Source organism: Hesperophylax consimilis, chromosome 15 (genome assembly GCF_061612785.1).
Source record: "Hesperophylax consimilis isolate HC1 chromosome 15, BYU_Hcon_1.0, whole genome shotgun sequence".
NCBI classification, from domain to species: Eukaryota; Metazoa; Arthropoda; class Insecta; order Trichoptera; family Limnephilidae; genus Hesperophylax; species Hesperophylax consimilis.
Window position 1 is genome coordinate 12,293,400 of NC_142850.1, and position 288,358 is coordinate 12,581,757.

The window sequence follows — 288,358 nt, forward strand, 5'->3', positions numbered from 1 at the left end:
TCTATTTTGCGTTCGAAATGTCAAGATTAAGCATTGAAAACACGTAATTTCATAACGAATAACTCAGCCTTTTGCTTCAGATTCAGAAATGAGAGCCACAAAATGACATCTCGCTTATATTGGATAAACAATATACTAAAATCAATACTGCTGTCAAAGTTTTTTTCCAAAGACATCTAGAGTTGCTCATTGGTGGATACAGTTAGTCAACAATATGACGTCACAAGCCATGGAGATTACCGTGTCTTTTCTACGGTTTCAATTTTCGATCGGAGTTATAACCCCCTGGAAGGACGTTTCTAATTTTCTTTTATTTAACCAAACAAAATCACAATTTCTTCTGAATTCCACAGATTTGAAAGTAGGTACTTAAATACCTACATACTTATTTATAAACCAAATATTTTAGGTAACGTTTTTTTTTAAATTCAAATAAGGAATTCTCTGTCCCAATTGAAATTATTTTTGCAAACTTTCTTCAGGAAAGTAGGAACCTTAGTTTTGAAAAAAAAATGTGAATTAGAAAGTTTGAGAAACACGACGATTTCACATTAAAAAAGAATCTTCACTAAACCGTAGTCATAGTTAGCCACATAGTCAAAGTTTGTTTAATTTGAATGCAGTAGATTTTCTAAAGCGGAAACGGAACGCACCAACAAATTTACCAACACACAAAGTGGAAAACGGTCGAGTTAAACGATACTAGGTGGTTGCGCCAATACGCAATAGACATTAATTATACACACATCTCATGCACACATACACACATACCTGCGACCACTGTACTGAGATAGTATTGTTGTTCCTTTGTTCCTACCTTCCTTCCCATTCCTGCTAATTTATGTGCCCTTTGGTAGTCAGTATGTTGCAATAACCCGAACCGCTAACAATAAACCGCATCCGCTCGAGATCTCGTCTCCCTTATCTTACGACATTATTATTCGCGACGATATAGTGCAATCCGCTTGTGTTAAGTGACATTGTTGGGAAGAAAAGACGGGAAGAAACAAGTGCCCTTTCCTAATGGTGAGTCCTTCCTACAAATATTATCTTATGTGCAGTGGGCATTGCTCAAACATTCAAGGTCCTTCGACAATCATTTTTTACACTAACATAAAAAACAACTACATAACTTCTTACACACCACAGTTGGTCCAAACGAGCCTGATATTGAACCGTAATTTCCGTAATTTCGGTAATAAACCATAAGAGTGTTATTGCGTTTTACATACCCGCGTAATCAATTAATAACTACCCGCATTTTAATTCTGGATATTCCTATCCGATATTACTGGATGGTTTAAACGGAAATAACATATTTACCCGCAAATAGAATAGATTTAATATATGCCAATACCGCTATTTGATATCTATTTCTAATAATAATACCGATATTGTTATATCAACCGCATTTAAAATTAACCGCATTTCATTATAAATAATTTGTTTATTGTAATACATCCCAGTATTGGATGTATTATACATAAAAAGAATAATACTTTAATAAGACGTAAAGTGATAAATTTGTTCTACCCGCATTATCTATACTTAACCCTTCACGGCACCCGCACTGAGTTAACCCTACGGGCATAAAAGTTAATTTATTGAATAAAAATTAAATATCAATAAATTTATTTTCTATAAATATTATTATTATAATATTTTTTACCGCATTATATAATAAAATAACCAGAATCAGAAAATGGCTACAAGCGCGTCCGGGTCTCGGGAAGAAAGACTTTTGAAACGTTTGAATGCAAAATTGGCAGCTAGTTTTGGATGTTTACAATCAGTCTTCGACAAGATGAAGAAGGCTTCTGATAGTGTTAACAATCGGCAATCTTTTTTATCAGGCGCAAGTACATTAGAAAGAATTCGGTCCGAATTTATAACGCTTCTAGATGAAAAGGTTAATTGTGAACTGGAATTGAACCCAGAAGCAGTCGCTGAATATTCTCAATTAAATGCTTTTGAGGAAATTTTCGGCATTATTAAATATACCGAAGCGAACATGCTGGCCAATCCGGTTGAAAAACCTCGCCGTCAAATTAAATTACCGCCTTTAGAAATAGCGTGCTTTGATGGAAAATTAGAAAATTGGCCTCTTTTCTATGAGACTTATATCTCAGTTATCCATTTAAATAATTCATTGGATAATTCAGAAAAGATGCAGTATCTGATGTCCAAGTTGACGGGAAAGGCTTTAAATATTTGCAAAACTATCACACCTACCTTTACAAATTATCAAGTGATATGGGACGCATTGTGCACCAAATATAATGATCCACGCGTTCTCGCTGAGTCATACTTTGATCGATTGCTGAAAATACCTGCTGTTACTTCGGTTACGCCCGCTTCGCTAGAAAAATTTGCAGATACATACGCGACTAACATTGCCGCACTGAAACAGTTACGAATCAAAGATCTCGCAGAATTTATATTGCTACAACTGGGCCTTAAACGTCTTGACATAGAGACAGTGAAGGCTTTCGAATCATCTATTCGGAATGATGAAAGTTTCCCGTCCAGCTCTGATTTAATTGATTTTGTGAGAGGACAGCAACGAATCCTTAATCGCGCGCAAATCGCACAACCTACGTCGAGCCGTCTTGGCTCAAATAATAATAATTCCGCAAAGACATTTATTAATGTCGAAAAAGGCGACAATCACTCTGTCGAAATTTGTTTTTGTTGTCAAAGGGGATCGCACCCTTTGTATCAATGCTCTAAATTTAATGGTTTAGAACCACGCGAGCGATTTAATTTAATCAAGTCATCGAATATACGAGTTTGCGTGAACTGCCTCAGTACTAGGCACGGCACGAAAGCGTGCAAATCAAAGAGCACGTGCAAATCATGCACTCTCAACCACCATAGTTTGTTGCATTTCAAACAAACTGATCAGCGAAAACCACAACGAGACCAAATACCGTCTCCCGCGTCGCCAGCAGACGTCGATAATGACGATTCAAATTCTGCAAGCCCGGTATCACTGTGTGTGACAAATTCATTTACTAGAGCAAATACTACTGCACTCTTAGGAACTGCCGTTTGCACTACCCGAGATGCTAAGGGCCAGGTGCAGACAATACGCGCTCTGATAGATAGTGGCTCCCAAAGGGATATTATTACGCGTAAATGCTGTTTACGTTTGAATCTCACGGTGCGATCGTCGCAAGGCACGTACGTCACGGGAATAGGCGACTCAAGAAACTTGACAAAGGGCATGACTTGTCTAAAATTATACTCCCGCTACGACGACACTCACTCGTATATGATTGAACCTTATGTAGTAGAAACTATAACTAGTGAGTTGCCTACTGTTAACGTCAACCGCGCCTCGTTGTCGTATCTCGACAATTTGCCCTTAGCAGATAATACTTTCTGCACGCCCGGTGAAATTGATATTATCTTGGGATGTGACATGTTTGCTCGCATTTTTAAAGCAAACAAAATATCAGGTTATCCCGGCCAGCCAATTGCTATCGAAACTACTTTGGGCTATCTCATCCTAGGCACTGCTCCAACGATGACTGAAACCCCAAGTATAAACGCCACACCATCATTTTGTACGTTCGCGAAAAATGATGACTTTTGCCTTTCGCGCTTCTTTGAATTGGAAGACATTCCAGACGAGAAGTTTTCAACGCCTGATGAACAGGAATGTGAAGACATTTTTAAACTCACCACTTCCCGTGACACGACAGGTCGTTACATTGTTGCGTTGCCGTTTCGCAACAGTCCTTCTATCCTCGGTGAATCGTTGCCAGCCGCTGAGCGCCGGTTCCGATCTCTCGAACGCCGATTAATAGCTCAACCCGCTATAAAATTAGAGTACGACAAAATATTGCGCGAATACCTACAGAAAGGGTACATTTCGCCTGTCGATAATTCTGACTTACCCCATTACGTCATTCCGCATCATATTGTAGTTCGCGAGGACAAATTAACTACCAAAATCCGCATGGTTCTGGACGCGAGCATGAAATCCGATTCGGGCTACTCGCTCAACGACATTCTACATACCGGTAAGAATTCACAAGGTGATTTGTTTCGGATTATACTTAAGTTCCGATTGTTTGCAGTAGCTATAACCGCTGACATAAAACAAATGTATCTTCAAATTGTAGTGCAAGAAGAATGCCGTCGTTATCAGCGAATGCTGTATAGATTTAACAATAGCGACCCTTTACAATTGTTCGAATTTAATCGCGTCACATTCGGCATGTCTTGTAGCCCATTTTTGGCAATGCGTACACTGCGCCAACTCGCGTCGCATGAACGACCTCGTTTTCCACTTGCTGCAAACTTAGTGGAAAATGGCTCTTTCTATATGGACGATTTTGTCACCAGTTGTTCGTCGGTCGAGGAAGCTTCCGAGTTATCGACGGAATTAATTCAGCTGTTCGCTGCTGGAGGATTTGACCTTGTAAAGTTCTCTAGCAATTCTCCTAATCTTTTGTCCACGATTCCTTCAGCGCGTCGTGTTAAGGAACATGTGGAATTTAATCCTGATGAAAACCTAAAAATACTAGGGCTTCATTGGATACCCGCTTCGGATAATTTCGTATTTGTTGTAAACTCCAACGAAAGAATTTGTACTAAACGAAACATTCTCTCGACGATTGCTCGTCTTTGGGATTTGATGGGTTTCGTTGCACCAGTTGTATTATTAGCCAAGCTTATAATTAAGTCTCTTTGGGAATACAAGCTTGATTGGGACGATACTCCTCCTGGAACTGTTGTCACGCTTTGGCGACAGTTTGAAAAAGAATTGCCATTACTGCAATCTATTAAAATTCCTCGTTTTGTAGGAATCGAACACCAATGTATACTAACCCTTATCGGGTTTTCAGACGCAAGTGAACGCGCATTCGGAGGTGTTATTTACTTACATGTTTACTGTCCGAATACTGATAAAACCACAATTAGTTTATTATGTGCCAAATCCAAAGTCGCTCGTGCTAAGACGATTTCACTTGCGCGATTAGAACTATGTGGAGCACTAATACTTGCGCGATTAATGCATACGGTCAGTAATACCTACGCATCAAATTCAAGAGCTCATACGACATTAGCTTTTTGCGACAGCACGGTTGCTCTAGCGTGGATAAATTCACCGCCTGCGAAATGGCAGACCTTCGTTGCCAATCGTGTGTCACAAATACAAAAACACCTGGGGGCTGAATGCTTCTATCATATAAAAGGGAAAGACAATCCCGCCGACTGCCTGTCGCGTGGTCTCACCCCCGCTCAACTCATAGACCATCCGTTATGGTTTAATGGCCCCGCATTCGCTCAGTTACCTAAAAATGATTGGCCTTTACAGCGTTTTGATTCGAAATCTGTATCTGATCCACCCGAACTGAAAACTAAAGTTTTGATGTCCGTTCAAAACAATAACCGCCTCAAAACAATTGCTCCACCTTTACTGTGTGCACTAGCTTCTCGTGTTAGTTCATGGCCGAAATTAATTCGGATTGTAATCTATGTTTTTCGTTTCATTAAGAAATTACCGCGAACATTCGAATTAAGTCATATCTTAACTGCAGAAATAGCTGTTATAAAATCAATACAGCAAGAACATTTCTCCGAAGATATAAAGGCAGTCAATGATGGGAAGAAGGTTCGGCGAGCTATTGCAAAATTGAATCCGTTTCTTCATCACGGTATTCTAAGGGTAGGAGGCAGATTAAAAAACGCCGAAATAGAATTTGACAGTCGTCATCCCATTCTATTACCCGCGCGTGATCATGTAGTCGATTTAATAATAGATTACTATCATATAAAGAACCTACATACGGGTCCCACTTTACTCATGTCTCTACTAAGACAGAGATTCTGGATACTTTCATCGCGTAATCTGGTCCGGAAGCGCGTCCATCGGTGCAATACGTGCTTCAAAGTTAAGCCTAAACCACAATTCCCAATAATGGGAGATTTACCCGCTTGTCGCGTCCGCGAAGCTAAGGCTTTTCTACACACAGGTGTTGACTACGCTGGCCCGCTACAAATAATCCCTTATAGACGTCGGGGGGTCCGAAGTCAAAAGGCATACATTTGCATATTTATCTGCCTAGTGACCCGTGCGGTTCATATCGAACTCGCTTCAGATCTTTCCACCGAAGTCTTTCTCAACGCTTTCAAGCGTTTTTTATCTAGACGTGGTCCTGTGAGTGTAATGTACTCCGATAATGGAACGAACTTCGTGGGAGCTAAGTCTCATTTAAACTCTTTATTCGATCTAATAGAGTCTCGTAATTATAAGAAGGAACTCTCAAATAATCTACGGGAAAACCGCATCGAATGGAAAATGAATCCTCCTCAAGCTCCACACTTTGGTGGAATCTGGGAAAGTAACATTAAATGCCTGAAGAGTTATTTAAATAAAATCGTAGGCACCTCTCTACTGACTTACGAAGAGATGCAGACAGTGCTTTCTCAGATTGAAGCAATTTTAAACTCACGTCCGCTGTCGGTACTTAGTGTCACCGATGTTTCAGCTCCGTTACCTTTAACACCCGCGCATTTTTTAACACTTACGCCGTTAAAATCTCTACCCGCCGCTGACTTGTCCAACGAGTCCGTAAACTTACTGCAAAGGAAGCATCTCGTCGATCATCTCGTCCAGACTTTCTGGAACCGCTGGCGTATGGAATATTTAAATACTTTACAATCGCGGCAGAAATGGAACACGAGTTCAAACCCGGTAACGGCAGGCACAATTGTAATGATCAAGTGTGACAATATTGCGCCTCTTCAATGGCCTATTGGCATAATAGTCAACGTATATCCCGGTTTGGACGGAGTGACCCGTGTTGCTGATGTCAAAACGAACACCGGCATATACCGCAGAGCAGTAGTAAAACTCTGCCCTTTACCGTCGCAATAATAGTCCTTGGCAACTTGGTCATCAGATGGTACATCTATGGCCCTCTTTTTTATTTTCTACATTATTCTATTTAATTTAGTTTAAATTTACCGCTGATTAATTTTATTACTAAATTAATACAATAGCATCACATATTAACATTTTTCTGACCTTTTTACAAATTAATACTAATTTTACCGCGTGTTACTACAATTTTGTTTGTTTTAACGTTAAAGCGTACTGACCTTTTTATGGTTTATGGAAGTGGATTCTTTCATCCCCTTCCAGGCGGGGGGCATGGTTGCGCCAATACGCAATAGACATTAATTATACACACATCTCATGCACACATACACACATACCTGCGACCACTGTACTGAGATAGTATTGTTGTTCCTTTGTTCCTACCTTCCTTCCCATTCCTGCTAATTTATGTGCCCTTTGGTAGTCAGTATGTTGCAATAACCCGAACCGCTAACAATAAACCGCATCCGCTCGAGATCTCGTCTCCCTTATCTTACGACATTATTATTCGCGACGATATAGTGCAATCCGCTTGTGTTAAGTGACATTGTTGGGAAGAAAAGACGGGAAGAAACAAGTGCCCTTTCCTAATGGTGAGTCCTTCCTACAAATATTATCTTATGTGCAGTGGGCATTGCTCAAACATTCAAGGTCCTTCGACAATCATTTTTTACACTAACATAAAAAACAACTACATAACTTCTTACACACCACTAGGTATACTGGCAGGATTTTTTTTAGGATACATCTACATGAGAGAGTTTGGTTTTTACCCATGGCTGTTTTCAACAGCATTTATCTCGGGAATACTGGGTGTGTACGGGACGTGTTTGCCTGCACAAGAAAAGACTGTAAATAATATGCACCGGCACACATCAGTCCTCAACCTGGGTAATGATTTAAGTAAAACACCGTGAGGTGTTCTATCCAAACCATCATAAAAGAAAGACGATTCGAATCAAAATTCGCATTTTAGTTACAAGTATTGTATTGGTATACAGAATGTACAAAGAGGTGTAGCTTATATGTACTTCCTATTTTTTACAGCCAGCCCAATTCACAAGAAATAGTTATATGTATTTCAATACAACTGGGATTTAAAACACAGATAGAAAACTGATAGAACCGGAATCCTTTCAGCGATAATTTCAGATTGGAGCACATTGTGCATCATCGCGCCATACGATACAGTAAATGGCGTGGGCGATTGCTGCAGCAGTGGCCAGTTCAATTGGTAGCCAGCAGGAATCGGCCAGCTTCTAGGTTGTCAGCATCAATGGCTAATTTAGTCGGTAGCCAGGAAGAATTTGCCAGCCTCTAGGTGTTCAGCATCAATGGCTAATTCAGTTGGTAGCCAGGAAGAATTAGCCGGCTTCTAGGGTTTCAGCATCAAGGGCTAATTCGGTCAGTAGCCAGGAAGAATTGGCCGGCTTCTAGGTTTTCAGCATCAATGACTAATTCAGTTGGTAGCCAGGAAAAATTGGCCGGCTTCTAGGTTTTCAGCATCAATGGCTAATTCAGTTGGTAGCCAGGAAGAATTGGCCAGCCTCTAGGTTGTCAGCATCAATGACTTATTCAGTTGGTAGCCAGGAAAAATTGGCCGACTTCTAGGTTTTCAGCATCAATGGCTAATTTAGTTGTTAGCCAGGAAGAATTGGCCGGCTTCTAGGTAATCAGCATCAATGCAGCAGGGATTGGCCAGCCTTAAGGTGATCACCGGCAGTGGGCAGTTCAGTCGGTAGCCAGCAGGTATTCGTCAGCCTTTAGATTGTCAGCATCAATGCAGCGAGATTGGCCAGCCTCAAAGTGATCACCGGCAGTGGGCAGTTCAGTCGTTTGATTATAAGAGCCGGCACACGGAGACGCCCCATTCTTGTAATGATGACAGATGCGTCTGACTCAGCTGATAAAGTGCCGGCCGTAAACAGCTCGTTAGAAATAGTTGTAATCTTTAAAATAATTGTGCCGTGATGGAGGAACAGAAGCGACTACAGATTTCAGTTGACACTCAGGAATTTATAATTATAATTAACAGATCGCGTTTTAACTGGAGGTGTTCCGTCCACTCGTGTTAATTTTTGAAATTTGACTGCCGAATATTGTAGTGTTTTTTGATATTTATAATTTCTCTAGCAAGCCCTCTTGTGACGTCAATATCTTAACCACAACTTGTTTTCATTTCAGACGCAGGTGTTTTTAGGTGAGAATAATAATTTCGCACAGCGACTGGTTTGTCAATATTTTGATTTTTCTCCGGCTCGATTCGCCTAGTAACCAATTATTGTGGTGCATTTTTCAACTCTTAAATTTTATAATATTAAATGCAATAAATTCGTGTTTTCATGTTCGATACAGGGTGTATGCAGCCATAGTTCCAAAAGGGATGTTGAATTACTCCTGAAAGCGTATTAGCTTCTAAACGGTTTAGTCTCAATACCAGACATTCTGGCTAAAATAGGGTTTTATGTCCCGGATAATTTTGCGCGAGGTCGCCAACACAGGCTTTTGATTTTTCCTAGGTGCAGAACTAACTTACCAATGGTGATGGCCTTGGGAAGAATCACTAGGTTAATTAACTGTCTCGCAGGAAATGTGGATATTTTCTACATGTCCCACAATATATTTAAACGTGAAATATTAATATTCAAGACTTAACATTGTAAGCCTACATTAGAAACTTTTTTTTTGTCCCACTTGTAAATGTATTTATTATTCACTTTTTTCTAATTTTTAATTACCGATATTGCAATGTACTGGTTTATACTGTTTTTGCAAATAAATAAATATTATTTAATTTCAATAATAATGTTATATTTGAAATACATAACACATTTTATTTGCATTTGAACTCTGGATTCGCAGCACAATATAAAACAAAATAATATATCTATGTAAATATGAAAGAAAATTGATTACGTCATTTTACAAGATTATTGACTCCTAAATCCCAGATGGGTCTCCGTGGTCCAGGGAAAAAGCTCTCGACTAGCATCAGGAGGTCGCGAGCTCAAATCCTGGCGTGCGCAAGCAAATTCAATATGATTAAGTTCTCTTATATATCACAATTAATTCATTATAAATAATATGTTATACATTTTCGGTACGTTTCAGGGTGGAAGATACTCTTAGTATCGCCCTGGTGAAAAGATCATTATTCAGAATTGAAAAGTTGCTTGAAATGGTTTTCGCCGTGTTTAGTGACCAAATACGAATGCCCTAGCACTTCCTTACTTTCCTCTTCACCAAATCCTTTTCCTCCCCACTAACTTCAGCTGCACAACATATCCTGATTGGGGATGCCATAGTCTCACTGGCTCCAGATGGTTTTGAAGAAGTTGGGACCCTTGTGCGGTGTTGAAATTTTAAAAAAAACGTATCTTTAATTGAGTTGAGTATCTCTTCAAGAAACAATTCAAGGTTTTGGAAAAGTTTTGATCAATTGTTCCCGAACTAAGGGAAAGTTGGTTTACTTCGGGCATACAAACACGCCCACAATACAATTATATCAGCTTATCCTTTCACAGATGTTAGTAAGTTAACTCACTTCATTATTATCAAGTAAAGGTCCAAAGGATTATTGATTAACTATTGGATAAATCAAGAACCCACTCCTTAGATTTACGGTCTATTATTCATATATTTGTTCTTTTTGTAGTTCTTTTCATTATAATTTTTATTTCTTGCTAGAGCAATTCAGATGAGTTACAAAACTCGTCGTTAGACGAGAGGAACTTACATTACATAAGTGAAGTGGAAGATAATAGGTACAATTTTACATTAATATTTTAACACATACGTATTTTATCTTATTGATAGAGTTATTCGGCAGTGAGTTACATATCTTAGATTATCAACGTGTTCGGTGACCAAATCTAAATATTGAGGTACTTTTCCATCTTCCTATTCTTCGTCTTCCCACCCTACTACCTTCAGCCTCACAACATATACCAATTGGGGATGTCATAGACTCACTGGCTCCAGAAGGTTAAAAAAATAAACAGGGATATACACATAAGCATAAAGCCAAGGTAGGAATTTACAAAAAAGTACTTATCTACTAATACATTGGTAAAGATAGTTTTAATTTAATATAAATACATGGATAATACAGTTGATGGGTCGAAAGACTAATAAGAGCGGTCAAAGGGTCTCCTCAAACCAGCCTCTCCCAATCCAGCACGCCACGCTGATGGGCAGGCGTTTCCTGACCAAACCTCACCTGATAAACCCGGGCACCCCTGCTAAATCACCAAATGGCAGAGGTATTGGTAAATGTTTCCCGGGGCGATGATACCCAAAACTTCCTCCAAACAAAACCTCCCAAATTGCATTTATTTTCTTATGATACCACCCAAAAATCCAAAACATATTTTTAAATTATTTTAATTAATTACTATCAAATTTTTTTAAATTCAACTGAATCTCCTGAAATATTTATGCGTTCGTCAGGTTAATATTTCTAGTGATGAAATCTCATTTTTAACATGTGATAAAGGTAGTAATAATATTAATAATAATATGTAAAATTGTACTGTAACTGGAATAAATGTTCTTTTGTACAATAAAAAATAAATTATTAAAAAATAATGAAAATTTATAATTATTTATTTTTATTTCAATAAAAAAAATAATTCAAACTGCCGCAGGCATAATCAAAACAAAATCTATTTATAGTAAGCAAAGCTATTTCAAGCATGATAACATCATTACCATTTTCTTTTTCTTAAGCTAATTATGTACATTATTTCAAATATGAAATGTATTGCATTGCACTACCCCTGCATACATTCATACATTCTATTAGTAGATATTATTTTATCTTTTCCGATTTTATGTCCGGGTTAAATCTTCCCCACAGGAAAAACTAAACCCTTCCTCACACTTTTCCACAAATGATCATCTAGTCAATCAACATTATGTAAGTGCATTAAACAAGTAAAATAAATACAAAACAATACAAGAAAAACACGTCAACTCACCAGAGATCAAATGGGAAAATAATTCACGGACTCCAGATATTTTCATATCAGAGGGTTTGGCTAGGTAGAACTCCTAACAGGGCCTATAAATCCTACTGATTCCTCAACATAAATATTTAAAAAATCTTTCGTTATCCTATATGTATTTAAAATTACTGATTTTTCCATTTTTATATATAAATTTTTTGATGGATCTAATACGCCTAAATTTTTAATGAGAGAGCTATAGTCCAGTCAGTGGGGAGTTTTACCTTGCAAAAGGTTAGGTAGTAGCGATTTTCACATATGTTGTTAAGATTGGGACTCTAAGGAAAAAAAAAAGTTTTCGACCTTGGGAGGGTCGAGCTCGACCCGCCATCTTGGATTGAAGGTGCCAAAATTTGTTTTTTTCAAAATAATTGTGAAGTGGTCGTTTTTACAACCAAATTGTCGAAGGCAAACTTAAAGACAACTAAATTACCTACATTTTTTGTAAAAAGTTTTTTTTTGTAAGTCTAATAGATAACGAGTTACAGTGGCAGAAATGTGAATATTTTTCTAAAAAATGATGAAATTCCCAACATTGTAAATTTTTCGGGTTATTCATTACATAATTATAATAATTTTGCTAACTCATTTCCACACCACCATGAGGTAGAGAACATGTCGAATTTTTTTTATTGTGGTATCCCCAGTAGGTCTACTTCACAGATTATTATTACTATGAATTATGTTACTATAAATTATATTACTTAATAACAGTCTTCGTCATCAATGTCATCATCTAACTCATTGCCTGTGATACTGAGATTCTGGGCTTCCATTGACAAAATCTCTTCTTCTTCGTCCTCGACATCGATGTGAACCTCTGGCGAATTTCGGCATATTTGACCATTACAGCACCCACATACAATAGAACACTTCAATCCAGCTTTCCTGCAGCTACATGCAACGCCGCATCCTTTTTTACAATTGCATGAAATAAATTTTAATAAAGTCTCGGGTGCTGGTTTCTTTGTTATTCTTACTGGAACAAGCCCGTTGGTGTCACGTTTCCAGCCCCAGTTTTCTGGATTTTTTTGGATTCCATACCATTTTTGGACTTGATGGTACGTTCTAAATGCATGGTACCGTGCAGCGTCGTTCGTTGGTGGTAAAGAGGCAAGATTGAATTTGCTTTTTGTTGTCGACTTTGCGAAACGTTTGTAGCGGACTTCTTCCAAGGTTTCCTTATCCATGTCACCCCGTACAAAGCAACAAGAAAGCGTGTTCCTGCAACTGCTATGTCTTCTGGTGTTGCATCATGTTGTTTGAAGATTCCTATCATGGCATTGAGTCTTGTGTCGTTTTGCACCAGCGAACAAAATTTTGTTTTTCCTTGGTTGAAGAAGGACGATGTTGTATCGCAGCCGCTAAAGGCATGAAGAAACAGAATATTCTCAGCCGCCTCTTTGTATTTCACACTATTCGCGGAATACAGTCTTTCAAAAGTTTTGCCTCTCCCAGGTTTGCGAAGACATATACTAATTTTGGGTGGTACATATGCTGTCAGCAGAACTAGGAGATCAACGTCTTCGCCAATAATGAAAATAGCGTCATATAATGAACACAAGGAAATCGCAGTACTGACAATCAACTCATCATCATCTTCTTCAGCCTGCTTAACTGTAAAATCATCCTGTATAATATTGCTTTGTAAGCATCGAAATCAGACGGACTTTGTTATTTTCATTGGCTAAAAATCGTTCTTGTGAAACTTGAACTGGCATTGTTTCATCGAAAAGAACATCTGCAGACATGAGCATCCAGGCAACGTCCTGTAACCAGGACTCAATCGGTGTTGCCAAGTCAGCTGTAGACTAGGATCCCACTATAACAAATCAACGTCATCGAGCAACACGGATGATGCTATATAAGTATATTGTAACGTAGAAATACGTTAAAATGATATTGTGTAATATGTTAGTACAAAATTTATCAAGAAAACTGGAGTTTTACAATTTTTTGTCAAAATTTTCTTCTTTCAACCGCTGTAACTCGTTACCTATTAGACTTACAAAAAAAAACATTGTACAAAAAATGTAGGTAATTTAGTTGTTTTTAAGTTTGTCTTCAGCAATTTGTTTGTTAAATCAACCACTTCATAATTATTTTGAAAAAACCAAATTTTGGCACCTTCAATCCAAGATGGCGGATCGAGCTCGACCCCCCCAAGGTCGAAAACTTTTTTTTTTCTTTAGAGTCCCAATCTTAACAACATATGTGAAAATCGCTACTACCTAACCTTTTGCAAGGTGGAGCCCTTTTTTATCCCCCACTGACTGGACTACTAGGTATAATGCCAGTAGCCAAAATAACGAATGGTAATATTTTTACAGTCTGAGAATACCAAATTCTTTTTATCTCATTTCCTAAATCTGTGTATTTTCTTATTTTTTCATTAACAGATTTTTGAACATTACAGGAATTTGGAATAGCGACAATTATTATTATAAAAATTATTATTACAAAATAAACATACAAAACATATCTAAATACTCCACTGACCAACATAAATACTAAACCAGAGCAACAAGACAAAATATACTGATTACTCCCAGTTTGAATACATCTTTTAGACAGAGAATATTAAATTCTTTGCTACGAAATTATACAATGCTCTACCAAATCAAACAAAAAATATAAAGTTTGTGAAAATATTTAAAACAAAATTAAAAACATGGCTGAGAAATCAAAGTGATATTTAACTTATTTAAAGTATGAAGACGATGTAAAGAGAACTTGAAACTAAATACAAAAGTTTAAAAACTACAGGCCGCATCAGAACAGGAAACCCTAGTGAGGAGGACTGTGAAAAAAAAAAACTTTTATTTTACTTTATACCTACATCATGTACAACCTTTGCAATAGCAACTAATAAAATAAACAAAATATACAATTTATATTTTTCTACAAATTTAAAGAAAAAAATCCCCAAACCACGTTAACCAATACATAATATATGGTCGTTAAATTCTTATTTTAAAACATTTTGGAACAGAACATTTGATGATTATAATTTCCCATTCAATCACGGGATATAATAGTTCCAATTTTGAAAAAGACAATAAAATAATGTTCTGTTAAAATAATATAATTTTATAGGCAGATACCAACTTTATCGCTTGTCTTCAGTTCCAATTTTTAAAATGATAATTATATTCAAACTATTTAGTTCATTATCACATAACTGGAGGTCAAGGGTTCAAATCCCGGCGTGCAAGAGTGAGTTAATTTGTGTTATTTCACAATTTACTTATTTAAAATAATATATAGTATATTTGCGGCACGTTCCAGAGTGGAATATACTCTCATTATCGCATTATTGAACGTGAATAATTTTACGCCTGAATAACTAACGCACATCACAGATAACCGAAATTATATTGTTTGATGATACGTTTTTCACTCAAAACAGCAATACTATTTCATGGTTTCTATTCACCAAAAAGTATTTTCATTTTTTTTCTAAAGATAAAATTTTATAGGCCATTAATTCACGACGAGTCAGAAAAAATAAATAAATACGCCAATTACAACCCTAAGGTAAATTGCAACCCAATACGACAGATTAGAGTACTTCGAAGACCATTATTTCTCTGTAAATAATCAATTATTGTCTTCTAAACCTGTCTCGAACACCGAGAGGTAAACGAAATCCAAACAAACACAACACTAGTTGACATTTTTCTTATAAATTTCATGTAAAAGAGACACTGCAACTTGTTGCAGACTTCTATAAAATTATACTTAGACATGAAATTTACGCACTGCAATCAACACTGCGACTTGTTGTAAACTTCTATAAAATTATACTTTCACATAAATTTCATGTGAAAGAGACACTGCAACTTGTTGCAGACTTCTATAAAATTATACTTTCACATGAAATTTACGCGCTGCAATCAACACTGCGACTTGTTGCAAACTTCTATAAAATTATACTTTCACATAAATTTCATGTGAAAGAGACACTGCAACTTGTTGCGGACTTCTATAAAATTATACTTTCACATGAAATTTACGCACTGCAATCAACACTGCGACTTGTTGCAAACTTCTATAAAATTATACTTTCACATGAAATTTACGCACTGCAATCAACACTGGGAAGTTGCAGTGTATCTCTTTTGGTATGGCCACACTGCCTACCTATCTAACTAAACGTATACGGATAAAAATGAGTATTGTTATTTTTTTAAGATTCTCTTAAAATTTTTCGTAATTCGGTTAAAACGGGATTGCAGGCTCTTAACTAATCAATTGATATGTTTGCTGGTAAACTTATAATTAGTAAAATATAAATGCATCCACGATGTCGGAACACATGTTCATAAATATGCTAATATTTTCACATTATGTCATTATATTATATTATCAAGCCAAATTCAGGTGCATAGAACACGTGTTGCGAGGTGTTAGGAATTTACTGAAAGTTTATCAGGAAACCTGCAAATCAATGATTTTAAGAGATTTTTAATAAATTAGCAATACTGTTTTTTCTCCGTATAGCGAAGTTCTGTTTAACCCATCTGTTTTACATTTCGTCTGTCTGTAAATTCATTTATATCTTCCGTTTGCAGTTTAAGATGGAGGCCTAAATATTATTTTTTCTTATTTTAAATCGTCGTTTATTTGGACTTACACGCATTTTTATTTATTATGGTACCAACCTGCCTGAAGAAAGTTCAAAAAAAGAATTTGATAAGTGTAAAAAATTATATAATATGGACAAATCTTATAATTTTGGAAATTTTGGTTTTGATTTATCAAATGAGAGAAAATTAGAAATATACAATTGGATACGAGGTCTATCTCCACTGTTTACGGATCTGCTAGTTTTTCAATTCTATTATTTAGCCGGTACCTTTTCACATATATCAGGTCAACCTTTAAATGTGCATCGTTGTACATCTTCTCATTTAGTCTGGGTTGTTCGATTAAATATTCTCTTCCGGCAGATTGATCAATTAATAAAACTGAAATGTCAACGGCATCCACTTTATCGGGAAAGCTTGGCTTTATTAGTTGAAGCACTTGATACACTTCATGTGTTTTCAATAATAATAAACCTATTGATTCCGTGAAGCATCGATTTTTAGGAAATTAATTAAATACCAGCTCTCCATTGTCATCGTTAAAGGTTATATGCGTTTTGGAAATCATTTTTGTTATATCTCTGCTTACTAGCAGATTTCTGTGTGTTGGGAACTCTTGATAAAGTAAAAGGTTCTTTACAATAACTACGTTTATTTACGTTACAATAAATTAAGTCTGGATTTAACTACACTGTTCATTACCCGAGGGTTGGTAATTCTCTGTTTCTAGAAGCTTGCAGTCTGACAAGGATACCCCACAGGCAATTGCTACACTCTAGCGACATCTGTCGGACTCTGGAGTAAGCTTTCTGACTAGTGCCATCTATCGCTTGAATACCCAACATATTACCATGCATCACAATTTTAGAGAAATATGTTTTGATTTCCAGATGGATGACTTTGGAAAGATGAATAATTTATGTTTGTTTTCTGCATGGATAGCTGAATATATCCAAAATGGTGAAAACTTCAATGGTTGTTTATATTTCAAAAGTTCAGCATTGAAACTTAGATACTACAAAGCACAGGCGTGGAAAATAGAAAGATACCCCTAGTGGTTCGCTACGTTTGGCGATTTAACAGGGTTTATCAAGTGAGGTGTGTTCAGGATGCCCCTGCCTAACAGCTACGACGATATAAAGCAGACCAAGAATTTAGACATTTTTGGCTTGTAGCTTCCTCTTAAGGAAAGATGTGATTCAGAAAATATAGAAAAAGACTACAAATTGAACCCAGAACCCCTTCCTTGCCGGGGAAGTGCTCATTACTAAATATTTGCATATAAATAAATCATGGCATCATTAAAATTTACCGGCACCGAAAGCTGTAATGATTTTTTCTTTGTTTTTTCCAAAATATGAAAAAAATTGACGGCACGAAAAATATCAGCGATATTTATATTTATAACTGAAACTCACAAGTATATCTTGACCAATATTCAAAACCTTTTTCGAAGTAATAAAACCTTTTGCCAGATCGGGAGACGCTGATTTGGGGAGACCCTTGGACCTCTCCAACTGGTCTCATACACATATTATTCCTACAAAATTACTTGTACTTTATAAAGATTCAAGACATGTCACTGGTTTTTGGAAGGCTATTAAAAAGCATTAGTCCTTTGTAGCTATTTTGTGTGAAGCTGCGTATAGGTTTAAGCCCAAAATCTCGACTAATTATCTTTTCGTATACTTTCACGGTGCATAATATTAGTTTACAGATATTTGGGGATCATATTTTTAAGCTTTTAAATCACTAACGTACTAAACAAGGTATCCGGAAACTCGTCGTACAAGCGGTAAACTGGTGATTCTCATTTGGAGTTGATTTTGTGGTATAAACTTTTATGATTTTTTTTTCGTATGCCAGTAAATCATGTACAAAGTTTAAATTTGAAAAAAAAAACTGTCCCCGGGCGGCTAATATCAACCATTTTATGTATTTTATAATGCATCTAAGCGAGGACCTGGCTACAAAAGTTTTCAACCCTTTAGTTAGAATTTTAAAAAAATGTTTAATGCTCAGATCGAGTATTAAGAAACGTGATATATTTATCAAAAGAACCGAACACCTACTGTAATAAATGCCAATAAAATATAATACGATAATCCGCAATTAATTTCCTGCAGAATCTGCCAGATGTTGAATCAATAACAATTAATATTAATGATAGGCAACATTATTTATTGAGACAGAATCAACAAGATAGCAACGCAATATTGTTCTTTGATTGAGTGGAAGCCATCGAACCAGGTTGATGAAGTCACCAAGGCTTATTCCAATCATTGATAACGGAAACAACTTTCCCGCACTATCACTGTCGTTGTCCTCTTACTGTGCATAGTGTTGATTGTAGTAGAATTATAAAACTTGTCAAAATTGTGTAATTTTTCAGAATGTGTAAGCGATCCTTTCTTCTTGCATTGTTATCAGACATATTTTTGTATTGACATAAATACTTAGGAACTGTTGTCTAATATAGGTACAAAAAATATAATTATGTGATACGAAATATGAAAAAAAAATAGTTACAGAAAAGTAAATCACATACATAATGTATAAAATGAGCCCAGACAAAATAATATAATATACACGCATTATAGAGAATATTTAAGTCAAAATATGAACAATTTTTTGCTAGAGTTCTTTTTTCTGGGCATGTTAAATGATGAATTCTTCTATTTTCACATGAAGCAGAAACTTAATGATGTATTTCCAACCAAGTTCCAACCTAGCACCGTAGTTTCATTGGGGTAGTATAATATATAGTAGAGGATTGCTGACCAGGTTTCGCTAGCACCGTACCTTCATCAGAGTAGTATTGATATACCATAGTATTATTATAATATAGTAGATACCATATATTTAGAATAGAATATTGCTGACCAGGTTTCAGTTATACCGTAGCTTCATTAGGGTAGTATAAAAAATAGTAAAGTTTTGCCGACGAGGTTTCGTTAACACCGTAGCTTCATCGGGGTGGTACAATATATAGTAAAGTATTTTCGGCCAGGTTTCGTTAATACCGTAGCTTCATCGGGGTAGTACAATATGTAGTAGAGTAATTCTGATCAGGTTTTGCTAACACCGTAGCTTGTATGATAAGTAAAGTATTGTCGACCAGGTTTCGTTTACACCGTAGCCTCATCAGGACAGCATAATACTAGTGTATAGTAGAGTATTTCTAGCTGAAAGGGGTAGGGAGAAGGGAAGTCAAGAGACGAAAGTATTTAGGATGAAGAACTTCTGTTTAAGCAAACAATTACGCAATAATGGTACTTGCAGGTGAATTATTGAAGTGAAACTTCTTTACGCGCGTCATGCATTTTTGAGGACCGGAGAAAAACCGACTCATGACCGTCACGAAAAACCGTGATCATTTCGCTGTAGGAGCCTAGCTAATATTATATACCTAGTTTAGGTCACTCTCCAAACTCAGCTTTGCGGTCTAAAGGCAGAGCGCCCGACTGTCGTCGTGAAGAACCGAGATTCGATCCCCACTTTAACTATTTTTTTTTTCTTTTTGTGATTTTTTTAATTCGAGGAAAAGTGATAAAATGCTCTCGTGCTGCGACTTTGTCAGGCATACATTTAAGAAGATATCTACATGTTTTGTAATAATGTAGTAAAAATTTTTTTGTAAAAAATACAGCCGTAAGTGATTTTTTCAAAATTTAGAAAGGTTTTTCAAATTCAGACTCCATACGGGTATGAGACTGTTAAAACACGATAGGTCTTTTCCAAAACGGACAAATATACGGAAATATTTTGAAAAACGACAGATATGACTTCACACTGCCGATATATCTTCGATTCGACCCTATATAAAGCGTTAACGAGACGTTATGTGATATTATTCATTTGCCGTGTTTGACAACGAAAATTTTGGCGGGACAAGCCAATTGAGGAGTACACGTTGTATACGCGGTTCTCGTCGCGCGAGATACCTCTCCTCGCGGTCTAGAGGCAGAGCGTTCGACACTCGTTATGCAGGACCCGGGTTCGAATCCCATATTTTTATAACTTTTAATTTTTCTATCACATGCTACTTATAAATATGTCAATAGACAGAAAAAAAGAGAGAATGAAATGAAAAGAGAGAGAGAAGAATACTAAAAGTTTCACTTCCGTCGTGCGTAGGCTTGCCACACACTGTATTTTTTATTTACCAGGGATTACCCAGGGATATTAGACCCAACTGCTCCCAATTTTCTGGAGCCAGTGAGACTATGGCATCCCCAATTGAGGTATATTGCAAGGCTGAAGTTAGTAGGGAGGGGAATAATATAGGTAAATAAAATTTGGGAAAGTACTTGGCTATTTAGATGAAGTCACCAAATATGACTAAAACCGTTTCAAGTTTCGATTGTGAATGGTGATCTTTCATAAACGCGATAATATTAATAATAATAACAAAACATTTATTTGCCAATTGATAATTTTAATATATTTAAAAAAAAATTCTATTGACAAAAAGGTCAATGCTCAGCTACGCATTCCAGATCTCTCCGGGAATGCAGCTGGTTTTCAGCAGTGCCTCCAATATGATAATATATAAATCTTTAGGTATAATAATGAACGATGAAATAATATTAGCAATAAAACTCAAATCAACACAAACAAATCAAAATAGAAATAGTAGATATCAATGCAAATTAATAATATAGTCAACAAAAATTCAAAATAAACAATATACAAAATCGCAACCACATGTAGCTAAGTATCGCCTTCATTGTAATGATAGCAACCATTCGCAGCAGAGCTTTTTGTCGATATTCGAAATACTTCGTTCCAAAGCTTTGACGAAGAATAGCTATATCTACCCTCAAACACAATAGTTTTATTTGGGGAAAACGAGTAAGTAGTTTCTTTGACGTGTACTATGTGTATGAGAGTCACGGGACCACTGCAATCTGTCAAACAGATAGGCAGGAATCTTTGAATTCATCAAGTTGAACATTTGACACAATTTGTGTAATTTCCTTCGGTTCGACATATTTAGAATCTGATGCCGATAGAAGTAAGGCGAGATATGATCGCGTCTCGGGACATACTGAGAGTATATATTATTCTGAAAATTACCTGTTAAAATAGATAAGACATAATAAAACACGTATGTTAGAAATTTTCATTAAGGCCCCGTAGTAAGCGTTCAAAGATGGTTTGAAAAGGAGATATGTAAATACGAATGTTAGAGGGAGCGCGCTAATATTAAAAAAAACGATAATAATTAAGAGGAAATGGTGAAAATATTTAATAAAACACCACTCGTTTGAAATGGAGCAAATATTTCTCGACAGATGCTTTAGTTGCATTTGAAGAAACACTGTGAATTTCATGCCTATAACATATTAAATAACAGAACAAATGTGTTTTTAATAATTTTCGGTTTTTTCCATCGAGTGAATTTCATATAATTAACGTTTCGGCATAACAAATATGTAGATATTATCTTAAAAAATAACTTTTTTTTGTAACTTGATAACTTAAAGAGTTAACGAGAAACTTGTTATAAATCGGTAGAATTGATTATGTGGGGGCTTAATATCAGTGCAATACTTGGAAGAAGATATCAAATTGTATTTCCCCTCAGAAGTACCTATCATCACTATTTACGATTGCTCTGTTACCTTGGATTTATCGCTCCAATGCGCAATTCAATGAAATATAATATATATTTTTCTGTAAAGCAGAAGCTTTCACCAAGGTGTACAGAAGGTGTCTTATATTTATAGTCATTACATCGAATGAATATAAATACAGAAGATGTCTTGTATTTACATTCATTACATCCGATGATTATAAATACTGAAGATGTCTTGTATTTACATTCATTACATCGAATGAATATAAATACAGAAGATGTCTTGTATTTACATTCATTACATCGAATGAATATAAATACAGAAGATGTCTTGTATTTATATTCATTACATCGAATCGGAAATTAGATACTAAAAACAAAACGACCTTTCTTATTTTTCTTTCATTATGATGATTAGTTTTTAAAATGTTTTTTGATTTAATAAAATATAATTTAAGAGACTGCAGTTATAAAACTTCAACTAACCTAGAATATTAAGAAAAATCTAAATATTTAATTATTAAAAGCAATAATTATTCGCCTGAAATACCTAAATTGAAAAAACCTCCCTTGTCAAAATAAATGCCGCCGACGGGAATTAAACCCGCAGCATTCTGACTGAAGTCTTTCCTACAAAAATAAACATGTAATAATCAATAATTGTTGAATGAAGTACTAGTAAATATTGATTTTTTGGCGGGTTTGGAGCAGCTGGCCGACAATCAGAGGACTGCGTGTTCAATTCCCGTTGGCGACTTCTAGTTGTACGGGTATTTCATGAGAATAATTATTTCTTATAATAATTTTTTATCCTTTGTGCTATACATAAAAAAACCTTGTCTTATAAATATTAGTTTCTCATTTAAAATAAATAATATCTAATTTTAAATATCGATGCTTCTAATACAGCTTTCTTCATATAGAAGAATTATAAGCGTCTGACTAAATTCGTACAAATATCGCTGAACAATGGAAATAATTGATTTGCACAAAATAATTATTGTTGCTATCGACAAATCGACAATAGCAGATTTCTTGAACTATACCACTTTATTTGTCTGTAGCAACTGAACAATCTCAAAGCTACTTCGGTACTGGCTATATATGTTCTTGTTTCATAATTTAATTACAGACAAAACGGATTCTAAACATAATTGAGTTTTTAATTTCTAAAAACAATGAATAATTTAATTTCTTTCCCTACCCCTTCGAAAAATTCTGCCCAAACAGAAAAAAACTTTCACCAACACATAGGTATATCCAGAAACTAATATTTTGTTAAATTACATTCATACTAATTAAAGCCTACGTACCGAGCCGCTCCTAACAAATACTTGCACATTGATGGAAAGGCCCTAAGACGTAATTAAGGTTGCAATTTATTTCATACACTTTTCGTTGCCCTTTTGACTAATTATTATTTTTTTTTATTTTTTATTCATCAATATAAAGTTTTATTACATAAATTTTTCAACATCTGTCTCACTAGGGTATACCTGTGTCGAGACAGACGCATTCAGGTACTTAAAGATTACTAGTCCAGTCAGTGGGGGATAAAAAAGGGCTCCACCTTGCAAAAGGTTAGGTAGTAGCGATTTTCACATATGTTGTTAAGATTGGGACTCTAAAGAAAAAAAAAAGTTTTCGACCTTGGGGGGGTCGAGCTCGACCCGCCATCTTGGATTGAAGGTGCCAAAATTTTGTTTTTTCTCAATAATTATGAAGTGGTTGATTTTACAACCAAATTGTTTAAAGCAAACTTAGAGACAACTAAATTACCGACAATTTTTGTATAAAGTTTTTTTTTGTAAGTCTAATAGGTAACGAGTTACAGCGGTTGAAAGAAGGAAATTTTGACAAAAAATTGTAAAACTCCAGTTTTCTTGATAAATTTTGTACGAACGTATTACACAATATCATTTTAACGTATTTCTACGTTACAATATTCTTACATAGCATCATCCGTGTGCTCGACGACGTTGATTTGTTATAGTGGGATCCTAGTCTACAGCTGACTTGGCAACACTGATTGAGTCCTGGTTACAGGACGTTGCCTGGATGCTCATGTCTGCAGATGTTCTTTTCGTTGAAACAATGCCAGTTCAAGTTTCACACGAACGATTTTTAGCCAATGAAAATAACAAAGTCCGTCTGATTTCGATGCTTGCAAAGCAATTTATACAGGATGATTTTACAGTTAAGCAGGCTGAAGAAGATGCTGATGAGTTGATTGTCAATACTGCGATCTCCTTGTGTTCATCATGTGACGCTGTTTTCATTATTGGCGAAGACGTTGATCTCCTAGTTCTGCTGACAGTATTAGCACCACCCAAAAGTAGTATATATCTTCGCAAGCCCGGGAGAGGCAAAACTTTTGAAATACTGTATTCCGCGAATAGTGTGAAATACAAAGAGGCGGCTGAGAATATTCTGTTTCTTCATGCCTTTAGCGGCTGCGATACAACGTCGTCCTTCTTCAACCAAGGAAAAACAAAATTTTGTTCGCTTGTGCAAAACGACACAAGACTCAATGCCATCATAGGAATCTTCAGACAACATGATGCAACACCAGAAGACATAGTAGTTGCAGGAACACGCTTTCTTGTTGCTTTGTACGGGGGTGACATGGATAAGGAAACCTTGGAAGAAGTCCGCTCCAAGGTTTCGCAAAGTCGACAGCAAAAAGCAAATTCAATCTTGCCTCTTTGCCACCAACGAACGACGCTGCACGGTACCATGCATTTAAAACGTACCATCAAGTCCAAAAATGGTATGGAATCCAAAAAAATCCAGAAAACTGGGGTTGGAAACGTGACACCAACGGGCTTGTTCCAGTAAGAATGACAAAGAAACCAGCACCCGAGACTTTATTAAAATTTATTTCATGCAATTGTAAAAAAGGATGCGGCGTTGCATGTAGCTGCAGGAAAGCTGGATTGAAGTGTTCTATTGTATGTGGGTGCTGTAATGGTCAAACATGCCGAAATTCGCCAGAGGTTCACATCGATGTCGAGGACGAAGAAGAGGAGATTTTGTCAATGGAAGCCCAGAATCTCAGTATCACAGGCAATGAGTTAGATGATGACATTGATGACGAAGACTGTTATTAAGTAACATAATTTATAGTAACATAATTCATAGTAATGTAACATAATTTCGAAATCTACCATCGCTGGTATATCTGTGAAGTAGACCTACTGGGGATACCACAATAAAAAAATGCGTCATGTTCTCTACCTCATGGTGGTGTGGAAATGAGTTAACAAAATTATTATAATTATGTCATGAATAACCCGAAAAAATTACATAGTTTGGAATTTCATCATTTTTTAGAAAAATATTCACATTTCCGCCACTGTAACTCGTTACCTATTAGACTTACGAAAAAAAAACTTTCTACAACAAAATGTAGGTAATTTAGTTGTCTTTAAGTTTGCCTTCGACAATTTGGTTGTAAAAACGACCACTTCACAATTATTTTGAAAAAAAACAAATTTCGGCACCTTTAATCCAAGATGGCGGGTCGAGCTCGACCCTCCCAAGGTCGAAAACTTTTTTTTTTCCTTAGAGTCCCAATCTTAACAACATATATCAAAATCGCTACTACCTAACCTTTTGCAAGGTAAAACTCCCCACTGACTGGACTATACTTACAAAGGGGCTATTATAAAATTATTGAATATATTATTTCATTTTGTTTGTGAATTTTTGTCACTGTTTACGTGTAATTTGGTTTACATATGTTTGTGATAGTGAGACGCCCAATACTTGTTATTCATTTCTTTATTTCATGTTTGAATTTGGTCATTGACTCTGTTCGTCTAATAGTGGCTGGTAGTATATTGTATAGTTTGCAAGCTATGTATTTGAAATGTCTTTGCACAAAGGTGATTTTTTCGGATATTGTGTATCGTTTGAGTTGGTTTGTATGGTGTTTTGCTCTTTTGGTGTAAATTAATCAAGATGGATCTTGCAAAGAGCTGTTTTATGTCCATAACGTTGATAGTATTGAAGATAGTATCAGTGCTGGTAGAAAGAGGAAGTTTGAGAATTATTTTTATGATTAATTTTTGTGCTTTAATAATGGGGTCGAGGGCACTAGAAGAAGTATTACCCCAAACTAAAATTTCGTATTCTATGTGTGATTGGCATAGTGAGAAATACACTGATTTTAAAAGTTTGGGGTCAAGGAAATTACGTGTTTGTTTGAAAAAGTAAATAGATTTACGAATTTTGTTTGTAATTTTATTTATTTATATATTGGATGATTTGTATAGCGCCGCTTTTGTGAGATATCACCTCAGGGACGCTTTACAGTTAATGCAGGTATTACAAAAAAATATAAATATTATAAAAATAAATTGAAATTAAGTTAAATAAAATGTAGTACAGAAACAAGTGACACGAAGATGGATAATCTGCAGCAAGAATCCTAGAGGGTGAGGAAACTGGACCAGCTGCTTCAGCGAGAGAGTGCACCGCATCCACCAACAGTGCCAGCACGAGGTTCGTCATCCGTCTAGGTATGTGTCTGCTGCTAATAGAGCGCTAACACAATAACCTCTCATAGATACCAGACCTTGGCAGCACCGCTGTGACATTCGACGAAGATAGAGGATGGAGACTCTGCAGCAAGAATCCTAGGTGGTGAGGAAACTGGACCAGCTGCTGCAGCAAAAGAGTTCACCGCGCCCACCAACAGTGCCAGCAAGAGGTTCATCATCCATCCAGGTATGTGTCTGCTGCTAATTAAGCGCTGTCATAGTATCCTCACATAGATAACAAACCTTGGCAGCACCGCTGTGACGTTCGGCAAGTCCATCTCCATGTAATCTTGTTCCTGGTAATTATGTTTGTGTTGTTAGTGTTGCCATGTGCCCACAATAAAAGGCGACGGTCGGGATAATAAATTGCCCTGGGCACTTGTTAGTGCTTTTAGAGTTTCCAAGAATTCGATTGAAAACATTTGGCGTACCTACAGTTACCGATTCTCGTCCCAAGTTCAACTTCAACGAATTTCGAATATTTTTTAGCACAATTTTCGATTATTCATTTTTAACACACTACACTCTAATCACATTACTATAAAGTTCTGATTACTAATTGGTAAGTTAATTTAAAATGTTGATTCATTGATTTTTAAAATAATTTCAAAGGGATGTTGCCTCATTTCCCTTGAAAATACTAAAAAAAAACACAAAGCGGTTGGAAGACGGCATGACGCGTCCGGCTGTCATGAAGGGCGCTACCCTATGCTATGTTATAGATACCTATGCTATTTCCAGTTTAGGTGTGTGTCAAAGGTTAGTCCTAGATATTTGATATTGATGGCTTGTTCTATACATGGGCAGTCACAATTCTAATAGCTAGTTGGGAGCGGTTTGGTGCTTTGTGCGGTTAAGTCTGAACGTAGCCAAATAAATTCAAATTATCTTTCTAGTGTTTATATAGCAACCCTTTTTGTTTGCGCAAAAACTACTGAGAATTGTACGTTGAACTTAAATCTTTTTTAATAATCGAAGACAAAATGTCAAACAATCTTCCATGTGTCAAGAAAAAACTCGCTTTGTTCGTCAATCTTTTTTTTACAGAATCCTTTGTGTTGGATAGGTACCTACTTAATAAATGTACTCATCTATAAAAGATGGATCTTAATCATATATGTTATCGTACATATATATGTTCATTGAAGAAGAATATAATACTAACAAATCTTGACGAAACACGAAAAGGAACAAGACACCGAAAATTAAAATATAACGGTCTTAACTGGGGATCGAACCAAGATCTCTGTCTTACCGGAACAACGTCTTTATCCACTCGACCATTGGGATCTAATTATATACGTCATATTTGTCGATCTCATTTTGAAATTTACAATATTATCACTTAACTAATTTTTCCCATATTTTTGGCAGCTATCTTTTTGAATAGATGGGTTAAGTTAGGTTTGATTATGTTAGATTAGGTTAGGTTATTATAGGTTAGGTTAAGTTAGGTTAGGTTAAGGTTAGGTTAGTACCTAAATAAATAATTAATGCTTTTTAAGTAGGCTCTATTTTGCCAGAATATTAAATTACAATTATTTTTTTTAATTTACGTTATTCAATTGTTTCTAGCCGTCCGTTGTTCCGTTTACAATTTAATGGTCCAAAATAATTAACTTATCGGCGGGACGTGTGAAAAATATTATTATGTCGTGTGATTGTTCTTCTTATGTTTATTGGGGTTTTTGGAAGTTATTAGAGAGGAGTTTCTATTATGATGGTTGAGAAGTCATAATATAATCTGGCACGAAAATCAAAATGAAAAATGTGGAAATGTTTGTAGTTTTGCTAACCTTTTATAAAGATGTCGAATAATTGAAATAGTGAGTGCCTGTCACACACGTAAAATCAGGCGTAATTTTTCTGTTTCGGCTAGAAAAGGTACCTTTTTGCTTTCTTTAGAAAAAATATGCACATTTGTATTATTTTTGGCAATCTTGCGGCCACCGAAAACAACCTTAATCATGGATGATCATGGAAGAACTTGATATGAGTAGTGGACCGTCGTAAATTGCCTTTGCGCCATCGTTTTTCTTATTCGCATGAAGTCAGCCACTATGTAGAATCATTAATACCAATTGACTGAAATTATTTGAAATGGCTGTCATCCCGCTCAACGAAAGCAAATTTTCATTTTAAGTAATTAAAAATTAAAATGCTAAAATTAAAAATTTCGAAATTAAGTCAGTTTTCTTTTATTGTAATTAAGGTGAATCAAAAGGTTTTATTTAAAAATATTTGGTATTAGCCGTAGCTAGTGATCCCGAATATTTACCGAATTATTAAATGTATTCATTCGTGGAAGAATAGCAACCGCTTCACTTCCAGGAAACCCTTTTGTACCGATGATGAAACTCTGTTTTTATCCCTGTAGATTCGTGGCAAACTCAGCGGCAGATCTCGGACGTGAAAACTATCATCTTTCTAGAGACGAGACCGAGACAGAAGTGGTGGTGAATCATGCGTTCCAGGCGATGCTATGCGGTGGATAAAGAATTTACAGTCGGTTTCGAGGAAGTTATTTGCAAGATATGTTTTCCACCGCCCGACGACGTAGTGCTGGGCGTGAGACGAAGAAAGTCGGGTATCAGACATTGCAGAACTGCAGAAGCTGCCACCTAGGTCTTCGGCCTTCCTAAGGCCAACGCATAGAACTAACTCAGTGACAACAGGGTAGTTACAGTGAACAATAACGATATGAACAATGGAGAAGCAACCCCGAACGATATGACAACTATTTAAGTTATAGATTAAAGTAGATCTAAGTATAATTTAGATTTAGTATTAAAACTTGACAAACCTAATTAAAATCGATACACATAATTAATAGTTGTTTATAGTAAAATTCACCTCCCTCGTCCCCACCCAAGCGACAAGAATTGGTGAGAAGGCAGAGTGGAGAGAGAATATACTACTGAAGAGGTAAGTATTTTTTTTTGTGTTTCTTTATTCATAAAAATTTAAATGGTAACAGTTCTTTGTTTCTACAGCCACCATACTAGGCACAAGCCCGTATTATGGTAGCCATATTTCTTTAGATTACAATGTTAAGAAGTTAGTATGTACAGAAATAAGAGAGAGAAAAAAATATATAAAAATAATATGAAAACATATTAATAAAATGGAATAAAAGAGCAGTTAATTAATTTAAAGACACGAGACATTCTTTGCAATAGTTCCTTCCCTTTACCAATAGCCAATACTGAATATTTTTTATATAAAGATGTTTAGTTTCCGATTTTCTGGTATCTATATTGAGTGAATTGAATATCTTGGGAGCAATATAGGAAAATTGTCGCTGGGAAAATGCTGTTTTTTTTGGATGAATTACACATTTTAGGTCTGACGAGTAACGCGTATGAATATTTTTTTGTGTTTTTTTGATGATATTTTTTTTCCATATGTATATAAGAAGAGTCTAAATGTATAATTGACGAATATCTAGGATTACAATTTTTTTTGAAAAGTGGCTCTGATGGGTGTGACGGGTGACATTTGAAAATTATCCTTAGCAATAGTTTTTCAGTTAAAATCAAGGGTCGGAGAATTGAAGATGCACAACCTCCCAATCCCACAATCCCATGTGTAGCAATTGCTTGAAAGAGTGCAAAGTAGACACATTTTCATGTTTTTAGGTTAAGGATAGATCTGAGAGATCTGAAAATGTAGCATAATTTGTATAAAACAGCAATTTATTTAAATATTATTCTAAGCTAGTTGCTGTAGATGTAAACGGATTTATCACAATGGCGACCAATGTGTAGCAGTTTTAGATATTTTACTATATCTATTACTAATATTTTTGACATTCCTAAAACCCATCCCTGAAAACAAGGTAAATATTTGCATGTTCTTATTATATTGAATTTTGTTTACTTTCTCTCTCCCTTGTCATGTTTTGTCTCAATTTACCATTGTTTGGATGTTTCTTTTTTGTTTGGCTTGGGTTAGACTTTCGATCTTTGCTGAAATAAGAAAGTAAATGTGCACCTTATTATTTAGATTATTAGATATTTCAGAGCACCGTATAATGTAAGCAAATGTACTGTGATGAAGTCTGATGCGTAATATATTCTCATGTCAAGTGCTATTTTTTGTTGGAGGGCAATTCTAAAATTCATTCTAAAATTCCGCGTTTTGACACATTCGGGACTCTTGGGACAAAATTAACCATTTATCACCGATCGACGGAGTAATATTTTTATTTCAACACAAGTAAGGCGGGTGATGTCAAGTGGCTATTTGTTATTTGTTAAAGTGTATTAAAGATGTACACCTCAAATACCCTGTAAACTCAAATACCGTGTAATATCAATAATACGCACAACTCTAATAAAATCCTAGCAGGATCAGTAACACTTGCCGCTGGAGGCGCTGGTGTAACATGTTGACGTTGATATTCCTTTAAATGGTGGAAAATTGAATTTATTTAGTACTTGGTGTGCGCTTCTGTGTTCTGCGTTTTCTTATTTGTATTTTCAGAAATATTGTTAAAAAATGTCTTTATAACTAATTTAATGTTTAGCATTAAATTAGGTGAAAGGAAACTAAGCCACACAACTCGCGCCGCCAGTAGGCGCTAATGTAGCATACTGTCAGCAGAATATGTGGAAAATATGGGGAGATGGAGGCAGAGGAGGCTCCAGGGGTTCAGAAGTAATTGTAAAGTGGAAGGTCAATTGGAAAAAAATGAATATGTAATGTTTATACATGCGTAATGAATATTATAAAAACGCCAATATGTGAAATTAATTTGTCGGTACCCACCTATTTTGAAGCCGGTAGTACAATTTTGTCTAATTTAAGATTATTTATCTCCGAATATTACTAATTTTTCCTTTTAAAAGTTTTAATTTTAATTTCCATTAACTCCAAGCTCAATCAATTGTTTATCAAGTAAATAATAAAAGCTAAAGTACCTCCTATACTTTCATTTTATTTCACCCGCAAATGCACTGATAAAAATGATAACTTTTCTTTTTAACCTCTTTATTTTCTATCTTGTAAGATAAACTAATTGTCACTTTATATTAATACATTTGTCATGATTCAATGAATTGGTTGCAATTTTTTTGGATATGATATCCACAGAATTTAAAATTTTAAATTATTTCATGCAAATTACGTCAACAATGGATTAACATAATTTCAAGTTCAAGGTGGCTATGATTTATAACACAAAAAACTTACGACTGACATTATTTCACATCTCCCTCTTAAGGCGAAGCTTTATGCTAAATCATTATTTTGACTAACTTTTATAACGAATTGGTGTACATTATAGATACTAAAAAATATGCTTTAGATAAATTGAAGGTTTTCTTATCGTTTCGCTTGAGTAGAATACAAATAAAATAAAAAAATTACTCAATAAAAAATATAAATGTAATCTACTAAAAAAAATTTTTTTCAATATGAAATTTATATTTATAAATTTAAATTTTCAATAATTTCAGTATGAACGCGTAAAGGAAAAAACTTTTAAAAATATATTATTATAGCTGAGATTATCTGTGACAGTTTCACTTGATTAACTGTTTTGCTTTCTTATAAAATTATTTACAAAATAAATAAAAACCAGTTTTTTGCTTGAAATCTAACGTTTCTAGACTCCGTTTGTCAAGCGATTTTAACGCTTATTACCTACAATATAAGGTATACCAATAATATACATATTTTTGGCTTGTAGCTTCCTCTTAATCTTAGGTCTTAGATATCTCTATCTCACCGCAGTCATGTCTGAAAAGCCCTTGAAAATAAATTTTGTATGATACTAATACAGTTTCAGACATAGTCAGACATGATAGTGTTTACCTCCTTTGTCTGGCAAAGAGAAAGAAAGAAGATAGCTTTGGGATAAAACTTGAAGTGACCCACCCTGTACATACAGCAGCTTCTCATTTGGTCGCTAGATGGCACTGGAACTCGCTATTACCGTGCGAATATGAACAAATATTAAAAATAAATGACTTATCGGGTAGTTCGTTAAATCTTTTTATTATACTATTGCACTATATTTTAAGAGATCTTTAACCAAAAGACCTTCGTAGACGAACCACCCCTGATGTCAACAAAGCAGGGCGTTTCGAAGACTGGCGGCATGGCACTAGAAACAACCGATGCAATGATGTCAACTAAGCAAGGGGTTTTCAAGAAATATATTCATTGTTACGTGTAATAGAATTAATAAAACATATATTCAGAATCGTTTGTTGAGATATGTGAATATATATTTTTAAGCCATAATATTTTTCACTGGAGTTCCTTTTTATACAATTTTTCAAAGAAACTTCACTATTTTTTCAGGTAGGTAGGTACCATAATATTTAAAATATGAAAATAAAAAAGTTCAAATAAACACTACGATTTCACAGGTGAAAAGAGAATCTTTACAAAACCATTGTCAAAGTTAATCACCCAGTCAAAGTTAGGCTTGCTTCAGTAATACGGTGGATGCATCAGATTTTTGTAAATGGAAGCGGAACGCACAAACAAATTTACAGACGGATGAAATTCCAAACGGTCGAGTTCAAATATAAATGCTCTACAAAATCAACAGACAAACAAAATATAAAGTAAATGCCTAAATAAATAAAAAAATATTTACAACAATTAACTTTTTTAAGATATCTATCTACATAGGTCATTTTTATTTTACCCTTTCAATTTTTGCTAATCCAACTTCATCATTGGCAGTTTTCGCCTATCCCAAAGACAACAATTAATCGTTTATTGGTGTAGGAACTAATCGTAATTTCATTTTAGGAGCTGGCAATATTTATTTAATCGCCACACTGGGGCGCATGCTCGTACGACCGCCTTACCCGAACTCTTGATATGTGAAGCCATTTATATAGAAATTTAGGTAAATCTACCGATTTCAGATAAAATGTACAAATATACATATAAAATCTACCGAAATTCCGGAAATTTAATAAAAATTTTGAAAGTCTGCCGATTTCTACTAAAATCTGCCGATCATCAATAAAAATGTGCAGTAATTTTTGAAATATCGCCTCTAATAACTGTAAATTAAAGTCATCAGCTTCTAAGAGCTCATTTTTATACTGAACCCAATTGTGGTCACTGAATTTGGGGGTGTTGAGTAAATTTAATCTTTTTAATAATAAATCGCTTCATTTAAAACGCATCCTTAGCAATAAGCATTAAACATTTTAAACCCCCTCCCCGATACTGGCAATCAGGAGTTAAGACAAATCCACCTGAACCTAGGCCAGGACACTGAATCAATCGTTTATTTACTAGATCCTCCTATAAGTAATTTCATTAAATCTCCGCTTGATACACGATACGTTCACGATCCAGTGATTTTGATTGAAAAAAATATTATCAAACATATTGTGTTTGTCGATATACTTGCCCACCCGCTTTGTTGAAATATGTTTTAAATATCTTATAATACGGTTTCTTTTCAGACAGGAAAGTTGGTCGAAGTTTGAGAGTCTTTAGTTCAACGGAAAATTTAAATCGGAAAGTTTCCGTAGTAATCTTTGCAAATAAGTTTATTATTGAAAACTCGAGAGCTAAAGAAACTTCGAAAATTTCACAAAAACTTTTTCCACTTTTGTATCGTCACAAAGCGAGGATTTTCCCATTAATTAAAATGCAAGGATTTATATGTTTTTACCAAAGGGCTTTCGTGATTAATTTCTTATTATTTTCTTCTCATGTAAGTTCTTATTAACAGGTAACAAACACTATCACGTTAGAAGTACATATTTTGACGAGTTGAATATGATTTCTTCACTACTTATATTATTTTATTTATTGTTATGACTGACGAGCCATTGGAACTATCACAATTTTTGTAAAAGTTCAAGAAGGGTCTCCCAAAAGAACACATTAAATGCAGATACTTGAAACTATTTCCAATTCTAAAAACGATTTCACAATTTTTAACAATATTTAAACATTTGTAAAAATTTCTGAGATTCTCGAATCCATGCTGGACCTTCAATTTTCTGTCAACACCTTTCTCCAAACCGTAAATTTCATGCTTGTACCTAGCTTCAAACCATACATTTCCTGATTGTACATTGCTTCGAACCATTAATTGCCTGCTTCCACCTTGCTTCAAACCATAAATTTCCTGCTTGTACATTGCTTCGAATCATTAATTGCCTGCTTCCACCTTGCTTCAAACCATAAATTTCCTGCTTGTACATTGCTTCGAATCCTTAATTGCCTGCTTCCACCTTACTCCAAACCATAAATTTCCTGCTTGTACATTGCTTCGAACCATTAATTGTCTGCTTCCACCTTGCTCCAAACCATAAATTTACTACTTGTACCTAGCTTCAAACCATAAATTTCCTGATTGTACATTGCTTCGAACCATTAATTGCCTGCTTCCACCTTGCTTCAAACCATAAATTTCCTGCTTGTACATTGCTTCGAACCATTAATTGTCTGCTTCCACCTTGCTCCAAAACATAAATTTACTACTTGTACCTAGCTTCGAACCATTTATTTCCTGCTTCCACCTTGCTCCAAACCATAAATTTTGTGCTTGAACCTTGCTTCGAACCATTAATTTTCTGCTTCCATCTCGCGCTACAAATCGTAAATTAGTTGCTTTGAACCGTCATAAGGAATTAAAAAAAAAACTTATTTGCGTACCTCATTCCAGAGTGTAAGGCAATCTAAGTATCACCTGGAAAGAGATTGCCACCCCGAAATGAAACGCTGCGCTGTTTTAAATTTCGTTAGCTCTGTATAGTTTCAGATTTTAATACGCAAATACTTCCCAATCTCCACCAACTTTTTTTCTTTCGCTCCCCCATTTTCCTTCAGCCTCAAATTATGAAAATATAAAACCTTTTTTTTCTATTCTTAAAAAGAAAGACAAACATTTCCGGGTTCCAAATAACATGACAATACTTGAAAATCTTCTACTACCATCACAGAAAGCGAAAATATTATAGGATTAAATTTGTTATTATAGGATAATATTTGGAGGTAGAAACAAATGCATTTCTGTTGTTTTTTTGTTTTATTTTTTTTTTATTATTAAAGGTTCGTATAAACCTTCTGTAAAACTTAAGGTATTTACATAACAAATATACATAAAAAAAATCACTGATTTATTTAGTGGAGGAACAGTTGCTTACTATCTACTAGTAAACAATAAGTGGTTCATACAAAAAATGCTGTTAAATGAAAAGCAAATAAATTAAAAAAAATTGTTATAAATAAAAGCTTCTTTGTGGTGAGAGATATAAATAAAATGAAATTCTGCAGAAAGTGGGATGAAATGGGATGAGTTTGATGTTCTCTTCTAGAAGATGCTACTTCGACCAATTTATGTTATTCGTATCAAAATATGAAATGTAATTATGTTTTGCCGCGTTCTAATTAAATTAGCAAGATGAAGTGTGAAATTGCTGTTGGATAAAATAAGTAACTAAATCAACGTAAAATATATTTTAATAAATAACAAAAATAACTTTATTGTGAATAATAATGTGATGTCTAGATTTCTTATCAAAATACATCTTAAACGTTCTCTTTTTATGCTTTAACAACAACCATTATTGACTAGACGTTGTGCTGTGAGTGCTGAATGGAGTGCAAATATTAATATTAATATTTGTACATATTTCTGTGTAATGAATTGGTTTAATACTTTTTTCGAACATGTTTGAAGTTTTCAAATCATATTTGTTTTGTTATCATTGTTCACAATAATAATTTGAGGTGTTTCTTTTTTTGCGATAACAAAATGTTTATTCATAGTTTCTTCGAAATCTCATCAACTCTTGGGCATTCCTTGCGGAGTGGATGATTCTACCATCTTCTTATATTTGCCGACGAGTTCTGGAAGGTCGTATGCGATGGCTACGTCGAGTCTATTGATAGGGCATCCTCGGAAGTAGGTGCAGGTGGCTGCCAGTTGCTGGAATTCGTACAGAGGGTTGAGCCGGAAGAAGTCTCTATAGGTTTCCGGATCGGGAAGGTCGTAGCGGGAAATGTTGGTGAGGGTGCTGAGGCCCTCGTAGATGTGATAGTTCTGAGGGTGCTCGATGATAGCCTCTGCCACCACTTTCTTGTTCCCGAAGATCGTCTTGTGGTTGTAGTAGGTGGTCAGGTAGCAGTCGACCATCTTGGCGTGATTCCTTACTCGTACCTAAAAAGAGATTTTTTAAATTGTTTAGTATCATTACCGCCCAGCATAATATTTGATTTTCCTTTCCAAAACAAGCTCATTAAAGAACATAAATATATATATTATTAAAATAAATACCGGAAAGTCCAATTATGTCCTGTGCGTGCGTACATTTCTCTAATAAACAATAACACAGTGTTCATCTCAAGTGACCTACAAGGTACGAGTAAGTATGGTACTGTATATTATCTGCATACATAGTTGGTAATAACATAGATCATTGTAGAAATGTATGATATATTTGTACAGCGCCCTTGAGGTGATTTTGCACAAAAACGGCGCTATACAAATTATCCAAATATTATTCTTCAATTTTCTTCTGTAGCCAACCTAGGGCAGTAGATGTCGTCGTGTGGACATTTTTAATACCTCCTACGTATATTTAGTTATCAAATCAAATTTTTGGACTCCAATTTAATTTATTGCTTTATGTTTGTTTTATATAATATTTTTTTTAAATAACGTTTATTTTTTTCAAGCAAATTCAGCTGTATAGTTATTACTTCGTGTAATAGATGTTTTGCTTTTCGAAGACATTATCAAAGGGTAATGAAGCCACTTAGAGACGACCTATTTATACTACTTCTGTGTAAGTACTTATAATGAAAATCTTTTAACGATTTGTCTTTTTTTTATTACCAAAGCCCTTATTAATTTTAAAGTAAATTTTCGCAAATTATTAATGGTTACCATGTAAAGGTTCCTAACTTACTTGCTGTATTATTTTATATTTTGTATTAAAACCATCATACATCAAAAAAACAACAAAAATTAAGCATTTTAAGAAATAGAAAGTAACGGGTATGTTAGAATGTCAAAAAATATTAGGAAGCCAGATCGATTTCGATACTGCTCTTCTATAAAATTATGTAAAAGATCAGATCTCAAAGCTCTCAATCTGCAAGAAAGTCACAAAGCTAGTCTTCAAAGAAATTCTTTCCATTAGGGTTTTGAAGTTCTCTACACATGAAATCAAAATCAACTCGGTCCGAGTTACTCAGATACTCACTGCAAATCTACGAGCGCTGGCAATCTTGTTCTCCACCCTCCTGTCGATAGCCGTCCTGAGGTCACGCAGGAAGCTCCTCTCCTGCGAGTGCAGCAAGCGGGCAGGAGCCCCGACTTCGTAGGGCATGGACCACAGCGAGGTGGTGTACATCACTGGAGGCTGAGCGGAACTCATCAGCGGGGAGATGTTCCAGATCAACGCGCTCTGAACACGCATCAGCTCCTCAGGCTTAACCTGGTCGGCTTTATTGAGGATAATTCTTGTCTGCAATTAGAAATATCTAATTAATTAGTAAAACGACAATCAAAAAATTGTTGGTCTGAATGGAATCTCAATAATTTTCATTCCACATGTCACTTCAGTCTAGTAGTATTAAATTAGTTTTTGTAGCACAATAACGTCTCCACAATAACGTGTCACAGTGACATGTCCATTAATTGCCAAAAAATATTTTTGATGCCGTTAGTTAGACTTTAGAAAGTTATATATAGTGTGCACAAATATCACTAGTCCAAATTAATAAAATAACCGAGTTAACATAGTGAAATAAATTCAACAAGATCACCGCACAATAATGAAATTTCTGGACATGATATAATTTTTTTTTTGTATAATTACATTATTTAAAAATAAAGACGATTAACAATCTTAAATAAATAAATCAGATGCATTTATTTCATAAAAATACACAAGCAAAGTTAAAAATTTTAACAAACTTAATCTTAAATTTGCTCTCTTGTAAACCTTATGTTTTGGGACATGTCACTTATGTGCTGCAAACAATCGAAATAGTTGGTTCATTTCCAGTCCAACTGGGTTCAATCGTCTCCGACGTGATCAATCCAACACTTTCTCAGTCTGCCATCACTAACACTAATTCATCGTATTCCTCTACAAATTTTCCCTTTTCTATTCTCATTCATATTTACCTATCAAGAATACTTTACGGTCCAATAGCATCGTGAATAGGGTGAAGCAAATCTTTTCAACTTATATTCATTTGTTTTCGGAAATCTCTTCTTGAATAATTTCTTTCTTCTATTTATTTTCTTTAAATTGTAGAATGTAATGATAAGGTTTATTTTACCTGTGCCTCCCTGCCCTTAAGCTGATCGAGAATGGCTTCAGTTTCTGGTCCAACGTCCAGCTTAGAGGGGTCGTACACTAGGAAGATGACATCAGCCCTGTCAATAAACCACTGACAGGCGTCGTTGAAGGGGAACACTCGGGAAACTTGCTTGCGGACTTCCAGGATTCCAGGGATCTCCACAATGTTTACCTGGAATTGATTTATCGAGAATTTTAATACAGTAAAAGATTAGTTGTTACTAAAATAAGACTGCGGAAAGACAATGAGCTTAAATAAAAAAAAAACAAAGAGTCGTATGTATTATTATGAATAGTATTGTCCTCAACTCAAAATAGGTAGAAGAACTTTTGAAGCGAAATTAAACAAGAAGATAATTTGAAGAAATGAGGAATGGCTCGGCAAAATAAGTGCTACTAAACATGATCTTGTCTCTTTACTCCAAAATAGGTAAGAAAGTTCCACAAAAATAGTAGTCTCAGTTAAGTATAAAAAATTACAAATAAAATTTTCTACCTTTTCCAGTAATTTATTGGGTAACCTGAGTCCTCTCAAGCGTTCTTCCAAACCCTGGCCGAACTTCTGCAGTCCAGAGAAAGTCCAATCGGCTGCTAGCTGAGTTCCGTCAAGAACTTGAGGTTCCGGTCCATGCATCAGAATATTGAAATACGCTGGCGATGGTTCAGCACCTATTCAAATCAAAATAACTTCACTGAATTCAAACCAAAGACAGTTTCCAAATATGCTCGATTTCTCAAAAATGCAAATAAAAACGAAATTTCTTTACCAGTTCTGAGAGACCATTCCGTGAATTCATTATCGGTTAAATAGTTAACCAAGGAAGACTTTCCTCCACTCCACGGTCCCATAAACAGTATCAAGGGCTTGGAGAAGATTTCTGGATCCCCGAAATGCCTGTTACTCAAGTCGCGGTACTTGTAGAGGATTTCCAAGGGTTTGATGGCGCCATCGTAAAGCCTCTTCAATTCACGCAGAGTAATGTCGGCTGATTTCTCAATGGTCAACTCTCCTTCTGTGGATTCTTCATCCAAACGAAGCAATTGGGAAATGTGTTCACGAGACCTCAGATTCTCTGGAATGTCGATTTCCTTTAAATTGAAAAACACAACTTTAACAAAAAATAAAAACAGTACATATTTTTAATATCCACCGACCATACAAATTTCATCGCCATTGAAACATTTTTATTTTACTGTATTCAGTGCACCTTGTTTTTTAAAATTCAAGCGTAAAATCTAGGTACACTTACCATTAAAAGGTCATCTTCTGGCATTTCATTTGAGTCATCAGAATCAGTTTCCGTTTCAGATCCCTTATCACTCTTAGAATCTTCGGCTTCAACTTCTGCAGCCTCTTCTTTTTCTACTACCTCTTCAACAGCCTCATCTTGTTGTTCGACAGACTTTTCTTCCACATCTTCTTCACCTTCTTTCACTTTTTCTACTTTAGTATCAGAATCATCCTTTGCATCTTCCTCGGAATCATCTTCCTTAGTATCTTCCTTGGAAGAGTCTTCCTTGGAAGAATCTTCCTTGGAAGAATCTTCCTTTGTATCATTATCTTCTGCTGTATCTCCTTCTTCTTTGGAATCGGCGTCAGCTTCTTCCTTTGAAGAATCGGAATCTATATTTTCACCGGAATCTGCCTTCTCACCAGAATCATCCGATTCTTTAGAGTCTGCCTCGTTGGAGTCATCGGTTTTTTCTTCTGACGATTCTTCTTTGGTTTCTGAATCATCTTCCTTGGAGTCTGCTTGTTCTGTATCTCTCTTTCCTCTACCGGTGTCCTCTTGTTCTACATCCTCTGCTTCATCAGACTTCTCGCTGCTTTCGCCAGATTTATTATCTGCGTCACTATCATCTTCTTTCGTCTCTGCAGAAGCATCTTCAACTATTTTGGTTGAAAAAAATTACAAATATTTTTAATCAAGTAATTTTAATAAAATCGATATTAGTTGAAGGTATCTGAATGCATACATGAAAATTTACGATTGACCTACATAATATTTTCCTATGAGATAGTGGTCATTATTTTAATCGGTCGCAAAGTATGTTATGCCACAATATTCCATAAAATAAAACAAGTTATAACTCACCATCATCGATTTGGGTATCTTCAGCAGATGCGTTGTTGTCTCCCTGATCCGCTTCCTCGTCTCCTTCCTCTTCTTTGCTGCTCTCTGAGGAAGAGGATGAGGAAGAATCGTCTTCAGCGTCTCCTTGGACGTCTTCCGCGCTTTCCTTGGAATCTTCTGAGATCACTTCGGCTTCATCAACATAGGGTTCGTCGGCGACTTCAACTGACGGTTCATCTGCAACTTCTGCGGAGTCACCGGCGGCAGGTTCCTCTGTTAAGATTTCCACACTGCTGTCTTCGTCGGCTGCTTCTCCTTTGTTGTCTTCTTCTGAACCGCCATCTGCCTGTTCGACTTCTTTACTATCTGATTCGGCTGGAATAATAAATATACAATGTTACATTTGAAGAATTTCTAACTTTCTTATGGATTGAAACACTCCAGCCTTGTGTACACCAATTTTATTTTATAATGACATGCCTATGAGAGTAGAGTTTATGAATATATTGCGATGATGTAGACATGATTGTTCTTAAAGGAGATGGCGTTTTTACATAAAGGAAAGCTAAATCTCATACATTTTTAGTGTTTCAATTAACGAATTATAATATTTTTTCTGAAATTAATCGAAGTACTTTTCTAATCAAGGCTATTGGAAAAAAATTTTTACTTCAAAATTAATATCATACTTAAATTTATAAACAGAGACAAAATTTGTACATGAAGTAAAAATATGATTTGCTGCAATGGGAAAATCGAATTATTCAACAGAATTGCTAGTCTATGACATATTCACTCAGTCACAAAACTGAAGCTAAGTGAAAAGTTACAAAATAGATTATTTGTTAGGTTTACACACCAATTTAATTCAAATTGCAATAGACCAATCCGTTCTAGACCAATAATTAATAACAAAATTATAGGAAGAAAAATTGGCAACCATTATAAGACGGTTTGTTTTAGTGTCTACATCTTTCAATTATAGATTTTCAACTATGGTAAACATGTCGAATTTTGTTTATACCAAAATTTTTTATAAATTTTCACCATTAATTTTTGATTGATTACTGGCATCGTGGATTTCAACAAGACTTGAATCAATTTCTGGATTTCTGCAAATTGAATGACGAGAACTAATTTAAATCGTTCGATTTTCTAAAGATTGCGATCCAAAAATATCCTCCAAAAAAATCCTTTTTATGATTTTCAAGGAATCGATAAATGGTTCAAATTCTCCGAAACAACCTGTCCTCAATATTTTACGCTTATATTATCAAAGGTGAGCTAGGCCAAGATGACGTTATTTCATTGGAATGTTCTCATTCTAACAAATTCAATATAAATAGTAGTCAAATTATCAGTAATGTGAAATACATATATAAGGACGGTTAAATATAGAATACTTATCAAAAAATAATATGATAAATGTAATCATATTTCAATCGTTATTTTCATGTCAATATGAGTATAAAAAGATAAACAATTGATTGTGTCCTTTCCCGGATTAAAGTTGTATCCAAAAAAACGATTAATGTTGAGTTATTGATGGAGTAATGTTTGGTATGTTATAATGTTGTAAGTTAATATAACGACAATATCTCAAAAGTAAATCGTTCGATTTAATCATGTTATTATTTGCATACTTCAATGATATGACACACATTTTGGGCATTTGTGTTAGATGAGCTAATTGTTTTTTGTAAGGCACTATTGAGTGAAATAGAGCAAAAAACAAATATTTTGTGTGTGATGTTGTTTGTGAAATTTTCAGAAACAACATTTTTCCACTAATCAGCGTGTATTTTAGTAATAAATATTATAAATTAATTGCTTTTCATTTTAAACCATTAAAATTTGAATTTGTATTGTATTTTAAATTCAAAATGATACGAAACATAACTGGTGTCTTTTTTTCAATTTTTCTCAAAACAAGAATATTGTTGGATATATCGTTATTTTGGGCAAGGGCTCAATTGAAAATCAGTGATCATCATGCTTTGGAAGAACATACATCAACAATCACAACATATTAAAAAAAGACAACAACGAACAATTTTAGTAGGTCGTGCATGGATTACATTATGTAGGTACAGATTGGTGTACTTTACAAAAATCTAAAAATATAGAGTAACAATACACATGATATTAATTATTACCTGAATGTGAATCCCCCGATTCTAAGTCTTTGAGTGCTTTTTCGATGTACGGTCTACATTGTGATTCAGAAGGAATATCCTCGTCTGCGCTCACACCTGGAAATAAATGGCCAGTTTATTGTTTTGTTGGTGAGATACTGGAGTACATGAAAGAGAGAAGCAGAACTAACGTGTATAAGAGGAGAGACGTATTATCACAGTGTGGACCAAAAATACACATCAGAGAGAGGAAGAAAATAACTTGGACAACAGGGGATATCACTGAAGGATGAATCCAAACTGGACATGGGGTGAGAGGGTTGTCTTAATGTGAACTGTGAGGACATTGAAGAGTTACAGATTTAAACACAGATAAGAAGTGAGACGACTTATCTTCGTGAGATCCTGAAAACATATCAGAGAGAGGAACAATTCAACATCGGGAACTTGAAATACACTTCAGAGGAGGAAAACTTTTACTAGCATAATGAAATGAGAACAAACGAATTATCGCTTTGTAACTCTGAAATACATCAAAGCTAGAAATAACAAAATTAACACGTGAGTTGAAAGGAATTATTACAATATAAACTTAAAAGATATGTCAGAGAGACCGGGGCGGTCTGTGACTTTTAAGTGAGCTATATGCTGAGAAGTTTTTTTTTTTCAAAATTTAAAATTTTTATATGAAAAAAACAACATCCATAATGCCCTATTTTTCAATCTTAGCACGGACCGCCACTGCAGAGAGAGATTTCACGTCGAATATGATATGAGATAAATCATTACAGTTTGTACTTGAACATTTTCAGACAGGGGAGGGATAAACTTCACTAGGTAAGATACTTTTTTATTTTTTTAAATTGCCGGCATCCCGGGCGTTTATTGAAATAACATTATCATATACAAACAAGTAAGTCACCTGCCTAGAAGATTTTTGTTCTGTTATAACAATAATAAAATAAATGAAAGCGTATAAAAACGTTTTTTGGTACCTACACTTCCGCTCTTTTCGATCTCATGTTAGCAATGAAGTTGCGCAAAGTTTTTTGGTACCTAAACATCCGCTCTTTTCGATCTCGTGTTAGCAATGATGTTGCGCAAATTTTTGATATCACATTATCTTGCCGAAGAAATGTAGCGGTTTCAGTTTTGTTATTTAAAATCGCGTACATTCTATCAATCCATATTCAAATCGCAACATCAACATTCACTTACTTTTCATCTCCCTCATTGCAAGACCAACTTTAAACAAAACTCTTTTACTAATTTATTTTACTTAAATTATTATCACAGTGATACTTTTAACTCGACTATACAGGATGTAAAAGGAAAACTCATTAAATAATCGCTATACACGCAATATATATGGGATTGGTGGGTATGCGTTCGCAAAGACTTGGTGGATAGGAAATCTCAAATCTCGCAATTGTCCTACCTACCAAATGTACCTATCCCAAAATGTCACCATGATCAGTTGTTATTACAAGATATTAATAAAGGTGATAGTGTGCTCATGGTGTGCTCAGTGCATCTCAGTGCTCAGATGGTGTAAATTGTCACCTCGCAATTGAAGTACTGGAGACCGCGTAATATTAAATATGATGTAAATTGACACCTCGGACCAAAAGGATGGATGTTTGAATTACTGGAGACCGCGGATTATTAAATATAATATAAATAGCAGGTACCTCAGACAGGGAGGATTGACGTATAACATAACCACAACCGTAAAATAAATTATTGTGGAATTAATTTAATTTACAGAATTAAGCATAATCCATACCAACGCTTTTTCGAATCCTACAAATTAGAGTAGCGTTGGTAAATTAGTTTTAATGTTTCGTATTATATGTAGTTTTGTCGTAATTTCTTTTTTACTTTACGTTACTCTTACGTTTTACTAATATTGCTTCATATTTAGTTTTTTTCTGTTAATTATTTCTTAATATTTTATCATTATACTTGTAATCACAATTGTATAATTGTATATCAAGATCTATTTACTATTAAAATCTATTGATCTATTTATTGTCAGTATCTCCTGTATAATACAGATATTCTCCTATGTACACTGCATCCTATATCACTTTTATGTAAAAGCCTTTTTAGACGTATATATACATAAATAAATAAATAGAAACTTATATTGAATGCATCCAGAATCTAGCAGACTGGCCCCAACTGCGACGGGTGAGTTCCTTTTTATCCTATAATCCAATCTGGGCTTATCTTATGTTCCAGAAGCCAGGCTTAAACATTGAGGAATACTGTATATCAAGCTTAGCGGATGCATTAAAAGTTGATTGTCCCATATTACGTTGCGATTAACATAGTTCTGGGACTGGTCCTTCGGGTGTGTTGCGTAAGGTTTATTCCAGCAACACCAACTAATAGAGAGGAGTCGCAGTTTCGCGGCACCAATCGCACTCAAACTATATCACTCGATCGTACACTCCATTTGTCCTTTTGTCTATGTTCCCCTCAACCCTCCCAGCACACTCTCAACATATTTTGTAACCAAAATTTTTACTTATTGTCACACTTCACTTAACATCGTTTACTATCAAAAATGAAAAATTTATAATAATTGGCTTAATTTACTATTTTTTTAATAAACAGGCACTCATTTCAGGAAGAGATTCGGTAAGATGGTACAAGTTTTAAAAATATCGATATACCTACTTGTTTTTTTTCATACAAAAATATTTTTCCATGTAAATATTTCATCTTTATTACCTGAAAATCCTTATCCTTAAAAAGTTGGAATTTGGACAAAAGATTTTTTACTTGTAGGTACTAACATCTAAAATCACCTCGGGAAGAATGCGCACTTTACCCCCGGATCCGTTGTTTGTGTGTTAATTATAAGATTTCTGCTAATTAAAAAAAAGTGAACTAGACAAAATTAGAAAAGGGGAGAACTTAAATGAATTACAGATAGGTTTAAATTAAGTTTAAATGAATTACTAAATAACATTATAGAAAATGAGAGCTGAAATTAATTAAGGATAGGTTTAAAATGGGTTTTAATGAATTACTAGATAACACATAAAGGGAGAACTTAAATTAATTGCAGATAGGTTTAAAATGGATTTTAATGAATTACTGGGTAACACATAAAAGGAGAGCTTAAATTAATTTCAAATAGGTTTAAAATTGGTTTTTATGAATTACTAGATAACACAGAGAGGGAGAGCTTAAATTAATTGAAGATAGGTTTAAAATGGGTTTTAATGAATTACTAGATAACACAGAAAGGGAGAGCTTAAATTAATTGCAGATAGGTTTAAAATTGGTTTCAATAGTAATAATAATTACACAGCAGAACTTGTTTATAAATAAACTTTTTAACAATATTGAATATATAATATTGTATTATTGAATATATAAAAGAAAAACTTTAAATTAAAATGGTGTTCACAAATTAAACTTCATTATTTTTTTAAAAAACGTCATAAAACATTAATCCATTTTTCCCATAGACATTACAGGAAGTTACAATACAAGTTTTCCATCGTTCTTAAGCATGTATTACAAACAACTTGGAAAAAAGGCTATAGGTCAAATATTATATTAATAAAGTATTTAAAAAAATATATTTTCTTATTACAGGATTATTGTGGTAACATTTTGATCATTCGAAGATTGACTTTAACCCTATAGGCCAGAGGTTCCCATAGTGGTCTATATGGACCCCCAGGGGTCGATATCGGCTTGCTGGGGGTCCATGTCAGCGAGAAAAAAATTTAGGGGTCCACAAGATTCATATGGGAATACATACGAGCCGACCCCCATTTACCTCAAGTCAACATTTAGGAGTTCCGTTAATGACACAATACACCTAACACAAATAACATAGTTTACGTAATTCTAATATTAGATTGAGAAATTACTTATTTGATGTTTGTATTTTTATCTTTTGTAAAGTTGTTTATTGAGGTAGATATACGTTCCTTTTCTCGTCAGAATTAATATATTGAAGCAAAACATTGCACATTGGAAGCCGCGAATTTTCCTAGATCCCCAACTTGTTTTTGAAAAACGTCCTGGGTAACGTTTATCAACATTTACAATTAAAATGTACACCATCATGAAACGTGAAACCAAAGGTACCGACAGCAATTTGAAAAAAAAATATCAGATATCGTGAATTTTGTATTATTTATTTTTATATGGAACGACAAAGGGTGAAGTGGCAAACTTTTGTAATACATTTTTCTAGTAAAATAAGTGTGTTTTACATGTATTTTTCGCTATCGGTAATTTTAGTTGCATAAAAAAAGTAAAGTGAGCCATTTTAATTATTCTTTATGTTTGCATTCAAATTTTTAATATTTCAAAAAAATATTGTTTTTGGAAAAATGGTTATTTCTAATAATAAAATATTGGAGCGTATTTCATCACCTTTTTTACCAAATAGAGTTTTTATTTTTCTGATACGTTCAGTAATATTCCATTTATTTGGAAATACTGGATTTTATTGCAAAGCGGAAATACTCTTACCGTCTGACAGGCCTGAAGAGCTAAGAAAGACGTAAGACAGCAATTGTACAGTCAGTGGCTGAATTGGCATCGCGTTTGGGTTACACCCAGGCGTCGTACGTTCAATCCCTCGGTTGGCTAAGTCCTCCATCATAACACAAGCAACGTTTTCCGCTTACTATGGTGGTAGTAAAAAAATTTCAAATATTATCAGCTTATTTGTAACCCGGGAATGTTTGCTCCCTTTCTTTAAAAAAAAATCTGAAGTCTACCAGTAATGTAACAACACTACAAATTGCTAGGTATGATACTTCCATAAGTTTTCGTGAAAATTTATAGTTCAAAATTTCCCTTCCTATTAAAAAAGTATCTGGTACCTTATCAACTTGCATGTGCGTAAAGAAAAATGTACCGGAAGAAGAATTAGGAACATGTCAGCTGTGTTTTATTATCAGCATTTAAATTCGCTCATAACCTTAAAATAGTTTTACTTTTTCTTGCTCGTTTTAATATTATACAAATGCCACTTACAACAAGCTGACACCAGTTTGTCAAAATGAAAATGCCAGCTGATAAAAGCTGTAAAATTTAAAACATGCTAACTACTGCCAAGTGACTCAAGCCCTAGAACGTATATTATGTCATTGTCCGTCACACAACATAGCCGCATGACCACATAGCCAGACCGACATCACACGGTTAGGCATATTTATAGTTATACAATGTCTGACATCGATCTTACGAGACCAATGAATCTAGTCACAACTTGGACGTTTTCTCGTCGATTTGTACGTTGAAATACATATTATGTGTACTGATGAAGTTATTTGTTCAAACGCATTGTTTGCGGATGTAAAAATATGTTTTTTCTGAAATTGAACTGGAGCATAAACAAAAGCGTTAAGCTTGGACCTTTATAGCAGAAATCTGTTGATCTCTGGTGACAAGAAGCTTGCAAAGCTTCTTGTCTGAAATTTATTGCTCAAACAAACCTTTTTCAGTATGCAACGTCAGTGACATAATTTTAAAGTAACAAAAGGCAAGACCTACACAGGTAATAAATAGATAGTCGTTGGTCATTATACCAGTGAAATCTATAAATTAGCATTTTAATGGATACTGGCTTCTTGAGTTCGGTATAGCGCCTCGTGTCATAGGGTGCCCTGATTTTCGTTTATCGACCTCTTCAGATACAGAAGCAAAAATAAATTAGGATGAAATCGAAAGTACTATACGGATTATAATATGCGTGTTCGTAATAAAAAAAAACAACAACATATATATACAAAAAATAATACTTTTGAGATTTGTTTAATCTTTGGTTCTTCTTTCAGAAACCTGCACAGAAAAGTTTGTACGTCTCTACAGTATTTTATCAGCTGTCTTTTCTTGGCACTAAATAGAAAAGAAAACTTGGCCCCTGGCAGCAGGCACCGGGCACCGACCATTGGGCCTGAAGACCGTACGCATTGTCACCCGACATACAGACATAAATCTCACTTGCATTCTCTAATTCCTCACAGACAGCTGAAGCATGCCAAATACCTTCAGAGGATTAGTAAAGTTACTTCAGGTAGTAATGAAAATGTTTTTCATCTGAGTATTATTTTCTTAATGACTGTACGTTTGGGGATTGTTCTAAACGCAAGTGGCGCCCTCTGCTTTTTTTTTCAAAAAACCCGAGGTAGCAGGTTTTTACATGCTAGTTTACGATTGAGATTTTATAGGATACTTCAACTGTACAGTCATCGAAGGTTCTTAGATATGTGTACGAGAAAATGGAGGCCATCGATAGGTAAAAAAAAAATCAATTGTGGTTTTATAGGCAGAGAACATCTTACAAAGAAAACTAATTTGGTCAGTTAATTTTAAATCCAAAGTTGATGAAAGGTGTTGTGAAAATAATAAATAAACGTAGTTTTTAAAAAGCGATTATATTTATATAGCGGCTTGTCAACATTGGATTAAATTAATCAAATACACATGTAATCAAGTTGGCGTTGAAATTAACATAAGTGAAAAACTTGTCTTTTGGATTTTCCTGTCCTGTACTAGTGCCTTGAAGTTTTCTACTTTAAAACATTTTTTTTATTATAATTAATGTATATCTACTCTTTCATTTAACTGTAGTCATAAATAAAGTGGTGGTTCCTAAAAGTTTTGCTGTCGCAGTCAAAAAAATATTTATTTTAATTTAGCCATTTGTACATCGAAGTTTACAAATGTCTAATTTATTATTAATTACACTCATTCATGTTAACATTTTTAACTTTATTACATCTCATTTTTATTAATATGGCTTCTACAATCCAGCTTGAAAGCATCAATTGGTGCAGATTTTATTGTTTCCGGCAACGCATTATAACATTGTATTTCTTTGTAAATTAAACTATTGTGTGTATTGGCTTTATCCTTTTTTGGTAGCCTAATTTCGTTCTTGTACAAGGACTAATTAAACATTATTGTACATAATTTTATTTGAAAAGTATTTTGGTAAAAGATTTTTTCTTATTTTGAGTATAAATATCATCGTGTTCACGGTGAGCATATGTTTCACTGTTAGCCAATTTAGTTCCTTTTAACATTTCAGTTAGTTTTAAACTATAAATAAAATAAGGAATTAACTGATCTGAAACATAACACAACATCTTCTTTCTTCGTTTAAATCTATCGTCTAACAATAATTATAAAACATTGCCATCTGACGTATTTTGTACATCATAATAATCATTCCTTAAGCCACCTCTAGTCACATCTTATTTCTAATGACAACTATAATCAATTACTAAGCGAATATTAACAGGCAAATTAGTTTTAGTCAGAGACCGGCCAACGCGCCAAGGGAAGTCTCAACAAATTATTACATCGGAACGTCAAGATAAACGCGTTATGAAATGTTCTATTTCTGGTCGATGCGTTACCTCCGCCGGTCAAAGAATTATTCAGCACATCATTTTTCAAGTTATGTAAGAAATATAACAGGTGTGATGCATCATCCACCAGAAAATTAATAAGTTAGGTAAAATATCTCACAATCTTCAAAACGATAGAGTGCAATCGAAGAAAAACTACTTTTAAGTTAATTTAACACTTGATTTTATTTATTAGAATTGATGATACTCTACTACTAAATAAAAACAATAATACATTATTCCTACTGAGTTTAGTAAAACTCATTTCGGGAAAGATAACATTGTACAATTAAAGAAATTATTTTTACATAAGTATACGAATTTAAAAGGTTCAATGAAGAGTGTACATAGATTTTAAAACAGACAGACAGAATTGACACAGGTAATAGAAAAATATTTCACTGAAGTTAGAATTTTCCAAACAAAGATTGTGTCACTTGTTAATAAAGCTGTTAAGAAAATATGCTTTAAGTGCTTTCGAAATTTTTTTTGTTTCTTATTGGAAGTTTTAGGTTACTAGCTTTCTTAGCTTGTACATTTACGTACAACAGTTGACCCAGTTGATTTATTTATTGGATATTAGGCCAATTACCACGCTTTTTTATGCAAATAAAAAAAAAAGATAATAAAATAAATAAATAAAATCCAATTGTACTGAACGGGAGTCCGCACAAGACTGTAAATTTGGGCGCCGGTTCCAAACCGTGTCTTCAACCGATGAGAATGCTCCTTTACGGCCGATGATGATGATAGTGGTACAAATTTATGACCAAACTGCCTCCCGCACCCGGTGCTCAGTGAATGTTGGGCACTGGGTGTGCTGTCGTCTCTGCTCGCTTCTGGCGTTGGCGGTTTTCCTGAGCCGGGCCGGCTGGTCTTGATGAGGTAACACCAGAAGGTTTGGAGCAGAAGACTAGGCGAGGTGAGGCAGTTGGTGGGCAGGAGTCACTTTTTGATAATAAAATGCTTGTTTTGGTGATAAAGACGAACTTTTTTTTTTAGGCCAATTACCACGCTTTTGTATGCAAATATTTATTCTAACTCAGAGCATTATTATTATTATGTAATGAGCAGGCAGCATTCTGCTGATGCGCTCATATCTGATTTCACAACAAGTTTGACAGTAATTGAGTTGTTTTAAGTTTGAACTAAGTCCTTTCTTCTCTCCAAATGTGAATCCAATAGAGCTTTGAATTGATTTATATTTGTTGTATCGATGACATGTTGTGGGAGTTTGTTCCAAGCATCCACTACTCTATTTGCAAGGAAGTGTTTTCTAGGATTAGATGCAAAAGGCGTTTTGGTAATTTTTTTTGAGTTTCCACGGAGATTTATATTTTTATTAGTAGTAAAGATTTCTTGGATGCTAGGGCAACTGTAATGTCCAGATAAAATTTTGAAAGTCTCGATCAAGTCACCCCTTTCTCTTCTTTCTTGTAAGGTTGGTAATCTTATTTCCTTGAGTCTATCTTCGTATCGTAGATCTTTCAGAGTTCTTGGTATTTTAGTGAAATGTCTCTGTACTCTCTAACAGATTTATATCCTTTGCGAAGTAGCATTTATAGTTTATCTGTTATTTATTGGATACTAGGCCAATTACCATGCTTTGTTTTGCAAATGCTTATTCTAACTCAGAGCATTTAAAGTTTTATCTGTTATTTATTGGATATTAGGCCAATTACCACGCTTTGTTATGCAAATGCTTATTCTAACTCAGAGCATTTAAAGTTTTTTCTGTTATTTATTGGATATTAGGCCAATTACCACGCTTTGTTATGCAAATGCTTATTCTAACTCAGAGAATTTAAAGTTTTATCTGTTATTTATTGGATATTAGGCCAATTACCACGCTTTGTTATGCAAATGCTTATTCTAACTCAGAGCATTCAAAGTTTTATCTGTTATTTTGTTGAAATAAGAGCAAATATAGTGAATTTAATCGTTTTTAGCCAATTACACATCTGCCCTGATGATGGACACTGCAATGCTGTCCGAAACGTTGGCAAGAAGGAGGTAGCGCAAAACGGCATAATACCCCAAAAACAAATCACTATTATACTTTTGGCCGTGAAAATTTAAAATAATACCCAATCTCATATTTGAATATGATTTGAGATTTTGACGGCCAAAACTATTATCTTGATTTATTTTTGGGGCATTGTGCCGTGTTTTTTTATGCCTCCTTTCTATCTGCTCTGATAATGTCCAAAACGTAGGCTCATCTCAAAATTCATCAAATCTCAAATTCGGTAATTTTTTTTATGTCATGACAAATTGAAAAGAGTTGTTTTAATATTGTATAATGCAGTACAATGTTTATTTACGAAAGACAAGGAGTAACGTAAAGATTTATGAGGTAGTTGTTTCTTCTAGTTTCCCGAATCTTGGGATATTTTCCTTTAATTTTTTCCAAGTGTATTGTGATACCTATCGACTAAAAGCTAAATAAATTATTTTTGTCTTGTTGATCTTTAAAATGTTTTTGATATTATTATTACCGTTTCAAATACACCAATAGTAAAAAAATATTCCATGCGCCAAGAAATTACTTGCGCATCTATAAAAAAGGAAAAAGGAATATACTATCGGTCACAAACCATGTCATACATCCTTTTGACTTTTTGCTGCAAAGTACGCAATGCGGATTAGTCTGGATCTGAACCAACAGCAACAATTTAAAAAAATTGTAATTCAAGTTATGTCAACTTCCCCTACCACAACGTGCTTTCTACAATTTGTTTGAATTTTATTATTTTTTTCATTACTTCCCTAAGATTTTGAGACCTGGACTACAGCCCTTTTGTGTATGTGGTTAATATCATGCATATTATGATAATTCAGAAAAATCATGTGTTACAGCTATACCTACTTGATAAACTACTGGATGAAGAAATTGAACATGGACAAGCTTAGAATAAAGAAGAAAACTAGAAGGTCCTTCCATACAAATTCGAATGGAAACAAATTTTCCATTTAGCCAAATAGCTCAACGCTCTGTCTCCCTTACACTCGCCTGACGTAATAGATCTCCATCCCATTTGAATTTTGTAAACACAGTGTTGTATTTTAAATTTATGCCACGATTAGGCAAATATTTGGATGAGAAAATACAGTCACAATGCATCTCTTGTGTTATTCTTTATTCTATGTACGCAAGCATCTACCATGTTTTTTAGTTTTTCTTTTACATTTTCAAAAACATCATTAAAATTAATAAAAATTAGTTTGTTTATAAACAATTTTCCTGTATGGTATTTATTTTAATTTTTCTTTATTCAATTCATTGTTTATTACAGCCACCAGCTATTTTGACCACCATGCTAGGCACACGCCTGTGTTGTGGTGGTCCTTGTCCGCCTAATCCGGTCCAATTGATTCGCATACACGTGACAATTGATTCGCATTATGACAACAATTTTATAATGCATTCAGAAGACGAAACAGCTGTCACGAATAATAAATATTATTACACAGCAGATCTTGCTTATAGATTAACCTTTTGATTTCTAAAAATTAAACTTGACAACAAAAAATAAATATTTACTACGTTCTTCGCAAAATTGGGTAAAACACACCACTCAAGCTAGTCGAATTGTAAATCATAATAGGCTTTGGAGCTAATGAAACTATGGCATAACCAATTGGGGTATGTTGTGAGACTGGAGGTGGGAAAGAACCTGTCAAGATCTAGACACCAACCATGGATAAAGCCTTTTACCTTTCATGTTTATGGTATCTTCCACTCTTTACTAATGTTTTTTAGTTTTTCTTTTACATTTTCAAAAACATCATTAAAATTAATAAAAATTAGTTTGTTTATAAACAATTTTCCTGTATGGTATTTATTTTAATTTTTCTTTATTCAATTCATTGTTTATTACAGCCACCAGCTATTTTGACCACCATGCTAGGCACACGCCTGTGTTGTGGTGGTCCTTGTCCGCCTAATCCGGTCCAATTGATTCGCATACACGTGACAATTGATTCGCATTATGACAACAATTTTATAATGCATTCAGAAGACGAAACAGCTGTCACGAATAATAAATATTATTACACAGCAGATCTTGCTTATAGATTAACCTTTTGATTTCTAAAAATTAAACTTGACAACAAAAAATAAATATTTACTACGTTCTTCGCAAAATTGGGTAAAACACACCACTCAAGCTAGTCGAATTGTAAATCATAATAGGCTTTGGAGCTAATGAAACTATGGCATAACCAATTGGGGTATGTTGTGAGACTGGAGGTGGGAAAGAACCTGTCAAGATCTAGACACCAACCATGGATAAAGCCTTTTACCTTTCATGTTTATGGTATCTTCCACTCTTTACTAATAGTATACTAGTTCCAGGGAGAGATCGAATGCACGTCATAAAAGATCGTCCTAAAAACCATTAAAAAATATTTCTTATCTCTCGTCATGTATGAAAACGAAAAAGACAGAAGATAGACATTTCGCGAACGTATGTTTCCTTCGAATTGTACAACTGTTATAGTGTTTAAACATATGTTATGCTGTTTGTTGTTATGGTGTATTAAATGACTTATTTTTCGTAAGGCGCACAAAATTGTAATTAAATATTTTTTTCTAGATCCGTTAACACTTTCATTTCAAATGTCAATGTAATTTTTACATTGTAATTAGTTTTAGTTTTTAACATTGGAATTTTTAGAGCACTTCAAAAACTATGTGCATTAGTATTGTTTTCTTTTTGTGAAAATGATATTTAACGATTTTTTGTTCATTATTATTTTTAAATGTAGCTAATCAAATTTTAAATATTTTATGTTTCTATTTATTTCTTCAGGTATATATTTTCGACTGGACATATAAATAATGTACATGTAAATATGTGCATATAAATAATAAAATATAAACATTTTACTCTTTAATTTCGAATCCACATATAGATCAATGTATGCATGCCTATAAAATATTATGTATCTGAATCATCGATGTAGGCACTTATTGATAATATAATATTATTATTACGATGCATGTTCCTTTCGAATGCTCCACAATGACGTGGATACGATCTCTGCCTGGGAATACTTTAAATGCCCGAATCTTGATTATTACATTATTTGTAAACAGACGGCAGTGATTAGTTAATTATTCACGTCACATTTGAAGTTGCTTATTCTGTAAGCAGTTGAATAAAATAAACATCCTCTCTTAATTCAAGACCTCCGCAGTGCTTCCAGTGGGTATTATTTTTAGTCTGCATACCTTGGCAATAGAATTCTCACCCAGCTGAGCACTTAAAAACTTGCATATTTGTTCCAACACCATTTATTTATATCGTATACAAGTAGTTTTGCCATATTAAGTTCTTGCAAAAAAATATAATTAAACAAATACGAAAACTGAATAGGTACCCATCAGGTATGCTGATATAATGAAAATAAAAATCAGAAAAAAATGCAAAAAATCTCCTTTATATCGAATATTTTCCAATTTTACCATTTTACCATTTTACCCTTCTAACGGCTATTTAATTCCGAAATTAACTTTTCCCTCTCCTACCCCTTCCACTTCCTAAACAATTCTTTTTGTTTTTTTTTCTTTTTCTTTTTTGCTACTCCTTATAATTGAAAATGAAGATAATTTTAACAGTTCTTAGTCGAGGTATGATATAGTTAAATATGAACTAAGGGCATAGAGTCGAATTAGCTCAGTGGCAGAGCAAAGCCCCGGCAAGGCTGAGGTCTCGGGTTCAATTCCTAGATGCGACCAAAGCTTTTTTCTGATTTTTCTGTGTAACACCTTTCGTTTGAGAGTCGTTAATATTGTCTTCGATTATTAAATATTAAAATTTGAGATTTTACTGTTTAAATTATTCCAAAAATAAATGTTTGTCAAAGGCAAATATTTGTTTTCATTTTCATCGATGAAGCCCAAAACCAATAATAAGTTTCCATATTTTCTAGGATGGAGAATTCCTGTTTATATTTTATCCGTCCGTAAAGTAAGCGTATACATTGATATTAACGTAAGATTATCAATAACTTTTTTATGTTTAAAAGGATCTTAATTGCAATAAAATTACTGCATAAAGCATCAGATTAAATTGTTTCGCTTATACTATTTCCGACATAATGGCCAGCCAGTGAGCGAGAGAGCAACGAGAAGCCATCAGAGAAACTGTCGTTTATTTACGTTTATTATAAATCGTTATTATCCTTAAATTTTGCCCTGGTTATTATTATTTTTCGGCAAATATCCTAAATCCCTCCTTATCAGATCAATAACAATAATGCCGAATGTACACGTTGGCCCAATACAACGTTGGCACCAACTCGCAAACGTGTGAACGCCGCACAGTGGGCTGAAAAAGCCTACTCATATGTTAAGCATTTAAGCATTTAAATGAATCATCAACATAAAAAAGTTTTTTTTGAACTTTGACGATTTCAAAAAAAAAATCGCAAGTTGCGCCACAATACGAAGTATGTCAAAAAATACAAATAAATAGTCGTATATCTGTGTGTAAGGGTATAATGGCCAACCTTATGATTCCAGAGATAGCCTCATTTTTAATGTCAGTGCCACACATTTTTTTCTTAAAAAAATGATAACTCCTTCATTTGTACACGCAATTACTTCATACGAAATTTTATAGAATAGCTAATAATTTTATAGATCAGCAGAATCCATTTCTAGCAAAAAAAAAATACCCTTGAAAATTCAAGTCTCTATGTCTATGAAAGGCGATTTTCAGCCCACTGTGCGCCGTCGCCAACATTGGGGTCAATGTTGGCTTAAAAAATCCGGCTAAAAACAGTCATGTCGTTTAGGCTGCAAATCGAAAGTGGCACATTTTAAATCGTCTTAGAAAATTTATTCGTCAACATATAAATAAATTAACTATACCTTCATCAACGTAATTTTTTCATGAATTTAAAAAAATATATGAAATACCCTGTTCTGCGTTAGTCATTTGATCATCTTTTTAAATATGTCCTAACCCTCTGGAGCCAGTGAGACCACGGAGTATGTTGTGAGGCTGAGGTTAGTGGAGAGTGGAAGAAGGTGGGGAAGAAGAAGGTGGGGAAGAAGAAGGTGGGGGAGTACCTGGTTATTCAGATCTGGTCACCAAATACAGCTAAAGCTATTTCAAGCAACGTTTCTGTATTGTTGTTTTACACCAGGGTGGCACTGAGAGTATCTTCCACTCTGGAACGTGCCGCAAGTATACTACGTATTATTTTTAATTTAATAAATCGTGAAATAACGGAAATTCATCAAATAAAATTTGAACCTGTGACCTTCGGATCACAAATCGAGATCCTTGTACAGCACGTTTAATTATTAATCATCGAATTTAGTAAACGTAAATAATCGCTCACGCAATAATCAACACGACGTATTGCGAACTGAATAATGGGCCAACGTGTAAACTCTGTTAGCGAATTGGCGCCAAGATCCTTCGATGTGTTCTTGAAACCCGACAATAATCGGGTTGACCGGCCAACCTGTAAACTTTGAGCCAGCGCATTGGCCCGATGCATTGGGCCAACGTGGACTAGCCGCATAAGGAGCATTTATTTCCAGTCTCCGAAGAAGCTAAATAAAGCATTAAAATAACTATTTCTTCAAAACTAATGTACTGATAATTTGACGAATTTTGTTCAGGCCATTTTTTGACAAATGGCAATGGTTTTTAAGGCAAGTTTTTTTTTTAATAAACCCAGACTAAGAACCCATTTTAGGTTCATGGTTTGGTTTAAATGAAAGAAGAAAAACCTATGTTCATCAATAGTAATGAACATTACAGATGGTTGCCCGGTGAACACGATGATTTTGTCAAATTTAATTTTAACGAAATACACATTGAAATGCATTATTTTTCATCTCCTCGGACTGTCATATTTCAAGGATGCTCCTCATTGTAATTGAAATGGTATGGTGTGTTTTTTTAAATGGTGTATGCGTATTAAGGATGTTCAGCGCATCTGTTTACCTATTTTTTCTGCTCTACTTTATAGTATTAATTATTAATTTTTGTAATCAATACTCAATGCAAGATTAGATGACAAATCCATTGATGACCTTACTGTTATTTTGCTTCAATCAATATGTATTATTGATTACCACTCAGTTAAATTTTTCTAATTAATAATAAATAAATAATAACAAGAACCTTCTCTTATTCACCCTGAACGCACCGGATCGGCGATTTGAAAGTTACAGTGCGCCTTTGAAGTGATTTTCTCACGAAAACGGCGCTACAAAAATAATTCAATCATTATTATTACAAATCAGTTAATTTTAAATCTTCCATTAAGTGACAGCGTTTCGGTACGTTTTTTTTAAATTTCACTACACAATAAATTTGGTTGGTACAAAAAGCAAAGAGAAATTCCCTTTATTTTTTTCTGTTTTTCTACGTCAGTGAAATGATTTTTTTTATTTTAATCTATTTATTTTAATATTAATATGATGATTTTACCAACATCAGGTATCATTAGATTTCTTTATGCTAAATATATGAGGCCCTAAATAAATAGAAAATCCCTCATTGGAGGGTTCCACAAAGCCAACGTTCCGGGACACACTTTTTTTAAACAGCCTTATAACCCCTACAATGCCTGTAGGCATTTTATAAAAACATTTTATTTGGAAGCAAACAAAAAATAATTTCATTATTTTCGCTTGACAATTAAAATCCAAATTCTCTCTCTTGCCAAAATCCCAAAACGTTAAAGGGAATTAAATAGCAAAAGAAAATAAATTTGTTTTTCTTTTCTTTGTATTTTTGTTAGTTGCCGGTTGTATAACAATAGCTCTACCATTTTTGTGAATTCCAAAAAAAATTATTTCGTTTGATAATTTTACAATCGTGAATATTTTATCAAAACTCACTAAGAGGTTTACTGAAGTATGAAAAATTTTGTGAAACAATTTTTTTGAATCAGTTCATCACATCACCCCGTCCACACCATTTCATCACATCACTCGATCACATCAATCATTCACATCACTCCATCGCATCACTCCACATTACTCCATTATAATACTCCATCACTTCACTCTATCACATCACTCCATCACGTAACTCCATTAAACCGCTCTTTCATATCATTCCATCACGCCACTCCATCACATTTCATCACATCAATCATTCGCATCACTCCATAACATCACACTACTTCATCACGTTACTCCATCACATCACTTAAAGGTGTTTATAGGTTTTTTTATTTGTAAGTAATGTTTTCCTTATTTTGTGTTTTCAATAATATTTACAAAATCTTTGATAATATTCTAATCATTCACACATCAAATGGGCGTAAATAAACAATTTTATTACATCTAGTATTGAATGTTTCCTATTATTTTTGGATAAAAATTCCTGCAAATTTTGAGGAAACTAACATCAACAGCTGATTCCTCTGACCTTAAACGTTTACTGCATTATGAATATGTTTATTTTTAAACGAGGAAAGTTTTATAACAACTTCATCGACGTGGGAAAATCTGGTTTGCAAGACAGCAGTTGATTTTTCGAATTCTAAAAGTATTTCTGGCATCAAAAAAATTACATTTATGTTTACAGCGCGCAACGAAGGATTATGTCTGTTTTTTTAATGTATTTTAAGAGATTGTTTACTTCCAGGCGTTTTTGAACGAAACAAACGTAATGATTATTTTCAAAAGAATTATAAACGATTTTGCTAGATATGTTGCACCGCAGAGAATTAGAAATTACTCTATGGAATCGCTCGAGTTAATCTGTTAAACTTGAGCTAATTTCGTGACGCCAGAGCTCACCGTCCCGGAGAATTTAAAATTTCAGCTTAAGAGTTAGGTATAATTTAAAGAATTTATGGTGACATTTTTCAGCTTTGTGGTGACATTTCGTAGGTAGGTACCTACTTTCGTTGGTAGGTAAATAAGAATATGGCATTATTTAAAAATATTATTGGCACTACTTGATACGGATAACTTTGGAGGTGGCCTAAAAAGGAACTAACGAATGAATGAACCATTTTTAAATTCGTTGTTTTTTTGTATCCAAAAAACATCGCTAGCCACCTACTTCAAAGTTATACATTAAATTTATATTTTCCTGAAATTCAAAATACACAACAAGTCATGTATGATCGTCTAGAGATAAGTAAAATATTCTCCTTCGTAATTTAGATGATTTTCAACTTTTTTCATCCGTTTCTGATCTCACTTTTAAGCACAACATATGTAAAAAGATATGCACAGAAATGCCAGAATTTAGAAATCATTCCCATACATTAATAGTTAATTTAGCACCTACTCGAGTGTCAGTTCATTCGGTGCATGTCAAATTGAACGGATCCATTGACGTCATTGGCGATCTTCAAAAGTTGGTTAGTTTCGCCAAAACTCGGCCAAAAAATGGGTCATGGTCTCCGGCGCCCAGAAGCGAGCAGGAGGTCGTTTTTTTTATAAATGTTGCAAAAAACCGCTTTATGACTTCATAGCCAGCTACGGAAATACATTCAAAGCTTAATTGTTCAATGTGGACGTACGCACTGATGAAAATGGATCAATCGATTGCGTGGATCTATGCTTATCCTAATTAGCATGACGTCACTCGGTGACCGGTAATTTTCCTTTACGCGATCCAGGAATTTTTACTCTATAAGCAAATATCTGTTTCCTGAAACAGCATTAATTCTAGAACTGTGAGATCAGTCGTTTTGAACAGCGTTTTATGTCCGAGATGTACCTAACGTTGATGGTAATGGCTTGGTGATAGCACCAAGCAATTACATTCAATAATCAGTAATCAATTGACAATTCTTTGATAAACTACGTAACTTTGCGCAGTGGCCATATCCGTAACCAATGAGGTTTATCCGAGGTGCGATTATTGCTAGTTGAAAACTTCTATATATGGTTTTGAGATTTCCAAAAATTTATCCGTTTTTCGACATAAATCCAAAGCATAGAAAATATATGAAAATTGAGCAACGTTATTTTTTTAAATTACATGCATCTGTCGAAAGAAAATTTCTGCGTTATAATCATTCTGACTAGTTTTGCGGCCCAGCCAAAATATAATATGCTATGTCAATTTCCTTTTAAATGCATTCGTAACACCTATTTTTGCATTAATCTAGTCTTGTTCTAACTTTGAAACAGTCCGGACTCACTATTTACCCAAAAGATCAAACATTCATTCAATGCAATTGAGCTGAGCTCCATTGGAGGGGGTAGTAGGAGCAGGAAGTAGGTAGAGGATTGCTCTTTGTTAATAGGGAACAACCTAAGTATCAGAATTTTATTTCGGTTGATTTGGTTATTGATGATTTTGCTACTAATGTAATTGGCTTACCGTAACTCTAGTACCTCCAAGTCATTTAATCTGATACCTTTTCCGTTATTTAGACATCACTGATTATTACGCGACGTTTTGCCTTTATAAAATGCGAATATATGAAAATGAATGAATAAATAATAAATATTTTAGTGTAACGGAATTCCATGGCGTAGAGTCCTGGAACCCTTAGCGGTAGCGAAGGGGATTGCTACACCACTAATCGTACATTTTTCAACCAAACTAGAGAAATTGGGTAAACTTTCGAGACCATCAAAATGTCGCAGTGAAGGAAGAATATTTACGAAACAATTTGACCATGTGCCGAGGCATTATATTTCGTTTTTTTTTCAACACAAATTTAACTGAAGGTTGTTGTTTAAAATCGGGTATAACAGATAGGAAAATGAGGTGATATTTAAATAGCTTTCCTCATACTCGTAAATATACTCCGGCTAAATTTTATGTCTACACTGCCGTCATAAGTAAAAAAAAAAAACAGTATCGTCCTTGACACGCTCAAGGATAATGCTGCGTTTTTACTTATGACGACAGTACATAAGAGAGCACGTGCGTTTGATTCGAGATCCAAAATCATTTAATGATCAATAAAATTATTCTCGAAATCCGTTTTGTGGAAACGTTACATTCGGACAATATTGCTCAATATGGGGTATTTTAAAATGAATTTATAAAAATATGAACATATCATCTTAGTTGAAGAAAAACTCTTTTAATATCAAAAATATCTAGAATGGCGATTGATGAATTTAATCTCTAAGTTAACGATAATTGAGATAAAAATGGGAACTTTGTTACAGTTTCTCGATTTTTTTTTGAGCAATATCAATACAAAGTTCAGTCGCTTGCGGACACATATTCTTAATTAGATCACAAATGACACTTTGTGATGGAATTTTTTTTAAATAGATGATTTTATGGAATTTTTCAGGACAAATAGAATACGTATAAGGGTTCGTTTATTGGGGTTCATGTGTTTGACATATTACGTTATTTTTTTATATGAAACAAGAATCTCAGCGGCCAGAGCCAAAGGTCTAACGTCACTTTCTCCACTCTCCGGCGGGTGAAAAGTTAGTAAATTCTTAATTAGCTCATAAAACGCCTACTTATCATGTGTCTGTCCTCTAAACCGAATAACGCCGACGGTTGCCAGGCTATTACAGAATACACCGAATAATCTGGCAACACTCACATTCGTCTCCCAGGCGCAACCGAAGCGCTAGTACCAAAATAAAATGTCTTTACATAATTTCATTGCGGGATCGTTTAAAAATAGAACCACGATAATGTTTCCACATACGATATTTTCAACAAAAATTCTAAAGGGTTAAATATAAATATCAAATTTAGGACCTACTTAGAATTTTTTCGGTAATATTATATTGTAATAAAAGTAGTAAAAAGGGGATTAAACATTTAAAAAAAATATTTTGAAATCTTAGACAGTTTCAAGATTTTTTTCGTTCTTACCTTGACTGCATAACGCCAAGGTTCCAACAATCAGGAGCGAGCACAAAATATACCTCCACAGAGTGCACTTTTTAGTCCACATCGCCATTTTGTAGTTTTTTTTTTGGTCTCCCGACCAACACTACACACACTCACTCAGTCACACGCGGCCTCAAAAACACTGGATTAACATAAACCGAAACAAAATCTCCCCCAGAATAGTCACACTGCAAGAGCAAATATTTATAAAAAAAAACTATTCAATGAAATTAAATTGCAGTTTGATTATTCCGGAGCGATTTTGTTTTAAAGAGAGAAAGAAAATGTATAAACTTCAAGAACTGGTATTCTTATTTGAAACAGCTGGAGATTGCATTGCACGCAGATATGGAATTTTCATCCGCCATTTTGGATTTTGATTTCCCGCGCGTTACGCAACCATCGACAATAAAAATTATCCACCAGTATGGCGGTCGCTGCCAGTGATAGATCGCACGTTAGTAATAATAATAATGATGTACACGGTTATGAAAGTTACACACTTATATCCGGAGACAGCTCAGCATCGCTGGTCGGACATGTACTGGCGCGGCGCTGGTAACCCCGCCAGACTCCCTTCCCACGACCCGGTTCTGTTTCTGTGCTCCGGGCAGGGCGCCGGGCGTAGGCACAGATTTCTCAAACGTCGCTTTCGGCTCTACACCGCCTGATATTGTGGAAATTCATCAAAACTATGGGCGAACTATTCATATTATTCACAAAACTAAGCCATTTGCTAACAGTATCTCAATTGTAAGTACTTAATACAGATTCAAAACAATAACTCAATCACAGGTATTCGAATTCAAAACTAATGGCGTACGACAGTTTGTATGCTATTCCTATAAAAATCAAAACCACTGGCGAAGAAAAAAATTCTCAACCGTGTCCAACGTCAAATCTGTTGGAGACTGCAATATTTTAATCATGCTCAAATTTAAAACAGTATATTGATTTTATATATTAATTTTCCCGTGAAAAGGGACCGTGTTAATATTGTGAAAATTATAAAATTTATTGGCGAAGCATAATTATTAAGAATGATAGAAACACATTCCCGGGTTACGGAAAACCTGACACTATTTGAATTACTTCTATTTCCATTATTATAATAATAATATTAAAATGTGGATGATTTGTATACCATCGTATTTGTAAAAAATCACCTCAAGGGCTCTGTTCAAACAACAACACTCTTATACTAACTATAGACAATATAAACTATTTTTAAATCTAAAGAAATTTTAAGAAACGCCAGCGTTTTTATTTAGAATAGTTGCATCTCACCTGCACACTGGCGATACCTTCCAGTTGAAAATACCTATACCTACTATATGGTAAAGCTGTTTAGTGACTTCCATGCAGAGATGTGCAAAATGGGTACCCAAAACCATTTGAAATGCAAAATGGAAATGGGTCAAAACTTTTCCATTTGAAAATGCAAAATGGTTTTTAAAAAAGCATTTAAAATGCAAAATGCAAAATACCTATTTTCAAAATGCATTGAAAATTTGTCATTTAATAATGGACATCAATGTAGAACAAACATATTACATGATGGTAAATCAAAAAATGCCACGACTACAGATTATGAACCACAAAAAATTTGCGCGGGACAAATGTTGCCAACGTAAAAACATAGAAACTGCTATCTAACATTTAATATTACAGCGTCATGGCCCCATGTTCAGTATTTGAATCAGTATTTTTTGTAATGGTATCACTCGATTGCCAGGGCTTCTACGAAAAAAAGATTAGTGGAGATAGTAGGAAGAATGTTGCAAAAAAGCATTTAAAATGGAAAATGCATTGAGAAAAGCATTTAAAATGCCAAATGCAAAATGGTTTTTAGAAAAGCATTTAAAATGCAAAATGGAAAATACCCATTTTGCATTTTGCATTTCCATTTGAAGTGGATTTATTTGAAATAAAGCACATCTCTGCTTCTATGTAACTAAAATTGTAGCTTACCGTTAACCACTAAAATGTACTATGCGCACGAACATAGTACCTTCAAATTAACTAAAAGGTTTAGTTGCAACTAAATCACTATACTAAATACTGGCCTCGTGTAAATAGGTCGTATGGGTACATTCCAATGTATTTTTATTGTATTATATGAATATTAGAAGGTCTTTATAAACAAACGAACCCGGTTTTAGAATGAAAAAGCAAGTAATTAAAATAATTTAACTATTGAAGAAAATACTAGCCATCTTTCAGCGAAAATTTTAAGGAAAAAACCATCTAGGAATTGAACCCAAGACCTTTGCGTTGACGGGGCGCTGCTCTACCAACTGAGCTAATTGGACCCTATTTCGTCCATATTTAATGTATTATTCTTCAAATAAGAACTATCAACATTATCATCATTTTCTCACCGCATGTTTTTTTAAATAATTTCTAATTTAATTAAAAACCAATTAAATAATTCAAAAAAAAATTTACTCGTAATGAATCATGTTCCCTTTTAAAATTTATTTACCAAGAAATGATTTTTCTTCCTGAAATATTATTATTAAATTTGCTAATATACTGCAAACCCATATTCGTAAGGTTAATCAAACATGATAAAAAATCTAGAATAATATCACTAAAGTTCTATTAGTTGAAAACCTAATTTCAAAATGTTGTCCTAAAGCGAAAATCCAACCAGGAACCTGTTTACTCAAAATCAAATTCGAAGAACATTGTGCTACGAAATAATTAAATCTCGTCAGCCTCAGCATTTAGGTACAAGAAGCTGGCTAACCTAATCAATTAAAATCTAATCAGATATACAAGATTAAAGACACAATGCAAGATACAACATAAGAAAATCTCTGCCAAGTTGCAGTGGCAAGAATGATCGTCGACTTTACCAAAGAAAATGAAGGCCTGTATTACTTTCCCGGCTTGATCTTGATTCCCAGCTAGATGCCTGGCCTCATGACATTTACTTTACAGCATATCCTGGCGGGGAACTCGGCTGTGGGCTATAAGCCGCCACAACTGTTGGGAAACAGACAATTAGCATGTTTATGATTGTTCACAGAAGCACATTTTCAATTAAGACACTTCAAAAGAGATTTTGGGGACACTTGGTCAAAACATTTTTTTCTGGAGCTTGACGTAGACACATTTTCTTTAATGTTTTTTTAACTAGGCGGATTTATTCTCTTTGAAAACCTGTGATATCCATTTGAGTAACCACCGTACGACAGTAACTCTCCCCGGGAGAGTTTTTTTCATATGTTTGTCGCACTAAATATTTCCGTTGATTTTTATTGTCCTTTGAAACATTACATTTTCTACCCAAAAGAAAGAATTTAAAAAAAACTTTTCAGCTTGGTACACTAATTCCACAGAAAATAAAATTCATAGAAGTTTGATCTCAATTATTAATCGATCGTCAATTTACATATATCTTGCACGGTCGATCGTTAAAGGATTTATCGATATTTATTTCTAACTAAATAACTAACTAACAATCACGCCGTTTCTCCGCAGGGGTAGGCAGAGAGGACGGTCCGCCAAATAACTTGGTCTTGGCACACACTCCTTGCCTCATTCACATTCATACATCGTCTCATAAATACTCTTCTATTCTGACTCTTTCAATGGCCCGACTCAAGTATCTGATTCACTTGGTCGTACCATGTCTTCCTCGGGCGTCCCCGACTTCTGCTATATATATGTATTAGCCTTGCATTCTTTGCGGATCTCCACATTCCTCAAACGATCTCATTTCAACAGCATTCAATCTACTTTCATCCTTTCTTTGCCAGTTCCATGCCTCACTTCCATACATCAGGGTAGGTACCAGCACTCCATTTTGGACTGCTAACTTTGCTTCTTTGGTCAATTTTTTGCTAGCGCCAACTGCGTTCAGTCCTCCATTAATGGAGTAAGGATAACTTATAATCGTTCCGAGCACGACTGCAGTTCGCTAACATGCCAAACAAAAGTTCACGTAAATTAAGACATCTTAGTACAAAATAAAGTCGCTATCCGCGTCTGTCTGTTTGTGCGCTTATTTCTTCCAAACTACACAACGGATTTTGATGAGGTTTTCACTATCATTTAGAGATTTTTTTCTGAAAGGCTTACATATATGATACATGCATATTATATGTATGGAAAGTAGAGAAAACTCGATGTTTTATAATCAAGTCGTAAAAATATATTTCGGGCACTACATTGCTAACGCTGGCTAAACCTAATGAGATACATCAAAGTAATGTACTACGGAATTATATATATTAAAAGGCCTACAGAAAAGTCCGCGATGGTATATGTCTATATCATAAGGATAACCCCTAGCAACGCCGGGTAAGTGTCAGCTAGTTATCGATAAAACCTTAATCGATATACCGTGCTAAATACGCTGAGGGGCGAATCCGGTTCTACTTATGATAAGGAATTGTCCTTAACCTTAAAATTAACCACTTTATAACTCAAATAAAAAAAAATTAACCAACCCAAATTTCAGTTAGCAAAAAAGTCGTTTTTTCTCCTATAATCCAAGAGAATTGGGATCGCAGTTAAGGCGAAGCAATGCTAAATCACTATTTTGATTAATCTTTATAACGAATTGGTATACATTACGAATACCAAAAAATATGTTTTAGATAAATTGAAGGTTTTCCTATCGCTTCGTTTGAGTAGAATACAAATAAATAAAATAAATTACTCAATAAAAAATATAAATGTAAACTACTAAAAAAACAACTATTAACGTGTAAAGGAAACAACTTTTAAAAAATACAGTATTATAGCTAAGATTATCTGTGACAGTTTTACTTGATAAACTTTTTTGATTTCTTATAAACTTAGTTACAAAATAAATAAAAACCAGTTTTGTGATTGAAATCGATCGTTTCTAGACTCTGTTTGCCAAGCGATTTTATGCCTATTGCCTATAATATAAGGTATACCAAAAATATACACATTTTTAGCTTGTAGCTTCCTCTTAAGGCGATGCACTACGTCGTGGAATATTTTAAATTGAGCCGCTATCAATAACAACCCTTACGTAGATGGCGATAAGGTTTAAATTCCCGCTTAACACCATCCGCCTGTTTTGATTTATGCAAGAAAAAAACATGGCCAAAAAGTGATTTTTATTTTATTTTGTGGATGTTCACGCATAAATATTAATTTTCTTTCGATCATTTTATAAATAACTTAATTTTCCACATTATACAATAAAATTATAACCAAAAATGGGTTCATAAGTAGGAGATTTTGAACTTTAAAGTAGTTTTCATAGGCCTTAAACACAATTTTTTTCTGGGCTTATAAAAAGACTAATCTAAAAAATATTCGATTATTTCAAAGTTCAAGATGTATTCTACTCGCAGTATTTAATTAAAGCATCTGAAACATTTCTAGGCGACCAAATTTTCAAACCAAAAACACATGATTTTGCATTACCACGTATGGCATCGCCTTAATGTAAAAGTTAATTAGTGAGAATAATCATCTGCCGACAAAAACACTCATAAATCGGGAATTTTAATTTATATATACGGTATTCGAAAACTCCAAAAAAACCCATTAGAACCAACTGAAGCACTAGTAAATAAAATTAATTATATTTGTGTTCTATTTAATCGGTGGTCAGCAAAAAGCCAATATCGCAAGAATGATCACGGAGCTCACCTAACTATAAATACGCTTAGCCTCACTGAATTATGTCTTGAAGTACCTATGCCCACCTGATAAATTATTTTTATTTTCAGCGTTGTGTGGGAATTTCGGCGAGTTCACAAGTTTTTTTCTGCAGAGAACGGAAAATAAATTATTTCAGATTTGCGTCAAATGTTTCGGACACTAAAATTTTACTGATGAGACTGCAAATGATTAGTTTGTAGTTACATTAACTCTACCTAGGAGGCTCTGAGAGAAATTATTTACGTGTGCGGGATGCTGTGTGGGGGTGGTCTTTTATGGGGAGAGGAAAGAGTTAACATAGTTCTTGAAGAGACCCATATCGTAGGGAAGTAACGTTGAGGTAACAAATCGTTCAATAGCCGAACTTTTGAACTCAAGAACGAGTCGTAGAAACGACCCGTTCTCAGACAAAAATGAGCACTGGTAATGTATTAAGAATCTTTTCAAATTATTGATATTCCGTTTTAAAACGGGATGACAGGACCATAACGAATGAATTACTGGTTTCCTGAAAAACTTTTGTACGTGTTCATAAATATTTTCGCATTTCGTCATGATATATTATCAAGTCAAATGCAGGTACATGAATACGTTTTCAGAAATATTAGGAAATTACTAAAAAGTTTATCAAGAAACGGTCTGCAATCCCGTTTTTAACCTGACAACCAATAATTTGAAATGATTCTTAATAAATTAGCAATACTCATTTTTCTCCATGCAACATGTCAACCGGTGACAATGTTAGGAGCTCGTTTGGCGCGTTTCCCATCTTTGCACAGATGCAGAAGGGATCAAGCTAATTCCTCGGAGCATCCTCCATTGAAATACCAGGAGAACAAGGACAGCATTCCCGCCTGATGCCTATATTCTAAAGATTGCAATCCGTTTGGTAAGATAGGGAAATCTATAAAACGTACCGCCCGTTTCTGCACAGGAGGGTTTCAAGTATTTTTGGACTCTAGGCCAGAGGTGGCTGCCAAATTAAACATTGGAGCGCACTTGCGGCTTATATAGGGTCAGCAGTTAGGTACTATTAAAGTATTTGCAGGACCCGTACAGTGCGCCCAGCTTCTGAGAGGCGATTTGTGCGATATTTCAACTGGCTACACTATCGGTCTACGGTCTACCCACCAATAAACTAAATAAAATACAATTCACATAAACATAGAACCGATGGACAAAAAAAATTTTAATATCTGAGAGGAAGTGGTTGGAAAAAAAAATAGTGGAACGTTCAATCATTCAAATACTTTGAGTTGGTTGGTTCAGAAAAATATAATGAAAAACGATGTTTGAATGTGAATTATGCAAGGAGTGTATGCCAAGGCATTGTTGAGTAACATTTAATAATTTCAGTGTGGGTTAGTTAGTAAGATGACTGTATTTTATATTTCATCTGTCTGTAAATTTGTTTGTACATTCCGTTTCCAACATTGGTGGTCATTTTAATGGTTCAGAAAAGATTCATTTTTCAAATGTGAAATCTTAGTGCTTATTTGAACTTTTGTAATTGCATTTTTTTTTCAAAATTAAGGTACCTACCTACCTACCTGCATGAAGAAAGTTGGAAAAAAAGAATTATCATTAAAATAGTGGCATTTCTTTGGTCAAATTATAAAATTCGTTATTTGAAATTTAAAAATTTAAATAAAATAGAAAACAGCAGGTAAGTATTTAAGTATGTACTTACAAATCTCACTATTTCAGGGGATATTTTGTTTTTGTTTTTTTAATTAATTATGAACATCCCCCGATGAGCTTTTACGTGGTTTTATATTTTACATGATTTACTGCATGATACAGAGACAACGAGGGTTATTTGATGTTTAGCTAACAAAAATTTAAAAAAAAATTAACGTAGTACGTGGTAGATATATAGTTGCATTTAAATGTGTATAATATATAAGAAAAGAGATAACGAAATCAGAAACCCGTTTTTAAATTGCAGATGGAATGAAAATCTTCTCTAAATAGTATAAAACAAAGTGGCTCTCCGCGTTTGTATGTTTGTGTGCTTAGTTCTTCTAAACTATGGAACGGATTTTGATGAAGTTTTCATTAATATTTAGAAAATTTCTTCCGGAAGGTTTGTATATACATATAATACATTCATATTTTAATTATAGAAAGTAGAGAAAAGCCGACGTTTTGTAATCAAAATATTTTCGGACGCTCACATTGCTAATACTAATACTGGCTAAACCTACATCAAAATAATGTACTACGGAATTGTATATATTAAGAAGGCCTCCAACCTCAAAACATTTACGGCGTTGCTCGGGTACACGTTAGCTAGTAATACATAATTTACAAGTGAAAAATAAGAAGATGGTAAAAATACATGCAATTGCTCTTAAACAATAATATTCTGCTAAAACATCATTCAGCTATCTCGTCGATATATATGAGGTGTATTTGTTTTCTAAAATGTCGATATGTGAGGTGAATTTTTCGTCTAAAATGTCGATATGTGAGGTGTATTTGTCGTCTAAAATGACGATATGTGAAGTGAATTTGTCTTCTAAAATTTCGATATGTGAGGTGAATTTGTCGTCTAAAATGTCGATATATGAGGTGAATTTGTCGTCTAAAATGTCGATATGTGAGGTGAATTTGTCGTCTAAAATGTTGATATGTGAGGTGAATTTGTCGTCTAAAATGTCGATAGGTGAGGTGAATTTGTCGTCTAAAATGTTGATATGTGAGGTGAATTGGTCGTCTAAAATGTCGATATATGAGGTGAATTTGTCGTCTAAAATGTCGATATGTGAGGTGAATTTGTCGTCTAAAATGTTGATATGTGAGGTGAATTTGTCGTCTAAAATGTCGATATGTGAGGTGAATTTGTCGTCTAAAATGTTGATATGTGAGGTGAATTTGTCGTCTAAAATGTCGATATGTGTGGTGAATTTGCCGTCTAAAATGTCGATATGTGAGGTGAATTTGTCGTCTAAAATGTCGATACGTGAGGTGAATTTTCCGTCTAAAATGTCGATATGTGAGGTGAATTTGTCGTCTAAAATGTCGATATGTGATGTGAATTTGTCGTCTTAAATGTCGATATGTGAGGTGAATTTTTCGTCTAAAATGTCGATATGTGAGGTGAAGTCTATTTTTGTGGAAGCCCTGGGGAAAATATTTTCCCTCAGGGATATTGACGGCCGGCGTGGTCTAGTGGTATACGCTTTTGACTACAGATCCGAAGGTCGCGGGTTCGAACCCGGCGTGCGCAAATAAATTTTATTTGATTAATTTGTGTTTTTTCACAATTAATTAATTTAAAATAATATATAGTATATTTGCGGCACGTTCCAGAGTGGAAGATACTCTCAGTATCGCCCTGGTGTAAGACCACCATTCAGAATTGAAACGTTGCTTGAAATGGCTTTAGCCGTGTTTGGTGACCAAATCTGAATAGCCAGGTACTTCCCCACCTTCCTCTTCCCCATCTCCCTCCCCTCCCCAATACCCTCAGCCTCACAACATACCCCAATTGGGGATGCCATAGTCTCACTGGCTCCAGACGGGAGCAGTTGGGACTCTTGTGCGGTATTACTGTAAAAAAAAAAAAAAAAAAAAAAATGTCACCATCGGGAATGCGGTGAGGAGGGTCTTTTTAAAGAAAGGAAGAAATTTCTTGGAAGGAATAGGGTAAGAGGGATGGGTAATAATCTAAGGATCAGTGGGTCCAAGAGTGACGGACGTATGAATCATCCTACTTACTGCGGTACAAGGCGATGAGTCGAAAGAGTCCAGTTGGAGAGGTCAAAGGACTCCCTTATCTGGCCTCTCCTGAATCGGCCCGCCACGCAAGACCTGGACAAACCTGACCCCATGAACAGGAGCACCCTTGCTAAATCACCTACCGTAGCTTGTCACTTGGGTAGGGTTGCCAGATGGTATCCAAAAGGAGGACATGTCCTCTTCTTACATGTTTTTTCCTCCCTTACCTACTGTAAGTCCTCCTTTTTGCTAAACATCGGGCGGGAGTGGCGGGAGATTTTTTAAGTGTTTACAAAGCTTGTGAAAATTACTTGATGAAATGGGTAAAACCCTTGGAAGATTTCAAATGTTTTGAGTGGATGACATTGCTGAAAGAGAACGAAAACCTAGAAAATGATGATTTAGTTTCATGCATTGAGTTCTTGAACATCAGAGGTGTAGAGATTGACGATGTTAAGCTAAACGATCAATTTCGTAACTTGATTTCATTTCTTAAATCAAAATCAGATGAAGATGAAGCATATTATGATTTGATGTTGCACGAGTAGTGGACAATCTAATTCAAAAGTGTTGAAAACATTAAAATGTTTCTCATAACCTGTCAAGATCTGCGAGTTTTATTTTTGTATAAGCGCACATAACGCATAAATCAGTGGAGCAAAGAGAGGAATATACTAAGAAAGGGTTGTTTCGGAGAAGTTGAATAATTCATCATCATTCATCAGTGTGCAGTCAGTTAAATCTTTAATTCTTACTAAATACAACTTCAAAAACATGACAATGTGAAGATTTTTATAATTTTTTGTTAAAAAAACAAGAACTTCTTTCCAAAATTGGCAGCTCAGATAAATATGATTAAAATAAAGTAAAATAATATAAAAAAAATCGTTTAATTTCTGAATGTCCTCCTTTTTTACAGAAAATCCTCCTTTTTAGACCCATCTGCCCTCCTTTATCAAATTATCATCTGGCAACCCTACACTTGGGTGACCTGTGGCAAAGGTGTTGGTTATTCAATTAACGGTTCTCTGAACGGCGGTACACAAACCCACATCCAAATTAATTAGTTACAGTATAAATACAATTTTTAAACCACTTAATTTTAAAATATATCGTAGTTCCCTTCCATCACCATAATACTCATGTCCTAATGATAAAAGGGTAGTTACTTCCGAAACCGGTCGATCAATATGCTAAAATAAAATGGCTTAAAGAAAATTTATAGTATGGCAAACCACAAAGTAGATGCTTCTTACATCTGGTTAATAATTAATTACATGGTTAATTAATTCTCAAACATCATTTGCTCATTAAGAAAACATCATCAACAATGCTATTAAGAAAATTTGTAAAATTTCTTGGTAGTATTGTTGAAAATTAACCTTGATAAAACAGGATGTTTTAAAATTAATTAACAGATCATGAATAGGAAGACTTCTCTTCGAAAAACATTTTTCATCCGCAAATAGGATCGCATCAAATTATTTACGACTTTTCTTATTAGAATATATTCACATCAATCCTGTTTAGCAATCGGTTTTCAACTCTTAAGTGCTAGATTAATGTGGATTATACAATAATAAAATATGAATCATACCGCTTGTGTAAGCTGTGAAAAGCTTTATGAAATTGTTAAGAAATATTTTTTGAACAGTTTTTGCATTCCTTTGAGAAAAACTTCGGAATGCAATAATAATGGCGGTAAAAGAAGGACGTTGTGTTAATTTAAATTGTAAAAAAATCAGCAGCGTTCTATTCCTGTTGAAAAATAATATAAAAATGTGTTTATTTAGAGGTCGTTCTGAATGCGTTTGAGTTTTTCTGTGAAAATTTAGTCAAGGTTTCGTTCAGCGTCTGCTATTTGCTCAATGCTCGTGTCAAATTAATCAATCATGGCTATTAAATGCTATACGTTATCTTTGGCTGGCCAATATGTCTGGTTATTTTTGGGTTTCCAGTGTCGCGACACTGACAGAGATGTATAATAATAACGTGTTTGTTACGAAATGACAGCGTAGAGATGACGCCGCCATGACAGTTTTCCGTACATTAGTTTTCCGCATCGGCGATAGATGGAACATGTGTGCATATTTAATGTCTTAAACATGTAAACAGCGTCTTGGCTCGTTAAAGAAAGCGCATATTGCTGGTGTCTTAACAAAAACAATAACTACAAAAATATTACTAGTTATTTCAGACGATAATGCAAATTTTAAAATCTTGGCACCTTGTAGTTTAGTATTACAACCGTCAAACGGTGCATCTGTTGCGGGATGAATATAAATTTTATAACTTAGAAGCTTAAACCCGCTGAATGGACGCATTCATTGAGAAATGTTATATTCGTCGCCATTTTATCAACACAGACTATTTCATAAAGCGTTTTTTGGTAGGTACCTACTTATAAAAAACAATATTTCTGGGTATGACAAATAAATGTTGAAACCTAATCTACCAGAATTTTTCTTTAATATTTTTGAATATGAATGACGTAACTCTTCTACACAAGTTAAAAAAATATTTTGACTGCATTTTTAAAGGCAATGTTGATTGTATCCAGATGTAGGTATTTGATTTATCTACATAATATGATTTTTCACAAAAATAAAACCGCACATGCAATGTCATTTTCAGTGTGGCTACCTAATACTAGTGGACTTTATTAGACTTTTAAATAAAGCTCGCAATGAAAGCAATTTATTTCACAATTTTTAATTTATAAAATCGGTTATGAGGCTTTCAAATGTTATATTTTTAAGCTAATTGAAACAAAAACAAAAAAACTAATGTCTGTAAATTTCCATAGAGATACACAATTAGAGGCGCTACTGTGTACTAATATCTCGATGAAACGTGTTCCACTATTAGAGCTCTATAAGCGTTGCGCCTACGATTAGACCGGATTCGATAGTTTTAGTTAAAGCATTGGGAGAATTAGAGGTCAATAGGAGGTAAAAAAGTTGAATTTCTCATCTAAATATAATGTAAATATCCTAGTTTTTTGTTATTTGTTTTTGGGGTGTTATGCCGTGTTGCGCTAACTCCTTCTTTAGCCAACGTTTTGGACAGCATTGCAGTGTCCATCATCAGGGCAGATGTGTTATGTTTTTATGTAAATTGTTTTTATGTAAATATCCTAGTTTATTTATTGGGTAAATAGTCGGGATTGCTGGCCACCCTTAATTAAATTATTGTAAATGGTCGTCATCCCATACAACGATGGCTAATATTAATTTTACTTAATTGAAAATTAGAAAATTAAAATTTACCAAATGCAGATAATTGCCTTTTATAGTAATTAAGGTGAATCAAAGTTTTTTTCAAATCGTTTTAAGCGTACCCAGCGATCCCAAATAATTACTGTTTATCGTAGTAGGTACCTAATCATGTTAGTTTTAAATATATGGCAATTTGATTGATGTATTATCAATAGTAGTGGGCGACCAAAATATGAGCTAAGTAATTATCGAACTCATTAATTTTTTTCAATCCGTAAATGTCTTGTATCAACAATATCCTCAGTAGCGACACCTCCAATAGCCAAAAATGTCGATTTCTGATTTACCGTTGAAAAGAAATTATTTATGTTTGCGGACATGTGTGAGAAAGCCGAATTGTGAACAGTCACTCCGGTGGCAGTGTTGTCAGTAAAAGCGCACTGGGCATTGGAAAGCGCGCGCGCGGGAAAACGCCGGTACTGTCACGACGCCATTCTATTCCCGGCGCCGCCTTATATGGCCGCCAGCGCGGGCCGGTCGCGTTTCCCGACTAACCAATTCTAACTCTTTAAATTATTCAAACGTCTCATAGATTTTTGTTGAAACAACTCAAATTTCTTGCAGCCAAACAACCATTGTCATTGTGCAAATAATAATATTGCGTTACTTGGAAATTTAAAAAAAATTACAGAGCGCTACCTAATTTTTATCAAAAGTAGTGGTAAACTCCTGTGTCATATCTTTGTTTTGGGCCCTATTTTTAAAATAAATCTCAAATTTTTAATTCTATGTCTTACGCGTAAATCGTTTTAGTTTAAATTATTCTCCGCTCATTACTTCAATATCCTTTAATATAAGCATCCCCTAAACTGCCAAAGCAGTTTATCAGCAATAATACCAAATACCCTATATTATTAATAATACTCCCGACTTCTGATATTTCCCATACATTCTGATGGCAGCATGATACACTAGCGCCTCCTACCGGTGTTATAAGTTATGTGCCTTGGTTTTTTTTTTTCTTTTTATACATTTTATTGGTTTTTGTATGAAATGTATTTAAAATTTACGTTAATAAATTATAGAAGCGAAAAAATTAGGTAACCTACATACGAACTTACTGCTTTTGTGGCATCCTGAAAAACTAGTTGGAGTGTTTTTGTTGTTTGTAATTATTACATTCGTAAACTGCACACACAGAACCCTTTTTGAGATGTATGTACAAGTTATTTTATTTTATTATTATTATTATTTATTTAAATGTTTTATATACAAGTTTCCGGGGTAAAGTGCACAAACTTCGGGAGGAAATACTACATGATAGTGTAAGTGTAAAGATGGATAACTTTTTTTGAAAATCCAACTTTTTAAAGTAGTTTTCAGATAAAGAAGTTGAATTTTTTGTATGGAAAAATAATATTATTCAATTGACAAAAAAACAATGAAATTTCGAAAAAATTATTTAACTTTTTTACTTTTACAACCATGTAGAATCACTTCCCGAAGTTTGTGCACTTTACCCCCGGACACCCTGTATATTTTTGTATCATAGTATAATATCTGGCTCTTCAGATCTGATCACCACAAACGGGCAAAGCTGTTTCATGCAACGTTACAATTCTGAATGGTGGTCTTACACCAAGGCGATATGAGAGTATCGTCGACTCTGGAACGTGTCGCGGCCCATACTGTACATTATTTTAAATGAATAAAATGTGAAATAGCACAACCAACACGCGACCTTCGTATTGCTAGTCGAGAGCCTTACCCATCGACCACGGAGGCCGTCGAGATAAAATATTGACTGCTTCAAGAAAACTCATTCATTTATAATAAGTCACAAAAGTTTTTTTGTTGACAACAACATACTTGACTCCTCGCATGCTAAAGCTGGGAAGCGATCTAAAAATAAGTGTTTTAAGTAGGCGCTTTTTGTGTTTAAAAATTAAGTTATTATTTTCCTTGAATACGGCACTGGTTTTGTTCCAGCTTTGCCGTGTCTTAGTAATAAAATATTTATTTAAAAATTTGCACATCTTGAGAAACATTTTTCAAATGCATGTTTCTTAGAATTATTTTATTTTTCGGGAGCCATTGTAATTTTTTAACACAAACTGAATATGCATTATTCTCGCTCTTTTTACACTGTTTAAATCATGTTTCTCACCATAAAACAAAATGAGTTAGCATAAATTTTATGAAACCATGTCAGGCTCAACAAACACAACCGTATTTTTTTTGGCTCGCACAAAAAAATTATACAGTTGTGTTTGTTGTCGGTAAAGAATGTCTCCCAATATTGCCAAAGGGGTTAACATAAATTAATATTTTAGGAGTAAAGCTACAGTCTGGAGCTTATCATTTGCTGTCAAAATGATATGATTATTGTCCATTATTGTCTATGAAGTTTAACCTAAAATGTTTGACACTTCGTATTTTGAATGTTCATTTCGGAAAAGCTGAAATTTTGAATAATGTTATCAACCAATCTTTAAACCATAACTTAAAATAATTCAAACAAATGCTAACATTTATAAAATTTCAAACCAGTATGCAATAAGATCGCGATGGCTTTCCGAACATTCTTCAAAATTTCGTCACCGGTTGTGAACATTTTCAAACGGCATTTAAGACTGCCAAATAAATCATGTTATGCCATTCGCTGCATCAGTCTTCCTGCTATTGCCTTCACTATTGCCAAGTGTGAAACTACTCCATATAATTTTAACTGGGATGCAGAAAGCTTAGAACATGAATTCCTCATAAAGCAATCTTGTACTGTTAATATAAATTCTGCCAGTCAACTATTGACTATAACTTTGGTTGCAATACAGGACACTAGTCAAAGGTAAGTTTTCTAATTTATAGACGATTTTCATTAATGTTACATTAACAGCGCTATCACACTTGGTCCTGGTCGCCTCTAAGAAACGCACTTCTACTGTCTCCCTAGAGTTCCTTATGCCTGGATGTGGTTTATCACCTCCTTATCGTCCAGCCACATAAGCGTAATCGTCCCAACACTCAGATGTCATGCAGACTTATTATAGAGAAGCCTGTTTGGTGGTTGGCTGCCTCCCATTCTTCCTCACTTCCAGCTCCTTACATAGTCATCTTTCTAAAAGAGAGTTGATACTCCAAGTCCTTAAAATAAAACCCCTATAATGCCTTTTATTCTATTTTCTTGGGGATTATTTACAGAAACTTATATAAACCGCATTGCAATATTTATTTATCGAAGAAGTTAATTTATTTATTTATTTATTTATTATTTATTTATTTATTTATTATTTATTTATTTATTTATTATTTATTAACGCCGATTATAGCGGCTTTTACAAAAAAATAACATTTGTTTTACATATTAATACAGAATATACATAGATAAAAAAAATATAAATATAAAATACATAAAAGAGAACAATAGAAATAGTTATTATAAATACAATACAACAATATATATATACATATATATATATAAATATATAAACAATTCATATACAATAAATCACGGATAAATTAATATTTTAAAACTATATTTGATTATAATCAATCTGAGAAGCGCTGACATACAGTTTTAATTAAATAGTGTTTGTATGAGGTTAAGATAGTAATGTTTATAGATTCATCCAAAACATATTTATTACCAAGTACATGTAGGCGATTTATTATGGAATTGAGTTCAGCGTTAGATCCTGTATTGTTGCAATGATAGGGTAATTTGAAACGAACTGATCGACTAGGTACATGGAAACATATTAACGAAAGAAGTTCAGGGGAGTTCAACAGGTTGGTAACGATTTTAAATGAATAAAATAGGTCAAAACAAATTCTTCTTTCTTTTAATGTATCGAGTCCCAATAATTGTAACAGAGAGGGGTAATTAATGTTTTCGACGAATATTCCCAATTTAAAATTAATATAACGTAAAAATTTATGTTGGACTCGCTCAAGGGAATTCTCATGTACACTGTAGTAAGGACTCCAAATGGTGGTGTTAAATTCTAGTTGGCTTCTAACAAGTGAAGTGTAAAGTAATTTGACAGTTTTTAAATTTTTTAAATCCTTTGAAATCCGTAAGACAAATCCTAACATTTGCATTGCTTTACTGGTTATATTATTAATGTGTTTAATGAATGTTAATTTAGTGTCAAATGTTATACCAAGGTCTCTTATTTCATCCACAGATAATAAGGTGTGATTATTGAGAAAGTAGGTGAACAAAAATGGGTTTTTTTTTCTGTGGAATCTCATAAGTTGACATTTTTTTACATTAAGAGTTAATTTGTTTTTAAGACACCAATCGTAAAAGCTATTAATATTAGATTGAAGTGTTAGACAGTCCTCGATATTGTCAATAATTCTATATATCTTCATATCATCAGCGAACATTAGAATGAGAACACGGATGAATATGTTTGTTACGTCGTTAATGAATAAATTAAAAAGTAAAGGACCAAGATGCGAACCCTGGGGTACGCCACTGGTAGCTTCGAACATGTAGGATAAGTGATCATTAATACAGACAGTTAACTGACGCCTAAGTAGGTAACTCTTAAACCAAGATAAAAGGTTTCCATTAATGCCGAGTTTCAAAAGTTTATTAATGAGGATTTTATGACAGACCTTATCAAACGCCTTACTGAAGTCGGTATATATAGAATCAACTTGTTGTTTGTTGGCAAGTGCATTGGAAATAAAATTTTCATATAATGTTATGTTAGTCAAAGTTGATCTGCCGGAGATAAAGCCGTGTTGACAAGTCGCGATACAAGAGTTTACAAAGAAGCTGATTTTCTTAAGAATCCTCTCTTAATCCCATTGATGTATTATATTTAACCGCCGCACTTTTAGGCAAAGATTATTTTATTTTTTTATTTAACGCCCAGAGGGCTTTTACATGGTTGGTAGTATAATTTTAATTTGACAAATACTTTGAAACATAAAAAATAAGAATAAAATTACATTTGATAAAAGCTATGCAACAAGTCATAGAAATTACACTTTATTTCAAAAATAACTACAATAAACAAATATTTATATGTATTTAGATTGAAACAAAATTTAGGCAGGTGTCACTCCATACAAAAGAGTCCAAAATGGCAGCAAAGCGATTGTTTTATAAGGTAAATTTTGAACTTTGATTGAATAAAAATGGAGTTATAATGCATCTTTTACCATCTATCCCGGTGTAAATTGTTGTTTCTTGTAGTAATTAAGTCGAAATGAAGTGTAATTTCCATGATATGTGCCTATTAAAAGTGAGGCGGTTAGGGAAATATTTAGCAATATCAACAATTGTTGCTTTTATTATCTTCTATAATGAAATATTACAATTAGGTTTGCTTCTACAATTTATCCCTTATAAAATTGAATATTCAATCTAGACTTCTAAAAAAATTAACAGATGTCCCTTATAAATTAAATCAGATAGATATTCAAGACACTATCTAGATTGTAAATAATTCAGGTAGAACTTTGCAATTACACCAAAGAAGATGGCAGTCAAAAAATATGGGATATATGGCAAAAGAATAATGTTAGTATGTAATATAAAAATTAAAGTATGAGATTGATAAGAATGACAGAATGTAATGAGGTAGCAATAGCTCAATTGGAAGAGATGCCAGTCCTAGTAAGACTAAAGGTATTGGGTTCGAGTCCCAGTTAGGTCCGCTACCTTTTTATTTTCTGTGTCTTTTTCTGATATTTTCTTCATTTTCCTTTATTCTAGGTTACGTGAATCTCTAAGTCTGGAGATTGCCCTAATGAAGCAAGCCATGGAATGGGGAGATATGGGCACACCTACTGAGCACTGGGAGAGGCTGGTGGATGTCAGAGGACGCCTCACAGATCTCAAACATAACCTGCACCAACTTACAAGTAAGGGCCTTCGTATACAGAGAAACTTATAAGCTATGTGACTGCGATGCAACCACAAGTTGCCTACTGATATGTTACATACTCTTTAAAGCTGCATTTCGTACACGGTTCTACTCGAATTATACTGAAATTTTTTTCACGTAAAGCCGTGGAGATAATGCGATGTCACGTGACTCAAGCCATGAGGACAATATTTTTATCTTTATTATAAGCGTAAAAAACGATCTAAAAGAAGATGGATCACCCATAAAACAAAATAAATATTAATTGTAGGGCATTCCTCGCTGTCAAGAAACTACATGTAAACATGGATATCATCCCACCTCCAGAACAAATTTACATTGGAAAAAAATTTACTTGAAAATCACGGTCCTAGAAACCGGTGTCACCAACTATTTAAGTCAATGATCATCACTACTGCATCACCATTGGTGGGTTAATGCTGCTTTTGCCCTTTCCAGTAACATTCAGATATTAGTTACTACCTACCTTTTTAACCGGACATAGCCCATCTGAATATAAACTACCGAATAACAAAACATAACATGCGGGAGGGGGTCCAACAGAAATAATTCTCTGAGGGTCAACAGAACTGCTCATGAGATCATCTCTCCTGGGGATCAATTGTCTGGGATCAACTGTCAGGGGACCTAGCATCATGGAATCCTCTTTAAGATCCGCATTTTTTTTTATAGCTTTTCAAGCTACAATCCCGTTAAACTGCAATAAAGCAGTTTGTCAACAGGATGTTAATGATCAATTACATACATACACACATAATATTGTTACTATAACTATACAATTAACACACCTAAATTAATATAAACTATCTCTATTTAGTAACCATTGTTTCAGCATATATCTCAATCTATTTGTAGAATCACAATTTTTTATATTAATGGGTAACATGTTAAGCATTTTTGGCACGTTAAATTCTAGGGTTCGCCGTCCGTATTTATTATTATATTTTGGAACAAGCATTCCTTCATTCTTTGTAAACCTTGTATTATATTCATGTTCCACTTTCCTTTTATAATCAGACTCAGATATATGTTGAATCAATATTTTGTACCATAATAAGGCCTGCACCGGTAATATTATTAAATTCCGATACAACAATGATATGTTTCGCCTCTGTGAAAAAATATGTTTTTGAGCTAATAACTTAAGGCGTATTAACCAGCGACCGAGAATTCGAATTTCGTCAAAAGACAGTCTCGCGATCGGACGTTTTTTAGAACGAGACAGAAATACCATATTCATTCCACTGCCAGCCGTACACTCCGCACGGCGGTCGAAACCTACAGCATGGTTCCGATGAAATAACAATTATTGTGTTTGAATTTTCGGTTGTAGCTTTCTTCCTAATAAGTAGTTTCATACATATTTGTAAATTATACGTCGGAGTGCGTAAACATAAATAAATACAAATGCAGTGCGTTGACATAGTAGGTACAAAATAGGTAGGTATTTGAATAAACATTTTTTTTAAATTTTTCAAATATTTTTATTCACTTGTTTTTTTTTAAATTTTATTTTACATAGGTTTTACAAAAGTGATTAACATTAAGTTTGATTGTAAAAATCTCTCGTCTTACATATTCATCCGTTTGTAAGATAGGTATTACCAGTAAGTTTTATTTCTAATACTTAAAGTAAGTATATCAAAATAACCTCGTTTTTTTCTTCTAAAACAAGAAGCTCAATTCACAATATGACATTATGAAACTGACAAAAAGTAACACTAAAAATACTAAATATGTTGAATTATACCAATGTAATAGGGAATTGGACAATAGAATAGAAATTATTAACAAAAACATGATTTGAATCGCACATCACGAATCAAAACCGTTATTTTGACAGGAATCATATACGCATAGACTAAAATGCGGCATTTCCTGCTCTTTTGTAGCCAGTTAAATATATTTATATGAGGAAGATTTCGAAACAGAAATTGTACAGCTTAATGTGTAACTAAGAAAATTTTATTGCAAATAAGTTTACATGGAAATGGAATTAATCTCCTTCGAAGTACTGTGCTTGACTAGAGATATACTTATCCCAACGTTGAATCCATGACTGGAAACATTTTACCATGAGTTACCCGACACCGTGTGTACAAGGTACTGTTGCATACGTGTTGCTCGCGCAACGCCGGGTAGTAAATTATGGTTTATGATTATCGCGGTAATTACAGTTGAATCGGTCACCGTAATATACCATGCATTTCCCGACACCATAATAATAATAATAATAATAATTGGATGACTTGTATAGCGCCGTTTTTGTGCAAAATCACCTCAAGGGCGCTGGTATACAAGGGTATGGTTTTGTGCGTGTAACTCGCGTAATTTTTTTTTTATTTTTTATAGTGAATACCTCACAAGAGTCCCAACTGCTCCCGTCTGGAGCCAGTGAGACTATGGCATCCCCAATTGGGGGATGTTGTGAGGCTGAAGGTAAGTGGGGAAGGGAAAGAGGAAGGTGGGGAAGTATAAGTAATACCGGGAATTATTGATATTTTATAATTACCGCGATATTCACGGTTTCAGTCACCGTAATTTCACCACGAGTTTCCCGACACCGTGTACACGTGGTAATGTTGCATACGCGTAAATCGCGCAACACCGGGAAGTAAATGCTTGTTTATAATTACCGCGGTAATTAGAGTTAAATCGGTCACAGTAATATACTACGCGTTTCCCGACACCATGTATACAAGGGTATGGTTTTGTGCGTGTAACTCGCGTAACGCCGGGAATAATTGCTAGTTTATAAATACCCCGATATTGACGGTTTCGGTCACCATAATATCCATGATTCACAATATATTGTAGGTATTACCTATTTACATAATAAAATAATAATATTATTAATGTAAATTACACATACCGACGGAATTTTAGAGACAATATTTGCTTCAGAATCACAATCATTCGTCGGTAGGTGATTATTTTCCCTGAAAATTAAACAACACAAAATTATCGCTAAATGTTATAAAAAATATATGCGTATTCTGACTGATTCGTTTGAACGACCCTGTAGCATATAGAGTACGTACAATGTACAAGGATAATTAAATATGACTAGTTCCCTTTTTTTCTGCAAATATTTCTCCCATGTACGTTTTTGATGACGAAATTTTTGTTTTCTTATAAAACTTTTGTCCGATAGTATTTTTCTCCCCATTTTTAAACGAGGAATTTCGTTAAAATGTTATCAAGTAGACTGGCGTGAAATAGACGTCCGCTCGCCGCCCTGTCGCAGCGGGGAATGATAAAATTTCGGCTTGCGCCGTGGTAATCAGAAACAACGAACAAACAATAAACGCGAATCGAAATTAATTACTATTATATACTTTAAGAATATATTTCTTGGTCATAAATTATTTTTAATATTTCAATAATATCATGGTAAATTATTTTTGTAAAAAAATCTCAACTATACCAATTTGTAAGGTCATAAATAAATAGTCAAATTGAGGGATTTTCGTCACAAAACGCGTCCTCGTATTTATTTATTAGTAATTTTATTTGAAATAAAAACAAAATTCTTATACATACATATGATAGATAATTTATTGATTGTTTATACTGTATTATTATATGATTTGAAATATTTGTTGTATAATACAACTTCGCCTTTGAAAATGCAACAAATCTGCGCATCGTCCAACGGTAACACTTTATTATGGTATGAAAATAATATTATTTTTCAAAATTTAACATCTTACTTTAATAGATAAAATAACGATCTTTCGAAATCAATTTGTGTTTTTCTCTAGAAAAGTGTCCATACGTCTAAAACTGGCCTCAAAAATGACAAATTTCAGGTCAAGTCTACCTATTTCGCCTTAACCATAGAATTTTGTACTGATTGCAGGTGGTTTAAATTAGTTTTACAAGAGTCACCCCAAGTAGTTAAACCATACCGTAAAGTTGATTCTGCTAGTGATAGGTAAATAATTTTTAAAATATTCAACGAAACATTTCATTGACAGTTTTCTTGCTTCAGACCTTTCCTTAAACCCCCTCACGGAGCCGCCCAACGAACGGGTGGCAGTATAGCTCCCCTGGGTTTAATAAACTGTACAGAAAGGAGAATTTTTGTGAGGTTTTCACATGAAATAAAAAAACATTTGTGATACTTATAAATTAAATTAATTACTTGTAAATTAAAAGACATTGTTTATTTTTTCCATTTATTTCATTAAAGAAAACTACATAATATGTACATAATATTATTTGTGGTACATAGAATGAATAAAAAAATTGTAATAGACTTCCAATATCTAAAAATAGTTTATGAGGATAGAATGCTAATGTCCCCTTTCATAAGCTTTAAACGAAACCATTAATAATTATATTAATATTCCACATTTCCAACAAACAATACATTCACACAATGTCGTACCTCCCGTTACACATACTTCTACACAATGTTTATTATATACATAAGTGATATTAGTATATTTATACTAACTCATCTGAATGTTAAAAAAATTACGACAAAATAACAGGTAACCATCGCTGACATAATTTTAAAAAAAAATTGTGTTTCATGAAAGGCAGAGATTGCAAAAGTTAACTTGAAAAATGGAGACAAAGATTATTAAAAAATTGTAATTATCGAAAAAAATTATTTACAGCAGACCCCTCACGTTAATGTATATATTTTATGAACCCCACCATAGGCTGGGAATACACGGTATCGACAGCTACAAACAGAGACTGCATAGCAATCTGCAGTTCTCAAGCTCTTTCGACATGCTCTGACTGCCGTGTATTTAGGAGTAACTGCTTGAAGCTATCCAAATCGACTGCTTGTAGCAGTCTGTGTATTCCTAACCTATGAGTACTACCCGCAGCTATTGGGATTGGCACTCCAATAAGGAACTCCAGTGAAAAAGATTATTGCTTAAAAATAAGTATTAAATTCATATAAATCAACAAATGCCATTACTTTTTTTTTCTGCAACTAAAGGGTTTAAAATGCATTGATGCATTTTAAAATACATTAAACAGCTGATAGCTGATAAAAAAAAATTCGAACTCGGGACTCGATTTACTTGAAATTGTACCACGAGTTTCCGGACGCCATGTGTAGATCTGATCACCAAACAAGGTTAATACCATCAAACGTTTCAATTCTGATGCGTATTAACATTTATTTTTATTCATTTTAATGGTGAAGTTTGTACTGTTAAATGCAATTTCTCAATTTATTGTCCCAATTTATGACATTGTGATTTGAGATTCTGATGGCCAAAAGTATTATAGTGATTTGTTTTTGGGGTATTATGCCGTGTTGCGCTACCTCTTTCTTTAGGCAACGTTTTGGACAGCAAAGGAAGGAGGCAGCACAACACGGCATAATACCCCAAAAACAAATCAGTATATGACATTGATAGTGTGCGAAACACGGGTTGGATTTATGGTGGCTAGAATAACGACCAATTAGGATGTAAGAGCTGGGGTCAACTGTAATTCGGGCAAAGACAACCTTTATTCAAAATGTACATAATAAAATTTCAAATTCAGCGTTGTTACTTGGGTCGACCTTTACAAATATGTTAATAAAGTCAGTGATTTTGGTTCAGTAATGCCATATTATTATGTATAAAAAAAATATATGTTCATGCAACTATTTTCTTTGGTCTAGTCTGAAATCAAATTTTATTCCAATGCTAAATGGTAAGCGTGTCAATAATTAGTTTTATTAATTATCGAAAATACACAATAAGATTTTAATAAAAAATAAAAAAACTGGATTTGCTTCGTAATGTTTACTGAATTTAAAAGAAAACTCATACTTATCACATCATCAATGCGAATACATCTATACGAGTCATATTTTTCCACATTCCAGGAGACAAAAAACTCATTTGAGATTTGCTATGATACTATGTTAATTTTAGAACCACTTTTCCCCTGCTTTGGGAAAATCAGATTTTATTCCTTCAGTTATGTATTCACATTGATGACACATTCATTGAATAGTTTTTAAATATATATATATTTTTTTAACTGTTATGAAATACACTATAATATTACACAAGTCTTAGAAAACATTGCATGTTTTTATGTATTGTATTTCACAACAACTAAATACATTATAATACTAGAATGCAAAAATTAAACATAATTAATTAATATTTAAGAAAAACTTTAAGAAATATAATAAAATGAAAATAATCACACCCAAATATTATTAATTATTGTGTTTCATGTTAGATAGAATTAAATTATTGTAGGTAAAGTTTTGAATTTTTTTAAATCAGTGCCTATTGTACTGTCTTCAATATTGCAGAAAAATTAAAGGTCTCGCTATTAGAGTTGACCCAAACAACACAAACTTAAGATTGTGTGTATCGGTGCTTGTGTATACACTTCCTCACTGAGAAACAGCCTTTTGTCTTGCTTAAAGTAGTCATCAAGAGAGGTTGTAGATGACATCATCGTTCTGGTATCTTCTGTCTTTTTCGTTTTCATACAACATGTGTGAAAAGAAAGAGGACAATCGTCGATGACGTACACATGACCTCTCACTAGGACTACTATTCTTATAGTTATGAGCGAGAAAGTAGCAAAAAGCATATATGATCATCGCATTTGAATATTTGAAAAGTTTTTACAATTATTTAAAAAACAAAATTGTGTTAAATTATTTTATAAATGAACTTTTCCATTTTCACTGAAATTTTCGTTTCTGAAGTCGCATAGTGAGTTGGAAACATGTTGTACGCAAGCAATACATCTGGGCAAGTACTGTGTTCGCTGTAATAATTGTTTTATTAGAAATGGTTATTATAGAAAATTAGAAGCAACATAAAAAACTTAATAAGATATACACGGTGTCCGGAAACTCGTAGTACAAGCGTGAAACTGGAGAATCTACACCACATGGGGAACCCAAAAAAACAAAGTTTTTTGATTTGAGCATTTTCAAAAAAAAAAAAAAAAAAACCAAAAAAAAATATTTTTCGGCTATTTTAGGGTTAAAGTTTTTTCTGGTGTTTAGGGTTGAGTAACAGATGTTTTAACCCTGCAGAGCAGAAATATTTTATGATTACACCGGGTTAAATGAAGGGTGATTTCAAAATAATGCTTCAAATCCGAGTTTCTTCATTTGTTTTACTTTCAAATAGTTTTAATTAGTTGGGTACTTTGATCTTCAGTAATAATTTATAAGAATTTGATTAAAAAAAAAAAAAAAAAAAAAATCAACTTCAAACTCGATTTACTCGATAACGAAAGCTCAAATAAAAAAAAAATATACTACAAAATCGACTCCAAATGTGATGTAGATTCACCAGTTTCCCGCTTGTACTACGAGTTTCCGGACACCCTGTATATATATGCAACTCCATTTTATGCTTAAGCCAAGCTACAATAAAGTGGTGTATACAAAATCTATGATTTATTTTTTTTAAACAATGATAATAATAATTAATGTTCGATAAAATAAATAATAATTAATCATTAAAAAATAAATTAATAATAATAAATTGGTTAAAAAATGAAACTGTATTAATCATTAAATATGTATGTATTTAAAGTAACTATTGATTATTCAACAGGATGTTGCCTCAATAGCGTAATGGTTCAGATCGGAAAGTTTTTCTATAGATAATTTAATTTCTGTATTCGATAATGATCTGCATTATAATTCTTACCTTACGGACATTTTATAATGTTTATTTTTAAATATAATAAAATAATATAATGGTTAAAATAAATTCACACAAATTGCATTAAAAAACCTTTAACTTTACTGGTATGAGAATATGTTTATATTTCGCTTAAATAATTCATTTTTCCAACCTGACAACAGGAAAAAACGAGAGTAAAATTTCATCAGGGCTCAGAAATTCAATCGGAATATTTGTTGAATTATATAATATAGTTTTCTTTGCAATCCATGCCACATTTAATAATTTCATGAAAAAGGGCAATACAAATAAAAAATATAATGTAATAATGTTGGGAGTTTATATAAAATACAGGATATACTCAGACCACCGTAAACTTGCCAAAAAAATTTCTTGGTAAAATCAAAAACTACACTTGTTTAAATATTCAATATATTTTAGTACTAAAACAGCCTGTGGTGTACAGATCCACTGGCAAATTTACAGTGGTCAGAGTTTAATTAAAATTTATTTATTAACTATGTATACATTTAAAATAATTATTTGTGACTTTTTTTATCAATAAATCAAATAAAATCTGAAATATACCATTTTCTATTACATGGTCTACAATATTGAGTTGAAATTGAATTAATAACAATTAATGAGATAAATAATATAATAATCAAAGAAAATATTTTCTAATTTTAAATACACACAATAATAATGTAGGTCCCAAAATATAATATGTACTTCCTAAATTAAATCCAGATATTTTTTTTCAAGTAGTAGTTCAGTTTTTTTTTTTCAAATGACATCTATTTTCATTGTTTTCCAGTGTTACTAAAATATCCTCATTTATCACATAAAACTTTGTCGAAAAGTGTATAATTTTGCTAAACTTATATTATAATAATGATTAAGACCTACTTAAGTGCTAGTGAAATAATAATATAAATAATGAAAATAAAGAATCCTAAATTATCTCAATCTTAACAACGCACAAACAATAACGAAATACAGATGGGCCCAAAAAACTCCTGAACAGTAGCAGTTATTTTTCAATTCAATCGATAAGAGAAAATATCATAGCCGATTTGATAATATGAATACATGATGTAAGGCACAAGTACCAAAAAAAATGTGCAGAAATGTTCTTTGTGCCAACGCCAATAACCTAAATAAATTATTGCAATATCTACACACGCCGAAAGATGACTCTGTGCGCAAGAGCTAGCATGTTTTAAAATAGTCACCGAATACCATTAATTTCAACTGTTATTGAGGTGCAAAATTTGGTTTCTTCGTTAAATCCCCTATATCTCAGCTTCAGTTTTTTTTGGCAAGTAGTGCCTATCTTGTATTCAATATGTTTTAGCTGGGGTTTAAAATTCTATAAATTATTTCTTCTAATTGTAGGATAACTTTAAAGACTTAAAAATAAATGTTTTTTTTGTAAACACCCACAGAGTAATGAATATAGCAGAGCTGCCCTTATGGGTGAGGGGAATAAACCAAACAAACAGAACAACCAACATTGGGGGCAGGGGGTGGAAGTGATTTGCGAATAAATTAATCATTCAGTCTGCAGGCACCTCGCATTGCAGTACTAGTATTTTAGTCTTCGAAAATGAAATCTGCTTACGAACAAGACATTCTTTTTATAATGGTGCACAAATTCCTAGCTGTAATTTTAAATCTCAGATCGGGTGAAAAGAGTTTGTGGCTTGTTTACAAAAACTTAATATGTTGTTACGAAAAAGCTTAAAATGAAGTAAAATAAGACTAACCTGTGGAATGTAATGAAATATTTGTGATTATTCTCTTTACCACATTTTTACAACATTTGAACGCACAGGAAACCACAATTGCTGTGTTATTAAAATAGCTCTAGTCAACATACGACAATAAGATTTATTCAAGAAATGGTGCCAAATAGGTTGTCACGTGGTTTGCCTCCAGCCATCGAAATGGTACATAGATTTTGCTGCAGATTTATTCTGATTTCAGTGGTAAAAACCACTCGAAACTTGTGGAGATTGGTTGGCGTCAATTAACAATAAGCGGTGATATTAGTTAAAGCCCCGGAGTTTGTGGGGTTTTGCGTTTTCTTCCACTTTTTTTAATGTTATATCACAAAGATATAAATTATCATAACAGTATTTCATATTTTATTGATGGTATTTGTGTTTAATTTAAAGAACACCATTTTTTTATATTTCAAGTTTTTTAATAAAAAAATGGAGATTTTCGGCTGTTTCGATCTTCAAAGACATTTTCAAAATAGCAGATGTAAAATTATAAAATGAAAATTTTGCTTTTGTGTTAAGATATTTTTTGGACCCAATGTACATAAATGCCAAACATCATCTATTAAAATAATTGCTTGGGTTTTCCTCTTGAATATTATACATTTATATTTTTATGCCAATATTGTTAATATCAATAAAATGTTATAATTACAAAGCTCTAAGCTTACATTCTACAGTATATTAAAAAAAGTATAAAACATATTTTCTCACAGACTCATCGCTATTTTGGCGCGAGACCCGTCTTCTTCACTTCAAGATTTTATTTATTTATAGCGAGAGAATCTATAATCTACAATATAAATGTACTTCTACATTACACAAATATCCACTAACTCCAAGTCCAGCCAATTCATTAGAAAATACACATCATTTAATTTACGTTGAACACAACACATCCAGATCATTGTGGCCCGTTGATTTCCTTTATACCCCTATTTTTAAGGCAATATTTAAAAGAAAAAATTTGCATCTAGACGCCGGTATGGTTTCCCTACCTATTCATTTAAGAAATAGAGGTGTTATGTAGAAGATTTAAAAAATTATTGTACTGAATTCTATTCTTTACGAGAACTGGCAAGCTTTTTATGTCGAAATAATAATACTGTTCTTCTGGGGCCCTTTTCTGTCTGAACCTACCATGAAGTGAGTAGTAATTTAATAAGGAAATGATCATTTTTCACTGTGATACATTGCATTGGTAAAATCTACATATGCACACCAGTTCTCATAAATAATGGAATAATATTGATTTGATTATAAAATTATATTTTAATTATTCAAATTTAATAAATTTTTTCTTCGGTTTAGCCATTGATAATAGAAACAAAGGGGATAAGATGGCATGGAAGGTGCCGAGCTACTACCAAACTGCACAATTATCCAAGCGGCTTCGAAAACGGTTGGTTAAAACAAAGGCGGGGCCCCGCTGTGCATATATGCGATCCGAAATAGTATGGATGAACAATTTTGGCGACACGCTTGTACGCACGGTTTCATACTAATAATGGTTCATGGTCTATATCCCTTGTTTCTATTTCTATGGGTTTAACAGATAATTTGCTACAGTAGGTAACATTTAACAAAGCTATACAGTGACAATGTTAACTCTACATATTTCAGACGAAATATTGAAAAACAGTTTACAAATTGTATTTTTTTAGGTTACATGGAGTACGCAGAAAAGCTGGCAACGGTGGCCGCCGAGATATCCTACCTGACCGGCAACACGGTGGCGTCGGATGCCATGTGCGAGCGGATCGACCAAGCCAACCGCGCCTGCCGGAGGGAGGCTGTCGCCAACCATCGGCTGCAGGTGGAGAGCCTGGACTTGCAGCAAACGGCCATCGTGAACTCGGCTCAGATGGAAGAGATGATGCAGGGGAAGAAGGAAGAGCGCGGCAGTGAGATCTTGGGAATAAAAGATTTAAAAGTTGAAAACAGTATCAAATACGACATGCCGCATACTAATATCGAGGATGATATTGAAAATGCTATGCCAGGTACAAAGTTTAAGGATGATATCAAATTCACATTGCCAGGTACGAATCACGAAGAAGATATCAAATATGGTACGCCAGGTTCAAAATTTGAGGATGATAACAAATTTACAATGCCAGGTTCATATCATGAAGATGATTTCAAATATACTATGCCAGATAAAAATTATGAAGACGATATCAAATATACTATGCCAGATACAAATTTTGGCGAAGAAATCAAGTAATAATATTATCAAAACAAAATTGCTTGTTAAGAATGTTCCACGTTTTTGTTACTTAAATTTTGTTAATAAATATGTATTGTTATTTTATCTTGTATGCTTTAAATTATTACTGAATTCTCCAAATGATAGATATAAATCTATAAATGTATCACTAGACATTTTGTGGAGTTTGATTTTTCTTAGTTTCTGTTTTAACTATTATTATTGAAACTAAATTACGTTTATTTAGCCGTAGAATATTTGTGTAGTGTAATTCATGACCTTTTTGACATATGAAAATGTTTACCTAGTTCAGAAAGAATTTACCCTAAATGGTTTAGTGGTGAGATTCATAGGGGAACTTGAAAAGGAAATACAAGCATCACAGAAACTGCAAGCGCACAGGATCGGTAAGAGATCGGAATATGTTTTGTGTTCTTGAGATCTAAAATCAAACGTTGCATAAATATAGCTTATAGAGATTATTTAAAGAATATCGAAATGAATGTCAAGAGTGATCCAAAATCTTTCTGGAAATCTGGAAAGATGGTGGGTTTCTAAAGCAATCTCATGCAATGGACGTACTCATATAGGTGCCGATATCCCGGAAGCATTTAAGGAATACTTTAAGTCAGTCCATGGCGTCCTGGTGATTACACATCATTGGCCCAAAATGTTGACATTTTAAGTGTAAATAAAATTGATTTCCTAGCTGCAATTAAAAAACTTAAACCAAAAAAATCTGTTATACCAGACTTTATAAATACAATTATCCTGAAAGTATGTGCCGAGCCATTAATTTTGACTCTCTTATACACGGTGTCCGGAAACTCGTAGTACAAGCGGGAAACTGGAGAATCTACACCACATGGGGAACCCAAAAAAACATAAAGTTTTTTGATTTGAGCATTTTCAAAAAAAAAAAAAAAAAACCAAAAAAAAAAATTTTTCGGCTATTTTAGGGTTAAAGTTTTTTCTGGTGTTTAGGGTTGAATAACAGATGTTTTAACCCTGCAGAGCAGAAATATTTTATGATTACACCGGGTTAAATGAAGGGTGATTTCAAAATAATGCTTCAAATCCGAGTTTCTTCATTTGTTTTACTTTCAAATAGTTTTAATTAGTTGGGTACTTTGATCTTCAGTAATAATTTATAAGAATTTGATTAAAAAAAAAAAAAAAAAAATTAAAAAAAATCAACTTCAAACTCGATTTACTCGATAACGAAAGCTGAAATAAAAAAAAATATACTACAAAATCGACTCCAAATGTGATGTAGATTCACCAGTTTCCCGCTTGTACTACGAGTTTCCGGACACCCTGTATATCTTAAGTATTTCTCTTAACTCTGGAAAATTCCCTGTCCAATGGAAAATCTCAAATTGTGTGTATCCAACTACAGACCTGCGGCGATTCTTTCGGCAAAAGCCAAATTATTTGAACTTAAACAAAAACATATTTATTTTAAATTTGAACCTTTTCTCATAAAACAGCAGCATGTATTTAAAGAGGGCAGATCTACAACAACTAACTTAATGGTATTCACAAATTACGTCTCAAATATTTTGGACAACAATGAACAAGTTGACGTTTCGTATAATGATTTTGCGAAAGCTTTTAACGAAGTACATCATACTTGAAAAATTTGATTTATCATACCGACTGCTTTTGTTCTTCCATAATTATTTGTCTAATAGAAAACAAAACGTAGTTTACGGCAGGTCGCTTCTAAACCTTACATCATAAATTCTGGGGTCCCTCAAGGGTCTATTTTAGGACCACTATTATTTTCTATGTATATTAGGGACATAGCTCTGTTCATAAAATTCATAAATTTTTTGTTATTTGCTGACGATATTCAACTTTATACCAGAATAAAGACGAAAGAGGACTCTATTCGTTTACAATTCGATATCAACAGCATAATAGAGTGGAGTAAGCGAAATAAACTTTACTTTAACAGCTGAAAGTTGTGATGGACTCGCCCTGGGATAATTTTTTTTTTTATTGTTGATTTATTATGGTTAGAAAGAATTTTTCAGTTGATTTCACGAAGTAGGGGTTTACCAGATGTTGGCCTTAAAGCTGCTTTAGAAACAAGTGTTTAGATTTATTAGGGTAGAGAAAAAAATAGGAACATGCACTGTATCGTCACAGACCTCCGTGATGGTCGTTTGAATTCTTAGATTTTATTCAGTGGGGTAGCAATGGATTTGCCAGAGTAGGGGGGGGATAGGAAAAAAAAACCTAACGAGATCGATAAGAAACAATTCAACTAGGTTGAGCAATGCTACTAAGTGGCTTTCTAAGTATGAAATACGCCGTTAAATATAGTTACGTAATTTTCTAAGGATTCAGACGAATTATAATTATGAATAGCGAGGTAAATAACATTTTAACAGGACGAGTTTGGAATTTGCCTAATTAAATTAAAATCTCGCAAGAAGATTTAAAAAATAAAACTATCACATCATAATTATTTACTACATCCTAGAATTAGGTTGGTAATTTGAAAAGAGGCTAAAAACTGGTGGGCCAACACGCCACTGGACTGGAAGAGTCTTGTTACATTCTTTTGAACAAAGAATTGGACATTTTACTTGAGAAGTAACAATTTATTGGTTTTGAAACGATTTAAATTGATGTGTTCCTTTAGTGCATTTCTGTCTTTTGAATACAAAAAGCATTCAGAATTCAAAAGAACATAAATTAGAAATTGCATATGGCGATTTGGGGGGGTTGGTTTGGGGAGGGGGAGTCTGGATTTGAAAGCGCGGGGAGACGGTCGAGACAGTTAGCGTTGAAGAACGGAAGAAGGAAGTCGATAGTCGGTGGTTAGAAAAAGCGGTTCAAGATAGTCAGTTTGAAAGCGCTGGGAGACGATCAAATACAGTCAAGGGGGTCAGAGTTTCAAGGTCTGGGAGACGGTCAGGAATAATCAGGATCGGTCAGCGTTTTAAGATAGTCGAGTTAGTAAAAACTAGGAAGCGCGTCAACAAGAATTAATCGTCGGGACGCGAACACGGCTAAAATCATTTAGTGTAGAAGGAGTGATTTTTCTAACAGCATGAGTATTTTACTGCATGTGACTGTGTTTGTTTTTTTTTATAATTATTTGGATTGTTGACACTAAGATGTATCGGTGAGTCTATTATAATCTAATTATTAACTATTTATTGTTATTAAGTTTAATTTGTAGAACTCCATTTTATTTTATTTTTATTTTTTTATATATACAATAATATTATTATTGGGTTTATAAAAACAGTTTATTTTTAAACAAGTTCTGCTGTGTAATTATTATTACGCGTGACAGCTGTTTCGCCCTCTAAAGGCATTATCAAACTGTGGGTAGCCCACTTACAGACGATACATTTATATTATTTCTAGGTAGGTATTTTAATTTCAATTACTGATTTCTTAATTGATTTCTGTGTAAAAATGTTAGAAATTATTGATGGTTATTACCCTAGTAAAGTTTCCCCAATTAGTGTAATGTTTAAATTTGACTGAATGTCTTAATGTTAGTTATTCCCAAACGATGACTCATAGGGTTATTTTAATAGTATAATTAAGTACTTCAATGTGCACTCGTATTTGCACTAGGTTTGAAGATATCTAGTAGGGGTGAACGAATTATATTGGTTTGTTCATTAATTAGAATAGCTTTCGGATTATTAGAATTTTTGTTAATTTCTAACTGCTCTAAAAGATTCAGTTTACGGCCTTTATTTTGTACGTGCAACGGAGTTGGTTTATTATTATCATTAAGTGAGTGATTTTCATCTAGGAGATGTTTGGCAAATTGAGATTGTATTTTATTATTATTTTTAAAAGATCTTATATGTTCTTTGAACCTAGTGTTAAAGGACCGGCCCGTTTGTCCAACATAAACAGCGTTGCATTCGTCACACTGGAGTTTATAAATGCCACTATTTTGTAATTTGAGTACCTTACTTTTTGAGTTTTTAAGAGATGATCCTAAGTTGTTATTTGTGCGGAAGGCAATATCTAAGCCACATTTTTTGAGGACTTTGGCAATTTTATTAGATGTCTGTCCGATGAATTCTAAACACCCGAATTTATTATTCGTCTTATTATTAGTCGCTGGGTAAATTAATTTAAGGTTATTTTTGTGTTTATTATTATTAATTATTTTTTCGATGTCTCTACCCTTGAAGCCGTTATTTTTAGCAATAGTTAGGATTGTATTTTTTTCCTTCTCGTATGCTTTCTTGTCGAGTGGGATGTTAGTAAGCCTATGCACCATTGAGTGGTAGGCAGATAATTTATGTGACCATGGATGTAAAGATTTATAATTAATGGTCGTATCTGTAAACGTAGGCTTACGGAAAATTTCGAACGTATGTTTATTATTTTCTCTACCGATTGTTAGGTCTAAAAAATTAATTTTCTTATTACACTCTCTTTCAACCGTAAAGCAGATTTTACGGTTGATGGAGTTAGCAAATGTGACAAAAAGATCTAATTGTCTGTTGGTGCCTTTCCAACAGACCAAAATGTCGTCAACATAACGAACATAGTAAATGATGTGTTTGCTAAAGATTGAATTTAAAATTTGTTTTTCAATGTAATCCATGAATATTTCTGCAAGAAGTGGACTGAGGGGGGATCCCATTGGTAATCCGTCGTTTTGTTGATAGAATTTATTGTTAAACTCAAAGTAGTTGGTTTCCACACAAATTTTAAATAGATCGAATAAGTCTTTTTTAGTAACTGGGTTTATATTAGATTCGTCTAAAATATCTTCAATGATTTTAAGGCATTCTTGAATAGGTATATTGCTAAAGAGGCTTACTACGTCTAAAGATATGAACTGGCAATTGTGCGGTAGATTTATGTTTTTTATTTTATTTACAAGTTCGAGAGAATTTTTAACGCTATGTTTTGGGGAGAATTTAGTATGTTGTTTGAAAAGAAAGTTAAGTTTTTTGGCGAGTATTGTCGTTGGGGCGTTTATAAAAGAAACAACGGGACGTATGGGGATATTATCCTTGTGAATTTTAGGTTGTCCGTATAATGCAGGAGCCCTTGGATTCATCACCATTGCACTTCTTCTAGCGTATTTATTTGGGAATATTGATTGGCAATTATTTATTAGGTTGCGCACGTTTACTGAAATTTTGTCCGTTGGGTCCTTTTTTAAGATTTCAAAGTCTTCTGGTTTTAGGAATGCTTCTACTTTATTTAAGTAATCAATTTTGTTTTTGAAAATCACTCACTTAATGATAATAATAAACCAACTCCGTTGCACGTACAAAATAAAGGCCGTAAACTGAATCTTTTAGAGCAGTTAGAAATTAACAAAAATTCTAATAATCCGAAAGCTATTCTAATTAATGAACAAACCAATATAATTCGTTCACCCCTACTAGATATCTTCAAACCTAGTGCAAATACGAGTGCACATTGAAGTACTTAATTATACTATTAAAATAACCCTATGAGTCATCGTTTGGGAATAACTAACATTAAGACATTCAGTCAAATTTAAACATTACACTAATTGGGGAAACTTTACTAGGGTAATAACCATCAATAATTTCTAACATTTTTACACAGAAATCAATTAAGAAATCAGTAATTGAAATTAAAATACCTACCTAGAAATAATATAAATGTATCGTCTGTAAGTGGGCTACCCACAGTTTGATAATGCCTTTAGAGGGCGAAACAGCTGTCACGCGTAATAATAATTACACAGCAGAACTTGTTTAAAAATAAACTGTTTTTATAAACCCAATAATAATATTATTGTATATATAAAAAAATAAAAAAAATAAAATGGAGTTCTACAAATTAAACTTAATAACAATAAATAAATTGAAGGTTGCTGATATAGCTACCCAAGTGATTTTTTACAGACGATTAAAATTAAAACATCGGAAAATAGTGCAAAACCTTTGGTTTAACCAAGAGTGTTTGAAGTTAAACGTGATCCCCAAGTACGTGCATATTTCTACCAAAAGCAAATCCTCGGCAGCCATAAAAACTGTGCATCGAGCGCAGAGGATATGGTTGAAGGAGGAGACTAAGGAATGTTGTCGGAAAAGGGACACAATACTTCACTACATCAAGGTATTGCATTCGGAATTAACTTTTAAACTGCATCCATGGGAATTTGATACCCTGGATTACGATACTCGTGAACACATAGGCGGAATTATATTTGATAAATTCAAAACTCAGGAAAATAAACTTAAAAAACTTGTAGAATCTAAAAATAAAAATGTAAAAGTCAATGAATATCAAAGTAATACAAATACGGAGTTTTATATAAAAACTATTAACCTATCAGGTGAAACTTTTGAAGAAGATGAAATAAATTTACTAGATAAAGGCTTCAAATATAAAATAAATTCAGATATCACTAAAAAACAAATTGAATGTTTGGCAATCGACACAGAAATTTCTCTGTCTAAAATAAAAAATAACGGCTTACCTAAACAAATAACAGCGGATATATTGAGAAAAACTTTGAAATCAACCAGTAAAAATAAAAATAAATTCAATATAAAAGAAACGGAAATTTTAAATGATATTAAAGCCAAAATTAAAAATAGCGACCTCACAATTACTAAAGCCGATAAGGGGAATTCCGTCGTTATATTAAACAAAATTGATTACTTAAATAAAGTAGAAGCATTCCTAAAACCAGAAGACTTTGAAATCTTAAAAAAGGACCCAACGGACAAAATTTCAGTAAACGTGCGCAACCTAATAAATAATTGCCAATCAATATTCCCAAATAAATACGCTAGAAGAAGTGCAATGGTGATGAATCCAAGGGCTCCTGCATTATACGGACAACCTAAAATTCACAAGGATAATATCCCCATACGTCCCGTTGTTTCTTTTATAAACGCCCCAACGACAATACTCGCCAAAAAACTTAACTTTCTTTTCAAACAACATACTAAATTCTCCCCAAAACATAGCGTTAAAAATTCTCTCGAACTTGTAAATAAAATAAAAAACATAAATCTACCGCACAATTGCCAGTTCATATCTTTAGACGTAGTAAGCCTCTTTAGCAATATACCTATTCAAGAATGCCTTAAAATCATTGAAGATATTTTAGACGAATCTAATATAAACCCAGTTACTAAAAAAGACTTATTCGATCTATTTAAAATTTGTGTGGAAACCAACTACTTTGAGTTTAACAATAAATTCTATCAACAAAACGACGGATTACCAATGGGATCCCCCCTCAGTCCACTTCTTGCAGAAATATTCATGGATTACATTGAAAAACAAATTTTAAATTCAATCTTTAGCAAACACATCATTTACTATGTTCGTTATGTTGACGACATTTTGGTCTGTTGGAAAGGCACCAACAGACAATTAGATCTTTTTGTCACATTTGCTAACTCCATCAACCGTAAAATCTGCTTTACGGTTGAAAGAGAGTGTAATAAGAAAATTAATTTTTTAGACCTAACAATCGGTAGAGAAAATAATAAACATACGTTCGAAATTTTCCGTAAGCCTACGTTTACAGATACGACCATTAATTATAAATCTTTACATCCATGGTCACATAAATTATCTGCCTACCACTCAATGGTGCATAGGCTTACTAACATCCCACTCGACAAGAAAGCATACGAGAAGGAAAAAAATACAATCCTAACTATTGCTAAAAATAACGGCTTCAAGGGTAGAGACATCGAAAAAATAATTAATAATAATAAACACAAAAATAACCTTAAATTAATTTACCCAGCGACTAATAATAAGACGAATAATAAATTCGGGTGTTTAGAATTCATCGGACAGACATCTAATAAAATTGCCAAAGTCCTCAAAAAATGTGGCTTAGATATTGCCTTCCGCACAAATAACAACTTAGGATCATCTCTTAAAAACTCAAAAAGTAAGGTACTCAAATTACAAAATAGTGGCATTTATAAACTCCAGTGTGACGAATGCAACGCTGTTTATGTTGGACAAACGGGCCGGTCCTTTAACACTAGGTTCAAAGAACATATAAGATCTTTTAAAAATAATAATAAAATACAATCTCAATTTGCCAAACATCTCCTAGATGAAAATCACTCACTTAATGATAATAATAAACCAACTCCGTTGCACGTACAAAATAAAGGCCGTAAACTGAATCTTTTAGAGCAGTTAGAAATTAACAAAAATTCTAATAATCCGAAAGCTATTCTAATTAATGAACAAACCAATATAATTCGTTCACCCCTACTAGATATCTTCAAACCTAGTGCAAATACGAGTGCACATTGAAGTACTTAATTATACTATTAAAATAACCCTATGAGTCATCGTTTGGGAATAACTAACATTAAGACATTCAGTCAAATTTAAACATTACACTAATTGGGGAAACTTTACTAGGGTAATAACCATCAATAATTTCTAACATTTTTACACAGAAATCAATTAAGAAATCAGTAATTGAAATTAAAATACCTACCTAGAAATAATATAAATGTATCGTCTGTAAGTGGGCTACCCACAGTTTGATAATGCCTTTAGAGGGCGAAACAGCTGTCACGCGTAATAATAATTACACAGCAGAACTTGTTTAAAAATAAACTGTTTTTATAAACCCTAATTATTAACACTTATTTCCCTAATGTAAACCAGATAATTCAATTGTATTTTGAAGTAGGGGTATTTAACTTGAGTACTATAGGTAATTATGTTGAAGTCTTGAACGGAAGAACTTGGGACAATGGTCCGGACCTGTTAGCAAGGGAGGCCATAAATCACCTATTGCCTTGAAGCGACCGGGTCTTGGCGATTACAAAAGGACTAAGAGCGGTTACCCTGAAGCCGCTTTGGATCATTCAACAATAGACATTGTTTATGAGTTAGACTATTTTATGCAATTTAAAATGATTTAATAATTCTCCAGTAGTTATATTTAACGTCAAAATTTATAAAATATAAACCATTGTAATTATGCGATGTTTTATAGTTCGGCAAACGGTTATTAGTCGGAACAATCAGATACCTATAGGCGGAATAGTAACGGATAGAACGGTTAATTATATGCTTCAATGCCTGCTATTTTACAATGAGTTGTCGTATCCTCCTTGGGAATTCAACTTATTCTTCACGGAATTCATAGAATATATTTAATTAAATATAATTTATTCAAACATCACTCTTTTCATTCATTTTTGAATCGGGATAACGCAGCGGGTTGGAGCTAGCCGCCGAGAGAATTCATCTGTCTGGCATTCCTATTCTATCAAGTGAGTGTTTGGCGGGGACGAGGTGTACGAATTTTCCGTAGGCTGTCCTATCTTATCAAAGCGACAAAAGCCAAGGGAACGAAATTTGTGATTGGCTTGCCTAATAGGGGCTTTTGTGTTAGCAAAGTCGATAACCCTGGATACCGAGATAAAGTCTATTTTCAGTAGAGTAGCGCCGGTTTTTACCCTGCTCAGGTGCGGTTGAGTTATTCCCGTAAAAAGCACCGGTTTCTGTCGAAGGTGTTGGCGGACCAGCCTTAGATAGTCACCCTGAATAGACCCCTGTTTCGAGTATTTTCAGCTGGTGAGAGGACGCTTTCACGGAGTTCAAATCGAAGGGAACGAATATTGCTAATGGGCTTTCCTACTTGAGTTAGCTGGTAGACGAAGGAACGAAGCGGGTAATGGCTATGCTATTCTTGTCTGGCGTATGGGGAGGATTTTCTCGCTGACAGAACGAAGGGATCGTGACGAATATGAAGTTGTTTCGGCGCTTTCTGACGTCCTTCCTGTCAAATTCAATAAGTACTTACCCCACTATAGGAGGAGAAGTCATCCAGAATTAGGTTGGAAATTGACTCCGACTGAAACCGTTTGAGCTGACGGAGATCGGATGATTTCAGATTCACGACCTGATGATTCCAGTATCCCTGATCCTTAGCGCCGGAAGTCGAGGATATCAATTTCTACCATTCTTTGATATTTGAAGCGAACGGAGGGTAACAAACGATAGAGCGAATGACCATGACTTTGAAGTGGGGTAAAATCTCCCGTCTAGGAAACATTCGTTATGTCGGATGGACGCCCTCATCCAAATTAAATATTGACATGACTATTTTGAGTGTGGACGAAAGACTTGAAGTATGTTCTGTATTGTACATATGATAAATATGTGTCATTACCTCTACTGGAACGAGAAGCTGTATAGACTGGAGCCAGGAGCTATTTGGAGTAGCGTGACTGCAGAGGCGAAGTCGAACAAACTGAAGCTGAATTCATCATTATCCTTACGAGCGTAAACCAGAGGGGTGTTCACGGGACTCCCGAACTCCTGACGTTGCTGATGCAAACCACTTCAGTATATGTTTATGTTTGAGGTTAGTAGAGTGGACTCCTAATTTTCGGCATGCTGGCGAAGCTTAACTCATCATCGATTTGGGGGAGGTTGACGCGACCTAGACCTCGCGCTACCCACGTGACCCAAATGGTTCCTGACACCAGGCTATCATGCCACCGGACCGGAGCAGCCCCTTGTACCTAACGGTATAAGATGAATCTTCATCATTCATCATCAACATCAACATCAACAGTTACCACCAAGGACCCACATTCCACCTTCATCACCCTCCGGCAGGAGGCAAAACATGTCATTATTTCATCTGTCGCTGAGCGATATTCAATTCATTTCTGGAGGTGTTGGGATTGGACCATCAACTTGGCTGCTCTCGAGCTGGTCACGTTGATGGATGGGATTTGGACGGAGACCAATCGAAAGCAACACATGTTTTGTCTCTAGCTATTCCCGAAAATACCTACTCATAGAAATAACTCACAAAACTAACAATCCATAGTCAAATCATTAACTTAGAATTTTGTGCATCTTGAATTGAATTGTCTATAGTGAATTTCATGTACTTGTAATTAATTGTCTCATTATATTAGCACATTATCGACTGCAGCAACCGGAAACGTTTGGGCGAGCAAACAAGGTAGGAAAAGGTAGTTAAAATCAGGGTAATCGGTCATTGTCTTATTTTCAAACCATACAGAATGTAACACGCCTCATCTAAAAGGAACCAAAGTTACCACAACCAATTAAAAGGATCCTTCAATGAATTAATCCCTGTCGAAACAAAAAATTGACACAACGTGACATATTAATTCGTTAAGATTGAAGGGTTGATAAACCGCGAGAAGTTGCAAATCAAACGTAACAAAATATTAATTCCTTAAAAAGTAGGGGAGACGGTAAAAACATTACAAAGTGTACAATTATGTACTTTACAAGGGCAAAGCATACACTGTACTTTAACTATACAATGTCTGGCACCTCGTCAAAACATATTTCTCTAACAAAGCATTTTGGAATCACTTTTGACACGCGCCTGACTTTTCGTATTCATACGATTTGGTGGGCAATACTACCATGCGAATGCTAGGTTTTGTAATCTGCAATGCAAAATCTTTTTCTAATACGGCAGTCATAAAGATGCTTTATTTTACTCTGGTTCGTAGCATTCTCGAGAGTGGCTCAGTAATTTGGGGACCCGAAGATGCCATACACTCAAATGATATAGAAAAGATGCAAAAAAAGTTTATGCAATACCTTTTACAAGTGAAAGTACTACCACTTATTATATCCCTCTGACTTTCTCGCTAGAATGCTAAGACTAGATCATCTAGACGTCGGGAGGAAAATTGCAATAGTGGTAGTAGCACATAAGCTGCTCAACGGACACATTTAGAATCCTGATATTCTGGAGCATATTGCATTTATAGTCCCCGATAACTTCACCAGAGCTAGGCAGCACAGGCTTTTTATTTTTCCAAGAGGCAGGACCAACCTACCAATCCTGATACCTCTGGGGAGAATGAATACGCTTTTAAACCAACTTCCTTCAGAGATAGACATGTTTCAGTCAAACATCAGTGATGGGTAAGTTTTTAGATTCTCACGGCCAAAAGCATTTTTGTTGTTTGTTTTTGGGGTGTTATGCCGTGTTGCGCTAACTCCTTCTTTAGCCTTAACACGGCATAACACCCCAAAAACAAACAACAAAAACATCAGTGATATTCAAGATTAGAATTAGAATAACTGCCTCCACAGATATGTATGTAATTTTGTTCATGTAAAAATAAACATTACTACATGTTATGTAAGTATAGTAGTCCCAGAGAGAGGTCTTAAATACACCATCGACGACAAATATTCCTTCTCACACCTCTTGTGCGAAAACGAAAAAGACAACTCTGGGATTGCTATACCTACTGTTTTATGAAACTAATATGTAAACTAAATTGTTTGGTTGCCTTTCGTACAATTTAATTTAATATTTGCAATTACTGCAAACCACAAAATATCACAAAACCCTTAATGAAACACTACCTACATATTACAAACCTATAAATAATAACATAAAATTAACAATAAAATGTTAGATATGGCAGCACTTTCGTTTGCACCTAGCACATGGAGTGAGTATGTATGACAGATGTTAGCGAAATATATGATAGATATATGCAATGTACCTGAAGCAGCCAATTTAGTAAGGTTTAAAGTCCTTGCTCAGGTGTGTCTCAATGTCCACCCTACAGATGGGGCAGTGCTTGTTGGTGGTGAGCCACTGATCTACACACTCCATGTGGAACAGGTGCATGCAGGGCAGACGCCTGAAAAAAGAAATTATGTTTTGGAATGTGGAAAAATTGGGATAGATTTGATGTTCCAACTGATGTAGGTACTAGAGGTGAAGCGTGTATACTAAAACAGATGTTTGGAACAGATATCTCGAAGCTACTTTCGTACTTAGTATTTGTTCTCAAGTAGTGAGTTAATTGCATGGAAATGTTTTTATTTGTATTTTTGAAATGTACATATGAATCCTATAATTTCTATACCCGCTATATCCGATTTTTTGACAAAATGATCTGAGTATTCACATTTTTGCGAGCAACAAGAGGAGCCTAAAATTGAGTTTCAAAACCCTCCTTATCGCGACCAAAAACCATGTTAAAACTGCGAGTGAGAAACCAAATCCGCTATATCATACAGAAAGTTACTATCAAAACCCGCTATATCGGATTCAACGAATCGCAAGCAGTTATTTTGCCAAAATACAATATGGCCGCCGCTCTGACGCCACGCTCGTGTGTCAAAATGACCTACGCGTGAGTTTCTAAACCCGCCATGTCAGCTCAGTTGACTTTCAAAATCACGAAGTGAGTATCAAAATCCGCTATATCCATTTTATTTATCGAAATTACTTAATTATTGCTAGACATATATAGAAAAATAAATGCTTTTCGAAATTTTATTACTCCAATTCATTATATAAAAAATTGTAATGCATTTACTTACGTACGCTAGAGATGTGACAGTTTTTTGCGGTTTTCTCCAAATCAATGAAAGTTGATATAGCGGGTATAGAAATTACACGACTCATATCAAAGAAACCACTGATTAGGTGTAAAATCAAAAAAAAGTGTAGAAGAAACATGCACCAATAGTTGTGTTATTTTCATGTAAATTTGGGATTAAATTGTCAAAGGATAAACTGTCACATTTGGGATTCGAGCATAACCTCTCATTTGAATGAACTAAAAGTTGTTCCAAAATCGGTGTTGCCACAGGAATGAAAAAAAATTGTTCCATTTTATTAAATATCTAGCTACATTTTCTTGATGGACTGTACAGCTGGGTTCCCACCTCTTCTATTCTATCTATTTCGTAGAATTTATGAAATAGATAATTGAGAACAAGCTTTCTATGCGATAGAATGCTCAATAGAAATAGAAGTTGAATCGACTTCAACTTTCATTCTATGAAATAGACCATAGAACAGATGAGGTGGGATCCCTGTATTAGTAACACATATCATAATGTACATACCTGCAATCATTATCATTCTCAAACACCGAGAGACAGATGGTGCACTTCTCAAGAGCGTCGTCTTCACTGATGCCATCCGCCACACTACGCCTCTTGTACTTGTGTGAGAAGGTGTTGCCCTCGATGACGTCGCGAGTGGCTCCGTGCTGGGCGCTGAGCGAGCGGTGGGAGTTGAGCACGCGCATGAAGTGCGTGAGGCGCGGGTTGGGGCGCGCCATCAGGTTCGGGGGACTGGTTCCCATGCCCTACAAGAATTATTCAGGTTAAGATTATATCATAATACACTCTTATGATATAAAAATAATTAAATATACCATGTTGTTCAGTTCTTAGTGTAAATTCAGCAGTTAATTACAGCACACCAAGTTTGAGGGTTATAGCTGGACCTTTTGTCTTTTGTTTATGGACAAACTATAATGGTATACATCTAGTTGTTAAATTTGTTTATATTCTTCCTGAGGGCCGGATCTTATAATAATATCGGCGGTGTTACAACATGCGTAATGTAGTGCTGGCATTATCACTCATTTCCATAAGTAATAAAAACAATGTCAGGTCAGGGATCTGAAAATTTCGTATTATTTTTTGGTGAAAGAAAAAACCGGCAGTATTGAACAAACAAAAAATTTGCATTATTTACCAGAAAATAGTGAATTATTCATTTGTTTCTTTCGTGCGGGTCTATTTATAGACCATGTAAATACATCAACTTGGCATACGCCGATATATTTTTTTTAAATGAGCCAACATCCCTAGATATTCCCGAGATGAAACTTGTTTTACAGTGTTATGTGCTAAAGCTAGACACGATACATCTAGTTCCATGCAATGCTTTTTGATCCTTTTCTTGTCACTATCTTCTAAGTGACTAAGTAGAAAGATTTATAAAACTTACCATCAGCGTGGGCTGAATGGAGATGTGAAGATGATGTGGTGGAGTCTGTACATAGTGGTACAGATGATGGTGGACATGTTCACTGGAAAATAATCAAAGGTATTTAAATTTTTGTAAGCCAATCTCTTTCTTCATGCTGTCATCAACTCCTGGCAAAATATATTGTGTGTAAATGTTTTTATCTTGTTTTGTATGTGGGCAATATTCAAAGTTTAAATCCCCAATTGGGATATGTTGTGAGGTTGCAGGGAGTGGGGAGGGGAAGGGTGTGGGAAGAGGAAGGTGGGAAGTACCTGGAACTATTGTTCTATTCTATATAGAAATAGATCAAGTGGAATCCCAGCTTTAGGGATTTGGCTTTTAACCCAAACACCGCTTAACAAATCACATGGGAATCCGCCCTGCACAACTTGATTTTGAAACATTTAATTTATCATTGTTTTATCATGTTTTTTTTTTAATTCCTGGATGAAAAATTATTGACCTACAGTTACATTGTGCAAAAAAAATTATTCTAAGTGGCGGTCGATCACACACACATATGTGACAGCCACACAGGTCTTGACTTTCCAAATCGCATATGTGTGCGTCAGCTGCGGTTAAAAGATTATAAGAGGCACTATCAATGTACACATTACAAACCATAGAATAACAGCCTTACTAAAAAACGTGGTGTAAATATTACGCGGCGCGTAAGGTCAGAACGGTGAAAACTTATTACTATGACGTTTGTTTGGTTAAAACGGTCTTAAACCAGGCTCGAGGCTGGCTTTACAACATCAAGTTTGAACAGACATGTAAATGAAACTATTTTTTCAGTCCAACAACCCATTCATGTATTCATAAATTATGTTGACAAAATTATTTGCCCATTATATCAGTGAATCCACCTCGTTGTAACAGTCAACAATTATATGAAGATAAGGCTGAACTAAAATATTGTTTTGTAATTGCTCATTATTTATCTATTTATTTATTGGACAATTTGTATAGCGCCGCTTTGTGAGATATCACCTCAGGGGAGCTTTACAGTTGATGCAGGTAACCGTGAATTCGCTATTGCCGTGATCATTATAACCAAGTTCAACTGTATTTATAATTAATTTATACTATCCAATGAAATCCTCAGCACGGGAGATCCCAGTGAGGATATCATTAAGGACGAGTTGTTTCACAGAATTTGGACAATTCATCAAATTTCAAAGTTGATTTTCAAGTTCTGAGAAAGGTTTTATTCAAGTTCTTACATCATTTCAGTTTTGTGAAACAACTGGCCAATAATGATATAACAACAGAACTTGAATAGAACCTTCGCAGAACTTGAAAATCAACTTTGAAAAAACCTGTCCATAATATATATGTTACAAAAAAGAAAGAAGATAATAAAACACTTCTTATTATTATTATAATATTTACACTGCGTTTATAAGTAAGGGAGTTAGTATTTTTTAAAGCACAAGTTTAAAGTAATCTGGTTTCAATTCAAATAGACTTACTTAAAAGTAGACAATTGGTTTGTGTAATTTCTCTCAGTTCCATTCATGTCACTCTGGTCCATGTTTTCAGGTAACTGAAAGAATTGAATTAATAATACATAGTTAAAATCAGAATACGTACTTTCGTCTGCATGAACGATGAATAGTTAACCTATAAATCGGTGGAACCATGTTCTCCGAAGGTTGGAAATACACTCTCACAAAACAATACCTGTAAAGTTTGCATTTTTTTTTTAAAGTTTGTGTCTTGAATCATTTTACCGATTTACATGTCATTTTGCTATACATATTTATATACAAAATGTTTTAAATCGGCTCGACTGCATTTTTATTGTATTTGTAGCAAGATTTAATAGACGTTTTAATCAGCACAAAAAATAATATGAAACATGCTGACTGAATTTTTTTTTAAATTTTCTTTGCAGCTAAACGCCTTAGTGAAACGTATTAGCGTGAATTAAGTTTTAATTCTGATGAATCATCAACAATTTGAACGCAGTCAGCGTGAAAAATTTAATCAAAGAAATCTTTTTAAATTCAGATCAGAACGTGTAATCATGCTAAATGGAGACAATGAAATTTTGGGACTAATTACCATAAAGAAATAATTATGCCTAGTCAATGTAGATCTTCAATTTATCTTCTATATAAATAAAAATGTAAATGTTCGTTTGTTCAAAATTTTAAATCTCCGAAAGTTCTTCAATGATTGTTTTAAAATTTCGACATAACGTTACATTCAAATACACATGTGTTTTTATATACCTTTATTATATAGATGTCACCTGTGACGGGTAAAAACATGCCTTTAAACCAGACGCGCTATTGTTTCTCTATCTGCACCTACAGACTGAGTCATAGCGACGCGTGGCAGGGTATAGCTATTCACTAAATAAATACAAAATATTGTTACTGAGGCAGTTCAGTTATGAATGAAGAGAGTTAATAAATTAAAAGAAGCCAGGTGATAATAATGATACATAACACTGACCTCACATCTCATTTTTCAGCGTCTAGTTATGAAATAGATTTAACGTCTAAATTAAAATGCAAGGTATGAATTCACTTATACTATATACATAGATGGGCCATAAATAATTACTTTGAAACCATGTGCATAATAGTGTCGCCAAAATCGTTAACCCAAACTACTGCAAATCGCATCTACGCACAGTTGCACGCGGCCTTCGAATCGTCTTCGGTACTTTTTTCACAGTGATATGCATGTATCCAATACTGATGTTGTGTACTCATGTCGTAAACAACTTTTTGTACACAATCCGTACACTTCGCTACTAAAATCACGAGACCCGCGTCATTTTAGAAGCGACCAATCATTATTGAATTCTCGAAAAATGTCAAAACTTTAATGCTTTCATAACCTCTATCACAACCAAACAGTTGCTGGAGCTGTCATTTTTTGTTGACTGTTTTGTTCCTAGCATTGATCTAAAGCATACGCATTGTTATAAAATGTCTGACACAAAAGATACTCCATGTTTAAAGTCTCGGTGACGTGAGTATGAACAACCTCGCCCGGCTGGTCACAGGAACCTGGCTGACAAGCTTACAAAATATCGGCAACGTGTCTGTGTACGAACCTCCGCACAGATGTATCGCGATAGTCCCCAACATACACGAATCATTTCGTATCGGATACTTGCACTTCCCTGTGGAAAAAGGACCTTAAAAGCCATACGGATAACTTTCATTGACTCCACCGCATTGATAGTCGTGGGGTTGGTCGTAGCTCAGCAACAGTCGGCACGCTTCTATTATATCAGCATTGTAACAAATGAAATAATAATTACCGTCATCATGGGGTGTACCATATCTGGCCGAGTATGCATCATGGGTGGCTGGTGTCCAAGCATGGGAGCTCCGGAATGGTCAACAGCACAGGGATTGGTGTTTACCATGCTGCGGCGCTGGATTTCCTAGAGATAATAAGATCACACATTTAAAAATTTTTCATATTGTCTCACAATGGCAGAATGCTGTGCTAACATCTCCCGCTTGGCGGCGCTGGTGTAGTTGTAGACCTGTCATTGTTAATTATTGACATAATTGATATTGCTTTGTATCTGGCTTGCGTGTGCATTTTGGAAGTAATATTAAAAAATGGTGGATAAATACGGTAGCTGGACTGTGAAGGAGTTAAAAAATGAATTAAAGAATAGAAAGGCAAAATTTGTTGGCAAGAAAGAAGTTCTAATCGAGAGGTGAGCTAAGTGGTTGGGACATAACCTCATTCTTGAACTTCTATGAAACACATTAATTGTGTCGTATTTGTAATAATTATAGGTACTTTAGCTAACGTTGCTTGTTTATAATGTACCCAATAATCATAATTATTAATTCCAGATTGGCTGCCTATGACCGGAATAGTAACTTTATGGAAATAAATGATTTTGAGTATGAAAGTGAGATAGTGGGTATATGTTGGCCCCCAGATGAATCATTTCACAGCATACAGGATTCGACTGTATTGCCACAAATAGATATAGTTCATATCAACCAATACTTTCTTCAAGTTTACAAAGGGCAGGAAGGAATGACAATGTATGCAGCAGTTCACAGGAAAGGATACAATATGATGAAGGAATATTTTTTGGTAGCTTTAGTTGTGTCTATTAATGAAGAAAATAGTTTCTTTCGAGCACAAGTTAATAGTGAAATGACAAGGAGTTTGACATATTTTGTTAAGCTAGCTATTACACTAGTAGGAAATATTATCGAAGGAAGCTGTGAATGCATCGCTGGCAAAGGCACCAGAACATGTTGCAACTGTATGTTATACAATATTAAACTTTAGACAGCATTGAACTTGGCACATACCAAGAATATATTGTTTTTATAGTTAAGTTGAAGAAAGTTTTGGTTTATTATTTATCGCTTTGATAATTTAGTTAGGAAACGTTTTATTGAAAATAAAAATTTAAAAAACACAGGTATCCATTCTTTTCCTTCCATTATATTTTGGCGAAAGTTGACGAGCATAAAACAGACAAAAATTATTCTGCTAGCTATAGGCATTAAATTTTAAGTAACAGTTCCCTTGAGGATTCGGTATGTTTTACCCAACCCAATAACTCTTTCAATATGTATCCTATTTGCTGAAGTTTTTTTGGAATGGTGAAGCTGTTCAGGTTCAAGCTGACCACACTTCTTTTTAAGAAACTCAGGCATATTGACCTTTACATCTTTGGGTGCAAGAAGATCTTGAATTTGGAATCCTTTGTCAGCTAGCACAATGTCATTTTTTATTAAAAAGTTACTTAAACCACACTTTTCAAATAATGCTCGGTCACTTATTGCTAGGAAAACGATGCCCAGATGTTCTTGAAGAGCATTGCGGTACAACACATAGTGAAGGCATTGTTATGAATGTCAGAATTCACAAAAATAATCGCTTCGAACCTACAGAAAACAGACAAAAATTGACAGTTCTCTTTTCGTATTTAGGTCTACATTTACACTAGCGCCAACTGGTGTCAATTTGTGAACTACTCAAAATATCATGCCATTAAAAAAAAAATAGCAGGAAAAAACTTATTAAACCATTATTGTATTTATTTTTGGGGTACTATACCGCATTGCGCTTCGTCCTTATTTAGGGCAGATGGCCACTGAAAAGTTATCCGAAACGTCGGCTAAAGGAGGAAGCGCAACACGCCGTAATAACCTATTCATAATCATAACTAATTAAAGGCAAAAACAAGGGTCCAATTTGAGAAAATGGATTTTGTTTTAAACCGATGAACTAATTAATGCATACTTTTGAATGAAATTATTTACACGCTATAAAAGTTCTCTCTGAAAGTTCTTACTTTGTAATAAGACTCCATAAACTGAAGTTAGTCAGTGTTGGGTCATTTAATAATAATAACATAGCATTTATATAGAGCAGTTTAATTTAATTTCACTTGAAGTGCTGTTTAATGTGTAAAAAATGCACATATTTTATTAAATTACAGAAGATTATTATTTTCACTTGGCCCAAATCAAAACGAAATCAATTTAAACCAACAACAAAAAATCCGCATCGTCAGTGCCATAAGAATAAAGATTATTATTAGAAGTCTTTTTTATATAATTATTAAATTTTACATTTTATATCTAGTGTACATCTATTCTAAAAGTATTATCAAAATATTCTATTACCTACGTACTAGTATTTAAACTTCACAACATTGAGACATAACCCAAGAAAAACTGCAAGACTTTTGGCTTCCTTAACATTTAAAGGGAGTTCATTGAACATTTTGAAACCTTTATAATAAATATTGATTTGTGTTGCCGATAAATTTGTCTTAGAAAGCTTAAAATCGTTGGAGCTTCTCGTAGTTCATATGTACATCCATTCTAAGGGTTCAATAAAGTGATCTTTGATAGAATATTTGTCACGAAAGACAAGAAGATAAGACGAGGAAGAAGCGTATCACATTTTTTAGGCATGTACATAATACATAATATAGTTGGAACTTTTACAAAGAGATATTTTAGAAAGTATACAATATTCAAATAAAAATATTGGATAGCAATGCTTTCCCCATCATTAGAGAAGGACCGGCGTAAAAGATAGAACTACCCTTCCCGCTCTTGAGTGTGTAACAAAGAAGTGTAGCAAAGTTTTGCTGACATAACCTTCGTGCTAAATGCTTCCATTCCTCGTTAATAGACTATTTCATGCAATGATGTGCAAATGTTGTTGCACTTTTTTTAGTATTCCCTTGAAACCAGCAACTAGATGCCTAGGAGGGAGGCAAACCTGTTAAATCTGTCAATCATTGTTAAAAGAGCTGTAGGGATCAAATACAAACTGATAAATTCCGAAAGCTCGATAACATAAAATGACTTTGACTCCAGATAGTGTGACCGGACAGTATTCAATAGCAAGTTATTTTAAAAAATAAAAACTCAAGAAAACATCTTCCTATTTAAGTGTATAAATTGACATACCTGCATGTGCTGCTGGCGATGCCACAGTCTCTCATGCACGGCATACGGAGGCACCGGCATGGCGGGCGGAGGACTGAAGCCGCTGCGGGGTGCTTGGCCCCCCTGCGCACCACCCGCACCCGCACTCCCACCCCCCATTACTGAGTGCCCGATCAGAGCAGGAAGCCAGGGGGGGGAGGCAGGGCCATGGGAGTGCGCTAAAGGAGGACCGTGCAGACCACGACGGCGCTCTAGAATAAATATTACACTGGGTCAGTATCACATCGGGGCCACCACTTTAGAAATGTATAATGGCAAGTATCTAGATCGCTCGAACCAGAGCTGTTGGCGCTACTAAGTTGGCGGTCATGCACAATATCTTTTTAAACATATTACATAGCTGATATTTACATTGTTTAAATGTATTGCCACTTACCCATATTATGGTGGGAGTAGTGGGGCGGATGGGTGAACACGTGCATCCAGGTGCGCTGCGGGTGGTTGGTGTGGGCGGGGTGCGGGTGGGGGTGTGCACCCCCCCCGCACGCGCTTCCAGGCCCCCCGCCACAACCGTGACCCACAAACATACAAGGGGACACACGAAGTCTGAAAATAGATTAATAGTTATTATTGGTTTTCTTTTCATGAAAATATAAATCATCGCCGTAGGTGTGGAAGCCAAGCCACAATATCATAAAGCCTTGGACACATTACGCTATTTTATGCGCGCATAAAATGGGCGTGACATGTACGTATTATATGGTGGGCTGACACACAGGAGAGGGGGTCAGATGAATTGGGGAACTGCAGTGAAATATAATTTCTTTGTATGGGAGCTGTCACTTTGACAGATGACAGCCGCGTAATTACGGCGCTCCGTAAACTGTTCTTACCTCTTCTCATTCCGTAGGTAGGAGAGGAAGTCGCATAATTTTCAAATATAACCTGGCTAGCATCATCTTTTTAGGTGTGACAGGTCCGTATGGGATTGTATGGCGAGCAATATGGAGTTACATAAAACGCTTTGAACTTATATCATAATCTGTCACCCCCTTAAAAAAGGAAAATTTTATTTTTATTACTTTTATGTTTTTTAAATATAGAATGGTGAAACTTTGAATATAGATGCTTTGTGATTTTTTTATTTTTATTATTTTGTTTGACTACAAAAAATAGTATTTCTGATATTATGTGTGTTATATCTCTTGACCACTGAATATTGTACTAAACAGATGTTCAAGGATGTGCTTGTGTGGCAGTGAAAAGAAGAGAACATACGAAAATTTTGGTTTTGATTTTTTAAATAAGAAAAAATTCAAAAAACATAATTTTTTGGTTGTGACGTCTACTGTTAACAGAGCTGGTAAACCAAATACCTCACAATAACCTCAAAATTTAATAAAAAGTTATTCAATTTAAGTAGTTGATTCTGAATTTGCAAATCAATCCAAAGTGGAAGATACTTCTCAATGTCGCCCCGCTAAGAGAACATCATTAAAAATGGAAAGTTTATTAAAATCACTTTTTTTAATAATTTTCTTATGTCATTTTTCCCGTCCAGTCAACCTGTCACTTTGGAAAATCAAATACAAACTCACATTTGAATCTATTATAATTTTTGTTCTAAAATCGGTGTTGCCGTAATGACACTGTAGGTAATATGGTATACCTTGAGCGCAGCACATTGAGGTGGGGCGGCTGCGGCAAGCCAGGTGGGAACCTCGGAGGCCTTGGGGGCATCTCCACGTGCACAGCCCCGCGGCGTAGGAAAACGGGGGAGCGCGGGGAGTGCGCAGGGGAGCGCGGGGATGGGGGCACTGGGGAGAAGCCCCCACCAGGCCGTTCCTCGTCCGGCTCGTTGGTCAGGTCCACTATGGCCTGCGCTGGCTGAAATACCATATCAGAATATTTATTTTCAACTATAACAGCTGTATTAAGGAGATAACGAAAAAACAACCGAAGGCTTTATCCTGACTTATTTTTAGATTATTATGCCGTGTTGAGCTTCCTACTTTTTTAGCCAACGCTTCTGTCAGCATTACGTGTCCATCATCAGGGCAGATATGTCTAAGGTCTGGTTGTTCTATCTGTAGTACAGACAATTCCTAGAAGTATGTTCTAAACCAAGGGTGGCCAACCCGCGGCCCGCGTACGGCCCGCTGGGTGTATACTTGTGGCCCGCGGAGGAAATGCACACATTTTTTTAGTGTACATAAAACTACCAAAAGACCATTCCAACGTGCGTAGTTCGTATCATATCTCATATATGGAAGTATCTCAGTACATTGATTCAACTATCGTAACAATTTCTTCTATGGTATATTCGTGTTAAAAACTATTACTAGGCGTGTCGACGACATTGGAAAACATATTGAAGATAATTTGAAAATTCGAGCATCCAAGTTCATATTTTATGCATTGGATGAAAGCACAGACCTAACAGATTTTTATCAGGGTTGTTCATGTCCATTTTAACAAAATAGAAGAATTAGCGGCACTGTATCCACTTAACGACACTACTTGCTCACGAGATTTTTTAGGAGCTGTTACATCGACATTGAATAGCTTTTCGTTACATCTCAACAACCTATTGGATTCAACAATAGATTGTGTTCCAGGAATGGTTGGGAAAAACGAAGGTTTAGTAAAATTGATTAAAAATGAGGCCTGCAAAGTTGGTAATACTTCGATGCAAAATTTTCATTACATTTTTCATCAGGAGAATTTATCTTGCAAGTCCCTTAAAATGGATCATAAACGTGGTAATAAAAACAGTGAACTTTATTAAGTCAAAGGGTCAAACCCTTCACTGTCAGTTCCAAGAGTTTCTCAAGTCTTTGGATTCACAGTATAATGACATGTTACATTTTATGCATGGCTGACCCGTGCCAAAATGTTGAAAAGAGTGTTTGATTTGAAGCAAGAAATACAATCATTCTTCGCAAGGAAGTCAAAAAGTATCTCAGAATTTGAAGACAAGGAATGGGTTAGCGACTTTGCATTTCTGGTCGATATAGTTAGCCACCTAAATGTTGTTAATACTCGTCTACAGGGAAATATCAACTAATTAATAACATGTATGATCTTATTTCCGCGTTCCAGATGAAACTTGAGCTTTGGGAACAACAGTTAAGGACAAAAATCTTCAGTCAATTTTCTACATTGTTATTACAGCCAGATGTCACACAAATGGCGGCGGATAAATAAGCTTCATTGATATCCAACTTGAACCTGGAATTTGAAAACTGATTTCAAGATTTTAAAAAGCATTGTGTTCTTTTTTGCTGCATTTGTAACGCCATTCTCCGTAGACGTGAATTTATTGCCAGGAATTTTACAAATGGAACATTGTGAAATGTATTGTGATGCACAGGTAAAGGAGAAGTTCAATCAGGTTATTTTGGAAGAGATTTACAAAACATATTTGGACGGTTCCATAATAACTCAACACAGTGACAATTCAACACACTTTTAAAAAGTGATATAAAGTCATTAGAAATGATGAAAAAAAAAAAAAATTTTAACCTAACCTAACCTACATAACCCAGTTAATAAAGTTTTTGTTTCATCACTTTCCATGACTTTATATAACTTTTTAAAGATGTGATGATTTATCCGGTTACCATTTGGACAGGAAGAAATGTCCTGCATTTTACAAACATGCTCTATCGATGATTTCACTATTTGTAAACACTTATGAATCATTTTAAATCTCAAATGAGAACACGAATCACTGATGAGCATTTAGAAAAGTGTTTGCGTGTAGCAACAACATCAATCATTATCAACATTGATGCACTTAGTTCTGACAAACAAAATCATACGTCTCACTGCAATTTATTATATTTTTTATTATTATTTTTTGTATTGCCTAATTTTAATCTAATAAATGTTTGATTATCATTTTTGTTATTTCTTCTAAAAAAACAATATATTTCTTGTTTGCTTTGAATAATAAAAGAAATTTTGTTGTACGACCCAGTAGGAAATCTCATTTCTAAAATCTAGCCCGGCTGCAAAAAAAGTTTGGCCACCCATGGTCTAAAACAATTTGAAAGAAAACTATAGCACCTATTTGACCTATAGACTCCTAGACAACGGACAGGTCAATGAAACAAAAAGAGCAAAGGTTCAATACTGTTCCAACCAACAGACTGTTGACTAAACTTAAATTCCTAGGCATAAGAGGACGACTTCTCAAATGGATCAAATCCTTCCTCACTGAGAGAAAATTACATGTTCAAATTGGCAGCCAGCAGTTGACTAAACGAAATGTGAGCAGTGGTGTCTTTCGAGGAACAGTTTTGTTTACTTTGTACATCACAGATCTGCGTACCATAGTAAAATCGGAATCCTGCTGCTTTGCAGATGATACAAAATTCTTTGCCAACCCACACATACATCACAACCAACTGCAAAACTACTTAAATGAAACATATCAATGGATAAAGATTGGCTTCTTAACCTTTCAGGTTTTAAAATAATTTTACCAACAAATCCCAACGACATGGTGAAATTTCGCGGAATTTCGGAATGCTCCCGAGCTATCTAAAATGTGCTATATTATTTTTGAAATTGTCGTTAAAAGAAATACCATTTCAGAAACTGGATAAAATTATCTTTGCAATGTTTGTATTTAAAATAAACATTGATAGTCATAAAAATATTTTTTAATACAAACATGAAAATGTTAACAAAAAAACTTACTAAGACATTTTGACTCGGAACGTCCATAATTTTGTAAGAATTCAATATTTATAGAACAAAATGAAAAAGTTTTTTTGTTTTAAACCACTTTATTTTATTATATACGTCGACCGGTTTCGGTTGATCTCAACCCTCTTCAGGTATAAACAGTTTATATATTTATTGTCCTGAAGTAGGTTGAGATCAACCGAAACCGGTCGAGGTATATAATAAAATAAAGTGGTTTAAAACAAAAAACTTTTTCATTTTTTATAATGTCAAGCCACAAAGTGTTTGCTTTCTTCGATAATTTATAGAACCCATTCCTTTTGTGTGGGTAATTAGTAAGAAAACTGTGACTTCATTTTTTATGCCGTTTATACAATAAAAAAATAATAATAACATTTTAACTTTCAACTGTCAATGAAAAAATTATGCCGATTCGTAATAATGCACTTTTACATTTTTTACTTATTTTATCCATCTAATTCGGTGTACATATTTGATACAAACTGAAAATAATTATTATTTATCTTTCCAATGACAAACAAATCACCTATCTACGCATTATAGACAAAAATATATAAATACTTTTATAATGTATGGGCGCCCCGGTCAGATCTGTCCTCCAGAGGCTCTAATGGAATATGATGTCTGTGGCTAGTAATGTCCTTCCGAGGCCTGACGGGTTAAATTCAATGTTGAAAAATGCACTCTCCTACATATTGAAAAAACTATCCCAAAGCTTGTATACAAACTTAATGGAACACCTCTAAAAGAAGTGATGTTACAACTAGACGTAGGAGTTACAATATCACAAGACTTGAAATGGGAACGTTATATCACTGGGATTGTCAAAATGAAAAAATTTATAATTTAATCACGAAAGTCTTCGTTGACCTAACACCGGATGTGATAAATATACAAAACATATGTGCGACCACTCTTGGAATGTGCTTTCCAAATATGGAGTCCATGTTTTACTAAGGATATAGATCAGCAATCGGCAATTGGGGGGCCAGATCTAGCCCGCGAAAGGAAGGCAGAGTCCCTGAACAGACCACAGTACATGCATCCCACAGTACAATCTTAAGAAAACGCTCAATTGGGCTCTGTCAGTATTGTCGGTAAATTCGTCGATAGCAACAGAGTAGAACTTTGTATTTTTCAAATCCTTCACAAGTATATTGTGTACTTCACTCCCCAATAGTTCCACACGGCCGCGGCGCGTAGTTATATCTGCTTGAAAGAAGTGTCAAGGCTAGTTTTCAATTTTCGTTCGCCTACTATCTCTTCCAAAGCTGCTAGCACGCACCCCTCCATCATTTCCAAGTCATGAAATGGCTTTTTGTTGTGAACCGCTGACACAGATCTAATTTTCTTCTTGAAAGATATACACAACATTGTTGATAAGAAAACCATTAAAATTGTGCCATTCAATTATTATATACGGCATAATAAAGCTGGGGCGGTGCAACCAAAACTATACGAGATCCTTAGTAAACTATACTAGTTAGCTAAGGCACAAAAAGCTGTAATAAGAGTGATGGATAAAAAAATTTTATGTATCCATTGACACCCTTATTGTAGGAAACAAAATTATTAGATGTAAGACAGATGTACATACACTTATAATGTACTATAGGAACAACCCCAAGCTTCATAGTCTTATAGATCACAGTTACACAACAAAACTGTCATTTCAAAAAATGTGAACAATTCATCAAATTTCAAAGTTAATTTTCAAGTTCTGTGAAAGATATATTCAAGTTCTATTATTATATCATTATGGGCAAGTTGCTTCATAAAACTGAAATGATAACAGAACCTGAATAGAACTTTCACAGGACTTGAAAATTAACTTTGAAATTTGATATATTGTTCAAATTCTGTGAAACAACCCATCCTTAGTGTTAACGAAAGAATTTTGGGAGGTAGTCAATTCTGTTTTTGCTCTCTTTTTATCACCCACTTTTTATACAATCTTTTTTTTTAAATTATTTTTTAATAAATTAAAACATGTTACAAAAAAAAAGTTAAATTATTTATAATATAGCGCAGACCCGTGACAAATCACAACGCAAATTTTTTTTAAATGTTTTTTTAAAATAAAATCTGATATAAGAACTAAGTACCACGGTCAAGAATCAAACCCCGGTCAACTGCTTGGAAGGCAACTATGCTGACCATTACACCACCAACGATTGTAGGAACGGCGGTAAAAATTCATTATAATATGTACTTAAAATAATATCAATTATGTTTTTTAGAATTTACACAACCGAAATTATAATGTTTAAACAATTCCCAATGAGTTATAAAAAACTCATTTCAGTACATTACACACGGACATCGTGCACTGTATTTTCAAACAGTATTTTTGTTTACGGTAAAACTTTTCCAAACAGAATTAAATGTACATCAGATAACAATGCCTTACAGATAAAATTCAGCTAGAAAATAAAACTATTCTAAGGCACGGCTGTTTCATATGTAGAATTGCTAAAGATGAAAACCTATGAGATATACAGAACTCCTATCGAGAAGAACGAAATGCAATTTCTATAAAACAGTACACATGATCAGACCAGTGTAAAACTACGCCATAGAATGCTATACCAGCGAATAAACAAACAGCTTAAGCGTTTTGTACATTTCTCTCTAGAATCATACAAAGATGACGTCTAGATACAACCGTAAAATTAAATATTGTATTTAATATCATCAAATTACTAGTATTACGAGTAACAGAGAATCTTCACATTGTAATTTTAGTGATGACTCAGAGAATCCAGTAAATACACATAGGTATTATACGTAACCTGTTATTTCTGTAAAAAAAATTTTTGTAATATTGTGAAATGCAAATTCAATAAACTTCATTCAAACAAAAACATGAGATCAGCATTTATTGTGCTGGCAATAAATTTTGATAAAGCAAGAGGGATTTATTAACATTCTTTACCAAGAAGCAACAATTCGAATAAGCAAATAAATTATCAATTAACTTAATTCCTTACTTAGCAATTTTGGGCGCGACCATCAAAAGAAAGAGAGCTGAATTTAAAAGAACCCAAACATTGTAAGGAAGAGTTTTTATGTACACGGTAAAACTCGGATATAGGTTCCCATGCAGTGGTGGCTAGCTTAAAATTTCGGTCAATCTAATAATAATAATTATCAACCGATAATAATATCACCGAAAATTAAAGCAAATAACAGTAATATGAGATATTTCTTCTATTTTTGGTACCGTAAAATGGGATGACTTTATCAATTATTTTTAAACTTTCAAAAAAAATTTTTTTTAAATCATTTGTGTTGGAAAATTTATATCATATTTATTTCTGTTTAAACTATCGAAATATATGTAAAAACTAAATTGTATCCATGTTTGGGGAGTCAAAAATAAACATAAATAAATATAAACCTTGGAGTGGGGACACTTTGATATGACATGTTTTTATAATATTACTAGCTGTACCCCGCCACGAGTTGCTGTGGCTCAGTCACTCTGTGGGGATCAATGTCTAAAGAAAAAACCCTACTCTATTCAATGGTGCAGACAAAGAAACAATAGCAAGTGTTGCTTTTAGGTGTAACAGATGGCACTGTTTTTATAAAAAAAGCATGTTTTTAACTGTCAGAGGTGACATATGTAAATATATATATATTTTTTTTTTTTATATCTTTTTATTTAGGAAGCAAACAGTTGTACAGTAAAAAATTATAACAATAAACATTCATATGTTCTAGACCAAGGCTGCCCAACCCCAGGCCCGCGGGCCATAATGTGGCCCGCGAACGAATTATAAGTGGCCCGCGTAAACCATTTTCAAAAAACCCGCCAATCCGCCAATTTGAAAAAGTGTCGCGGGCCTGCGGTCTGCCTGCCCCCCCCCCCCCCCATGGAATTCGAAAAATTTCACATATGATGTTTTTGGGTGCGCGGAATTTTTTCTCAGCGAAGTTCCGTAACAACCCCCCCCCCATGGATTTCAAATATTTGGTGGGGAGCACTCATTTTGATTTTTTTTTGTGAGGAATTATGTTTTATAGAAATTCTCTAACAACCCCCCCCCATGGAAATAGGAACCGTCAGGTATTCAGTGGCCCGCCAGTGATTCAAAATCGTCAATTTGGCCCAACTGTTAAAAAGGTTGGGCAGCCTTGTTCTAGACCAATTAAGTTCCATTAAGTTAAATGTTGATTTAGTATTTTTTACCTACACAACATATTAAATGGCAAAAAAATAAACATAAACATAATAAAGAAATACATAAAATTAAAAACAAATAGAAAAAATACAACTTTTCGCATAGCTATACTATTCACTACGGGTGATAATAATGTAATTTTCACAACAAAAAAATCGAATAAAATAAAAGTATTTTAATTTATTAATTTATTAACCACTCAGAACATTAGAACGTCAAAAGACGTAAATATGATAATAGCGGTCAAGACATTGGAACGTCTTTTCATGTAAACGTGCGAGATTTTACAAAAATCGATTTATTTCCATCACTAGTATACGGATTGCCATGATTTAAAAAACAGAGTATCGATAATGAATAACGCTACGCGTCTGTATTTGAGAATATCTATGGCACGTAGAGTTGCATTATCTAAGCCGATTGAATCTGTCATCTTGTTCATTCATAATTTATTGCGTTTCTAAATAATTTATTAAAAATATTTTAGTTTGGACGGTTAATATTTTGAGGTGACTAATAGTTTTTAATTATATTTCTTCAATATATAAAGTGTTATTTCTTTATGATACTCAGAAAAAAGTAATTTTTCAAGGCTTTGAAATAATTGTAAGCGATTTCTACATATTTTTGACTTTTTCATAAAATGAATATTTAGAAACGCAAATATTTACGTATTACAACACAATGCGATAGTGGATTTCATAATCTTTCCAAAACATTTTTTAGAATGAGGCTACGTTTCCCAAAACGTGAGTTATGAAGCTTTTAGCAAAACTCGTAAATAACACAAAAATTATCACGTTTTGACAGTTCTCAAAGGAACACATAGTAGATAAAAGTCTTTGTCTGAGAGGTTAAGCTGAGTTTTATATGATATCAAGTTATGCTTGAAAATGTCTACGTCTCTTAAGGCATTGTGAGTTTCACAGATATATAATATAAAAACACACGCGTATTCGAATGCAAAGTTGTTTCAAAATTTCAAAGCAATCGATGAAGATCTTTGGGAGATTTAAGATTTTGAACAAAATTGAATAATATTTTGAACATTCACATTTGTATTTATATAGAACAATACTATTAAAAAAAAAATTATTGAAATGACGCCTGTTTGAATATTCAAGTAGTTATATATATCAATGGACACTGTCGACACAGATAAACTTTACAATAAAGATGACACAAAACTATTATAACAATTGAGGAATTTAAAAAATATATTTACATTTTTCTGTCTGAAAATAACAAAAAAAATATATTAAAATTCTCAATTCAACCATCAATACATTTGAATATAACTAGAAACTAAGTTGATACTTATTTTCGAAGCGTCATCGTATGCACGTTGCCCAAAAAAAAATCATTTCAATAAACCAAAAATTGAGTAATTTCTGATTTGTAGAAAGAATTATGCAGATATCTGCGATGATCAAAGTCACCGCATACCTTGAAACATACATAAGAGCAAATGGTAAGCAACTTACCCTGGGTTCGAGCTGCAAGACCTGAACATCGTCATCATCATCATCACTGGAAGCCAAATCAGAGAGCCAATCCAGTTGGAGATCTGGAGCCGATAGAGCATTGCTATTAGGCTCACTTTTAGGAACTGCATTTGTCTGAAATTCAAAAAAAAATATTGAAAATAACTAACTAACTAAGCATCACGCCGTTTCCCCGCAGGGGTAGGCAGAGAGGACGGACCGCCAAACAACTCGGTCTTGGCACACACTCCTTGCCTCATTCACATTCATACATCGTCTCATACATACTCTTCTATTATTCTGACTCTTGACATGGCCCGACTCAAGTATCTGATTCACTTGGTCGTGCCATGTCTTCCTCGGGCGTCCCCGACTTCTGCTACCATTCACATTTGCATCATATATCCTCCTTACACTCCTATCTTCGCTCATTCACTCTACATGCCCAAACCATCTAAGCGTACCTTTCTTAATCTTACTCATTACGCTTACATCAGCCTTGCACTCTTTGCGGATCACCACATTCCTCACACGATCAAACATGGTTTTACCACACATACGCCTCAGGGATCTCATTTCAACAGCATTCAATCTACTTTCATCCTTTCTTTGCCAGTTCCATGCCTCACTTCCATACATCAAGGTAGGTACCAGCACTCCGTTGTGGACTGCTAACTTCGCTTCTTTGGACAATTTTTTGTTAGCGCCAACGGCGTTCAGTCCTCCATTAACGGAATTACCTGCATTTACCCTTCTTTCAATATCTCTGTCAGCCTTCCCATCTCTCGTAAACATACTTCCTAAATACACAAACTCATCCACCTGCTCCAAGTATTCCTCATTCACAATTATATTGAACACTGTTTTCATACTCTCTCTTTCAAACACCATTACTTTAGACTTACTTACATTCATCATTAACTCATTCTTCATGCATACTTCGTTCATCCTAGACACGAGAGACTGTAGATGTTCTGTACTATTAGCAATCAGCACCGCATCATCAGCATACAACAGGCAACATACTTTCAAATTATTCAAATTCGCACCCAATCCCACCTCTTTCAATTCTTGCATACAATTATCCATGTATAGATATTATAATATTGAAAATATACCATTTGTAATACGCCTGAGGGACGAAATAGTGCAGGGAGGCCCTAAACATAGGTTACTGGATGGTGGCAATAGATGATTGAGGCAAACACCCCTTCCTTAGGCAATAGGAACTGGGGGGAGACAGCAGGCGACCTGCAGAAGCGTAGGCATTTGCTAGAGGCGACCAGAACTCTCCAACAGTTGTAACATCAATGATAACAATATAGCACATCTATATGATACGTCGTTAGCATTTAAAATATAAAAAAATTATGAAAAAATATCTGTAACAGTTAGAACCAAAATATTATGAAGGTTATTTTACATTAAATTATTTGAACTTATTATAGTCGGTAAAGAAAGTGTTAAACAAAAACCTCCTGGAGTTAATATGGGAAAAAAATGTGCGGTAATCACATAAAAAGAATAAAATACTGAAGAGCTGGTAGTTAATTGAAACCTTCAGGCCAGCGTATATAAATGCTCAACTTTTATTACAACAGCCATAAAATGATAAAGGAAAGCACCCTTTTGTCAGTAAATAACACACCTCCAATATACTTATCATATTGTTTGCTGTTACAGTTGAATTCTGACTGAACGACTAAACAAAGACTGAACTTGTCCGCTGCTTTTAAAATCATACCCATTTTGCTTTGTATTTATTATTAAAAATCTTATTGTTTGTTTTATTGCGTTATTGATTCAAATATATATATGGTGATCGAAAAATTCAACCAAAACACTTCTTGAATGCACTAAAATTATCAAATAAAGAAAATCAAGTACACATCATAATCAGTATGTAAATAAAGCACAATGCTTACATTTTCACAGCATCTCCCCAAGCAAGTCAAGGCTGGCAATGTTCCTGGCCCTTGACTGGTGCTAGGAGTAGCATGGACCTGATGAGATTCAGAGCTGGTGGTGGGTTGGTCGGAGGCTGGCTTGGGACTCTCCTGCTTGACCCTGGCAGCCTGGCTGGTGGAAGGCACAGCGTCAGATTCCATCTCCTGCTTCACGTCCACTTCCATCCTCTCCGAGCGTCTGCCCACTTCTTGGTGTTCTTCCGTCTTGACACTGCTCGGGGGCAGGGCCAACTCAGGCGCCTGGCACTTAGTGCAGAATTGATGCGGAGAGCTGGGAGTCCCCGTCTCTCGTTTCACCGTCGTAGCAGACGGGCCGGCAATCGCTTCTGCAGGAATGAAACCCGATTGTTCCTGTTTTACATTTGCCACAGTTCCGTCCGCACGCTCCAATTTAACATGGGCAGGTTCTAATTTGTAAACGTTATTGTCGCTATTATTAACAAGCATGTTGTTATTTGCTTGGTTCTCTTGGTGTGCACTGTTATTTGCGGGGAGGACGATGGGCTGTTTACTAGTTCCAGGCACCACACCTTGCGATGTAGATGTGGAGGGTTGACTCAATCTGCCAGAACACATGTTGGCGCAAGGCTCGAGGGGAACGGGAACTTGACTCTGGTCAGTGTGCGAACTACAGCGGTGCACAGCTAGACATTTACCTTTGCAGGAATCCCGCGAATGAGATGCTTCCTGTTTAACAATAGGCGGGTATTCTTCATCGTGGACTATTTGCGGCTCAATGTGAGATGACATTGCACTGGGGCCTTCAGAGTCCACCATTGCATAGGATACTCTAGCATTACGCATGGCGCTGGGTAAAGAAGGGAAACACCTTTGGCACTTGCAAGGTATTTCTTGACAGGGGAGGTCTTCCGTGGCATTAGGACACGCATATGATAATTCAGAAGATTTCCGCCGGTCATGATGCGGATGTCGCTTACAAACATTAGGTTTCCATCTATAATTGCAAACAGCCGAAGCGGTCCACGGCTCTTGCTTAATATTGATAGCGGACCCATTATGAGCAGGAGAACTAATATTGCTTTCCACTTTTTCTACCTTAACTTGCAAATCGGCGCCCTCCAAAGGATTGCTAGGTGTGGATAGCCTTTCCATCTTTTTAATCCTCGCGGCCATCTTCTTATTTTGCTCGCGGAGAACTCTCTTCCTCGGAGTAAGACACCTATCGTCTTCTTCCCCGGAGCTGACTTCAATGGGCGGGAACAGTGTAATAATGGTATTATCTGCAACAGCCCCAGAAGCGGGAACGGCTTTGGGAACTTGTGGTCTGTGAAGATAGTTGGTGTAATTACTGGGGCCTGCATAGTCCCCGGCGGCTGCGGCTGCTGCATCTCTCAGCCGCGAATTGTTACTTAGATTCAGAATATTCTCATTGTGATAAGGCAGTGGATGTACCCTCCGTCTGCCTCCGTCGGGGAATGGCTCATACTCATTTCCAGAGCGAATCCTCCTCGGGGACTGATTCATCCAGGGGTCCGGCCCCTCCGTGTCAGCAAAGGCCCTACTCGTGTAGTCAGTCTCTTCGTCATGCGGAGGAGAGTAATCGTTGATGGGAGGGTAGTAGTGAGCGTCGGATTTAGGCTGGTAGCGCGAGCTGACTTCCTGCACCAAGCGGTGGTTGGGGATGCGGGGGAGGGGCAGTGGCAGGGGCAAGGGGGTGGCGGGGTACATGGCGCCGGCGCTGCCGGGGTTATTCCTGACCACGAGGAACTCTGCACTAGGATTATCAGGGTAAGTCTGATAGATCATTCGGGGGTCGGTATAGGCATAGGGATAGCGGATGGAGGATGGCTGCACGGACATCCCAAATTGGAAGGAGGGGGTAGCGATTGTGGGGGTGGTGAGATTGCAGGGGTCACGCTGCACCGGGGCTTTGCGCCCCGCCACCCCACCGGGGTGCTCCAGGGGGAATACCTCGTCGTCACTCGTCGCAAACAGGGGGTCGCAGTCCATATCCACGGCAATACCTACGCACGAAATTCATTAACAATGGTCCCATAACAAAATAATAACCTTGAAATTGCTCCATAAAAAAAAACATCCAATGGCAAGTTGTGACATTGTCTGCTGATAGGACTTAACCTTTAACTATCATTATTGCATTACATTGCCATATCTGACAACACTACTGGCAAATAAAAATAAAACAAAACAAAAAATTGGACACTATGAAAACAACAAAAACAACAATGTTTCAAATAAACATTGTTCATCGGGCGCTGAGTGTTTGATAATGAAGCAAATGCAAAAATAGCGGCGGAACGGTCCGCTCGGATACATAACAAAGCAACATTACCTGTTTGCGGGGCTTGATCGACAGTGGACGTAAAAGCTGTGTCGAATATGTCCGCTAGTGAGGAGGTTCCCGTGAGAGACCACGGGTTACTCTCGCGGGGATCATTCTTGTTATCCATCTAAAATCATTAAATCATGTCTTCAACTCGGAAAAAAGTATCACTAATGCATTTTCCTGTAAAAAAAATATCGACTCACTGCTCGGCCGTATAAAGAAAAAACACTGGGAAACGATTGTCAAAAAAGTTTCAGGGGCAACAGGGACATGTACATTTTGGGAAGTGTACGGCAGTCTGGTTTAGTCAATTATCAGTCCGGGCAATGCGAAACTCCCGTCCCAGATAAATATAATATTTCACTAACGCGCACATCTGACACATACAAATAAAATATCTCCGTCAACAAACCACTCTGAAGTTGGTTGCGAATAATAACTGGAAATTACTTTCGGCTTCACATCGAATATTTACCTTTCTATTTTATGGTCGGTTCCTACTTTGGTGCAATTAGGTGCTTACTGCCCACGAATCGCAAAGTTTATTATTTGTACAGTTTTGCAGTATTGCGACGACATTGTTCCAGGGAACCCGTGGGCTAAAAGCGAAAGTCTGCTTTAGTCGGTAATTATAGTTCAGTCAACAATACTCTCCCGAAAAGTCATGGCGAACTCAGTGACAAAGACCTAAGAATTTAAAATAAACACTTTGTGATTGACCCCAGAAATATTTATCTACCAGGCTTCTCTTTCCCGCAAAAAACATCCTCGTCGGGGCAGTCACAGTTATGCACAAATAATAATGCCTACAAATACCTGTTATGTGACTCTGAATTATGTGAAAATGGACAAATACAAACAATGTAACACAATCGCAAAAGAATGTCCCTTTTACCAGTTTTCCTATGGCACATATGTGTGACTTGAATGAATAACACCAGCATCCCATTTTGTCCTCCACCAACTTTAGTCCACTGTACGAAAGAGAAAAATGGATTTATAAATGTATTTATTTTCGACTGGTTTTCGTGTAAGTTGGCTTTTATCTAAAACGACCTACCTGGGCTGGCCCTGAACCAAATGGCGCCTGGTGCGAGTAAGGTTTTAAAGCCCCTTGTAAAAACCATTAGACGCCTAGGTATGTGATCACTGTAATCAATAATATTCAGATGATTTGTATTAATATGCAGTGCCGTTTTTGTGAAAAATACTCTCAAGAGCGACATGTTAGACTCTTAGGTGTTAGGTATTATCAGCGCCTTGAAAATTCGGCGCCCGGAGCGGACTGCTCCAATTGCGGCTGCGTAGGAGCAACCCTGGAGCTACCGGCATTTGTTTTTACTCCTTCAATTAATCTGAGCCCGTTTAAGCCCTGCAATAAATCCCTTCCTTCAGCCCCTACCTTAACCAGCCTCATGAAGCGCCCAAACGGGTTGTAATATAGTTCCACTGTCTTTATATCTCAATTTTAAAAAAATTATTGTTATAAAAAAATTAGTTTCTCTTTTGACCGCTTGTGTTGATTTCCATAGATCTTGAGTCTGTACTGTCAGTATATGAAGAGGGGAGAAAAATACAGCTGTTCCATTAGCTCTTTGCATTTTTTTCACTTGACAACATTATTAGAAACTGTCACATTGACTGATCATTGGACCAGGTTTGACGGTTAGATGTATGCATTGTGTCATTCAATGATTCAACATCTAACTTTCGCACATCCTTCTAATTGACTGTGTTTTGCAATAACGCTAACCTCAAACGTACGTTTTCGGCTGTTCTTTAAGTAATGCATTTCCTTGTGTCCAATTTGTCAATCATTATTCATTCATTTGTTTTACATTTCAGTGTAGGTACGAAAATGGCATTGTTTCCGTATTTTGCAAAAGGGGAAGTGATTAAAGGCTTTGGTAGAGGATCTAAGCAACTTGGATGTCCTACAGGTATTTATTTTGTGTTTTTTCGACTACGTTTAAAATTACTGAGATCATTGTAGTCTCATCTGACCTTCCCCTTGGCCTATTCGGGACCCATCTGGGCTACTTCAGTGACTTCCGTCCACTGCAGATCCCAGCTTCTGGAGTAGCTTTCCCCAACTTTGCCTGGGGCCGCTCATTGGACATCAACCTTCTCGAACTGCCATGTATTGGTAAACATACAGAAAATATGGACACTGTTTAAACCACAGACATAGGAATTAATAGACGAGAAGATAAAGGCGAGGGGTAAAATCAACTGTTGAAGAACGAAGGGAGTGAAGATGACTGTGATTCGTCAATAAATCAATCTGACAGTAAATAGGCATCTCGCATTATAATATCACCATTTACTTCTTAAAAGTAAAATCTGCTTTGAATGAATAGACATTTTTACATGGGAGCGCAAATTACTCGCCACGTTATGAACAAATTTGCGAAGTCCAAATTCGGCAAAGTAAGGCAGCTTCTATATTCAGAGTCGTAGTTAGTTTCAGAGTATTTAGTTAAGACACTTTTATAAATGTTCATAATTTACTTCCCAGCAACCAACCAGCTTTGTGTTTCGCGTCCAGACGTTTCTCGATGTGATAGTAACAACTGATTCATATTATACGATGTGAATATGCTTAAAATAAAATAAAATAATGCTTATATATGGAATGTAATACGACAATTGGGTTTATTCTCTTTTTTCGCATCTATTTTTACCAGTTTTCATAGTACAAGTAAACATTTTGCCGTGTTATTTCGTAAAATGAACCGATGATGCCTCGACCATAGTTCGCACAAGAATGATGACGTCACGTTTTCAAATATCACTTGAGGCCGTACGCGAGCCCAGCCGGCTCAATGGAACCGGTATGGGGAGTGGGGATAATACGCTTTTAATCACTTAGGGCAGGTCTACTAATATTCATATGTCTATGGTTTAAACGCACTTTAAATTGAAAAAATACTGTGAATCTGTTAGATAACAATGGTTGGCCTCTGTGGTTGAGGGGTGAGGCGCTTGACTAGCAAGCTGGAGGTCGTGGGTTCATAATACTCTCAGTACCACCCTGGTATAAGATCACCAGTCTGGTAAGAATTAAAACTTGCTTGAAATGGCTTTGGCCGTGTTTAGTGACCAGATCTGAATAGTCAGGTACTTCCTCACCTTTCTCTTCCCCATCTCCTTCCCCTACCCTCTATCTGAAGCCTAACAACATATCCCAATTGAGGATGCCATAGTCTCAGTTGGGACTCTTGTGCAGTTTGATATAAAAATAAAATAAAAAATCATTTGAGTTTCCTGAAATGGAAAATAATGCATTTTAATAGCTTTTTCATTACGAAAAAAATGGATAATTTGACATCTTTTCTTCACGCCATATTTTGATATAATAATATTAACCTTTATGCGGGCGCGCCTTTTTTTTATCACTAGTGAGCGCGGGGCGGTAATCTACCTCCACTTCGTTTTCACTTATTTTACAGCTCATATCTCACCATAAACCTTTGGAATCGGGGTTATTTTTAATAGAATCTTCAAAACACATGTTTAAACAATGAAAACATTTATTAAAACATCAATATACAAAATAGAGCTACAATAAACAGTGTCATGAAAGATGGGTAGTATCTTCTATTTATTCTTCTATTATTCTTATCCCTCCTCAAGATTCTCATTATCTTCCATTGCCTTTTCTAACTCTTCCTCGGCGTCACTGTTGTGGTCACCGTGTTCGATATATTGGGATTCGTAATCAATATCATCAGGGAAGTCCACTTTATCCTCCTGAACTCCATTTGCTTCTTCTTCTCCATCCATTTTGAGGAGGATTCTTCGAATATCTTCTGGGTTCGTGAAGCGTGTCCTGAAAAAGTTTAACACTAACAGACTTTTTCCAATATGAGAAAAAACATAATTTCACCTACTGTAGGTATATTTGGTATGAATGGTCCCTACTACGTCTACAATAATTATCGGGAAGGAAGATTCTAATTATTATGCTATCATTATACAACAATAAATATCACTGACAGCTGTCGAGTTTTTTCTGTGTCTTACTAGAAACTTATAAATAGAACAAAAAAAAACAGTGTTTTTAAACAAGTTTCAGTATACTGCAACATAATTTAGTGCACTACGTTTATTTATTAATAATCATTTCGAAATCATCGTAAATATTCACCATTATTATAAAATTTATAAATCAATTTGTTTAATAATCAATTGTGCACAGTGTTCCCTACGTCTCGCTCTAACAAGTAACAGGATAAGGTATTCTCTCCCTCGCACTTACTGGATAACACTTGTGGACGCTCCCGCTACCTACTTGAGTTAATTACCTGTACATTGCGAGCAGGGTTGTCACTCATATTATTTTCTTATAAAAAAAAAAATTTAAATTTAACTTTCGAAATGAATAATAATGAAGCAATTGCTTTCCTAAACAAAGCTAAGGAGGAGATTAATAGCATCCACAATGCCATTACCGATCCTGTCTTAAAAATAACAAAAGACCAAATGGCAAAAATACTCAGTAAACTTTCTAATCTATCTGGAACTATGCAAGACCTAGGAGTAACTGTTGGAGTTCTTGAAGGAAAAGTTATGACATTCGAAAAAATCATTGAAAAGAAAGTATTACCACAGGAAACAACGCCAATTTGTGAGGTGCTCGCTGAGATAGAGGAACGCAAGACCCGCTCGAAGAACATAATTTTACTCAACGTCCCCGAGTGTAATTCGAACTCAACTACAGTGAGCGTCTTGGAGGATGGAAAAAAGGTATTAGCAGCTATTAGTGAAATTAATAGCGAGTTCAATCTAGAAGATGTGAAAATTTACAGGCTCGGAAGTAAAATTCCAAACAAAACCAGGCCAATTAAATTAGAATTTGATGAAGTCAAACAGGCGAAACTAATACTCTTTAACAAAACTACTCTGTCCAATGGAATTATAATCAAACCTGACAGGACACTACAACAAAGAAATCACTTAACTGACCTCTGGAAGGAATTAGAAGAGAGGAAAGAAAAGGGCGAAGTCGATTTACGAATCAAACATTTCAACGGAATTCCCAAAATCATCAAAACCCAAGCAAAAAACTAAAAAACAAACAGAACAGATTTTCTAGACTTACAGGATATTATCAAAATGTACGGGGAATGCGTACAAAATTGCACCAACTTAAAACTAACTCCCCAATCTTCTCACACGATATTCTGTTTTTAACTGAAACATGGTTAAATGCTGATATCAGCTCGTCAGAATTAGGCCTACATCAATATACCACATATCGTTCTGATCGAAATTCTATTACGAGCAAAAAGTCTAACGGAGGAGGTGTGATGCTGTGCGTATCCAAGAATATATCATCTACTAAATTACCGGTAAAACACAAAAGTGTTGAACAAATTTTTGTATTGCTCAATATACCTAATGGAAAAATTATTATTGGCTGTGTCTATATCCCACCTGCATCGGATTTGCAAACGTATAAAAATCACAATGAGGACATAGAAGTACTCAAATTCAAATATCCTAAAGCAAAATTCATTATTGCTGGTGATTATAACCTTCCTAACTGGACCAGCCAAGATGACAACGGACCTGCTACAAACCAAGCCGATTTACAGTGTGCTAAATGTAGTGAAATTCGTGATATGTCTTTATTTTTGGGACTAACTCAATCAAACAAGATTTTCAACTTTAACAATCGAATGTTGGATTTAGTGTTTTCAAGTGATTCGAAAATAGTGGTTGAGCTATCCGACGAATTATTATTACCATTAGATCAACACCACCCACCGTTGGACATTATCATAACAAATAGGCCTTTAACATCTTCAAAAAAAACAAGTGTCCCATCGTATAACTTTTCCAAAGCTGAATACCATCATATTACGGAGTACCTTGCCCAAACAGATTGGTCCTTTTTAGATGAGGAAAATAATATAAATGATCAATTAGAATACTTTTACTCGATTTTAAATACCTCTATAGAACAATTTGTTCCCAAGGTTAGCTTTACATCATCTAATTATCCGAAATGGTTTACAAGGGAACTAACTAATTTAATTAATAAAAAAAAATGTATCCACAGAAAATATAAACATACCAGAAATTCTAACGATTATATAGCATTTACTAAACTACGAAAACAATGTAAAGAATTATCAATAAAGTGCTATAGTGACTATGTTAACGTAATTGAAAATGAGGTACATCATCACAATGTGAAAAAATTCTGGAATTTTACTAAATCTCAACGAAAAGACAACTGTGGATATCCTAATAGCATGTTCTTTAAAGAAAAATGTGCCGACAGTATTGAGGGTATAGTTAATCTTTTTGCTGACTCATTTAAAAGTGTCTACGACAAAGATATTCCCATCAAAGCAGTCTCCAGTACGTCAGTGGAAGAGTCATTAAACCTAAGTCAATGTTTCATAAAATTAGATTCCATAGAAAGAAGCATAAAAGCACTAGATAGTAATAAATCTGCTGGACCGGATGGTATTCCTCCCATATTTTTAATAACTTGCATTGATAGTTTGATATATCCCTTACATAAACTTTTTAACAAATCCTTAGCGTCTGGCTGTTTTCCGGCTCTGTGGAAAAAGAGTTATTTAACGCCCATTCATAAAAAAGGCGACAAAAGCGATATATCTAACTACAGACCTATTTGTATTATGTCTGCTTTACCCAAACTTTTCGAGTCATTAGTATTAGATACCATTGTAAAACCTATCAACAATATTATTGTTCCTAACCAACATGGCTTTATCAGAGGTCGATCTACCTTAAGTAATTTAACTATCTACAATAATTACATATCTGAATCGCTCAGTCTGAAACAACAAGTGGATTCTATATACACCGATTTCAGTAAAGCATTTGATAAGGTTCGACATCATATTCTTATATCCAAACTCCGACTGTTAGGCATCAAAGGTAGTTTATTGACATGGATTATTAGTTACCTCAGTAATAGAGTTCTTTGTGTCAGGATTAATTTTATAGAATCCTATGTATTCGAGGCCACAAGTGGTGTCCCGCAAGGGTCCCACCTTGGCCCAATATTATTCTTAATATTCATTAATGACATTGTAAACATATTTAAAGATGTACAAGTCCTACTTTTTTCAGATGATCTAAAATTGTTTAAAAGAATACGAAATATATATGATTGCCTAATTTTACAAGCTAATTTAGATAAATTTTTTAAATGGTGCGAACAAAATATGTTATTTTTGAACATTGAGAAATGTCAAGTAATACGATTTTCCAGAACTCATTCTCATATCTTACATGAATATAATTTAAATAATGTTAAATTAACACCAGTATCACAAATTCGTGACTTGGGAGTTATATTCGAATCAAACTTAACATTCACAGCGCATATAGATGATATAACTAATAAGGCTTTAAAGATTCTTGGCTTCCTTTGTAGAACCCTAACTGATTTTAAGTCATTGGATTGCATGAAAACACTCTACATTTCACTAGTTAGAAGCCAAGTGGAATATAATTCACCTATTTGGTCTCCTTTCTATAAAGTACACTCTAACAAATTAGAACGGGTTCAACACAAATTTCTTAGGTACTTAAATTTCAAGCTTAAAATTCCAATAGAAAACATTAATTATGTAAATTTGATGAATGGACTTAATTTAATTACGCTGTCTGACAGAAGAACCATTTCAGACCTAATTTTATTATACAGAGTCATGAACAACCTTATTGACAGCCCTGCCATCGTTGCTGCTATTAAACTCTATGTACCGACAAGAAATACTAGACAAAATACAACATTCTTTTGCGACACATATAAAACCAACTATCAGTCAAACTCACTTACCAATAGGATGCATGATTTGGGCAACAAGTTTGGTGGTATTATAGATATATTCCATGATTCCCTTTATAATCTTAAATTCAAATTAAACCAACACTTTGTGGAATCATACAAATTATTGTAATAGATTTAACGATTAGATATGTTATTGTAATGTTTTATATTATATTTTGTTCTTTGTTATTGTTAAATATTATGTTGTTTAAAATGTTTCTTTACGCCATATTCTTCAAAAACTACTTGTATATTTTTTTAAAATTCTTCACTTTTATAACTCTTAGTATAAATTCTAACTCGATAACTTATGTAAAACTTATTTATAATCTATGTAAAAGCCCCTATGGGCGTATAACAACAACAATAAACAACAACAACAATTATTTATTATAATGAATAATTTGGTAATAATACTTGGGAGAGAGTGATATAATAAAGAAGGTGAAAATTATGAGAAAAAAACATGAAATTTATGAAAGTACCAACGTAATTTTGGTAAGATACTTCATGATAGCACGTAATTTTGGCAAGATACTTCATGATAGCACGTAATTTTGGTAAGATACTTCATGATAGCACATAATTTTGATTCTGTTGACGCTAGTATGTTGCAAAGTACTACACAAAATTAGTTTATTACTGTTTTTACTCATACATGCAATAAAACACAAAATCGATTACTCACATTTTCCTCGGATGGTCGGAGAAATTAGTCACACCACCGGATGCATGGCGGTAAATTATCGATGTAATGTTTGAATGAAAGAGCATGTGTGCAAGCGAGATGAAATGCTTGCTAATCGATAAAAACAGTGTGAATGCGTGTCTCGTCCTCTTTCGCATACTGTCATCTCCCAATAAACACCTGAACTAAAATTACCCACATCGCCTCACTTTGGATATCAAACACCGCTCCCGCCAATATTACAACCAACAAACTGACCCTTCCAACTTTTGATCATGACTGGCACGTGCAACCTCCAGTCCGAGAGGTGACATCAATGTCATCTTCCGTCATACATAATAACTAGAGAATACAACCCCTCCCGAGCTTCTGGACACCCGTAGGCTGTAGGCATTCATTTATTCGCGGGCGGTAGACTACCGCCCACGTGCCCGCTTGAAGGTTAAAATATTTTTTTAAATTATACCCAAACTAAGCCTTAAAACTTTAACATCAATAACAATGGTCGCCAAGTGAAAAATCGATTTTAATTTCAACGAAATAAGTGCTTATTAACTGTGTCCCTATTTTCTGTGTTATTATTCTGAGTATATGTTCAAAACACCCCATCTGCGACCTTTCTACCAAGAGTATCACATCTCGAATAGTCGAGTTTCTCAGTCGATCATGTTGTGAATCCGTCAAAGGGGAATAAGTGTATCTACCACATCTGGAAATTGGTGTCTGTGAGGCTTGAATTCAAGTCCTGTAAAGTGATCCGTAGTATGTAATAATTGAGCCATTATATATGTTCTCCTTTTATACAAGTTTAAGATAAATATGTATAGATAAATTTGTATTTAATTAAAGCACCGTCATCAGCTTATTTTAACAACGCGGATAATTTTGGGACGGGGAGTTCCTCATTTTTTTTTAAATTTGTTTTCCTTTCTATAATTTTTGTTAATTCTGATAAAAGTACTTGCCTTTGTACCGAGATTTATTGGTGTGTAATTTCTGAAAAGTGTGTAAACATAAAACTCATGTGTTGCACAATATTAAATAAGGGAATCAGAAATCAAAGAATTGCGTGAATGCTGAGAACAAAATTTATTGAGTTTAATTATCAAAATACTCATCTATTAAATTACATTAATATCAAGTTAAATAGCAAGAGACTCTACGTTTATTATTAAGATCAGGGCATGTTCAGATCGTTAAACAAAATCTGACTAGTGATGCGAAGATACAATACTAAAATGTTAATCTGCGGGTAGTAAAAATTAAAAGGATAAGTTTCACATCTCAAATATTAATCCTGCTTGATTATATAGGGCGCCAGCTCTTCCCAAATATCTTGTGAAGAACAAATTTATATTATTTAAAGTAAACCATTTTGTAAAATCTAATTAGCATGATGACAATCGCTCACGTTTTTAATGGCGCAAATCTCTCTGGAATCTGTTCCGTGACGTACGTCCTGACAGTTGTCCGAATTCCCTAGAACTGGCTTGCAATCTCAGATGTCTATGATTAAGTACCCGGCCGTGGCTGTGTTCACAATTGCACGCTTCTTGAGTTAATTAGTTCTTCCAAGCGCTTGACAACGGGGCGAGTAGTTTCAAATCGTTACATTACTCCCTTCCCTCCAAAAAAAAATTTCCAAGGAAATTTGAGGCCCTCCTGGCGCCTTTACACATTTCAAGACAGGAAGCTTGCTGATCATGCCAATAGGTGATATGCTCTGGAAGAATTGATTTCAGAATGTATCCTTGAAACCAGGTAATTTGTATCCAATATGAAGGTCACGTACAGGGTCCAGGTCTTGAAGGCAGAAGTGGTGATTATCAGCTTAGAGGTTTGTTTGGTGATTGTATGAAGGCGAAACTCCTCCTCCTAATCTGGCCATGATGAATTTTGAAACTGCTGGGATGAGCATCCAAAGAGTGTACAGATGAAAGCCGAAGATCAATGTAGAAGAAGAAAGTTGAAGTTCAATTTTGATAGTCTTCTTGATATTGTCCAGTGCAGATGACAGGTCCATTTTGTATAAAGATGTCCATATGAATATGAAGTTCTTCCTTCCATGTAGATTGTAATTGTTTTGGCCAAAAGCAGCAATGAATTCCACCGGGCAGTATATGTTAAGGTCTTGAATTTGTAGTGATGATTGCGATTTAACGTTGATGTTAATTCTTGATGTTGCGAAGACTAAGCTATACTATAAAATGGTTTACTGATGAAAATTAGAAAAAAAATTTAAGTTAGAACTGATTGTTTAGTTATAAAGTTATAAATTGAAGTTTCAAAACAGCCCACCTAGATGTCACTCCTCTAAAATAGAATGATATTTTAAATATCTTTATAAATAAATTTTATTATAATTTTACTAACAAGTTATTTCAAAGTTTAAAAATTTAAGCTTTTAACTGTGAAATAGATATTAAGATTTCTATATGAAGATGAACATTATTATCCTTCCTATAGATCTGAGTGAAAATAAGTTTTGTTTTTGATATTGATAAAATTTGAGAAATAAATTAGCTTGTGAATAAACAAATTCTGTAATACCCCATTGTAGTATAGTATAAATCAAAATTTAAATTTTCAGTTAAAATGTAATCCGATGATGAAATTAGCAGTAAGATTGAATTATTCTTATTCTATTTTGTAAATCTCTAAGAATAAAGAACCAATTAACATTCCATGATTCGATCAAGAACAAGGTATTGATTGAATTATCGAATGCTAGTTCGACTTGTTGAGGTCATTCCGAGCTCAAGAATGGCCCCCGCAACCCGAAGAAGGAAGCTTTATTATCTTTAAAATAAAATTAAAAGTAAACCGACGTTGGCATATGCCACATGCATTTTTTTGTGTTGAGGATTTCAAATCTCTCTATTTAATTAATTTATATTTATTTTTATTCTAATTTGTAAAGATAAAAAACAACATAAAATGTGAATCCAAAAAGAAAAAAAAACCCAAATGGATAAAATAAGCACTACCAAAAGAAATTACATAGAAAACCGTTGGCAGGGTTTCATAACTTCCTAAAGTTACTAAATAGATATTCTAAGCATCTGATTGCTATCATGTGATGAAAATAGTAACCCAATGCCAAAGATTCTTAATGAACTCTTCGGTTTGCCTTCTAACTCAAAGCAACATAATAAATAGTACTAACTATAAATCATTTAATCTATTATAAGAAAATTGTAACTAATATCCAGCAGATCCTGCAAGGAATATACATACTCATTTGATACTATAGATTAATGAATGGGATAACCCAAATTAACATTAATAATTTGATAAATATAGGCACGGTATTGTACCACATGCAATTGAAAATGCACTATTTCTCCAGCTTATAGTATGTAACATCCCCAAAGGGCATAAAAAACTTATTAATAATAGCATAATGAAACAGAACAAGACAAAGAAACAGAACAAGACAACGAAACACAAAACCCAACCGTATTCTACTATAAACTATCTTGAAGATACGCCCACCATTCCGGACTAGCAAGCGCATCTTGAAAACAGTTAATTACATAACCATTTCAAAATGAAAACTTCAAAAGTACATATGAAAATCATCAAAATCCCAAACGGATGTACTATGTACTCACACACATCCAAACTTAATATTTGATGACTTGAATATATAAATTTACAAAATTTAGTATTATGTACATTCATATGCACACATTCAATGCGTAAGGGTAAGGGTATGTCACCCTTGCACACTGAACAAGTATAAAAATAGCAAAATACATATATTAGTAATACCTGGACACGGACAAACAAAATAACATCATAAACAAATATAAAATTGCATTCAATGTGAGAACATAAGTTTTAGTCATGCTCTCACGTTAAATGGAATCTTTTAATCGCTTCCACTATTGCGCATAATGGAAACAAAAGTATATAAAATAATTAAAATACCCTCCTGACCTACACGACGTTAATCTGAGATTTCATGTTTGATTATATCCTTAATGTGAAAGGTTCCCACAGGTTTTCCATTTAAATCAGCTAAAATGTAAGCAACTGGAGACAATTTCTTAATGACTTTGCTGCGAATAAACTTGGGAGCTAATTTCGCTGAAAAATACTTACTAGCGTCTGAAAGAACGAACGATCGGCGCCAAACGATGTCACCAATTTCATATTGTAAGTCCCTACGACGTAGATTATACTGAGTTTTGTTCTTTTCATACGACTGCCTTAGAGACGTACGAACCTGTGAAAAAATATCGTTCAATTCGTCCAAATCCGAAGCCCAAGAATCCCGTGCAGCAAATCTGATATCTTCGGGGTTGAAGTCTGAAGATTTGTAGTCGTTTCCTGAAATAATAATTTCCCTACCAAAGTTCAAGAAAAAGGGAGTATATCCGGTTACCTCATGTACTGCCGTGTTAATAGCTAGTTCAATTTCATGTAGACAATCTGCCCATCTCCGATGATCACCACCGACGTACGAGCTAATAGCAGACACTAACACTCTGTTAATCCTTTCAACCGGATTATTTTGCGGATGGTATCTACAGTTGTAAAAGAGGTGTCTTATATGAAACTTGCTAACTAACGCTTTCATGTCTTTTGAAATATATTGGGGACCATTATCCAGAATTATTGTATCAGGCACCCCAAACTTGTAAAATATCTCATTTTCCATGATCTCAACAATATTCTTTCCAGTAGCTTTTCTTAATGGGAAAAGTTTAGAGTATTTTGTAAAGAAGTCAGAGATTACTAACAAATATGTATAGCCTTTTTTGTAGGAGCTGGGGAAAGGACCTAATAAATCTGTGGCAATCATTTGCCAAGGACGTTGAACCAATTTGGGATCACCCATTAGACCTGGTGGTAACTGATTCGTACTCTTATGACCCAAGCAAGTGTGACATTTGCTAATGAATGATTTTACGTCGGCCGCCATCTTCGGCCAGTAATATTTCTGACTAATTCTATTCAAAGTCTTCATAATACCAAAATGAGCACACGAAGGAGGTACATGATATTGTGTTATTATATCTTTCCTAGACTCTTTAGGTACCACTTCTTTCCAGTCATACACTCTGTGTAGCGCTTCCATACTCTGTATGTGTTTGTACAATACTCCATTATCAACTTTCCAAGCATGAAATTTATTTGGAAAAGCTAGAACATTTCTACACATTTTATCGTACCACGATTCTTTGGTTGGTGAAGTTTGTCCTACTACAGCTAATTCTACGGGATCACGTGATAATGCGTCAGGTACTATATTATCTTTTCCTTTACGGTGTTCTATAATAAAATTGTATTGCTGTAACCTGACAGCCCATCTTGCTAATCTGCCTGTAGGAGATTTAATATTCACTAACCATTTTAGACTGTAATGATCTGTTATTATTTTAACCGGTATGACAGAACCTTCTATGTAAGCCCTAAATTTTTCCAGAGCAAAAATCATTGCATTTAGCTCTTTCTCTGTAGTTGAATGATTTCTCTCTTGAGCACTCAGAGACCTACTAATAAATGATATAGGGTGTTCTCTACCCGAATCGTCTACCTGCGTCAGGACCGCCCCTATCCCGGTGTTGGATGCGTCGCATGATATGATGAAAGGTTTTTCAAAGTTAGGACAAGCTAAAACAGGTGCGCTCACTAAAATATCTTTAAGTTTTTTAAAAGCTATATCTGCCTGACTGTTCCATTTAAATTTGTTTCCCGTAAATTCCTTTCTTGTTAAATTATGTAACGGAGCTGCTATTATGGAAAAGTTACAAATAAACCTTTTATACCAAGATAATATGCCTATAAAACGTCTTAAGCTTTTTTGCGAGTTCGGTATAGGAAAATCCACTATGGCTTTAACTTTATCTGGATCGGTTCTTAAACCTTGACTATCGACGACATAACCCAGAAACTTTAACGAGTCTCTACAAAAAACAGATTTGTCCATATTGATAGTTAGACCCGCATCAGAAAGTTTTTGTCGAACTTTCCTCAAAAGAGACATGTGTTCCTCAAATGAAGTGCTTATAATTATTATATCATCTAAGTAATAAAATACTTTGCCCTCAAATTCAGGTCCAAATATTTTATCCATTAAGCGCATCATTCTAGAACTCGCTCCATGAAGACCGAATGGCATTCTAGCAAAATGGAATAATCCTCGTTTCGGAACAGTAAAAGCCGTCTTCTCTTTAGAGTTTTCCTCCAAAGGAATTTGCCAGAAAGCTGCTGTCAAGTCAATAGTAGACAGGTATTTAGCACCGCCTAAGGAATCTAGTATGCTTGAAACATAAGGAATAGGAAAACTGTCTTTTTTCGACAGCGAGTTTAAAGTTCTACTGTCCAAACATAACCTAAATGACCCATCCTTCTTGGGAACAAGTAAGATCGGACTGTTCCACGCACTATGACTTGGTTCCACGACTCCTAACTCTAACATTCTATCTAATTCTTTATGTACCGCCGGTAGCAAGTGTGGTGAAACTGGGTAATATCTTTGTTTTACCGGTTGAGCATCACCTGTGTCAATGACGTGATATTCCAAATCGGTTTTACCTAACCTGTCTCCCGAGATATCTTTAAATTCGTCTATAACGCATTTAAGCTCATGCTTCTGTCTATTCGATAAATTTAAGCTGTTTTCTAATCCTTTTATCTCTGTGACTGATTTCGGCTCAGATTTTGATTCCCGTGGTGATATATATTTGCAAATTTCCGGACAAATATTAAAATGTTGCCAAAAGTCTATACCTAGAATTACATTTGAAGTGATCTCAGGCATAACTACAAAAGTAAAATATTTGACAATGTTTTTATACAGCACCGGAACTGTTATCTGTTGTGTACATTGTACTGAGTGACCTGTCGCAGAAGTTAGAGAAAATTTTCTTTTTAAAATCGCCAAACTAAATCCTAATCTCACCAAATGTGTGTGAAAGTTATTTCCCAAAATAGATAGGTGAGAACCTGAATCTAGCAAACCAGAAAATTTAGTATTTCGAACCTGAAATGATATGTGAGGACGGCCATCATTACCCGCTCTCTCCGCCTTTGACGTTCTAAGGTCCTGGTAGAATTTCTCCACGACAGCAAGCCAATTAGACCACTCCGGGTCACACGGCACAGTAGATGAAGATGTCTCCTCGCCCACTGCACAGGTAACCCGGGCTGCTAGTTTTTTCGGTTCTTGCATCTGCAGTCAGGAGTCTTTACACCAGGTTGACCACAGCGGAAACATCTCACTGGTTCTCTGAAATTCCCGTTTTGAGCGCTTTGATTATTGTTATAAAAATACCTTTGATTTCTTTTGACATTATGATTATAATTGTTATTATTGCGAGAGGCCTCCCTGTTATTAATATTAGATGGAGTATTGTTGGCAGAATTATTGGCTTTGGAATTGTAAGAATTTGAATTTGCAGGATGGTTTCTAGTATCCGTGCGACTATCTGCCAATTCTATCATTTTTCCAAATTTCTTTAGAGCAGTAATATTAGTCACCTCTGTAAGAGAAAGTTTATGTATGTATCTTGGCAACATATTACACATTAGAATTTCTAATATTTCCTCTTCCGGCAATTTCTTAGAGAGGCGATTATTCAATAGTAAGACTGTAGTTATAAATGAACCCAGGTTTTCTTTGGGTTTTTGACATGTAGTTCTTAACTGAGCTACAAGACGTTTCTCATGGTCCAAGAGTTCGAACTCCTCCTTCAAACCCGCAACAATCTCTGACCATGAATTAAAAGTAAAACGGTTCACCCTGAACCAGTTCAAAGCATCGCCTGTGAAAAATTCAATCGCGCTAGAAAATAGATTATTGGTACTTACACCACGAGAATCTGCTAGTTCTTCTACACGTTCTATGAAATTGCGTACGCATGTGGATCCGTCAAAAACCAGATTCCATTTGTGCACGGGGAATGGCTTGCAGGAAGAGGATTGCGTTTCCGCCTGTCCCTCCGGCGAAGCTTCATTTTTATTCAGCATTGTCACAGAATCCTGAATCTTGGCCTGACTCCTCGTAACAATTTGCGGTTCCGACATGACGTGAAGAAACTATGCTATGTAGGTATGAAATAAATAATTAGCACATGTACCAAATATACACGACGACAATAATCTTGCCTCGTACCAAAAAAAAAAATTTGACTACAGCGTACTGTAAGTCAATAAACAGTGAAAAACGCAGAGCGCTAGAGTTCTAGAGGGGACACTCAAATATATAAAATTTGTAGAATGATTATTTAATGGAATATCATCACGAAACAGATCCCCGGAGCATCAAAACCGCGAGCGACTGTCATCATAAATTCACAAATTAGCAAGATTAACACTTGAGATTTTAACTACACTAAAAAACATTGAGCACAAATATACATCCTACCCACAAAATAACACATCACTAGGTTTAAACCACGTTGGGAGGCCAAATGTACCGAGATTTATTGGTGTGTAATTTCTGAAAAGTGTGTAAACATAAAACTCATGTGTTGCACAATATTAAATAAGGGAATCAGAAATCAAAGAATTGCGTGAATGCTGAGAACAAAATTTATTGAGTTTAATTATCAAAATACTCATCTATTAAATTACATTAATATCAAGTTAAATAGCAAGAGACTCTACGTTTATTATTAAGATCAGGGCATGTTCAGATCGTTAAACAAAATCTGACTAGTGATGCGAAGATACAATACTAAAATGTTAATCTGCGGGTAGTAAAAATTAAAAGGATAAGTTTCACATCTCAAATATTAATCCTGCTTGATTATATAGGGCGCCAGCTCTTCCCAAATATCTTGTGAAGAACAAATTTATATTATTTAAAGTAAACCATTTTGTAAAATCTAATTAGCATGATGACAATCGCTCACGTTTTTAATGGCGCAAATCTCTCTGGAATCTGTTCCGTGACGTACGTCCTGACAGTTGTCCGAATTCCCTAGAACTGGCTTGCAATCTCAGATGTCTATGATTAAGTACCCGGCCGTGGCTGTGTTCACAATTGCACGCTTCTTGAGTTAATTAGTTCTTCCAAGCGCTTGACAACGGGGCGAGTAGTTTCAAATCGTTACACCTTTTTTTATCTTTTTTGAAAAACGTTTTTCTCAGAAGTATTTATTTTTTAATGTTCATAAATTATTAGAACTCTTTCTTGCATCATTATTATCGATAATATTGATAACACCTTATAACTATTGATGACAATATTATCTATATTCATCAAGGGTAATACAATTTTATCAATGCAATCTTAATCTTCACCGTCAAGTGTGAAAGGAATATAATTAATTTCTGAAGCAAATATTTGAAAACATTCAAGTGTCATTACATGTCACCATCTGGGGTCCCTGGTGTTTCCCGGGTTTTACGCAAAGTTTTTCGAAATCTTACTTCGACGCCTGCCACAGACACTCTCCTTTATACGAATCATTGATAAATCGGTAAAATTTCAAAATTGCATGTCCCTCTTAACAAATTTTTTGCGCTGGCGTTATGCTAAGTCCGGTTGAAAATAAAGGTCCCGTGCGAATTTCATTAATTTATTTTAAATCGCTATATCTTCGAAAATAATTTAAAAAAAATTCTACATACTAACTCAGCATACCCAAGTTATAAAAGTACTACGAAAATCGAATATTATTTGAAATGCAACTCAATTAATCTTGTAATATGTTTATTACGGTCCGCCTATCTATATGCAGGTATTTGCTCATACCTGCTTTCTTTAAATATGCCCGAAATCTCTCGCTCGCTTGCACATAGGAGTTGAGTGGGTGCGGAACGGAGAAAGAGATTCGAATCGGTTTTCGCGGTCATTAAAACCGGCATTCCAGGAATTGAATTATTTCACTAACAAATAATATACTATCCTTTTGTCGAAATACCGATGTAAACGAAAGGCACGAAAATAAATATAAAAAAAGACTTGCATTACGATTCGATAATTATGTAATTATAGTTGGGACCTTTACAAAGAGATTGGTATATAATATTCATGTAAAAACATTGAATATTTCCATCTTTTCTGCCATTGAAATGAGGCCGGCGCTAAAGGTAGAACTACCCTTCCTGGCCTTAAGCACCAATCGACCGAACGGGTAGAACTACCTTTCCCGGCCGAATTGTGTTAATACGAATATGTCAAACAAGAAAAAAACATTAGTCGAAACTCTCAAAACACATTAAATTTTGAAACTTATATACTTTTGATAAATGTTACTTTAATGCATCTTTTACCATCTCCCCCAATGTAAATAGTCGTCTTTTGTAGTAATTAAGTTGAATCGAAGTGTTATTTAAAAAAATACACATACGTATTAGCTAGGCGACACATTATGCTACAAGGAACATGGCTTGGCCTATTTCAGCATATCTCTCGCCATATACTACCAATGGGAATATCTCTAAATATATAATCTCTAACGAAATATGATAAACCTGGGAATTCCAATACTGAATGGTGGTATGATGGAGCAATACTGAAAGTAAACATTTATTTTATTATTATATGTTTTCAGCTAACTATCCTCGGAGCGTGGTGGAGGCTCTTCCCGAAGGATACCCAACCGGAGTTTATTACGGATTCGCTAAGGTTGATGATGGACCCGTATACAAAATGGTCATGAACATTGGCTGGTGTCCATTCTACGGCAATAAAATCAAGTCAATGGTGAGCATTGGTTCTTTTAGAAATATATGCGATTTCCAGAAACTTGTAGTATAGCGGGTAACTGTTGTATCTACATTTGAAGTCGATTTTGTAAGTTTTTGCTTTTGTTTTCGAGTAAATCGAGTTCGAAGTCTATAAGTCTAAGTATCTGAATTATACACGGTGATTCACCAACATGATGATTTCATGTAGCCAATGTTTCAAGGTAAATGCAATAAAGAGGATGCAAATAAGAATAACCTTTGTCAAATTATCTTTTTACATTTTTATGTAATATATTTTTTTAAAAGAATTATGGTACGCCTATTACATTATCGTCACGGCGCTTGAATAATGTTAATGTTCTGCGATCTTGGGCAATTATGGTTTTCATTGTTTCTTAGTTTTTCTGCATTAGATTGCTGCATGCATAGATCTTCATGCTACATAGATCAATATGAGATAATGCTAATTACATGCATAATTATTATGATCAAAATATGGCATGTTTACAGAATGCAGATAATTAATATAAACACACTTCAAGCGGGCGAAAATAGAGTCCCGTTTGATAAAATGTATTTTGGTTTAAAATGCTAAATCTTTGAAAATAATACATATTTTCAAAGATTTAGCAGTACATTTCAAAGCAATCGGTGAAGAAATCTCGTAGATTAAAGATTTTGAACAAACGAACATTTAATTTTTTATTTATAAAGATTAACGGCATAGTTATACCACTAACATTAACAGGTTCACTGCCAACTCTGCTATTTCGCAGAGCTGGAATGTTTTGTGAAACTCGGCACCCACAAATTGGCTTATTGCGTCATTATAACATTCATTGCTCAGTGTACATCCGGCAGCTGTCGGGATGTATTGTTTTTATGCTGGCCTTGTGCTTTTTTTTTTTTTATTTATTCACATTTAAACCCGCTAAACTACTTATGTAGTTTGTCAGCAGGGACATAGAGACAACATTTATACATTCATAAGATACAATTTGAACGGTACATAATTACATAAATTGGTTACATTGCAGAAAAGTTTAAATAGCAGCATAAAAGCCTTATATAATAAGCAAGTAAAAATAAATGTATGAACAAATTAGTATTATCAACATAAAACATAAAAGCCTTATAAAATAAGCAAGTAAAAATAAATGTTTGAACAAATTAGTATTATCAACAAGTACATCAATAGTTTCATAAATAGAGGTAGGTAGTCAGGTATTACAAAATAATTGTTTTTCCATTTTCTAAGAATATGAATTCCATTTTAGGGGCATCAGTATAGATCATTATTATCCAATAACCACTTCCTTAGATTATATTTAACATTAGCAGTATACATGTTATTATTTTTAATTGTCATTGGTAATAAGTTAAACATTTTGGGTACTATATAGTTTAAAGTTCTTTCACCATATTTATTAGTACATTTCGGAACTACCAGTCCTTCATTTTGAGTGAATCTTGTGTTATGTTTATGGCAAACTCTTTCCCTATACAATGAATCAGACAATATAACATGTTGACTTACAATATTATAAAACAATAATCCTCTGACAGGTAAAATATTCAGAGACTTGTATATTAATTTAATGTTACTTCTGTGTTGATTGTCATATTTATGGATTAACAATTTTATAATGGAGTTTTGTAATGTTTGTATATAGCTTATATTAGTTTTACAAGAATGTCCCCAAGAAGTAATTCCATAACGTATAGTGGATTCAGCCAGAGATAAGTAGATTAACTTTAAAGTACTTATAGGCACGAAATATTTTATTTTATAAATCCTACCCACAATAGCTCGTAGACGTTTACAAACATTAGCAATTTGTACATCCCATTTCATGTAGCAGTCAATAGTAACACCCAAATATACATAACTTTTGACAAAATCAATGGTTTCACATGAACAGGGCTGTGCAACATTTTTATGTATGCAGTCAAATGTGTGTGTATATAATGAAGGAATTACATTACATCTGGCGTGTGGAGATCTGATGTGCATAATTTTAGTTTTTTTGGCGTTTGGCATCAAACAAAATAAAATTTAAATAATTAGTGGATACTGTAAAGCTTCGCTATTGCTAATGTCTTTATCAGGGGTCTCCAACTTCTTCCTCCATTCATTACTGTATTCCACAATGTTACTGTTAAAAAACTACATTACATTGACTTTAATTCGAGCAGAGATATTGCTTTAAGTATGCCTCAGGCGTCCCCGACTTCTCCTACCATTCAAACCATCTCTAAACACTCTTGGCACTAATATGAACAATATTTGAAATTTTTAGCGATATCGGTCGACTCTTTTCGAGTTTTGCGAGCACAAACATAAGCAGGGTGAATTTTGCATATTAAGATATTTGGACTTGTTTTTAAATTAAAATATAGAGCCCAAATGATAATAAATAACAATAAGTTTTTCAAAAAGCATGTGCGTTTTTCAAAAAACAAAGCCCGTTTTTCAAAAAGAAACTGTTAACATATTTAACTCTTTGCACGCGGCCGTATCAACTGTTGTTACGGCAAAAAGTCTATACTCACACGCGGCTGTATCAACAGTTGATACGGAAACTTTGACGGCCGATATTCCAGCGCTCTTTCATCATAAATGTATTTCTTGCTCACTTTGATATTCGTAGAAATATCACGATGCTGACATCTACAAGAATTTCTCAAAAATAAAATTGTATTTCATAAAAAAAGATCGATAATCAAGTGCGCCTCTTCGCGCCTTTTAGTTCTTTAGTTTACAATTTTATCAACGGATGGCGTTAGTACTAGTATGTCATTCACAACTTTTCATAACTAAAAATAATAAGTGATCATGGTGTCCCAATTGTGTCTATCAACGCAGTGGCCTAAGTACACACACGCCGAGTGAATGGCGGGACCACATTCAAAACTCGGTATGTCTTTGTATGAAATTTTATGTTTTTGTTTTTATAAACATCTAAGAGTGTTGACACACGAGGATTTGTTTTCATATTGTGGAGAATAATCTGTTCTGTCTATATAGTTCAATAAATCATGCCAGAATGCTATAATTTGACATTTAATTGCGTGCATAGGTTTTTGAAAATATGTACCGCGTTCAAAAGGTTAAATTTGCTCAATATGTCAACATAATGAATTCAAGTAAGTTTTTAGATTCTCACGGCCAAAAGCATTTTTGTTGTTTGTTTTTAGGGTGTTATGCCGTGTTGCGCTAACTCCTTCTTTAGCCGACAGCGTTGCAGTGTCCATCATCAGATCTGCCCTGATGATGGACACTGCAACGCTGTCCGAAACGTCGGCTAAAGGAGTTAGCGCAACACGGCATAACACCCCAAAAACAAAAATAATGAATTCAAAATTGTTATTTTAATTTGAAGGTTACACAAACAATTTTTTTATGTGAGTGAATGTTTATTGGACATTGTGTTTTAGCATACATTTAGATAAATTCGTCTACCTACAGAGTCGAGTGTTGACGTATTTTTATATCTGCATTAAATTAATAAAAAACCACCAAAAAACGAAAGTGAATTGAGCTTAAAGTACTCAACTATCCCAAATCGAAGACCGTGCATCAAACCAGTGCATTTTTATCTCGTGATGTGGCTCTTTTTCAGTGTTTTTGTTTTCACAAAAAAACTGACACAAACTGTCAACCTATTTTGAAACAAGCCAGGCTCTATGAAACACAAAAGTGCCTTCTTTAAAGAAAGTTATGTCATATCACATCATATAATCAATATTATCCATCGCGAAATCACTTTTTAGTATTAAATTCACCATGAATACACAGTGCATCGTATGCAGAGATGTGCTTTATTTCAAATAAATCCATTTCAAATGGAAATGCAAAGTAGGTATTTTCCATTTTGCATTTTAAATGCTTTTCTCAATGCATTTTCCATTTTAAATGCTTTTTTGCAACATTCTTCCTACTATCTCCACTCATCTTTTTTTCATAAGCCCCAAATATCAGTCGGTCCTCAACCTCGCTATGAGAGATAATTTACATTTGTCAAGTTGCTCCCTGGTAGGAGCCCTGGCAATTGAGTGATACCATTACAAAAAATACTGATTCAAATACTGAACATGGGGCCATGACGCTGTAATATTAAATGTTAGATAGCAGTTTCTACACAGACATATGAATATATAGACTAGAAATTAAAGATGAGGGGTAAAATCAACTGTTGAAGAACGAAGGGGGTAAAGCTGACTGTGATTCGTCAATAAATCAATCTGACAGTATATAGGCATCTCGCATTATAATATCACCATTTAGTTCATAAAAGTAAAATCTGCTTTTGAATGAATAGACATTTTTACATGGGAGCGCAAATTACTCGCCACGTTATGAACAAATTTGCGAAGTCCAAATTCGGCAAAATAAATTTCTTGTATTTTCAGAGTCGAATATTTCGTTTACGTATTTAGTTAAGACACTTTTATAAATGTTCATAATTTACTTCCCAGCAACCAACCAGCTTTGTGTTTCGCGTCCAGACGTATCTCGATGTGATAGTATATGTTTCTGCAACTGATCCATATTATACGATGTGAATATGCTTAAAATAATGCTTATATATGGAATGTAATACGAAAATTGGGTTTATTCTCTTTTTCACATCTATTTTTACAAGTTTTCATAGCCCAAGCCACCATTTTGCCGTGTTATTTCGTAAAATGAACAGATGATGCCTCGACCATAACTCGCACAAGAATGATGACGTTACGTTTTCTAAATTCATGGGAGGCCATACGCGAGCACAGCTGGCTCCAATGGAACCGGTATGGGGAGTGGGGAATAATACGCTTTTAATCACTTAGGGCAGGTCTACTAATATTCATATGTCTATGAGTTTCTATGTTTTTACGTTGGCAACATTAATTTTTAATTTCCCGCGCAAATTTTTTTTGGTTTCATAATCTGTAATCGTGGTGTTTTTGGATTTACCATCATGTAATATGTTTGTTCTACATTGATGTCCATTATTAAACGACAAAATTGTTTAAAAATTCTATAGTTATTTTAATGGTTTGAGAAACTTATTTGCTTATCATATTATTCAACAAGATAGTGTTGGTATTATGTAATTGTGTTACTATTAATGTATTTTGTAAAGTTACTGTTATGTAATTGTACGATAATTTGCAACCTGTTAATTTTCCTAAAATGGGAAACTTTCCTAGTTGGACAGTCAAAAGTTTACTTCCATATAATGTAATGTCTCTTTTCAAAATAAATACCAATCTATCTATATAAATAAAAATGTAAGTGTTTGTTCAAAATCTTAAATGTCCAAAGTTCTTCCCCAATGCTTTGAAATCACACAAAGTTGCATTTATATACGCATGTGTTTTTATATACTTATATTATATAGATGTCACCTGTGACAATAAAAACATTTTTTTGTTAAACAGCGCCATCTGTTGGACATAAAAGCAATATGCGCTATTGTTTCTATATCTGCACAGACAGACTGCAGCAACACGTGGCGGGGAACGGCTAGTAAAAAATATATTTCCTGAAATTTAACAATCATGCCGTCCGCAGGGGTAGGCAGAGAGGATGAACCGTTGCACAACTGTCTTTGCTTCTTGCTAAGTTTACATTCATAAATCGTATGATGCACACTCTTCTCTTATTTTGACTCTTGATATTATCCGACTCAATTATTTGATTCGCTTGATCGTGCCATGTCTACCCACTCCTCCTCATTTATTCTACCGTTCACTTTCGCATCACCTATTTTCCTTTCTTAGTTCACGCGCTCTACATGTCCAAACCAACTCAACATCTCTTTCAATCTTATTATTTACGCTCGCAATGTTTTTGGATCTCCACATTAGTCATGCACACACCTCAGGAATCTCATTTCTACAGCGTTTAGTCTACGTTTATCCTTCCTCTGCCAGCTCCGTGCGTCACTGCCATACGGGTTGGTATCAGCACTCCATTGTAGACTTCTTGCCTCTTTGACCAACACTGAATATGTATACAGCAAACATTTATCTATTGAAAATGAAATAAAATAATTTTTGTTTTAAAACCACAAGTTTTTAATAATTTTTTTAACCGACCGGTTTCGCTTTACTCAAGCATCTTCAGGGTACAAATTATTACTAAACAAGAAGTACAAAGTCTGAGCTAATATATAAAAAAAAAATTTGAGGGAGACAACATGATATAAATATAACAAACACAGAGAAATCATACAATACATTTACACAAGTACAAAAGACATGGGAAAAACCGAACGATAATTATGTAGACTAATGGATTATAATAATGTATATGGAGAAACAAAGCATCAACTGACATGGGGTGATAAAGAGAACTTATACTATATATCAACAACAACAATATATACTAACTAGCAGTTAAAAACCCGCTCCGCGGGTCTTTTTCTGCTAGGCCCTGCGGGCGGCACTTGCTTAGAATTCGCCCATTTTAAGTGATATTAACAACAGTTACATAATAGATAGATATCAGGTCATTCACAGAGAGAGGGTCAGTATATATAGTTAAAACACGGAACAGGAAGGAGTTAATGTATAATAATATGCTAAATTTACGCATAATAAGAATGACAGTTGTTTAAATAAATGAAATTTTACGTATTTGTGATGGATTATTTCAAATGAAACACTATTATTGACTACTATTATTGTCTACAACTGATATTAACTGTTACCGTACCTAATATAATTAGCTCATAGGAGACTTGCAGTGCTTAAATATGTGTTACAACCGTCAATGTCTATAAGTTGAATCAATATCGTATAGTTTGTCACAATTAAATATAGTTATAACAAAGTTGACTTAAATAATAGATTATTACATATTGATTAATTGTACCCGTGTTTATGGATAATAGGAGGGTAATTGTGCGATGAGATTAGCAGTCGGTTTAATTAAAAGGTGTGAATTTTACTCCAACTGGTGGTAATTCTTTACCTAAAACTGTTTCTGTATCTAATAAATTTTAAAGTTAGATTATAATATACACCTTCATCAGGAGAGTAAAAATCTATATATAAAGGTAGATTATTACAATATAGCACCCCTGAGGTGATATCTCACAAAAGCGGCGCTAGGCAAATTGTCCAATTAATAAATAAATATAATGTTTACATTTTATTATGTACGTATGCATTGATATACAACGGAAATAGATAAAATAATGTTATACGATTAAACTTTATTTTATTAAAAAACAAATAATTTTTTTTAAATCACTTTATTATATACATACAACCAATACATGTTTCATGAACGAAGTATACACCGAAGTCAAAAATTAAATATAGATTACAATTGGAAAAAAGAAGTGGTAGGAGGGGGAAAGGGTAAGAGTAGGCTGGGTTTATAAGAATTAGGAATTACAATATGAAAGACCAGTTAAGTGGGAAAATATTTAAAAGATAGTTTATAAAAAAATTCTTGTTAATTATATCTGCTTTTATAAACATGTTCTCTTATTTCTAAAATTTCAAAATTATTTATTTGCGATGCTTTATATCCTGTGTGAAGTATTTTAAGACCTGAAAAAAATAGCATGTACATAACCATAAAACAATATATTCATAAGACAAATAACATTTAATAACGGTTATTCTAATAAATTGATAGTTGAAATACTAAATAAAAAATGAAACATATTCTCTTTAAACGGTATTTTTACCCTATTTCTTAAGATATAAATAAACAATCAGGATTAAAGCATCGCAAATAAATAATTTTTAAATTTTAGAAATTAGAAAACATGTCAATATAAAATCAGATATAATTAAAAAGCAAAAAAAAATTATAAATAATAATGAAAAATGCCATTGCAAAGTTTAAATAAACTTCCAGAAGAAATCTTCTTATGAAACGCAATGGTCAAGTATTTTTGAATATTTAAATATTCGCGCCAGTTTTTTGGTTAGTTCTTACACCGCCAGAGGTGCGCTCTGTCAGCCAGCTATTGCCGCGGCCATATTAAATGAACGCGTGCTTTTTTCGTCAAACGTAATCACGTAATTGTGGATAATTTTCACTGTAATGTAATTAATCCAATGGATTATGAACTTTCTAAAACATATTTTCTTCGATATTATCCAAAAATTGTATGGCAGAAACGATATTTTTGAAGAAATATCGTATTACATGTGGCGATTCTTTTTCAGTATGAAATCGTGTCTTAATTTTTAATGTCTTATTTTTTTTGTATCCAGTCGCCTGCAAACCGAAATGAACCTTACGGTTGCTTGAAATTGAGGGGCAGATTGGTATTTTTTGCCTGCAGACCCCCTATGCAGAATTTAAGAGAATCACACAATTTTAATTTGACCAATCAGAGGGCCTACATCGTCCAGACGCTGGGACATTAATACTATCAGATATTATATATCAACAACGGGATGGCCTAGCTATGGGTAGTCCCACCAGCCCCTTGATTGCTGATATATTCATGGATAGCCTAGAGAATAAAATTTTATCTAGTACTTCATCTCTTGTTAAAAATGTCTTATTTTGGAAAAGATATGTTGATGATGTTTTTTGTATATGGACAGGGATGGAGCGTCAACTGAATTCCTTCCTCAATCTTATTAACTCTTATCATAATCAGATTAAATTCACATTAGAGATCAAGAGAGGCAATAATTCAACCTTAAATTTTTTAGACCTTACCTTATCGATCATTAATAACAAAATTGATTTTAACATACTTCGTAAACCCTCTTATACTGATATTGTAATCCACAATACATCGAATCATCCATTTGCACATAAGCACTCCGCATTCCATTCAATGGTCCATCGTTTAGTCACAATTCCAATGTCAGATATTAATTTTGCTAGTGAACTAAAAATAATTAAAAAAATAGCGGTAAATAATGGCTACGAATCATCTTTTATAGATATAATCTTAAATAAAAAACTAAAGCAAATCGCCAGTAATCGCTCCTTATTCGCTAGTCCCTGTACAAAAATCAATGATAATATTACTTATCAATGGCGCCTTATTTTATTTATTAATAACTTTTCTAACTTAAGTGTAAATAACCTTACTTCTGAAGTCAGACCGGCTTTTTAATCTAGGTAAATTTCTAATCAATTCTAAAGATAAAGACGACAAACTAAGCCATTCAGGCATTTATAAATTAAATTGTAATAATTGTGCGGCATTTTATATCGGTAAGACAACACGTAATGTTAACATTAGGATTAAAGAGCATCTTCGTTCTCTCAATAATAACGGTTTCTCTGAATTTGCCAATCATCTGATTAGCAAAGATCATACTTTCTGTCATAACACAGGCTCTAATATTTTACATACAAACGGGCATGGTAACAGACTCAATAATCTAGAAGCACTGGAAATAAAAAAAGCTGTAAAAACCAAAAGTCCTATTCTTAATAATCAATTAGATATATCAAGTAGTCCAATATTAAGTTTGTTCCCAATAAACCATTAAAAATGTCGCAAGTTCTCCTTATCACTATGTCAGTTGATGCTTTGTTTCTCCATATACATTATTATAATCCATTAGTCTACATAATTATCGTTCGGTTTTTCCCATGTCTTTTGTACTTGTGTAAATGTATTGTATGATTTCTCTGTGTTTGTTATACATATTTATATCATGTTGTCTCCCTCAAATTTTTTTTTTTATATATTAGCTCAGACTTTGTACTTCTTGTTTAGTAATAATTTGTACCCTGAGGGTCCGTTCCCACTTCCGTTTTCAAATCGGAGGCGGGTCCCGTTTTAAAAACGGATGCCCTAGTGGCTGTAGTGGATGTATGGAGCTGTTCACACTTGTCCGACACGATTTGAAAACGGATCCGACATTTTTTGTCGGATGGCTCGCCTACGCAGCGCGTCCGTTTTCAAATCGTGTCGGAACACGCTCGCTCATAGTGTTGTATGGAGCTGTTCACACTTGTCGTCCAGTCGTTCCGGCAGAGTCCCCGCCAAACCCCGACCCCTCCCCGCCCGCTCCCTGTCGCAAGGAAGCAGGCACGCTGCGTGCTTGTATTTGGTTATTTTGTTAAGTAAATAAATCAAAACTACAATAATGGATAAGGAAATAAATCCCGAAAATTTAATACCACTGGTCGAAGAAAGAGTATGGTAATATTTTATCTTTAAATAAATAAAAACAAAACACTTGGTGTACACAACTTTTGAACATCAAAATTTTAATTTTTATTTTTTTAAGTTTACTTTTTTTAAATTTTAAAGCTTTAATGAGATGCACGGAAGAGCGTATTAGTTAAATAAACATATAATAAAAAATATTTGAGTGTTTATTGTTTTCTTACTTTAAAATATCGATAGCCTTTCTTCAGGACAAATGCACTTTCTCAATTTTGTATTTTGATATGTTAAGCTCTCTGAAACTCATTCCAGTGTGATAGACATTCTCTTAAGCCATTAAGCGCCCTTGAGGTGATTTTTCATGGTGAAAACGGCGCTATATAAATAATCCAATCATTATTATTCTAAAATAATTAAAGAACTTTAGTTCATCACTTCTCAACTCACCAATTAACACTTGGAAAATTCCTACAGAAAATCATTCGGCTATGATTGGGTGTACTCAAAATTTTCTTTTCACTTTTTTCCTTCTTTTTAATAAGTACAACATGACAACAAGAGCTTCATCGTCGTCCATTGTGCACCATTACTGAAGGATGAGCAAATAACATGTTTTTGTTGAATCGACAATTATTTTTTTTCGTAGAGTATGGTCCGTTTTTAAAACGGATCCGTTTTTAAAACGGTAGTGTGAACAGGGCCATTGGCCATCCGTTTTTAAAACGGGACCCGCCTCCGATTTGAAAACGGAAGTGGGAACGGGCCCTGAAGATGCTTGAGTAAAGCGAAACCGGTCGGTTCAAAAAATATTAAAAACTTGTGGTTTTAAAACAAAAATTATTTTATTTCATTTTCAATAGATAAATGTTTGCTGTATACATATTCAGTGTTGGTCAAAGAGGCAAGAAGTCTACAATGGAGTGCTGATACCAACCCGTATGCCAGTGACGCACGGAGCTGGTGGTTTTAAAACAAAAATTATTTTATTTCATTTTAAATATGTCAAACCACAAAGTGATTGCTTTCTACAATAATATTTATCTATTGTATTACAATTTTCAGGAGACCCACATTCTTCACGATTTCAAAGGCGACTTTTACGGATCACAATTGAGCGTATGCATTCTTGGACATTTGAGAGACGAGATGAACTTCAAATCAGTGGATGATTTAATAGAAGCCATTCGGACTGACATTTGCAATGCAAATCAGGAACTGATGAAAGATAAATATATACGATACATTAACGAAGAGAACTTTTAGGTATTGCAACTAGAGTTGACCCCAACACAGGACCTACTTATACAGATGCATTGCTTGCATATAGCATTTTTCAAATTTGTTTTTTGACTTCATAAAGGTGCTTGTATAAACTTGAAAAAAAAATCATGATATATTTTATTAATATTTATTTATTTAATATCAATGATATAAATTTACCATAAATAGTAATTGCATGCCACAGTCAATTACAAGCATAAGAAAATACTAAACATAATAACTTAAATATAGCATTAATTAGATCGTACAATGACGTCAAAAAGAATAAAATAAACAAATACAAATTCTAAAACAGTGATGAGCAACCTTTTTAACCGGAGAGTCAATTTATTCATAAGCCATAGAGAGTGGGGTACATAAAGCTTGGCGTGATTAACTTTGCAGTCGCTGGTGTCGCAAACCTATTTATATTTTCTAAAACCATAATTTTTTAATAAACCAATGATATAATGCAAAAAAGCGCCGCAGCCGAAAATTATTTTTCTCCAATGCTAAAACAATAAATTCTGTCGATCTTATCATTGGGAATTATCAAGGAACATATAAAAAAAATACTTGCAATTTTGGGCAGCTGATTCAAAAATAAACAAAAATAAGTTAATTCCGAAACCTTTTTCTATTTTGTAATACAGATTTTGAAAACGTATAACATTTGATCATTGCACCCGGAAATCCGATTGATTGGTATTAAATAAGAAATACCAAAATTCTCTTCTGTTATTTATATGTTTTCGGAAACATAATTTGGAAGCGTACCTACCCTTATAAAACGGAACCCATGCAAAATATCAAGAATAAAGTTTTCCGCTAAGCTCTTTTACAAAACAACAAAATAATCTAGAAGCATATAAAAGTAACAGACAAAAGTTCATATAAAACATATAAGTAGGCATAGGTTAAATTAATATTGTTTAAAGAGATCTGATAGTATAGCCTTCTTGTGCCTATCTTCCGTAAATTAGTTAATATCCGTTAAATAGTGTTGCGTGTTTATTACTAACTACATAATAATGAATAGAATTCTAAATTCTAACAGTTTTGGTAGAACAGAGACACACATATGTAACAGAGTGAGAAGTTATTACTAGTATAATATTCGATACACACTGTTTATATATGTATGTATTCAAAATGCATTAAAATTAACAATACTGTATTGTTTTAAAAATAATCAACAGAATTGAATTGAAAAAACGGAGGAAATAGATTTGGCCTAGCAATACTGTCGTAATATTGGTAGCCGAGTGAATTCACCGGCAAGACAGGGCAATACACGACAATCTTGACCGACAATACGGAAATACCATGCCGGCAAGAAATTTTCACAGAAATTTGCTTGTTTACCAGAACTTTAAAAGAAAATTCCGGTGAAATTGAAAAAGTTGAATGAAACAAACTTGATGATTATGTTAGTGTCCCCTTCTCTCTAATAATATTATGCAGGCCTAAACAAGTCAAAAGGCAATTTCTCAATGATTTTTTTGCAAGGATATCACTGTCGAAAGTGTATACATATGCACCAATACACAATCCTAAGTTTGTGTTATTTGGGTCAACTCTAATAGCACAATTTAGATAAAAGATAAATGCAAGTTAAGTCATTGTTCTTGAGTTCCAATGGGATCTGCATTTTAATTTTTCACTTATTAATTTATTATCCAAAAATTTTGTAGTATATTTTTTTTTTATTTGAGCTTTCGTTATCGAGTAAATCAAGTTTGAAGTTGATTTTTTTTTTTTTTTTTTTTTTTAATCAAATTCTTATAAATTATTACTGAAGATCAAAGTACCTAACTAATTAAAACTATTTGAAAGTAAAACAAATGAAGAAACTCGGATTTGAAGCATTATTTTGAAATCACCCTTCATTTAACCGGGTGTAGTCATAAAATATTTCTGCTCTGCAGGGTTAAAACATCTGTTATTCAACCCTAAACACCAGAAAAAACTTTAACCCTAAAATAGCCGAAAAATATTTTTTTTTGGTTTTTTTTTTTTTTTTTGAAAATGCTCAAATCAAAAAACTTTATGTTTTTTTGGGTTCCCCATGTGGTGTAGATTCTCCAGTTTCCCGCTTGTACTACGAGTTTCCGGACACCGTGTATATATAAAATAATATATTGACAAAATTATGATGACATTATAGATATAGGTATTATGTACTATAATGATTTATTGTGAAGTTATTCATAGATGTACATAATTTATAGAATTTTCTGCTTGGATGAAAAACTATTGCAACTACAAAATTAATGTTTTAGAATATTTTTTGTTGCAGTAATTAGTTGACATAACTACTTCAAATTTTATAATTTTCACAAAATATCAGGACTAAGCAAGGTTGTTAAAACATTTAAATATATTTAATTACATTTGTAGTATTACAAGATTGTTAACACATTTAAATATATTAACCGTAACAATGCTGACCTTTTTAACGCAATCTATCCCACCACAAGTGCATGTGTTTTAGTGACATTTCACAGATCAAATAATATGTCACATTTTTTATTATTTTTCATTGTACTTACTTGTAATATCAATTGCATCACATCAGCTATATTATTTTTCATTCTACTTGTAATATCAATTCAGCTATATTCATGTACTTATTTTGTTCCTACTTTATAATTACATCTACATTCATTATTATTATTTCTTATATTCACTCGAGCGATTGGTTTTATATACAGGGTGTTAAGAGACGTACTTGACTTACTTTAACTATCCCACAGCCAAGTGGGGGAGTAGTTAATACCAAAAATTACTATCCTCCTTATATTAGCTTAAATACTTGACATATCAGTTTAGTATTTTACGTATTCCTGCGCAAATACAAGTTACCATTAATAATTGGGATTTCTATAGTTTAAAAGCCCATAAGACAGAAAAATGCATGGGGTCGTCGGAAGACAGGTTACAGATGTTTTGTTTGGAATCTTGGCCTGTCAAGAGTTAACCAGTGATTCCTGACATTATTTTGAGTAAAAATGTAAACGAAATTTTGGGTTCTGGTGACATTTTTGATGTTTGTTTTATTTTTCAACAAAAAACTTAGAAAATCAGTAGGGATTGGAAAGCTAGGGTCATATGAGGGATTGGATGGTTTCTCGGCTGAGTGACAAGTGACGACATGTGGAAAAATTTAAAAAAAAAATCACAAACAACATCAAAAAGTCACCGGAGACAAAATTTTATTTACATTTTTTACTCCAAATATATCAGGATTCACTAGTTAAAGTAAGTCATGTACGTCCCTTAACACCACCCTGTATGTATACATTTACCAATTATTTTGAAATATTATTTAACGCTTACTGCGTTTTAAAGCCAATAAATCCACCTAGATTTCGCCGATTATCCCATATTTTTAGGTTCTATAATTTTAGCACATCATGATAAGCGAACGCTCAAAACGTTTTTGCAAATTAACCAAAAATCGCTCAAGTGGATATAATACAGATATCCTCCTGTGTACACTGTATACTTATGATTTCGTGCACTATTTATATGTAAAAGCCTTTTTTTGGTGTATAAATAAATAAATTTGCATATGGGGATGGATAGTCACTGATGTATCACATAATATATGCAACATCCACGTCAATCGGCTTAACCCCTGGGCAGACCCATGCGTTTGTAGTGTTGAAGAATCTTGTACACGTCACGGTACGAAGCACTGCAATTGCAGTGACAACCTTATACATTCATATTGCCTTTGAATATCAACTCTACTAGGTTAGTTAAAGACAAAAATAAAAACGTCACTTTATTAAGTAATGGTATTCTCTAATTTAATTCAACTTTTCTGGCAACAAAAAATAAAAAATACTTCGCAATATTTTTATTTAAAATGGTTGTGTTTACTGTGTAACACCTAACTTAAATTTAATTGTTAATTTTTGTTATTCTGAAATTTTTATAAATACTTAAATTATGTAAACATTGTTACTTAACCTGTAATACTTAAATATTGTAGGTAGGTCCAATAATTACTTAATAGTGCCATCACTGAGATGCCCATGGTGAAATTAGGATCTACAATTTAATGTTTATATAGTAATAAATATATAACTATTGTTCTCGACCACTCCGCGGGCAATCTCTTTGTGGTCTGAGTATACTGCTTTTGTACAAATTTTTGATAACTAATACAATAAAAAATGTACATAATAATGTAATCCTAGAAACAGACAATAAAGATGAAATAGATAGAACATAGGGGGATTCAATCCCAAAGCTTATATTACCAGGCTATTGCTCTATCAATTGAGCTACTAAGCCAATCTGTCATCTCACCAAATTGGTTAATAAATATAATTTATTTTGATCTCTAGAAAAAAATATTATTGAAAAGATTGGTATTGTTTTTTATCAATTTAATAATAACACTTAATGCTGTGCATCAAAAATCTACTTTATCTTTTGAAAATGGTTAGTTTTATTTTAATATGTTTTTTTCATAATATTATTTACCTATAATAAATTTTATCAAAATTTATATTTTCAAAGCTTTTGCAGTTTTTTTTATATATGAAAGCAATTTCTGTGCACTTTTTTTAGGGTTAATTTGTGATTGTGTTTTACGCTTACTGTAATATAGTTCTGCCATTCAGTGGTCCCTTGTAACCTCTCTTTCTGTCACATGTGCCGTTTATGTGAAAGAGAGAGAGGTGACAATGAAACTATCAGCAGTATGTCTTTAGTAAATAATATTGTTTTGTTGGATTATTTATACTTGAGATTTTTGTTATGAACTCTTGACATGATTTGGTGCTTGGTGCAAATTTGGAGAAATGGGCTGTAAATTAATTTTCCTGTTATTTAAATGCTTACAAATTTTATTTTTTACAATTATTTACCTTCCATAAATTCTATTCATAATAGCTTCTGGAATTGTCAAATTAAATTATTTATCAGTCCTTATGTGGAAAAAAGGTGTGTTCGGTGATATTGACTGTTCAACATTTGATTTGAATGTAGTGGGCGTATACGCATTCAAAGTCAAATAAATTTACAACATGTTTATTTTCAACTTAATATCGTGTAATTTATTTATTTACTAGCTATACCCCGCCGGTTTGAAAAAAAAATGTTTTTACCTGTCACAGGTGACATCTATATAAAATAGGTACATAAAAACTCAGGTATATTCGAATGCAAAGTTGTGTCACAATTTCAAAGCAATCGGTGTAGAACTTTAGGAGATTTAAGATTTTGAACAAACGAACATTACATTGGCAGAATATTGCACTCATCAGAGCGGCTTAGCTGAAATAAACAAACATTATTATTATGTATTTTAATCTATTTATTTGTAAGTTTTGAGTACAAAAAACATTTAAAAAAAAAAAGTATAATGCCATTTTTCATTACCACGCATTATTTCGATAATGCTGTTTTTCCCCGCATAAGGCTCAATTTTTTTTTTTTTTTTTATAGTGAATACCTCACAAGAGTCCCAACTGCTCCCGTCTGGAGCCAGTGAGACTATGGCATCCCCAATTGGGGGATGTTGTGAGGCTGAAGGTAAGTGGGGAAGGGAAAGAGGAAGGTGGGGAAGTACCTGGCTATTCAGATCTAGTCACTAAACACGGCTAAAGCCATTTGGAGCAACGTTTCAATTCTGAATGGTGGTCTTACATCAGGGCGATACTGGTAGTATCTTCCACTCTGGAACGTGCCGCAAATATACTACATATATATTATTTTAATTAATTAATTGTGAAATAACACAAATTAATCAAATAAAATTTATTTGCGCACGCCGGGTTCGAACCCGCGACCTTGATAAACATACAAATATTACATACACAATCTTTGACTTATCGATTTTTCCTTTTTTGTAAATTATTATTTAAAAAAAGAATAATGCATTCCCATTATTATATTGTTATTTTTGTGAAAATTAAATTTTATAAAAAATTATTTGTCTTCTTTTGTATTATAGGTATGTACCTATTATTTAGATAATATTGCAAGTATCAGTAAGTACTACCTAAATGAAGTGATATTTTTTGTACTGAAACCACTTTTAAACACTCGGAGCATAAATAAACCAACCACACTCGGAGCATACAAGCTTTGGATTGTCATGGAAAATAATTATTGCACTGCTAAAAGATGTTTCAATGATCGAATGCAGCCATAGACTAAGGACGGGTTGTTTCGGAGAATCTGAACAATTCATCAAATTTCAACATTCATTTTCAAGTTCTGTGAAAGACTTTTTCAAGTTCTGTTTTCATTTCAGTTTTGTCAAGCAACTAGCCAACAATGATATAAAAACAGAACTTGAATAAGTCTTTCACAGAACTTGAAAATGAATGTTGAAATTTGATGAATTATTCAGATTCTCCGAAACAACCCGTCCTAAATTAGATCAATAAATGCAGCGCTTCCCAACCATTTCTGCAATGAAGAGTATTCATATGCAGATTAAATACACATTATAATGTGACCTATCCTGTTTTTGTAGGAAAGTTTCAATATGCTGAAATTTACAGTTTTTCGATCAAAGCAAAGGATTGACTCTTAAGGCCAAGTATAATAGGTACCCTGTTCAGAACGAAACTACAACAATGCCCCCCAGCGGAGGAACTCGGTTTCACTAGCCATTTAAAGACAGTTCTGTACTAAAAAAGTTCTGTTGAAATTCGTAAGATGTCACTAATGATAAGTGACTTATATTGTATGTTGTTATTTGATTTTTTAAAACACTTTCCCACTGCAGAAGGCTCCGCGCTGACACAAAAAATACAATAGGTAGGTACATCAATGGGCTCTGACCGTAATAAAAAAAACGTGCTTGAAGACTATTCAAGAGTAAAAAATGCATGTTTTGAAGGATAACAAAAAAAATGCTTTTTGTTAGCTTTTTAATAAGGATCATAGAAGAAAACAACGGTGCCTAAGTAAATAATATGTAATGCTTTATTAAAAACAATTTCATGACACAAGTAAAAATAAATTACTACTAAATTGCTACTTATAAATTCACATATTTATAAGTAGCATGTGATAAAAAAAATTAAAAATTATAAAAATATGGGATTCGAACCCGGGTCCTGCATAACGAGTGTCGAACTCTCTGCCTCTAGACCGCGAAGAGAGGTATCTTGTGCGACGAGAACCGCGTATACGACGTGTACTCCTCAATTGACTTGTCCCGCGCAATTTTAAATTTTGAAAAACTCACTTACGGCTGTGTTTTTTACTAAAAAAACTTGTCACGCACGTCTGCGAGGGTAATTAGTCGCGTTATCGGCCTTGAGTCACTTGACGGTCATGAGTCGGTTTTACTCCGGTCCTCGAAAATGCATAACGCGCGTAAAGAAGTTTCACTTCAATATGTAAAAATCGTATGTAAAGTACATTAAATTTGAAATAAAAATTATGAACGTATATAGCATGTACCAAATAAGAATCAGCTAAGCACACCTCACAATAAATGTAATATTATTTTACTTATACAATAAAAAAATGTGAAGACGAATCGTATCAACCTAACTCGATGAACATCTCTGATGCCTGTCCTCAAAATCAATGACAAAACATATTTACATAATATACACAAGTGTGTGTGAGCATGTCCGCATCGAAAACTAACACATGTATAAACACGTGCACAGCAAGACCGTTCGTCAATTTATAAAAAAATACTGGCAAACTTCTTCGTATATACAAGTAGGTATTATCTTCGCTGACTGATGACACGCAAGATTTTGTTGAAAATTCCAAGGGTCGTTCCGTGATTAACGCCATCTGTTGACATATTTAAAAATAAGCCTTCAGTTCTAATTTCTGCCGTGGTAGCTGAATTAATGTCGCCACTTTACGGCAAAATAATTTATTATTTTAATAAACTCGAAACTCTTAAACAAATGGTAATTTAAAAATGTGAAAATAATTTTAAAAAGTGGACAAAAATAATAGAAACTATTCCTCGTTCCTTTTTTTAGAATAAATTTAACCAAAGTTTAGTAAACCGCATTTACAAAAACATTAAAGATAGTACCTAGGAAATAATTATACCACAACCTTATTTTTTTATTTTTTTTTTATTTCTGAACGAAGTCTTGAAGAAAAACCTTCAAGGTATTTTTTGAGGATATTCAAATTTTAAAATATTTTTTGAACAATACGAAAGGACGGCCATAAAAAGGTCATATTTCTGATTTAATTTTGATAAATGCTAAGTCTGTATTAATAATAAAAATAAATAATTTTTTTTTTCCGGCTAAGAACATCATATTTACCGTATTGCGTAATAATATTTTCATTATTTCGAATTGATAAATTACTAGACACCGCCTTAAGGCTGGCTTACACGCTAACACTATGACTTATCGTATGTTTTATTGGATTCCACAAATCATATATATAGGTAAAACAGAGCATGTAGACAGCTAAATGTACTTCTTACCGAATCAGAATTAAATCCAAAGTCAGTCAGATGGGAGAAATGACAGGAGAGGCATTATTTGAGAACTGTTACAACAAAACAGCGTGTTGAACACATTTCACATCCATTTTTGGCTCAGTTTGCATCACCGGAGGTGCAACCATTTTTATTTTTCCAAATTTTGTTTGTCATGTCATCTTTATAATTTTACATATGTGTTCCCCTGTTTGTGGCAACTATGTATGGCGTTATCAAGTCCTGCAATGGACTACCGTCCATTCGCAAATAATTGCACCAGTCGTCTGGTTCCCCTCAGTAACCTATTATTGACAAGACTTTGCCTTGACCATCTTCTATTTTCCCCGCGTCTGAAGTTGTTGTACCCGTTACGAGGAAAACAATTGAAAAAAATAACAATAGTACTTCCCCCATGTGAGACACTAAATATAAATAATACTGTAAAATGAATATAGGTTAGGACACCAAAACACAGAAAATTTGGAAAACAGAGGAAAAGACGTTACTTGTAAATATTCATAAAATGTACATGTGTCTTCTGACTGATAAAATGAACAATTAAGTTGTGGCGTGTAAACCAGCCTCAATATAAGTTATTATGAAGCTAAAGTTTAAAGATAATCGATATCCTATCCCGATGACTTGACAATTCAGCTGATTATCTGTCTCACTGTGAAGAATAACTTTTCCCAGCAACCTAACCTATATAGGAACTCTGTGGATCTGTGTAATGTATTGTACGGCCTATGTGGTCAAGAGATAGTCTCTCGACTAGCAATCCAGAGGTCGTGGGTTCAAATCCCGGCGTGCGTAAGTAAATTTTGTTGGATTAATTTGTTTTATTTCACAATTTATTAATTAAAAATAATAATACATAGTATATTTGCAGCACATTCTAAGGAGGATGATACTCTCAGTATCACCCTGACGTAAGACCACAATTCAGAATTGAAACATTAGTTGAAATGGCTTTAGCTGTGTTTGGTGAACAGATCTGAATAGCTAGGTACTTCCCCACCTTTCTCTCCCCTCCACACTTTTCAGCCTCACAACATACCCAAATCAGGAATGCCAAAGTCAGTCACAGTTGAGAGCAGTTTGGACTCTAGTGCAGTATCGACATAAAAAAATTTCTAATTTCATCAGCAACTTTTTTGAGCTCCCTTCTTCCTCAAGGTTTCTCACGGAACCATAAAATATACTCCATTATGATCCCCTCTGCCACACATGCACAGTTTATGAGAATTGCAGGAGAGTTATCAGTGGTAAAAGGGATCAACAATTTCAAAAAAATAAATGCAATTTTCTGTTTTCAAGGGACCGAAAAACCAAACTTCTTTGTAATGGGGTTTTCCTTCAAATTGTGTGGGAATGAATTTTGAAATGAAAATCGTAAGCTCCTTCGGATGTGCCTTTATTAAATTTTTTTTATACATAAAATTGTAGAGTAAATCAAACATACAATGTAAAACCTTCACATACTGGCGCCCACTCCAGGTGGTGATTCTGCTGAGACGTCATCTCGATGGCGGGAAAAGGCCGGTTTCCTTTAGCACGTGCCATGGAATTCCAGACACCTCAACCGACGCTGAGAAAGCGTTTTAGCAAAACCACCCAGTATTTGTAGGTTATTAATGTTGCTTTTTTCTGAATGAACATCCTGAAACAAGAGAAAAGTAAACATAAGTAAATTAGATTATAGGAACATACGCTCGGTTCATGTAACAATACAACTAGAAATAAACTCATTTGTTTGAATCCGCCAGCCTAATCAAACCTTCATCTTATTAAAAACCTCGCTACAGTTAGGAGTTTTAAAGACCCAAATGATGAATGGTGCACAAACGGTGCAAGACAATCGTGTTGACGGTTTTTCTTAAAAGACTGTCTATTTATTGCCATGTTTTTAAAAAATAATGCTCGACAATCTTTGGTTGACATAATGAGGAACGGAAATTCATACTACGGTGCATAATATTATGAGTGCTGGTGGTTGCATCAAGTTGCTAAATTCCTATAACCTTGATTAAATATATATAGTTTTTTGTCAGGCAATCTACAGCGAATTCTCTGCTTGTGAAAAACATATGTTCAATTACTAATCAAATGATAAGGATAGGATCTAGTGTGCAAAGCATTTATTATTATGTAACAAATTTACGAAACCAAACCGAAAACCACAGAAATTAAATTTTGAAACAGAAGGTGGCAGCTTGGGCCTAAAACTATTGTGTTCACATGCAACTTTTAACGAACCAAAACAAAACTGCTGTTAACATTTAATTACATACGTGATTTTGGTCAGCCTCGAATGAACTACCGGAGATAATGAACCTATTTAGGTAAATTAAAACAATTCTGAGGTTTATGCCAGACACAGTGTACTTAAAGCGGGCTATGCTAAAAAACAGATTTACAGTTCTGACATCGAGATGTAAAGTTATGACTGGGGCGATGATATAAAGACGAGGCTTCTACTAAACAAAAATGTAAATAAGCTATTAATAATTAAATGTATTCATTTCCACAAATATTTAGAAAAATATAATAATATGGATCATTGGTATTTTGGAAGTAGGCCTAGGTTACGAATAACCTAACAAGATTTGAAAATCTACTGCCATTACAACAAGCTGAAAATGTTGCTTGTGTCATGATGGAGGAATTAGCCAGCTGAGGAATAGAACACACTAAGCCCGTGTGGGACCCAGACACAACGCCAACTCAGCCACTGACCGGTTTCATTTTCATTTCATTGTTTTATCATTTGCTGTCAATGTGACAAAGTCAATAATATTGCACCACAAGAATTGCAATAACTGGAATGTTTTATCTTTTTTCTTGATTAGCTTGTTATTGACATAAAAATGTGATCCAAAGGCTTACGCACAATAGATTAGGAAAGGCAAATTAGGCTATTCTGGGATGATCATCAACACTTTTTAACCTGACCTAAAATATAGATAATTGTTATTTTGAAAGTTGGCCTGCCTGGAAAAAAGCCCCTAGTTTATTCAGCTTTATTGTTTCACAATCATTTGCAACAACTGTCAATGTGACAATATCAATAATATTGCACCACACTAATGCAATAACTGGCATGTACATCTTTTTTCTAGATTATACTGTTTTTTGACATAAAAATGTGAACCAGAGGCTCGTGCACAATAGATAAGGAAGGGTAAATGAGGCTGTTCTGATGGAAGACCGTGTACACTTTATAACCTGACCATCTTCACTGTCACACTTGTCACTGTTGATTATACTTTCAGGGAATAGTAACCAAGCCCTCCTCACCTTCAGTTAACCTGGCTCGTCCTCCAGTGGGCTGGCACAGGATGGTGGAGCAACCTGGGCAGATTACTGCGTTCTGTGCGTGGCTGAACACTGTCGTAATTTTGTAGCATCCAGGGCATTTGACATCCATGAAGTATGAATTGGGATGCTGTACTAGCCTCTTCAGCTTGTGACGCCTCTTCTCCGCGGCGGGCGAAGGGTGCAAAAGATCCACAGCGAGCTAAAAAAATCACAATATTCATCAGTAAGAAAATGAGACTTGAGGTTATGGTTCATGTTTTTGAGGCGAAGAGTTGTCATATATATTTTTTAAACATAATATACACAGCGATTAAATTTAGCGTTATTTCACTTCAAATATCAATAAATTAGAACAACTTCCGACACTTTTTTTAAAACGCATAAGGCATGTCAAAAACTGCCATGTGTAAAGTCGGGCAGAATGGAGACCAACTTTAACACGACAGAATGCCTGGAATGACGATTTCGACAAATCATATTCAACGAAATATATGGATGACAAATGTAAAGCACTTTGATGGCGGTTAAATAAGCCTAAAATGTATATTTTTTAATAAAACGTTATAAGTCAACACGAACCGGCATGGTATCAGCTCAGTTGCAGAAACGGAAAAGGAAGTACAAATGTTCATAGATATATGTGACAACCTATTTCGTTGAAATATAACCATAGATTTTGCAGAAATTTTATGAAAATGGGGAAGGTTGTGGCAAAACATGTATATTCGATTGATCGTTTTATTTTTTTGTCGACGTTTCTCTCACCATAGGACGACATTTTTCTTTCGTGGGGGAAAGGATAGAAATAAAAAAAAAACAGATTTGAAACTGAAAAAATAAATCAGAAAACGAACTTCCAAATTTATTGTTCAAAAGATAGAGGTATATTAGATAAAGCCTACATTGCTCTTCGAAATATGGGCCACTTGCATCGGTTCATTGATACCATATACGATACCACGGGCTTCAATCGGTGAAATTTGCTTTTAAAAGTTTAAAAAAAACTCAAGGAGCGCTTGAAGTTGGCGAGCCGGTAACCCAAATGCTCCGGCACGTGGCAACCTTCGACTCCGTTCGTATATTTCGTTCGCGGTCGGAAGGATTCGGGCGACATCGAGAGTCGCCACACCTCCCTTCCTACTTCCCGCACGGACCAATTTTTTTCACTGATTATGTAAGGAATATAGACTCTATCCATGTACCTCAATGTTGAAAAAGCACAAAACGTCGTATTTGGGCTACGTGTGAAATGGATTCTAAGAAGAATTGAATTAGGTGCATTATTTATTTTTTTTTTATTTAATATATATAAGTGGGTACAGGATATAATATGAGTACATAAAAATATATTCACAATACAAAATATATTTGTGTTCTCAATCTCACCAATGAAGAAACTGGTTCTTGTGCTTGGTGAGAGAGTTACATTAATTATAAGAAAAATAGAATACCATTATGCTATAGTAAGTATATATATGATAGGAACAATATATAAAGAGACAAAATCTAAATACAGTGGAGATGAGTATAGACTGATAATAAATATCAATAAAGGGAAAAACAAGCAATTATTTCTGAAAGAGTAACTTCATATAATGTAACATGCATATAATGCTATTTTGAGAGAGATGGCATTAGGATATTAGAAGTTACTGAAGAGTTTCAGTAACTTGTAATACACGAAAATAGCATTGTTTGGTTTCAACTTGATTGATTACTAATGAAAACAACAATTTAAGTTGGGGGAGACGGAAATATGTGCACAAAATAGATTCTTTTTTGGTTAATTTAAAGAATTTAAGCGTATTTCCTCACCTTCAAAATTAACCAAGATCATAAACACCAGAAAAAAATGCCGTCTGTCAAAACTCGTGAAATTTTTACAACATTATTGCATCTTTTACCACCTCCCCCGACATATACAGAAAAGTTGTTCCTTATATTAATCCTAAATTCTTCTCGTACATGGTTCTGATTGTTTTTATTTTATTTTTTTATATCTACCTTTGTCAATCCCGCAACACCAATTTCAAAAAATTCATTTTCATGTTTAAATATTTCTTGTTTTTGATCCCAAAGACAGGCTTTATAGAGGCCAATAACTGTGAACATTATGTCACCCGATCACTACAGCCATTTTTTTACGAGCGAATGAAAAAGTTTCTTCTTAGGGGCGCAAGGAACCCAAGAAACTAAAAATCGCCAGCGGAGTTGAAACATGACGTGGTCACGCGTGTCGATTCGGTGTAAAACTCGAACTATGACTCATACTTGAACAACAAAAGTACATGGGCTTTCAACGTTAGTTGTTGAACTAAAAACTCGATAAACTTTGTTAAAAGAAGGTTCATACTTGTCAAGCTTTCAAATGTCATTCAACCATTGAATAAAAAAATAATTACTTAGGTCTATTTTATTTAGTCATTGCATTCAACAGAGAGTTGATCAACTAAAATTGAAATGTGGCTACTACACGTTGGGCCAATGCGCTGGACCAACGTGTACAAGACCACTTGGCCGTTGCATGCGTTTGCCGCCAGCCAAATTTTGACCGGTCAACCCGATTATTGTCGGTTTTCGTGCACACGTCAAAGGATCTTGGCGCCAACCGCCGAAAGCGTTCCCACGTTGGCCCCGTCTTGAGTTTGCAATCCATCCATCTAGATTTTACGACCTCCGCGATCGAGGTGTAAAGTTTTCGACTAGCAATCTGAAGGTTGCGGGTTTAAATCCCGGCGTGTGCAAGAAAATTTTATTAATGAATTTGAGTTATTTGTAGATACGATATTATTTGAACCATAATATTTTTCACTCAAGTTCCTTATTGTAAGATTAATAAGTAATAATGAATTGTTAACGATTTTCCTAAATCGTATTTTCTACGCATTTCTACGCGTTGTTTGTTGTACCAATTGTATATGTCTAATAGCAGTTCAGATGTTTCGATTTTAGTTGATCAATTCTCTGTTGAGTGATACTTGAAAGCTAATCGACAAGTGTAACCACCCTTTCAACAAAGTTGATTAAGTTTGTAACTGAGCGACTAAAGTTGAGAGCCTGTCTACTTTTGCCCTTCAAGTATGAGTCATCGAGTTTTACGCCGAATCGACAATCGTGAACACATCTTTCAACTCACTTGCGATTTTTAGTTCCTTGCGTCTTTTAGCGAAAGATGTTTGATATATGGATATGTAGTACCGGCCCTATGCGGGCGCAATTCGAGCGGTTCGCCCCGGGTGCCGAATTGTCAAGGGGCCATGTCGGTGGTAATACCTTACAACTAACGGTCCTACCCGGAGAGAAAACAATTTTCCCCTAATGATAAATGAACAGGCCTTATATAAAACAACAATTTAAGAATGTCATCAATTTGCCTTGATAGTAATATATCATCACGATGCAAAGAATTTTCGTTGTAATGCAAATATATTTGGATTTTAATGAACGCGTGTTCTGACATCATGATAACATATTTGTTATTTACTAAAAGATTATCATGAAACCTGTTAATTCGTTCGTAAAGATTGCAATCCCCTTTTTATCGGGAATCACCAATACACCAATAATTTGAATAGATTCATAATAAATCAGCAATCTCTGTGTAACACATCGCTCTTGAGATTATTTTTTACCGAAACGGCGTTACACAAAAATACAAATCATCCTAATATTATTGATTACAGTAAACATACCTAGGTGTCTTCTGGTTTTGACAAAGGGCGTTAAATTTTTCTAGCGCCAGGCGCCGTTTGGCTCATGGTCGGCCCCATAAATAAACCAATCACTAGATTGATAACTCCGAGCTTTTGTAGGGGGAAATTTTGTCCACTATTTTTTAACCGATGACGTCATTACAGCCTTTGATTTCATAGACAAGGAAGCCGAAACAATAAAAAAAAGGCGCGGCCATAGACAATATGATCTTTCCTAGGTGCCTACCTAGGAAAGATCATATTGCCATTCATCAGCCTAAAATATTATTTTAAAAAATAAATGTTAGAAATGTTAACAAATTCTCTCAGGACGACAAGGTTCCAACTCACAAAGTGCGGTCCTGCAAAAATGAGCTATAAGGTATCTTTCCTTACGGCACATTTTCTCAGGACGGCGCTTTGTAAGTTGAAAATCTGTCGTCCCGAGGCCGTCGTAAAAATAGCTTCAAATTACTAGAAATTTGAATTCCTTTACAAGGAAAAACATTTTCAAACAATTATTGTGCTTTTCTACGACAGTGTTGAATGTTAACATTTCTCTGTTTATCAGAAAAATGAAAAACTTTGTTACATGTGAAGTATTTTTATTTTATTTCACTAATATGACAGAAACAATAATGATTATCAAACAAGAAACTATAAATATTCTTACACAAGGGAGCATCGTTTTTTCGTGTGGCGACTGAATTACTACCGCTGGGTCCTACAGGAACACTTGAATCTGAAAAAAAATTATCTTTTAGATTGAGGAAAGGAATGAAAAAAGATCTGCATAATGGATGAAGACATTTTCGAATATTTCCAAGTAACATAGAACAGATGTTTACCTTCATAATCTTCCTTAGTCCTTTTGGAAGAAGGATTCATATCTCGCAAGACGTAATAATATGGTCTTTGGTGACATCACACGGTCCTGTAATGTAGGGTCCTGGCGGAACATGATTTGCACCTGTATTTTCGTCACAACGGGTCCGATACTGTCGTAAATCCGGATAACTACCAATGCCGGGAAGATTTAAAGTCGGCAGTGCGGAACTTCGAAGTGATCCATTCGGCTTTTTGTTTCTGATGGAGAAATGGCAGCCACAAACGAATATAGGTTAAGATACGAATTCGATTCTGTCGATTCTACAGGCCCATTCGCCGAACCTGCGCTCCTCAAAGCTTCCGTGTTTTGGATATTTATGTCGAGTCGATTGTCTGTCAGTACATCCCTTCACACAACACGGCTTGATAACTTTACCTTCAGACATTTCACATATCAAACAACTCAAAACAACAATATGAACTGTCAAGATGGCGTCACATTCACATCCGTCACATGGTTTCAGGCATTTCCGGGTAGGTGGAACGTAGCCTCTCTTTCTGTTACACGGGTCTTATGCTAGAGAGAGTGAGAGATCAAACCACGACGGCTTTTCATTGGTCGGGCTGTAGCGACGTCATCAAAAACCAAAAAAAGTATCGGAGTTATACCCCCCTGGTCGGCCCTGAAAACATGGCGTCTTCGTGAAAACCTCTACCAAAGCTATCTTCGGGATCAAAAACAAGAAATATTTAAAAATATAAATGCAAATAATATAATATTATTTTCGAAATGGGACATAAAAAATAAAATTAAAAGCAATCAGAACAAGGCACAAGAAGAATTTAGAATTAGTATTAGTATTTCCAAAGTGGAAGATACTCTTTATCACCCTGATGAAAGATTATCAATTGAAATGGCTTTGGCCGTGTTTGGTGACCAGATCTGAATAGCAAGGTAATTCTCCTTTACCTTCCTCTTTTCCATCTCCTTCTCCTCCCCACTATCTTCAGTGTCACAACTTACCCCAATTGGGGATGCCATAGTTTCATTGGCTCCAGATGGTTGGGGCTCTTGTGCGGTTTCAAATTAAAATCAATCAAAATAGAGTGGAGTCTTGAAAATTAAACTCCCAGTGTCAGACATCTCAAAGTTATTTCTAAGTTAGTTTTTTAATAATGTTTTTGACAGCTCTAGAGTTGCCGAATTTTGTGCACGCGTATGCAGAATTAAAAAAAATGATACTTCATTTCAACTTGATTACCTACTACAAAAACCAACTTTTTATTTCGGGGGAGATGGTAAAAATGCATTAAAGTTACATTTTTTTCCAATAGCGTTCTGCATAAACTTTGAAGGTTAGGAAATATAGTTAAATTATTTAAATAACCTAATAAACTATTTTGTGTGTGTATTTCCAACTCCCCCGAGTAAAATTGTTGTTTCCAATATAAAACCATTTAATGTTATTTATAAATAAATGTGTATTATGCGCGCATCGTAATTCGGCGACTTTAGCAAATTTTTCATACGAGCTATTTCTCCCAAAATAGTTCAATTTAATTCTTCTCAGAATCTATTTTCTAACCCAAATATGTTCGTTTTTGTACTTCTTTAATGACATTATATCAAATTATTTCCACAACATGTAAGAATTATAGAGACGCAGGCACGAATAATTTCAGTTGATCATCAATATCGGTTCGAGTTAATCTGAAACCTGTAATGATCTGCCCTTTCTTACTTCAACTTTTTCTTCTCTTCTTTCTACGATAAATTTTCTTTAAGTCCCATAGGTAACTTTTCCATAAGGCTTTGGTTATGTATATATCCGGGGTAGGAAGGTCCTCCCTGCCGTCTTTCAATCCCTTGCCTCTCTCTTTATTACACACCCCTTCAAGTGTGTACATCCTAGTTTGTCTACGTGACGTACGACCTTGAACGTACTCATTTCACGAGACGGATCAGTATAAAAAGGCTTCACCGAACGTTGTGTTGGTTTTTTTTGTTTCTCGGTTTAGAAACCTAGTTATCTATGTATGTGTGGTATCCCTTGGTTTTTTTGAGATAGAGTGAGTTGAATTCATTACCGCTGTGTTTTAAAGCCATCTCATAAACCTGATTTTTCTGAGTCGCCTGCTCTTCAAACTAGCTACGTGAGTCTACCTGTCATAGGATTATGTGAGTATAATAAAGTGTTAGATTTTATATATGTGATATACATACGATAAATTTATGGTGTTAGTTGTCGGCGCCATCCATGTATATATTTTGGGAGGGGAAGGAGAGGAAAGGGAATGAATTTTTTTTCAAGCTAAGATTGGCTCCTCCTCTTTACCAAACAAAACCGATGGATGATAATTTGAGCAAGGCGATCGATATCTGCGTGTCTGGATATCACAACCGGCCGGGTCTCCCCTTGTTCCAAATCGGCAACCGTCACGCCAGAATAAAGAAAACCAGGTCTCATCACCAATTTCAGAATTGCCCCAACCTCAAACACCTCCAGGAAATCTACTTTACTGAGTGTAGAAGGGGAAAGCCATGACATCCCTTGTCACGAATCTAGTCGCGAAAATGTGACACGTAAGGTCCTAAGTTACGTGCCACCTCTAGAAAACGTTGTAACTCCCTCGTCGTCGGGGATTTACATCCCTTTCTAGGTCAATAACATAGATAACACACGACAATCTTGTCGACATTTAGCCTGCTTTTTAGCGATAGGTTGTGTGCCTACCCATTCAGCCAATTATCATGTGAGATATATGTAAGGTCTACTCGAAATGCCAAATTTAGGATGAGGACTGTCTGTATTTTAATATTTGGTTCTAGTAATTATTTTATGAGGTTACTAGCATCCTCGTGTATTAGGTATGGGTAACTTCTACTGAATACCTATCCTCTCAGGTAGGTATAAACGGATAATTGGTTTGATTTTTGCATTTAATTTAAAGAGGCTGCCTACCTCTCGAAAGGTACCTGTTGAGAAAAGTTGTTCGGTTGGTAGTTTTATTTCGGAGATTACCATCTCCCTCTTTTGACTTTAGATTTGTTTTTGTGCATCCCAATTCGTAACTTAGAAAGTCAAACAATAGATGAAAAGTATTAAATTAGAAAGTCAAATAACAGAAGAAAAGTTTTCATTTTGTTCCGTCTGGTTGCATCCGATCGCTTTCAATTCGGGACGGCATACGCTAGCAAAACTTCCCCTTTGACTGACTGTACATCGCGCCTCTCGGCCTATATATGAAAAGGTCATTGGCCTGTCTCCCACTCACAGCTGATTGACAATGCGTCTAGCGTATTCCTTTTTATGGGAAGATTATTTGGGTTGCAGGTGTCGTAAACTTAGTTCCTGTACCTCGGTTGTATCCGTCTTTTAAAAAGGATACTCTGAAATTTAATAAATAATATAAAAAAAACTCACCCAGTTAGTCATCTCTCATTCTCAGCGTGAAGCTTACCTGGTTACACTATATAGCTAAATCACTTTAATTTTCGACCTCCTCCCTACGCTTATAAAAGGGTAATTAAATATTCCTGTAAATAAAATTGTACCTCCCTAATCTGTCAGGATTCGAACCCACAGTTAATAATCTATTTGATTCTCTGGTTTTCGGTCTCCGTGGATAGAATGCCATCTCGCCAAATCTATAACTTAGCCCGATTAAACACTTCCTGCCTTTATGCGTTCACTCTGTTTTAAAAACGCAATCATTATTTTTATCATTTCCATGTTTTTAAGACAAGTCACTTAGTTTGAACTACATATTTACGAAATCACGTTTAATCTAACACACTTTCACTTCACACAAACACCGGATCAATAATCTTTCTCTTTAATTCAATATTCCACAATATTCTCTAATACCATTTGAATTCAATAATTAACTGTAATTTCACATATCACTTCTGACTTGTATTGATTTCTTGGAGCTGTCAACGTATCTAAGTTCAAGACTCGACTGTTTCATCGATCTCTGCTCCTTTCCCGTGGGAACATGGCACTTCTAGCCCGCCTGTCAACAAATCCCATCTGTTAGCCCAAACAAAAAATTTTTAGAGCACGTTCGTTTATTATTTATCGTTTATTTATGTGGATGTTCAAAACATCACAAACCCCAGAACGAAATTTTTGTCTTTCAATAAAAGTTGTTCAACTAAAGTTGAAGCGTTTGAACTTGCAATAAGGGACGATATTTCAGTATAAGAATGGTATATGTAACGTTGTTAAGTGTTTTATGTCGGATTAGGTTATCTGGAAATTTACCCGATAACAAATCCATGAACGTAAATATCTCTCTGCGCAAAAAGCATCTGAAATACCGACCGAGTTTTGCTCGGAACAAGAAAAAAAATATCCATCAAGTAAAATATTATATTTTCAGTGAAAAATAAATTATTTTCTTCAAGAAGCAAGTAATAATTTGACGAAATAAGCTATTATATGTGTAGATAAACATATCTAGAATTAATTTTGAAAAATTGTTTGAACCAACGGTTTATTTATGATTTGGTATTAGATAAAATATATATAGCGAGTATTGTCAATAATATTTTTTGATGGCAAACTTTTTAGGGTTGTGCCAACATAAACACACAAGAAATATTTATGATTCGTCTTTCTCAAGTTGCAGGAACGACTGTGTGACAAAGAGGAAGACGAAACGCAAAACACGGGATATAAAAATCGCGAGTTCTCGTTGTGTTCCGTGAGGTAAATCTGTTCGCAGGGGTGACGGGTTTGATTTATTTAGGGCTTCTCAAATTCTCGGGATCATTTAGTCAAATTGGGTTTCATAAACTATTTAAAAACTGAGATTGTTCAAAAAGTTTCATCGAGTGATTTCTATGTTCGCAAAAAATAGTCGTTAAAATTTTATTGTGATTTGTTATAAAAACAATTGAACATTTCGATTCAATTTGCAAGTATGTGTGATTAATAATAATAGATACATGCTTTGATCGAGAGAAGTAAATGGAATCCAGGAAGCAAATGGGTAAGTTTTATTTGCCTGAACGTCAGAATACTTGACTTGTTGATTCATCCGTTGTATCAAAGTTGTAAAGTCATTTTTTGCGCAAAAGTAGACCAAATCGCAGGTATCAATCTGCGATTTGAAAAATAATATGCTCTCTTTGAAGTCTCCGACCGTAAGATTATATATGATAAATAGTAATAATAATAGAAATAGGTATGCCTGTTTTTTTGTCTGATTGACATCCTGTTACCTGTCCATATTTTAACTCGTAGTTAGAGCGCTATCTCAAGTATATATTCAGGTCAATTACATTTAATTTGCATCTACGATCCTGTTATTATCAGATTCCATGTTGATTAAATTGCTCCTCAGGATCATTTAACCTCAAGGCCGTTCCTCTCCGTGTCTGGCACCGTTTATTTGACGTATGAACGATTATTGTGAACTCAGCACAGTCTGCTAGTGGGTGGCGTCATATAAAATTACTGTCAACTAAACATACATATTTTCATTTTATTCAAAGTGTGCGCATTCAGATATCTGTTGTTCGATAACAAACATTCATTCAACCATCAGCTCTCGTCACTAGTGGTTTGAAAACTATTTCTGACCGTAATTAGCTTGGTTCTAAAACGAATAATAATAACTAAACGATAGATGCGGAAATAGTGCATTTTCAACAGATGTTACGAATCTCATAATCTGTCTGTTCCAAATAAATATCTTTGGTTTCTCTTGTTGATTGTGAAGCTAAAACTTTATTGTGTGGAGTTATTGTTATTTTGTAAGGTATGTTTCCTTCTTTTTTCAATATTTTCTATTAATCTATTTCACCTGACGATCATCAACAAAATTCAATACTTAAATTTCAATAACTGTCTCTCTGTCTCCCCGTCAAACAAATTCTTAACATGCCTTTTATAATGAACAACAATTTCTAATTTATAATGACAAAGAATGAATATTTAATTGGCGCAAATTCAAAATAAATTATTCTTATCTCTGTGATTGTCAAATTTTCCTTGGAAAAAGACATATTCATACATGGCATTTAGATAAAATTCTGAAATAATTTCTCAAAATATGTTATAAAGATACATGCAATATTTATGTAATGAAAGATCTCTAATGATTGTAATAATTATGTATGGTAATTATGAGCAATCTTTAACCTGTTTTGGCACATGTTTCCTTGTTTTTATTTTATATGGCCTTTACAGAGAAATTATTTAAGACTAGTTAGTTACTCATAAACTGTGGCCATTTTTTTCCAAATACCTACGATAAGGAACTCCAGTGAAAAATATTACAGTTCAAAAAAAAATTCATATAGATTAAAAAAGACTGATTATGAATGTTTAAATTTTAATATATTTATATTTAGTCCATCAATGATTAAAATCCGGATGAAAAATGATGGAAATCGGTTACATTCGAAGACAATCGGATAATGTTCCCATAGTTGATATGGAGATGATTATTTTATTTTTTAATTAAGTGGTACTACAGGTAGAACATATTTTTTTTTATCTAAGTTTATTATTATATATAATATTATTACGTGTGTTTAAAAGTAATTTTTTTGCCATAAAATATAAATTTTTAAATATGTACGGTAAGTTTCTGACTGATAATGTCATATTTGACATTTTCTTTACAATATTATGGATTGTACTTTAGATTTGGTTTCATCATTGGGGGATTTTCATATACATATTATTAAACAGTCGTCATGATTAGTATATTATAAATAGCAGAATTTTGTTTTGACGTTAATGCAAGGCATTTTTTCATAGTAATGCACGTTTGGAACACTGAGAAATTGTTTATCAGGTGCGCTTTCTGTTGTATTTTTGCACTTTGGTACAATACAATAACAGTAGTGATGAGATGCTGACATTTTACCCAGTATTCTTCAATATTAAAAGCGGTTAAACTTAAGAATAAAAAAACATATTGACTCTCGATGCCGCCATACAAAATGCAGTGCCTGTTGTGCCAAAAAGTAGGCTCCTTGTGACTGGTGACAAACCACAGGCTTGGTACGATTTGGGGAGCAAATAAGCAAAGTGAGCAGTCCACAATGGAGTGCCGGTACCTACCCTGATGTATATGGCAGTGAGGCATGGAACTGGCAGGGAACGACAAAATCAGACTGAATGTTATAGTGTTGAGATCCCTGAGGCGTATGTGTGGTAAAACCTTGTATGACCGTCTGAGAAATGTGGAGATTTGCAAATAATGCAAGGATGATGTAAGTGTAATGAGTAAGATTAAGAAAGGGATGCTTAGATGGTTTGGACATACAGAGTAAATAAACGAAGAAAGGAGTGTAAGGAGAATATATGAAGTGAATGTGAATGGTAGGAGAAGTCGGGGACGCCCAAGGAAAAAATGGCACGATCAAGTGAACCAGATACTTGAGGAGGGCCATGTCGAGAGTCAGAATAACAGAGGAATATGTACTAATGTGAATGAGGCAAGGAATGTGTGCCAAGACCGAGTTGTTTGGCGGTCCATTCTCTCTGCCTATCCTTACGGAGAAACGTTGTGATAGTTAGTTAGTATATTAAAGGGGTTGGGTCTCCCCATCACTTTTCTTCATATACCCTATTTATTATTACTTTATTTGTTGACTAATTATTGTTGACTGATATTTAATTTTTTCCGAGTCATATTTTATCTGATAATATTATAATTACTGTCTAGGTGTCAAGATATATGACTATGATTGTCTTTTATTGTTTCACAAATCTGGAATAAAAATCGAAAATTATAATTGAAAGTATTCCCCTAATGAGACAAATAGATAATAACAAAATGTTATATCATAATTGTTTACTAAATTATAATACTCAACAAAATAACAGAAATAATAATATGCTACTTGGGTACTTATTGCTTATTTCTTTTTGCCTTTTGTGGATAATATATGATCCTTGTATACATTGTATATTAAGGATTGATTAAATTCTGCCTTTTGTATGTGACAATGGCAATATTCACATTCCTCATATTTTTATGTACCAAGATATATTACCTTACTACTTATTATTTCCCTTTTATCAAACTGTAATTATTGGTAGTTATTAAAACCATATAGCATAGAGTTTTTATTGATAGACACACTTTATAACTTTGTTCCACTTAATAATTATTTGGGATTGGATTTGTTTCAGTGGTACATTTTAAATTTATGCTAGGGTATTTATTTGTTATCTCCTATGTTCTTGGTACTTTATTTTATTTGTAATCTATTTTTTATCTCTTGTAGACATGAAATATCCCATGAGAGCCGCCCCGCCACCCCCCGGAGGTGTTACGAGGCCCCCCGTGACCTCTTGGCAGGATGACCTCTTTGCCAACGACCCCTTCACTAATGCCAACCCCGTTCAGAAGAAGAAACCTCCCCCCAGACCTCCCCCGCCCAAGTTCAATCGGGCCCCCATTCCCAAACCAGACCTCCCTCAAAGACCGGCGCACTTCAACAGGAAACCAACCATTCTGTCAAGTCTGATCAACAGGAAGACCATAAAATCAGCCACTGAACCTGCAAATAATGAATTCCAATCGCATTTGATACTGCCGCCGACCAGGAATAATCCTATCAACAGCAGCAATCTACCTTCGTTGATAGATTTCTCATCACCACCGAGCTCTCCAACTTTAACTACACGATCGAGTAGCGATGGATTAAGCGTAGACAGCTTCGGATCTGATATAACTTCCTCCACAGCTAATGGACACATGCATATCAACGGAGGCAACACATCCCAAGCTGAAAGTGGCTTCGAAGACGATTTCGATCTTTTATCAAATGGCAAGTTTTCAAGTAACGATGCTAATGATTCGTGGACTGGATTTGATCCTTTCTCGCCACCGAAAACAACACCGAAAGTGAATGTGACAAGACCAATTTACGATTCTGATTTTTTGGATCCCCTTTGCAATGGCAAAACCGTGAAATCGAGTGTTCAAACTCACAAAATACCAACCATCATCCGGGCCAAACCAGCCAGGCCAAGGGCACCCAAGAACTCTTCGCTGCTGTCGGATTTAAGTGTGAAACCTTTATACAGCAACGGATTGAGTTTTCCATCTCCAGTTGAGGTGAGTTGATTTAATAATATTTCCACCTTTCCCAGATTACATTATTTCCACAACTCATTACTCTAACCTTCAACCAAAGTCATACATTTATCTAAAAAAAATCCGTTTTCTTTCCCACACAATGTTTCCCCCTCCTCGTATTCCATCTGTCAATAACAACTCCTTTTCTTTGGTTTAGTACAAAGTGCAGTTACAAATAGAACACATTTAAATATAAGTAACATCTACATATTGTTACTAAATTGTACTAGTAGGTCTGTGAACAGTAGACATCGCATGCAAAATAAGCATGTTTCTGATTTTCTCTAATATAATAAATCAAAATTTGCTCTGAAATCATAAGATGTGCAAGTAGGTACTTAAATATCTATTTACTTAATCCATCTACTTAATCCTATCTACTTAATTATAATCAGTTTTTTTTCAAATAAGGAATGATATTCAATTTTTCCAAAGAAATAGTCACTATTTCAATGATATTGTTGTTTAAATTTTCTTCAGGCAGGTAGGTACCATAATGTTGAAAAAATGAGAATAAGAAAGACAGGATACGGAATGTACAAACAAATTTACAGGCAACGAAATGCAAAACGGTTGAGTTAATACAGGTCTTCGCTACGCTCAGTCAATAAATGTTTTAAAATTAATTATGTTATCTAACTATTAATAAGTGTATTGTACCAGTTGGCCCTATCCCCAAGCCTCCACAGTTATCTTAAACTCATTAAATTTATCAATGAATCCTATTATTGAATTTTGTTATTTTCATCAATTTATTGGAATCTCCTTGTATTCACCTTGATAATTATAATTTTGAGTGCTCCATTAAATTTCATCATTAATATAAAATATATCTTTTCTATCTAAAACTTAATATTGAAGTTTTAATCCAAAATGTAATCTTTGGACGTGTTGTTCACGGTATTTGGATGATTCATCGAATTTCAAAGTTAACCCATCGAAATCCGAATTGTTGAGCTAAAAAAATGGCCCTCACGTCCGAATTAGTTTTGTAACAAAATTTTTAAATCTGCGGTGGCATTCTAAATCTAATATAACTTTTAAACCCTATGTTTAAAAGTAATCATTTTGTAAAATTTACTTATGTATTGGATAAGTTTGTAAAAAAATATATTTTGAGTTTAAAAAAAAACATAATAATATGAGTAAATATGGAGATGAAAATATGTTTAAAAAAAAGTTTTTTTTTTTCTTATTTTTATTTTATTTATTTACACGTAAAAGTTGAACATTGGTCAGTCTTGTTAGCATAGCATTTTATTTTTTACATGTATTTTATGAATATTAATGAAACATTTAATTTGGTATGATAGTCCTCAAAGCATTCACTTAACTATTCCAGAATGTTAGTATGCCATTTTGAAAAATCTCTATGACGCTGATCGCTAACAAAATTTCATTTGTAATTATCAGGGAAAAACTTTACCCGCATATTATTGTAAATACTATGAGATTAATGCTATAAAGTGATTGGCATTTCAAATTATAAACGCAGATGTAACCTGTATGTCCTTTTTCGTTTTTATGCTGGCATACTTTAGACTCACCGTGCCGGTGAGGTTTGAGGACAATGGTTTAATGTTCAAGTTCTGCGAAAGTGCTATTCACTAAATTTCTATAATTACGGAACTTGATTAGAATTTTCACAAAACTTGAATTTTAACTTTGAAATTTGACAAATTGTCCATCCACAAATTCTGCAAAACAACTTTAAAGCAGAAATCTATTTTTTTAACCGTTAGAATGCTAAGCGTCGCAAAAGCGCTGCGATCGTTTCTATCGAAAATTGCGGCGCAGCGCTGAAGCGCTTCGAGTTTCAGTGTGTTTTTGGTGCTCCGCGGGAGTGGACGTACGCTAACCTCGCGTGTAATTTGTAACGAGAGTGCATTCTTATCCATTTAAAAATAACTTTTATACATTTTTTTATATTATTTAAAAAAAATAGCTATGTCACGTGCTATTATTTCGAACGTTGATTCGATTCCTAGTGATTCTACGGGAGGTGAAACAACAGATACAAATAGTGACGATAGCAGTATTATAACGCATCGAAGAAAAAGATAGAGGATTGAAAGTGAGCCTTCTATCTCCTCTTCATCTTCAGAAACAGAAGAAACACCAAATTTTGCCAAAATTCCTCCGACAAAAGTGTTTTAAAGCAACACATGATCAATTTCAATTTCAAAAAGAAATAAAATTGTTATTTTATGCTTATTTTTCATATTCATATCAATAAACATTTTTTCTTTATAATGCAAAAAGAATTAATAAAATTGATTGATAGTTGTCTAAATTAGAGTGTTTCATTTGACACCATTATTTTTTCCTCTAAATTAATCAATATCTGTATAGCAATTTACATTTATTTTTTCAAAAATTGATTAGCACTAAAACGGTTAAGCACCAAAAACTCATCAGTGAGCCCTGCCATCATTAATTCACATTTTTTTAATTGAAAACATAAATATTAAATTTGCACTACTTTTGTCTGTCTGTAATTTCTCGGTCAACGCAACTATTTTCAGATCGCAATATCATTAATTTTCATCATGAGCCTTTATTAGAACTTTATGACTCCATATTATTTGTTTCCAGATTTTTCAATAAGAAAGTAGTTAACCCTTCAAGCCTCTGCTATATTCTCTGTTATGTTTCTTAACGACGCTGTCAAATGGCGGGGGAATTTGTGTGTATTTCCTCATATTAATAAAAATGCAAATGAATTGAACATTTCTGAACGTATCCAAAAACTGAAAACTGTTTTTGAAAGGTGATGAAATACGCTTTCAAATTGTATGAATTGAAATAAATATATAATTTTTGAAATATTAAAATTTTTAATGCAAACAAAAAAAAGTTTTTTAAATGGCTCACCTTACTTACATATAAAAACTGAAAATATATTTTATAAGTCGAATTTACTTTAAACATTATTGTCAACTCACTTTTTTTTATTGTTAAAAAAACAAAAATAATCAAGAAAAAATTCATAAATTTATCTCAAATTGCGGTCGGAACCTTTGGTTATTTATAATTAAGAAAAAATTCTTAAATTTATCTCAAATTGCGGTGGGAACCTTTGGTTATTTATAATTAAGAAAAAATTCTTAAATTTATCTTAAATTGCGGTCGGAACCTTTGGTTATTTATAATTAATAAAAATTCATAAATTTATCTCAAATTGCGGTCGGAACCTTTGGTTATTTATAATTAAGAAAAAAAATCATAAATTTATCTTAAATTGCGGTCGGAACCTTTGATTATTTATAGGCGTACGTTTGAATTATTCTGTGGTTAACTTCTATATATATGTAGCGTCATGTTTTTTCTTCCTACAACCGTTTATATCATATTTTTCACCATGACCATATGAGCTGTTGGTTAGCCAAACTGAACATAAGCTAGAAGGGTTAATTTATAATCAATTTTTTTTATGATATTTTAATTCCCAGTTCACCTTATATGAGAACCCCTTTGGTGTTTATCGCTATTTGTCCAATAGATCATTGTGATATTAATCCCATTTGTTAAAATATAAATATGTTTAACAAACGTGGATGATGAATATTTTAATATGCTACACACACACATGTGTTTCAATTGAACAATGTGTACACAGCTATAAATATTTGATTGTCAAGCTCCAACACGATTTTCATTTATTTACTGTAAAAAAAATATTTCACAGCGCTTTTATTGATTCAACATCATGATCGTTCTATATGCCACCCGTGTACTTCGTGCGTCACATATACACATTATTATGTTTTCTTACCCACGTAATCCATTTTCTCTTATTCTTTACAATGTATCTGTGACTGCTCTGTACAATATTTATTTATAAAATTAAAACTGAATTAATCTTGAAGGTCTTCAGGATATTATTGTGACGGCCTCCACAGCAGATTGGTTAGATTCTTGACTTTGGGCCCAGAGGTCAGAGTTCAAAACCCCGTAATATGCAGATAAATGACCCTCATTTAATATTTATTTTTTTCATGATGATTTACATATTATCTGTTTAAAAGTTATGATAGTGATTTATTTTTGGAGTGTTATACCGTGTTGCACTTTCTCGTTCTTTAGCCAACGTTTTGCATTTAAAAAAAAATAATACCGCACAAGAGTCCCAACTGCTCCCGACCATCCGGAGCCAGTGAGTCTATGGCATCCCCAATTGGGGTATATTGTGAGGCTGAAGGTTGTGAGAAAGGGAAGAGGAAGGTGGGGGAGTACCTGGATATTCAGATCTGGTCACCAAACACAAGTAGAAAATAAAAATGCTTGAAAGCCATTTCAAGTAGCGTTTCAATTCTGATTGGTGGCCTTTCATCAGGGCGATACTGAGAGTATTTTCCACTATGGAACGGTGTGTACGCAAGTATACTAAATATTATTTGAAATGAATAAATTGTGAAAATACACAAATTAATCAAATAAAATTTATTTGCGTACGCGACCTTCGGCACGGTAGACGTAGATGTGAGTTTACCCCTTTACCATGGAGGCCTATTTGGCACATCAAAATGTTTAAGGGCATATTTGGCAGATCAAAATCTGCCTTGGTGAGGAAGCGCCAAAATAAACCAAAATTAAATCAATGTAATACTTTTGGCCATGAAAATCTCAAATTGTTTCAATCATACAGTTGATTGAAATAGCTTTAGATATCTTATCTCTACGGTTAGGTAATTAACAACTTTCCTCTTTTATTACCCTTTCCTTCCCCTCCCCCATTCCCTTCTGCCTAACACAGTTCCTCAATTGTGTGTGACGTTTCATGCCATAGTCACTCTATTTTCTGGTATGGTGAAAATGTTATCATTCACTTAATAGTTTATAATGTATGTATATAAATATTTTTTCTTTAGGCTACCTCAATTACGACTTTCATGAATTTATTTTTATTTAAAAAAAAAAAATTATTGTCTTTTTCCCCCCTATTTCAGACATCTCTAATCTCTAAGGCTGATTTTAGTGTCACGCTCACCGTCAGCGCTCATAGATCAGCACGTAGTTCGTCAGCGCTGAGGCTCAGCGTGGCTCGTTTCAGTATCGTACTGACCGCCTTACTGTACAGTCGAAGACCAAAATGCGGAGTGTATTAGTTATTGCTGCTTTGTACTACCTATCCCAAAAAATAAAAACCGGCGACGACGAAGACTCCATGTTCATCCATTGATTGAGCAGAGACTTTGACTTGACTTTGCTTCGGATGCATCCCACAATTTCTTCCTCAGGCGAACCTCATCGATAACTCGACCTGTATCCACTTCGCGATTTGCCATGACTGTACACGCGGTGACGTCTGATCCGCTCGACACTAGAACGCTCAATGAAAGCAGAGGCGCTCGTGCGATCGTCAGCGCCGACAGCTACGCGGCGCCGACGCGCGCCGCGTACGGCCGCGTAGCCATCAGCGCTGACCACCTTGCGCGCTGATAGCTACGCGTCATTCAAAAACACTTCCTAGAAGTTCATATATCTCGACCATCAGCGCCGACGGTGCGCGTGCGGTCGGCGTGACACTAAAATCAGCCTAAATATTATAAAATAAAGTCACCATCCGCGTCTGTCTCTTTGTGCAGTTAGTTCTTCGAAAATATGCTATGGATTTTGACAGGGTTTTCACTATCATTTAGAGGATTTCTTCCGGAAGGTTTATATATGCATATTATATTTACAGAAAATAGAGAAAAGTCAATGTTTATCCTAGATTTAAACAACCTCAAAACTTTACTCCAAATGCTCCACAACCCCGAGCAACGCCGGGTACACGTCAGCTATTGTTTTGATATTTTAAAATTTCCTTATTGTAACTTTCAACCTGTTAAATCATTCTGATTATGAAGGAACACTTAATTTTATGATTGCCATTTCATTTTATTCTGTTCATACAACGCACTAGTGACTTATTATTACCTCAGTCACTTTGCACAGATGTCTCTGTTATATACATATACCAACCGAATATTTAAAACAGGATTCAGCTATCAATATTTAAAGTCACTCTATTGTTTATTTAGTATAACCGAAACCGCATTTGTACACGTCAAATTTCTTTAAAAGTTATTAAGACTAGTTTCTGACCAAAACTAAATGGCAGGACATTCCAAGAATATGAGAACCCAGTGCGTTGAAAGCTTTGTCTCCAAATTTTGCAATTTTCATTTGATAAGGTTCAACCAGTTCGTTCTATGCATCTGATCTAATATATTGTAGCAAATATTATTTCAGTGCCTAAAATAATGAGTTCTGGTGACCTTCCATTGGACGTAAGAAATTATGCATAGCTTGCATTCACTTGTGTACATCTTTGTGATGTGACTGTTTTTCATTTTAATACATGACCCAGGGTGCTCGCTAGATGTGAAACTAATATTTATTACAAAATTTTACAAAATTTCAAATTATAACACTACACAAAATAAATATAAATATTTTTCATAATTATTCTACTACTCCATAAAGGGAGCCCCAGGAGCTCGTGTTTATGGGAGGAGTAAGTATATACAAAACGAAAATAATGGTTAAATGGTGATGTGTAAACAATATTGAAAGACTTATTAAATAACTACAAATGTGGATGAAAGAAGTAGTTGGGACACCCATAGACGCGCCAATCGGGGAAAGAGGAATAAAAGAAAAGCGGAGCGCAGGAGGCCACGTGACCGCCTCACTTTCAGTGATTTGTCAATAAAGGTAACTCGCATTGTAATATCACCATTCGGTCCTCGAATGGCGCAGAAATTGCTGACTGCATATTCCAAATTATGCAAACAAATTTCGGGCTTGGTACAAATGTTTTATATTTACCCACATCACTCAATGATAGCGTCGCTATGACGGGAGATTCGTTTAAGAGCGAACATTCAGATACCGTGCAGAAAAGTCCTATAATGGGCAAAATTCACTTTACTGCACATGGTCTGGTTATTTCAATGTGCACTTTTCTTGGGTCAATGTACAACTGATGTCATACAAATATGGTACGTGGTTTGATTCTGGCTTTTTTTATTTATTTTTATTTTATTTATTTATTATTTTTATTTTTTTTTTTATGTGACACCTCACAAGAGTGTCCCTGCCTGTGCAGTGTACAGACAGGGGAACTATGTCACCACCTGGTTGGGCGGCATTGTGAGGCGGAATAAGGTAGGGGCTGTAGGAAGGGATTTGTTAATGCGGGCCTTGAAGAGGCTCGGATTATAGGAGGGAGGAAAACAGATGCCGGTAGCTCGTTCCACATACGAGCCGACTTACACAAAAACGAGTTGTAAAAACGGCCCGTTCTCATGAAGCCAACGTCAACCGTGAACGAATGTTCAGTTCGTGTCCGTCGAGTTTCGCGCACGTGCACCGGTGCATCGGGAATCAATGCTGCTAGCTCCTTGGAGCAGGCTCCATTGAAATACCTGTAGAACAGACACAGCATGCCTACATTGCGTCTATGCATTAGAGAAGGCAATCGGTCTATTAACAACGGATCAGACGGATCGCTCTCCTTTGCACAGATTCAAGCAGGTTAATTAGTGATACCCAGATTTCATGTTAGGACAAGTCTATTAATTTGGGTGTGCGATGGGGACACCACAAGAAAGACACTCGTAAACAAAATACTTGTCAGGTAGTGTCAAGAGTCTACAGAAAAGTATATATGAATGAGAATGAAGCAATGAGTATGGTGTGATGGTTAGTTATTTATCTAGTTAGTTGCAAGAATGGAAATACCATAAATTTTGGCTGAAATTGTATGAAAACTGAAACCGGATGTTCAATTATTGGACACTTTTACTAGGTAATATTATTTACGATCATATGTATTATAAATATTATACATACGGTTGTTAGTTTTGTGGAACATTGTTCTGGCAAAAGAGTTCATATTTTTGGCCTGTACTTGTGATGTTTACTTTACAATTGGGTGTGCCAAGAATTTATTGGAGTATGTATTTCAGCTTAGAATGGCTAATACTCAAAGTCAAGGGTATTCTGGTACTAAATTGTTATTGAAAGGTCTACCGTGTCTACTACATCTTTACTGCAACTTTATTGAGCTAAACAATATCTTCTTCATTTTATTAAATATTTCATCGTAACAACTTTTAGTTGTGAAATTCCACAAATATTTCTTTAAAGAAATAAGTTATTATTGACTGAGCGTAGCTAAGACCATTTGGCAATTCATCTGTCTGTAAATTTAGTTGTTACATTCCTTTTCCGGTTCAAGATGGCGGCTGTGTTGGATATCACCTTTTTATCCCACCAGAATTTGCGTGATTGTGGTTCCTACTACAATCTGCCAAAATTGGATTATCAATATTATGGTACCTACTGTCCTTAAGAAAGTTTGAAAAAAGAATTGTTATTTAGGTGGTGACATTTCTTTGGCCAAATTGTATAATTCTTTATTTGAATTTTAAAAATGCTATGTAAAATAGCTATGGTTTATAATTAACTTAGTAGGTAGGTATTTAAGTACCTACTTACGAATCTTGATTTCAGAGGAAATTTTGGTTTTTATTTAGAAAGCTACACAGCTCAAAAAGGAAATGAATAAGAGAGATTCAAATAGTTGTGTCGACTTTCTGTCAAAACTATCTGTGCTTATTTTAAGTTGCCTGATCGCACCATTTGTGTTTTTTTTAAAAGTACGCCATAGATTCTGTTTTACAATCGAGACTAATCCATATATTAAGTAAAGTTGTTTAATTTGGAACCTTTAATGATCTGGGTTAACCAAATCTATTATGTGAATGATAAGTTACATAACTAAATTTAAATGTCAAAATTAACTACGATTTTGATGAAAACCAAACAAATTTAGGATTATTTGAAATGTCATTCAACAATAATTCTCGTATAAAATGAACAGCTTAAAAGATAAGTAGAGTTTGGCTTCCGTTTTCATTCAAGCCAATTATTATTTGTCTTTCTGTGATTTTTCCCCCGAACTGTGTATTTATACGGCTAGGATGTTTTGACTCATTAATTTTCTTCATGTTTTATTATTTTCATCATAATATTGAGACAGTAAATCTATGCGTTTTGCTGTCTCGTCTGAAGTAACTATGGCAAAATGTTTGTCAGTCATTTACAATTATTAGACATACGGAAAGCCTCCCACTCAAAAAACCCGATGATAAAACAAAATTACGTATAATTTTGCATTGAAACAATATACGTTTTCTACCAACGCGGGTTTTTTAATTTAATTTTTCATACACAAAAACGCCCATTCATGAGAATAGTTTATCAGACGTGACGTTTGTTGTTATCTCACTACGCGTTATTTTATCAAAACAATTAACACATTCTCTGTTTTGATTTGAAATCATTTCCTGCTTATTTACAGATCAAATGTTGCAGCAATTAAAAAAAATAAATATACATAAATATTTCACCCACTGGTGTACAATATAATATACATATATATATTTGAGCCTTTCCCTTTTACTTGCATTTTCAACAGTTTGTTTTTTGATAACGGTAATATTGTGTTTGATGCCAAAGTGGACGAATCTAACTTTAACTTGCTGGTACTTATTATTGTCATGCTTTATATAATTTATGGCTCTGTCTCGGCAAATGTGTGATAGTGTTATCACCAAGAGATTGCCCGATTGTGAAATCAGGTAGTGTAGATTTTTTTTTAAACCATTTTTATTATTGTGATTTCTGGCTCATATAATATTATTGTGATATTTTAGCTTCTACAGGAAATAGTTGGGATATGGGAAGAAGGCATAGCACGGTAGAGTGAATCAAATACTTTAGTTGGTAATGTCAAGAGACGGAATAACAAAAGAGTGAGATGAGATTTGTGTGGATGAAGAATGAAGTGTTTGCCAGAATTCCTTTTTTGAAATTTGACCATTTATGGTGCAATTTCATGATAATATTATGTTTTATTTTACAAATTCGTTCCACATCAAAGTTCCAAAACTTTTGCTAATCGTAATTTTGCAAAAAATTGATCTGGAGCCCCAAAATACTTTGAAAAATAAAACCCATTGATTTGTTCAGAAACGGGCGATCTTGCAATGCAATCTTTAGAGCACAGGTGGGAATGCAGTCCTTGTTCTACCGGTATTTTAATGGAAGATGCTCTGAGGAAATAGCGTCTTTGATCCTTTGTGCATGTTGGGAAATACGTCAAATGTGCTCCCAGCATTTGTACACGTTTAACATTTATCACATGAAAACAGGTTGTTTCTGTGACTAGTTCTTGAGTTCGATAGTTCGGTTGTGGGATGATTTGCCAGCCTCTATATTTCCTCTCTCCCGCAATTCATTCCTTCCTCTCCTCAAAAAGATGACATAGGCCCTGGGGGAAAATTAAGTAAAACAAAGAAAATTGTTAATAAACACCATAGACATATGAATATTAGTAGACCTGCCCTAAGTGATTAAAAGCGTATTATCCCCACTCCCCATACCGGTTCCATTGGAGCCGGCTGTGCTCGCGTATGGCCTCAAGTGAAATTTGAAAACGTGACGTCATCATTCTTGTGCGAACTATGGTCGAGGCATCATCGGTTCATTTTACGAAATAACACGGCAAAATGTTGACTTGTACTATGAAAACTTGTAAAAATAGATGTGAAAAAGAGAATAAACCCAATTGTCGTATTACATTCCATATATAAGCATTATTTTACTTTATTTTAAGCATATTCACATCGTATAATATGAATCAGTTGTTACTATCACATTGAGAAACGTCTGGACGCGAAACACAAAGCTGGTTGGTTGCTGGGAAGTAAATTATGAACATTTATAAAAGTGTCTTAACTAAATACTTAAACGAAATATTCGACTCTGAAAATAGAACCGAATTTTTTTGCCGAATTTGGACTTCGCAAATTTGTTCATAACGTGGCGAGTAATTTGCGCTCCCATGTAAAAATGTCTATTCATTCAAAAGCAGATTTTACTTTTAAGAAGTAAATGGTGATATTATAATGCGAGATGCCTATTTACTGTCAGATTGATTTATTGACGAATCACAGTCAGCTTCACTCCCTTCGTTCTTCAACAGTTGATTTTACCCCTCGCCATTATCTTCTCGTCTATTAATTCCTATGTCTGTGATAAACACCAATTTAATGATACTGATGCATATTTTACAATTTAATTGCAGGAAATCACTGTAAACAGTAGCAGCGTGTTTGACGAAGGTGACTTCTCCCCTCCGATGCCCAGCATCCCGCCGCCACCCCCTCCCCCCGTTTTGGAGGATTCTGACGACCTGGTGGAGGACTATGCTCCCGACTCCCGAGACTGGACTCCCGAGGATATACCGGTTCCTCTGCAGCCGTCATTTGATACAGTGACGCTGTCTGAAGAGCCCTACGGAATAGCGCTCTACGATTTCCCCGGGAGTCATTCCGATGATTTGCCATTTAGAGTGAGTCTAAAAAATATATTATTTTAAATTTAACATACCGGGTTATTTTGTTTTTTTTCGTGTTTAGTCTTAACTAGGAGGACATTTTGTTGTATAATATTTTTAACCCAAGATAATATGTTTTTTTTGATATACGTGTTAGCACTCACTGGAATAGGCAAAAAATTTCTGCTACAGCTTCTAGTTTGAAATATGTATTCGATTTTACTAGTATATCCTTTGTTGTTGTGTACATTTATAATAATTTTTTTAGGAAACTTTGTCGCTCTTCCAGAGCATTAAGTTTTTACAGAGCATTCTGCAAGGATAGCTGAAATGTTTCCTAAACTATAACTCTGATTTCAGCAGCTAAATGATATCAATATTATTTTCTCTTTGAATCTATAACATTGTTACCCGTTTGCGCAAATGGTTATTAGTTCTGTTGTACGTGGACTATGACCTAGAAAACCACCTGTAATAGTATTAATGAAGTGCAAATGATCTGTCAATTACAACGTTTAAAGCAGATCAAAGTCAGTTTAGTTTAAAGTGCAAATCTGCAAATTGAAGAGTTGACAATAATTTTATGCAGTTCAAATTTCAAATGCTAACTAACCAAATGCAATGCAAATAATAGGAATTATATTATTTAAATATGAATGAGTAGATAATATACACTAGAAATGCCTTCCATGTCGCCACTGACTTGGTACCTTTTGATTCTAGCCCATTTAGCACGCACTCTGTCTCTCTTACCTGCCTAACATTGTATATCACCATTCCTTTTGATGGAAATGAAATTTTCATTGTGATGAAATTCTGTATTTGTAATTTAAGTAAAGATTGGTCAGACTTTTGGATCACGAAATATGCTCACGACACATTTCTTGTGTTCTTTATTCTATGGGTGAAAGTATGATGTTCTACTTATCATAAATTAATATAAATGTATTTGAATCACTCATAAGTTGCATCACTTTCTAATTATCTAGGTTTTGCCATTTTTTAATTATTTATTTTCAACATTTTACACACAATATTACACATAAGAAATGATACAAGAAAGCGAAAAATCCAAAAAGTAGTAGTTTGTCAAAGAGTGCTTTTCACATTGAAAAGAAAAAAACTTATTACATATATGCATTGGTTTGTTGTTAAAAACCAACGAAACCACACTTTTCGGGAGATATATTTGTGAACAATTTATTGCAGATTGCCAAGTGTTTTCTAGGCTCCACTAAATGCACTTATAGTACGGAATCTCACTGAGTGAGAACTGGCTAGTTCTTGTGCTAGTACACAAGCTGCTATTTATTTATTATGGTAGCATCAGCGTCACATTTTTAAATTTCAATTCACTTCCATTTGGTCTTTGCTCGGTAACAAAATACATGCATACATTAAATTCTAAAGAAAGCAATATTTTATCATCTTTACACTGTTATTATTTTTTGTCTGTTTCGTAATTCATGATAAATAATCTGATGAAAACATACTACCATCGTACATTGTTATGTTTACCATTTATTAACTCCCTGTATCAGTGTTGGCATGATGTTCCCCGACCCAAAAAAACCAGTGGGTTTAAAAAAAAAATGTACTTATGAATACTTATTTACAAAGCGAGTTTATAAAACCATACTTTATTTCATTTTTATATACATACATACTGTAGTAGTTATACCCCAGGGGGTATAACTCTAATCGGAAATTGGAACCGTGAATATTGTGACGTCATATTGTTGCTTGACTATATCCACCAATGAAAAACTCTGAAAGTCTATGGAAAAAACTTTCAGAGTTTTTCATTGGTGTAGAGTATAATAAGTAGGCTCCGAATGAGAATTGTACTGTTTAAATATTGACATATCTATGGTTTTTTAGGACCAATTTTTTTCATACAAAAAGCCCGAGGATACCGATCTAGTGAGTGGATTATTTATGGTGGTACCTTTGAATTATGAGTGATTTTAGGTAATAAAATGTAAAATATATCCCTGGACTACTCCTCTATTGACTCTACAGTAAAAATATTAAGCACAAAATATTCATAAAACAATGTTGAAAATGTAACCATCTGGATTACAGGAACCTAAATTTATTTATCTTGAAAATGACTTCAAATGTTTATAACTTAAAATCGTACACTCGCTAATAGTTTCTTCTAATTAAGGCGATCCGCCTCGATATGTTACATTCAGAATCGGACGAATTCACGCATGCATAATGCATATGGTGATAAGTTGAAAATCCTGTCTGTTTTGATTTATGCAAAAAAATCATCCCCAAAATGCAAGTTGTGTCAGCGTGTTTGTAAGAAAATAGTCTTTCAGCGTTGGTCAGTTTATTTCTCTTACATACAGGGTTCACAGCTTATAGTAAAAAACAGAGTACAGGAAAGTTGCAGCACAAAGTAAAGTTATTTAGAGTTTAAACAATGATCACTAACGTTCTCACTAAACACTTAGCGTAATAACCTCAACAGAGGACATGTGGTCTCTTAGTTGGGTTGAGGTTTTCCCGACAAGTAATGTCCCCGAGGGAGCTGTTACTTGAATTCCCAAGGAGGACCCGGTACTGGGGAGGGTTTAACTGGGCAATGACCACTAGGATTCTGTTGCTTAGTTTAACCAGGAGACTGGATACTCTGACTCCATATAGGCCTGCACGGTGTTATATACCCTTTGGGGGCAGGGTAGTGCCGGCCGATGACGGTGGGGTGGGGCTAGCTCGGCCAATGGGGTGTCTTCCTGTACGGGTGATGAGCTGAAAGTTGCCGAGCGAGACGGCGCTATGCGTGTGAAGGAAAAAGTATTCGGATCCGTGCATTGGACGAAATACCACGCGCTACAAAGTTTTATTTTATTTTGCCAAGTTCAGGCACAAATAATATTAAAATGTTTTCTGATCATAATCTTCATAATCATAAGTTAATTTGCCACATTATACAATAAAACCATATAAAAAGTGGTTTTAAGTAGGTAATTGCACTTTTTTTTGTTATTGGTCTGATTCTTAATTTTTTCTTGGCTTAAAATCAAGTTTCAAACCAAATCATATGTTTTGGCATAACTTTATATTAATTGGCATTGCATCGCCTTAAGCCCGAAAAACCCGATAAAGCCCTGAAAACACCTGGATTAAACCTGAAAAACCGTTTTGATGGTTTTTCCAACCCTGCCCTGTATTTTTAAATTACTAATTTGTATCTTTAAATTCCAGGTGAATGATAAAATTCGACTCCTCAAGAAACTGAACGAAGAATGGATGCAAGGGCGCCTCCGCAACGGAATGGAGGGCATGTTCCCGGCCAATTTTGTTCAGATCGTGGTGCCCCTTCCCGAGGAAGCATCCGTCCCGGCCATCGCACCCGTCGAGCCCCCCCAGCCGGCTCGCCCGCCGCAGCCCAGACGAATCCAGGTCACCGCCATGTATGATTTCATCGCCGAACAAGATGGGGACTTGGGTTTCACGGCGGGAAACAAAATCAACGTCCTCTCCAAAGTCAGCGACACCTGGCTCTACGGAGAAATGGGAAGTATTAAAGGACAGTTCCCTTCAAATTACATTGACCATGTTCCAGCTGATCTGCCGACTAAAGGATCATGAAATTGATTATAAAAGCTACACAGTTTGATGATGAGATATTTTTATTGTGTTATATTTCTGCACCTCAGAAGTCAGAGGTCAGTTGTCAATTTTTTTTATTGTTCATGTGAGGGTTTTCGCCCTTGAGGTGATTTTCTAATGCAATACAGAAATAATCCAAACATTATTAATAATTGGTAAAATAGTCTGTAAGAACACCAGACCTTCAATGTTAACCTAACTTTTTTGAACATTGTCGTCGAAGATACTAAAAAAAAATAAAATTTCCCTTACATCACTCATTTTCCAAAAAAGTGGACAATCGACCTGTGACATCTAAGGTACTGATTTTATTTGAGTCAGTTTACGAGTCAGATTAATTGACTTATTGTATTAAGGAACGAGGAATTGATTTTGCCTTCACATGAGATGCCTGAATAATTATTAATATCCTATAAAGTGATAAATTCTTAGCCTAATAAATTGTATTATGTAACTTTTTGAAATGAAAATATTATAGTAGTTTTTGATCACATCTAGTTTAAAAGACTGCTGCACATAATAATATAAATCCCTCCATTTTTTTTCTTCCTAATTTGTACCTAAACTCTTCAAGGTTTGGTTTCATTTTTGAAATATACGGTTTTGGCCATCAGTATTGCTTTTGTAATAGGTGTTTGCAAGATTGCCCTAGCTTCGAGCTTGTGCTTATAATATTATGTAATTTTATTGTGACTCATAATGCGGAATTAATCAATTTTATGATATTAAGAGCCAATATTGGTTTCGCAGTCAATTTCAGTTGCAACATTTTCCAAACTCAGTAGGTGTAGGTAGGTATACATTTTTAATTATTTTTTAAAAGTATGTATTATTTTTATGTAAATGTATATATTTATGACTGTATATTTGTTTGAATTTTATCCAGTTTAAAAGTACCCTTTGAGTATTTTTTCTTTTATGTAAATTTTAGGTCCTATAAATTATTATTTTACCAAACATTCCATTTTTCCTGTAAAATCGATTTTAAAATTAATTTTTTCAAGTTTTATTTGTCACATTCTTATTCCTCTTTATTGGAAAAATTCCTCAGAAAACTATCTTTTTTCATTGAAAATTATTATTCTTTGGTAACTTTATTCTTTGCTGTTCAGTTGTATGAATTACAAATAATGTAGATTTGTTTTTCCAAGACTGCAATTATTTTTGTTGGATTCTGAGACACAAAATAGATATCAATATTTTACTAAAAGAGAAATAATATCATAAATTACGAATATTTTTTTTTAATGAAAAAACATTAGAGATTTATTCATAATGTGAAACTGATAAACAAATCGATAAAGTGAGAAGTTGAAAAAACATTAGAGATTTATTCATAATATGAAACTGATTATTATTATTAACAAATCGATAAAGTGAGAAGTTGAAATTAACATAAATAAATTTGAATCTTCCATTTCTTGTACTGTAATAATTTTTTAAAACCTGTACAAATATTATATATATTTGTAATTATATAGTTAGTTTTTAATATAGAGCAATGCTATTTGTAATATTGTATATTTGTTTGAAAGAAGTCACCGAAAACCTTGAAATGAACCAATAACTTACATTATAAGATGTTTTTGTTTAGTTATTTATTATTCTGTAGTGATACTAGTTTCAAGTATTTCTTTATTTTGTAATGAGAAAATCAGGCTAAGACATTTTGTTGAATCTCTGCATGTTAAGGTTAATTTTATGACTAACAGATTCTTACCAAAATATTTAATCTTTTGGATACTTTTACTTCTTGGGAGACATTGAAAAGAGTGTGAAATGTTAGGTTTATGGTGTTGGAAACATTATGTAGGTAATAAGAATTGAGCGTATAGTTTCTGGTTCAAGAACGGTTCCACCAAAGACAATGTTTTTTAGGGGCTGGAAAAACCCTTATATCGTCAGCTTACAACTAAATAAATCAGGCTGCTTGATAAAACAATTTAAGAATGAAATGTTTGTTTAACCTTTCCTTATCTGTGGTGTGTATTTTCCACACACTGCTTCTAATAACTTTAATAACTCTTTAAATATAATAAATTCTGGGTTCAGATTTTAGGTATTCCTCCGTTATACATTTATGCACTGAATTAAAAAATAATATTTTACATAGTTTTCAAATTCAATTAAAAATCAGAGATTTTTGTTAAAAATCGGAAACAAATACACCAATACAATCAACCGTGTGATACTGCTACGCGAAGAGTGTGCGAGGAAATGACACGCTATTGATGTCCCGCTTTAGTTCGCTACGCGGGAACATGACAAATCCACACGTCCGCAGTTGTATTTTGATTTTGACCATCGACATCTATGACCGCACAGCTATGTGTGTGCCAGCCGCCAGCTGCCAGCCAGTCGGACACGGACCGTCGTTAGATGTAGACCCCTCGCACGTTTTTTTAGCATCTGCCGATGGTTTTTTCATGTTTTCAGCAATTAAATTACAATTATTATCACTTTTGATATAAAATATAATAAACACAAGCGATTAGCTATGAATATTCATAGTTTTCCGATATTAAATCGCTTATTTTGAGATGTGTATTGACTACACAGCACCGGAGTGCGTGGATTTTTTTAAGCACAGTAAGGGAAAGGTTAAGGAGACGGGTTGTTTCGCAGAATTTGAACAATTCATCAAATTGCAACATCAATTTTCAAGTTCTGTGAAAGTCCTATTCAAGTTCTGTTATTATATCATTATGGGCGAGATGCTTCACAAAACTGAAATAATAAAAGAATTTTAATAGAACTTTCACTGAAATTAAAATTAACTTTGAAATTTGATGAATTGTTCAAATATCTTGGAACAACCCGTCGTTAGTGAAGAGGATATTTGTTTCAAAAGTTATAATTGTCGCCAAGTAAAATTCAAAAAATGCACTCTGTGAATTATTTCACCATTTTGGGGAGAAAAATGCTAAGTGGGCCAAGTTTCATATTGCACCAATAAGTTTGTGATGAAATTTTATTTTGTGGCATTATTAAGCAGGTGTCTCAGTGTGTAGTGGATTTTACCTCTACATTTTTCTGTACCTGATGGTATTATTTATTAGCCAAAACTGCACTTAGCGGATTTTGTGTAGTTGCTTTAGAAGCTCTGCAGATGTGGTTTCCAAATTGGATGTTTTTTTATTACTTCAGTTGTCAAGCGACCGACGGACAATTTATCAAGTGTGAAACTTAATGTTGTCGCCGTTTAGACAAAAGTCACCAAACCAAAACACCCGTTTTTGAGATACATGTAAATTAATATGTTCCATAAACTTCATAATAAAAGAAATAAATTAAAATAGGATTATTTCTCTAACATTCAAATTTAGATATCTCAAAAGTTGTGTGACTTTTGCCTGAAGGGCGGTGAAGTATGCGAGAACCTTAAATGCGGTATTGACTTCATTTCTGTCTGATTGCCAGTGATGGAAGTTAGTGTTTTTAACATAGCCTCTTTGAAAGCAGTGTCTTTGGTGAAGTGAACTCCAGTTAACTATGCATGTTGAAACTCTATGTGATTTGAAGGAATTTGACAGCATGATGACTGAAAGAAAGTCATTCTGTTCTGATGACCTATTGAGACTAAACTGGGAAGGGTAGGGTGATATTTGTATCTGTTAAACCAAAACTAGAAAACAATATTTAGCGACACAACCACTCTTTCTGTCTCAATATTTTAGCTAATCTATGAATCTAATAATGAATTTCAAAATAATACTTATTGATAAACACATATCAATAAGTAATTCGTTTAGGTTTACGAAGTACGGATTGTTTCACAGAAATTCTAGTGTAACTTTATCACCAAATGGCCAATCAGCACCATTTAAATTTTTTAAATATATTTAAAAGGTCTCCAGGTTTCAGCTTTTGAACAATTTTTGGAACCATTTAAATGCAGAAAAATAAGATGGCGCTTATTGGCCATTTATTAACAATTTAGATTTTCTGTGAAACACTCCTACCTTAGTAACTAAATTATCTAAAATTGTATATTGTTTGATCTGGTTCCAGGAACGTTAAAAATTACAACATAATGATGGAAATTATTGGTGGGTTGATTAACTTTACAGAGCGCATAGATATATTTATTTCTTGGTAATTACGTTCTGTAAAAGTTGTTATTTATCTGCCAATGTGGAAGCATGTCTTGTATTATCTGACTTGTAAGATATGTGAGTTATATTTATTTATGGGTAATTAGTTTAGGGATCCTAGCCATAAGGTCTTGTAATTTGGGTGGGACCATCAAATGTATTGTGTGCCTGTTAATTTGGCCTTCTACTTCGTAAATTGTAAATATATATTTTTATTAAAACACATTTTCTTGTGAAAAGGAAAATGTCGCCATAATAATTAGAACTTACAGCCAAACTGAGTTAATAGTTTTTATATATTTTTAATAAATTTGTTGTAAACAGTTTTGTACATAATATGTTATGAATATAAATATTCCCATATAAAAATCACCTTTTTATTAACCTGAACCTTATTTATTTTAAAAAATACATTTTATTTATCTGGAAAATGCTAAACACACAAGGGCATTTTTTTAGGCAATTTACTTGGAGGTAACACACGACCTTATGAGACACATGACTGTTCGGAATTAAAACTACAAAATCGTAAGCACTACAATTGACACACTTTTTGCTTGCCACTTTGATATTTCTGCAGCGCATCTTTACATATTGTATAACATCAATGTCCTAATGACAACAAATTTATAATAATTGTACTTATATTGTTGTGATTCAGATCAATATTGACAAGGTTGCGTTGCGATTAAAGAACATGTCATTATGAAGAAAGCAGAATAGACTCGTATTTCAGAATAGTGAAGACAATATATCTAAATCTGATTCTTCAAAAAGCTCCACTAATTCCTTCAATGTAGCACCAATCAGTCAGCAATCTTATTTCATTAAAGACACTCCACTACTGGACTGAAACTAGACTAACCTGACCCTGGGGGGCAATTGAGAGCAGGGGATGTAAGAATTATTGTTGTTTGCACTTATTAAGTGATAATTTAACCATTACAGTACTATGCTTCTTTTTGTGTCCGGACCTGAGCCAATCGGCTCCTGGAGCAAGTAAAATGTTGGCACCTCTTGTCAAAAGTAACAGAGGCCTAGGTAGGTGATCACTGTAATCACCTACATAGAGGCCTACGTAGGTGATCAGTGTAATCACCTACATAGAGGCCTAGCTAGGTATGTGATCAGTGTAATCACCTACATAGAGGCCTAGCTAGGTAGGTGATCAGTGTAATCACCTACATAGAGACCTGGCTAGGTAGGTGATCAGTGTAATCATCTACATAGAGGCCTAGGTAAGTGATCAGTGTAATCACCTACATAGAGGCCTAGCTAGGTAGGTGATCAGTGTAATCACCTACATAGAGGCCTAGCTAGGTATGTGATCAGTGTAATCACCTACATAGAGGCCTAGCTAGGTAGGTGATCAGTGTAATCACCTACATAGAGGCCTAGCTAGGTAGGTGATCAGTGTAATCACCTAAATAGAGACCTAGATAGGTAGATGATCAGTGTAATCACCTACATAGAGGCCTAGGTAGGTGATCAGTGTAATCACCCACACAGAGACCTAGCTAGGTAGGTGATCAGTGTAATCACCTACATAGAGGCCTAGCTAGGTAGGTGATCAGTGTAATCACCTACATAGAGACCTAGATAGGTAGGTGATCAGTGTAATCACCTACATAGAGGCCTAGGTAGGTGATCAGTGTAATCACCTACATAGAGGCCTAGGTAGGTGATCAGTGTAATCACCTACATAGAGGTCTAGGTAGGTGATCACTGTAATCACCTACATAGAGGCCGGGGTAGGTGATCACTGTTATCAATAATATTTGGATTATTTGAATTTCTGTTTAGCGCCGTCTTTATGAAAAATAATCTCAAGGGTGGTGTGTTAGGACTGTTTCGGTGCACGGAGCGGACTGCTCCAAATGCACCCCTGTAGGGCTAACCCTGTTTACTTTGGATAGAAAAGTATTAAAGAAAATGCAATAACTTGGATAAATATCAACAAATTTTAAAGTTTATTTTTGCGGGCAAGTAAAGAATGATATTTTATGCCTCTAATAAAAAAATACCCATTAACTACAAAAAAACATATATATATATAGCTGCCCAATTGTGTTTTCCCACGCAAAGTCCATGTAGTCCCTTTTTACAGCGAGCGCATATAAGGTTGAATCGCCTTATCTCATTGGAATCTCTTTTCTAATAAGAAACATGGCGGCTCGTCTTGGTATCCCCATTTCCACTTTTTTGCCCGTGAATTTGGTTTCAAATTTTCTGTATTAAAAAATTGTGCAACATAACAATTGGTTTCTTTGACAATATTTTCAAGAAGTAACAACAGGGTGAAAAATAAATTGAAATAGGCTGTTAGTTTTGCATCAGAAGAAGAAGCGCGTCTAGATCCAGGAATTTCATAAAATTATTGGATGTTTTTGCAAAAACTTTTGTTGGAGGAATAATACCAAAAATTTCATTCGTTTTTACAAAAATCTTTAAAAAGATTATAAAAAACCTTAAAAAAAAAGTTTGTCAAACAAATTTCTCTTCATCCGTAGTGTCGCTGTCATTTGGTACATCATCCGCGATAGAACTAACATAATAGCAAAACACATAAAAAGGTCAGTTTCACTACTTTGTGACATACGTCAAAAGATAATTGTTAAACTGCCTGTAGGTTACGTTAAAAATGTCGATGGTCAATGCAGACTCGTTGAGCAGTTCAGTCGCTCTGTTGACTGGGGCGTTCTGATAGGCAGAAGTCCTCGCTTTTGGAGCATAAAAAAGGGTATGGGACCTTCCACGAGTATACTTGTCTGGGACATATAAGTTAATCTCTTTCAAAATAGGTGGATTATGTATAGTTCCAGAGATTATCTTAAAAAAATGTTTTCCTAAAAATATTTTTCGGCGGGCTTCTAATGTATTAAGATCGAGCATTCCTGCTAAGAATAAGGATGGATACAGGAAAGGGTAGTACATATATTCCCTCATATATAGGTAACGCATGAATCTCTTTTGTACTTTTTCTATTTCGAGAATATGGTTTTGCTCAGAAGGGGCCCAAATAATGGAGCTATATTCCAAGATACTGCGAACAAGTGCTTCATACGTTCTTCGGATTGCGATTCCGTTGGTAAATGATCTTGAATTACGAAGAACAAATCCAAGCATTTTGTTGGCACGGGAGACAATATCAGATATATCGGATTTGAAAGAGAGATTTGCTTCAAAAATTACGCCTAGGTCTCGAATCTCATTTTTACGTGTTAATTCATGTTTATTAATGTGGTAGGGGAACAGGAATGTATCTTTGGACCTTGTAAATGTAACGACACTGCATTTCTGAATACTGAAGGGTAAGTTGTTCAGTTCCGACCATTTGACTATACCTTATCTGTGTATATCCTTGTCTGCTTCATTTTTTTTTATTGTTTGTTCTACTTAACCTTCCTTTTTCTATTTGTGTACTGTTTTGTATGTGAAACTTATAATGTTGATATCAAAATACCAATATAAAATTGTACCTATTAACTCCCAACCTACATATTGTAAGTTCTTCTCGTCCTACAATGAGTTTTGGAATCAGGATTGCTCTAGCAAGAAATAAAAATAATTATAAGTAAAAGGATAAACAATAAATACAGTTATCAAGACACTCGCCAACCACAATACACTGCACTCAAATATGACACACGCTCTCCCGAGGAGTGACGAACGTGATTTAAAAGCACGTAGCACTGTAGCCCGTGACACTATTTTTATGAGTATAGCGTATATTTAAAATGTGAATAGCACATGACGGTTTAAAACTCTTGGTGTTAGACTTTAATCAAATACCCAATAATGTTAATGATACCTCTAATTTCAGACATTACTTATATATTCTCATGGCAGCATGCTACCCCAGCGTCTCCTAACGACATGAGTTGTGCATCTTGGTTTTCTTTCATACATTTTAATGGTTTTATATGAAATATATTCTTTATTTTAACTTAATAAATAATGTAAATCGAAAAATAAAATGGTCAACCTACATACGACCTTAACTCTGTCTGATGGCATGATTTGGAAAAGCAATAAAATATTTTCCCCTTTACTTATAACTGCGGTGTAAATATTATGCGACGCGTAAGGTCAGAACAGTGAAAAACTTAACTTATTACCATGGCATTTTTTTTTATTAAAACGATCTTAAACCAGGCTCAGTGTGGCTTTACCACACAAAAGTTGAACTGGTATTAAGAATCTAATTAGTGGGATGGTAAATATATAAAACAACAATTATTATCATTCATTCTATTTACGTAAGCTTTAATGAGAACTAATATATATATAGGGGAGAGTATGGTATATCGTACCACTTCGCACTTAACTCTCAATACTGTATGATTGAAATGGGTTAGAGAAGTGGAGTTAGGTTCAAATAAATACTTATTTTATTGGGTACGATATTTATTTAAATCATATTTTACAGGCATCTGGAATGTTTTCAAATTACACGTTTTATGAAAAATGATTTTTGTAACGATTTAACGAACCGGTATGGTTAATCGTACCACCGGTATGGTAAATCGTACCTAGACCATTATTCCAATTTATATCGAAGAAAACATAGACATTTTTAAGGCATGCATGTGTCGCAAATGGCTGGTTTACTGGTGCAAGCTTCATGCACCCATTTATGGCAACGAACACACTGGATCCAGTCTCCTTTGGGTCCTGCCTTTTCAAAACAATTGCCAAAGCATAGGTGGCATATGTTTTCTTCATCGTCATCATTTTCTTCATCATAATCAATATCATAATCAATTTCTTCAATGGGGGCGTCTTTCACACTGATCACTATCTACCGACCGGGGTCGAGGATCATCACTGCGGATTTTTATAACGAATTTGCGCAACTTTTAGGGCGGGTAAATGCCCTACCGGGTGCTCTCATTATAACCGGGGACTTTAATATCAGAATAGATAGGAAAACTGACGTTAACACAACAAAATTTCTCGATGTCTTAGAGTGCTACGGATGTAGGCAATGGGTAGATATTCCGACTCATGACGCAGGCGGAATACTTGATATTTTTATATCTAGGAATACTGACCCACCGCTAATAACCGAAGTAATAGACGTGGGTCTCTCAGATCACAGGCTTGTGCGTACCGAGGTAGACTTTAATCCTTCCAAACCTGTCTACAAAACGAAGACGACCAGAGCGTGGCGAAAGTTTGACTTTGCCCTCTTTGAGGAAGAGCTGAAGACTTCCATCCTTGCAAAATACGACATAAATAGTAATGTAAATTCGACATCTGGCCTAGTAGAAGTCTATAATGATATTTTAACTACACTAATAAACAAACATGCCCCCTTTTCGACCAAAACCTGTGCTGTTCGCAAGTCTGATTCCTGGTTTGACGCAGAATGCCGGGAAAAGAAGAGGGCTATGCGCCGACTTGAGAGGACATACAGGAGCGGAAAACTAGCCAGCCAAAGGGAAGCGTGGGTTGGTGTGCAAACTGAATATAGGGAAACAATTCGGAGAAAAAGAGCCGATTACTGGATCACGAAGATTGAGAGTGAAGATTCGGACCCCCAGCGACTTTGGAATTCGCTTAAAACTGTCAGAGGTGAGTTTGAAAACTCAACCACGACAGCGCTCAGTCCGAAAGATTTTTCCGACTTTTTCCAAGAAAAAATCGACAATATTCGGGCCACAACAGCATCTGCACCTCCACCTACGTTCACCACCTACAACGGCGAATCCTTTATTAAGTTCACGCACACTACATCGGAAGAAGTCACCAAAATTGTGTCCAGTTCACTAAACAAACAATGTGCTTTAGACCCAATCCCAACGTGGCTTCTGAAAAAGTGTCTGAAACATATAGTATCATTCCTTGTTTACTTATATAACAAAACTTTTGACTTAGGCGAGGTACCCCAACTGCTTAAGAAGGCCCTTGTCTCACCAATTCTAAAGAAACCCCAACTAGATTCTGAGGATTTAAGTAATTATCGTCCTGTGTCAAATCTACCGTTCATCTCAAAAATCCTAGAAAAAATTGTGATTAGGCAGATAACCGCCCATCTGGCGAAAAATGAACTGCTGTCAAAGTACCAATCAGCTTATAGGAGGTACCATTCTACAGAGACTGGATTACTGCGCGTGTTGTCAGATTTGATGCTTGCAAATGAGTCAGGTAAGCTAGCTTTGCTATCACTATTAGATCTGAGTGCAGCATTTGACACCATCGACCACAATTTCCTGATCGACAGACTGGAAAAAACTTTTGGACTGGGTGGTGAAATTATTAAGTGGATAAAGTCATACCTCTGTGGCCGAACCCAATCTGTACAAGCGGGCGGTAAAAACTCTCCCTACGTGACCCTGACTTCTGGAGTCCCCCAGGGTTCAGTCTTGGGGCCCCTACTTTTTATTCTTTTCATCAACGATGTTGCCAAAATTATAGATTCATTCGGACTTCTTTCCCATTGCTATGCTGACGATCAGCAAATCTATTTCTACTGTGCACCGAATGAGAAAGACAAATTAAAAGATATTACTGTTAAATGCATTGGTGCCATAACAGAGTGGATGTCTTCGAACAAACTTAGACTAAATCCATCCAAAACAGAATTTCTCTGGACAGCAACAAAAAAGCGCCAGTCAATGTTAGACAAAACTCCTCTCATTACTTCGGGCTGCAACATCATCCCTAAAAATGGCATTAAACTCCTAGGTGTTCATCTAAATGAAGATCTCTCACTCAAAGCCCAAATTAACAAAACAGTAAGCGCAGGTTTCTTTCACCTGCGTCAAATCAAATCTATAAAAAGAAATATTCCGGCTAGCGCCACAAAGATGTTAGTAAACTCCTACGTTGTATCACGACTCGACTATTGCAATGGCATATACGCAAGTCTCCCTAAAATATACACTGACAGACTTCAGTCTGTTTTCAATGCTGCAGCAAGGCTGATAACTGGTGTTCCCAAATATTCCCACATCTCACAACATTTGCGGAACCTTCATTGGCTTAAGTGCCCTGAGAGAATCCAATTCAAACTCTGCTGGATGGTTTTTAAAGCCGTACATGATATGGCGCCACCCTACTTGTCGGAACTCTGCATTCCAAACGATGTTAATGTTAGGCAAGCAACGCTTCGATCAGCATCTTCAACAGCCATAGGTAGACTTTCAGTACCTATGCGCAATCACAATACCAATTTTGGAGACCGAGCTTTTGCAGTAGCAGGCCCAACAGCTTGGAACAAACTCCCTTCATATTTGCGAAAGATCGACAGCTCATCTGAGTTCAGAGCAAAACTAAAGACTCACCTTTTCAACTTGTCGTATCCAGAATGATGACCTTTTTTATTGTTTTATTCATCAGTAGTATTTCATTGCTCAGTCCAGGGGATTTTCTATTCGACTTTTCTTTCACCGTTATTAACCGTTTATTACGCGTAAACAATTTTTTTTAAATATTTTATAACTCACACCACGCGCAGAAATCATAACAATCGGTATTTGTAAATATAAATTAAATATGTATGTTAGTCGTAAATCTCTAGTTTAAGCCGTAGTTGTAAGTCGTTTTGTAGCGGTATTGTGTAAAAATGCCCACTTGGTCATAAAAATATGTATAGCGTCATTAGTTAAAAGTCTTAGTTGTAAATCACTCGACATTAGTCTTAGTTATAAGTCTCTCTCTATCTATGAAACTTAGTTATAAACCAAAAGTAATTAAGTCTAAGTGATCAACGCATAAATTAAGTTGTTAAGCGCCCTTGAGGTGATTTTCTCACGAAAACGGCGCTATATAAATAATCCAATCATTATTATCCTTATCCGAATCATTCAAAACGACAATACTGTAGGCATCTTCACTATCACTACTACTGCAATTTTTGGCCTTCTTTCGTCGAGCACACTTCTTACCCTTAATGGGCTTTTTATCAGTTTTAATAATCTTATTTTTCTTTTTTTCAATTTTTAAATTGGGCATTTTGACAGCTGAGCGTCTACCAGCAGCAACTTCTAGTCCTTTTTTATACGGACTTGCTGTTATTTCAGCAGCCTTTTGTGCCGTGCGCGTGTTATTTTATTCTTGGTTCTTTGGTATTGGAGAAATCTCAAGAATTGATAGTTGAAAAGATATCGACGCGTTTGAATTCGTTTGCCCCAATTCAACTTTTTGAACTGCATTTGGTGTTGAAAATTAAGACTCTGTGGTGGTGTGACAAAGTGGTGGTGGTCGCAACAAAGGCTCTGACGAGATCTCTGGTGTTTGTTGTACTGAACTCTTTAATTTAAAACTAGAAAATAAGTCACTTAAAAAACAACTAAAAAATTACGGTAAATCGTACCGGTACGATTTACCAGACCACTTGCGGTACGATTTAACAAACTCTGAGTTTTTATAAAAAAATGACAACAAAACATGTAAACGACGGTGACAAATATCATTTTGCAATAGTAAATTGTAGAATACAATAATGCTAAGTGAACTTAATTTGAGAAAAAACTAACATACCTACCTGTGAACACGAAATCACCTTACGCAGGAGCCGAAAAAATTAGATGAAGATTGTTAAAAAACAAAAATTCTCCACTGCCACCGCACGCATGATCCAACACTGAATAAAAATGACTGGACAACTATGACGCTTCTAACAGTTGGCAGAGTATTTCCAGGATTAAAAAATTGTGACCCGTAGCAAAAATATCGAGGTGGTACGATTTACCGACCGGTACGATATACCATACTCTCCCCTATATATGTATTTATTTATTGTAATTAATTATAATTCAATTCAATTCCCACAATTATGACTAACCTGTGAATGTTTTTTGCCATCCTGAAAAACGACTTGGAGTTTTTTTGTTGTTTGTAATTACGTATTACATCCGTAAACTGCACACACAGAAACTACTTTTTTAGACATTTTTAAACAATTGTTTTTTTCACAGACAATTTAAAATAAGTATTATGTATACCTACACCTACCTATATCTAGAAAAAAAAAAAATAAAACAATGTAACCATTACCTATATCAAACCATAATAATGTGCACACATGATCAAGTTAATTACTAGACAGTAAACAGTCCAGACACTGCCGCGTACTATCACAAAACCAAAAGTTTGTAACTAGAGTGCTAGAGCTAATCGTAAATCATCGGTTCTACTATGGAAGTATTCGATTTTTTGAGGCGCGTCTCAAACTAAACAATGCGCTATAGTGTCGGCTATCGATTCCATGTAACTTCCCCACTCACCTCCGCCTACATGAAACCAGCAGCTCTCGGAGGCGGGCGCTGTATCTGCCTCACCAGCGCTTAGTAGCTAGGCACGGTGAGCGGAAATTCATGTGCGGTCAGCCGCATTGTGTTGGTGATGAATAACATTTTTTAATTATTTTTATTTCTTGCTAGAGCAATCCTGATTACAAAACTAATTGTAGGACGAGAGGAACTTACAATACGTAGGTTGGGAGTTAATAGGTACAATTTTACATTGGTATTTTGATATCAACATTATAAGTTTCACATACAAAACAGTACACAAATAGAAAAAGGAAGGTTAAGTAGAACAAACAATAAAAAAACAAAAAAGAAGCAGACATGGATATACACAAGCACTGAGCCAAAGTACAGTGGTACCTTGACATACGAGTGCCCCAACATACGAGTTTTTCGAGATACGAGCCGCGAGCGAGTGATTTTTTGCTTTGAGTTACGAGCGAAATTCGAGATACGAGTTCGGTTTAGCAGGTCGGCCGGGGGAGGACCTTGACCTCTGCATGGAAAAAGCTGTGGCCTGAAGCTGTAGCTGAAAGGATCTACAAAGAATTGGAACCCGGTATGTCAGTAGAGGAGGAGATTGTGTCTCTGAGGAAATCCATGGGTCTAGAGGTGGAAGAGAAAGACGTGAACGAACTCGTCGAGGAGCACACCTAGGAACTGACGACTGAGGAGATACAAGAGTTACAGTCACAGCAGCATACGGATGTTATGCAAGAAATTGGTTTCGAGGAGTCAGAGGAGGAGGAGGTTATTTCTACAAGTGAGATAAAGGAGATCTTAGGAATGTGGGAGAGAGTTTCACAGTTTGTGGAAAAGAAACACCCAGAAAAAGTTGCAACAGGTCGTACATCTGATCTTTTTAATGACACTTGCCTAACTCATTTCCGGAACATTCTGAGAGGGAGGAAGAAAAAAACCTCCTTAGACATGTTTTTTTCTAAACGACCTACAGGTGAAAGCGAGAAAAATGTAGCGAAAAAGGCAAAGACCAGTAAGGATATCTAATTTATTTATTTACATTCTGTTTTTTGTTTTTGTACAATAAATATTTGTCATTTATAAATACGTTTTAATTATTCAAAACCACGTAACAAAAATAACTGGGGTGACATTTTGGGGGTTGGAACGGATTAATGGTGGTCTAATTGTTTTGTATGGGGAAATCTGCATCGATATACGAGTAATTCAAGATACGAGCAAGGTTGCGGAACGAATTAAACTCGTATGTCGACGTATCACTGTATTAATTTAGAAGAAGGTACTTACCCACTAATACAAAGGTAAAAATAGATTATGCTCGATTACAAATACAGGGGATAGAAAATGAGAGAGAAAGAAATAAAACAAAGTACAACACAACAAGAATTGGTTATTTTCATAGACATATGAATATTAGTAGACCTGCCCTAAGTGATTAAAAGCGTATTATTCCCCACTCCCCATACCGGTTCCATTGGAGCCGGCTGGGCTCGCGTATGGCTTCCCGTGAATCTTGAGAATGTGACGTCATCATTCTTGTTCGAACTAGCGTCGAGCTATGGTCGAGGCATTTTATGAAATAACACGGCAAAATAGTGGCTTGTGATATGAAAACTTGTAAAAATAGATGTGAAAAAGAGAATAAACCCAATTGTCGTATTACATTCCATATGTAAGCATCATTTTAAGCTTATTCACATCGTATAATATGAATCAGTTGTAGGAACATATACTATCACATCGAGATACATCTGGTCGAATGTACCGATTCTCAAGTGTGCGCATCGTTGTTACTGGGAAGTAAATTATGAACACTTATAAAAGTGTCTTAACTAAATACGTAAACAAAATATTCGACTCTGAAAATAGAAGAAATTTTTTTTTGCCGAATTTGGACTTCGCAAATTTGTTCATAACGTGGCGAGTAATTTGCGCTCCCATGTAAAAATGTCTATTCATTCAAAAGCAGATTTTACTTTTAAGAACTAAATGGTGATATTATAATGCGAGATGCCTATATACTGTCAGATTGATTTATTGACGAATCACAGTCAGCTTTACCCCCTTCGTTCTTCAACAGTTGATTTTATCCCTCACCTTTAATTTCTAGTCTATATATTCATATGTCTGTGTTATTTTGGTTTTTATATGTTTTCAAAAAATATTCCTTTAAGGCCTTACCTTGAATTTTTGGATTATGCTGGCTGTTTTTATACATATCTGGAAGAGAGTTATAGAGTGTGTAGGCAATATAGTTAAGAGATTTTATTACATATTTCGTAGTGTGTGTTAGAATGCGGATTTAATTGTTATTCCGAGTAATTGTGGTTGTGGATGTCTTGATTGTAAAGTAGCTTGATGTTAGTGTGGGGTGATTGTTGGGTAATTTGTAGGATGGTGATTTCGTGTCCTAGATGTCCTTCTTTGTCCTTGACATGTGTGTCCCATGGAAGACCTAACATAATATTACAGACAACCGGTCCTAGTGAAATACAAAAATATTCAAATTGATACACTTTACAGCTTATATAATATATAAATTGGTAACATTTAAATTAAAGTTATACTATATTTTGGATGTATGGATAGGCGTATCATTGGTCAGTATTAAAGTTTTGCGCATGCTGCACTGTACAAGTTGATGTTTTAAAATGTTACTGAATCACTGCAAATTGCGGTCTATTTGGGGTAAGCTACAAACCAGAAGGTGGAACAAAATAAAACACCCATTCATCTTGCCAATAACGGTTAAGTTTATTTATTTATGTATTTAAAACAACAATTTCAGATAATCGTTCAACCTGAGAATAAACACATTCTACCAGTTTAAAACTATATGTTTTACATAATAATATAACTTCTCGAGCTATAACGGTAATGGCATTGTAGATACTTTATCCTTACGGCGATAAAAATGTATAACATTTTACGGTAGTTAAAATATGTCACCCTATGGCGTCAAGTGTGTTACATTTTATCACTATTATGTGATGTAAACGCCGAACCCCTTTCCTACTTTCAATAATCTAACTCGGGCGGACATTGCTCCACAATCTCAGGTACTTTTCTAATCATTACAGTTGATATGCAAATCCTAAACCAATAGTTAGTCGATTAACTGTAAACTGGAGGACTTTAAAACAACCAGAAATGCCCATCAAAATAATATTAGGTAATAATGTTTCCACGTAGGGATGCTATCGGCTTAGGTTGGGGTAAATATTTAAATCAAACTCCAAAACATTTGATGGCCATGAAGGTAAAGACACTCGCAACATATGCAAAGCATTGAGACATCTGGACGACTTACAATCCATACATTTTCTATTAAAATAAGTGCTTTAGGAACACAAAAATCTCAAGCAATGCAATCCTAAACTTCCCACACAATGCCGATTTGTGTTGTCCTATTCAGTATGGGACGGTTTCCAACGGGTGACCAGTGTGCTTTTCGGTCATATGTGACGCTGTTGATTTGACAGTTGATTGCATGTATTGTGTTTGATTTAACTTGTTTTTTGTGCAAGTCTTCCATAAATTCACTTTCAGCATCACAATACATGACAAAGCTCAATGGGAATAGCACATGTGCGCCTTCTAAGAAGGAAAATACAAACCTAACCTAAAAATTAAATGTCAAATCAACTGATACGCCACATATGTGATGTGTCGGAACGTGGACCCAATACATAAATCCTATTCAGATAGATTTTTTGCATTTGAACGGATCATGTTGAATGTTGATTCTTGACCCGTTTCGGCTTTTGATAAAATTGTGATCAGCTGACAAGCTTGGAAGAATTGGACCTTATACTTGTCAGCTGATTATAATTTGATCAAGAGCTTAAATGGGCCAAGAATCGGAATTTATCATTAAAATGCTACAAATTCAAAATGGCGTTGAGATTGATTTGATGGTTGGTTTGAAACAACCCAAACTTAACACGTTCCCGGAAGAGCATGCTATAGCATTCGCATTGGATAGTTTAATTATGTCGCGGATGCTATAGCATTCGAAGTTTATTGAGTTTTTTTGTCAGATATGCTTGAGCAGTTGCTTTATCCTTATAAAATTTAGGTAGTCTATTTCTTACTGTCACTGCTGACACAAGCACAGATCGCTTACTGTCACATGAGACCTTTTCTGAACACAAAGATAAAACAGTGTTTACCCCTTCCCCTACAGCTCGCCCGGCGTACCCCGCGTGGTGGCGTATGCTATAGCATGCGTCAAATGTATTGAGATACGTCTGCTAGAGCATTCGCGTCGCTCTTGATGGTGTTGGTTGGTACGTATCATGACGGAAATGCTAGAGCAATCGCAAAAATCTAATACAAAAAAATAGTGCCAAAGTAGGGTGTATCACTGCCCGTGAACGTGTTAAAGCGAGTAACAGTTGTATAATGAATACTCAACCCAAACATCTGGACAACTGACCAACTGGCGTGTAACAGTCCCAAATACAACCTAGTCCTGGGTCGACCAATCACTTTATATACGACCCACTGGCGAAGCGATTGGGTCAAAAGTATCCAATCTTTGATTGGTTGGAGTGGCTGTGTCGACTGAGCTGAAAAGTGACCCAATCGATATGTGATGGTTTGTGATCAGGTCAAAATTATCAGATTGATCAAGATCAACCGTGGACTAATACAACGTAAACAATAACAGCCTTACTAATAAACGTGTTTTAAATTTTAGACAACTGATAAGCAACCCATTTATGTATCATAAACGTTGTTTATCAGTTTTGTAAAATTTAAAACACGTTTATTAATAAGGCTGTGTATTGTACAAGATATTATTCTACTCCCTCACACTAACACGATTCTGTTTTTGAACATACAAAATATCATATTGGTTGGTTTTTTATTCTTACTTATCGCTTTTTTCAAGTTTGTTATTGAAAGCAAATAAAATTACATTAATACATAGATTTGATGAAATTTACACGTCATTAAATCATCGGTCATTGCAACCCGACACATTTGTCCAGTCAGTACACACAGGATACTTCTGAAAGGATTGCATTAATCGTACACCAAATTAATAGTGATAATAAACAAAAAATAATATTTGAGCATCAAAATTTGGTCAGCAATTTATAGGTTATCAATTCCCCAATAAAACATGAGCACCGGTAGAGGAGGGGTAAAAAATCAATACCACCAATATCCACACTTTGTTCGTTTTGACCTAATGATTGATTTGTAATCTATATCTCACTCTCTACAATATACAATATTCAAACTGAAGCAAAAACGCTTAAGCCATTCAAAAATTAATTTTGAAACGGTAGTCGAATGCAAAACTGCCCCCCTTCCACTTTTGGTGAGGTTCAAAAGCGCCACTCTCGAAATGCACCAATCACGAGCCAGAAAACAAGTACTTCGTAAATCCAATATGGCCGCCGTGCTGGTTGAAGTTCAAAACCGCCACTCTAACAAATGTTCAGGTCAACAACGCCACTAGGCCAAGTTGAACTGCAAAACCTCCACTATTCAAAAATACATTTGTTTTTAGATCAAAAACCAATCTAAAAAAACATGCGTAAGCTTGTAATTTAAAAATAATATCGTAAAAAAGATGCAAAATAAGGGAAACATGCAAATTGTTTTTTTTTTTTAAATGCTGAACATTTTGCATTGGTGGATGGATAGTTTTGCTTTTATACCCCTCATATATACTTTAGAAAAAGATGTCGATATTTTGTTTAGGTCAATATTATTTGTAATAAAGAATAAGGAAGGGTTGTTTCGGAGAATTTGAACAATTCATCAAATTTCAACGTTCATTTTCAAGTTCTGTGAAAGATTTTTCAAGTTCTGTTTTTATTTCAGTTTTGTCAAGCAACTAGCCTATAATAATATGATAACAGAACTTCAATAAAACTTTCACAGAACCCGAAAACGAATGTTGAAATTTGATGAATTGTTCAAATTCTCCGAAACAACCCGTCCTAAGTAATGTTAACCTTAACAACACAATTGAAGTGTATAATTTCATAATAACTTAATGGCTCTTAAACTATGCTAATGATCGCGTTCGGGTATAACTTATAATTGTAGTGCCTAATCTAGATTTCGGGGATCAATGACAATTGTGAGGCTCATATATTATTTTCAGTTTTCAAATATTATTTAGGTGACCTTAATCATTTGAAGACCAAAAAATATATTGAAATTGATGTTTGATAATGGGACAAAGTGAAAATGAATATAATTTGAATGGGCAAATGTGGTTGAATTGTTGCTAATTCTGCCATAATAATAATGAAGCAATGGTATGCTGCTATTTACAATGCGGTCATCCCACGATGAATATAATTTGTTTTATATCACTATTTTACACATCTACTTAAAACTAGAGTTTTATTTTATATTTACAATCATTGGACATTTGGACAAAGTTACGCATTAAATAGGCAACACAATCAACACTCGGTTATTAGACTCTTAATGCGTAACACCGACCTTCTAAAACACAGTTAGACCTAATTTAATGAAATGTCGGAAGGAAGTTTTAAGACCCAATTTATCAATTATTTTGGTACCTAAACCAACCAATTAAATTGGTTAATTTATCTTGTCTTCTTTTCATTTCATACAATCAGGGTTTGGAGATGGGGATTAGAATTAAAGTGGAAAGATAAATTAAAGAAAATGATATGTAAAGATAATTATTAGGAGAGACTTGATTATTTGTGTGCCTGAACACATTAACAAAATAATTTAAGAAAGATATTATTTTTTCAGCTTTAAAAATAAGTTTTTAATTCTAAGCGAATTTCTTCAAAGATCTATTTTAATAATCAAATAACTAAGCAGAAAGTTTTAATAAGTTAAAGAGTTGTACACAAACAAACCAGTTGTTTGGAATATAAAGCTTATAAAGAATGTCTGCTACAAGGAGATGAGAAGAACTTATTTTATTATTGTATTTGTAACAGTAACAACTATGTATTTTACAATAACATGATAAAATCAGTCAACAAATTTAGTCTTTTGACTCCCTTGGTTTAAACACAAACACTAGGAAAATCAGCTTATATTGAGAAATCATATACATATTCACAATGTTGAGAAATAATATTAACAACATTGAGAAAAAGGAGAAATCTTACACTTACAATTACGAGAAAGTCATATTCACACAATTGAGAAGTAGAAATCACACACATTCACAAAGTTGGAAATCATATTCACAACATTGAGAAATCATACGTTGACAATGCTGAGAAATCATATTCCCAACATTGAGAAATCATACGTTGACAATGTTGAGAAATCATGTTTACAACATTGAGAAATCATATGTTGACAATGTTGAGAAATCATATTCCCAACATTGAGAAATCATACGTTGACAATGTTGAGAAATCATGTTTACAACATTGAGAAATCATATGTTGACAATGTTGAGAAATCATATTCACAACATTGAGAAATCATACATTCACAATGTTGAGAAATCACATTCACAACATTGAGAAATCATACGTTGACAATGCTGAGAAATCATATTCCCAACATTGAGAAATCATACGTTGACAATGTTGAGAAATCATATTCACAACATTGAGAAATCATACATTGACAATGTAGAGAAATCATATTCACAACATTGAGAAATCATATGTTCAAAATGTTGAGAAATCATATTCACAGCATTGAGAAAAAGTTGATAAATCATTAATTAATAACCACGGATGTCTCCCAATCTAAAATTATAAACCACATGATATTTTAATCTCACGATTATTACTTAACATTCAAAATTATAAAAAGGAGTAAAAAATATAAATATGTATAAGTAAGCCTTAATGATCACTATCATAATGTAACGCTTTCATTGTATCACAATGAATAGTGTTACCTACCTGTTAAATACCTCAAGACTTCTTAGCGTTATCAAAAAAATGTTTTTAACGTGTCCAGCTTGATTTTTAAAGAAATTGTATGATAAAAAATATATTAGCACAATATTGCCTGAGGGACGTCGTCAGTTAAATTACTTACAACAAAAAAGACGACACACATCAGAGACAAAATAATAGAGCACACAATGTTGCAGATTATCTAATTTACATTAGGATGCATTTAAACACGCAATCCGAACTGCCGAGCTGAACCACATCTTATGTGAAAGAAACAAAGGAATTGCAAATGGCGCGAAACGCCGCATGCAGTTGCTTCGTTCCTTTCCCCTAATTCGTGACTCGGTTCCGGCGTTTTTTTTTCTAGTGTCTATATGCAGCATTAGAATTCTTCAAAACAGGAGCCTTGAGACACTTTGTATAAAAAAGATTATGCATCATTCCACCTTGAGTCAATTAAAAAAAAATAATAATATTACTTCAAATATAAAACATCTAATAGTAACAACATAGAGAGATCTTGGCGTACAATAATAATTAAGTTATTCGCTGCTGCATAACACAATTTTAAAATTCCCAAAATCAGTAAAAAAAAATATATGCCTGCAGCTTTAACGCAGCTTGTAGCGAGTGAGAATATAAATAATATTATTATGTTATAAAAGTATAATATTTATTTATTTTAAAGTTTTGGGTTGTTTGTTGAAGAAAGGGTCTTAATATAATTAAGTCGTTGGGTATCCTCACATCTCTGATTGGGTTGATTAGTCCGGCCTGTAGATGGGTATTTTGGGTATAAATTCTATGAGGAGAACATATTCCATCATGGATGAGGAGTCGCAGTGTTGTTTGGTTAGCCTCCAGCGCAGGCCCAGTTTGTTGTACAGATGACTGTTTTCCCATTCTAATAGTTTGTCCAATGAATTCTTTGCCTGAAACAATAATTTTTTTACATACTAATTATAATATGTATTGTATTGTGCACGGCCATTGGCATTTGACATAATTCAAGAAACAACGGCATTCGGTACATAAATATTTATATGGAAAATAATTAATAATCAATCAATGCCTTTCTAATAAACTTTTAGCCTGAAATGATTTTTACATAATGAATCATGAATCCTAACACAGTTATGCCAATGAGTTTTTAGGTTAAAATCATTTTAGCATAATGAATCGATTAATAAAGGAACTACATAAATATTATTATGAGTAACCAAAAAAACGTTGACATGAATAAAGGTTTTTTTAATCCAAATAAAATTGCACACGGGAGGAAATAACACATTATGTTCGTATATAATATTTTAGAAAATTGGTTCAATGAAACATGTGTGTAATGTTATATGTTCGTACAATTCAGGTGACGGCCTTCGTGGTCGATGGGTGTGGGCTCTCGACTAGCAAATGGAGGTTTTGGGTTCAAATCCCGGCATGCGCAAGTACATTTTATTTGATGAATTTGTCTTATTTCACAATTTACTCATTGTAAAATATTTGCGGCACGTTCCAGAGTGGAAAACTCTCAGTATTGCCCTGGTGTCAGAATTGTATAATTGTAAGAACTATTCAGAATTGAAATGTTGCTTGAAATCGCATTGGACGTGTTTGGTGACCAGATCTGAATAGCCAGGTACTTCACCACCTTCCTTTTCCCCATATCCTTTCCCTCCCCACTACCTTAAGCCTCACAACATACCCCGATTGGGGATGTCATAGTCTCACTGGCTGCGGACGACCGGGAGCAGTTGGTACTCTTGTGCGATTTCACATAAAGAAGGTGTTTTAAGATCAGGGAAACAACCTGTGGTTAATGGTTAATTCCCGTAATGTTTTCGACCGGGTGTGTCAAAAGTAGGGGCGGTTCCTTGGTACGTGCATTTGTGCATTGGACTGCTCGTCTTCAGTCTTCACATAACAACTTAAAACGACACCTGTGTCCCAGTCATCGATGTACGAAATTACGCTCGAGTCAGAATTCCCGCCAGGTCATTATTTGAGCTATCTTCTAGTACAAGATTCCCGCGCAAGAGCAAGAGGGCGGTGTATACACAGAACGTGAATTCAAATGGTTTTGCTATATTTTCAACAATGAATTGTGTGACCGTTCCTCTGGAAATTATTTTGGGAACGCTGACGTATTATTTAATCAATTATTTTACAAATATAACTTAGTAGATAGAATGAATTGCAGTAGGTACTCCATTAATTCATTTTCTCCACCTATATTACACGCTAGGTACATTTTAAAAGTGAAATGCACTGCTGGCAATTCCAGTCATGGGCCGCCTCTGGGCCAAAGCCGTTGAGTCAGTTTGTAAAAACTTTTATTTGGACTCAAAACCACAATATCTGTAGAGAACTCCTGTAATATTTGTGAGCGGGTGTGTAAAAAGTTTGAATACAAAAACATTTCAACAAACTGTAGATACAATCTACATACGTTATACTTTTTGATCAAACGGTACAGTTCGCCGACCACCTATCTAATTATCAGATAGTGTTTTCACTATTTGCCCCGCATGCAGCCAAATATGACCTATTTATTCAGAACTGAACGAGCTTTCAACAGATAGAGGAAATTACTTTTGTTATTGAATAAAACGGAGATATTTTCAGTTACAATAACGTACAGTGTGATAGCAATTGTTTGTATGTACTAGTTTTATCTGAATGATAAAGAAACCTTTATATTGTTAACAGGTGTGATGATCTACCTTCTATGCAATCATTCTAAAACACACAAGTTCCTTATCACTCCGCACCTTTATGAATAATTGTTGTTTCACACCTACTATTTAATTTATCGCATAACAAAAAAAGGGAATGAGCAAAACAAGATTTAATTAAATTAGTGCACTGAACCTTTTTTTTTGCAATGATATTAAATGCACCGCTATTGATGTGTACCCGGGAATATTCCCCAAAATCGGCAATTTATTATTGTTCTTAATAAAGTTGTACTATGTTTAGTTTGTCTCTTTAATTATTTTTATTTTGAGGATAAAATATTACATTTAGAGAGTTGATAACAATGGTAAAATTAGTTTTTTGATGTCTTCAAAAATTAGGTGAATTAAGTGAACTTGAGTAAAATGTATACAATTTTGTCTCGTGACGTCACACAAAACACAATTCATAATTCGAATGGCAGTATTACAGTACAGGTTTTTTTTTAAAACTGGGTCTGTTTACGTGCAGCACTGTATCCTGGAACTCGTCTGGGACCGCAGGAACTAATAGTGAAATGTGGAGCTCACCCTTTTACTGAGACAGATGACGGGCCACAGCGAGCAGCCGAGGGTGCAGCAGCAGCAGACGCAGCCGCAGAACAGCCACTTGACGTTGACAGGCAGTGTCTTCTTCAGCACGCTGTTCACCCGCAGCACTGTGCCCTGGAACTCCTCGGGGGCCACGCGCGACTGCAGACCAGGGGGGAACTCTGCGCAGAAGCGATTGCTGAGCCCGAAGCTGGAAGGGGAATTAGAATTTATGGTCAATGACATCTGTCTCTTTTTGCCATCAATGCACATTTCGACTTCCGACCACTAGAAGAAACATAATGAAAATAACTCCTATTTTCTTTTTTAACACTTTCATGGACTATTGATGTTGTTTTAGAAGAGATGTGATATGACACAATGTGATGACCGTTATTTGTAAGTGGTTTCATGATAACTCAACACAGTGACAATTCAACACACATTTAAAAAGTGATATTGAGTCATTAGAAACGATGAAAAAAAAATAAAAAATTTAAACCTAACCTAACCTACATAACCCAGTTAATAATTTTTTTGTTTCATCACTTTCCATGAGTTTATATAACTTTTTAAAGATGTGATGAATTATCACTTTGATGATTTATCCGGTCACCATTGTAAGTATAGATGTTTCATACATGATACGTGAAGTTTTGCTAAAATACAAGTGTTTCGTCTTGACGTTTGGTCACCAGTGGGGTTCATCCGGTTTCCAACCAACCACAGAGTTAGGGCTCATGCCTTCAATTGGTTTTGTGCTTGATTTGTACCTGAACGCTGCTAACTTTCCACTGAGTCATCGATCAATTTCTGTCTTCTCAACGCATGAGAAGATACCTACCGCCGTAAAGTGTTTCACTTTACATATCGAAAGTTCCGAGATCAGTAATGACTGATTATACTTACCGCCGAGAGATGCCGTTAAAACGTAATCATTTGCAACAAGGGATCGCCGTGCATCGTTTGTGTTTTAAAGTGACTTGTAATTCATACACTTGACATCAACATACAGCAAGATCATAAAACCTGGTAAGATCTTGAGTTGTTATTCTGTGTTTGGTTCAGGGCATCACGATCCTACCGGAATTACAAATATCCTCAGGCTTAGAGAGTATAGAATCCCTTTTCTTACCCAGTACAGGATGCGACCTAAAGCGTCACCGTACAAAAAGCATTGTGTCGAAATGTGTCTCGTAAAAAGATTTCACTGGCCAGCATTGTAAAAGGTAAAAAGAAAGACAAACATTCCCTGGTTACGAATAACCTCACAATATTTGAATTCCGCCTAATCAATCATTATGAACGGGATACATTGCTTGTGCAAGGATGGAGGACTTAGCTAGCAGAGGATGGTTAGTCATAATTATCATATCACAGCACAAGTAGATAGTTTACACAGCTCCTCACGCTGATCTTGTATGTTATGGAATCTGCTGATCTGATAAATGCTGGATCTACTGAAGAGGTGGAGTGATTTTTTTTATATTAACTCCACACAGGAGGCCCCGAAGAAAATAATTTCCCTCAGGGCCTATGTCATCTTTGGGGATGCTGTGTGGAGGGTCTTTTTGTGGAGAGGAAGGAGTGAACATGGGTCTTGAAGAGTCCCATGTTGTAGGAGGGAGGAAACACAGAGGCCGGCAGTTCGTTCCACAGCCGAGGTGTTGAACTTAAGAACGAATCGTAGAAGCGACCCGTTCTCATGTGACAAATGTCAACCGTGTACAAATGTTGGGCGGGTATCCCGACTACGCACCGGTGCCGAAGGGATCAATGACGCTAGTTCCTCAGAGCATCTTCCATTGTAATACCGATAGAACAAGGACAACATACCTACCTGACGCCTGTGCTCTAAAGATTGCAGTCCGTTTGTTAAGATTGTGGAATCTATCAAACGGACCGCCCGTTTCTGCACAGAGTCAAGGGTTTTTTGAGATAGCGTGGAAGAAGTTTTTTGTGGAGGAGGCCAAACCCAACGAAATGACATCACTACAAATCTCTCATGAGTGAAATCCTCAATCGTTCTTTATCTCTCGTAAAAGTGAAAATTGGCCAAATATGATTTAGGTAAACTGAGTTGGGAGTTGTAGAATTTTCTTCTTTTTCTACATCAATCTACAGTTCATATTGGTATATTACATTTAAAAAAAAATCAACCCCTAAAAAACAAACTTTTTTACTATAATACATCTATTTTAAAATGTATTATTGAATAATTTTTTTTGGTTTGACTGAGGATTGTACCTTCCTTCAGGGAGGATTGTACCTTCCTTCGTCCAGGGACTGGAGTCAACAGAGCTAACAATCTCGCCAAACGCCGCTGTAATATTATCCGATTTCAGAGAAATGCATATATGTTTGCATGTGTGTACGTGCTTGCCACCAAGAGTTGATAGAATGCATTGTCATCAACAACGAGTCTATCTGCCAAGTTTCAGCTCGATCGGATGTCGAGAAATGGGTTAATTTTCTCTTCTAAGACAGCATTCATCAAATAGGTAGATGTATTTAATAATACAGGTCAGGCAGTAATGCTTCCATTAAAATTGCAATTTTTTACCGTACATAAAGCTTGATTGCCTGCAATGTTTACATTTAAAATTGAATGCATCATCTTCGAGGCATTTCTGAGACAATTTCATAAACAATTTGATAAACAGGCGCATTAAACAGTCTTGTTAACAAATATACAGAAGTGTTTACAAAAAGTTTACCACATACAAAGATGGACATGTCTGAACATAATGAACGGACTTTGAACATACGCAAGTGATAACAAAGATGATTAGTGAAAATTATATTAATTCTTGGTTTAATATCTAATCATTTTAATCACCACAAAATTATGAGATTGAATGTCACATTAATAATGTTTTCATTGTGAAATTGATAAGACCACAAAACCTTTAAAGGACTAGTTATAGCAAGCGCTTCCCGGGCAAGTGCGTGTTTTGTAAATACACTTGTCGCAAACCTCGAATGTTATGTTAACTATGAATTACCAAAATGAGTTGTGTACAAATTTGCCCAGTAGAGCCGCGGGCACACGGCGGGCACGTGGAGGGCGCAAAGGGAGAGCGCCCGGCGAGCGTAAGCCGCCTGCTATAATTCGTTGCATAGAGCCCTGCACTATTCCTCCTCGGGCGCTTGCTATCACTAGTATCTAAATAGGGACATTTACCACATGAACACGGGTCACTGCTATGACTTGTTCTTGTGTATATTGTGGAATGACTTGCGTCGTCTTGTGCTTTTCACAACACGGGTCTCATCAGACCCAGGTTAACTTCTTCCTATCTTCAAAAATACCCTCTACACGGCATATTCAAAGATGATGTGCGCACTAAGGGTAATTTTTACAGGGTGCGATGTTAACACTTAAGAAATAATTAAAAAAAAAAAACTGAAAAATTGGCAAATACTAATAAATTCTGACTTATGAAATGGGCGGCTAGAACTTTATTTTGCACTTTCTTCAATATTTGAACAAGTTCTATTTTTAAAATAAACGGGTATTGGAGAGAAAAACAGTGTTTGTTTATTTCACAAGAGCAGATATTTGATGGCATCATCATCAGACATGCTAATTTCGGTGTCTGTGAGTTAGCCCTGGTCGTAGTTCTTAAATCTGGTTCAATGAACTCAAATGTGCTTTGAATATAAGTGTCATTTTTGAAATTGGAACTGATTGCGTGAAGAATTCAGACAAACAATAAAGTAGGTAACTACGTAATAATAAAATATTTTAATTGCCATTTTAAAAATTGGAACTGATTTTTTGAGAGTTCAGACAGTCTGCGCTAGTAAAATTTTAATTTTGAAAAATAGTGTAATTTTATTATTATTTTTGTTGACATTGATTTATTTAAAATTCAAATAAATATGCGTCACATCTTTTCTACTTAATGAAAATCAATAAAACGTCAATAGGGTTGTTATTAACATAAATAATGTCGATGTAATAAAATTACGACTAATAACTTTCCACTGCGACTGATAAATTTATAATATAAACAGCTGAGAGAAGTCACATGTTCATTTTTATCTCTTCTCTTTAGAGATAACATATTATTGTGAGTTTCCTGTTGGCGATGGGATTTATTCCATCCTCTCTTTAATCACTTGTGATATCAGAGGATTTTTATTTTGCATTTTATGACGCATGCTTGAATTTGTTGTTGTATTACAAGTGCATTGAATTTACATAGTGGCGAGTCAGTGTTTATGCAACTAGCTAAGGATGTTTTAGAAATTGTTGAAATAACATTGGCTTTAAACAAACATAAAAATGAGGTGTTAACTACAATAAAACGGATTTGAAGTCAATGTGTTATATTTCAAGAGCTCCAAGATTAGTTCAACATGATCCAAGGCTAATCTCACCTTCAAATCTAATACAGTTTGACAGGGATAACTTTGAGGCGGCCAAAACAGGAATAAAGTATTTTTTAATTACGTAGATCTTTTTGTATCTACAATATCTACTAGCGACTGCAAAATTCACTTTTTTACTGTAAAAGACAATCAGTTTTGTAATAATAATTTGCTACATTTGCTATTAAAAAAGTAGCAGTAGGTAGGTCAAATCTAATAACCATAATCATTGAACGATGTTTCCATTGTAAAACAATTTGACAAACTGTGCTAATAAAAATATTAGAATTAGATTGACAATTTGAATTTAAAATTGTCTAGACGAGATGTTGATTTATTTATAGATAGCCAACGTTAAATCGTTTTTCAAGAACACTTCAGTCGGGTCGTTCCATTTGAATCTTTATCATTCTCTTTATCAAATTGTGTTTTGACGGGAATGTAATTTCTAGCACATTGATTTGAAGAGTTAAAAAAACATTTCCTATGTGCTAAATGTTTTGGTTAGCTATCATGACATTTCCTTGATAAGCTGGCCGCATTGACAACTGTTGTGGTCACTGGTCACAACCAAAACAACCACTGATAGCTACTGTAATCTAGCCAAAATAATTACAATGAATGTGATTTTATGTATATTTGGAGATTATAAAAGCTGATCGAAATAAAGTGTAATAGTGTCAGTAGTTTATGACAGATATGTTATTATCAGACAACAAAAAATTGTACGCAATATATTTTTTAATGCAAAATTGGAGCACATAGAGCGGAAGACAATGTGAGGTGAATTCGAAGGCGAACATTTGCTTAAATTAATAAAAAAGAACAAGAGCTCAAAAGTGGAAATACAAAACAAAGAATTGGAAAAGTTCGTACACTGTCATGTTCCCCGCTCCTCGGACGACAATCGGGTCGGGCACCATGGCGACGTGCGTATCTTCGATATTCTCTTCATTCTCGGTTTCCTCTTCGTATATCGCATCGAAATCCGCCAACATTACTAGAAATAATATTAAATCAAAAAAATCACAATACACTATCGCGTTACGACCAATACATCGCTCATGGCCAAGTTGCAACCACAGAAAAACTAAGCTAAATCGCTGCGATCGCGATCAGTCAAGTGCTGCCACATTGATAATATTAAGCTCGGACACAAACCTATTCTATGGAAAGTACATTGCCATTATATTACGCTCGGACTCGAACCTAATTGAAGAAGAAAACTATGGCGTTTCGGTAGCTATTTGGTTTGCCAACGTCAATTTATGTTTCTATATTATGTTAATAGATGGACGACGTTGAGATAAATTTTGTGAACATCCCCCATATTAATCCCCTTGGCCGAACGGATACAATATTATGTCCAGTACATTATTATTTATTTATTTATTTAGGCCTTTCGGGCTTTTGCATAAAACATAGAAATAATTACATTACATGGTGCATTCAAATAAACAAAAAAAATAGTCATAGAAAATGTATTCCCAGCCGCACGAATTGGATTTGCAATTCAATTTATCCATATTTGCAATAAAAATAAGATAGGATCAAAACGAATCAACATATATATAAGTACAACAAATACAAAGAAGAGAGAAGAAATTACTAAATTATTGTAGTAATTGATACATGTCTGGAGTGAATATCGAACATCAAAATTTAAAGAAAGAAGTTAGTCATAAGGAAAATATTTACATAAAAAAGTATGTAAGTTACTGATTATATAATGTAAAAATGTTAGCAAAACAAAACGTTAGAAACAAATTATTATGTATCGGTAGGTAAGTACTTTACTACTTAAATAGAATGTTTTATTATTTGGTCAATGAGTGTGAATTATTTTATTAGACAAAAAATGGTGGCGCTGCGATCGTTTAAAATATGTTAATAATTGGCAACACGAAGATGGCTCGTAGGAAAATAAGTGTAAGCTTTAAAAAGCAAATTTTTCTTTGGATAGTCGTAAATATTTCTGAGTTTATTATTTTTTAGTTTTAAGATATTTTTGTGAATATTTTTGGATATTGTAGATTTTAGATTTTTTAGTTTTTGTTCATGAGAACAATATTTTTGTCCATTAAATTACTAATTTATGGTCTCCATTGGTATCAAACAACCCATTTTAATGACACGTTTAATAAACCACAAGTAAGAGATTAACAATTATCGCTTCTAGCTAATCATTAGATAAGTAATGTTTATATTATAATAATTACCCACCATCAATACGTCTAGCTGATTAAATTAGATTAGGGTCAATATCACTCGACCGTCATAAAATGTTTTATAATAAATGTAGCAACAGGAAGTTCGTACAATAAATCTAGGTATAATGGCTCCAGTTTTAATGTTTTTGATCTAGTATTTATTTTCATAATATTCAGCAGTCGAAAATATTTTCGATGGGTACCTACCTACCATGTAACACTTTCTTGTAAATTTGATTAAGCTGTTGAAATAAATCGTTAAACTCTCTTATTGGGTGACATTTCTTGACGTGACGTCTTTTTTTAACGTTGTAATGTGATTTATGTCAAAATATTGGCTCTCCCAAGGTTCGTAGAAAATATAAAGGTAGGTACTTAAAAATTTTCTACGAACCTTGGGCTGGTCCCGTATTCACATATTTTTTTCTTCAATTGACAGATTAACATCGGAGTCATCGGACTTTGGATAGTTGTCACGGGTTACCAACCCGTAGGTACCAACCTAGGGAGAAGGTAGGGAGGTGAGTTTATTTATGGTAGGGAGGTTGGTACCATTGATTTATGGTTGGTACCTGAAAAATGCAGCCGAAAAAAAGATTAGAAGATTTTCACAGTTTTCGGTGTAATGAAATTACGGTAGGTAAGTTGTTAGTAGAATTTCTTCCGTGTTTATTTGAATGTGTTTCAATTATAAAATGCATTAAAACAAAATAAGTTGGTTTATGAGAAGGAAAACATATTTTGGGATGAACAGAGAAGTTACAGATAGGTTCGACGGTGGTTTGACGTTATCGGAAGTTAGAAATTGATATTTATAAAAGTTATAAATAGATATCGGATTATATTATGCATTTGCACTTATGTCTAATGTATATAATGAACACATGATAATTAACAACTTAATTGACAGTCCTGCCATCGTTGCCACTATTACATTCCATGTGCCGACTAGGAATACAAGACAAAATATAACATTCTTCCACGATGCATACACAACCAACTATCAGACACGCTCACTATCCATAGGATGCATGATCTGGGCAACATGTTTGGGGGTACTAATGATATATTTATTGACTCCATTTATAGAACTAAGCGTAATCTATACCAGAACTTTGTTGAATCCTACAAATTAGAGTAGCGTAGGTAATGTAGTTTTAGTGATTTGTCGTATAATGTAGGATTGTTCTAGTTTCTATGTTATTTTATGCTACCTGTTACATTTTTTACTAATATTGTTTTGTATTCAGTTTATCAGCTTACTGTAATATAATGTATTTTTTGTATAATTTACGATGATATAATGTTTTTAAATAAATATATTTTTAATTTTTTTTTAAAATTATTTATTTTTACTAGATAAATTCTGTTTTTAAAATCGATGTAAAAGCCCGGCTGGGCGTAAAACCAAATAAAATAAAAATAAATACTTAATTCGTATTTAATTTCCAAACTATTACAAACGTAAACCAGGATAGATAAACATTAAAATACCACCATTACCAACAGAGGCAAAAAATAACATACGAGAATATCATAAAAATGGAATTAAACGTTTATTTTCCTCCGAGTAATAAATAAATAGTCCGTAAAGGCAGCATGCTGCTTGTTATATGTAGGTATGGCGAAATTATGGCGTGATCACTGTTCAGTTTTAATAGAGATCTGTTTTATTTTCCTTGGAACTGTAACACGTAGCATATATTATGTATTTGGTGTAAATTATATACGTGTATATTATGTTGTATATCTACAACTGGGTTTGTGCAAAGAACGAAAGACCTCGCCCAAGGCAGGCGTGGTCCAGACACTCAGGTGACCACAAACAATTCAAATTGATTTAAATAAATGGCTGCTCTACTCTACGCCACACCTTATAATATGCACGATGTCCGGAAACTAGTAGTACAATGCTGGCGTCCCACAGGGATCGGTTCTGTCTCCGACTTTGTTTTTGTTGCACATCAATGACCTTTTGACATGTGCACCGATTCATTGTTACGCGGATGACAGTACAGTTCATGATAGCTTTTTGTTTGACAAGCCCCCAAAGGGCACACAAACTCCAACGGCTCGGAGGGCTTTGAAGCAGAGAATGGACGGTTATCTCGAGAGTATTTCCTCCTGGGGTAAAAATAATCTCGTCGAATTTAATGTTTCAAAGACCCAATCCTGTCTGATTACGTGTAAAAGGGATCTAAATGATAATCTAGTCTCCTTCAACGGAAGCAATCTTCCGAACAGGCCTTCCATTGATATGCTTGGTGTAACTATAAGTGACCAGCTCAGGTACGGGGGCTCCATCGAAGCCAGAGTAAAGTTGGCCTCTCAGAAGCTGGGCGTACTGTACAGGGCCCGCAGATACTTTAATAGTACACAACTGCTGACCCTGTACAAATCGCAAGTGCGCCCTACTGTCGAATTTGGCAGCCATCTCTGGTCCGGAGCCCCAAAATACCTGAAAAAAACCCTTGACTCTGTGCAGAAACGGGCGGTCCGTTTGATAGATTCCCCAATCTTAACAAACGGACTGCAATCTTTAGAGCACAGGCGTCAGGTAGGTATGCTGTCCTTGTTCTATCGGTATTACAATGGAAGATGCTCTGAGGAACTAGCGTCATTGATCCCTTCGGCACCGGTGCGTAGTCGGAATACACGCCAAACGCGCGCCCAACATTTGTACACAGTTGACATTTGTCACATGAGAACGGGTCGCTTCTACGATTCGTTCTTAAGTTCAACAGCTCGGCTGTGGAACGAACTGCCGGCCTCTGTGTTTCCTCCCTCCTACAACATGGGACTCTTCAAGACCCATGTTCACTCCTTCCTCTCCACTAAAAGACCCTCCACACAGCATCCCCAAAGATGACATAGGCCCTGAGGGAAATTATTTTCTTCAGGGCCTCCTGTGTGGAGTTAATATTAAAAAAAAAACAAGCGGGAAACCGGTGAATCTAACTCACAGTTAGAAACAAAATTTTTCCGAGATCCGAGCTTTCCGAGATTCCGAGCTCGATGAGAACTGTCAGATTACAGATTGGGCGGGAAATATTTTCAAATTGAACTCGATTTCAGATAAATTCGTTGTTTTTGAAAGAATTTAAAAATAAAATACTAATTTTAGCATTACAAATCGACGTATGCAATTGAAAAATGAGTAAAATTTTGAACACAAACAAATATAAGATTATTATAGTCGCTTACCAATGGTTTTCATCGTGTAAACTGTAATTACTACTTTACACGAAACTAAAAAACATATTTAATTTGACAACGGTATTATAAAACTTACCGTCAATTCAATTTTTTCGTTTAATGTGAAAATATTTATTAAAAAATTAGCAACCTTGACAAATAATTTTCAAATGCTAAATGTTATTTCGTAGAATAATTTTTAAGTTTTCTGGAAAGTTTGTGATGATTTCTTTTAACGCAAACTGAAAGCGTGGTATTCTCTCTTTCTAATAGTGTTTAAATCATATTTCTCGTCGTAATACAAAATGGTATGGCGTAACTTCTGCGAGACCATGTCAGGCTGGTATATATATATAATGCTGGTGGACAATGCTGCCATGATGATAGACACTGTAATGCTGGCCGAAAGTTTGACTATAGAAGAAGGTAGCGCAACACGGCATAGTACTTCAAAAATAAATCACTATAAATAAAACATAAATAGTAAAATTGTCCCATTTTCTGAAACAATGGTAACCCGAGCAATAATCCGACCATTACCGCAGTGCATGATACGGCCAAATCCAACCGCTGAAAGCTCAATTGTGACCTCTCTTTCTTGTGACGTGCATCATTTAAGAGAAAGAGGGAGAGGTTGTAACGGAGCTATCAGCGGAATGTGTTTACATGCTAAACGTGAAGGTTCTAACAATATTACCCAATGCCTGATGTATGTGAAATTTTGTGCCCGCGGGTAACGTATTATTATTTTATAATAGATACAAATATAAATTACATTGTATTTAAATATAACACATCATTTTTTCATGTTTTACGTAAAAAAACATAAACAATACGAACTCAAACAGTAGCAGAGTCGAAAATAATGAGCATATAAATACAGGGTTTTCCAATAAGAGGTGTTATTTTGATATTCAATTATAAAAGATCAATGGTTTCGTTGCTTGTATGGCACGTAGCGCCGTATTATTAAAAGCAAATGTTGTCCAGATCAATACCATCTAATTTCGGCCATAAAAAATCATTAATCATCTCTCGATAGCGCAATCCATTCACCGTAACTGTTGCTCCAGCCTCATTTTCAAAAAAGTAAGGTCCAATGACTCCACCGGACCATAAACCGTACCAAACAGTCACACGTTGAAGATAGAGAGGCTTTTCAACAATAACTCTTGGGTTTTTCAAGCCCCAGATGCGACAATTTTGCTTGTTGACGAAGCCACCGAGGTGGAAATGGGCCTCATCACTCAAGATAATTTGTATTTGATTCACTCAAGTGAATTTTAATAATTTCAATGCGTTGTTGAAGCGTGTATCGTTCCATTTTTATCAAAGACGTAGTTTCTACTTGTCAAATGTCAAAAAATGACAACTTCAAAAGTAACATCTACCGAAATAGCGGGCTATTCAAAATAACACCTCTTATTGGAAAACCCTGTATATCTATAATAAAAGGTCTTATTGTGAAAATATTCCGGTAAAAAAGATATTAAAAGATTCATTTCAATAACAGTAGGTAGTCCACCAACAACTTTGGTAAAATATACCATATTACACAGAGAAAAATGAGTATTGCTGATTTATTAAAATCCTGTTAGAACGCGACAGCAGGCTATTTCCTAATAAAATGTTAGTAATCGGAATACGTGTTCATGCCCAAGCACATGAGTTTGCCCTGTTAATATATAAATTAAATAAAAAACTAACATAACGAGTATTTTAACTCAAACGAAACCGGGTAGCAACTCCTAGGTGAAAATAATTAGTATTTACACATAATTTTTTTTAACATTATCTTAATATTGATGAAAATAATATCCCTCAGGGCCTATGAGAGGCTGTTTTGGGGAGACCCTTTGACCTCTTCAATCGGTCTCTCGACGCATCGCCTTGCGCCGCAGTGGGAGGAATATATTTATATGACATAATATATAAATGTAATATTTTATCTTCAAAATAAAAATTATTAGGAGACAAACTAAACACAGTACAACTTTATTAAGAACAATAACAAATCCCCATTGTGGGGAATATTCCCGGGAACACATCAATAGCGGTGCATTTAAAATCCTACCCAACCCTCATACATTTTACCTTCCCAGAACTTCCTTTCCTTAAGAAACACCCTCCACACAGCATCCCAAAATATGACATGGGCCCTGTAATTAATGTAAAAGGAGCCATCTTTTGGGATGCTGTGTGGAGGGTCTTTTTAAGTAAGGGAATGAGATGAAGTTCTGGGAAGGAAAAAGGCATAAGGAGTGGGTAGGAAACTGCGGGTCAATGTGTCCTCCCACTGCGGTGCAAGGTGTTGGTTCGAAAGAGCCCGGCTGGAGAGGTGAAAAGGTCTCCCTCACAGGGGCCTCTGCGACCCGCCAAGCAGCTGGTGGGCCACCAAGTATCCGCCACCAAGACCTGCAAAAACCTCACCCCATGAACCACTTGGAGTGACCTACGCCATCGGTGTAGTTACAAATTAGATTTTATGTTACTTTTATATAAAACATTTCTAAGCAGCCGGGTAGGTACTTGAGATATTGAAGGACCACGGTAGGTAGGTACTTACTGAAACTCGTGCAAAGAGAACGCACATTCTAAATAATTGTATTTACTGTAATTTATATGCGTGAGTCGGTTATATTATTTGTAAAACCTAACCATTTTGTTCGCAATATCTATTGGTCATTGCACAGTAACTATATACATAGTAATTTGTTCTTCGCAATATGAGTGTCCGCCATCACAATGCAATAGTCCGATACGAGAGAACGAAGATATTATTAGATACCATGTTATTTATTCTTTAGATAGTGACCGAACATTATATCTGCTACGGCATCGATTAATTCTGACCTTTTGTTAGTTAAAGAAACGGTTAATAAAAGCTAAAGCGTGCAAGTAGGTACTTAAGATTATAGAACTGGGGAGGCGTCGTGTCGAGGGTTCAATCTATTCTAGTTAAGTCGTTTGCACAAGTGTTGTGTTCCCGCAAACAGTTCTCTAACTGAAATTATAAATAATTGGTTCTTTGTGATAAATTAGGGATTTATTAATACTCCGCGTATTACATTGGTGACTCGATAGTCGACCTAACTAGAAGCTGGCTAAATGGGATCTGAGAACAGTAAGTTTGTCTGGGAGCATTCTCACTGGCCCTGGCGACTACTGGCTACTAGCTGCCATCTTGCGGACTTCCAAGCAAGCTCTATGCACTGCCCTCTATGAGTGCATCTGTGAAGCTCTTAACTAACTCACTTCCCAATATTTTTACACCATAATGACGGAAGTAGTAGGAATTGAATTACAAATATTGTTAGTTTATCTGACTTCAACTAAATTATCAGGCTGGCATAGTCCAGTGGTAACGCTTTGGACTGCCATTCCGAAGGTCGCGGGTTCGAACCCGGCGTGCGCAAATAAATTTTATTTGATTAATTTGTGTTATTTCACAATTAATTAATTAAAATAATATATAGTATATTTGCGGCACGTTCCAGAGTGGAAGATACTAGCAGTATCGCCCTGGTGTAAGACCACCATTCAGAATTGAAACGTTGCTCCAAATGGCTTTAGCCGTGTTTAGTGACTAGATCTGAATAGCCAGGTACTTCCCCACCTTCCTCTTTCCCTTCCCCACTTACCTTCAGCCTCACAACATCCCCCAATTGGGGATGCCATAGTCTCACTGGCTCCAGACGGGAGCAGTTGGGACTCTTGTGAGGTATTCACTATAAAAAAAAAAAAAAAAAAAAGGCTATGGAATCCCTAGTATGTTGTGAAGCTGAAAGTAGTGAGGTTTTTTCAATTTTGTCGGCACGGTTTCATGCTTGTAAAATGTTTCACGCGTCATTTCACGTGCTCTATTATGTAAATAACAATCTCTTATATGAATATAAATCTTTCCACTGCGACCAAAGTAACAACTCCTCTGTAAATAATGGTTCATGACGAAGCCATTTGAAATCCGTCCACCTCTGGCAGAGCAGGTAAGTACCTACCTCGTGTTGCATCTGTCATGAAGAAGCATTGAGACGGAGCAGCTGTTCTATATTCAAATAATTCTACATCTGACGCTAATAACCGTTACAAATTACACGTTTGGCTATCCTTCTGAAATCTACAATCTGATTTATAAATCCCCAAATGCCCGAGATAAATCGCAAAATTGTTTCAATAATTAGTTAGAATTAAGAAATGCCAAACAATTTGTTTTTCTTTAGAGCTTTATCGCAATAATAATATTGATTCCGAATAAATTATTTTCCAACACCTAAAGTGAATTCATTTTTAACCTGTTAATCTTGTTTTGAAAATCGGTTCAGGTTTTTTGATGAGATACCCACCGCATAAGAGTCCCAACTTCCCGGAAATAGCAGAAATATGTAATTCCATTTTCGGGAGGTTGACAGCTTACATTTCCCCAGTTAGTTTAGTATCTCGTGTAGCGTGTAGCAAAAATAAAACTAACTATTGATTTCCTTCTTCTAACTTAATAAATAAGACAACGTATAAACAAAAAAAGAAAACTATACAAAATAAATAAAAAATCGCTCATGAAATGTAAAAAAATATTATTCTGATGGTAATTGAAAATGTAATTTTATATAAATAATTCCAGATATAATATTAATTAAGCTCAATACAAAATTAGACAAAACAAAACAACAACAACAAAAAATCACTCATGACAATAATAATTCAAACACTTTTTTATTATACTTATAGTCACGGTTGTAATTTATTGGTGACCATAAGAAGACAATGTGCAGATACATAAAACAAATTGAATTCAGAACAGAATAATTATATAATCGGAAAAGTTAGGCAACTATTTCGTCAGTTACAGGATGGTTTCTTTATCCTTGAAAGAATCGCAAAGATGTAATTTATTACCAGTTTCAATTTGGATAACATTAGTAATTGCATTCGGAACAGATGAATGGTTTCTTTCGGGACATCACAAGACTGAGATTCATTCCAGGGCATTTTGGAGAACATTTACAATTGTATAGTTAGAATTTCCACATTTATAAATCAGTATAAGACATATGAATCGTATAGTACTATATTTTAAGAATTTCTTAGGTGTCTAGTAATTACACATTACTAGACCAGAATAAATGCCGTATGACATATGAATTTCCAATTTAAATTTCGCATCTTTATTTATTAAATGGCTAGTCATTATTATACAGTAATCGAAATAAAACACCGCAAAAGATTCGTAAATTTAAATTTAAATAATAACAACGATGAAGATCAATTTATTTGGAACAAAAATAACCACTTTTAAACTTGAAATAAAAAGTGACTTTAGATCCTTATCTCTCGTATAAAATGGCCTTTTGGAAGATAAAAAATAAAAATTAATATTATCAACGCTATTATATATTTTTTTCTATCTAAGTACTTAAATAAAAACTAAAAATATTTTTTTTTTCAATTAAACACTTATTAGTTCATATTAGATATGTGAGTTTGTGTTAGCATGAGTTCGTTCTATATATATAGTGTGACCTCGTCGTTAGAAGTGTAGATTTATGAATAATAATTATAACGAATGGTATTATAACTACCCACGGTGTAAGGTATATAATATGTGCTTCTCTTTTGCCATTATCTACGGCCACAAAGTGGGTACCAGAGATCGAAAGTCTCGTCGCTATTATATTGATGAGTACGTATTTACTTAGCGCTAGGATTAAAAGCACGATGTGGAAGGACAGGCCTTTTTAAACTTTGCGACATACGCTTGCAATAATTAATATAACGCCACAGACATAGGAATTAATAGACGAGAAGATAATGGCGAGGGGTAAAATCAACGTTTGAAGAACGAAGGGAGTAAGGCTGACTGTGATTCGTCAATAAATCAATCTGACAGTAAATAGGCATCTCGCATTATAATATCACCATTTAGTTCTTAAAAGTAAAATCTGCTTTTGAATGAATAGACATTTCTACATGGGAGCGCAAATTACTCGCCACGTTATGAACTAATTTGCGAAGTCCAAATTCGGCAAAGTAAGGCAGCTTCTATTTTCAGAGTCGTAGTTAGTTTCAGAGTATTTAGTTAAGACACTTTTACAAATGTCTCATAATTTACTTACCCCAGTAAACAACGATGAGCACACTTGAGAATCGCTACATTGTGATGTGATAGTATATGTTTCTAAAACTGATCCATATAATACGGTGTGAATAAGCTTAAAATAAAGTAAAATAATGCTTACTTATGGAATGTAATACGACAATTGGGTTTATTCTCTTTTTCACATCTATTTTTACAAGTTTTCATATCACAAGTCAACATTTTGCCGTGTTATTTCGTAAAATGAACCGATGATGCCTCGACCATAGTTCGCACAAGAATGATGACGTCACGTTTTCAAATTTCACTTGAGGCCATATGCGAGCCCAGCCGGCTCAATGGAACCGGTATGGGGAGTGGGGATAATACGCTTTTAATCACTTAGGGCAGGTCTACTAATATTCATATGTCTATGTATAACGCCTTGAACGACACATTTTTTGAAAATTATTTAAAATATTGATTTTTATAATGCACTTGTTGAAGTCCCAGTCATCGCCCAAGCTTTACGCAGTTAATCGAAATCAGATGTAGACAGGAATTGTCCTCGTACTTTTAACATCAAGTGTGCAAAATTTAATAATCAAGTATCAAAAATTCTGATTTAAGGGGATGGAAAAAGGTGGTTTAGTGTCACCTTCTTCATACTTTGAAGGTCAAGTGTGTAAAATTAAATAATTTTTATGTCTGAAAATCCCACTTATTATGGAAGCCGAACGCTGGAATACTGTGTACCAGGGATTTTTAAAAAAGAGCTTTACCTTAGAGGAAAATGAGAAACCTAACGCTAAAATTGTTTGAGATAAATAATTTATCAAAATGTTATTAAAATGCACAAAATTTTATTAATCTTATCTTATTATTTATCTCTAATTTACTTGCAGATTTCTGTGTTGGGAACTCTTTGATAAAGTAAAAGGTTCTTTACTATAATTGCGTTTATTTGCATTACAATAAATAAGTCTAGATTTAGCTACACTGTTCATTACCCGAGGGTTGGTAATTCTCTGTTTCTAGAAGCTTGTTGTCTGGCAATAATATCCCACAGGCAATTTCTACACTCTAGCGACATCTGTCGAACTCTGGAGTAAGCTTTATGACTGATGCCATCTATCGCTTGAAAACCCAACTTATTACCAAACATCACACCTATACAATGGGATAAATTTATCGGATAATTCATAATCTAATTCTTGTCATTTATTTGCTTATTTGACGGAAGTTTTAATTAGTAAAAGAAGTATTCCTCTTACTGCCTCCAAGTTTTAAGATCACAGAGGACGATGCGAGTCTGATGCACTCGCAAGTAGAACAAAGTACACGATTTCGCAACACTGCAATAGAAGAAAGGTCATTCTAAGTCAATATATATACGGGAACCATTCCATTCATCGTGAATCTTCCGCAAATACCAGGATGGCTCTGAAGGTAAGCAATAACCAGCAAGTAAAGCTTACCTCTATTTTATTAAATACGTTAAATACTTAAGTACCTAATTATATATATTTTATGTTGCCCTTTTCCTTCACGTTAATCAAATTGTTGTCATGAAAAATTATTAGAACTATACACCGTGTTTCACGCTCATAAAAAAGTTATGTTAAATTTATTATTTTCGTGCAGTTTACAAAGCGTTCGAATAAACAAACCTTTTTAATTATTATTTCTTTCCACTAGGTCAGCTGTTCTATTTAAGATTTGAAATGTAAGGGTGGCCATTTTGTTATCCGAACACCTGCATTACACGCAAAAGTAAAGCCACGATTTCACTGGACAATTGTTATTACTTTTTTGTTTAGGTAATTTGAATCGCTTTGTTTAAAAAACTTTGTTAGGAATTTTGTCTCAGATCATCATGGATAACCATCCCCCAAAGTTTCGCCGTATGAGCGTGGAACACGGTATATAGTTACTCGTTACCCGTAGTTACAGTCTCAATGAACCCACTATGTTATTTTTTTATTTATGTTTTACGTGAACTACAGTTAACCTACACAATAAATTTACTTTACTTCCTGATTTTAAAATATTATGCAACATGGCGTACTGTACTTACGCATGATTACAGCATGTACCTACTTATATACACGTACCCATTGATGTATCTTTAGTCTATGCACGTACCTATTTATTTATATAGAAACAGTCTACATAGCTCTCGAAAGTCCTCTTTATCCCAGCGTAGCGCAGTCCTTTATAACATTGTCATTCCCTTATGGCAGTCCTTTTATGTAGCGCAGTCCTTTGTGAAGTTGTCATTCTTTTATGGCAGTCCTTTATATAGTTGTCATTGCCTTATGGCAATCTTTTTATGTAGCGCAGTCCTTCATAAAGTTGTCATTCTTTTATGGCAGTCCTTTATATAGTTGTCATTCCCTTATGGCAATCCTTTTATGTAGCGCAGTCCTTCATAAAGTTGTCATTCTTTTATGGCAGTCCTTTATATAGTTGTCATTCCCTTATGGCAATCTTTTTATGTAGCGCAGTCTTTTATAAAGTTGTCATTCTTTATTGGCAGTCCTTTAACGCGGCTCCCGTATCTGAGCATTATACAATTTGGTAGGCGGGATTGGGAACCATTGATTGGATAACCAACACCTCTGCTATAGATCATCATAAGCGTGTATTTTTTTGTTTAAATATCTTGGTGTTAATCTTGACAAATAAAGACAGATTTCGTGATTTTCAAGAAAGTGTTATTACTAACTAACGGAATTTACTAACAATATATGTAATTTCAGAATTTCACGGGTCTGCGCTAGTAGTCATATTAACTCCCTCAGAGAGATCCCCCCATATTGAGTAGTTACCTATCTTTTTCGGGGGTTGGCCATCTCTATTGTTACACTCCAATGATTAACATTATTACATAATTATTTATTATTTCAGATTGTCATATACGCGTCAGTGTTGGCTTTGGCCAGGGCGGGAGTATTTCCTGGACCTCTATTTGCCCACGGCCCTTCCTTCGCCCACGGAGAACTTTCAGGCCACGCAGGACCTACATTCGGAATCGCAGGCCCTGTGGCCTTTGCAACCCCCGTTGTCAAACCAGCTCCGGTGGCCTACGCGGTCAAATACGCCCCGGTGCCTAAATTTGCCCCGGTAGAAGAATATGATCCCAGCCCTCAGTATAGTTTCGCCTACGATGTCCAAGACGGTCTGACTGGAGACTCCAAAAGCCAACATGAAACAAGGACAGGAGATGTTGTGAAAGGGTCGTATTCCTTGGTTGATCCTGATGGGGTTAAAAGGACGGTTGATTACACCGCTGATCCTCACAATGGATTCAATGCTGTGGTAAGCAGAGAGCCTCTGGGGCCTGCTTTGAAGTTTGCTCCGGCTCCTGTGGTGGCCAAGGCTCCTATTCCATATCCTGGACCAGCTTATGGACTTGCCCCTGTGAAGGCATACGGACCAGGTTTTGGACCAATCTATCATTAAATCAACAAGAACAAGAACCAACAATGAAAATGCTCCAACTAGAAGATTCGAGTAAACATTTTGTAGCATGCATACAAAACAAGATAACATCTGAATAGATAAGATTTATAATTTTTTGTTGTTGTATATAATGATAGTACCTTCCGTTATTTAAGGTGTGTATTAGTTTTCTAGCAATCTGTAATCTGCAACATATTTCACAGTATGTTTTAAAATTAATCGAAGGTTAGCACAATTCAATTGTGAGTATTATATTATAAGAGAGGAATACTACCTGAAAAGAAATGAATTACTTTTAGATTCTAGTTCTTACTGTAAAAATAATGATTAGAACTTTCAGTTGCTTTAGAAACTTCGATAGTTTCGTCTCAATTTGCAATCTGTCACACTTAAAAAAAGTTTATTACAGAGTGAACACCAATATTAAATAATTTGTTCATCATAAATGCACTTCTCATAAATAATACAAAAAACATATAGATTGTGGTTTGAAGTTCACGTGGGATGATTTAATTCTTTGCTCGTGACGACAGCATAACTATCGCGCCATATCAGATTCGTTGCAATGCTAATTAAAATGATTAAATCACTTTCATAACGGTCCGACCAATTTTAGTACAGATTTCATTAAAATACGGAGGGCGTCGACAAAATCGTGATACCGCTGACATTTGTGTTCAAAACACAACAGCAGTGTGGTGAAGCAGGGAACAAACCTTAAATTTTGTAATAATCGTTATAATCATATATCAAGTGATGTAATCATAATCTTACAATTAAATTAATCATGTATTATTATTGCGTTATGTGTTTTCTCCAACACGGAAAATAAACGATAAATAAAATAATACTGCTACCTTCAATGCCAGTTTTATTCGTTTATAAATAATTGCTAAGAGTGTATTTTTTTATATCTGCAACTTTTAAGTACATTTTATTGTGCTCTCTGTAAAACAATATAGGTGTTATTAAAACTAAATTAACTTTAGATGATTGCTGCAGATGGCTGTAGATATTCGCAATAAAAGCCTAAGTGAAATTTTACTGTTATTTCATTTCATGATTCTCTACTGAGATACTGGGAGTAGAAATGTCGAACTCTCGCAATATATAATGTTAGTGTGTTGTTATTAAATAGAAGGAGGTTTTTGAAATTAGCAAATAAATAATTTCATGTTATTTTTTATATAGAAATCTCTGAGAAAAACGTACTTGCTTATAAGAATTGGTAAATTAATGTTTTTTTTTTATTCAAAAAAAAAATTGCAAAAAAATTCCCACAGGGTCTATGTCATCTATGGGGATGCTGTGTGGAGGGGTTTTTTAAGTAAAGGAAGGAGGATAAAGGAGATGTAGATCTGAGAAGGAAAAAGGTATGAGAGGTGGGTAGGAATCTGAATTAATCCTTCCCACTGAGGTGAAGGCGATGGGTCGAGAGAGTCCTGCTGGAGAGATTCTCCCTCAACCAGTCTCTCCAAATCCGACCCGCCACACATTAGGTGGACATACGCATCCGCCGCCAAGACTTAGACAATCCTCACCCCATGAATCCCTGCCAAGTCACCAAACTTAGTGAACCACTTGGTTCCAACCTTGCTTGCTTGAAACCAATGGTTTCTGGGGCGGCGGCACCCATAATCGCCTCCCAAATTGACGCTGATATGAATTTGCACCTATTAATGGCTATATTTAACTGACATAACCTTTGATGGTTCTAGGTTCAAGGATACCACGACAGCGAAAGCCATAATTATTTTGAAGCTTTATGTATTATTATCCACGAATAAATTATATTAATCATAAATACATAATTTTAGACTATATTGGTCAGATGAATACTATAGTCCCACAACATTTACCTACATATTGGTCACTTACTTGGGTGAACACAATACCCACAGTTAGAAATATGTGTGTGATTGGTTGGAGTATACAGGGTGTATCGGCACGTACCCGACAAACTTTAACCAGCTATTCCTTAGCACATTTGGAGTAAAAAATGTTATGGGCACTTTGCTGTCCGGTAACATTTTTTTTAATAAAAAATTTACTATTCATATTTTCACCACATATCACCACTGTTTTATCCTTTGTCAAAGCTTGAAAACCCACCTGGCAATATTTTATTCGAGTTTCGTTGAATAATATACGTAGGTACGTACCTACATTAGCGCGCTTTTACGATCACAACGAAATGGCATGGCACCATTCGTCTCATTTTTAGCTATTATTATTTAGTGTGTATGAAAGAGCGAACACGCTTTTTGACACACTTGCTAATAACAGCTGTTGAACACGAGAAAAAATGCCAATGACAGTGACGGAGTGTGGATTTTTTTATCATTTTTTGTTTTTAATTGAAAAAAAAAAAAAACCGGACAGCAAAGTGCCCGTAACATTTTTTACTCCAAATGTGCTAAGGAAAAGCTGGTTAAAGTTTGTCGGGTACGTGCCGATACACCCTGTATACATAATGTATTATGCATACTGGTAATAAGGGTAATATTGAGAATTTCAAAGTGAAAAGTGAAGTAATAGAAAAAAATGGTTATAAAAAACAGCATAATTTAAATGTAAGGAGGGGAATGACATACCAATTTGTAAATTTGTTGCTACCTTCGACTAAATTATTTGCGATGTATAAAATGAAATCGGCAAATGTAGTTTCAACCTTGAATTAATGTAATGTGGATATTGATTAGTCATGGAAACAATTTCAGAAAACTTAGAGTATCGCGCCAATCCGGAGAGGCCAATTGAGGCCCTTTGACTTCTCCAGCTGAACACTCTCAAACCAATGCCCTACACTGTAGTGGGAGGAATGATTAAAACGTCCGTCACTCCTGGACACACTGACCCCTAAATAATTAATTACCCACCTCTCCTAACTTTTTCCTTCCCAGAATTTCATCTCCTTCATTTCCTCCACATACACGAGAAAAATGTGTATTACTGTGTCACGAAGCAGATCTCTCAAACGCATTTTAAAAACCCCGCGAAAATAAATTCAACGTAGATCCTGGCAGCACAGAGCGACGCGCATTCTACTGCGCATCAACGCCAAAATCGCCATTCCAACTCTAGCCTTGGTCTCAACAACACGTGCGGTTTGCAACTCCAAAACCGGTCTCGGATGCTGAGCGCTGGACCCTGGTCCCGCAACATTACCAAAGTCTAGCATGCGCACGTTTTGCGCGTGTAGACGATCACAACCTTGGTTACCACTCCACAATGACTGAGAGTAACACCTCGCTGGCCTCGCAACTTCTGCATCCCCCGGGACAACTCATGTAAGTGTACACGAAACCTTTGCCTCATTATGTGCCTTCTTTTAATGTCTGTTAAACACGTCTGCCAGACAGAGCAAATATGAGAAAAAGATTGTTCAATTCAATCAGCCAGGAAATAATTTAGGATGTATACTGTGTCCCCATTTTGTGTTATTTTATGTACCTGTTGACTGTAAATACACTCATTTATCATTCCCATAGGAGTTTCATTTGACGAGGGAAGTGGAGTCTAGATTGTTGAATGTTCCCCGTGTAAAGGTATTTATTGCCGACCCAAACCTGAGCTGCATAATTAGAGCCCCATGATTCTACCCACTGACGCTGCCAAAGCCGGCACTGGGCACCCACGCGGCCCATAACACTGGCGCCCTACGTGGTTTTTGACACTAGCGCCCCGTTCGTAACAGCTGATTTATGGATGGCGTGATGGTAGGTAACCTAACAAACCGTCAGTACATTTAGAATATATCGGAGCACATGTTCAAGCAGCTGCGTTTATTTTTCTAAATATAATGACTAAATGCGAAAATATTAGAATTTTTATGAACTCGTGTTCCTCGCCACCACACATTCGTGTTTTACCGATAGTTTGTTAGGAAACCGTCAATTCTTTCGTCAAAGGCCTGCAGTCTCGTTTTCAACCCGAATACGAATAATTTTACCAGATTATCAATAAATTAGTAATATTTTATTTTATCAGTAAGTTTTCTCTTTGCAGCATCCCCAAAGATCAATAGGTCCAGAGGGAGAATATTTTACTGAGAGACTCTTGTGTGGAGAGAATGTAAAACACCTCTAGTATTTGATTAGTGTGCTCAATGATCTATAAAATTATACATTTTTCCTTTGCTGGATTTGACACGTCTATGGAAATATTTTTTTTCCAATCACATAAAGCTTCATATTTAAAAAGACTTTAAATTACGTAAATTCACGGTAAATTTACAACGCGTACAAAAGTTCAATTTAAATTTGACACTCTGAGAGTTTTGTAAACACATTTGAATAATTTAATTTAATTTAATAATTTTTTGTTTTTCTTTTATTTTTATTTCTTCTTTATTCTTTTTATTTTTCTTTTTTTTGTCTTCTGCTTTCTACTTTAACATTTTTATATTTTCTATTTCCATTATAATTCATTCTAATATAATCTTTCATACTTTAAACATGTATAAATATTTAATTCATATGTTAACACTAGACCTCACATACTAACTATATACCATTGGTCGCCACGAGACAGGCAGTCGCCTAGTGTGGTGATTTAATGTATCACATGTAAGAAAATGTATTATTGTATTATCATGTATTCTATAAATAAATAAATAAAAAAATAAAATTATCATTTTGTTAATGATTACTGATTACTACTAAATAATATATGTTTTTAACATAAAATTTAACATTTCCCATTTCTTCTCCAGCAATACTTTCCCATTCACAGCAGAGAAAGTAAGAAAAGAAACTAAGAAAGTCCATTTAAAGGTTCCTAAATGCAAATCTCCTTTTAAATCTCGTTAGGTGATCAGGATAAAAACTCCGTTCTGACTTTATCGATCATAAAAAGCACCCAGTAAGACACGAGCATAAAAATGTATAAAATATCAAAAGCATTGTAGCCATAACTCAATGAAATACTTGCCCTTCTTTGCGAAGTGTACAGTTTTCCTTTCATTTGTTCCGAATAAACGACCTGGTTTCAATAAGGTGTTATTTAATCGCCCCGGGTTGCCGTTGCATAAGAAGAAATTGCACTAGATTATGGGTTTACGTGATATACCTACTGCTGGTACCGGACAACCGCTGAGTGTTCTCTACATTTGTGTAATCAAATAAGTATAAAAATATCCCGTGCATTCGTAAGTTGTTGAAGCAGCATCAGCACAACCCTTTTAGCTGGAGGGCCAATTTATAACTAACTAACTAACTAACTAACCATCACGCCGTTTCCCCGCAGGGGTAGGCAGAGAGGACGGACCGCCAAACAACTCTGTCTTGGCACACACTCCTTGCCTCATTCACATTCATACATCGTCTCATACATACTCTTCTATTGTTCTGACTCTTGACATGGCCCGACTCAAGTATCTGATTCACTTGGTCGTGCCATGTCTTCCTCGGGCGCCCCCGACTTCTGCTACCATTCACATTTGCATCGTATATTCTCCTTACACTCCTTTCTTCGCTCATTCGCTCTACATGCCCAAACCATCTAAGCGTCCCTTTCTTGATCTTACTCATTACGCTTACATCAGCCTTGCACTCTTTGCGGATATCCACATTCCTCACACGATCATACATGGTTTTACCACACATACGCCTCAGGGATCTCATTTCAACAGCATTCAATCTACTTTCATCCTTTCTTTGCCAGTTCCATGCCTCACTTCCATACATCAGGGTAGGTACCAGCACTCCATTGTGGACTGCTAACTTCGCTTCTTTGGACAATTTTTTGTTAGCGCCAACTGCGTTCAGTCCTCCATTAATGGAGTTACCTGCATTTACTCTTCTTTCAATATCTCTGTCAGCCTTCCCATCACTCGTAAACATGCTTCCTAAATACACAAATTCATCCACCTGCTCCAAGTATTCCCCATTCACAGCTATATTACACACTGTTTTCGTACTTTCTCTTTCAAACACCATTACTTTAGACTTACTTACATTCATCATTAACTCATTCTTCACGCATACTTCGTTCATCCTAGACACGAGAGACTGCAGATCATCCATACTATTAGCAATCAGCACCGCATCATCAGCATACAACAGGCAACATACTTTCAGATTACTCAAATTTGCGCCCAATCCCACATCTTTCAATTCTTGCATACAATTATCCATGTATAGATTGAATAACCACGGTGACATTACGCAGCCTTGTTTAACACCTTTTGTGATATCAAACCACCCCGTAAAACCACCGTTCACCCTAACACATGAAACGCTTCCCTCATATAGAGACGCAATTGCCTGAGTCAGATTCGCATTCACTCCATACTTGGACAACACCTTCCATAGCTTTTTCCTGTCGACTCGGTCGTATGCTTTTTGTAGATCTACAAAGGCACATAAAAGTTTCTGGTTTTTTGCCAGAAACTTCTCGGTGAGCATACGCAATGAGAAGATCTGGTCCATGCACCCCCTTCCACTCATAAAAGCACCTTGCACATCCCATATTTTATCCTTTGTTTCCTTTCTTACCCTTTCAATCAAAATTCTACCATACAGCTTGCCAACTGAACTTAGCAGGCTAATAGCCCTATGATTCCCACATTCCATACGTGACCCTTTACCTTTGTATAATGGCATGATCACTGCTCTTCTCCAATCTAAAGGCGTGTAACCTTCCTTTAAGCATTGGTTAAAAAGATTGCACAACCATGTGAGAATTATACGGCTACCTCCTTTAAAATATTCAGCAGCAATATTGTCGAAACCGACAGCCTTACCATTCTTCATATACTTAATTGATCTTTCTATCTCATCCATGCTAATTTCGGTAACATTCAGTCCATCATCGTTCATATCTGATTCGCCGCTAGAATCACTGTCACTCACTTCGCTTTCAAAGACTTCCTCGAACCTCGAAGCCAATTTATACACTTTCAATATGTGGGACATACAGCTTGAAATGGTTCACATCGCACTCAGTGGCGTCATAAACTTATTTTATATTTCGTAAAATGCTACTTTCTTAATGAAAAATATTAGAACCGAAAAACAAAGCGAAAAACTTTAAAATGCCTCAAAAAGGGTTCTCAACAAAAATGCGCTGTGCTGCGATGCTGAAATAAATAAGGTCAAACCACGAAATTTTAACTTTTAAGAATATGTAAAAACACTTATTATTTTGAGAAGCACGATTCAAAGAAATCCCGACAAGGATATATTAATTCAGTTTGCGGTTTTGCCTACACCGTCATGTCGGGTTCTGGAAGTCGGAAAGTGTGAACGGCCTATTAGCCAAGTCGACCCTACGGAATAGGTTCGCGGGCCGCGTCTTGCTTACCACTGCCCTAGCATAAGCACATCGATAAAGGCTTTATCGAAATTGTCGGTAAGTTGTCATCGTTCCGAAGCACAACTTCTGTTCGCCACGAACAAACAACAATTTACGCAAAGAAAGTATGCTTAATTTGATTGTGCTAGTGGTCCTGGTGTAACGAGTGTAGATGAGAAAAAGAGGATGGTGATTGAATTTCCTTTGATGTAAGGTTCTTCGAGGGATTTTAAAATAGTTTGTGTATTTATTAATGTGGGCTTAATCCTACTTAACCTTTGGAACTTTTGTGTTTTAAGTACAGGCGATTCTATAAAAGTTTTTATGCACTTTCTCATGGCGTACAAGTTTATATCGCATATCAAGCAATTCTAGCTAGGGCGAAATTCCAATGCCAGCAGCGCATGAACGGTTTGTCGGCGGGAAAAAAATCTTTTCACTGGTGCACAAACGGTTTTCCAGAGGATGGAGAAAAGTTCAAATGGTAAGTTTTGTTGCGGCTGTTTGTAAGACCTGGTTTTATATTTCCATTTGTATTTTATGTACACTGAAAAATAATGTATTTAAAAACTCAATGTTTTTATAAGAAATAAAATAATTGAATTGAATTGAATCAAATCGGATCGAATCAAATTGAATCGAATTGAATTGAACTGAATCGAATCGAATCGAATATAATAAAATCGATACGAATTTAAATGAATCGAATCGAATCGAATAGAATATAATAGAATTGAATCGTATCGAATCGAATCGAATCGAATCGAATCGACTCGAATCGACTCGAATCGAATTGAATTGAAGAAAATAAAACAAAAATGTATTTATTCGATTCATTGAAGAAGAGTCATGCACAGAAAACCGAAATATATGTATTTTTGATGATAAGCGCAGATCTATAAAAATCACGGGGTAGTCTGAATTCTTCACACGTCAGTTCCAATTTCGAAATAGACACTTAAATACAAAGCAAATTCGAGTTTTGAACAGATTTCATACAGCACTAACGCACCTACAAACGAAATTAGCATGTTTGGTATGTCAATTATTAGCTTCTTCTGTGGAGGTTCTGTCTCTGGGGATAGAATGAAATAATCATGTAATCTTTCGCAGCGATACGATCGAATTATTACCGTTTCTAAGCGAATTCGGATAACAGGCATAAAATTACTCTGCGGTTATGGAGCATGCGGTTTATAATAATTATTGTCTGATCGCGGCCGCCCTACGAGGTGTGTTTATTACTGTAATAAATACTGCATATCGAATTTCCGTTTATAATTACCATTTAATAGTACGTTTCATCACCCTTTCATCTTTTATAGGGGAAATTGATTTCTCATGTTTGAGAACATGGACAATATATTTAATACATCAGAAACTTAATATGTTGTTGATATATTTAAGGTATCGATCACTAAATACAGGGTTTTCCAATAAGAGGTGTTATTTTGAATAGCCCGCTATTTCGGTAGATGTTACTTTTGAAGATGTAATTTTTTGACATTTGACAAGTAGAAACTACACCATTAATAAAAATGAAACGATACACGCTTCAACAACGCATTAAAATTATAAAAATTCACTATTATTAATTATTAGAATTCCATCGAAAAATCATGTTGAGTGATGAGGCCAGTTTCCACCTCGGTGGCTTCGTCCACAAGCAAAATTGTCGCAACTGGGGCTCGAAAAACCCAAAAGTTATTGATGAAAAGTCTCTCTATCCTCAACGTGTGACTCTTTGGTGCGGTTTATGGTCCGGCGGAGTCATTGGACCTTACTTTTTCGTAAATGAGGCTGGAGCAACAGTTACGGTGAATGGATTGCGCTATCTGGAGATAATTAATGTTTTTTTATGGCTGGAATTGGATGGTATTGATCTGGACAACGTTTACTTTCAACAAGACGGCGCTACGTGCCACACAAGTAACGAAACCATTGATCTTTTACGGGAAAAGTTTCTTTCTTATTGGAAAACCCTGTATAAACTTAGTAAAAATTATTTCGAGAAGCAGAATAAAAAATCGTTTAACTAAACTGTTTAGCTCTGCTTCGACTTGTTTAATTTATTTATTGCACTGTTTAATCCCGATCTTCTATTTTGTCATGTTGTATGTTGGAATATGTTATTTTGTGATTTATGCTTATTTAGATGTTCTTTGTGTTTAAAAATTTAATAAACATGTAATACCCCAGCTGGGCGTGAAATTCAAAAATAAATAAATAATAACGTCGAAAAATACTTTCAGTATCACCCCGGTGAAACACCATCAAGCAAAATTAAAACGTTGCTTGAAATGATTTTAGCCGTATTTAGTAAGCGTTTCGTTTCAATATGGTGGTAATTGACTGTGGTGATATTGGGAGTAGGTACATATCACTCTGAAACGTGCCGCAAAAAAAAAAATATTTATTTTATAAAAAATATTTATGATTTTTAATTTTAGTTAAAAAAATTTATTCCTGCATTTTTATTTAATGACATTTATCTATTAAACCGTATAACCCGTAACTTCTGGATTCTCGTATAAAGGTACTGTAGGGATTTTAACAAGCGATTCCTGCGAATATTTGGAGTTGAAAAACGTAGATGATATTTCTTTTCAACTAAAAACTGAAAAAAAAATCACACCACGCCACTGGGTTTTTGGGTATAGCCTATCAGGTCACGTGATTTGAACTCCGTCTCGTTCCAACAGTACCGTAACAGACGAGCTAGAGCACGTATCACGTGATCCGTTCCAACGTTTAGCAGTGTGACCAGTGGCGTTATCCAGTTGCATTATCAGATAAAATAATATATAACCAGCATATAAATAATAAAAAAACATCTTTAAGTATGGGAAGGAAATACATTTATTATACACATCCATTCATTTTTGCCATAATTTTTTTAATACATAACCATTAGTCAATATACTACGTCATATATCTTTTTAATATCGTGCCGGTAAAAATGAACATAATAAAATAATGATTTGCATTTTATTGATCTGCAATTAGATTGATGCTGTACATAAAATGTTATTATCTAGTATTATCTATTAGGGATTTTTTTCTGTATTGAATTAGCAATAATTCATTATTTAGTGTTCCGCTTGAGATGATACAAGTCCATTGACTGTAAATTTGTGGGTAATGACTTGATGAGTACAAGGTAATGATGATGGAAGAACTATTGGGAGAGTTATTAGTATCGTAAGGATATTAACTCTAGTGTTGAGTACCTCATACAAGATGCACTACAAATGTCCCATACAAACACGTATAAAAATGATCCGCCACCTCACTAAATGTATTTGTCCTACCTCTTTGCATTACTACAAATGAGGTGATTAGTGCATGGGACATTTTTGTAACAGAGTCGTGAGGTGGTGAGGTGGTAGGTGTATTGGCATTACATCAATACATTAAGAGTATGAGACGTTTTTGTTTTAGGGCCGTGAGGTGTGAGAGGGTGTAGAGTAAAATGGGAGGGGAGGAGCCCCGAACCGCCTATAGCCAGTTGAAGGACTCAGCACTACTAATAGAATAGTAATAAGTGCAATCGTATGACGCCTAACATTTTTTTTTGAATTTCTCTACCGTCCCCGTATACAAAAGAATTGTGACACCTCACCTCATTTGAGGTAGGACACCTCAACGCCTCGTTTCAGAATATGAGTACCCCATACAAACTCATTCTGATATCGTGTCCTACCCAACATCAATGAACTCTTAGTTTTATAGAAGTTTAGTTTTTAAAGACAATGCTACCTATAATGAGGGATGGAAAGCGCCCTTGAGGTAATTGAGTCACTGATCGCCCGTTATAAAGGAGGATTATAGAAATAACTTGTTTTCCCACTTTGACACTACGAATTCTGACGTTCTTTTATCGAATTCTTTTTTAAGATATTGAAAATGTTTGACTGCTGTAACGTCATCCAATTTCAGAGAAATACGTATAAATGTCCGCGAGTGTGATTGCCACTAAGCTAAAAGCATTGTCATCGATAACAAGTCTATCTGTAAATTGTCGGGAAGTTGGCTAATTTCCGCTTACATGATTTGTTCCGCTTACCAAATTCAAATAGATAATAATAATAATCATTCAGAATCGAAAAGTTGTTTAAAATGGCTTAACCGTGTTCGGTGATTAGATCTGCATAGCCAGGTACTTCCTCAACTTCCCTTTCCCCATCTGTTTCCCCTCCATAACTCCAGCCCCAAAACATACCCTAATTGGGGATGCTATACTCTCGCCGGCTCCAGACGGTCGGGAGTAGTAGTACTATATTGTACTACTGTTTAAATACGTAGTACAATATACGTAGTACAATATAGTAGTACTATATTGTACTACGGTTTAAAAAAAACATTAACTAATATAATACTTAATCCACATTGAATGACAGACACACACACAGACGGCCGTTCGCTTCTGGATATTGGTTTTCTGCTATTTTCTATATTCCCACAGGCAGTTGCGGAGGGATTCCCTACAATAAGGCGCAGCCGAATCTTCCCCCCGATCCCAACATAACACAAACAGACACGTATGTAGTATATGGTCGCTGTCGGTTGCTGGTAATGCTGATGCTGGAAAAACGTGCAATTTTAGTAGGGTTTTTAGGTTAACAATTTTTTCCAAACCGAGTAAACACAAGGCCTCTAAGTCTATAATAGCCAGGTAACATTTAAAACACCCATATGAGGTAAAAATTGTGAGGCGCATATGACGCCGTTATATTTGTATAAAGAACATTAAATTAAAATTCAGTAAATTTAAATGATTCACCACTTCATGGAAAATAAGAATCTAGAAAAAAAACAACCACATTGAATGGAGGACATGATTTTACTTGAAAATTAATAGTAATCATTCCTCTGCCTCTGCCACAGTTTTAAATTCATTCACATTACATAATATCTATTTATAACCCACAGCGTTTCTAGCTAATCAAACGTGCTTCTTTAAAAAAATTTCCGCCGATCTTCCGTCACTTTTGACGCGTCACTCTGATCTTGAAAACTTTCAGTGTTAAATCGCGTCACGAGTCACGATTATGGAACAACAAAAATGTACATAATAATCTGGTTTCCTCGCCTACAGGAGAGAGATGGGATCTCTCCAACTCTTTCTTTCTTTCTCAATCTCTCCCCCGAAAGGAGCAATATCTGTGGTCGCGGGGTAAGGCTCTCAACTAGTAATCTGGAGGTAATGGGTTCAAAGCCCGGCGCGCGCAAGTGAATTGTATTAGATTAATTGGGGTTACTTTAGAATTTATTAATTAAAAATAATATATTGTATATTTTCGACACGTTTCACAGTGGAAGATGCTTTCAGTATCGCCCTGGTGTAAGACCACAATTTAGGATTGAATCATTGCTTGAAATCGCTTTAGCCGTGTTTGCTGACCAGATCTGAATAGCTATATAATTCCCCACCGTCTTCTTCCTCATCTCCTTCCTCTCCTCACTATCTCCAGCCTCACAACATATCCCAATTGGGAATGCCATAGTCTCACTGGCTCCAGACGAATAGGAGCAGTTAGGACTCTTGTGCGGTATTCGTATATTAATTAAAAAAAAAAACAAATAAAAATGTGTAACTTTGTAAACGTCTTTTCCTGTAAGCGAATTACATGAAAGATGTTCCTCCACCTTGATTAATTAATATTTTTGACTTACTTAGACAAAGATAATTGCAGTCGGATTAAGAAAATGTTTTTCTTAAGTGTGTGACCTTAAAGGTGGGTTTTTCTCACAGAATTTGAACAATTCTTCAAATTTCAATGTTAATTTTCGTGTTCTGTGAAAGTCCTATTCAAGTTCTGTTATTATATCGTTATAGGCTAGTTACTTGACAGAACTGAAATAATAACAAAACCTGAAAAAATCTTTCACAGAACTTGAAAACTAACTTTTAAATTTGAAGAATTGTTCAAATTTTCCAAAACAATCCGTACTTAGTTAATATGAATAGTGTCAGTTGGAAGTTTCGAATATCATGCAACTTTAATAGCAATCATTATTTTCCAAAAATGTCTATTTAATTTAAGAGTTAGATACCGATTACAGCGTTTAAATTACCTGTTTGGCAGATGCATAAATAATTCAGACAGAAAACCTACCATTAAAGTATTTAGGTCAGTTATAGAGTTATTTGATAACACCAACACTTGCTTGATTGTGGACTGTCGAAAATGACGCTTGACGGACAAACACACTTAGCGAATTTTAAAGCATGGCCAACATTAAAAATATGATCTTGGGTATTTCAATTCTTCATTATTATTATGTATCTCAAGTACACGGATGTGAAGGTTGTATCTTAGTTAGTTTTGATAGACTGTTAACCTTCTTGATTCTAGACGCAGGTTAATCAGCGGGACAACGCTTTTAAAAATTAAAGTTAACTCAGAGGTGATTGAAATTCTAATGTAGTTACCACCTACCGCGAACACAATTAATAGGGAATCAAAGAAGATTAAATAACTGTAGAGTCTGTTTTGTGTCAATGAAAGTCACTGTGTAAATAAAAGAAAATAAAGTTCAATATCTTTTCAATGTTGCAAGTTCTTCGGCGCACCTTCCAAAGAAGAATCGTTAGAACCAAAATCGTAAACCCACTATAATGTTATTTACCGGAATAATAATAAGCTGACTCTACACAATCGGTTTGACTTCAACAACAAACTCAATGTAGAGTTTCTTTCGAACGTTATTTTGAAATAAATCGGTTTGACTTCAACAACAAACTCAATGTAGGGTTTCTTACGAACGTTATTTGGAAAGAAATCCGTTTGACTTCAACAACAAACTTAATGTATAGTTTCTTGCGAACGTTATTTGGAAAGAAATCGGTTTGACTTCAACAACAAACTCAATTTAGAGTTTCTTCCGAACGTCATTTCGAAAGAAATCGGTTTGAATTCAACAACAAACTCAATGTGGAGTTTCTTACGAACGTCATTTCGGAAGAAATCGGTTTGACTTCAACAACAAACTCAATGTAGAGTGTCTTACGAACGTCATTTCGAAACAAATCGGTTTGACTTCAACAACAAACTCAATGTAGGGTTTCTTACGAACGTCATTTAGAAATAAATCTGTTTGACTTCAACAACCAACTCAATGTAGGGTTTCTTACAAACGTCATTTATAAAAATACAACCCGTAAAAAACAATGTTTTTTTTACCATATTACATCTATTTTTACCAACAGATGTATTTTAAAATAAACATTTTTTTTGGTTTGACTAAGGATTGAACCTTCTTCCCCAGGGACTGACTAAAATTAGTTAACCATGCTATCACTTAAGCCGAATCCCAATTGGACGGATCCGAGATTTATCTCGTACATTAACTGCTGTAAATTTTTATAATGTCATCCAATTTCAGAATTCCACTAAAAGTTGGTCATTGTCAACGAGACTATCTGCCGAGTTTCAGATCGGTCGGATCTCTGGAAGTGGGTTAATTCTACCTCCAAGATTCAACTTCATTCATTAATTTATTAATTCGAGAGAAAAAAAACAAAAATAAATTAATAGCATTTTTAACGCTTTCTCTTTCTTGTACTCTACTTATATCAACGTCACGCTGTGTTTTTATTTATTGTAATAAAGAAATATTGGAAGCCAACGATTTACGAATAAGTGAACAACCTTCGATTGCGAAACGCTTGGCATTTCAGATAATATTTAAATTGATTGTCAAGTCATTGACTGACGTAATGAAAAATAATAGACAGTAAATTGATTCGTCGTGCAGTAAGGGTGATCGGCCTTAAACGTGGATTGTAAAGGAGATAAGCTCTTTGTGTCACATTTTTTATTCTCTCTGCTGAGTGTTTTCACTTGGTTATTTTTTCACTGGGAATACATTTGTTTTATTGACTCGGCAAAATATATCGAAAGGTGAGCTTTTGCTTGATTACGTGATTTTAATTTTAAAAAATGCAAACAGTTGTTAAAATTGTAGAAAAAAAATCAACTTGTCTTCTTCTTTCGTATGGTGGGGGCGGGGGGGGGGGTCGGATGGGGATATCTAGGTCTGGGAGCCAGTCTAGGGCCTCAGGCGTCGCCATGTGAACCAATCCCGCCGGGAAATGAATGGAGCGGGCGTTCGTTAACAACCTGTAAATCAAACTGTAAAAAAGTCAGTTAAAAATTGTAATGCTTTGACTGAGGTTTGAACCATCCTCCCTAAGGACTGGAGTCGACTGCGATAACAACTGAGCCAATTCCCGATTGGGTAGGTCCGCCATTTATTTCGTAAATTAACTGCTTTAATGTTAGCTGATTTTTAGAGAAATGCACCTGCGAATGCAAATGCGTGTGTATGCGTGATTGCCGCCTGATGGTTGACCATAGTTGACAGAATGCATTGTCATTGACAACGAGTGTATCTGTCGAGTTTCAGCTCGATCGGTTGTCGGAAAGTGGGTTAGTTTCGAAAAAGTGGGACAAAAAAAAAGTCTAACGGATAATTGTTAAAATTGATGAAAACGTAGGCTGAAATTCCTTAACATAAATTTAGAGAATCGTAAAAATTGTTTTTTTTCTCAATAAATTCGCGATCGGTGCAAACCTCATATTATTAACAATTACAAAACTTTGCGAATTGCCCAACCGAAACAGAAACAGTGTGATACTAGTTTTACGGCGTAATAGAAACGTGATGCAATTATTGTTTTGTCTTGTTTTAAAATATTTGTCCAAATGTATGTAGGCCAAGTCAAGAGCGAACACGAATAAAATATTCACAACAGATGTTACAGAGATGGATCATAACTTACAGCAAATAATTTTTTGGGCTTTAATACAAAACAAAAGAGATGCACCAAGAACCATTATTAGACCGCGCAAAAGTGTCACCAATATCGTTCACCTATGCGTTCTGCCTACATACAAAACGAATATTTTTCACGGTTCTGACACATTGAGTGACACGCATCAAAGCGTTTTCAAGCACGGCTTATTTCACCATATCGCTCGCCATACAATCCCATATCGACCTGTCACACCTGACAGATTATGTGTTGAGCGTGGCGATGATGATACGCCGTGATCTGATAGCCAGGCGATATTTGAAAATGATGCCATCAGATTAATTTAGAAAGCTGTCAAAGTGAGAGATCCTGTACAAAGAAAAGATATTCCACGGCAGCTCCCCAATTGATCCGACCCCCTGTCCTGCAGGAGTCCTAGGGCGTTTAAGATTATAGCGTAGTGTGTCTTCGTAGATGCGTAAAGCGTGTTCTGTCACTACATTACCTATTTAACCTAGTTTTGATTTAATCACTTTTCATGACTTTTTAAAGGTGTGTTAAATTGTTATTGTGTTGAGTTGTCCGGTTACTATATTTCTTCAATAATGTGGCGACAATGAAATGAAAACATACTGCACTACCCTGTACACAAATGTGCGTGGACACAATACGCAGCAGCGCAATGGGACAACTGAGGGTGTGCTACAACAATGCATGCAATATGCTCGTTGCTTGTTGCTCATACGCTCTGATATCACGGCTCTCGTTCAATTGAGTCGTCGTTAAATTGAGCCATCGTTAAATTGAGCCGTCGTTAAATTGAGCCGTCGTTCAATTGAGTCGAATTTTTCAGTCGAACGAAAATATTGAGCTGGTACCGTGACTTCCGCTCTTAATAAAATGAATCATGACCCATCGCTATTCGGCAAACTTCTATGTCATGATATCTATCTCAATTTCCATTATCTACCGTCTAGCCATTGTTGGCTGGAAACCAACTAGCTATGTACTCCTTCCCAGAAAGAGACTTTTCATTCCTGTTCATGTGTTTGCAAACCAATTCTAAATTGAATCCCTTGACTCGGTCCTGCCCTGAACAGCTTCATTGTGTATCGCATCTCGTGATTTATTTAAATATACTTACTTGAATGCTCATTCAAAAAAAAGATAAAATCTTACATCGCCATGCCCAAACATGATTCGACATGGCAGAAAGCAACGTTTTATTAACTAGATAAGTGTACCGGCTAGGAGCTTGTGTTTTCAAATAACAATAATTTTTAGACGGATTGTAATGACCTCTGTGGCTGACTGTTTAGATCCTTGACTCCATGCTCAAAGATCTCCGATACAAAATCTGACCTAGCCGAAGTACCTAGTACTTTGTCTAGAAGTATAAAATACTTGTAAAAAACACGACTGAGAATTACAGACCATGCTTGCAAGGTTTTACCAAACATATTCGCTAATTGCCCACATTTGCTGGTGGCTCATGTGCGTTGCGCGACTGTAGGCAACTATTTACTGAAATTTCTTCTTTCATTCTTGTTTCAATCCTGATCTCACGTGATAAATCATTTAAAAACTATTTGTACTTAATTTTTCATTCAACTTTTATTAATAGTCGATTACACTTTGTGAGCTTCTTGTACCTATTGATTTAATACATTTTCTCTACATCTCTCCTCACAAATTCTCTTCTATTTAACATTTTCTTTTCATCTCTCCGCACACTTTCTTCTATTTATATTTTTTTGTTTTTATTATTTATACCTACTTCATAATTCATAAGTAAAGATTAAAATCAATAATTTTCATCAAAGACGAAATTACCAAGAAATTTTAAGGACATACAAAACAGGTACATAACTATGTATAATTTAATATTTAGAACCTTATAATTTGTAGTAAAATGAATTGTGAAAGTTTTAATAAATAAATCAGCATTCCGGTTGGTGAATAGTAAACATAAGTCCAAAATACTTAAACCCATCCAATTTGCTTCAATGAATAACCAAAAACATCAGCATGAATAAACAGCAATGCTTATTTTCGAAATAATTTCAATTTTGCGTGAAAATTTAATAATAAATTCATACATTAAATACTTTACATTAACTAATTTAACAATGTAACTTCACTGAAAAATAAACTCTTCAAATGGTCTCTCTTTAAGAAATATTACCGTTGGTATTCATTCACCTGTAAATTGAAGTACTCGTATATTTAAAAAAATAATATTCTCAATCAATTACTAAATGTTGTTAATCCAAGGAAGTCATTGATATCATTATTAATTTTTTTTAACAACGACCTTCGCACGGTACCTGTAGGTTTGTAGGATGCTGATTCAATTAAAGATAATTTTTATTATTTTCATACTCAAAAATTAAAATATTATGTTCGATTTACTTAATGGAAAATACCAAAAAAATACCTTCCCGGAAAGTCTTAAGAAAAGTTATGGAGAATTTTTTTTTTGAATTTCGGTAGACAAATCTCATCCCGTTTGAAAATGCTTCGAGTATTGGAAGGATTTTTTATTTTAAATTGCTAGTTTATTTATAATAATTGGTAAGAAGAAGTAATTATCATAACAATTAGACGAAGCAGATACATTTGATTAGAACATTAGAATTCACCAAATAAGGGACAGGATGGAAGAGTTTCGTGGAAAGTAGTTCTGAAATGAAGTTGTCTCCTACAATAAATTTTCGTTTTATTTACAAATGACGACTGAACTTTTGGAAAATACTGAATAGTGCCTGTAGTAGTAAGATATAAAACATCAAAACCTTGATATTTGAGGCCGGCCGAAAAGTATTGTCATTAGAATTATGAATATTTTAATGTGTGTGATATTTACTTTGAAAGCTCACAGCTTTGTCAATTTTGGAGCTATCAAAAAACTACTTCTAATATTATTATTTAAAGATTTTCATCATAAATAGGAAACAATCTCATTCTGCTCTTGAACTTCAATTCTAAGGTTTCAGTACCCATGTGAAATACTCATTGAGCAATATAAATGTAATATGTATTTATTAATGAATTTTGAATGAAGTTCAAAATCCTATCAATGTTGCGTCATTTTACAATACTGCAAAATTTTGTTAATAAAGTGAATTAGAAAATATATCTACAAACATTTCTAGCCAATGTAAATCATGAAAACCGTTCTAGCTAAAGACATAGCACTACTTGTGTGTATGCAGAACCCCATTGAAAAACCAGATTAGCCCAAAGGCATATTAATTTTATTGCCCCTAAAATGTACAACACACTACTTGCAACCTTTTGAGAGACCATGTTGCGTCAAAACATTAATTCTTATAAAATATATTTCGAATCGTGGCTAAAATTCACTGAAATAGATATATTTTTCTTGTACGTCGTAACAGCAATCATCAATAATAATAGAGTAATTAATAGATAGCACAGTTTTGTGTCATTTCACTTCAAGTGCGAATAGGCAAAAAATTACCCTTTTCAGAAATTTTATCTCGCTTATCACTCCATTATAAATAATTTTTTCCCAGAAAACTAAGACTTAGTGAAATACTTAATATTTAATGTGTAATTTTAAAATAACGAAATATGTTAAAAATTATTTTAATACCCTCGCACAGACTTTCCATTTGTGGGAGTTTTTTTGTTGTATTTTTTTGTTTAGTTATAAAAATTACATTTTTATATCTAGTATAAATCACTACTAACTACTAACAACTTATTTTTATGATATTTAGTCACACCATACACTCGAAAAATCTAAAACTTATTATTTATAGCATTTAGGTATAACCTACAAAAGGCAGCAAGGCTTTTAGCTTCTTTAATATCTAAAATAGAAAATAAAACATTTTTAAACTTATTTCCACTTGTTTATTTTACCAGTACCGGTTTCGTCCTATTATGGACATCTTCAGGCTGGCAATTGAAATTCTTTTGTTATAGAATTTATACAAAATTAGGTACACAATGTCAAGGTAGGTACATATGTTTGGGTTATTAAATTACAATAGTTCTTTAAGGTTAATATGTCATAAATAAGAAAAAATAATATAACAATGGTCACTATAGCAGAATAATCGATAATTTAGTAAATAAAATAATGAATTTTCCTGCATACCACGCAGGACAATCCGGAAGAGAAGAATCAAACTGTACAAAAGAACACCTCCTTAGTTGGGCAAATCAAAAAGTGGGGGGGGGGGGGGGGGGGGGGGGGTTATGATCAATTGAACATAATTTTGCATTTACCAGAAAACGAAAATTATTTCCACAAAGATAGAGATGTCAAAACTCTTAACGTTTGCAACAAAAGGTGGAAATAAGTTAAAAAATGTTTTATTTTCTATTTTAATACTATATAATTCCACCACGTATAACAGTGTAATAAATAAACTCTTTAATATCTGTTAGTACTTCATTGAAAATCTTAAATCCTTTAAAATAGAGATTAGTTTGGATTCCTGACAAAATTATTACAAATTCGTATTAAATATTACTGTTCCAATGTACAATACAAAAATGTTCAATTATAAAATAAAGATTTTGTGATTGCATTGCGGTAATAATTTAGAATTTCATTACAATTCCAAGAATTGTACTGTATTAGTTAATATAGGTCAGTGCATTCAAAAGGGCATGCAATACATACTACAATACGTTAAGGAGGTGCAATCAAAGGTTTGGGTAGGTACGCGAGACAGCGAAGGGCCTGGGGCTGATAAACCTGTTTCCATTGGGACTGGGAGTACCCACATACATGATATCATTTTAAGTCTTGGCTTTCTGTAACGTTTGAAAACTCTCGTTTTCCACGAGAGTATTGCATAAAGCTGTTGTCATGGTTTTAAGATGTTACTGTTTTGTTTGTTTTACTTTATCAGTTGTCTTGGTTTACTTTAACGGTCCAAAACTCTCGTTTTACGTGAGTCTATGGCAGTAAACTGTTGTCATGGTTTAAGATATTACTGTTTTGTTTTGTTTTGCATTATCAGTACTAATCAGGACCCTGCTATCATCTTCATCTATGTGTGCCGTAGTCGTAAGATTTGACAATTATATATTAATGCCACTGCAGGCCAATGTCTTCGTGAGAAAGCAGTATCATCAATTTTAAATTTTATCTCGAAAACTGAGTTACCTGAAACTTAAAACCACCACCTTGATCCGGAACCGGAATGCAAACGCATTTACAGACAGATAAAATGCCCAATGGTCTATTTAAAACAGGACTTCGCTACGCTAAAAAATATCTGGAACAAATATACAATATTACCGGAATTAATATAAAAAAGAAAAAAAAACAGTGGAATGTACAAGTAATGATTTATGTGGATAAGTAGTCGTACTTGTACATTTTTATCTACTAGTGAATTTGCGTGCGTACGTGCAAGGACGTTAACACAACGTTAGACGTTGTCCAACCCACTCAGATATTAAAAATACACCTTGTAATGACCATAATAAATCTTTCGTGCTTTGTCCTTAATTTTTTATATTCCAAGACCGACCACTTTTGGATTCCGCATTCGTATTGGACATAATAGACATGTCCAAGAAAGTGGAGCATTTTCTTTATGCGAGATCACATTCTGCCGGCTACACCCGATGGAGACATTAAGAATGTTACTTTATAACGGATCACCTACATTCGACCTCTGACCATTTTATCATTTTTTTATGTATAAATAAATAATTTAATTTTTAAACTAATTCTTTAATTAATCCATATTTTTATGAACACAAAAATACTATTATATTTATAGCATCTCGCCAATTTTAACTTAATACAACCGCTCTAAATTGAATACCTGAATACGTGGAAAATTTGGCAAGAAGTTTGCAAATATAAGAAATAGTAATATAATGAACATTTGGTTGATTTTATTTTGAAACAGAGATTCAAGAAATTTCGTAAAGTTGTGTGGGCTATCGTTAAATATTGTACGGAATCTTACCATTAAAGTGGATGTTGTACAGTCTACACATTTGCATAAGAGGTTGATTGGAAGTTGTTACTTGGAAAGGAATATGGAAAGTTTAGGAGTTTCTTAGTAGACGGTGATTTGAGTGGGAAGATTCTAGGTGGTTATTTTTAATTTTGAAGAGAAATTTTAAATGTCATTTATGTCACGATTTATTTAACCATTTTTTTTTGTTTTATTTATGCCGTGTTGTTCTAACTCCTTCTTTAGCCAACGTTTCGGACAACGTTACAGAGTCCATCATCAGAGCAGATGTGTACATGATGTACATGACAGATGGGCACATCTGCCCCCGATGACACTGTAACGTTGTCCGAAACGTTGGCTAAAGAAGGAGTTAGCGCAACACGGCATAACACCCCAAAAACAAATAGCAAAAATACTTTTATATTTGACGAATTTTTGTTTTTATTTAAGAAGTGATAAAATACTTAAAAAGTTAATATTTCAGAAAATTCATACATGATAAACGAGTCATGTGTAATATTTTGAAGCATATAGAAATACGACTTTTCACGTAGACCTTGTTAAAATATGATTATTATTTTTACAACATTTTATTCGTATTATATTACCATTTATTATCAAACCAGTCAGAAACAGTTTCACATTGTGACATTTTCCATATAAGTCCCTTAACACACCGACTCATTCGCGGGACTCTAAATATACGCTCACATCTAGCCAAATAAAATACTCTTTTATTCACCTTCACGTAGTTATCTAATATATTCTGTGCAGCATTTGTAGGTACTTTCGATTGCTTCGAACAAAGTTGGTAAATGTTCTGCAATTCTTTTGTTCAGTATCTTTAAAATCGTTTCGGACAAAATCGCTATTTATAAAGTCAACTAAGAACAATTTTTAAAATCTTTTTTAACCGTTCTTAAGGTGAAGTTTAATACCAAATAGGTAACTATTTTGATTAATCTTTATAACGAATTGGTGTACATTATGAACAAAAATATGCTTTAGATAAATTGAAGGTTTTCCTATCGTTTTACTTGAGTAAATATAAATGTAAACTACTAAAAATATTTTTTTTCAATAGAAATGTATGAACGCAAATATAAACGCATTATAAAATTATTTACAAAATAAATAAAAAACATTTTTGTGCTTGCAATCGAACGTTTCTAGACTCCGTTTGTCAAGCGATTTTAATGCCTATTACCTACAATATAAGGTATACCAAGAATATACACATGTTTGGCTTGTAGCTTCCTCTTAACACGTTGGTGGACACTAGGAAAGGTGGAACACAGAGGTTCGTGGCAGGTGCTGCCACATGTGTTTTGTGAAGACGATGAAAATCAGTAATAAATAAATTATTGATCTATTGTAATGATATATAATCGAATAGTAGGAGACAAAATTTATGGATTTTGAAATGTGTACATTTGAAAAAATATATTTCGTTGCTCATCTGACAAAATGTCACATATCTGGAGGGAAAGAGATGAAAAAATATCTACCGATTAGTCTTGGTTGAGTACAATAGAGAATAACTCATGAATCTGGACAGTGATCAATTTTGCAATGGAACCTCGGAGTTGCACGACATTAAAAAAGTTCTATTTTAATATAAAATTTCGTTTGTATTTTTTATTGGTAACTATTAGATATGTATAATTTATAATAAGAACAGATTTCTCAAAATCACTTTCCATAGATACTAAATGATCTTGCAGTGGACCCTTCAAACGCAAAAACCCAGCTGAGAATAAAATCAAATAAAAAAATACCCATTTAAAAATAAATTAGTATAGTTTTTTATAGTACATAATATTATATCCTATTATCATCAGAAACAGTGTCCTATGTTGTAGCTACAAACTTTTAATTTAAGTGAAATTATTGAAGAAGACGATAATACTAATAAATCTAAATGAAACCTGAGAAAAAGATACATAAAAATCAAAAGGTAACGGTTTTAACTGGGAATCTAACCGAGGATCTTTGTCTTACCGGAAAAACGCCTCTAATCACTCGATCATTGGGCCCTAATTATTTTATGTCATTATTGTCGATCTTATGTATAAAATTCAGAATTAACAATATTATCCTCAAGATGATGCAAATGTTTATGGTAGCTGTTATATCTCTGCTTACTAGCAGATTTCTGTGTTGGGAACTCTTGATAAAGTAAAAGGTTCTTTACAATAATTACGTTTATTTACGTTACAATAAATTAAGTCTGGATTTAACGACACTGTTCATTACCCGAGGCTTGGTAATTCTCTGTTTCTAGAAGCTTGAAGTCTGACAAGAATACCCCACAGGCAATTGCTGCACTCTAGCGACATCTGTCGGACTCTGGAGTAAGCTTTCTGACTAGTGCCATCCATCGCTTGAATACCCAACTTATTACCATACATCACAGTAGCAGAAGTCGGGGACGCCCGAGGAAGACATGGCACGACCAAGTGAATCAGATACTTGAGTCGGGCCAAGCTTTACATGAAGTTAGAATAATAGAAGAGTATGTATGTGACGATGTATGAATGTGAATGAGGCAATGAGTGTATGCCAAGACCGAGTTGTTTGGCCATCCTTCCTCTCTTCCTACCACTGCGGGGAAACGGCGTGATGGTTAGTTAGTTAGTTAGTTATCCTCAACTAATTAATTAATTATTTGAAGTAATAATTTTCACCTAACATTTTTTACAGTGCATTGAAATCCAAAAAATAAAAAAAATTATAGAAAAGGAAACTTTTTTAATGAACGACGAAGCCTCCTAAAATATATTATTCTGAATGTCACCTCGCTGGTGATCAACCTTACTGTATGTCACCTCACTGATGATCAACCTTACTGTATGTCACCTCACTGATGATCAACCTTTCATTCCAGCAACGTCCGTTAATTAATTTTTTTAAATTCATGGGCCGTCCGCCCTGCGACAGAGAAATAGGTCAGTGAAACAATGGAATTAAGAAATAAAAGACGTTAAATACAGAGGAATTATTAATATGCAAGTCACATCGACGCCATTTGTGTATAATTAACATACCTTTTGTCAAGTTTCTTACCTGTTTTTGGTAACAGGTAATCGGTGATTTGCGAAGCGTTACGTAATGTTACATTTCAAAATGTACGCGCTGAAAACAATGATTGAAAATATATGCGATATTGGTAACCGGGCAACTCAGGACAGTGGCAAAACAACACACTTTTGAAAAGTGATATTGTTAAGAAGCTTTGTAGATGCACGCACAGATGGCAGTGCATAGAGCTTGCGGGGAAGTCCGCAAGATGGAGCCAGTGGCCAGTTGTCGCCATGGACAGTGGGAAGGCTCTCAGAGAATCTCACTGGCCCAGATTTCAATTAGCAAGCTTTTAGTTAGATCGACTATCGAGTTACCAATATAATACGCGGAATATTAATAAATCTCTGATTAATATAAACAATCATTTATTATTAAACTCCTTCCAAGACGAGTTGGAGTCCTGTTTGTGCGAACACAACAGATATAAGTCATGAAAAAACTAGGCTAAATAGGCAACGTTAGGTTAGGTTTATGGGACCTTTTCATCACTTTATAAGATGGCCCAGTATTAAACCGCAACAAGTCCAAATATGTTTTTTTGAGATAATCAATATTTTGTTTGTGCGCCTGTCTAAATATATATGCAAAAATGACAACATTGTAAAATTTTAACAGTTTGAAACTTCTACATTTTACAACTTAAAACTGGGTAAATCTAAATATTTAGATATTTTCAAACAGATTTTTTGACTTTTAAGGAGTTTAACATTTATGATTTTGTTGCTCTACAATACTGGGAAGAGCTCCTTTTGGCGAATCTTTGGATACTCATAACGTAATTTATGGTTTTAGGACTTGTTTCCGTAATACTGCGCCATCGATATCACTTTTCAAAAGTGTGTTGAATTTTGAGTTGCCATGGAACCGAGATATTACAGCGAAGAAGTGATAAATACATAAGTATGTACGTCCAGGTGTATAACGAACGTGTATAATTTGTGAGATGTTTTCTGAATAGGATCGCATCTATCGACCTTATTTGAAAAATTATTGGCAAAATTATCGAATTGAAAATGTACGGTTTTGAAACAAGTGAAAACAAGAAAAAATTCTCACAACCTCTAGCTTCAATTAAATGTTTGTGAGAATCGAATCTAGGGCTTAAAGTCTTATCTACAAAAAAACATTCAAATAATTCTAGGCCTTAATGTAAATCAACGTTTCATTCAAAAAACATACCAATAAATCGAGACTGTAAGCATCAAATTTTTGGTATGTTTTTGTGGATAATTTTATTTGACTTTAAGACCTTTTTTATTTATTTATTTTTATATTAACTCCACACAGGAGGCCCTGAAGAAAATAATTTCCCTCAGGGCCTATGTCATCTTTGGGGATGCTGTGTGGAGGGTCGTTTTGTGGAGAGGAAGGAGTGAACATGGGTCTTGAAGAGTCCCATGTTGTAGGAGGGAGGAAACACAGAGGCCGGCAGTTCGTTCCACAGCCGAGCTGTTGAACTTAAGAACGAATCGTAGAAGCGACTCGTTCTCATGTGACAAGTGTCAACTGTGTGCAAATGTTGGGCGCGCGTTTGGCGTGTATCCCGACTACGCACCGTTGCCGAAGGGATCAATGACGCTAGTTTCTCAGAGCATCTTCCATTGTAATACCGATAGAACAAGGACAGCATACCTACCTGACGCCTGTGCTCTAAAGATTGCAGTCCGTCTGTTAAGATTGGGGAATCTATCAAACGGACCGCCCGTTTTTGCACAGAGTCTAGGGTTTTTTTCAGGTATTTAGGGGCTCCGGACCAGAGATGGCTGCCAAATTCGACAGTAGGGCGCACTTGCGATTTGTACATGGTCAGCAGTTGTGTATTATTAAAGTATCTGCGGGCCCTGTACAGTACGCCCAGCTTCTGAGAGGTCAACTTTACTCTGGCTTCGATGGAGCCCCCGTACCTGAGCTGGTCACTTATAGTTATACCAAGCATATCAATGGAAGGCCTGTTCGGAAGATTGCTTCCGTTGAAGGAGACTAGATTATCATTTGGATCCCTTTTAGACGTAATCAGACAGGATTGGGTCTTTGAAACATTAAATTCGACGAGATTATTTTTACCCCAGGAGGAAATACTCTCGAGATAACCGTCCATTCTCTGCTTCAAAGCCCTCCGAGCCGTTGGAGTTTGTGTGCCCTTTGGGGGCTTGTCAAACAAAAAGCTATCATGAACTGTACTGTCATCCGCGTAGCAATGAATCGGTGCACATGTCAAAAGGTCATTGATGTGCAACAAAAACAAAGTCGGAGACAGAACCGATCCCTGTGGGACGCCAGCATTTATGGAGTGCGAGGAAGAGGTGAAACCGTCAGCAACCGCCTGAATCGACCTATCCTTTAAAAAGTCAGCAATCCACGTACACAGGGATGCGGGAAGTCCGTAAGAATCCAATTTGTTGATAAGTCCTCGGTGCCAGACCCGGTCAAAGGCCTTGGATATGTCTAGTGCGACCGTTTGGGTCTCACCGTGACGTTCCATGCACCGCCCCCAAACATGCGTCACATACGCGAGAAGATCACCGCACGAGCGGTTCCGCCGGAATCCGTATTGACGGTCGTTGATAATTTTGTTCTTCTTGAGGTATGTGAGCAGTTTGTCGTTGATCACACGTTCCATCACTTTGGACAGAACTGATGTGATCGCTATGGGGCGGTAGTTGGCCGGGTTGGAGCGGTCACCTTTCTTGGGAATAGGGTGAATGACCGCTTTTTTCCAACCAGAGGGCACAGTGCCACACTTCAGGGACATTTTGAAGAGCTTTGTCAAAACTGGAACTATTTCCGCAGCACACCTCTGCAATACCAGGGCAGGTATTCCATCAGGTCCACTAGCTTTGTTAACATCGAGCCCCCGTATAACGTGGAGTACATCCCGATGCCGGATCCTCAGCTTTTTCATATAGAAGCCGCAGTGAGGAACCGACGGCGGAACAGCACCTCCGTCGTCGAGGGTCGAGTTTTCCGCAAACATTTTCCCTAATAGGTTAGCCTTTTCGGTGGCGGTGTTTGCTAGTGAGCCGTCAGGTCTGGTAAGAGGTGGCAAACTGGGTTTGCAAAAATTTCGACCTATTGAGCCCGCAAGCGACCAGAATGCTCTGCTGCCATGCGGGCAGGCAGCCCTAGAATGATTTATATGTTTTTCGTAGATAAAGTTGTTTGTCCTTAATTTGACTGTGTATTTGGCGAGGAAGATATTTAAAATCCTAGTGAGATAAATAAAGATGCAAAATATATTATATTTTCTTCAATAATTGCTAATTGACGTTGTGGCGTCATTTTAATTAAAAAAAATAAATATCTTTCTGTATTCCACTATTCGGCAAGAACCCTGCATCAAAAATACTCTGTATTTTTTTTACAAGTATCCACTAAAACACGAAGATTTAAATGGTTTCAAAAACAATTCGTTTTGAAATATAACGATTATTTTAATAAAATAGTGGTGTATACAAAGTCATTTATTTAATTTAAATTAACTTTGTTTGAAAATGCTAATGTACCTTACGTTGAATAAAACTGAGTTGATTAAGAACAAATCAGCTTAAAAGATTTCTTGGAAAATGGTGGTTCAAATGACATAGTACTAAACAATAAATTTATTGGTAGGATCGAGACAAGAAATGTGCCAAATGCGTCCATAACTCCGCTGTGTAAAGCTTTATCATTCCTTGGCAAAATGCTAGCAATGTGTAATATGAGTTTAGTGTGTACAGAAATATCCAATATGTTTTATGCGGTCATTATTAAGGAAACGAATCAGATATAAAAACGGTGTGTAATGTGCGAATGTTACAATAATAATTTATGGGATCTATAACTTTGTTCGGAGGCGGTGCAGGGGGGTATTGGAGGTAAAATGGATCATTAATAAATAATAAAAGTGTTGCAAATTGACAGGGTGATGAAATTTTGTCTGATTGCTATTCTGCTTCCAAAAGTCCTCAGTAATATATTGAAAATGTCACTAGCGTGGTTGTTTTGCTGGGATTTTTAGTATGATATTTCAAACTTCCTCAATTTCGTGTTTAAAAATTAATTTCTTCACAAAGCTGGTCATTCCCTTGGGCGCGAATTTGCTGAAAGACAAATTTGCCCCATGCAGACCAATAAAACGTAAAAAGCAATGCTTCTTGTGATCTTTTAACTGCGGGCTAATGCACCTTTTTTTGAAAAAATGTTTTTGTAATCCAACATTTTTGGATCAGGTGTCAATTTTAAGATCCACACGCTCTGCCTAGATATTATTGATCGATTGTAAAAGCGCTTGTTGATAGTATCTGGGTTAATCACCGGAAGATGACGTATTATATGGAACTAATAATTAAAACCGATAGAAGTGTGGGTGTATCTCGTACGCATGAAGTAAGCTAAACTGTTTCTGTAGGTTGACGACGATTAAATCCAAGTTACTTAGTCCAGTTATTTAGTCCAGTTACTTGTCGTCATAACTAGGGTTTGTATCACAAAATCCCGAGGAATTTCAATAATTTTTAATCCCGTGATTTTGCGGGATTTGCAGGATTATGCTCTTTTAATTTTGCCGTTCAGGTACCGGTGACAAGACTCTCCATAGTCTATGTTTTCGTGATCTCAATTATATCTAGAATTATTATCGATCGGATTGTAACTGCATAATTGACAGTCTAACCACATGCTTCTCAATAACCGCCGAGACTACTGTATCAAACTAAATGCTTTACGATTTCATTTTGTTGACTGCTTCATCTCTGTCTTGTTGCAGTTGAAAGCTGATACATAATAAACGAATTCGAGTCATGCAACCACCGATCACATACGAGATAAAGTTGGCATAATGTAAGGGCGGTGCCTATTTACTCCTTCGGCGGGTGACCTTATTCAATGAATAGCAGCCAATATACTCATGTTTGAGCTGAATGCAATATGTAAACTGCAATTTCATACCTTAAGTGCATTCAAATGTTGCTAAATTTAACGACCCAGTAAGTTGTAATTTTGTTCCAATAAAATACACATAATAGGCACGTAAGTACTATTGTCAGTAAAAGTATTTTTTGTTGTTGTTGCGAAAGTGCATTAAAATGTTTTGTATGCTAATTTTTACCCCTGTTGATGTAGAGCTAAAGTCGCATGTCAGTTAAACGTTCGGCGTCTAAAAGTTTTGGTGTAGGAGGTGACCCACGGCCATTCGACAAAATATTTTTTTTATTAAAATTGCATTGTCTGTTGTTAGTTTGACATTTGCAGATTATTTGCGTATTTGAGCGGATTATTCATAACTATTGTGACGTTGTCCATTTACAAATCGTATGGACCAGCTTAAACGAGATCAAAATAAAAACCAACTTAAAAAAATGCTTTGAAAACGTACTACAAATAAAATTGTATATATCTCACTGACAATTGGCAATTAAGAAAAACGGTGATTGATATATAGTAGAAATTGATTGACATATAGTAGAAATTATGGTAGAAAGTAAATTTCAAAAGGTCTACTGGAGATCTTCATTTTATGACTATGAAAAGTTGATCACAATTCGTGTTACATTCATCTAAGTTGGCTTAAAAAATGGTAGTCAAACTGGCGTAAATTAAAAGTGTGATCATTGTACATAACTAACTTGAGTGTCAAGTTTCTAGATATTTAAGATTAATTATTAGTCTTAGGCAAAACTTATATTAGAAAAGACACAGAATCCGGGTAGTGCAAACAGTATTAAATAATATTATCTTTTTTGTAACAAATAGATACTCGTATAATGATATACTCACTGGATAATATAAAGTAATTGTAAATATATTAAATAGCGTTTTTTCTGAAATAATAATATTACTTTACATGATGTTTTTTTTTGTTCAGTATAGTGGTTTCAGTTTATTATTTATTTCTGATGTCCCTATGTTTTGAATACAGCTTTTTATTTGAAATTTAAATGTTAGTATATTTTTGTGAGTTTTGAATGACAGTGGAATTATATTGTAGAGTTTAGTACCTACCATATTGTAGGAAGCTTTTTAGCCCATATTTTGTATTTGTAGTTGCTTGTTGGATATGTTTTTGACCATGAGTTTTATGGTTCCTATGGTGTGTGTTAGTTGTTATTTCTTGTGTTTTTATTTATGAATGTAAAGTAGTATTGTTTTAGAATAGAGTTATTGTGACATTAAAAGGACTCATTTAATGATTGAAGCTAAAGATTAATAGTTGTAATGATATAGTTTGCGTTCAAACTATGTTCGTACACACGTGCTATTATATTGATCGAGTGCAATTTAATAATTGCCATCGACAAAGCATAATCTTATTGTTATTACTCGATAGAGTGTAAATAAAATATTTTGTTAAAATACCTCTTGGAAATTTGTGAAGGTGGAACTAACTTAATATAATTAAAACCATTAGAAGATATTTTTTTATAATATTTCTGAATGGTTGTCTCTCAACCAAATTACCTACACATTTTGATATAAGTGCTATTTACATAGTAGTTACATTGTAGTTATTTCGCGCGTCAAGTTTTTAACATGATTTCAAAGGCATGTTTTGCAGCGGAGAGCGTTATCATCCCCTTCTTCCTCTTGTCCCATTGACTAAATTTGACTAGTCCTCATCGGGTCAGGAGTCAAAACCCCATAGCTTCGACAAGGCTCCTCCAGGCTATCCTGGACTACGTCAGCAGCTTACAAAAACTTTTCTGGGGCTACCAATTGGACGTCTCTGGCTTTTGAGATCGTCACGTGACATAAACATATATACTCTCAATGTTCCTTGTAACATATGTCATTAAATCTGTGTATTTTTCTGCGCTTAAAGTTGCATAAAAGTAAAGAACAGAAATATTTGGAGTTACTAGCAATAATTGTACTCGTAACTTTACGTTGAAGCCCAGGGCAACAACGAGGTGATACTCGTATGCACATTTCTGTTTTACCTCTTTTATTTTGTGGAATATTATGATATATCTATTTAGCGCAAGCCTACACATATTTAACGTATTATATTATTTACTGGTGCAAGCATATTATAAACTTTAATCTCATATTAGTGCAATAAATTAACACAGTGTACAGGGTATAACACTATCAAAGATATACGTTTAAGCGGTCTATTCAAAATATCTTCGACAATGATGCACTGTTATAGAGTAATGCTTGACTATCGATAGTTGTATTTTATAGCTTAGTAAATAGTGTCATTTATATGTGAATCTCTCACAAGAGTCCCAACTGCTCAAAAACGTCTGGAGGTAGTGGGATTACCCTTACCAATACAAGTGCCTTACCCAATACAGATCTAATATTATAACATTAAATATATTGTTTATACAAAGTGATGACAAAACTTAGAATAACAATAACAGCAAGACAGGACAAAACAAGAATATTAAAACTAAAACATAATATAAAACAGGAGGCAGTTTGTGCTCAGAAATGAGAATCTTCTGAGCAGACATTTTAAAAAGGTTACAATAAGGAGACAACCGAAACCAAACAATTACAGGAAGTTTTAGAATATGACTTATTATAAAATATTGCAAAGAAGTTAATATTTATGAATGATAAGATTTTTTAAATAATTTTGTTTTTAAAGCCCGCATAAATTATTGTAGTTTTAGTTAAATTATTGTAGTATGTTGTATTATGTGTAGTAGTTTATAATACCATTTTAAAAAAAATTAGTTTATTTATGTGCACAACTTACAGATGGTTAACAAAACACATTTGAAAGAATACCAACAGTTAAATTAACGGTGCATAAAAATATGTAACCTAAATTTAAAACAATAAATACCCTTACTAATAAACGAATTTTAAAATTTATCCAACTGATAAAAAGCACTTTCCATGCATTGTTGTTTGTTTATCACGAGGTTAAAATTTTAAATTCGTTATGTGCAATGCCCTAAGTGAAATCAAATTAAAACAAGAGATTCAAGAAATTTTCTATAGTTTTCGAGGCTACCGCTAAATATGTTGGGAATCTTGCCACTACAGTGGATGATATAAAGTCGATACGTTTGCACAGGAGATAGAGAGAAGGTAAAATTGTTTTTTTTTATTTTTTATAGTGAATACCTCACAAGAGTCCCAACTGCTCCCGTCTGGAGCCAGTGAGACTATGGCATCCCCAATTGGGGGATGTTGTGAGGCTGAAGGTAAGTGGGGAAGGGAAAGAGGAAGGTGGGGAAGTACCTGGCTATTCAGATCTAGTCACTAAACACGGCTAAAGCCATTTGGAGCAACGTTTCAATTCTGAATGGTGGTCTTACACCAGGGCGATACTGGTAGTATCTTCCACTCTGGAACGTGCCGCAAATATACTATATATTATTTTAATTAATTAATTGTGAAATAACACAAATTAATCAAATAAAATTTATTTGCGCACGCCGGGTTCGAACCCGCGACCTTCGGAATGGCAGTCCAATGCGTTACCACTGGACTATGCCGGCCGGCCGTAATTTGGTTATTTGAAAAGGAATATGGAAAGTTTCGGGGTTTCTTAGGAATAGGTCTATACCCACCTTAACGTATAACATTCATAGCGTTACCCCTTAATAGTATTAAGCCTAAGGCATGGGTATTAAACACGTATGAACTACAATTATTTATTTTCCGGCGATGCAGGTTAATGCCTTTTACTAATCGCGCGTAGTCGACAAATTGACATTTGACATAATAATATTATACACACGCTATGTTTAATAAATGAAATGTTAGATTACATTTTATAGAACCCATTGCCTAAGTTATTTGCATAAAATGTGTCACGCTGAATATTTATTATTTAAATCAAATTTATATCGCCATGAATATAAGACATATAATAAACTTATTTTTGAACACTTACATGCTCACAATCATTGGTAGATTAAGAACGGGTGGTTTTACAGAATTTCATCAAATTTTAAATAAATGTTTTGTGAAAATTCTATTCAAGTTCGGTGATTATTTGATCATGATCGGGTTGTTTGACAGCACTTGAAGATAACAGAACTTGAATTAGACTTTCACAGAGATCGAATATTAACTACGAAATTCGATGAATTATTGTTCAAATTTTGTAAAAAAAACCCGTCCTAAATGTATTACCTATATTATTGTGTGTTTTCCTGATTATTTTCAATTTTTTTACTAGAGTCAACGGTTCGAAATAAGTTGCAATGCTTTTCATGGGACTGGACTGGAGTCCAGAAATGAAATGGCCTTTGTGATGTCGGAAGATCTTACATATACGCACCTATTTATGAGTTAGTTAATATTAAATACGTATGTAAACTAATATGCCCCAGGTAACATTTAATTGTTTGTAAAATTTTATTTTTACAGTTTAACAACTTTTTTTTAAATACATTAATTCTTCAGACTTTCGGGCATTTAATCATACATTTTTCGTCCTTTAAGCAGTTCTGTGACTCTTTCTCAAGTGTGGCAATGTAATTCGATTTATATTTTTGGTTTCATAATTATGTAAATTTTTGCTAAAAATCATTTCAGTCTCAAAATTTTTTGTTTCTCATCATTTTATGTATAAAAATTAACGCTTTAGATACGAGTCCTTTTTTTATTGGAACTCAATTTAGCTCTTCTCCCATGATTAACTTTTGTATATTCGCCTTTCCTTAGTATTCTGTTTTGGATTAAAACGCAGTGACGTTTATTTGAAGATTAGCTTTGAAAAACGATATAAAAAGATTAGACGTGAATGACAATCAAACATGACACAATAAGGAATTAGATCAGTTAGCCATTGCAGAGTAGCTAGAAACTGGTGGAGAACACTTATAAAAGAGGTCAATTCCACCCTGGCATATGGTGCTACGCTGAAGAAGATAGTTTGCCCAAGTTTGTGGGAGAAGTTTTGGAAGGCCTGGGAACTGTAAAAGAGTGAATTAACGAAGAGGCCAAACCCAGATTCAGGATATTTTTAGGTCATGAAGAAGGTAAGTGAGCCAATTTTGTAAAAGAAACAACTGTGGAAGGGCATTCAAAAGAAATGGTTAGGGACAGAAGCTGAGCTGAGTGAGCAGTCGTGGAAGAGGTCAAATCCAACCCAGAAATATAGCGACGTGAAGATGTTAAGTTAGCCCAGCTAATTATCTTTTCTCCCAAACAGATAATACCGGCTGCGCCAATATTATTCCAATGGTCCGGTTGGAATATTAATAAGGTTTGTAGCGGTGTAAAATGAATTAGGGATACTTTCATAAGTACTATATTTACAAAGAAACGGACAAAGTGCTAACTACGTCTGAAATACTGGTATTCTAATGCTAAAAGGGGGTGATTGCGATCACGCTATACTACAGATATTTATCACCTGTCGTTGTCTCATTCTAAACTACAGAAGTCAAAGGTGACTTTTTTTAAACCTCATAGTACCTTTATAAGAATATGATAAGTAGGTACCACCTACCTACATAATTTATATGTACTTTTTTCATATTACTGTATGTCTCCTTCATAACCTAAGTGGGTATGTGCACAAGGCATAATATAATCTGCGGAGAATTTTTACTACCTCAGTAGGTGCCTATTCTTAGTATCTTTGCAATATTGTATTGATTCATATATTCCATAATATTCTCGGAAAAAGATGATTGTTCTCAGTTATTGAACGCGTTGTTTCATAATGTTGAAAACAGACAGTTGTGTCATTCAAAATCAGGGTTTGGCGTTAAGGAGACAATCATTTCAGATTGACATTTATATAATTAGAGTCATTATTATTTTGTTCACAATCTCAATACAATGTGTTTTGTCACATTTCATAGAATAATCGATTATTATCCGTGTAATTTCCAGTATGATCTTGATTAATTGGTACTTTGACTGCTCCGCAAAGGGTGCAATAAACTTAATGATAATAATGAGTTACAGAAAACCTGAAGAGTTGAAAATATTTCACAATCCATTAATAAGATACCTTTATATCAAAGAGATATCTTTGATAGCCGTGAGGTTGTTTATTGTTTTTTTTTTAGTTCTGCTAGTTTGTTAAATTACGCACGGTCATCGATATAATAACTAAAGACGGGTTGTTTCACAGAATTTAAACAATTCATCAAGTTTCAAGGTAAATTTTCAAGTTCTGTTGTTATTGTTAGTTCGGTGAAGCAACTGGCCCATTAAGACATAATAACAGAACTTTAATAGGAATTTCACAGAACTTGATAATCAACGTTGAAATTTGATGAATTGTTCAAATTCTGTGAAACAACCGGCCCTTAGTCTTTTAACCGTTCATAGGCATTATCATGCAGTTTTATTAGACTTCAAACTGTTCGATGTACTGTGCTCGACTCGCTCGAAAATCCTGTGTTAATACTTTTTTATTTTTTTAAAATCGACTATTTAATGTACACGTATCATGTGTTATATTATTAATATAAGTTGGTCCAGTATAACATAAGTTCTTTATGTTCACATTCTGCCTCACCAGGGATTCCGGTTCCGAGACGGACTGTAGGTTGTTGTGTTAATGTTATACTCATGCTGTCATAATATTTTTTTAAATTTCCTCATCTTCATGTTTACTTATATTTTGTGTTGTTTTTAAAATTGTTTAGCTTCATGGTATTTTTTGTACTTATCGAGTCAACATTATTTTTATAATATCCTCGTCTTCGTGTTTACTTAACCATATGTTGATGTTGTTTTTAAAATTGTTTGAATTCATAGTATTTTTATACTTATCCTGTTTACATAATTTTTATAGTTTCATCATTTTTATATTTACTTAGCCTTGACTTCATGGTATTCTCGTACTTATCCTTTCTACATCATGTTTTTAGTTTCCTCGTCTTTACGTTTACTAAGCCTTGACTTCGTGGTATTTTTGTACTTATCCTAACTACGTCATTTTTTAGTTTCCTCATCTTTATAAACATAAAGATATAAACATTAAGTCTTGACTTCATGGTATTTTTGTACTTATCCTGTCTACATCATTTTTATAGTTTCCTCATCTTTATGTTTACTTAGCCTTGACTTCAAGGAATTTTTGTACATATCCTGTCTACAACATGTTTATAGTTTCCTCATCTTTATGTTTACTTAGCCTTGAATCCATGGTATTTTTGTACTTATTCTGTCTATCATCTCATCTTTATGTTTACTTATTTGGATGTGGTTTTAAACTTTTTTTCTACATGTTATTTTTAATTTAATTTAGAATAAAAGAAAACATGCGAACCACAATTTATATAAAATTATATAAATGAAAGAACAACGTTGGAATGTATGGTATTCATTACCGAACCAAACAATTAAATAAAATCTAGCCGTGGATAAATTATCTATTCTGTGTACACTGTACAAAGTGCAGAGGTAATACTTTCAAGAGATGACTGAACTATAGCGTGAGAGCGTGGGAAATTCACAGCATGAATGGAGTACTGCCACTGCATGAATAATTGTACCGAGTAATATTCACTAATCGAGAGATAAACTATTGAATCGGTCATTATTTCTCCTAATGAAATCACCGGGGGTTTTTATGAATTAAGGTATGCCAATTCATCCTTGAGATATAAGTCATAAACTGGACGGAGTGTGTAAAATAGATTAATCTAAATATTGTAGAGTCACATTGGGCGCTATTGATGGACTATGTTTACTGTTGGTGGTTGTTTACTAGGCTATCTATAAAATATCAAGCACCAATGCATTCAGACAACATGCATAAAAATGAAAATGCAGTTCTGTTACCCAATAATAAATGTATTTGGAGAAAAACAGACAACAATATTGCGTCAAGTTTACCTCCCATGCAGAATTTGGGAAATGTTAACAAAATTGTGCTAGTTTTATTTTATGAATATTTTATTAACGTGCCCCTTCACGAAGATATAAATATAATCGTTAATTAATAAGATAACTTTGAAGTTTAAAGATTTCGGAAAAGTTTCAATTAAATATTATTAGTAATTTAAGAAATAGGCATCTTCTAAATTTATTTTCACAATTCATAATCTTTTTTTGAATCGTTATTTAGTTATCTAGGTTGCTCCTTGATTATGTTTTTTTTTTTAATTTATAAAAGTTTTTGTTATATAAATACAATGATTGTATAGTATTATTTTTTTATACGATTGTTTATTTATAGCTCCTAATTAATGTAATTAATTAATATTAATAGTAATTGTAATATTTTTGGTCTACAGGAAGTTACTTGTTCATTCTTATTTGTCTATTCTTACATATCTTAAGTTTTTGTAAACTTAATATTTTAAGTTTATAAATTTTAAAAGATTACAATTTTGGTGATTTTCTACCGTTCTAGGTTCATACCCGTATTATGCTAGTCGTACATGATTCCGACGAAGAAACCTTTGGTTTTGAAACATGTTGATATATTTTTTTCAAATAGTGATATAAGTAAATAAAAATAGTTATTTTCATTTTATTAATATGTTATGTGTTCATACGTGATATTTATTTTCAAATTTTATCTTGTATTTTACTATATTTCAATACAAAAAATCTTTCAAAAAATGATAAAGTAATTTCCAGAGTATCGCCTTGTGTAAGACCACGATTCAGATTTGATACGTTGCTTTAAATGGATTTTGCCGTGTTTGGTGACCAAATCTGAATATCCAGGTACTTTCCCACCTTCCTCTCCCCACCTCCTTTTAATTTACTTTAAAAGAAGCTAGTACCTACAGTATCTGTGCGCTAGGTACTGCACTTATATTGACCGTAGTTCAATATTTGGACATATTAAATCGAAGTATATAAAGCACCTACCAATAACTCAGCTGGATACTTGCACAAATCCATAATTACTTTGCCAGTACAAACAAATAGCGAACAAGTGCTCGAGAGGTAAACAAGATGGAGCATTCTTTCCAGTCATTGCTCGTGCAGTTGTTTGCGCAACTCCATCAGGTTCAAAGGCCTTGCAGCTTCCCATGACGGATTTCCACCATCGAGAGATAAGTAGGTACCATACGCTATAATGTTCCGTGTCCCATAGTATATGTATATATATATATATATATATATATATATATATATCGAATGATGAACAACTACAGATTATGTACGTTATTACTTTTTTCAGGCAACTCAATTTTTTGGATCAAAAAGAACATGCCAGAAACCATTGAATATCTACTTCCCATTATTTGAATGTCTAAAGTTATTTACACTTTGATGTAAAACTATTTCTTGTCATTTTTATCAATCTCATACTCTTAAAGTCTCAATTGGTAGAGACGCTAGTCCCGGAAAGACTAAAGGATCTGGGTTCATGTCTCAGTTACGACGGTTACATTTTTATTTATGCGTTTTTATCTCTTTAATTTTCATTGAGAGTTCTAGATATTATTTTCTTCAGATTACATATTACATAATTGCTGTCCGGAAACTAGTAGTATAAACTGGAAATATTAAATAGCTTATATTAATCCCCTTGCAGCCGATTTTTTTAAATTTTACTTAAAAAGATCCAACTTTGGACACGATTTACTCGAAAACGGAAGTATAAATCATAATAGTTTTACCTACCACAAAATCGACTCCAAATGTGATGTAAATTTAACAATTTCTAGCATGTACTATGAGTTTCCAGACACCGTATATAATGCCTGCCTTATGGTTTGGACCATCTACGAACACATTATATTGTATCAAACAGGGTGCTTTCTCCAGTTTCTTCCAGTGCTTTTTAATACAGGGCGTCCGGGGGCAATTTGCGCTGGTTTCGAAATTGATTCTATACGTGAAAGTAGATGTAAAAAAGATAAATACCTTTTTTCGAAATTCCGTAGTTTTTTTCCACACAAATATATTTGAATTTTTTTTAAATAAAAAAATTACATTAAAACGTTGGATTTTCGATCTTTTTTACTTGTACCGACTAGCTTTCCTTTGGACACTTTGTATAGACAGCAAGTTATTTGACGATATTGACTAAAAATTACCAATTGTCAAGAATTTAAGTGAGTACCAAAAAAATAGTTTTAAAAACTTTTGCTAGTTTTGTGGCGGTAGGACTCACCGGTTTTCCTCAAAGAAGTTAAGTATATTATTTTCTTATGAATTTTTGGTAGTGTATTCATCAATAACTAGTAAATCATAACTGCGTTGGAACCTTTGCCGTTTTACAATCAAACAATGTTACTATACCTCTCTGTAGAATGTAGCCTTTGCTTGCCATCTTCAGCAGATGTGTACTGGATGTTGGCTGCTGACTGGTGACTGCTGACACGGGAAGGAGATCTCTCTTGAGAGCCCAGTCTTCTCAGTTTCTCACACTATATCTATTCATTCCCGCGGTAATGATGAGGCTATTACCAACAAGTATCATTATTGGTACTGTATCGATAAGCAAATAATCTTTAGTATCGAAAAAAGTACTAATATTACAGGCATGAGTTATTTATTTCAATAATTGATTACTTGGATAACTACCTATCCATCATTTTGTCAAAGTAAAACTTGGCTAAAAGTCAACTAAATTATCTTATTTTATTTGTTTACTTACAAATATAGTTTACAAGAGGCGTTTTAAAATAAACAAAATCTTTTTTTTTAAAGTTTATGTGGGAAGTCAAGCTGTGAAAACTTTTTGATTTGTAGAATGAACTGTCATTTTTATGAATTCGACATCGTTATAACGTATTCGTATTTTACTAAAAGATTATTAGGAAACCTATCAATCAACCCAAACATATTAGTTATTTTTCTTCGTCCAGGAAAATTATTGAATTCGTCAGCCAGGGTGGGAACCTGAAGCATTTATCAACTCAGTTGCTAACCGGTCGTGAACAATAATTATAAAGCATATTTTTTATATTTTTATTTATTTATTTAAATCTATTTTACATACAGTTTACAAAAGTTTTGTGAACACCTCACTATGAGAATCTGTGCTGAGGTGTTCTCATGTATTAGGAAAGTGTTATTTGTCGACGATGATTTGTTTTAAGTAAAAACAAATCATCGTCGTTGAGGTACTCTCTATATTACATAGACATAATTTCGTGAAAATAAAGTATACTACATGAAGTGCACTTAAGATGCAGTTAAGATAAAAGAGAATAAAACAAAACAGAAGTAGATGATAATCAATGCAAGTATTTAAAATGCAGGTATTTAAAACATTACCAAATAATTATACAACAATAATCTATTTAGTAGAACTTAAATTTATTAAATCGTTAGAAGTATTCAAAATACATCGTATTATTACGTTTATAATACCTACCGTGTATTATCTATGACTAATTTCTACATGGTTAATCCCAGAACATTTGCTTTTGAAAAGATAAAAACTTTGTAATTTATGTCAAGAATATACCAAAGGTGTCGGTACCAGGTGTGACTCGCACGGCCGATAATTTACTAACAGTAGCCCTCTACTTGTTACACATCTCTACAAGCAGGATATACGAGCAGGCAAAGGACAGGCGCAGAATGTCTACAGTAGCCTAGGTAAGTACCAGTGCATATGTATACAGAATTAGTGTACCTTTATACAGTATGTAGTGCCGCAAGAAGAGGAGTGCTGCGATGGCAGACAATCGAAATGGCACAAGAGTAAGTATTTGATTAAAAGTTAATTTGAGTAGAGAGCACATAGCTTTTCAATGGGGTAATGCATTACTTTATGACATAAAAAAAACAATGGTATAAACAATAATAGAGCTTAGAAACAAATTTTCACAATAGTTAAAGCTGGTAATATTCCGGCCGGGTGGCGTGCGCAAGTAAATTTTATTTCATTAATTAAATAATTAAAGTAAATAGTATATTTGCGGCACGTGGTAGAGTGGTAGATTCTGTCAGTATCACTCTGATGAAATACCACTATTCAGAGTCGAAAAGTTGTATTGGTAATCAAAATGGCTTTAACTGTGAATTGGTGACCAAATCTGAACAGCCAGGTACTTATCCAACTTACTCTTCCCCATCTCCTCCCACTCCCCACTACCTTTAGCCTCACAACTTACCTCAATTGGGGATGACATAGTCTTACTGTCTCTTGACGGTTGGGAGTATTTTGGACTCTTGCGGTACCTACTCACATAAAAAGTTGAATGCAATGTTGTTGTAACGCCTCAAAAACGGCAATTAGTATCTCGATTGTGATGTTATTTAAATTATTCCTTAATTTAAAAAAAATATTATTTTAATATTGATTGTGAAAATTATTAACATAGTTAAAAAAAAATTGAAATACAAAAACACATAACAGAGACTCGAACTTGGGACCTTTGGGTACTCCGGGAGTAGATAACACAACTACGTACTCTGTCATCCTAACAAATTAATTATCGTCATTTTCAACAATCAATCCACAATTTTCTGTTGCTGTTTGCATATTAATATTCTTTGAAAGGGTTTCATATTCTTGTAATAATTAATTCAAAGTCGTTATGTAAATGGATTCCTCGCATTCTTGAAGTGGGTAGTTGAATTTATGATGAAGAATGAATGCAGAAGTGTCCGCGTAATGGGGCCAAAGTGAACGTGATACATTTCACTCTCGTTGACATTCATCTTTCTTTACCGGAGCTTCCATCGCGCATGTTGATCGCCCCGCGTCCCGCGTCTCGTCTCGCACTTCCGCAGCCTGCGAAGGTTGCGAAACCGGTTTACTAAACCAGCCGCTGTACTGATGGATGGAATGACATTACGGACAGCTTCTCTTATGTCACTTCTGGGGAAACTTCTGGCACAGATTTCAATGGGGTATTTTCACTAAAATGCGCGGAAGAAAGAATAGAAGAAAAAGGTTATTTTTCTGATTTTGATCATCGTACTAACAATTAAAAACAATTAATTGTTTATAGTTTTTAAAAATTATCTAAAACCCCAGATTCCAAAACGGTAATGGCTGGTAAGACGGCTGCCACGCCAACAACGGCATATTCACGAAAAAAAAACATCGTTTTGGAATCAAATTTATTAAAAATGGCACATTTTAAATCATTCTAGAAAAGTTATTAGTAAAAAAAAAATCCTCCTTGTTCAAAAATTTGTTGTCAAAATAAGCAATTGTTTTAATGTTTCAGACATTGTTATTTTGGACAACGTACAAAAAAAGTTGGACAATTTGAAATTTTAAAAACTTGTTTGAAATCGAACTGTTATTTAAAATTAAAGGATATCCTCCACATGTATAACTACTCATAGGTAAGCACCTTTAACACACACAGTGTCTAGTAAACCTTCAGACGACGATAACGACATTAATTAATCTCAGGATATCAAATATACACAATCGAAATTTGTTATTGTTCTTGTACTCTAAAATCTCACACGTAATAATAAATCATTCAAAAATCTTATTTGCCTTGAGAGTCAAAACGCAGGTGCTTTTTAGTAAACAGGTTTATTTTTACTTTTCAGTTGTACATAATTAACCGAAACTCGATTGTGTTTTGTATGTATGACATTGGGTCCGAAAGAATTTTTCCACTATTGACAAAATACTATTTTTTTAAATTACAGATCCGCTTTTACGTAAGTACCAATTAAAAAATTTCGATAGCTGATCGTTAAAAAAACAAGAATTTGAATATCTGATTGGTAATTAAAATGGTTTATGGGATTAAAGTTCCACTACAGGGATGTTGCACAATTTGTTAAATTCTGCAATATTACTTGTATACATCTTATATCTGTATGTTGTGCAATATACAATGTGTATTTCAAATTAATATACGTTACTTTAAAAACCAATTTAGTTCAACAAGATTCTTCCTCCCGGGACAGGTCCGCTGTCAGGACCTGTAGCAAAAAGGTAACCACAAAATAGACTTCTCTATAATAATTCTTCAGGATGAAGGAGTCTTTGGAAAATTAATCTTACAGTACAGCCACATAGGGAATTGGAGTACCATTGAATACCTCACATAAGACGCACTACAGATGTCCCAAAAAAAAAAACCTAAAATGTTCCGCCACCTAGCAAAATATATTTGTACCAGTTCTATTTATTTGTGTTACTACAGAAGGTTTAGTATTACTACAAATGTTTTGAAGTAGTTAGGTGGTGAAGCGACGAGGTGAAGCGTGAGGTGTTTGTGTATTCGCACTACTGCATTACTACATTTCATGATTGCGTCATTTTTATATTAAAGGCGCATCCCTGTTATGAAAATATTCTGGGGAAAATTTGCTTTGGCTGCAGAAGATTATAGCTCATTTTTATCTCTTTTCATCTCATACCTCGTACCTTACTCTTCACATCTCACACCTCACCTCAT

The 288,358-nt window shown here is 34.6% G+C and overlaps 7 protein-coding genes and 1 pseudogene across 10 annotated transcripts; 4 read left to right on the forward strand and 4 right to left on the reverse strand.

Moving 5' to 3' along the window:
- Window positions 1–35,612: 35,612 nt before the first annotated feature.
- Window positions 35,613–63,939, reverse strand: LOC149417300 (uncharacterized). Of its 3 annotated transcripts, none has more exons than XM_089640192.1 (10): window positions 63,849–63,939; window positions 63,328–63,533; window positions 43,152–43,247; window positions 41,017–41,370; window positions 40,171–40,811; window positions 39,688–40,009; window positions 39,417–39,589; window positions 38,901–39,092; window positions 37,814–38,077; window positions 35,613–36,765 (listed from the first exon to the last, which is right to left on the reverse strand). In XM_089640192.1, exons 2-10 carry the CDS (start codon window positions 63,413–63,415, stop codon window positions 36,391–36,393), a joined length of 2,505 nt encoding a protein of 834 aa, XP_089496318.1. In that variant the 5' UTR covers window positions 63,416–63,533; window positions 63,849–63,939; the 3' UTR covers window positions 35,613–36,390. The 3 variants fall into 3 exon arrangements, with proteins under 3 accessions (XP_089496318.1, XP_089496320.1, XP_089496319.1); XM_089640194.1 differs by having other exon boundaries at window positions 63,328–63,477; window positions 63,769–63,863; XM_089640193.1 differs by lacking the exon at window positions 63,849–63,939 and adding an exon at window positions 63,640–63,656.
- Window positions 61,332–61,453, forward strand: LOC149417301 (U4 spliceosomal RNA; annotated as a pseudogene).
- Window positions 63,940–78,441: 14,502 nt separating the features above from the next.
- On the forward strand, window positions 78,442–93,649 carry LOC149417302 (uncharacterized). Its single transcript, XM_089640196.1, has 3 exons — window positions 78,442–78,789; window positions 81,676–81,824; window positions 92,930–93,649. Exons 1-3 carry the CDS (start codon window positions 78,509–78,511, stop codon window positions 93,490–93,492), a joined length of 993 nt encoding a protein of 330 aa, XP_089496322.1. The 5' UTR covers window positions 78,442–78,508; the 3' UTR covers window positions 93,493–93,649.
- On the reverse strand, window positions 86,587–129,734 carry LOC149417303 (uncharacterized). Its single transcript, XM_089640195.1, has 13 exons — window positions 129,535–129,734; window positions 129,338–129,455; window positions 126,982–129,008; window positions 125,057–125,191; window positions 116,339–116,556; window positions 115,106–115,275; window positions 114,691–114,920; window positions 111,540–111,665; window positions 109,729–109,802; window positions 108,233–108,314; window positions 107,338–107,582; window positions 105,978–106,118; window positions 86,587–93,176 (listed from the first exon to the last, which is right to left on the reverse strand). Exons 2-12 carry the CDS (start codon window positions 129,453–129,455, stop codon window positions 105,992–105,994), a joined length of 3,552 nt encoding a protein of 1,183 aa, XP_089496321.1. The 5' UTR covers window positions 129,535–129,734; the 3' UTR covers window positions 86,587–93,176; window positions 105,978–105,991.
- Window positions 129,735–130,907: 1,173 nt separating this feature from the next.
- Window positions 130,908–161,535, forward strand: Rfk (Riboflavin kinase). The gene is made up of 4 exons (XM_089639978.1): window positions 130,908–131,091; window positions 131,177–131,271; window positions 148,356–148,507; window positions 159,651–161,535. Exons 2-4 carry the CDS (start codon window positions 131,190–131,192, stop codon window positions 159,849–159,851), a joined length of 435 nt encoding a protein of 144 aa, XP_089496104.1. The 5' UTR covers window positions 130,908–131,091; window positions 131,177–131,189; the 3' UTR covers window positions 159,852–161,535.
- An 8,153-nt stretch (window positions 161,536–169,688) lies between these two features.
- On the reverse strand, window positions 169,689–172,243 carry RpS27 (ribosomal protein S27). The gene is made up of 3 exons (XM_089639979.1): window positions 172,189–172,243; window positions 171,589–171,808; window positions 169,689–169,951 (listed from the first exon to the last, which is right to left on the reverse strand). Exons 1-3 carry the CDS (start codon window positions 172,192–172,194, stop codon window positions 169,923–169,925), a joined length of 255 nt encoding a protein of 84 aa, XP_089496105.1. The 5' UTR covers window positions 172,195–172,243; the 3' UTR covers window positions 169,689–169,922.
- An 8,522-nt stretch (window positions 172,244–180,765) lies between these two features.
- Window positions 180,766–204,712, forward strand: l(3)05822 (SH3 domain-containing lethal (3) 05822). 2 transcript variants are annotated; one of them, XM_089640197.1, is made up of 4 exons: window positions 180,766–181,127; window positions 184,384–185,219; window positions 196,384–196,650; window positions 199,855–204,712. In XM_089640197.1, the coding sequence occupies exons 1-4, from the start codon at window positions 181,106–181,108 to the stop codon at window positions 200,239–200,241; spliced, it is 1,512 nt and encodes a 503-aa protein (XP_089496323.1). In that variant the 5' UTR covers window positions 180,766–181,105; the 3' UTR covers window positions 200,242–204,712. The 2 variants fall into 2 exon arrangements, with proteins under 2 accessions (XP_089496323.1, XP_089496324.1); XM_089640198.1 differs by lacking the exon at window positions 180,766–181,127 and adding an exon at window positions 181,529–181,898.
- Window positions 204,713–216,331: 11,619 nt separating this feature from the next.
- Window positions 216,332–230,186, reverse strand: LOC149417307 (cysteine-rich hydrophobic domain-containing protein 2). The gene is made up of 3 exons (XM_089640199.1): window positions 229,989–230,186; window positions 224,736–224,946; window positions 216,332–222,404 (listed from the first exon to the last, which is right to left on the reverse strand). The coding sequence occupies exons 1-3, from the start codon at window positions 230,108–230,110 to the stop codon at window positions 222,237–222,239; spliced, it is 501 nt and encodes a 166-aa protein (XP_089496325.1). The 5' UTR covers window positions 230,111–230,186; the 3' UTR covers window positions 216,332–222,236.
- Between the last annotated feature and the right edge of the window lie 58,172 nt (window positions 230,187–288,358).

Excerpts from the sequence above, each read along its gene's own strand:
- LOC149417307 (XM_089640199.1), bottom strand. The coding sequence starts at position 230,110 with ATGTTGGCGGATTTCGATGCGATATACGAAGAGGAAACCGAGAATGAA. Across the intron at positions 224,947-229,988 it reads GGAGCGGGGAACATGACAGT|CTTCGGGCTCAGCAATCGCT; the intron begins GTACGAACTTTT and ends TTCCCCTTCCAG. Across the intron at positions 222,405-224,735 it reads TCATCTGTCTCAGTAAAAGG|GCAAAGAATTCATTGGACAA; the intron begins GTGAGCTCCACA and ends TTATTGTTTCAG.
- LOC149417302 (XM_089640196.1), top strand. The coding sequence starts at position 78,509 with ATGGCTTTCCGAACATTCTTCAAAATTTCGTCACCGGTTGTGAACATT. Across the intron at positions 78,790-81,675 it reads ATACAGGACACTAGTCAAAG|GTTACGTGAATCTCTAAGTC; the intron begins GTAAGTTTTCTA and ends CCTTTATTCTAG. Across the intron at positions 81,825-92,929 it reads TAACCTGCACCAACTTACAA|GTTACATGGAGTACGCAGAA; the intron begins GTAAGGGCCTTC and ends GTATTTTTTTAG.
- RpS27 (XM_089639979.1), bottom strand. Across the intron at positions 169,952-171,588 it reads ACGAGCCAGGTTAACTGAAG|GATGTTCATTCAGAAAAAAG; the intron begins GTGAGGAGGGCT and ends CTCTTGTTTCAG.
- LOC149417303 (XM_089640195.1), bottom strand. The coding sequence starts at position 129,455 with ATGGATAACAAGAATGATCCCCGCGAGAGTAACCCGTGGTCTCTCACG. Across the intron at positions 116,557-125,056 it reads TCTTGCAGCTCGAACCCAGG|CCAGCGCAGGCCATAGTGGA; the intron begins GTAAGTTGCTTA and ends ATGGTATTTCAG. Across the intron at positions 114,921-115,105 it reads CTACTCCCACCATAATATGG|AGCGCCGTCGTGGTCTGCAC; the intron begins GTAAGTGGCAAT and ends TATTTATTCTAG.
- Rfk (XM_089639978.1), top strand. The coding sequence starts at position 131,190 with ATGGCATTGTTTCCGTATTTTGCAAAAGGGGAAGTGATTAAAGGCTTT. Across the intron at positions 131,272-148,355 it reads GCAACTTGGATGTCCTACAG|CTAACTATCCTCGGAGCGTG; the intron begins GTATTTATTTTG and ends ATATGTTTTCAG. Across the intron at positions 148,508-159,650 it reads GCAATAAAATCAAGTCAATG|GAGACCCACATTCTTCACGA; the intron begins GTGAGCATTGGT and ends TACAATTTTCAG.
- LOC149417300 (XM_089640192.1), bottom strand. The coding sequence starts at position 63,415 with ATGGCGATGTGGACTAAAAAGTGCACTCTGTGGAGGTATATTTTGTGC. Across the intron at positions 40,812-41,016 it reads AGATACCCAAATCGATGATG|TTGAAGATGCTTCTGCAGAG; the intron begins GTGAGTTATAAC and ends CAACCAAAATAG. Across the intron at positions 39,590-39,687 it reads GGAATGGTCTCTCAGAACTG|GTGCTGAACCATCGCCAGCG; the intron begins GTAAAGAAATTT and ends TGATTTGAATAG.